This window comes from Populus trichocarpa, chromosome 3 (assembly GCF_000002775.5).
Source record: "Populus trichocarpa isolate Nisqually-1 chromosome 3, P.trichocarpa_v4.1, whole genome shotgun sequence".
NCBI lineage: Eukaryota > Viridiplantae > Streptophyta > Magnoliopsida > Malpighiales > Salicaceae > Populus > Populus trichocarpa.
In genome coordinates, this window is record NC_037287.2 from 10,906,462 (window position 1) to 11,190,694 (window position 284,233).

At 33.8% G+C, this 284,233-nt stretch overlaps 26 protein-coding genes, 2 long non-coding RNA genes and 1 pseudogene across 50 annotated transcripts; 17 read left to right on the plus strand and 12 right to left on the minus strand.

The window, feature by feature from the left end:
• Positions 1-4,898: 4,898 nt before the first annotated feature.
• Positions 4,899-9,458, minus strand: LOC18096883 (putative glycerol-3-phosphate transporter 4; annotated as a pseudogene).
• Positions 9,459-15,540: 6,082 nt separating this feature from the next.
• Positions 15,541-21,208, plus strand: LOC7471658 (vesicle-associated protein 2-1). The gene is made up of 8 exons (XM_024596508.2): positions 15,541-15,839; positions 16,002-16,095; positions 18,253-18,323; positions 18,422-18,503; positions 18,889-19,004; positions 19,108-19,242; positions 20,003-20,071; positions 20,887-21,208. Exons 2-8 carry the CDS (start codon positions 16,035-16,037, stop codon positions 21,019-21,021), a joined length of 669 nt encoding a protein of 222 aa, XP_024452276.1. The 5' UTR covers positions 15,541-15,839; positions 16,002-16,034; the 3' UTR covers positions 21,022-21,208.
• A 1,069-nt stretch (positions 21,209-22,277) lies between these two features.
• Positions 22,278-28,930, plus strand: LOC7462002 (uncharacterized). 3 transcript variants are annotated; one of them, XM_024596981.2, is made up of 16 exons: positions 22,278-23,043; positions 23,120-23,181; positions 23,557-24,441; positions 24,593-24,656; positions 24,738-24,800; positions 25,764-25,827; positions 25,923-26,016; positions 26,092-26,175; positions 26,257-26,346; positions 26,464-26,491; positions 26,886-27,377; positions 27,456-27,517; positions 27,926-28,035; positions 28,124-28,211; positions 28,296-28,627; positions 28,846-28,930. In XM_024596981.2, the coding sequence occupies exons 1-15, from the start codon at positions 22,599-22,601 to the stop codon at positions 28,611-28,613; spliced, it is 2,949 nt and encodes a 982-aa protein (XP_024452749.2). In that variant the 5' UTR covers positions 22,278-22,598; the 3' UTR covers positions 28,614-28,627; positions 28,846-28,930. The 3 variants fall into 3 exon arrangements, with proteins under 3 accessions (XP_024452749.2, XP_024452750.2, XP_024452748.2); XM_024596982.2 differs by having other exon boundaries at positions 28,851-28,930; XM_024596980.2 differs by having other exon boundaries at positions 22,280-23,043; positions 28,296-28,930.
• A 3,712-nt stretch (positions 28,931-32,642) lies between these two features.
• Positions 32,643-34,675, plus strand: LOC7462003 (bax inhibitor 1). The gene is made up of 6 exons (XM_002303344.4): positions 32,643-32,840; positions 33,095-33,238; positions 33,328-33,419; positions 33,777-33,963; positions 34,080-34,235; positions 34,352-34,675. The coding sequence occupies exons 1-6, from the start codon at positions 32,724-32,726 to the stop codon at positions 34,397-34,399; spliced, it is 744 nt and encodes a 247-aa protein (XP_002303380.1). The 5' UTR covers positions 32,643-32,723; the 3' UTR covers positions 34,400-34,675.
• Positions 34,676-52,435: 17,760 nt separating this feature from the next.
• On the plus strand, positions 52,436-58,728 carry LOC18096884 (GATA transcription factor 26). The gene is made up of 8 exons (XM_006385494.3): positions 52,436-53,004; positions 54,360-54,719; positions 55,329-55,761; positions 56,113-56,185; positions 56,464-56,567; positions 56,953-57,139; positions 57,236-57,356; positions 58,120-58,728. The coding sequence occupies exons 1-8, from the start codon at positions 52,965-52,967 to the stop codon at positions 58,422-58,424; spliced, it is 1,623 nt and encodes a 540-aa protein (XP_006385556.1). The 5' UTR covers positions 52,436-52,964; the 3' UTR covers positions 58,425-58,728.
• Positions 58,729-70,126: 11,398 nt separating this feature from the next.
• On the plus strand, positions 70,127-73,888 carry LOC18096889 (histone-lysine N-methyltransferase, H3 lysine-9 specific SUVH5). The gene is made up of 2 exons (XM_024598265.2): positions 70,127-70,304; positions 70,701-73,888. Exon 2 carries the CDS (start codon positions 70,745-70,747, stop codon positions 73,709-73,711), a length of 2,967 nt encoding a protein of 988 aa, XP_024454033.2. The 5' UTR covers positions 70,127-70,304; positions 70,701-70,744; the 3' UTR covers positions 73,712-73,888.
• A 1,756-nt stretch (positions 73,889-75,644) lies between these two features.
• Positions 75,645-77,308, minus strand: LOC18096890 (expansin-like B1). Its single transcript, XM_006385500.3, has 4 exons — positions 77,063-77,308; positions 76,799-76,905; positions 76,201-76,512; positions 75,645-76,071 (listed from the first exon to the last, which is right to left on the minus strand). The coding sequence occupies exons 1-4, from the start codon at positions 77,193-77,195 to the stop codon at positions 75,871-75,873; spliced, it is 753 nt and encodes a 250-aa protein (XP_006385562.1). The 5' UTR covers positions 77,196-77,308; the 3' UTR covers positions 75,645-75,870.
• Positions 77,309-79,760: 2,452 nt separating this feature from the next.
• Positions 79,761-86,453, minus strand: LOC18096891 (ATP-dependent Clp protease proteolytic subunit-related protein 4, chloroplastic). Of its 2 annotated transcripts, none has more exons than XM_052451531.1 (8): positions 86,102-86,453; positions 85,017-85,220; positions 83,922-83,977; positions 82,885-83,011; positions 82,675-82,752; positions 81,329-81,442; positions 81,128-81,242; positions 79,761-79,999 (listed from the first exon to the last, which is right to left on the minus strand). In XM_052451531.1, exons 1-7 carry the CDS (start codon positions 86,381-86,383, stop codon positions 81,171-81,173), a joined length of 933 nt encoding a protein of 310 aa, XP_052307491.1. In that variant the 5' UTR covers positions 86,384-86,453; the 3' UTR covers positions 79,761-79,999; positions 81,128-81,170. The 2 variants fall into 2 exon arrangements, with proteins under 2 accessions (XP_052307491.1, XP_006385563.1); XM_006385501.3 differs by having other exon boundaries at positions 79,761-80,330.
• Positions 86,454-87,474: 1,021 nt separating this feature from the next.
• LOC18096892 (DNA repair protein RAD5B) lies at positions 87,475-93,567 on the plus strand. Its single transcript, XM_006385502.3, has 18 exons — positions 87,475-87,759; positions 87,985-88,118; positions 88,228-88,363; positions 88,492-88,545; positions 89,008-89,148; positions 89,249-89,400; positions 89,478-89,568; positions 89,795-89,986; positions 90,228-90,371; positions 90,529-90,681; positions 90,906-90,973; positions 91,130-91,252; positions 91,355-91,454; positions 91,551-91,663; positions 91,758-92,409; positions 92,531-92,602; positions 92,687-92,785; positions 93,292-93,567. Exons 1-18 carry the CDS (start codon positions 87,493-87,495, stop codon positions 93,412-93,414), a joined length of 2,814 nt encoding a protein of 937 aa, XP_006385564.2. The 5' UTR covers positions 87,475-87,492; the 3' UTR covers positions 93,415-93,567.
• Positions 93,568-99,418: 5,851 nt separating this feature from the next.
• On the plus strand, positions 99,419-103,639 carry LOC18096893 (light-harvesting complex-like protein 3 isotype 1, chloroplastic). Of its 2 annotated transcripts, XM_024596458.2 has the most exons (4): positions 99,587-100,171; positions 102,911-103,048; positions 103,143-103,395; positions 103,487-103,639. In XM_024596458.2, the coding sequence occupies exons 1-3, from the start codon at positions 99,784-99,786 to the stop codon at positions 103,391-103,393; spliced, it is 777 nt and encodes a 258-aa protein (XP_024452226.1). In that variant the 5' UTR covers positions 99,587-99,783; the 3' UTR covers positions 103,394-103,395; positions 103,487-103,639. The 2 variants fall into 2 exon arrangements, with proteins under 2 accessions (XP_006385565.1, XP_024452226.1); XM_006385503.3 differs by having other exon boundaries at positions 99,419-100,171; positions 103,143-103,639.
• Positions 103,640-104,175: 536 nt separating this feature from the next.
• On the minus strand, positions 104,176-105,452 carry LOC112327000 (uncharacterized). 2 transcript variants are annotated; one of them, XR_008058797.1, is made up of 3 exons: positions 104,998-105,452; positions 104,746-104,909; positions 104,176-104,637 (listed from the first exon to the last, which is right to left on the minus strand). It is a non-coding gene; the product is annotated as an uncharacterized LOC112327000 (long non-coding RNA). The 2 variants fall into 2 exon arrangements; XR_008058798.1 differs by having other exon boundaries at positions 104,176-104,909.
• Positions 105,453-107,403: 1,951 nt separating this feature from the next.
• Positions 107,404-113,953, plus strand: LOC18096895 ((S)-ureidoglycine aminohydrolase). 2 transcript variants are annotated; one of them, XM_024596471.2, is made up of 13 exons: positions 107,404-107,667; positions 107,740-107,889; positions 108,091-108,178; positions 108,294-108,370; positions 108,879-108,918; positions 109,009-109,075; positions 109,545-109,630; positions 109,937-110,018; positions 110,218-110,274; positions 112,316-112,354; positions 112,789-112,859; positions 113,433-113,486; positions 113,588-113,953. In XM_024596471.2, the coding sequence occupies exons 1-13, from the start codon at positions 107,616-107,618 to the stop codon at positions 113,655-113,657; spliced, it is 933 nt and encodes a 310-aa protein (XP_024452239.2). In that variant the 5' UTR covers positions 107,404-107,615; the 3' UTR covers positions 113,658-113,953. The 2 variants fall into 2 exon arrangements, with proteins under 2 accessions (XP_024452239.2, XP_006385570.3); XM_006385508.3 differs by having other exon boundaries at positions 107,755-107,889.
• Positions 113,954-128,363: 14,410 nt separating this feature from the next.
• LOC18096896 (cationic amino acid transporter 6, chloroplastic) lies at positions 128,364-131,444 on the plus strand. The gene is made up of 5 exons (XM_006385510.3): positions 128,364-128,991; positions 129,155-129,374; positions 129,674-130,004; positions 130,122-130,350; positions 130,622-131,444. The coding sequence occupies exons 1-5, from the start codon at positions 128,604-128,606 to the stop codon at positions 131,173-131,175; spliced, it is 1,722 nt and encodes a 573-aa protein (XP_006385572.1). The 5' UTR covers positions 128,364-128,603; the 3' UTR covers positions 131,176-131,444.
• Positions 131,445-138,737: 7,293 nt separating this feature from the next.
• On the minus strand, positions 138,738-139,686 carry LOC112327040 (uncharacterized). Its single transcript, XR_002981116.2, has 2 exons — positions 139,171-139,686; positions 138,738-139,095 (listed from the first exon to the last, which is right to left on the minus strand). It is a non-coding gene; the product is annotated as an uncharacterized LOC112327040 (long non-coding RNA).
• Positions 139,687-144,915: 5,229 nt separating this feature from the next.
• LOC18096898 (uncharacterized) lies at positions 144,916-147,869 on the minus strand. The gene is made up of 5 exons (XM_006385512.3): positions 147,288-147,869; positions 146,660-146,758; positions 145,921-145,965; positions 145,626-145,763; positions 144,916-145,380 (listed from the first exon to the last, which is right to left on the minus strand). Exons 1-5 carry the CDS (start codon positions 147,660-147,662, stop codon positions 145,030-145,032), a joined length of 1,008 nt encoding a protein of 335 aa, XP_006385574.2. The 5' UTR covers positions 147,663-147,869; the 3' UTR covers positions 144,916-145,029.
• A 5,008-nt stretch (positions 147,870-152,877) lies between these two features.
• On the minus strand, positions 152,878-153,691 carry LOC18096899 (uncharacterized). The gene is made up of 2 exons (XM_006385513.3): positions 153,268-153,691; positions 152,878-153,170 (listed from the first exon to the last, which is right to left on the minus strand). The coding sequence occupies exons 1-2, from the start codon at positions 153,614-153,616 to the stop codon at positions 153,154-153,156; spliced, it is 366 nt and encodes a 121-aa protein (XP_006385575.3). The 5' UTR covers positions 153,617-153,691; the 3' UTR covers positions 152,878-153,153.
• Positions 153,692-158,047: 4,356 nt separating this feature from the next.
• LOC18096900 (serine/threonine-protein kinase SAPK3) lies at positions 158,048-162,997 on the minus strand. Of its 4 annotated transcripts, none has more exons than XM_024598222.2 (10): positions 162,849-162,997; positions 162,338-162,484; positions 161,505-161,579; positions 160,800-160,901; positions 160,612-160,665; positions 160,447-160,539; positions 160,268-160,360; positions 159,772-159,876; positions 159,541-159,639; positions 158,048-158,661 (listed from the first exon to the last, which is right to left on the minus strand). In XM_024598222.2, exons 2-10 carry the CDS (start codon positions 162,458-162,460, stop codon positions 158,389-158,391), a joined length of 1,017 nt encoding a protein of 338 aa, XP_024453990.1. In that variant the 5' UTR covers positions 162,461-162,484; positions 162,849-162,997; the 3' UTR covers positions 158,048-158,388. The 4 variants fall into 4 exon arrangements, with proteins under 4 accessions (XP_024453990.1, XP_024453991.1, XP_052307492.1 ...); XM_024598223.2 differs by lacking the exon at positions 162,849-162,997 and having other exon boundaries at positions 158,048-158,259; positions 158,360-158,661; positions 162,338-162,710; XM_052451532.1 differs by lacking the exon at positions 162,849-162,997 and adding an exon at positions 162,577-162,669.
• A 16,806-nt stretch (positions 162,998-179,803) lies between these two features.
• On the plus strand, positions 179,804-184,823 carry LOC18096901 (calcineurin B-like protein 9). Of its 6 annotated transcripts, none has more exons than XM_052451534.1 (9): positions 179,806-179,974; positions 180,102-180,728; positions 181,209-181,291; positions 182,043-182,102; positions 182,468-182,576; positions 182,703-182,755; positions 183,609-183,689; positions 184,116-184,228; positions 184,330-184,823. In XM_052451534.1, the coding sequence occupies exons 2-9, from the start codon at positions 180,650-180,652 to the stop codon at positions 184,391-184,393; spliced, it is 642 nt and encodes a 213-aa protein (XP_052307494.1). In that variant the 5' UTR covers positions 179,806-179,974; positions 180,102-180,649; the 3' UTR covers positions 184,394-184,823. The 6 variants fall into 6 exon arrangements, with proteins under 6 accessions (XP_052307495.1, XP_052307494.1, XP_024453689.1 ...); XM_024597921.2 differs by having other exon boundaries at positions 180,442-180,728; XM_024597919.2 differs by having other exon boundaries at positions 180,527-180,728.
• A 479-nt stretch (positions 184,824-185,302) lies between these two features.
• Positions 185,303-190,673, plus strand: LOC112326973 (disease resistance protein RPV1). The gene is given in 6 exon segments (XM_052451533.1): positions 185,303-186,027; positions 186,678-187,414; positions 187,417-187,778; positions 188,422-188,696; positions 188,799-189,692; positions 189,766-190,673. Coding segments are annotated over 5 exon segments (2,043 nt in total). The 5' UTR covers positions 185,303-185,374; the 3' UTR covers positions 188,815-189,692; positions 189,766-190,673.
• Positions 190,674-194,519: 3,846 nt separating this feature from the next.
• On the plus strand, positions 194,520-197,697 carry LOC18096902 (pentatricopeptide repeat-containing protein At4g17616). Its single transcript, XM_006385516.3, has 2 exons — positions 194,520-194,681; positions 195,119-197,697. Exon 2 carries the CDS (start codon positions 195,217-195,219, stop codon positions 197,320-197,322), a length of 2,106 nt encoding a protein of 701 aa, XP_006385578.2. The 5' UTR covers positions 194,520-194,681; positions 195,119-195,216; the 3' UTR covers positions 197,323-197,697.
• A 378-nt stretch (positions 197,698-198,075) lies between these two features.
• LOC18096903 (DEMETER-like protein 3) lies at positions 198,076-200,841 on the minus strand. Of its 4 annotated transcripts, XR_008058801.1 has the most exons (8): positions 200,417-200,841; positions 200,071-200,313; positions 199,896-199,987; positions 199,247-199,813; positions 199,086-199,122; positions 198,939-198,996; positions 198,679-198,771; positions 198,076-198,545 (listed from the first exon to the last, which is right to left on the minus strand). XR_008058801.1 is itself a non-coding variant. In XM_052451536.1 (7 exons), exons 3-7 carry the CDS (start codon positions 199,282-199,284, stop codon positions 198,484-198,486), a joined length of 288 nt encoding a protein of 95 aa, XP_052307496.1. In that variant the 5' UTR covers positions 199,285-199,813; positions 199,896-200,313; positions 200,417-200,834; the 3' UTR covers positions 198,076-198,483. The 4 variants fall into 4 exon arrangements, 1 of the variants encoding a protein (XP_052307496.1); XM_052451536.1 differs by having other exon boundaries at positions 199,896-200,313; positions 200,417-200,834; XR_008058800.1 differs by having other exon boundaries at positions 198,076-199,122; positions 199,896-199,962; positions 200,417-200,834.
• A 17,045-nt stretch (positions 200,842-217,886) lies between these two features.
• Positions 217,887-221,184, plus strand: LOC18096905 (casein kinase II subunit beta-2). Of its 4 annotated transcripts, none has more exons than XM_006385520.3 (6): positions 217,887-218,401; positions 218,486-218,704; positions 218,912-219,006; positions 219,104-219,269; positions 220,138-220,214; positions 220,809-221,184. In XM_006385520.3, the coding sequence occupies exons 1-6, from the start codon at positions 218,185-218,187 to the stop codon at positions 220,863-220,865; spliced, it is 831 nt and encodes a 276-aa protein (XP_006385582.1). In that variant the 5' UTR covers positions 217,887-218,184; the 3' UTR covers positions 220,866-221,184. The 4 variants fall into 4 exon arrangements, with proteins under 4 accessions (XP_006385582.1, XP_024454014.1, XP_006385581.1 ...); XM_024598246.2 differs by having other exon boundaries at positions 217,888-218,401; positions 218,897-219,006; XM_006385519.3 differs by lacking the exon at positions 220,809-221,184 and having other exon boundaries at positions 217,891-218,401; positions 220,138-220,745.
• A 3,214-nt stretch (positions 221,185-224,398) lies between these two features.
• On the plus strand, positions 224,399-228,451 carry LOC18096906 (uncharacterized). The gene is made up of 3 exons (XM_006385521.3): positions 224,399-225,788; positions 226,617-226,875; positions 227,687-228,451. Exons 1-3 carry the CDS (start codon positions 224,605-224,607, stop codon positions 227,861-227,863), a joined length of 1,620 nt encoding a protein of 539 aa, XP_006385583.3. The 5' UTR covers positions 224,399-224,604; the 3' UTR covers positions 227,864-228,451.
• A 694-nt stretch (positions 228,452-229,145) lies between these two features.
• Positions 229,146-231,051, minus strand: LOC18096907 (60S ribosomal protein L37a). Its single transcript, XM_006385522.3, has 4 exons — positions 230,923-231,051; positions 230,396-230,435; positions 229,799-229,887; positions 229,146-229,486 (listed from the first exon to the last, which is right to left on the minus strand). The coding sequence occupies exons 1-4, from the start codon at positions 230,923-230,925 to the stop codon at positions 229,340-229,342; spliced, it is 279 nt and encodes a 92-aa protein (XP_006385584.1). The 5' UTR covers positions 230,926-231,051; the 3' UTR covers positions 229,146-229,339.
• Positions 231,052-234,041: 2,990 nt separating this feature from the next.
• Positions 234,042-242,940, plus strand: LOC18096908 (novel plant SNARE 11). The gene is made up of 10 exons (XM_006385524.2): positions 234,042-234,594; positions 234,867-234,959; positions 235,772-235,865; positions 235,954-235,991; positions 237,067-237,158; positions 238,872-238,951; positions 240,940-240,996; positions 241,151-241,243; positions 241,332-241,406; positions 242,500-242,940. The coding sequence occupies exons 1-10, from the start codon at positions 234,518-234,520 to the stop codon at positions 242,599-242,601; spliced, it is 801 nt and encodes a 266-aa protein (XP_006385586.1). The 5' UTR covers positions 234,042-234,517; the 3' UTR covers positions 242,602-242,940.
• A 9,507-nt stretch (positions 242,941-252,447) lies between these two features.
• On the plus strand, positions 252,448-258,768 carry LOC18096909 (probable serine/threonine-protein kinase PBL19). Of its 2 annotated transcripts, XM_024596617.2 has the most exons (6): positions 252,448-253,351; positions 254,308-254,568; positions 255,367-255,489; positions 255,932-256,309; positions 258,340-258,393; positions 258,483-258,768. In XM_024596617.2, the coding sequence occupies exons 1-6, from the start codon at positions 253,004-253,006 to the stop codon at positions 258,486-258,488; spliced, it is 1,170 nt and encodes a 389-aa protein (XP_024452385.2). In that variant the 5' UTR covers positions 252,448-253,003; the 3' UTR covers positions 258,489-258,768. The 2 variants fall into 2 exon arrangements, with proteins under 2 accessions (XP_024452385.2, XP_052307497.1); XM_052451537.1 differs by lacking the exons at positions 258,340-258,393; positions 258,483-258,768 and having other exon boundaries at positions 255,932-256,722.
• A 2,758-nt stretch (positions 258,769-261,526) lies between these two features.
• Positions 261,527-262,166, plus strand: LOC18096910 (uncharacterized). Its single transcript, XM_006385526.3, has 2 exons — positions 261,527-261,692; positions 261,765-262,166. The coding sequence occupies exons 1-2, from the start codon at positions 261,625-261,627 to the stop codon at positions 261,886-261,888; spliced, it is 192 nt and encodes a 63-aa protein (XP_006385588.1). The 5' UTR covers positions 261,527-261,624; the 3' UTR covers positions 261,889-262,166.
• Positions 262,167-263,623: 1,457 nt separating this feature from the next.
• LOC18096911 (beta-amylase 3, chloroplastic) lies at positions 263,624-266,913 on the minus strand. Its single transcript, XM_006385527.3, has 4 exons — positions 266,303-266,913; positions 265,770-265,980; positions 264,896-265,006; positions 263,624-264,664 (listed from the first exon to the last, which is right to left on the minus strand). The coding sequence occupies exons 1-4, from the start codon at positions 266,833-266,835 to the stop codon at positions 263,873-263,875; spliced, it is 1,647 nt and encodes a 548-aa protein (XP_006385589.1). The 5' UTR covers positions 266,836-266,913; the 3' UTR covers positions 263,624-263,872.
• A 9,619-nt stretch (positions 266,914-276,532) lies between these two features.
• On the minus strand, positions 276,533-280,961 carry LOC7456104 (uncharacterized). Of its 2 annotated transcripts, XM_024598172.2 has the most exons (8): positions 280,758-280,961; positions 280,565-280,639; positions 280,410-280,466; positions 279,932-280,009; positions 279,771-279,839; positions 278,644-279,252; positions 277,728-277,799; positions 276,533-276,977 (listed from the first exon to the last, which is right to left on the minus strand). In XM_024598172.2, exons 1-8 carry the CDS (start codon positions 280,857-280,859, stop codon positions 276,750-276,752), a joined length of 1,290 nt encoding a protein of 429 aa, XP_024453940.1. In that variant the 5' UTR covers positions 280,860-280,961; the 3' UTR covers positions 276,533-276,749. The 2 variants fall into 2 exon arrangements, with proteins under 2 accessions (XP_024453940.1, XP_024453941.1); XM_024598173.2 differs by lacking the exons at positions 280,410-280,466; positions 280,565-280,639; positions 280,758-280,961 and having other exon boundaries at positions 279,755-279,839; positions 279,932-279,995.
• Between the last annotated feature and the right edge of the window lie 3,272 nt (positions 280,962-284,233).

Genomic DNA, 284,233 nt, shown 5'->3' on the forward strand with positions numbered 1-284,233 from the left:
CCAAGCATGAGAGGAAACGGGCAAGCATAATACGAAGACGATCAAGAACAAGATCTTTATTCAGCTGAAGCCAAATTAAATGCTTCTACACAAGAGCTGCAACACAATTAATTAAATCTCTAAAACATTCAGAAACAAATGAAGCTCATCGAAGAATCATCCAGAAGAAACAAGAAAAGCAAAGTTAAAAGACAAAAAGAATACACAGATAACATCATGATCATAATCTACATCAAGCCAAGTCTTACATGAAATGTTGTAACTAAACAAACAGAAATGCTACTCCTCCAAGCAATGCCGACAAGGCCATTCTATTTCCATGAACAAAAGCTCCATTTCCTGGTTGCGACACAGCTGGAGCTGGTGCTTCAGGAGCCTTTGGTGAAGGCGGTGAACTTGGGCTCCCAGGGCTCATTGGTGGGGTTCCTGAAGGAGGTGGGGACATCATTGGTGGAGGTGACGAGACTGGGGGGGGTGTCATGGCAGGTGGTGGAGTGGGTGTATTTGATGGGGGTGCAGCACTGCTAGATGGTGGGGTTGAGACACTTGTTAGTGCCATTATTGGTGGTAATGATATTGAGTCTTGAGCAATGGAGGTGGCTATGAGAGCTAGCATTAGGGTTAGCATGAGCATGGCACGTGAGAAAGCCATGACTCTTATGAGTATAGGGTGTGAAATGAATTGGGGTTTGAGAGAGCTAAAGAGTAGAGAGACGTTTCTGTGCAGATGCATAAGAGGAGGAGTGCCGAGGTTGATATATAGATTGCAAGGACAGAAAAATTGGAGATTACGTTGATTAGTTTGCGGTCCTATAACCCATGAGTGCATGGATGTTTCATGCAACAGGACACAGTGGCTAACACGTGACTTGTGCTGTGAAAGCCTATCTTTATCCCAAAAAAACAAAAAAAAAAGAAGAAGAAGCTGCAGCCCTTCCAATTTCAATGACTCAGATTAATCCGGTTACTGGATGACTTACAGTTAGTTTTCTTATATCACTACGTCCGGTGCACGTGATTCGTTGAGAGCAAGATTAAAAGCCAATTATTGTATAAAACTTGTGCGACCGCTGTTATTTTTCTATACATGTAACAAAATATTTGAAATGATGATAAACAAGTGTGAGTGTTGTTATTTTTTTTATACATGTTATAAAATATTTGAAATGATAATAAATAACCTGACCAGAATATTAAATTAATCAATTACTATATGTATTAATAAATATAAATAAAAAAATTAGTGTGACTTGTTTGACTTAGCGGGTCAAGAATGAAATAGCCTAAGCCTAGTCACCCTATTTAAAGGTGATCTGGTTAAAAATATATATCAATTTGCTTTCGTTTTAACATCTACATAGCCTAAGCTTAAATATGAAATAACAGGATGTCAAATGACTAAAAATTAAAAAAAAATATAGGAGGTGAAATGAAAAGATGGTGACACATTATACTAACTCGTTTAACACGTGAAATTTACAATTCAGGTAATGGACACTACCATAATGAGTTAAACTGGTTGGATAATTCGTGTCTTTCTTTTTTCTTCCTTCATTCTCTTCTTGGTTGGGTCTTGATTGACCCCGGGCTGAAATTTACAATCCGAGTAATGAAAATGACCATAATGAGTTAAATAAATGCTAAAGAACAAAACTGAAAAAACATGAGCATAAATAAAAGGGGGGGGAAGCAAACCTCGACGAATCTCCTAAACCTGGGTTAGTTTTTCAAACCACAACCTATGTAATCCTAAACTCTGGTTCAACCAAGAAGCTCAATTATGAACCAATTTGATGTTGAAGGGTGAAATCAAAAAAATATTTCAATCTAAAAGATTTGTCAAAGTAAAACAAATAGCAATTAAAAAAAAGAATTAAATTTGACATGAAAACAAAATGAAACCAAATGTTGAGGGGTAAAATTGAAAAATAAATTCAATTAAGAGAAGGATTCAAAACAAAACAAATAGCAATTAAAAGAATAATGATCAAATCTAGCAAATGAAAAAAATTGAAGGATGATGAAATTGAAAACAAATTTTAATTTAAAAATCATTTCAAATAAGATAAACAATAATTAAAAGAACAGTGACTAAGTCTAAAGACAAAACAAATTGAAAGGTTGATTTGAAAACTTTGAGGTTCAGATGTAAAAATCAAGAAGGGGGGAGAAAATAAAGAGGAAAAAAATCAAGAAGGGGGGAGAAAATAAAGAAGGAAATGGTTGTCGACATCAAACTAGAGGTCCTTACACCATATACGTTGTCCATGGATAAAGGGGTCGTCAAGATAATTCGAACATTGTTTTGTAAGCCACTATTTAGCCACTGAATGCTTCCTTATGCGTCGCTCGAATAGTGCAAAGGCAATGCACGAGTCAAATTGTTTTAAATAATATTTTATATTTATTAAAAAAAAAAACTATTCTCATTCAACTTGATTATACAAAAAAAATCATGATGAAAATAAATATAAAAAAAAACTTGGTTTAAATATAAAATATTTAAACGACAGAAAAAGCTCTGTCTGGGCTATGAGGTCAAAATTTTGTTTATTTAGGTACTTCAGGGTTAAAACTTAAAACGACAGAAAAAGCTCTGTCGGGCTGCTTAATTATAATTATTTTAACAAATTTACTGTATCATCACTAGCTATGAGAGAAAAGCAAGTTTGGGTGTTCTATGATTCCAAGAGTCGTAATCCAGACTGATGGATATGTCTCATTTGTGCTTCCAGCAAAGCAATGTTCGCAAATTTAATGATTCCAAGAGTCGCAATCCAGGCTGACGGATATTTCATTGTCAATGGGAAATAGCTAGCTTGCTGCAAGCTGGCTGGTTCCAGGTTGTTTGAAAACACCATCTCGATGGGATACAACAACGAAGTATCACTGGAAATATACACTTAAATCAAACATATTAATATACGATTACTTCTTCGCCTATACTGCCTCCATGGAAAGGAATCTGGCAACTTTCTTTAAGGGTTACTTCAAGCAAGTATCACTTGGAAATTTCTTTTCAGATGATTTCCAGGATTTTTTTTCCATCCTCTAATTTTAATTCACAGTGATATACTGGTTCTTTATGATCAGTCTTGTAAGCTATTTGATCCTAAGCAAGCCCCAGTTAACCTTCACCATGTTTGCTGACACAATCACATCATCAATTCCTCAAGCCTGACATTTTATTTCTTGTAATTTGCAACTGAAGTAATGCTCGGTAAGTACTCAGCCCAGAACAAACTTTGCAAACAACAACACAACTAATAGTATGTTTTGTCTTTCAGTGCCATCAATAATGGCAATCACAATAGTCAGGGCTCGATAATTCCCTCTAATGGAAGTGTGTGCCAAGGTCGGTGGAGACTGCAGTTGTGATAAGAGCATTTGAGCCATTAAAGAAAAAGCCAGCAACGATTTGTTCGAGCCTGCGAGACACTCCCAATAAAGTGGTGTAGTAGAATTGAAGGAATTGCAAAAAACATAAAATCTTTTTCTGTATTTCAAATCATTTTACTTATGAACTAGTATAATGCTTGATTAATAGCAAGAATCCACTGCTGCTATTGCTGCTGCTTGCAATCTCTAGTTACTCAGAATCCAAAATACACCAAGTGACAAAATCTTGAACTTATTTTTTATCTGCTTGAAATATAATCATTCATTCTTGTGCTGGGAATACCAGAAATTCGTTTATCTTTAAGAATTATCTCATGTAATTACTAATAAGAAATAGTAAAACAACTCAGAAAATATTTATTAACACTTTAAATTTTTTATTGTTGTCAATAATAAATTTTTTATATCTAAAGCTCCATTGCTTCTACTAGTGGAAACAGAAGATTTGCAATATATCTTCTAAGATTTTAATAATATAATTTTAATTTGAATACATTTATAAACAAGGTATTTGAATCAAAAAATATAAAATTCAAATATTTCTTAACCAGATAAACCTAAAGTTATAGATATGGAATGAAAACTAAAGCTTAAAATAAAAAAAATAAAAAACACTAAAATATATGGTAATGAAGAGTATGTAGGAATCTAAAAAACTCAAGTTTCAAATTCTTATTTCATATCTTTTTTTATCAATTTTTGATTAGTCACCATAAATCAAAAAATAAATCTAAAAAAACCAAGAGTTATTTAAGTAAAAAAGCCAATGGCTATAGATTAATTTCTTATTTATCATAATTTATTTATCATAGATTAGTTATCGTTTAATTTTTTGGAAAAAATAAATTGGTGAGGAATTGTTATTTTTCGAGGAGCTAACAGCTGGGTTCCGAGGCTGTTGACCCCTCATATTCACATGGAGCCTGAAACCTCATTTTCAAATAGAGCCACCGCTCCTTTCTTTAGCAATGTTATCCAGAATTGAGCTCCCCGTGATGGCTATATCTGTGGTCTTGGTTGATAACAAAGCAAATAATTGCCTTACTTGTCTTTGGGTTCATTGAGAATGGTCTGGAAAATGTTTAAGAAAATGGTGAAATTTAGCACGACAATAGTTTCTAAAAAATCGTGAAACTGCTACCGTTCCATGTCCTAAACACCTCAACACGTCCCATGGCTTGATCTGCTACGAACTTGCTCTCCAATATCGCAGGACATGCACCTTAACAAATATGTTGCAACTTACCACTAATTAAAAGGATGCTCTCTATACTTCGTCTAAAAGTTTATTTCCCTGAGACCTGGATGTTATTCCTCACTAAGGATTTTCGGTTGGTTGCAAGATTAGCCATGTCTCGCGCACTCCAGAAGAAAGTTTAAGCGAGCCTTGTTGTCTGCAAAGAAAATCCGTTATGAGCTGTGCTTGGTATTGAAAGGAAGGAAGGCAGAAGAATGAGAGCCTATCAAGCTCTCTTAGAAATGATCTGCCTGTTTTCTACTGTAATCCACAAACCAATGGCAGAAACCTAACATCATCAGTTCTGCCAAATCTGTATAAATGGAGACAGTTGAGAAACAGTGGATTCCATCATCCTCAGTGCTCACTGGAACAATTTAATCGGGGCCACAGAGACAAAAATACCCGACGTCCTACTACATCAGTGTACTCGTCTTGCAGAAAAAAGGGCATCACAAACCATAGCCATATCTATATCAAAATTTTACAGAAACATACCTTCGTGCCCATTATTTAAGACAAATAATTTACTGTTTTAACAACCCTATCCTTTGACTTTGTTCTTGGTTAACTCGTGTTGTAAAAGCTTCGTGAGCCCATACCTGATTTTCATCTCTGCTCACTTAGAAGTGGTTGAGATGGAGAAACTGCGAAACAAATGAAGAGCATAGATCATGTATGGAAGGGGAAAGAAATTATCATAGAGTGACGCGGAAATTATGGGGACAGGACATACATGTATCCATGCATGTATGCACGCATGTATGAGAGAGAGGCGTGCGTGTATGTATGTACGTATGTGTGAGAGAGAGGGGGGGCGAGAGAGGGAGGGAGGAGGGGAGAGAGAGAGAGAGTACAGCTACAGATAGAATTGAAATATTGATAAACAGTGATGGAATAAGAATTATAGAAGCAATGCGAAAACGATATTATCAGTATATCACTTGTAGTCAAATTAACATGTTCTTCATTCCCAAACTAGTTGTTGTCAGCTGCAAAAATAACTTCCACCATACAATTTTGGAATGAACTGTCTGTAGGGTTGATGTGATTCTAAACGAATTTTAGTAACAGACATCACCATATATTCTAGCCCCCCACTTCCCCCCTTTCTTGCTCTTACCACTCCAGATTAATCTCTTCTTCACATGACCATCAGTAGGCTGGTGGACATTGTGAACCATATAAAAACACACAATATTTTCTTCCAGTTCAGAGGTATTCTGCAACTAGAATGGAAATTGTATTGCCATATAAATTTTACTGGAAAATAACTTGCTGCTGCTCCTAACTATGAAATTTATAAGTTTCTATCCTTTTATCTTAAATTTTCAATTACCAATAAGATTAATGCAGATTTCATATCCTCTCTCAGGATACATAATCCATAGATATATGTCCTATAAAAGTTAAACAATGGTACGTGAGTGACTTTGTCAGTGTGTGTGCATGCAGGATTATCTCAGCCAGTTCGTGGCATTACCTTCAGAACTTTGCAGTCCACTGGTTGAACGCATCAATTTACTAGTTTTATCATTAATTTCAGCGACAACCTGACATGATAAGAGAAGCCCCGCAATGAGAGCACCGAGCATCAGCATCACAAAAACTGTATTCCATCCTTTAGTTGAAAGAAACCCAGTGAGAAGAGGACCAAGAGCTGCACCAATTGATCCAGTACCATCAATAATGGCAGTGACTGTTGCCAATGCTCGAGAATCCCCTCTGAGAGAACTGTGTGTACCAAGGTCAGCAGATACTGCAGTTGTGATAAGTGCATATGGCCCATTTATGAATAAGCCAGCAATCATCATGAGTACAATGTTCATAGTCTGCGAGAAACTCCCATATATGCGGTACAAAAGCATAGAAGGAATTGCAGCATACATGAAACTGGCTGCTGTAATAGCCCGAGCTCTAAGTTTATCAGATATATGGCCAGCAAGAATTCCACCAACAATGCCCCCTACATCAAACAGGGTTGAGAGATTTCCAGCTGACTTCACAGACATATATTCTCCACCAATTTCTGCAGTTAAGAAAATTGAACTATTACCTCTACAAAACAGGATAATCTTGCAAAGATTTCCAACAACTGCAAAAACTTGGTTTGAAAAATTTATGTGTTCACAAATAAACATCGCCAATTACTGCAAGTGCTCTTTTCCAATAACAATATCCATGCACAGATTATGCCTGATCTCATTTGATCTTACAAGGATTTCATGATTCATCTACTTGCCTAAAGCCTAGCCTCATGCTCTGCTTCTTAATATTAGTGCGAAGTGGCAAAACAGCTCTATAGCGAGGCTGCATGACCATTCTCAAAATGCCTGCACGGAAGTACTAAGAATTTTATTTTATTTTTAGTCAATACAATTGTACCAGCGTTTGCAGCGTTTATATATCTGTCTTTTTTATGGTCTTAGTTTCTAGAGAAAAATTACGTTACATATAACACATTCATCACAAAAAGTATTTGTGTTATTTAAAAAAACAACAAATAACGATTTTAGGACAAATTGTTGCAATAATTAACAATAAATTACTATTTCAAACTTGCAACTGGAAATTTGAAACTATCTTGTATGATGGTCCTCTAAAGACAGTGCCTAGCCCCCGAGCCTTAACCGTTGTCGGAAAGGTCCTCAACATTCACTAACAAGCATGTCTCATAGATTTAGTAAGTGAAACTTGTCCAAAAGCAAATGATGCATTAGAATTTAAAATGTCAACAGGAAGCACAATAAAACCTCGTTTTCAATTTAAACTTTGATGTCAAAACTGCAGTTAAATGAAGATGAAATGATGACCACAACTCTTACCTAATGCTCCAACCAGAATTACTAAAGAACCAATCAAAACTTTGTTTCAGCAAATAAAAAGTGCATGTCATAGCAGCGGAGAATGAATTAAATAGATGAGTTACAAATTCTTCACATGATCCATCAAACAAAATTGTTTCAAAGAGGTGACAACTGCCCAACCTACAGTCAAAAATATATTCCAGGCTTCCGGAATTATTCTGATGGCCTCCATTTGTAAGACTAACACCGTCTTTTTGTTCTTTTTTTAATAAATCACATCAAGTGAAAGCTGCAAATGGGGGAGATGTCATTTGAGCAAAAAGGACATAACCAATTACTTAATCTGTTGAAAAATACAATAGGAGCTAGCTGACTCCACTTGGTAAAATCATGTGCACCAACGAGATCTTAGCCCACTGTAAGAACCCTTCTATGCTAGCATGATCCTGATTAATTGCAGAAAATTAGTGAATCCCTACAACTGGCAATCCCTTTTTGTATTGCTAATCAATATTCAAAACAACATGGCACAAACTAGCAAAAAAAATATCTAATTTAAGAAGGCTAGCTATCGATGAAATTACAAAATTCTAATAGCAGAAATTGAGGGCAGAAATACCTGTCTGACTCAAATAAAAGGGCAACCAATACAAAAATGTGTAAGCCACTAGCTTGGCGAAGAACAGGCAAAATGCAAATGGTAGCACTCCTGGTATCATGCAAGCTTCGAGAAGCCCAACGCTTCTCCTAACCCCAGATCCTTCTCTTATGGGAGCATTCTTCCCCTTTTCCACAATACCTTCGCTCTGTGCCTGAGCTTCTACATCGCGAGCCACTGCCTCGACCCTTGCTGCCGGGACATTTGAACAAGGAAATCCAACATCCTCAGGATAGGCAGCTAAAAACAAGAAAACCAATACCCCTGCTAGTGCAATAAACATTCCCGGAGCAATAAAGGACCATCCCCAACCATAGTCCAAAACACTTGCAGCAAGAAGAGAGCCAGTAATATTCCCAACTGAAGTATGTGCATTCCAAATACCCATTATTAACCCTCTCTTCCTTTTCCCGAACCAATTACCACAGAAGGCCAACCTGTGGCTTGAAACAACCCAGCAACCATTTGCATAACCAAATAAAACCCGAAAACATGAATGTTCCAAAAGTATCCCATACCGAATAACCCCACAAAAATTCCACTACCAATCATCCCAGAAGTCAAAAACAACCTCAAATCCAATGTATCACCTAAATGACCAGCACCATACATTCCCAAAGAATAACAAGCAACAAATGCAACATCAATCAATCCCAATTTCTTTGTCCCGCCTTTCCCATTAAATGGCTCCCAGCCTATATATTCAGACTTATATTTGTTTTTACCCAAGATTTCATCTTTAAGAAAGACACTTCCAATTGGCCAAGGGTGCACATTTAAGGTCTTATCAGGTTCAGGATCCAGTACACTCTTGACTATGCTACTGGGTTTTCTTGATGCATGGTAACTAGTATATGCAATGAAAGTAATCAACAAAACCATGTACCTATAAGTCTTGAGACTCCAATCTTTGCCTCTTATTTTCCTTATAAGCCAAACCCCAGGTGGGATATTCCTCGCTGTGTCTAAATTGTTAGCCATATCTAAAACAACAGGCAAGATTATCAAACCAGTAAACCAAGAAAGAACATATATACTAGCTACTATCACATTCTTCGAGAAAGAAGACAGGTATTTCCATGAATGGAAGCAATGGTATTTTACAAGAAACAGAGTCAAATCCTCAACCTCCAAGCAAGTATTAAGATTCTGCTATGTTTTTATAGCAATGAATGAGAGGGACCTAATTCACTAGAAAAACCAGCCAATATTTCAAGAAATTGCAGCTTCCAGCAATAATTAATCTTCAGCTGTTGAGTTCTTTAAGTTTGAAAGTCGAGAGAGAAAGAAGAGACTGGAGCGTGTATTGGAAAGAGAGGGTTTCCTTAAGTTCTGCTCTCGGAGATGGGAGAGGAGGGGGGGGGGGTTGTGTGAGAGATGAGAGGGGGAGAGAAAATGGCGGGAGAGGACAGGGTGTAAAAGGAAACGGAGGGCACGTGGCGGGATCTGGGAATTTGAACTGGAATAAAACGTGCTTAGGTCCCACGCAGTCAACGGTGATGACAGTGAGAGGGAGAGAGAGAGAGTAATACAAAGCGGTTGTGAACTTGTGACAGTGAGAAATTGAGAATGATAGAGAATACTACAAAGCGGTTATGCTTACGCATGGACTTTTCGTATTTCCGCGTGGCAAGTGGTTCTTCGCTAAGGTAGGATGTGTCCGGCCTTAAAAAATCCAAATGTAATATTTCCACGAATATCTTTAAAAAATCAGTATTTCACTGTGAACAGGAGTGTTTAGTTGGGTGATGCAATCACTGTTTCATCAAATTTTGAAAAAAAAAAATTAAATTAGTTTTTTATGTTTTTTATTTAATATGGTGGTATTAAAAATAATTTTAAAAAAATAAAAAAATATATTATTTTAATACATTTCTTAACGAAAAAAACATATTAAAAAACAATTGTTACTACACTCTCAATCACCTCTATAATTCAATGTGAATTGAAAGTCAGAATTGTAAAATAGTTATTTTGCTCTTCTCAAACAAAGTGATTTAACTAGTTATTAAGAGTAAAGCGGTATTTTTTTATAAGGACTATTTATTATTATTATATTAACAGGGGATAAAGCAATTATTTTAACATTTTGGATGCACGGTAAAATGACATAAATATTCTTAAGACTTTGGTATAGGGGCTTTATGGTTTTTAACGCTTTGACTACATGGTGAAATAATTATATTATCCTTAAAAGCAAAAAAAACAAAATTAACATCTAAGGCTTTTTTTTATTTTCCACATAATTTTTTAGTTATAATTAATTTGAATAAGTGGCAATTAAATTTCTTAAAAATAAATAAAATTAAAAACAAATAAAATTTTGTGGCGGTCATTGGGAGGTTCTCATGTTCATTGAGCAAAGCGTGTAGCATTCACGGGGAGGTGCTCGCGCTCACCCTTAAACATCTAATTTTATTGAAACTGGTCTTCGTGCTTTTTTTTACTTCCCTTTATGCGCGGGTTATCTCAATCTTATACATATAATCATAAGGTTAGTGGATTAACCCGGATTGACTGGGATATTTTTTTTCTTTGTTTTTTTAATTTATTTTTTTCAATTTCATCACTAAGCATTTTTTATTAAGAATTTTGCTTTGTTGTTTTTTTTTCCTTCTATGTGGCTGGTCCCCATCTTGTGATCATGACCGAGAGTTTTGAAGTTTCATACGGGTTAACGTTGATTTTTTTAGGTCATTAAAAAAAATCATTTTCATTATTCAACATTTATTTTCTTAGGAATTAATCTTCGTGCTTTTTTTTCACTTTTTTTTATGATTAGAAAAGATGTGTGTGTATATAGTGTGTATTCATTTTTGTTACTTAAAAAAAATATTCAACTCTTAGCGAAACGCGAGTCAAACAGTTAGTTATTATCAATACAAGTGAAATATCTCTAGATGTATTTCCAAGCCTTTCACTGTTCATATGAACAATGAAACTCCTCTCATTTTTTTCTTTGCATTTTTATGCTATTTTTAAAATTTTATCCTCTTTTTTATTTGATATTTTTATGGCATAATTTCATGAAATAGAATTTTAAATTTTAACAAAAATACAAAATTAAAAGATACAAGACTATGATGTAAGACATGAATAAAATATGTGATCAATCTCAAAGTTTTTAGAATTTATATTTTGATTTAAAAGTTTATTTTATTTATTTATAAGTTTTTGAATTTGAAAGAAAAGAGAGAGAGTTGCTAGAAAAAAATAATGGAGAAGAGAGAAATTTATTGGCTAGACAAGCTATGGAAACAAAAATGGATGATCTAAGTGTTAAAGGTGTTAAAGGGTTCCAATCAATGAAAAGATTTCAATGATGGTAGTTTTTTTTCTATAAACATGTTTGAAAGTATATTTTTTTTATTCAGGTGAATTTTTTTTAATGACTTTAGGGTTATTAGGTGGTTTGTGAATTTTTTTTATGTGTTTTCATGTGAAAATAATTTTTTTGAATCCTTCCTTGATTTTCCAACCATCATGATAGTTGTCGGATTCTAAATAACAACTTAGCAAGTGATATGTCACCTACAGGCGATTTGTTGCCCAATTGATTTTTTTTTAAGAAATAAAAATGGAGTTGACGGCCTTGAGAAAAAAATGAAAAAAAAAAAAAACATATCTAGGCATTTTAATTAAGGTCTATACATGGACCTGGTCTGGCAATCCAATGTGTATAGGGATTAGGTTATATAGCCCCGCATGTCCAGTTTTTTTTTTTATTATTACTGTAAAATAATTAATTTAAAATATTATAAATATATTAAATTTTTAAATCAATTAAGAATATATTTTAGATATTATTTTATTAAATACCATTCAAATTTTATTTTATTTTCAAATAAGTATATCAATATTTTTATAATATTAGCAAGATTTTCTTATACCCATCATTGTTTTTTTTTAAATCTATAAAGTCCCTTTCCTAATAATATATATTTTTAATGTTATATAATAAAATAAAAATTGTTTTATAAAAACAATATTATCAAACCTAGTCCAATCCATAACTTAAACTATAAATTTAATATAATAACTCTGCTTATTTTCTAGATATTACATAAAACCTTCTCACTCACATCATTCATTTTTCATTCTCGCTATTTTCACTCTTTATCATTCGACGAAATTAATCACAAGAGGATCCCTAATTACACAGGGGAGTTGCTTCGTAGGAAATTATCAGGCCAGTATCTAAGCCCAAGAACATTCAAGCTCACAGCAAGCCCAAGATTAGTCGTGAAAAATCCACGATCTTTTTGATGTATCAGCGTCTTCATCAGCAGTCAACTTATAAACAGCTGATTAATACGATACGTTTCCTTCTGGATTGATTCATTCCAAGAGAGCCCTGAGACTTTAAATGTTGATTTTGATGCTGCTGTGTTCATGAGGGAAATAATTACTAGTTCTGATATTTGAGATTCCATGGTTTATTTTCCTTCTTACTTGCTCTGCAACATTGCTGGAATCTTGTGGGGATATGTCTTTCTTGAAAATAAAACAAGAATAAAAAAAACCTTGCGTTAAGCAACAACTTTGTGCCTTTTTTCTTGTCTTGGCGACCTTGAACATCCGTTTTGCAAGCGTCTAAATGCCGATGCTTGAAGTGGCAGAATTAGGTAAATCTCTGGGCTTGCCAATTAATGCCCGGAGAAATTGTGAAACCCAAATGGTTAGGAGGAGTCCCAGCAATCTAAGGGGTGGGTCCATGTCTAGAAGTGCAAGTGCATTCCCTCTTTAAATTTCAAATCATATTGGAATTTTCCGACTTTAAATTTGATTAGGAGAACTAGGTTTTTTTTATGAATTTTTAAGTTTCCTTTATATTATTGACTCGCACTATGTTTGCTGAGTTACGTCATTTTTCTTAACATATAAAAAAAATACTTAGATATTATTAAATTATTTTATAGTAGAAAAAATTTTAAATCATATAGGGGTTGATGTGATATAACATCATTAACTTTGCAAATATAAAAACATAGTTTGACTAAAAAAAATACAAGCCAGTATCTTATAAAAAAAATCAACGCGACAACATATTAGATCGATTCAAATTAACATGGGATAACCTATCAAATCTACGACATAGGTCATGAGATTGGAATGGCCCTGTAGGCAGTAAATTGAATCAAATTACAAACTCCAATTCACAATCAATCTAATATTGAATGATGATTTTTTAAAAAAAAAAACTCAACTAAAAAAACAAAAAAAAGGATCAAGGTCGACTTGGGTTAACCAGTCAAACTTGTGACCGAGATCATTAGTTTAGGATAACCTTATAGAAAGTAAATTGAAGCAAATTATGAAACTTAATTCGTAATCAATCCAGTGTTGAATGATGCAATTTAAAAAAATAACTCGGGTCAATCTGGTTAACCCACAAAATCTGCGACCTGGATCATAAGACCGAAATAAATTTATAGAAAACGAATTAAAATAAATTATGAAATTTAATTTTCAATTAACGACTGAATGATGAAATAGGATACAAAATCAATTTAAAAAAATGACAAAAAAAACTTAGATTAACCCACTAAACTCGCAACTCAGGTCATGATATTGAAATAATTTTATATAAAAAAAAATTATGAAGTTCAATCCTAATAAATTAATTAAATTAAAAAAAAAAACATATCATTATTCTAATAAACAATGATTTATGAGAAGGGCAAGAATGATTTCTCCGCCTCTGTTAGTTCTTGTTAATGTTAATATCATGTTTTTATATGGGTCTAAGTTGTAAGGTTAATCTTATAATATGAAAGTTATCCGACTATTTACCAAAAAAAAAAAACACAATTTTTTTTTTATATTAGCACAGTACATATAATTTCTTGTATTAAAATACACTAAAATAGTGAGAAAATTACACTGATGAATTTAATTATAAAAAAAGAAAGAAATTTTCTCGAAGCACTTTTCACGTCCATGAATCATCTAATTAACAATCAAATCTTGAATTTTAATCGTGTGAAAACTTAACTTGATTTAATTTAATGAAAAATATTTACACGAGCTCAAAAGTTTTAATTGTGTGAAGTATAAATTTGATTTGATTTGATGAAGAAAATACTTTTGATCATTTGCTTCCCTAGCTCAATTCAAATAAAGGAAATGATTTTAATTCTTTATTTCCTTAATAGACTTGAAATTTGTTGAGAGAGCTTTATAGAATTTGTTTGGCAGTGTAGTTGCGGGTGCTTTTCAAATAACATTTCGTATCAAAATGCATGCCAATGATGTTTTTTTATTTTTTAAAATTTATTTTTAACATCAGCACATCAAAACGATCCAAAACGTACAAACCATATTAAATTTTAACAAAAAAAAAAATTTCAAATTTTTTGGGAACCAGGGTTGAACCGCGTTCCCATGGTATTTTGCTTTTTTGATAACCCGGGGTGTCCAGGCCAGCTTACGCGCACCACGACTAATCCCAGATCCATTGAACACCCTACAAGTTCAATAGACAGGTAAGACACTACGGGGATAACATATATACATACTGAAACTTGAACCCATAATACAGAGGTAAGGAAACCCTGTCAAGACCGCTTGACTACAAGTCTCGGTACTTAACATACTTAGTTAGAGGAATAATAAAGTAAAAAGCAATGAAATATTCTGACACGAATAAATTTTAATGTTTACAATCAAATCAAAACTATAAAAAAATATATATAAAAAGAATTAATGTAATATTTTCTAGAAAAGAAAGCTGCAAAATCAATTGCATGTGAAAACTTAAAAAATCATTTAATTAACTGTGATTAGGTGCAAAGGTGCATCCTCTCTCCAACTCACCCATCCACCTACTTAGAAATAATGATGTTATTTAATGGAATAGTGATATTGTTTTTTAAAATATTTTCTATTTAAAAATATATTAAAGATAATATTATTTTATTTTTTAATATCAGCATATTAAAATAATTAAAAAAAATAATTTTAAATATATAATTACACCACAATACCAAACATCAATTGAATAAATATGAGATTTAACCCGTCCACGGCCCAACCTTTTGGCTGGCACTTGGTTATTTATTCGAAAAGGACCAAATAAACCAACATTTTGGCTGGTACTTGATTATTTATTCGAAAAGGACCAAATAAAGGGGTTAATATAATATAATGTACCGACTTACAGTAAACATTAACAAATGATAAAAAGGAAGATACACGCCAACTGGTTTTCTTCTTCTCTTCTTCTTCTTCTTCTTCTTCTCTGCTCCCCCGTTGCTTTCTTGTTAGAAAAAAGTTACATTCTTCTTCAATTCGGGAAGACATGAAAATGCCTCCCTGCCTTAAAAATAAATATTAAATTGTTTAATAAATGAGTGACAGTTTTTATAAGTGACACGTCACAGGGACCCAATTCCAGTCTGGGGATCTCCAAAACTTACTTTTGAACAGAACCTCACCCGGTTTTTTTTATACACGTGTCAACTCTATCACACACTCTCTCTCTCTCTCTGACTTAACAAGAAAGAAAGCTCTGCCATTCTGGTTCCTGGGTGCACGAACACACCAAGCTACCGCCTCTCTCTATCAACCCCCGCCCTCTCTTTCCTTTTAACAGGCAGAGAGAGTCTTGCTCCCCCCCCCCCCTTCTCTCTCAACGAAGCGCATACCACCTGAACCGATAAAAAAAGCCGAAATTGGTGCCTAAAAGTTCGAGCCATTCGTTGCTTTTAACAAATCCTCCACATTCGTTTAACCACATGTTAGTTTTCTTTTATATTCTTCTCTCTAATTAATCTATCTCCACTCTTTTTTCAGTAATTTCTTCGATTGGTTTGGGAGGTTTCTTTTTCTTCCTTTTTAAAGAGTGAATAATTATTTATTGTTCGTCTTTGTGTTGATTTGATTTGGATTTTTGTGGAAGATTCTGAGATTTGGTGATATTGGTGGGGCCGACATGACTGCTGGTGATGGAAATCAGTTGATCTCCGTACATCCCGAGGACCTCAAGTTCATTTGTAAGTCTCCCTCACTCTCTCTATTAAAATCTGCACGTATCAATTTTCATTTCTTTTCCTTTCCTTTTATAAATAACAGTTTTAATTAATTTATCTATTTGTTATTTAAATTCTCGCATCGGAATCTAATTTATGGATAATTCCTGGCAAGGAGATTAAAACTTGTTATAGTTAATTGTGCTTATTCATGCATTAACTGGCGAATTCAAGCAGACTCAACAACAGATTACTGAAATATCAAATAACATGGATTCTGCAAGGACGAGGATAATGCGTAATAAAGGTTTACAAAAATTAGTTATTGCCATGGATGTTGTTCAATGAGGATTTTTGAGATGGCTTGTGTGGTGGCTAAGGATGGATTTGGTTGTTATGATTTCGTCGGGAGTCTCAGATATCTTTCTTACTGCCTTAAGTAGACAGTGAATCGTTATTTAATTTAATATTGCTATTGTTCTTAAGATGAAATATGACTTTCTGGCAGTCAAAGCTATTGTCTAACCCTTCCATGAAAGTGTTTTAAGACAGTTAAAGGCCAAGTAGAAAATTAGTTGTCTTCATTTTTTTTTCTTTTTGTGAAATTCCACCAGGTTTTTGTACTACTGCATTAGTTAACTCTGTAATCAGGGCTTGCCCTGTTAGCAGTTTCTAGAGTTTCAGGGCTGTTTTAGGGCCTCTTGTCATATTTTCCAGGGGAGGGATTACTGAAGTAGGTCCCCGGCAACCAAGTGTAGTAATTGTGTTACGATTGACGTGATTTGATTTGAAAGTAATACACGATAAAAGAACAGAGATTATGATAATAGAGTACCGCTGTTTAATTGCCATGTGTGATTATATCTCAAAATTGGCAAAAAAGAATTTCATTTGTTAGCATTTACTGTTGATGTCCAAATGCATGGTTCAGCTTCGGTTGAGTTGATATTTTAGTGATGAGTAGCGACTCAGAAGCATCAATCATCATATTAAGTGTACTTGCAGACTTAGCGCTACGAATAGATATGAACAATGGATAATCTTAGCACGAGTGGCTTCAAATTGCTTTTTAGGAATTATTCTTGCCAAATCTTGATGGTTATTGCTCAACATGAAAGTCTCGGTGGTCATTTTTTCAAGGACTTGCTTCAGATATTTAGTAAACTAAAAAAGTGATAGAAATGACACTATAACCCAACCTCAAATTATAATTCTAGTTCTATCTCAGTATGGGCCCCGTAAAACTCCCCTTTGCCATCATAGTTTTAGGTACGTATCAATCATGTTTATTCTTAACTAATTCCCAACTTAGGCATGATTTTTTCATGGATGCTATCTTCACTCTTGGCAAAACTTGGGAAAGATCCGCAGTGAAATATGAACAGTCCATTCCTCTGATTGGCAAAACTGGCTTCTTACTGTGTTTAAGGAAGCTCCCCAACCTCACTGAGAGCCAATGACATTTCATTGTAGTTTTCTTTTTCCTATCATATGTAGCGACCATTGCCCAGTTATGTTGTTACTGGAGCAGGATCTTTGAATAGAGAAAAGAAAGAAGTTTATGTTTCAACACTCCTTTATCAAGCAGCTGCTCTCAAGTCTCAAACCTTCATGCAATCTTATGACTATTGCACCAAGCTGCATGCTCTACGTCTAAACCTGTTATCAGATGTTTTTTAATTCATCTGCATCAGTGAGCCAGATGCCTGGTATTCAAGTGATATCTCTCACAACACAGTGAAGATGATTAGTTGTTCAAGGAGGGAGGGTGAGGATTTAAAGAAGAACAATTTGATGGAGGCGCAGTTTAACTAAGAGCCAAGCTGGTTCTGATCCACTTGTCTCAGAACTTGAAAGCTTTGCAGGCATAGAAGACATGCTTCTTCCACAGGAACCCAACTTGATTAAGGAGATGTGCTTGCCAAAAATAAGAATGTCAAAAGATAGAAATTAAATTATATTGCCAACAGATCCATGGCAAACATGTGATGGCATGAAGAATGAATAATTGACGCAAATGTTTATGCTAATAACTTTAATCTGAATATTGTAAGCTGTCTTCTTGAAAAATCCGATGCCCTTTGAAAGTGTAGAAATTCATGTGTTATAAAATTTTCAGATTTGATTTTATTAATGGAGTTCAGTCGGGCTTATGAGAATGTGTTATATATGTGTTATCAGTTGAGCTGGAAAAGCAAAGCTTTTGTGATCTTAAAGTTGCGAACAACACAGAGCACCATGTTGCTTTTAAGGTACTCTCTTAACCACACATGAAATCTACAAACATAATATTGCTGTGCATTATATAGCCTTTAAAAAATTCATTTTGTTGTACTTCGATTTTCTCCAGGTTAAAACTACTTCACCTAAGAAGTACTTTGTGAGGCCCAACACTGGTGTTATACAGCCTTGGGATTCTTGCGTCATCAGAGGTGCTACTTGTTCCCCAGGCTTAATCTTTTTATAGGACTTTTCTATCCTTTTAAACTAGGAATTTTTTATTTGACTGTGAACTTATATTTGTTGTCCACTTAAAGGTTACAATTCTCCTATGTCAAAGATGTGAGTAGAGTGGTAACCAACCATTTGTGAGATGTTTATTAAGTGATCATTTAACAGCCTAGATTTTTTTTTCTGCTTTCACCTATTGGAAATGAAAGATGTGAGTAGAGTGGTAACCAACCAAACCAAGCATCATAATTTTATCTATGACCAGTAAATGGAATTGTTTGTGTGTCTTGTGCCAGCCAACACAGTTTTGTAATATTCCTTGTTGATTAAAGCATATTAGATGTTTACAAACTACTGTATTTTCAGTTACTCTTCAAGCTCAACGAGAATATCCTTCAGATATGCAATGCAAAGATAAGTTTCTCTTACAGAGTACCATTGTGCCTCCACATGCTGATGTTGATGAGCTCCCACCAGATACTGTAAGGGTGTTAACTTGAAGAAGAAAAATTATCCATGTTTGACTAGCTTGACTTTCTGAAATGAAGTTATTTTTTGAACGATGATGTTTGATTTTGTTGCCAGTTCAATAAGGATAGTGATGACAAGGTGATACATGACAGGAAGCTTAGAGTTGTATACATCCCTCCTTCATCAACTCAAGGAAACTCAGAAGATGAAGGGTTGAAGGGCTCCACTCAAAGTCCTGATGCTAACTCTGTAAGTTTTATTGTATTTGTGGGTGTGGTTATTTTAGTTCACCATCATGGACTTGCGTGCACTCATAACTCAGGAGTTTGACAGAGTTCATTGGAGTTGGTGTTGCATCACAATTCGTTGCTCGACTAGTGTTTTTTTAAATAATAATAATAAAAATCATCACTAATGCAACTAAAATCTCCTTTAAAAAATCATGATCCTAAACTGAGAGTTGAACATGTTTAAACACTGCTCCTGAGCAAAAAATGAGAATGATTATGGATGCTCCAAAAGGTGTATGGAAATGACAAAAGAACTTGATAAAGCATCTGAACCATCTATTATTTGCATTTAAATAAATATTATCATCACAATAACAAAAGAGTGATGATTCTGCAGTTGTGGGTGCCATCTTGTCAAAGTACATAAATAGGTACCTGTATAAAGTGTGCAGTTTTGATTGGTCTACTCCTAGTATCAGGCTGCTTTTTTTTTGCTTTGCTGTTGAATCTATGTGCTAGAATTGAGCTCCTTCCTTGATTCTCCAAAATTGTGAATAACTGTAGTGAATTGTCATTTTTAACTACTCGAAGGAAACACAACTATATATGCATGTCATTCAACATGCACCATGCAACTTAGTCTTGTTTTATAACTGTTACTATCCTGTAAGTTTGCTTTCTGGGCAATACCTTTTGCGGTAAATCATACGAGTATATCCTCTAAGTTTTATTTTTTGTATTGTAAGTTTTCTAAGCATTCTGTTTCATGTTTGAATCAGGCTGTACAGAGCCTGAAGGATGAAAGGGATGCTGCTGTTCGACAAACCCAGCTACTACAGCAGGAACTGGTTAGTGCACTTTCTGATTCAGCCTGGTTTATTTGATTATTATTCGTTTGCTTTTCTTTGCTTGTTAAAAAGGTTATTACCAAGTTGCTGTCACTGGTGCGAGAATTTGGAGCTAGTTTTGGCAATAAAGTTATAGAGAAATAAACCTGCGCCCTTATAGCAAGCCTGAGACTTTATCATCACACCAGTACTTATCAGCTTGCGTAATATGCCTCTTTATCTGGTATACTAATAATTTTGGAAAATTGCTGTTTTATGTACTAGAACAGCTGGTTTCCTTGTAACCATGCAGAAATTGTTTAGGGTTACTACTTACCACCTCCCTGAAATGAGCCTTAGTCTATTGTGGAGAGTTTACTCAACACTTGCTCAGTTGATATGGATTCCACCATTTCTAAGGGTTAATTATCCTTAAATAGACATTTGCAGGCAATGCTTGTTCAAATGTGATAGTGCAAGTGAAATGAAGCAGAGCAGGAACTTTTTAATTAAGTGACTTGTAGGCATGGAATTCATTTCTCAGATGGCTCCATGAGATCTTGAAGATGTAAAAAGAGCTCATTGGATGACTGAACAACCAAAACACTGGGGATATTTTAGATGTTTTCTGTTAGAGAACAAATGGATTCAAATGAACTGTATCTAATGCCAAGAAACAGTGTTATGATACCAAATTTCTCACATGATAGAACCACCCCTACCCAAAGAGTTTTTTTTTTATGTAAGAGCTAATATGTAGTTACTGCCATGCACAAATTAGGAGGATAACGAAAGGAAACCTTTGCAACAATATATCTAAGCTTTCTTTCCTACAGGACTTGCTGAGGAGACGAAGATATCGAAAAAGTGATCCAGGCTTCTCCCTCATGTTTGCATTTGTTGTTGGACTTATTGGAATTATGGTTGGCTTCCTCTTGAACCTTTCATTGTCATCACCATCTACAGAATGACTGGGCTTTATCAAGGACCTTAGGAGACAATTTTTTCTTTTCTATTTTACTGTACAATCTGTGCCTGTCTGGTGTTCTGTTGGATGGAAGGGACATCGATCTATTTCCTCCCTTCTTTTTGTATATTTGCTATTGCAAATTTGTCAGTTGGCCAAATATATTTTCATCTCCTCTCATTGATATGTTACTGTTAGTGTTATCTGTTGCAGCTTTTGAAATCTTTCTTCGCACGGTTTATAAATTTGCATTTCAAATTTTAACCCTGCACCTTTCTCAATCAATAATACCAAGTTGTTAAGGTATTGTTTGTCTTTGTATTTTAAAAGTATTTTTTTAATTATTTATATTTTTTTTTCATTTTAAATTAATATCTTTTAATATTTTCAAATAATTTTTTTTTATAGTTTTTAGAATAGTTTTCTTCAAGTGAGCGTTTGGAAACGTGGTAGTACCTGTGTTTTAAAAAATTAAAATTTTTTATTTTGCTAAAATTTAATTTTTTTTATGTATTTTGATGTGATGATGTAAAAATAATTTTTAAAAATAAAAATATATTATTTAAAAATACTTTAAAAAACAAATATGGAGAATTATCTTTATCTTTTGATAAAGAGATAAAGAGATGGAAACTTTTCTCGCGGATAATTATGTTTATCTTCTGCATACAGATGAAAAAATGAATTCTATAAGCTTGCTTTTTTTTTTTTTTTTATTATTATTATTATTATTATTATTATTATTATGAGGATGTATAAGTGTGTTCTCAGCCTAAAATATTAAAAAAGAATTTCATAGACTTTGCTCAAGTTTGATGTTGTGTTTCAAAATGGTCGTGTAAAATTTAATTTTTTTTTTGTTTTTTAATTATTTTAATTTGTTGATATTAAAAATAATTTTTTTAAAATAAAAATAATTTTTTTGATATATTTTTGAGTAAAAAATATTTTAAAAAGTAACCATTATTATTTTTAAATATTTTTTTATCCCTATTTTTCAAATGTTGTTTTTTTATTCAAATGGATTCAAACACATTTTACGAATATCTAATGTCATAAATGATTATAAGTTTTGTTTAAAAATTAGATTTATAGTCTTGAGATTGGATTTGATTTGTTTATTAAACCAAATTCAATTCTCCGAGAATTTCAATGCTTCATATACTATTTTTTTCTCTTGGTTTCAGACCATGTTGCTTATAAAACAAAATTAATCATGTAATAAAATGCAATCCTTTTAATATTTATTTTAAATTCTTAAAAAATAGATAGCATTTTTGGAAAGCTCTTAAAGAAAATTTCTACGTAGCTCATTATTTATTTATTTGTTTTTCGATATAAACTACAATTAATTTACAGAATATTAGCACTGATACTGATATAATTATACACCACAATTAATGAGCCGTCTTTTTAAAATCCAAACTAATGGAAAGATTGGCGGGAAACTATCACGTGCCGAATCTCAAAACAATCAAAACTCCAAAATCCCTCCCTGCCTCCCTCCACATTTCTGCAAATCCATCCATGTCCAAACCCTAAAACACTAACTCTCTCTTTCGCTCCCCACCCAGACTCGCTATGCAAACTCACTCCTCCAACATGCGACTCGCCCTCATCGACTCGCTCGCCACCGCCACTACCTCCACCGAGTCCGATTTGCAAGAGAAGGCATGGCACATCCTCGGTCTCCTCCTCTCAATCGGCAACCCAACTCCAGCTCTAGAGCTCGCATCTCACTGCACTCTCTTCAATGCATCACCGGATCTCATCGAGTCTCTCTGCTCAATCCCTAACTCACCTATCACTTTGACGTTCAACAGTGACGACTGTAGCAACAGCTTCCTGGTCACCATTTCTCCACTTGGTCTTTTCGCTTTGAATCAATTCGTATCTAATCTCAGCTTGATTGATGCGTTTGCGACTTGGATCCGGACTGCAATCTGCAGGCCCAAGGTTCCTTTGGAGGACGCTGTGAGGATGTATTTTAGGAAACGGAAGCGAATTGGATATGATCCTGCAGATGGTAAATTTCTGTTTTATTTTGTTTTTTCGGTCATTGACTGGTTCGGTTATTGAGTTATGGTGGTGTTGCTTTGCAGTGTACGAGAAGGAACAAGGAGTTTCTACTTCGTCGAAAAGAATTCGAAATGGTTGCAAGACGGTAACTTTCGAACTGGTTTACATAATTATGAACTTGACCAATTTGGTAGAATTTTTTTTCTCCACTTAGAGCTAAAATAAAATCTACAATTTCAATATAATTAACTTTTGCTTGCTTTATTTTAGCAATTTTATATGGCCATTTCAGAACCTGGAAGCTTTCTCTTCGACCCTTGTGTTTGCACAGCAAGTTTTTTTGAAACTTGTCAGGAACTTGTGAAATCTTTCTTAAAAAATTCAAAATGAAGAAAGTAGTTTCTGTTCAGAAAGAAAAAATTGGTGAAATGATAACTTTTCTAGAGCTGAGTGACACGGTTCTTATAATACAACCCTGCAAATTCCGCTTTCTGAGATGTTTTATTTTTAAATCATGCAGTTAACTTTTCACTCAAGTGAGGATGTCAACAGGATTAATGTTGAGCCAACTTACATGCCAATCCAGCCAGGTAACTTGATTCTTGCACCTGACTTGTTCGTTAAAACCATAGTGGGTGAATTAAGTTGCAAATTAAGGGATATCGAACATGAAGAAGGTGAGAGGAATACAAGAGCTATTGTGGAAAGCGGGAAGGATAAGAGAATCATGGCATGTGAGATTGATGAAGAGTCTGCTCTTCCCATTATTAGGTCGGATAATGAAGCTGTATTCCAAGAAGCTAAAGTGAATGAGATAGATCTTGAAAGTAGAGCAGATGTCAATGCTACATGTTGCTTGGATGATGTCAAATGGAGCAGCAGATTATTGTTGGAGTTTACGAGTGTTAATGGTGCTTGTAATGCTATAAATGACTCTCGTGTTGAAACTGTAAGAACTGAAACTAGGGAAGAACTGGTAATTGATTATGGTAAAACGGAAGGAGAAGGCATAAACCATTTTCAGCAAAGTAATACTGCTTTTGATACGCCACAAGAAAGAAACTTTAGGAGGAATGAGCTGAATTCTCTGGATAAAGAGACAATAACTACTCACATGAAAAATCAGGTCGAGGCTTCAACTAGTGAGCTCTCTGTCCCCCCGAAGTTGTCAAAAGACCCAAAACCCTCCAACAAGATTAAGGTCACTACTGGTGTTGCTGTGTCTCCAAGACAGCAGACTCTTTGCCAGTCCCTAGATCAAAGGAAGGCTGTTAACCCTCCCAAAGAGAACCAGCACAGGAAAAAAGATCAAATGAAAAACAGCACGGCACAAAAATCAAAGCAGGCGTGCAATGATACTCATACAAAAGAAAGAAAGAAGGATTGTGCCCTTAATGCTCCCAAGGTAAGTTCAAATCCTGCAAATTCTATGTTCATATGCTTTACGCATGCACTTGTTTAGTATGCCCCTAAATGGAGCTAATTCTCTAAGAGTAACTTGGCTAGTATAGCTGTTCTCCTTTCATTGATAGGATTTATTGATGGTTTCCTTTCAGGATTGGGGATCCAAAGACTTTCCACGCTTTGATTCTTATATTGTTGAAAAGGAAGAAGGCTCGGGTATGAAATCGTTCTTTGTTTGTTGACCACATCATATTATGCTCGTTAATTGACTATATTCCATTTAACCCCAACTTGCAGGTGGTTATGGCACTGTTTACAGGGCAACGAGGAAACATGACGGGACCACAGTTGCCATCAAATGTATGTAAGAAAAATTCAAATGCAGAATCAGATTAAGGCTAATCTTCTACAATTTGTAGCGATTACTATCTATAAATTATACCGTCCATTTATTAATCTCCATCAAGAAGTATTTGAATATCATTTGATTGCCAGAATCCTTTATTTTGAGGATGAGAGAAATTGAGAATGTTTATTTGTCTGGCATTTGTTATCAGAATTACAATTTCTGACATGAAAATGGTCCAGTAGATTAGAAAAGGAGTCAATGCAAATCTCAGATGATGTAATTTAACTTTTTGTTTATTTTCGTACTGGTGAATTGTAGCAATTGGAAAAATTTGTGAACTCTGTTTTGAACTCCACGAAACCTGCACCGATGATCATAGATTAATGATAATAATAGGATTTCTCCTGTGTGGATCACGGTTGCAACCCAGGTTACAAGGCTCCTTGTTATCTACTATCATAATAAAGTGAATCATTGTGGATGTTGAAAGCAGTGCTTCTGAGTACAAAGTTCATATGCTCTTATTTTCCTTGAAATAGTTTGAAATGTCAAGTTATCACCCCACTGAATGGAGTTGATTGGGGAATGGAAATTTGGAAATCTATATGCTCCTTTACAGCGTGGAGTATGCATTTGTCGTACTGTAAATTGTTTTTCTGTTTTCTTCTATTCAAGAGCATTTTGGCATCTTGCCTTTTATAAATTAAATTTTAGTCAGCAACCATATTGTTCTATCCAAGTTAATGTGGAATTTAAAGCATGCAATACTCCAAGGAGTTAACAGCTACATTTATCATATAGTTGTAAACAAGTGAAGTAAATACGTTAGAAATACTACTTAATGCATTCAATTTTAACCTGCTTTTCTAATAAATGGGAAATGGCAAGCCATACCATTCAGCCTAATTTATATGTTGCAGGGATAATCCAAAAACATTTACTGATATCCAGTCCCTTTTTTTCTGGCTCTGCAGGCCCTCACGAGAATGCTCACAGACACCATGTTATCAACGAACTAAAGATGCTGGAGCGCTTTGGGTAAACATTTAGGGAAGTTAGTTTCACATAAAAGATATACGGTTGCATTTTGAGTCTTATGTTCTTTAACCTGCAAGTTTATTCTTCCAATTCAGGGGCAAAAATTTTGTAATAAAATATGAAGGCTGTCTCAAGAACCAAAATTCTGACTGCTTAGTTTTGGCATATGTTGACCATGACAGACCGGAGGTGATTAACATATGCTTCAATGGATACGCCTTTGTTTAATCAATTAATTGATCTTGGTTTTGCTCTAACTTTTAGGTGTTGAAGAAGGAAATAGATGTTTTTCAGCTCCGTTGGTATGGGTATTGCATGTTCAGAGCCCTTGCAACTCTTCATAAGCAGGTGAGAAGTTTCGCAAACACATCTATTATGATTTGAAGTTATACACAAAAAACAACTCACTGGTTCCTTTCTTGTTAGCAGGGAGTGGTCCATAGGGATGTAAAACCTGGCAACTTCCTTTTCTCTTGCAAGGCCAGTAAAGGTTATCTGATCGATTTCAATCTTGCCCTGGTTAGTGATATTTTTTGGTACATCTACATGACTATTTATGTGTCAAATCTGTTTCACATCTTCATTGCTCTGAAAAAGTTAGGAAAACTTATCTTGGTCTTTATTGTGTTTTGACAGGATCTGCATCAAAAGCTTGGAGCAATCAGTGAGCTTTTTCTCTCTTATATGAGATTTTATATTTAAACATGACATTAACATGGATTTAGTTAAGAGCATGAAGTATTCAGTATCCAGCTGAAGATTTTATTGATAGGCGAAATCAGTTAGTGAACTTGCAAAATGAAATAATCAACTTTTATATGTGGGCTTGTTCGCTACTAAAAAGCCTGAAAAGTATGTTTTTCCCTTGACCTTTTATCTTTTGAGCATTTTTTGCTAAGCCTTCTAGTTTTCAGGCTTTTAGACCCAGGAGAAACTTAGCTTATACGTGCTCCATTGCAGATTCTCTGGACATAGGTTTGATGAAGCTTAGGATCAAATGTTTGAAAATCTGAATTGATGAAGCTTCTTTTTATTTTTATTTATTGTTTTTTTTGCAGACAAATCAAAGGCGGAAAATGACATAAGCTTCAATAATGTTGCAGTTTCCAATGCCAAATATATTCCTCCATCTAAAAGTAGGAGGTTCCCAGGCACTAAATTCTTGGACGCAGTTGATGTGGGGGCGATTAAAGGCTGGAACTCAACTTTGGAGGCCAAGAATGTAAAAAGGAAGCCTGATAGTAGTATGAAAAGTCAGGGAGCAGATGGCTCTGGCGTAACCTCAGTCAAGGATGCAACAAGTGCTAGGACTCCTTCAGCAGAAAGGCTGAAAGAGCCTCTGCCATGCCAAGGTAGAAAGGAGCTTATCAGCTTGTTGCATGAAGCAATGCAGAGTCCAAATCATGAAGCATCTAGTGTTCCGGCTTCTATGAGGAAGAGGATTGCTGCACCTCCTGGAAAAATAGATGGAAGACATATCTATCTTACTCCAATGCCTCTGCACTCGACTGACATCACAGTTGCTGGCATTGGCTTAGTTAAGAACAAAGGTGAGTTTCATATAGTGTGTGCCTTCGAGAATGTGGTTTGTTTGTCTCTGTTTCAGTGATGAGGTTGTTTGTCATTAGGGGATGGGAAGAACAAGAAAGAAGGCCCTTGTGTTGGAACTAAAGGTTTTCGGGCTCCAGAGGTGAGTATCAACTGAGATGCCGAGACTGCATGTTTTTTTATATAGAATTGATAGAATTCTACTAAAAGATTCTTGGTAGATAATTACAATGTGCACTGGCTATTAAGTTTTGAGCATAATCACTAACAGCTTCATTTGTTCACAGTATAATCTGATGAGTAATGCCAATATTTTTTGTATCTATGCTTCGAGCTCATGTTATAAATAAGGCCTAACATGGTCTTAGTTAGAATGTGGTAGGATAGAGTATGGTCAGTGTCGTGTAAAGAATGTGTTCTCCAGGTTCCACTTCCAAAGGAAAGTAAAGTGTCAAGATTTAATGATAAAAACATCTCACTTCTCAATAAGAGCACCTGATTTTTTTTTATGGTTGTCAAAATGATAAAGTGGAGTTTGCGGTTCACGCAGGTCTTGTTCAGATCTCTCTACCAAGGCCCCAAGGTTGATATTTGGTCTGCTGGGGTCACCATATTATACCTGATAATAGGAAAAACGCCCTTTTATGGTGATCCTGAACAGTAAGAACTTTTTTGTGAAAACTTTCATTAGAGTTTTTGTGCACTTCGTTTCATTTTCTTTTGTTAACCATATCACTGTCGTTATCAGGAATATAAAGGATATAGCAAAGTTAAGAGGCAGCGAAGATCTATGGGAAATTTCAAAGCTTCATGACCGGGAATCCTCATTCCCAGTGGTATTCCCATTTCTTGTTTTGATCTTCCGTAAATTATGAAAAGAAAATTAATTCATGTTCAAGAGCTCATTGTTTCTTTCCCAGGACCTGTATAACATGCAATCTTTGCCACCCACGACACTATGGGAGTGGTGCAAGCTGAACTCAAAAAGACAAGATTTCCTGGATGCAGTGCCAAGCTCACTTATTGACCTGGTGGACAAATGCTTGACGGTGAACCCGAGATTGAGGATTAGTGCAGAGGATGCTCTAAAGCATGAGTTCTTTGCTCCATGCCACGAGAGCCTTCGAAAGCAGAAGCTGCTCAGGCAGGGACTCAGCTTGGATTCTCGAACTAATAATATTCCTTCACATGGACAAAGCATTGCCAGACCTATCAAAATTTATCAAAGGCAACCCTGATCAGATTATGGATGGTATGTCTTTTTAACTTAATCTGATTTAGGTTAACCCTCTATCCATAGCTCTTTGATAGGATATTTGCATATTTTACCGCTGTAAATCAGTGAATTTATTACCCCTGTAAGCCAGTCCTTGCTGTCCTTTTTGCTCATTATAGAATTTCTTAGGTGTGTTGCAACTAAATTGATTACAAGAATGAATATATAATTGTACAAATGTGCTTTATTTTCAGAGCAGAAACTATGGCTGCTTGATAACACTGGTACGTGTAACCTTAGCTTTACTGTGAAATGTGCAAGATACCTTTTCAACTACAATCTTGTTCCAGGTGAATCAATGCCAGTTCTCTTCTGAAACACTGGAACTAAGATTGTTTTCCAGTGTTCTTCTTTTCAATTGTTTTCTGCTGCTGTTTTTTTTTCCCGGCAAGGGCGTCCTTGATTTCTTTTTCCAGCTAAGCCGCTTAAAAGAGCTTGAGCCTTGATGGTTTCTATGTCACAGTTTCAGAAATATTACTTCTCACAAAATTTGTGCTTTTATTATAATAGTGATAGCAATCAACTACAAACCAGATCATAGGAACCCTAAATATAGTTGGTTAATCGATTTGATTCACGTAAAAAGAAACAAAAATTGTATGTATCGTGTTTATGTGGGTAGATATGATCATTGTCAATTGTACTTTGTATGAAACACCTCATATATATTTTTTTTTGTCCAAGTTATTTTTTTTTTTTAGTTGAACCCTATAGCTGTATTTTGAATTGCAATCTTTAATTTTATGTAAATAATCTTCTTTTTAACGCACATGTAAGAGCATGCAGAGCAAAATAAATCCTAAAACATAAGAAGCCTATAAACATATCTTCAAAGATGAAAAGGAAAAAATTTAATAACCAAACTACAAAAACTGATAATTTTAAGGGACCAAAAAAGGGAGAAAAAAAGGCCATACAGAGTGAGGAGAGCAAGCAAAAATGATAAAATATTTTTCCATTCTCTCTTTTCTTTTGTTATTTGTTAATAGTTAATGTTAATGCTATCTATTAAATCATCTAGTTTAGTCTGTAACCTAGTCAGTAGCCTGCATGTTGTTGCCGCAGGTATTTTTTTTGAAATTATTATTAAACTTAATCAAGCTCATCGGGTTATTAAATTTTTTAAAAGTCATTAATGTTTTACTGTAACTCTAAATACATTATATTGTTCATTAGAATAGTATAATAATATTTTTGTTTTTTTCATCAAAACTGAAAAAGCTTGTAATTAAGAGTGAAATTATCCTGATGCACTAGACATTACAAAATTGATTGGAAATAAATTAGTTCCCATATATTTCTTCTGCACGGTGAAATGAGTTTGCTTCCCTTTAAGGCAAAAAATTGTATAATTTTGGTTCAAAAGGTTTTTTTTTCCTTATCTTTTTACTATTATTTGTATAGCAAAATTACGGAGACATCTTTAAAAGAAAAAAAAACATTAAACTTGCACATGGAAGATTTTATGTATTTTTTTGAATAATAAAGTTACGGAATTGCCCTCAAAATAAAAAATATACACACATGATTTCAAAAGCATGCGTGTCTTTTCATTACATTTATTTTTGGACTGATGTAAGGGCTATTTGATAATTTTAAAAGATTAAATATTGTAAAAAAAAATTACTGATGCGCACACATGTGTCATTGCATGACAGTGCTTGTGCCCTTCGAGCGGTGCTTGTGGGACTATCTAGTCACCAAAAGTAGCCATATACAACGATGTTAGGAGTTGCATGTTGTTCTCTTTGTATTGATGGGGCACATATGCACGAAGTTATGGTTTTTTTTATTTCTTTTCTCTCTGTAGCCTAAAAATTCACGCCAATCTTTTTCAAAATTAATTATTTCCTCTAGTTTCTATTTCTATTAATTTTGATTCTTTATTTTTTTATTGTTATTTGTTTTGTTTTTAATGTTTTTTAAAAATTATTTATTTTTATCAAATTTAATCTTTATTTTTTTTATTGCTTATTTTTTTATATTTTACGTTTTTATAAATTTATTTTTCAATTTTATTCCTTATCATTTTATTTCACTTTATTTTTTTATCCAATTTTGGTCTTTATTTTTTTTATTGATATTTTCCTATCATTTTCTTGAATTTTTTTTATTTTTACCCTGAACATTTTATTTTATTTAATTTTTATCCAATTTTGGTCCTTATTTTTTTTATTTTTATCCTTTTCTTAATTATTTTATTTTGTTTAACTTTTTTATTCAATTTTAGCCCTCGTTCTTTTTATTGTTATTTTCTTATTCTTTTCTTGATTTTTTTATTTAGTCTCTAATTATTTTCTTTCATTTAGTTTTTATATCGGATTTGGTTCTTAATGTTTTAAATGCTATTTATTTTTTTAAAAAAAAAATTATGATTGAAATTTTATTTCATGATTTTTACATGTTTACCTTTCTATAAAGTAATCATGGTTTCATGATCTAGGTCACTGATTTAAAATATTAACTTGGTTTAAGTTCTCTTTTTTTTCAGGTTCTTTATTAAAAATTGATTTTTTTTTAATTTCATCATTTGATTTTGAATTATTAGACCTTGAGCTTTATTATTTATTATATTTGTTTTTTTATGAGTTTATTTTAATCTCATATCATAGATAGTGAGTTTGTATGAATTTCTCCTCGAGGTTATGAGATCTCTATATCTAGAAAACAAGAAATAACTATCAAGTTCAATAAAAAAAAAACCTTGATATGAAATGATCAAATTAAAAAATATTAAGACCAATAAAAGAAAAAAAAACTGAATTTTTTCAAGATCGTTCAATTTAGCCCCTAATATTTGCAAGAAAAAAAGGCTTAACACTTGTCTGGCATTCAAATCCAATCCCCGTGCTTCAATTGTTTTAATTCAATTTAATTTTATTAAATTTTTTCAAATTAAGCATCAACTGAAAGTATCCAATACCAAACTAATCAAAATAAATAATAAAACTAAAGGCAGAGGATATTATGTATCCATGTTTTTTTTTCTTTCTCCCCTCTGCTTCGAGTAGAAACTGGAAAGAAGGAAGCGCATAAGGAACTGACTAGATTCTAGTTTTCAATCGGTTTAGGTCCACGAACTCTAAAACATCCAGATCCTTCTTCAAACTGCAAGGTGCATAGACGTGGGCATAAAATGGCCAAACTGCTTGACCTTTCTGCTAGGGGAACGTTCATACTAGACATGCCATTATTACGCGGCTGCTCATCTCATGTTCAAGGCATCGAAACTTCCGTCCAAGACCCTGGAAATGTTGACATTATAACCATACCAACAAAGAAAAAAAATTGAGCAATATCTTTTTAATTCATTTTTTTATCATACATAAACCATTATTCTAATAACAAAATCACTTCCAAGATGACAACACTTGATTTTATATAAAATAATAATAATATATCTATCATATACATATTATTTTATCTTTATTTATAAATATGTTTTATATCAATGTATTTAAATGTTTGTTTAAATTTCTTTTGTGTGTTAGGATACATTACCCCATTATTATAATTGAACCTCCACGGGGTCAATATAACCTCATAGAGGATATTTTATTCTATATCAATCCCAAATAAAGCTCCCCAAGATGTGCTCAACCATAGTTGATATAATGTTATTTTTCATAGAATTTAAATAAAATAATATCATCATATCAAGAAAAAAGTTATTATAATACAAACAAACATAAAATAACATAAATGCATAGTGTGGGCACAGTATAACTACCAAACATAAACGATAGTCAATATTACATTATTGCTAATAAAAAAACTTTAATATTTCAAAAAACAAAACAAAATATAATAATGGGAAGAATTCATGAATATTTAAAGCTCTCAGCAGGTAAACGCGTTCGGGTAAAGTCGATCACAAGAGGGATAGAATTGTAACTTCAGTACATCAAACTAAGGGGCAGTATCGTAACTCGAACCATCTAGAAATTTCCAGGCAACAAACTACAACCGGACAATATATAAAAGGGTCAAATCCCCAAATAGACATCAAAATTAGGGATTTGGTTCTGTCTGTCCTCAGCATTTTGTCGAAAGATTTCCTTCTCTCTAAACAATGGAATCGTTCGCTTCCTTCTTTGACTCTGAATCGTCTTCAAGGAATCGTTGGAGCTACGACTCTCTCAAGAACTTCCGTCAGATCTCGCCTGTAGTCCAGACTCATCTCAAGCAGGTAATTATTTGGTTTCCAACAACATCTTATTTTCCATTTCTTGATATCAAAATCGAGGACAAATTTGCTTCAGGTGTATGGATTCTTGGGTCTTTTTTAATTATCCAGTCGAGGTTGTTTTCTTGGAGATTTGAGGGATTTTTTTCTCCTGATTATCATTTGTAAATACTCAACGAAAAACTTATATGGAAGGAATAGGCTTTCTGGATTCTTATGAGACTCTTGATTAGGATCAAAACTTGTGAAATTTGCAGGTTTATCTGACTTTATGTTGTGCACTGGTTGCATCGGCCGCTGGGGCATACCTCCATATTCTGTGGAACATTGGTGGTCTATTAACAACTTTTGCATGCTTTGGATGCATGACTTGGCTACTTTCCATATCTCCTTATGAAGAGGTATTCTAGTCTTTTCGCTTTTGATGTAGTCTATATTCATGTTTCTGTTATTCACTAGGTTCATTTCTTTTTATTTTTAAAATGAGCAGCGAAAGAGGCTTGCTCTCTTGATGGCAGCTGCACTCTTTGAAGGGGCATCCATCGGTCCTCTGATTGATTTGGCCATTCAGATTGATCCAAGGTACATATCACTTTGCCAATTTTCTTCATGTATACATATAGATGTTAAACAAGGAAGTTGTGGATTTTGGGTCTAAAATGGATGGTATTGTGCTTATTTTTGGACATTCTGTGAATAGAGATTTTTAAAATGGTATTGTTCTCATTCAATGGCTGTTGTCTGTTCACTCACTATATGAGTTGGTTTAGGTGAATCTGGCGGTACTGGGAAACATACTGTCCTTGGAATGATGTCCTTCCATTTGAAGCCCCATTGCCTGCATCATATACCCATTTGATACGTTTCTTGTTGCTAGGAAAATTATGCCTATATAGCCCATTATAACATTATCTGTGGATGCTTTTCTTGTCATGTCAGTGTTCTGATTACGGCATTTGTGGGAACAGCGGTGGCATTTGGATGTTTCTCAGCTGCAGCTATGTTGGCTAGGCGTAGAGAATATCTTTACTTGGGTGGCTTGCTTTCCTCTGGCCTGTCTATCCTTCTATGGGTGCACTTTGCATCCTCCATCTTTGGGGGATCTGCAGCCCTCTTTAAATTTGAGGTAGGGACTCACTAGCTGTGAAATTTTTCATGGATCTTTTTCTGAGTTGTATGTGTAAGTGCTTTTGTTTATCTGATTCTAACAGATTGTTATTTTTGTCTTGATGGTTTTCACAGCTGTATTTTGGGCTTCTGGTGTTTGTGGGCTATGTGGTGGTTGACACCCAGGATATCATTGAGAAAGCTCACCTTGGTGATCGGGACTATGTGAAGCATGCCCTGAAGCTTTTCACTGACTTTGTTGCTGTGTTTGTCCGAATTCTTATAATCATGGTAAGCTGAACTGAAATGCCCAAAGAAATGGATTACTGTCATCAATGCCTTTTCTTTTCTTTTCTCTTTCTGTTATCATATTCCATCCGCTGATAAATTATCTGTCTGTTGTGCAGTTAAAGAATTCAACTGAGAAGGAGAAGAAGAAGAAAAGAAGAGATTGAGTTTGAGTGGAAGACTGACTATGTGCTCGATAAAATGAACCTGGTTCTCTGTTTCTTGACTGAGCAAAACTCTTGTGTCAATTGTTTGAACTTCTTGTAATATAGTAGAAGTGTTGGCAGTAGCATTTGTCTGGTTCTGTAAATGCTTGAAAGTTGCTTGCAAGATCGTGGCATGAGTAGGAGGTCTAAGTTCTTCTCTACCATGAAACTTGGTGTTAAATATTGTGACCTCATTTTGTAAGTTCAGTTTTACACTAGCGTTTGTTTTTCTTTCAACTCAAGCTACGAATCTGATAATTGATGGTTCCTGGGGACATAAATAGAACTCTGCGATTTGAAAGAAACATACACGAATAGGGAGAGGGAGGCACGGGGCTAATTTAATATCATTTAACATGGGTTTCTATTTCATCTCATTCCAACACGTTGTTATTTCATGTGTCCTAGCCACTCGATTTATTACCCCCTCCTCTAATGTCAAAAGCTCCTTAACAAATATGAGAACGAGGCCAAATTGAACGGTGGGGGAAGTGCCGGATTTTCAAGTTCTCCAAGGTTCAGCAAAAATACTGAGTAACAAAGAGCTGGCTGTGCATGCCCGCCCGCCCGACCAGCGGAATATGATTCAACCTGCATTTCTAAAAAGCTTTTATTTTTTTTAATTAATATTTTTGAATTATTATTTAGATATATTTCTAAAAAAACACTTTAAATTATTACCGTTATCATCGATTTTTAAATAGCCTACATAAAGACGTATATACCGATGAAAATAGTTATCCCTAAGAGTTATGTTGTCATTAACCCTCGAAGCTGCTAGTAACTCACAGACAGGGATCCAAGTTAGTATTTAGTTGATCTTAAAAGTTAAAAAGTAGACAAGTTTAAATGAGGAATTTAGGAAAAGATAAATTATAAAAGCATCACGATAATAACTTTTATTTTAAAATTTCATTTTTCATATTTTATATTCAATTATTTGTATAATTAATTTTACATCATATACAGTCGCACACACTCCTCATTCTACCCTTTCTCCACTTCATATTATTTCCATTACTACACCTGTCTGATGCCCACTAGCTGGCAAACACACCTCACCATCGCCCAAACATGTCTTTATTTGCATCAAGTGTCAATAATATACATGGCTCGGATTGAATGGAGTTCAAAAACAAAAACTGTAACAAATGTGGGAAAATGGTTGTTTCTAGGACACCTTCGTGTAAACTTACTAATGAAATTGAAGTCACTGAGTGCTAATGGTTTTCACATAAAGTGAAATATATAGTCCAATTGATCCTATAGGTGGGCTTCTGCACCAGACCTAACCTCCGGGAAGAGCATTGAAGGTGTCAAATGTTACAAAAACATAAAAAGGTAGAATCTTTAAACACGCAGGAGGACTCAGCCATGTCAACTTTAAGTGTGCTTCTATCTATATAAATGAAGAAATAGTTTGTAAAACCCTCCCCATTAATGGCTAATAAAGTTGATGATCTCAACCAAAGCAAATATTTGAAGGTCAGAACTCCTGATATTATGAGTGTCTATTAAGATAATCTTTCTTCGCAACAGTATTTTATCATCTGATAATCCTGTTTAAGCAAATTATTATTGGTTGTTTACATTTTGATTCAGATCTCATCCTTCATAAACTTCCTTTTCATTGTTTCTCTTGTTTGCTCCGTCCTAATTATTTTACGTTTTATCATTCTCAGTACCTGTGTACTGTCTCATTTTAACGCACCTGAACAATGGAGAATCCCAGTCCCTTTTTCTCAACAAGTCTTCTCATATAAAACTTGGTGCCGTGGACTTTGGGTTTGTAATTTTGGTGAAGGGAGATTGTGTTAGTACAACTGATGCCCAAGCAAAGAGTGGGTTATTTTTAGAGGGAGAAAGTGAGGCTAGAAAGAATCCCTCCTGCTGCATTCATCGCATTACTATCGGCTGCTCCTCCCAGGCTTTTTCCTAGTTCATCTTTCTTCTTATGCTGCTTGCACACAACACGACCTCATCTTCCCTCCCTTGAAGAGCCCTCCTTTTTACAGCGCTTCAGTTCTTACTCGTAACCTTTTATCTCAAAATGAAAACTATTTCCTTTTACGTAACTAATGTTTCCAGAGCATATTCCCACATGCTTTCTACATCTTGTTCCTATTTAATGACGCATTTTCGCTAATCTGATTGTTTGAATCTAATCTTAACGTTTATGTTTTTGTCCTATCATCGCCCCCTGCCAGACAGTTCTCCACAATTTGTCCGGTTTCTGCAAACGTAATCTCAGAATGCCCTTTTAGATCAAGAATTCAGGGAAGACTTTGAAGGTACCCACTAGCTAGATTATATAGACTTGTCAACGAATCAAGAGAGATTGGTTACTAAATCATCATAGCTTTTATTCAAATTTTTGTACTGGGATCTGATTAGCGAATGAAATGCACTAGGAATACTATACTGGAGCGAGCATGAATGGGCTTGGATAAGAAGTTTGTTTGTACCCAAATCACACTACTTTTATTGCTTTCACTGCTTTACTTTAAAGTAAAGTATCAAAAAAGTATTTAAAAATAATTTTTAAAATAAGTGAACGTAATTTTAATAAAATCACGTTAAAGTTATATTAGCTTAAATTTTTTTAGATTAAAGGCTGCTTATTTTATTTAAAAATTAAATTAATTAATTATTTTATATTAATTACATTAGTTCCCAACTTGTATGGATCTTATGTAAATGATTTAGTAGTTCTATTTACTTATGAAAACAATGTAATGTCTTGATTATTGTTTCTTTTTTATGATATTTGTTTGTGTTTTAGAGAAAGAATTCATTTTTAAGCAATTTATTTAGTTTTTAAATAAAATATCTAATCTTAAAACATTTAGCTTAATCTATCTATTAAAATATTTAAGGTTATTAACATTAAAAGCTAGAATCCATTCATCTTTGTTTCATAGCCATTTGTTGCATGATATCAAGATAGGTTATATTTGTATTAGCTAATTAATCTATCTTTAATATTTGATCATCAGTATGTAGGAAAAAACATGAAAAGTAAATAATATTAAGTAATTAAACTAATATTTCATAACAAGAAAAGGGAAAGTCGTGTGACCAAATTAAATTATTTTAGAATATTTTTTTATATGCTTTACATGCGTATTATACATTCAAACATTTCATAGTATTTCTAATATATTTTCTGAATTATTTATAAATTAATAATCTTGAGTGTTTATTACATTTATTACCAGAAAATCGATAAATACAAACGGAAATACCGAGAGAATATTTTCGTCGGTAAATTTCTGAGGGATTTTACCGACGGAAATATTCTCTCGGTATATACCGAGGAAATTATCGTGGGAAAAAAAAATAAAAATAATGACGTGTTATTTTTACCAACGAAATTACCGACGGAGTTTATTCTATCTTTAATATTTGATCATCAGTATGTAGGAAAAAACATGAAAAGTAAATAATATTAAGTAATTAAACTAATATTTCATAACAAGAAAAGGGAAAGTCGTGTGACCAAATTAAATTATTTTAGAATATTTTTTATATGCTTTACATGCGTATTATACATTCAAACATTTCATAGTATTTCTAATATAATTTCTGAATTATTTATAAATTAATAATCTTGAGTGTTTATTGCATTTACTACCAGAAAATCGATAAATACAAATGGAAATACCGAGAGAATATTTCCGTCGGTAAATTTCCGAGGGATTTTACTGACGGAATTTCCGAGGGATTTTACCGACGGAAATATTCCCTCGGTATATACTGAGGGAATTATCGTGGGAAATTTTTTTTTTAAAAAAATGATGACATGTCATTTTTACCGACGAAATTTATTCCATCAGTAAAATCCGTTGGTAAACTGTGAACATTGTTCATCATGTCAATTATAAAGGGAATCACCGACGGAAGTTTTTGTTGGTATTTTCCAGAGAGCTCCAGAACAGTTCACCTTCCAATTGCACTGTTAATTGTTGTTCTTTACGGACAAAATCACCGACGAATTGAAAAGTCGTCGGTGTCATTTGGCGGTTTTCTGAAAAAATTCAATTAATTTAAAATTTTCATTTAAATATTACAGACGGATTGAAAAATCGTCGGTAATTATTGGCGGTTTCTAAAAACTTTTTATGAAATTAAAAATTTAAATTAAATATTACCGATGGAATTACCGACGGAATAATTAAAAAATATTAATATTCAATTATCCGTCGGTAAATCCGTCGCTAACGCGCCCCAATAAAAAGCTTGAATGCCCTTATTTCACAAGAGATATACTCGTTTCTTATTATTATTATTCTTCTTCTACTTCTTTTTCTTCTTCTTCACTATATGTAAAAAACATCAATATTTATTTCTTTCTCTTCTTTTCTCTCCTCATCTCCTTCTCTTTTTCTCCATGCTCGAGTATGTCTTCTTTTTCTTTCTTCTTTTATCCTCTTAGTTTTTTTTTTAATTAATATGCTTTACGAAATTTTTTCTCTCTCCTTAGCTTCACTTATAACTACATTAAGGTAAGATTTTTTTCTTCTTTTTTTTTTCATGATTTTTTTCACTATATTTGTTTTTTATTTTATTTTTAATTGTTTTTGTTCTTAATAATTGTATAAATGTTGTTGTGAGATTTTTTTTTTCATATGAGACCAATTTTTAGTTGATTTATTTATAGGATTTTTAATTTTTTAGCAATTGCAACTTCATTTTTTTCATATGAATTTTTTTAGTTGAATTTATTTGTTGTAAATTTGTTTGAGTTGATTTTCTTATTTTTTTTCCAAGCATTTTGAATATATATTATACAGTGTTGATTTATGTTAATTTAATTATTTTATAATTTTATAAAATGAATTTTTTTAAAATGTTTTTAAATAATTACCGACGAAATTACCGATGGAATTTCTGTCGGTATATCCCTCGGTAAATCCGTTTGTAATAAAAAAATATTATTACCGAGAGATATACCGATGTAATGAAGCGGGTAATTCTATTTTTTTATTACCAACAGATTTACCGACAGATAAAAAATTACCGATGAAAGATTCACCGACGGAGCATTTCTATTGGTGATTTCGTCGGTAAATTAATTATCGACGGAATATGTGTCTTACGCCGACGGAAAAATTCTGTTGGTAAAACTGTTAAATCTTGTAGTGATTAAAACTTTTGATATTTAAAATCCAAACAATTCCATACTAAATTTTCGTTCGATTTATAAAAAGTAATAATGAGTAACGTAAATTTGAATTATTTCTCAATATATAATCATTAATACAGTTAGGATAAGAAATCCATGACTTAACGTCATTAATATGTGTGTGGCACGTCAGCACAAAGCACATGGATAGGAAGCAGAAAATCTCCGTGGTTCGGTGCTGTTTATCAACCTCGCTGTACTGGGACTCACAACTGTCTCCTAGAATTTAAAGCCAGAACCCTTATACGGTGTGATGTTTTGAGGTAATTTTGTGGTTATAATCTGAAAAAGAAAAAAATAATAAGTAGTTTTAGTTGTATTTAGCTTAATTTTGATATGTGTTTGGAAAAAATTATGGTTGGAATTTATGTATAATAAAAAATATATATAAAATATTTGGATAAAATATTTTAGCTTTTTTACAAACAATAAAAAGGAGACAAATAAAAAATATTTATAGAACTCAATTAAAAAAATATGTAAAAATTATTCTACAAAAGCTGCGTTTTAAACTTAATTTTTAATGGTTTCGTAACATAAAACTCAATTCTCTTTAATACCAAGTATGTTGTTGTGTTTAATTCACCGCCGATGAAGGAAAATATTGCGTTATTTTTAATATTATTTTTTATTTGAAAATATATTAGAATATTATTTTATTTTTTATTATATTAAATTGATTTAAAAATATAAAAAATTAAATTTATGAAACGCAGCGTCAGCTGCGTTTCCGAAGTCCACCATCTTGCACAAAATTCCAATGCGTAGACTATCAAGTATGATCGAATTATTGAGTCTTCTTCCACAAATTATTGACTAATTGATTCATATCCAATTACTTTAGTCCTCTGTAGAAGGTTTATGACAAAAAAAAAAAAGTTTCAAATAGGGTTTGACATTCTTAATTTGTCTTTATGTAAAGTCTCTCTCTCTCTCTCTCCTTTTTCTTTCCGCTCACAGACCCCATGAATGGATCACAATAAAAGCCCTTTGAATAACAAGGAGAAAAGACATCTCTTGAAAAGGAAATGTTATCAAGTGGAAGTGGAAGAAACGACACGGGAAGGAGAAGGTAAAACTGCGAAGGAGAGAAAAGGTGAAGATCATGTAGTCGCACGCCATATTTGACCAACCATTCTGTCCAAGTCTTGCCGTAGACCTGAAATAAACAAGCCCAACAGTGTACTGGGCTAGGTCTCAAAAGCCTTTAACCGAATGCTGTTCATGCCTTTTGCACAGAACCCCCCGAAGCCACTGGGGTTCTGATGGATCATCGGACTCTCTTTCACTGGAAAGTATGAAGCAAGTAGCAGTAGAAAACTGAGTGTGCTCAATCTGACTTTTTCTCCTTTGTTCTGTAGCGAGTAGAAGCTGCTTTTCTTTCCTTTCTTTTATTCGAAAGCATGGAGCAAGTAGCAGTCAGGACGTAGAAAACTGAGTGTGCCATATCTGACATTTGCTCCTTTGTTCTGTAGCAGAGCTGTGGAAAAAGTAGAAGCTGCTTTCCTTCTCTTTCTCTTAAAAAGTATGATCTCAAAGATTCATACAAGGGCAATTCAAGACATGATTAATTAGATTGGTGCATTATCTTGGATTTAGTAGGTATCTTTTAGAAAATATCTCTAGAACCCTAACTTATTCTTTGGCCCCATTCACTGTGTGTCTCATTAAATGAAAATCCTGATCACATTCCACCATCCGCAATAGCATTTTATACCAGAAAGGCTTCTACCACCCGACCCAGTCATTCCCATTAAGACTTTTATGTGTTCACAGAGTAATATTGTTTCTATCCGTCTAAACTTATTCCGACTCTGGGCACAGTTAGTGTCTAGATAAACAACGTACGTAATACTCCTATGACTGACCTAATACACGCTAACATGATACGAGACACACAATACAGCTATTGTTTTTAGTTATTTATGGATTCTTGTGATGAGTTTTGTCCTTAGCAAACATGCAAATCATGATTTATTTATTTCTTGTAACTTTTCCAAGCAATAACATGTGACAGGCACCAAAGAAATCTTCTCTCCATTGCCTGAGAAAACCTATGCTGTCAAAATGGGAACCAGGGCACTTCTTAGTACATGTTTCTGCTAGTTGATCGTAGGTAGAAGGTCTTAAGACAAATGTTTGGTTTTATGGAGTATCAGTAGATGAAAACAGCAAGCCATTCAATTATCTAATTTGAAGGCTTCATTGACTTTGAAATATTCAGTATCTATATAGTATTTAAAAAGTGTTCGTGGCACTTCTTATGAAGCCCAGGCAACATTCTTATAACCAAAGATGTTCTCAGTATGTGTAATTGTGTCACTTTCAAGCTTGAACCAAACGACTCTAAGCATGGGATGCAAGCCATCTTTTCTTCTTCTTCTTCTTCTTTTTTATCGAATGTCCCTAATGGACCTTATACAAAAAAGGAAGTTCTTCAAATATATCCTTGAAATTAAGACTCCATCTTTTAAGGATATATTTGAACGTGAAACCTCTTCATCGTGCAAGTGAACATATTGTCGGTCCAAAACAATAGTACTCTAATTGATGTCCGATCACAAAAATGACAGTGTTTTTGAGTTTTCAGCCAGATGAAATGGAGGAACTCTCCAGCAACCTCTTCATTCGTTAAGTAACTTCAGTGATGACCCGAGAGAGAGAGAGTAGCTTCAGTGCCCCAAGGAAACAAAGGTCATTGTCTTTCATTGAAATCCGGCGTCTGGTGTATTATTGATGTATTATTATCTTTCCATCACTTGGAAAAATATATTCAACTAGGCTCGCAGTTTCAACTCTCTAGTGACAATTCCAGATCATGGTCAAGTGTAGACAGGCATGAACCATGATGCGACGAAGTGCTATCTATCAATTAGCCTGGCTTTTGGCAAGCTGAGGTGGGTGGCATGCATCTAGTGGCTCAGCATCTCTGCCAGCTCCATCTTTCCACCAATGACACCCGTACACATGGTATGGCAGTACTTGTCCAGGCTTTGAGTGGGGTTTTCTGGCCCATCATCCCCCGTGCATGAACCTCTTAAATCTCGACCTCAAATGAAGGCAAGATCACGAGTCACCGGCAATGTGGTCATGCATCTTGTAATTTGGAAAATTAGTTATTACAATAAAGATAAAGGTATATTGAATTGTCTTAAATGGTAATCAAGCGAAGACTCGGAAATCCATCTTAATTTCGACCAAGTTGTGATGAAAGTGGTACTTTTTTTTATCCTCCTCATTTATTATACCTTGAAAAAATCCATGCATACGAGAATACTTGGAATTTTTGCCAGCATTATTTATAAGTATATTAATATGGGGTAAAGAAAACTTGTTATTAATTAGAACTAGTTTTATTTAATTCTTTAAAATCCACGCACACTCTAACCTTTTTTTTTTTTTTATAATCACCATAATACATCAATATCCACTGTGGATATTCAACCACTTCCAATAATCTAGATTTTCATTGCTTACACATCACTTCTTTTAGTTTGAAAAGAGTATTCAATCTCATTTTTTAGCTTATGATTTACTGCTATATATATAATTTAGAACTAAAGATAACTTGTTGTGTAAAATATGATATTAGTGTCAAGCCTGTCATATCCACATCTGACCATACAACACATGCATATAATTCTTTTTATATTTCTCTTTGCATCTAGGCAAACCAAGGTACTAACCTTTAACTATCTTTCATTCTCTTTGGTGCCTATATTCATCAATTGTAATTCTTATTGGTTTTGTTTTATAGGCCATTAAAATTATTCAATTAACCTGGCAAATTCATGCTCGTCTTCCTTGCCACAATTTTTTTTTTATCCATTGCAATTAAAGTTTCTTAAAAATCAGGTAAAATTACTTTCAACGTAATTATTTTGTATTGAAGGCAATAATCATTTTTTTTAGACAATGTGCATATTGAGTCCTGAAAGTAGTCTTTAGGATATCTCTTTCCTTGATTCTCAATACCTTGACTTTAAATCTATCTTTAAAAATATTCTTGCTCTCTTTAACTAGTCAAACAAATCATCTATCATCGAAAGTGAATATTTATTCTTTATTGTCACCCTATTCAATTGCCTATGGTTAACGCAGAGTCTAAGTGTGTCATCTTTCATCTTTAAAAACAATATTAGAACTTCCCATGATGAATTACTTAGGCATATAAACCATTTATCTAGTAATTCCTATTGTTGAGTCCTCAACTCAACTATCTCTACTGGCGCATCCTATATGGTGATTGGGCAATATGAGAGATATTTGGAAGTATATCAATAAAGTCCTTTGCTTCCCTCTCTGGAGATAATCTTAGTAACTTCTTTGGAAATACATTCGAAAAATCTTTTAATTAGGCTAATTTGACAACTCAACATCATCCTTCTCCGAGTCTATCATCTAAGTACAACCTTACCTCATCATCTTCCTAACAATCATAGCTATAATTATATAATTAAGTATGGCATTTTTCTCTCCTTTAAATGTTACTCTCCTACCATTCGATTATTGAAGGGTCATTGTTTTTTGTAAAATAATCCATTTAAGCTTTATACATGCCTAACTAGTTCATACCCAATATTACACTCATGATCAATATTACCTAAAATCATGTAGCTCCAGTGGTATAAAGCCTATTCTTATCTCACACCCAATAATGTTAAACCTTACTTCTTTGTATACATGATCAATATTTACACTCTCATATAAAGAGATAGAGGTGATCATTTTCGGTTCGGTTCGGTTTTTATATAAAAAAATTGAACCAAACCAACATTATTAATTTTAAAATTTTAAAACCGAAACCGAACCGAAACTGGTTCAAACCGACTGGTTTCGGTTCGGTTCGGTTTGGTTTTTGTTGTTAAAAAACCGGTAAAACCAAAAAGAAAATCTTGGTGCCCAGTGTCCACAAACTCCAAGCAAATCTACAAGCAAATCTCAGTTTCTGTTGTTCACGAAAACATATCTGCCCAGTGCCCACAAACTACAAGCAAATCTCGATGTCCAGTGCCCATAAATTACAAGCAAATCTCGGTTTCTGTTGTTCAAGAACACAGATCTACCCACAAATTACAAGCAAATTATAACTTAATAATAATAAAAAAAAAATAAAAACCCACAAGATGCAGACTGCAGAGATGAACTTGAAATGGAGTTGGAATTTTAATCATCAAAAAGTCGTCTCTCTTTTTATCTGTCCAGCCCATGTAGTTTGATTAGAGTAAATGTATTGTTGATGCAAGGGTGAACTTAAAGAGATGAGATGAGAGATGAGAGAGAGAGAGAAAAGGAGGAGGGGCTACGGGGAGATGAGAGGCATGGAGAAAAAAGGGAAAAGGGAGGGGGGCTGTGAAAAGAATCAAAAGATGATGAGAGGCAGGGAGAAAAAGAGAGAAAAAAAGGAGAAAAGGAAGGGGGGCTGTGTGAGAAGATGATGAGAGGCAGAGAAAAGAGAGGGGGGGGCGTCAACTGCACTTTAGGTCTAGGGTTTTTTCTATTTATACTTGGTTTTTTTTTAAATGCTGGAATGGTTGAACCGGTTCGGTTCGGTTCGGTTCAATCAGTTTCAGACTTTGGAAACCGAAACCGAACCGAACCGGGATTTTTTCTAACTATTCTAATCGGTTTAATCGGTTTTTTTTTTGTTCGGTTTTTTAGGTTAATTTTTTCTCGATTTTCTCGGTTTATTCGGTTTTCCGGTTTTTTTGCACACTCCTATAAAGAGATACCAATTGTGAATCCTTTTTCTACTTTGCAAGTTTTTTCCCAAGGTTTTCCCATAAATTTACTTGTTATATATGAATGTGTTGCACTAGGATAAATTAATGTATATACAAATATAGATTTCAATCATAGCATACCTGCCACCATATTATAAGCAACTTTAACATCCTTCTAAGTCATATAAAACACTCTCCCCTGTGTTCTATGCCCTTAAGTCCTGGGTCGTTCCCTATTATAATTGGTTCCTGACCGTATAGGCTGAAAAGATTTGTCCATCATGATAAATTGCAACTGACTCCGTCTCTAGTACCTTTATTCTTAAGTATAATCAATGGTTTTTTTAGGGTAATCCTTCTTAAAATGTCTCTGCTCTCCATAAAAATGACATTACCAATCTAGATATTAACAATCTCACCACATGTATCCCTCTTATCTAAAAATATAACAATCACTCAGATGTCTCTACTCATATCGGACATAATAAGAATAAATAATAGTCTTTTATTCCGAGACCCCTTCAGCAGAACTAGGTTTTGGATTCAATTGTCCCCCAGTCAACCCTCCACATGTATGTTTGAAGGCCTCAGCTGATGTTTTTTCCTATCTAAAACTCTCTTATTTCTTCCTAAATTGATTGAACTAGCTCTATTTGCCTTTCTTTATAAGGGGTCGTTTACTAGGGAAAAATTGAATCTTTATTTTTTCCAAACCTAGATTGGTCCTGCTGACCTTCACCCATACTCGCCTTTAGAGCTTGAGTTACCTTAATCAATTCTTTACCTGTCCTAAACTGTAAGGCTACCAACCTATGTTTTAGCTTCTATATGAATCCATCCCGCAGTCTTTCTATATAATATTGCTCAATAGGCATATAGTATAGAGCAAACATGGAGAGATCATGCAATCTTTCCTCATACTTCAACATTGGTATCTCTCCCTACTTTAGGGCCAAAATTTCTTGTTGCTTCATCTTGTGGTGGTATCTAGAGTAGAACTTATTCTTAAACTCTATTTTAAAATTATTCCAAGACAACATCTTAATTAATAGCTCTCCTTAGTAATATAGTCTTCCATCAGGATTGCACTATGTTAAAAAGTAATTGAGTGACACAACCCACCTAAAGTTCTTTCAATATCTTAATATAGGCTAATGTCTTCTCCACTTTTTGAATCCATCTACCTGCAATCTCAGCATCATCTTTCTATAAATATAGCTCATAACTCATCTCTCTCATACTTCTAACCAGTCAGACTAAAGTAACTACGTGGTCTGTTGGTGGTAGAGTTGCAGGAGTTATAAGGGTCGATAGAACTGCTACACTAGATATACCAGTAACTACTACTCTAATAATTTACGCTAAGAAAGTAGGGTTAACATGGAGCACATGAGCTTTTGTAGATGCTACTGGTGGGGGCATAGTCGTTTGCCCTTGATAGCCTGAACCCTTTGGCTGTGATACTCCAGCCTATCTAGATGTTGTATCATCTCTACGTCCAAATAACTCACCCTATCTGGACTAATATGATGTTGTCAACATATGACAAATAATATCTACTAAGGGGTCCTCTCTTTATTCATCAATTGAAGTAAAATTTTATCCTTCATTTTTTAGTCTTAGGTCGAAGCTCTTAATTAAATATCAAATGGTAGGTTTTCTTTTTAATTATTTAAATCCATGCATTACCCTCATGTTAACCATTCTTAATAACATATTTCTATACAAATCACATAACAATTATATCAATTTATCCCAACCTTTTTTCTTCACGATTTGGCCAAAAACTCTATAAATGGTAAGGGGTGGATTTTTCTCTTCAATTTTTCCAATTCATACATTCATTTTTCTTTACATGTTCATATTAATCCATCTTAACAAATACAACAACACATTTCCTACACAATGTCATACAAAATTTAAATTGATATCCCTTCTTTTTGCATTTACTTTGGCTAAAACTGTTGACTTAATAAGGGAAGGAAAATTCTTCAATTCTTCTTTCAATTTCTTTGTCACCTACCTAATATTGGTTCTAACTAACATAATTCTATTTATAGTTCATCATAATTTAATCAAACAACTCCCCATCTTTTTTCTCACTTGGTCGAAATACTCATCATTGGAAGGGCTAAGTTTCCATTTTAATTCTTTATCATAAATTATTTTTCTCATTCTTTTCCCACATCTAAAAATATGATTATAACACAACATCTTAAATCAAGATAATAATTCATATAAACTAAACTTTTCACAATGCTTTTCACACAAATTCATCAATCTACAACATAAATTTAAACCAAGCATAAGACAAGGTTTCTTACCACTTAAAAACTAGAAAGTTGAAAAAAAAAAACAAATGGAAATGAGTTTTCACTTCTTCCTCTTCCTCTTCTTCCAACCTATCACTTTGTTTTCCTCAAAGCTTAAAGAATTATTCAATTACTAGTTTAAAATCATTTTAGACTCCTTTTTGTTCCTTTACCATATCTTAATTAGTGTTTAAATGGATGGATTTAAGGTGAAAAATCAAGTAAATCCAACAAGACTCCCTTTTTTTTAAGCAAAGTGGTCAACCATATTTATTTTCTTGGAGAAGCCATGGACATATTTAAATATCATTTCTTTTATTTATTACACCTTTGCCCCAAGTTTTCCAAAATCTCAATATGGTCCTCGTTTTATTTTTTATGGTTTTCCTTTGCCTAAATGTCTATTTTTATTTACTTTCAAGTCCTAACACTCCTAAAAGAAGCCTATTTCTTTCTACAGATTTCAGTGACCAGTGGCCCCTGAAAAATCATAGATTTGAGTTTTTTCTATTTAAAACTCATTTTTCAACCCATTTTTTTTTTTTTACCAAAAACACCCATAAAATACCTAGATAAACCTATACATGGCTGTTAAAAAACAAAAATCAGCTAAAAAATCAACCTGAAGCTAAAATTATTCTCACAATCAGATTTACCTCATTAGGCAAGGAGACGGAAAAAAACATCTAGATCAAATTCCTCTTATGAAATAGAACTCATTGACACCAAAATCAACTATTTTGGTGGTATTGTCGTCAATGATTAATTTTTCTCTCTAAGTCGGAATCCAACGAGTCTTTCTCTCTTCTCCACCAAAAAAGACTCAAAAAAGAAAAAAATTGAAGTTTGGAACCAAAATTAAATTTTTAGAAATTTGAGGGATCGACTATCTAATAGCTAAAAAAGATGAGGACTAAAATGAACTTTTCAAACAAATCTGTCACCTAATTTACATGTTTTTTCACTTCAGTCCTTTGTTTTTCAATTCAACACTCCCTCCCTAAAAAAAAACATGTAATTGGATGTTAATTTGGACTCAAAAGAATATTTCAATGGTGCCAAAAAATATCAAGGATCAAATTAATTTTTTTAAAAATTAAACTACTTCAATCCATAGTGAATTATAAAAGAATGAAGGGACAACTAAGTTTGTTACTGTTAAACACCCACATGGTGGAGTGATTTTGTTAATTAATTCTTATAAAATTAGGCCCTAACCCTTTCACTCAGTGCGCATCTAAACATGTTGAGCCATCACTAGTCTATAGGATTATGTCCCCTCTTCTCTGTAAATTGTGCACAAGAATATTAATTAATATTCGATAATAAGATAATACAAAAATAATCGGAAACAACCCCATGAAATGAATCCATCATCCACTCAAATCTTAGGCATTTAGCATGGATCTAAGAACACCACCATAAAAAGGAAAGCTTGTAGCATATGGACTTGTTTGCCTGAAACAACAACATTATAGATCTCATCTCTAGCAACAATTTGCTCCTTATTAACAGCAAAAAAAAGTCACTTGTTGGCCTTGCAATTATCTGAGCCAATTCTATCAAATGGACGGCCATGATCTCTCATCCAACAGGAAGGGCAATGTGGGCATACAGATATTCTGATATATTCTTGAAAATTAAGGAGTGTTATTATTATATTATTACAAGCCTTGTCTAATCCTGGTGACGCGACCATAGTAAACACCGCACGCTTGCAATAACAGTACAGGACAGCACCCTGTAAAACACTCGCAGGAGTTTGTTTGGGGATTTCAATCACCAAAAAAAAGAAAAAAAGAAAAAAAAAGGAAGGGACGGGAAGAAAAACAGATGGATAGAAAAAGACGAGGGCATTTTCGTACATTCGAACTAAGCTTAGGATATCCATTACCCGAAATAAAAAATTATAAAAAGTAGGCATTGATTGTACCGGAGATTAGGTTTTTTCTTTAAAAAAAAAAGAAAAAAGAAAAGACGGCTTCTGTTGTAGTAAACTAGATTAATAAAATCATCGATGGGCTTCCTACGGTGCAGCACATGGCTCCAACCATGCAGCTTATCATCTTAGCTGTAGATGTTGCTTGATGCAAGATCGTATCAAATGGTAATCGTGTCTCCTTTTCAGGGTGTGTTTGGAAGTCCAAACAAACCAGAAATTTTAATTTTTTTGTTCTAATTTTATTTTATTTTAGATTTATATGTTGATGTTAAAAATAAATTTTAAAAAATATTATTTTCATATATTTTCAAGTAAAAAACACTTTAAAAAATAATTTATACCCCATTTCTAAACTAACTTGAAAAAAAATAAATTGATTTTCATATTTTACTTGCTCATATAAATTAATTACTATAATTTATAGCTGATTTTTACAGAAAATGAAAACACCTGAGGTCTTTCTGTCTTTCACTCTAAGAAACCACAAGAGAAAATGAAAGTTTGTAATTGTGTTTCAAACGGTATTTTTAAAATAATTAAAAAAAATTACGTTAAATTATTTTTTTAATATTTTTAGATTGGTTCCATAGGCTAATATTAAAAGTAATTTTTTAAAATAAAAAAATATTATTTTAATATATTTTCAATTAAAAAACACTCGAAAAACATCCCCTAAAACAATTACTTGTACACCCTGAAAAAGGGAAGAAGAACCGGTCGATCATGGACCAGCAGTTGTGAGTTTTTTTGCTTGGGATCAACCAATGCGACTGGCTACATTTTCTATTTTATTTTATTTTTTGTATCTCCATTATTCAACCTTGTATGGAGTTACGCGGAGCACTTTAACAATGGCGTCAATACAAGAACTAATTCTAAATTGATGAAAATGACTTCTCATTGTCCCAAATCTTCACACTGGATGGCCAAAAAATTAAGATGGATGAGGGCAACCTCGTAATCATGAAGCAAGCCCAGAAAGAGCGAGAAGGTTGCCTTGTCGTGTAATTTAAAGTCATAGACTTTGAAGTTTAGAGATGGATTTATATATTTGAAGCCATCCAATTTATGAAATATGCACAATGCATCTCGTGATTTGCCTTTTACTCTTAGGGTTATCATTGCCATTAATTCTCAACAAAGAATCATTCATATCAAGAAGGGTTTTTTTTTTTTTTTTTTTATTAAGCTACAAAACTATTTTAATCCTGTAAAAACAAGATGAGTCATAAGATTATAATATCTTATAAATATTTATCTTTTAAGGATAAAGAGTTTTATGGTGCTCGTGGGTAACTAGTGTATTCTCTCGAGTTCACCTTAAAAAAAATATATATATAAAAAAAATGAAACTTATAACCCATAAAAAATGATAAGAATTTTTCCACCTGTAATTTATCTCTTTTATATATTCTAAAATGGATCGAGAAAGTAAATAATAGAATATCATTAATTACTTTTTAAAATTCAATAAATTTATAATAATATAGCAGTGGTATTTTTTTTTGTTTGTTTATTTCAAACCATCATAGTATTCTCAATGAAAATACTTAGCTAATTCAAACAAATTTGTCAATGGTCTCGGTGTATGATTCATTGAAGGAAAACAAATCATATAATCTATACTCCGTAAAACATGTAATAAATTATGGTATAGAAAATAAAAGCATACAAAGTGATGTAATGCCGTGACCTTCTAGTCCATTGACCTATCCCCGGGCGAAGGCCAATTAATTAATGAGTTGTATGGACGTTTTTTTCATTACTTTCCATAAAAAATAATAATAAAAGGTTGGTTTTTATTAGGTCAAAATCTGTAGATGGACAAACTACCCAATCTAATTGCTATATAATGTGTTTTTTATTGAGTTGTTTTTAAAAATTATTTTTTTATTTATAACATTTATATATAAAATAATTAAAAAATATTAATTTAATGTTTTTTTTTTAAATAAAACACACTCTTGAAACGCACTTAAAAAAAAATTTATCATATTTTTATAGTTAGCGTTTGAGAACGCGGTTAAAATTAGAATTCTGTATTTTTTTTGAATTTTTTTTGTTTTTTGAATCGTTTTAATGTGTTGGTGTTAAAAATAAATTTTTAAAAATAAAAAAAATATTATTTTAATATATTTTCAAGCAAAAATAATTTTCAAATAATATTTTCTTGAAAATTGAATTTTCAAATGAATTTTATGAAGGCTCAGGTTTTTTGGGCTCTTTTATTTTACAATAAGTTGTGATACAGTAATAGGGTCCGGATATTACGAAGCTGGAGGCTTCCTTGATCACCTTTGAATCTTAAAAGACTTTCAAAGGGCAAAGTTACATTTAGTGGGTCCCTTTCAAGTTGTTTTGCAAATTAGACGGTGATAAATGAGCTGTGACCACCAATGAACGAGGGCCATGCCCTCTCTGTTCCCTTCTCCTTTTTTCCTTCCAAATTTCTGTTGTTCTCTTGCTATTTAGCTTTTCTTCTACTCCTCCCTTGATTCATTTCAATTTGTTTCTGAAATTAAAATAAATAAATAAACACATTTTCATTATTTTTGAAAAAAATAATATTTGTTATGAGGTTTTGAAAACCTCCACAGCACATCAGAAGCAGAGGAGAATAGTCAACAGGGATAGAAGCATAGTATTCCCCTAACCATGTCACAATTTAAGGTTAAAAAAATCAAGCACAAAAACACTTTTTTTTTTTTTTTACATTATAAAAAGGAAATTGAAAACCTTTCAATTAACATTAAAAAAAAATAAAAATAAAGCAAAAGCAAAGAAAGGTCCTCAACATTTACTTCATATACAATACAACAACAACACAACAAGAGGTCATATACATAGACAAACACACACACACACACACACACACACCTTCTCTCTTTCTCTCTCACATTTCACCTTCCTCCTTTCCACAGCCATTTATTAAGATTCCTCTAGATGGTCTTTTCTCTTCTTCATTGGATTGTATAGATTCCCAGCTGGAAATACTCTCCATTTCTTGTTTGATTTTTTTCCCCTTCTATTTGCTGTTTTTGTTTCATTTTCTCTTTTTTTGTTTTTTTTTTTCTCTTTCAACTATAAGACTTGTTAAACTCTTTCTGGGTTTCTTGGCTTTTGCTTTATTTTGCAAGCACTGTTTCTGGGTTTGCTGCAAAAGAGCCTTATATACCCAAGAACCACTCATATATGTCTTACAAGGCTTGAATAAAAACAACAAATTTACACAAAGTTTTGATCTTTTCCTCAACTGTTTGTTGTCTATAAATTGAGTTTTCATATTTTTATTCCTTTTCTACTTTGTAAATTATCATCTCCTTTGAATTTTATTCTTGTTGAGTCAAGGAAAAAAGAGAGAGATATGGGCAAACAAGGACCTTGCTGTCACTGTGGAGTTACAAGTGAGTTCTTGTTTCTCCTTTCTTTTTGACAAAAAATTGGTATCCCCTTCTTGTTTTCTCTTCAATAAAGATTCTTGCAATTGATTTTTACATGTATAGAAAACACAATGACTATAACCAGAATGACTACAACCAACAAGGAAGAGATTACATGGACAAACATAATAAATTGGGAACACTTGCTCATCTGTTTATACATGGGTTCTGTGCAACAAGTGTCTTTTGTTTCTTTGAACATATCAGATACTCACTTGTGTCTTGTTTTTCATTTTGTTAATGAATCTGTAAATCCTTCCCTTTATCTATTGTTTTTTTTTCTTTTTTGACCACTCTAACAAGGTTTGAACATATCACATCACTGCAAATTGGTTTTGGAGTTTGTTGAGTACTGGGGAACTACTTAGTCTATGCTTGATTCGTATGACTTTCTTGTTTCTATATAGGATTTTAACGGGACCAAATACCAAGTCAAATTGTGCTGTTCTTTGCTGAACCTAACAATTCAATGAAAAATGTACTTCCTTGACATGTCCAAGTAGTGATTCAATTCCTGTCTGTTAATTTCTTGACTGACTTGTTGTTGTATTCTCTACTCTTGGATTACATTCCTGGCAAACTTTCCTGCTGTCAAGTTCATTAATTTATTGGGCTTTTTACTGCCAGAGCTATGAAGCAATTCAATTCATGTGAAATATATAATTCCATTTTTTTTTGCTCTGGAATCAGCTCTAAAGTCTAAACTTCCTAGTGGCCGAACAGTTCCTTTATCATTCCAGTGGACTTTGGTCATTTTGGGATGCATTTGTTGGGAGTGTAATGGTCATACTTGTAAACTCCTAAGAAATAAGTTCATCTTAAGTTAATTTGCTGCAGCTAGAACTCTTCTCAAGGAGCTTATGTCAATGCTGCCTGGCTATAGGTTAAATGTCTTGTGGTTTGCCAACCACTACTGATGGATTAACTGTTGCAAGGAGGCAACCACATTTGTGGACTTAAGTTTTGTTCAATATAAAAAAGAGTTATCAGTATCCAGCAGAGCCTTTTCTGGTCTGAATTGCTGGATTTGTGCCTGTGTAGTCTCCTTATCCCCTTCATAAGTTGTTTGATGCATACGAGCTGCTCTCATGTGATTCATTCTCGGATTAGAGACACAGTTGGACAATACCAGTACATTAATGCCTCTTCATTAGATACACAAAATTCTAGCCAAAATTATTTTGTTGGTTTCTTGTGTCAAGTTTTGGATGAGCAATATTTCCTCCTTGTTCATTCACATTAATTTAAAATGCATCTTCTATCACTGTTGTGGATAAGATTGTTTAACATGCATGTCTATTGCTGACATCTTTCAACAGGCACACCTCTTTGGCGCAATGGGCCTCCTGAAAAGCCAGTGCTGTGCAATGCATGTGGATCACGATGGAGGACAAAGGGAACACTAGCAAACTATACCCCTCTTCATGCTAGGGCTGAACCTGATGATTATGAGGATCACAGGGTCTCTAGATTGAAGAGTGTGTCTATAAGCAAGAACAAAGAAGTGAAACTGCTCAAGAGAAAGCCGAATTATGACAATAGGGTTGCTCTGGATTACAACCAAGGTTATAGAAAGGTTGTAGATGAGGACACTAGTAATAGGTCAAGTTCTGGGTCAGCCATATCCAACCCGGAGAGTTGTGCACAATTTGGCAGTGCAGAAGCAAGTGATTTGACAGGTTGAGCATCCACTAAGATCAATATTTGTTCCCTGTGTTTTAATTGCACAAAAGAGATGACTCTAAAAGAATGTGATTGTTGGCCATTTGTTAAATTGAATGGATTAGTTGCATATCCAGTCCATGTCAATACTTTGGTTGGTTTAAGAAAATAATGGATTCAGGAAACAGCTCCAAATTAATGGGAAATGAAAGCTATGAGAGGTGATCATAGTGCTGTCGAACGGCAGCAAAATAGAGCTCCCAAGAATCTCACTCTGATTTTCTGAATAAACACGAGTGACTTCCTTGATTTTCGAGGATGCTAGCATACTTGAAGCTGGCTGCTAGGCTACTTTATCTGAATAAAGAAATACTACTATGGTTAACACCTCCTTTATTGGGACTAGTGATGTGTGTGAGTGTAACTGGAGCCAAATTAACCAATTTCCTCAGTACTATTGCTCCGCTGTTTTAGAACAAATATGCTTGGCGCTCTTAGTTCTCTATCTTTGACTGAGTTTTATAGGGGATGGTGACATGAATTAGAAAGGTGTATGCAATGTTTTATGCTCTCAACATGATTGGCAGTATTGACTTATAAATGTATTCTCATTGTTCTTTTCTCAGGTCCAGCCCAATCAGTTGTGTGGGACTCTTTGGTACCTTCTAGGAAGAGGACCTGTGTCAATCGGCCAAAGCCATCTTCAGTTGAGAAGCTTACAAAAGATCTATATACTATTTTGCATGAGCAGCAGTCGTCATGCTTCTCTGGCTCTTCAGAAGAGGATTTACTTTTTGACAATGAAACTCCAATGGTTTCTGTTGAGATAGGACATGGAAGTGTTCTCATTAGACATCCAAGCTCAATAGCTCGAGATGAGGAATCTGAAGCTAGCTCTCTTTCTGTTGAGAACAAACAATATTTGACAAATGAGGCTTATTCTCATCCTGTGATACTTCCTGTACATAATGAAAACAAGAGTGTCAATACAACATATCCTATTACTGAAACAACTAAGAATCTCACGGGACAAGGGATGCAGCAAGAGCAACTTAAGAGGTAACTCATCCATGCATGTTTTCAAAACTTTGAAAGGCAATCTTCTGTGTTAAATATGTAACAAGGATAGAACCACAGTACCAGTGTTGAACCTGGATATGATGTTTTTCTATCCTGACTGCCTCCTAAAGATTAAAATTCAAGTGCAAATGTAAATTCTGACACGGGGTAGGTTTTAGCATGGATAGAAAATGTTCATAAAATAAGCTGTGATGAGTGGGGTGGAATCAGAGGTTTGCCTTTCAGACTACTACTAGGATGCAGGGAGTATTGGAATGGCAAAGAAGTGAGAGTACATTGGGGAACTGTTACTGCACCAGTGTTTGATTTTTCTACTCTTTGGAATTTCAGGGACAAGTTTCCACATGAAAAAGTACATATCCTGGGAAGTCATAATTCACCACTTTGCAGCATAGATTTGAATGTAAGTTGCATTTCTTTGCTCCGTATCTAACTCTTGTAATCACTAATTACACGAGGCTTTTTCATGACATATATGCCATTCATTTTCTTGTACACGGACCCAAATTCCAAGGTTAACACTCTTCTGTTTTTGAATGATCTGTGACTCTTCCCCCACATATATTTACTCCTCTCGTGGATTGGACTGAAGTCTCAAATGTTTAGATATGTCTGGAACAGATCTTCTTTAATATCATTCCCTTTGTGTGCGTCTCATGATTCTGCTTATGGTTGTGGTAGGATATTCTTAACTTTGAGGAGTTTGCAAGGCACTTGACAAATGAAGAGCAACAGCAATTACTAAAATATCTACCTCCACTCGATACTACCAAACTTCCCAACAGGTTAGCCTTATACCTCAGTGATAAGTGTTAGTACGGTGGGAATGAATGGTATTGCATTTAGGTGACGTAAGGCATTGTATTTGCTGTCAGTTGCCATCTGCTTTTCATTTTTATTTTAAATCTGTATTCATTAGCACTTTAAATCAATGTTTGCATTCTTCAATATCATCATGAACCTGATACCATTTGCATTTATACCCAAGCCTTTAGTGTGCCAAGTATAGATTAGACTGGAGTCAGCTCACGGAAAAAAGAAAAGATATTATATTTTTTGTCTGTTGGTGTGCGTGTATTTGTTGTACAAATTATTCTATCACCCTTTATCTAATGTCAACTGAAATACACAGAACCCAAGATTGATGATGATGTGTTGTTGTCTTTGCAGCATCGAAAGCATGTTTGATAGCCCTCAATTCAAGGAAAACATAAATTCCTATCAGCAACTGCTTTCAGAAGGAGTCTTTGATCTGTCCTTCTCAGAAGCAAAAACTGAAGACTGTAAAACTTTGAAAAGGCTCACACTGTCCAATTTTTTGAAATCCAAATGGGTGGAGCGTTATCATCTACTCAAGGTTTGAATTGATCTTTTTAAAGTAGGAACTTTGTTGCATGAAAATATTATTTGTCATTTAATTCCTCGGAAGTTGGACATGTGGTTGTAACTGCAGAAGTGTAAAAATAGTAATGGGAAGTCTTTTGTTGGAAAGGGACCAAATCCAGATGTTGTTGCAATGAGTAATATAGCTGGTGCCAAAAGATCACGTGACAGCCCTAGTCAGAAGTTTTCAGGTTAGCAATACTCACCTTTGGATATATTATTGAGCAAGTTGATCCTTTACATTACTTTTGTCTTAGAAGCAAATGACTACCGATGGTGACATTGTATCTGAAAGTTGAGTAACTAAATTCTGCTTGTAAAAGCTTAGGAATCTGTTAATATGGGAGAGGAACATGCTAATACAAACAAGTGTGTTAAATCAATCTTGTGCTGAATTTTCCGCAATTTCTTATTTGGAATTGCGGTAACGGGGGTGTACCAAATCCTTCACGTCATATTTAGTATAAGTTCATTTTAATCAGAACAGTGTGTGTTAAAGAACACATACAACACGGATGTAGATGTAGATGTAGATATTCACCCAATGAAACATGCCAACTACGATTAGGAATTGCACACTTCATGGGCATAGTTAACACGTAGAATCCCTCTGGAGATGATTTCTAGTTTGTCACCACCAGCATGTGTGGTGGAAGTTAAAGGTGATTGTCTTCATGGACGTCAGTTGATTCTTTTTTGCAACCATTTCCCTGATATGCATTGGAACTTTCACCCAATGAAACATGCCAACTACGATTAGGAATTGCACACTTCATGGGCATAGTTAACATGTAGAATCCCTCTGGAGATGATTTCTAGTTTGTCACCACCAGCATGTGTGGTGGAAGTTAAAGGTGATTGTCTTCATGGACGTCAGTTGATTCTTTTTTGCAACCATTTCCCTGATATGCATTGGAACTATTCTCACAAGCTTTTTCTTTTGTCTTCTCTCAGAAGTGAAGTTAATGAAGAGCCCCAAAAGGATTATCATGAAGGCTACGTATGAGAACAAAGAACTCATAGACAATGATGGATCTTGCTTTAGTCCAAGAAGCCTATTTGCCCTGCCTACTGATGGTAGCTCCCTCATGCTGGATTCTCTCCATTTTGTGGATGAAAGTTCTGATCAGGACCTGCTGCTGGACATCCCATCCAATGGTTCATTTGCACAGGCAGAGCTCTTTTACCCAACTAATAGTTTTGGTCAACAGGCAAGCACTAGTAGTAGCTCAATATACCCGCACCTAGGCCGCCCCTAACAAAGTTTGTCCAGTTGATTCTTTTAATCACTAGGGCCAAAAATAGATGCACCTTCCGCTGAATCAGGTGACTAGGTTACACATGTTTTGCATGCCAAACCCAACAAGTCTGTGAATGAGGTTTGATGGTTGCTGTTTTTTCCTTGGATCATTTTGAACTTGGTATGCTAAGAGATGACTTTTGGGTGGGTTTTTGTATAGGTTGACTACAGATTGTTATATATGGCTGAAAAGTGATAGCAGCTGGTGATTTCAAGAGTTTTATATGCAATTATAGTTGCTGTATTGCACATTACTTTGAGAACCCGTTCATTGGTTTGGTTGGTTGCCTTTTTACTTGCCGACTCAGAGGGAGTAAAAACCAAAAAGAAAAGGAGGATTGGCTATCTAGGCTGCATAGGGAAAAAAGGTAGACATTTTAGCTTTTGTTTTTACCTTTTGGAGGATGCCTACCTGCATCTAAACGATAAGATACACCCCCCTGCGGACCACTAAAGGATAAAAAGAGAAACGAATATAAATCTGCAGTGAAATAGCGTTTTTGAATGTGACGAGGAGGAATCACGAGGAAATAGTTTTGTTTTTTTGAATGAGACTATTGCGTTCGGTGCTATTTGTTTAAAACCACCTTTGATCTGTGAGGAAAGTTGAAGCTGGTTGCCTCTCTCTCTGTGGTTGGGAATAAGTCAAAATTTGCTTACAAATTAGAGAAGTTAGATTTCGAATCATATTCAAGATATTGCTAATCCTCTGTGAGTTCCCTAAGCAGATTTTATAGCATGTGGAGCGGTTTGGTTGGCAAGAAAATGAACTAATAAAGGAATCGAGGGAGTCAGGATTCCAATGGCTTTTAATGCTGAAAGCGAAATCATCGCAGAAGTTTAGTGTTTTATGAAAATAGTTTTCAATAATTGCTCACTTTTTCTATCGTGACGTGTTTTAACCGAGCAAACTCCGATTGTTTGTGAAAATTTAAAAGAAATATCATAAAGATCAAATTGACTTTCTCATACAGGCTTTCTAACTTTGCAATCTTTCAGTCTCAAAAATGAGAAGGAGAGTACCATACCGTTTTCATTCAATTAAAGAAACATGGTGGTGTATTTCCCGCAATGTCAGGGATCTTAGGAAACCAAGGATGTAGAGTTATGTTCAACAGACAACAGGAGCTCAGAAAATAGACAAGACCACTGACCCCAAGTTAAGATGGAAATCCTTATCTGAGGAAAGCGTGTTCGCATCCTTTCGACAGTACCAATAAAAGTTAAAACCAATGAAAGAACGCTCTAGAAGTCAATTTTGTCCCTCCCAGGCATGCATCATGGTGGGCCAATCATTGTGTTTTTAACTTGGCCTAGGAAGGCAACTTTTTTGCTTGCATATCATCCACAATTACCTGCTCATGATTGTAACTTAGTAGCCGCTACTTTTTTTGGCTCAATTGAACATGTACACGCTTCACACAGGTTTCCCTGGTTTCAGGGAAGATGGAAGAAAAAAGTGTGGCTTTTACCGGTTTCCTAGTTAACCAGGGCATAGTTCATCTGAAGTCTAATTTGATTACATAGTAAAGACTTGACTTTTTGAATGAATGAAGAAAACAAAGGAAAAATAAAGCGAGCCCGCGCATCTCATCAACTAACAACAGCGATTCATTTATACATGTTCTGTACAATACAGCTTCTGTGCTACAAAATAATCCATTTACACCTCACAAGTCACAACCAGGGAAATACCAAGGGATATCTCCTAACATTACCAAGGGACACCTCCTAACATTCATATTTGTCCAGCAAAAAGTTAAAGCAGCAGAACCATTTCTAATTTCCAAGTTCAAAAACCTGCCTGCCTCTATGGATTTTTAACATGAAGCTTCAAAGCAAAATATCCATGCTCCTCCAAAGGTAACAAGCAGACCCACCACACCAAATCTCCCAAAAAAAACCAACATCTGCTAAGAACTCACCTTCCTGTCTTTGTCATCTCCGAATCAATACTCCTCCTTTGGCAGTCAACAAGGCCTAAGGAAAAGTCATGCCACCTATCGTCGCAGCATCCAAGATACTTAACTTTTCCAGACTTGGATCACAATGCTCGTTCTCTGCAAGTGTCTTCAGCACATCTAATAGTGTGATCTCAAGATCCATACAGGTCATCTCAGACAAAACAGTAACATGCTCAGCTTTCCCTGCTCCTGCATTCTCCTTCCTTCCTTGTACAGATGCTGGCAACACACGTTTTTCTGTGACATCATCCTTGCCATAAACATTTGCAGGACCAACATATCTAAACTTGTCAAGGTCATCTATGCTTTTTCTAGCAGAATGTTCCTCCCTAGTATTAGCTTCCCTCTCTTCCACCCCATCAACAAACCTCAAAGCTGCATCAGTTTCTTCAAACTCAGATTCTATCACCTCAGTAGAAAATTGCAACTTCCTCTTTGCTGAGCTCTCTCCACTACATTCTCTATCACTATTACTGACTTCAATCACCATTTCTCCAACTTGCTCATTTTGCGGTGATTTCAAACCATGGTTAGAATCATTCCCTCCCTCAGAGCCCAATTTCTCTACATAATCCCCCAAATCCTCCCTTATCCTCTCCATATCACTCACTAAACTACTGCTTGGAATCCCCAAAACCGAATTTTTATCCAAAGGTTTTGATCTTTTCGATTCAGTCATGGTTACATCCACTGTTTTCACTAACCTCTCGTCATATTTCACAGGTTCAGCCCCTACACTAGCACTTGGAGTCCACTTAAATTTATCCAATGATTTCACCAATCTCTTTAAACTGTTTCCTATTTCAGCTCTTAAACTAGGTTCTGGGGTCACCATGCCCAAATTTTTATCATTCAGTTTCGATCTTTTGCTCGAAGACTCACCTAAAACATTATTTGAAGAAGCTAATACTCTTTTCAAAACCATACCTTTCATATAATTACAGTGAATTACCTCTTTGTCTTGAGAATTATCCTCACCACCACCCGAATCGCCTTCAATTTCAATTCTCTCCGTTAATTCCCCCTCTACAGTAAACCCTAGATCCTTCTCTCGCGAACTTTCCTCACAATCTCCATCATCAACGGCAATATTTTCATCAGTTACAGCTCTCTCTAACCTCCGATCTTCCTTTCCATGATCAAAGGCAACCTCCTCCTCCTCCTCCTGCTGCTGCTGCTCGTGCTGGTTTTTGGAGCTTGAGAGGAAGGGTTCTTCAGGTGGAGTGGTGAAAACGTCGTCGTTCTGGAGGCCGTCCTTGTGGTTATCCTGGGGAGTTTGTGGAGGGGAGACCATGGTGATAGCGGTAGAAGCGACTGGGATTTCGGCGTCGAGGGAGAGAAGCTCGCCGCTTGTTTGAGGTTCCAGAGCAAAGGGGCAGTGGTTTAAGTGTTGCTCTTGGGAAGATGAGACTTGACACAGCTTTGTTATTGCTGCGAATGGATCGTTTTCCTCCATTTTTTTTGCAGACGAAGATTAGGGTTTTTCCCCCCCTTCTTTTCTTTTTAAAGAGAGAGAGGGTATTGTTTGGGGTTTCTAGGGATTGGACTTTTCATGAATTGATTTTCCCGCCATTTGTTCTTTTATCAACGGTCGGTGATTAAATAAACGGTATTTTATATTTATTTCACATATATAAACGAACTGTCGTTTAGTTTCCTTTGCCGTATCGGATCGTGTACTTCTACTTTCCTAACTACTTGTCTTGGCTTCCCCTCCGTAAACGACTTTTCTTTTTTATTACCTAATTGTATAAATGAACAGTAGCTGAAATTCTTTTCTTCAATTTCATTATCATTTTTTTTTCAATTATGGCACTTTATACCAATTCAATGACTAATAAGTCAAAATTTATTAATGAAGGAAACTATTAAAAGGTAAGGGATCACAGTGAAAAACATAAAAAAATTAAGTGGTTGTTTAATATTTGGTAACAAATATTATTTTTTGCCCTCCAACTTTTAAGACTTTTTTGGTCCTTCTAGTTTTCAAAGTTTTACTTTTAATATTTTTTTTTAATATTTTAATTTTTATATTTTGAGAGAGGAGAGAGATTCGCTGAATTCTAGTTGAAGAGAAAACATTATTTGTTGAAACTGATTCCAATCTTGATATCAACAAGTTTCTTTCAATAAGAAAAGTTTCATTAGGTTTTTTTTATCTTCTGTTTTGCTTGAAAAAGTAGATGTCGCCTCAAGAATTTTTAGGTTTTAAGTTGAGTTTTGATTTGATATCAATTTTAGGGTGTTTTTAGGGGAAAAAAGAATTTATTTGAGTCTACATGGTGTTTTCTAAGTATTTTTAGGTAAAAAAATGTTTTAGTTCCCAAAGTTCATCTTCCCTATTTTTTCAATTGCCACATTCATAGTCAAAATTTAAGTTGATGCCCAATAGATAATACATTGTTTGTTATTATATATATAATGGTCCAAGCACACAAGCTTGGATTGAGAGGCCTACACACCTAGTCTTTTTTTTATAGCCCAAGAATGTCGGGCCACTGCATGTTAGGCCTAGTCTTTATTCTTTTTTTCTTTCTTTAACTTTGGATTTTTTTGATTTGTTTTCAATTTTATCCTTCAATATTTAGTTAATTTTGAATTAATCTTCAAATTGTTTTACCATATAGTTTAATAAAAAAAATATTATTGAACCTAGTAGAGTCCAAAACCTGGGGCACGAGTTTGTCAGGTTAACTCAGAACACAAGTTTGATGGGTAGTCTCATGTCAATCCAATATATCATCAAGCCATTAAGACCAGGCTTGGACGTCTAGTCTTTTTTCTATTTTTTTAAATTTTTTTGGAATTAGATTTAAATACACTAAAAAAAAAACTATTATTCAATTTTATCATCTTTCTCAAATGATATTGTAGGTTTTTATATGGATTTTAACATTCTTTTTTCAACTATAACATACTTAACATGAAATAAGAACTTCGTGAGTGTTTATTTAAAATAAAATTTATGTTTTTTAAAGAATTTTAATAAAATTTTATGACATTAATAAATGTTTTTTCTTTAATCATGTATAAAATATTGAAACTTTGTTTGAATATTTTATTTTAAATTTTCTTTTGAGATTAAAATAGATTTTTATTTAGAAAACTACGCCATCAATTTATAAAATGCCCCCGCGAAGGTTAATCATTCATTTTGCGAGTGTGTTGTTTTTCATGATATTATTAAATAAAAAATAGTTTTAAAAAAATACAAAATAAGGTTGGGAGCTTTCATGTTTGATCCATTGGATGCCAAGGAGTTCCCCACAATTTGAATATTTTTTTTACATTATTTTTTTGTATTCGATCTACCACGTATTGTGAGATAATAACCTAGTACATCTAGAAGATTTGGGAAAGTTTATAGAGCTTCACTATTCAGACTCTCTTTTTTTTCAGATTTTTTTTCTTTTAATTACATTCTTCTATGGTCTAATTAGATAAATTCATGATAAATTTACCAAATTAAAAGAGATAAGAGTGAATTGTAAAACAAGGATAAAATATATAGCTAACCCCAAAGTCACGACAATTTTTATTTTGGTAAAAAAGTTTAGTTTGTTCTTTTTCCAGTTCGTGGATTAGAGAGAGTAAAGAAAAAGTCATAGAAAAATAATGTGAAAGAGATATAATGATTGGTTACCACTATTCTAGAAATCAAAATGACCAAACTTGGTGTCAACAAGTTTCATTCGACAAGAAATGTAATTTGATGGTGATGGTTTTTCTCTCTAAACATGTTTGAATAAAAATAGATCAAGTTCCATTTAGATTTTTTTTTGGCTTAGTTGGCTTTAGTTTTCTTGAGTTATTTTATAGTATTTTTTAGGTTAGTAGGTGGTTTAGAGAGGTTTTTATGATACTTAATAAGTATTTTTGGATGAAAATAGATTGAAAAATAAATTTTTAACCCAAAAAACCCTTACCCTCATGATTTCCCCGCCACCACAATGGTGACTGGATTTTAGGTCGAGTAACTAGAAGTGACGTTTTGTTTTCCCTAGCATACGATGTATCGCCTGCATCTTCTTCTTTTTTGTTTGAGAAAATTACTCTGATATTTTATAGTTTAGTTGTTTTTTTACTTTGCCTCTGATTAAAAAAAACAACTATAGTTTACATCACATATGGTTTATAACTTGTATGATACACTACATTCACACAAAAAAAAAAAATTAACAAAAAATTAGATTATTTACAAGATTACCATTCTATTTTAATTAACTACTAAAAAGCTACTTTTATGTTAAAATAACAAAATTGGCACCCTCCCTTTCCTTGCTAAGTATAAAGCCCTAACCACCACCCTTCCACCATATTTGTTAGATTCTGGTCACCCAAATCCAACAAAAACTTGGATCATCGTCATTAATCTTCATTGTTCATCTTAAAAACCCGACAAAAAACAACAAAATATTTTTCTAATTTTGTTTTTAGCTTCTCTCAAGAAGTGATCTGTTTTTTTGTTGTAATTTCAAAGAAATTCGGTTCAGATTATATAATGACTTTCTTTCATGGGAATTTATGATATATGATGGACTTAAAATTCAAAAGCTTGAAACTTTTAAAGCAAATATTGAAATATTTTCTAAGAAAACTTTAGGGTACACACACACACAGATGAGACAGTGAAGGAATCAGAATAAGCCTCTTTTCACAAACAACAATAGATGTCCACAACTTGCAATGCTTCGTACAATTATATTTATCGGTGTTTACTTCAAAATGAAAGTGTCGTCATCATCATCATAAAAAACAAAGATCAACTCCTCTAAACCAAAATCACCCTTTCATCTTATGCACTCCTCCTTATCTAAGAAAACAAGGTACTATAACCATCTAAGTGGTGGCTAAGTGGTAAGAGCTTGGAACCAAGAGGTTTGCTCCCTCTGTGGTTTCAGGTTCGAGCCTTGTGGTTACTTATATGATGGCCACTGGAGGCTTACATGGTCGTTAACTTCAGGGCCCATGGGATTAGTCGAGGTGCGCGCAAGCTGATCCGGACACCCACGTTAAACTAAAAAAAAAAAAACAAGGTACTAACAGCTAATGACGATGAAGATGAATTTAATAATCAATTTGAAGAAAACCCATTGAAGGATTTAATTGAAATTGGTGGATAAAACCCATAAAAAGTTTCAAAATCTTTTAACTTAGTTAATTGGGTTTGCGATCTAGAAAATGTGACATAGATGATTATGAACTGAATTTCTTCATAATTTTATCGTGATATCATGAGAACTTTATGAACTTGTATTTTCTTAGTAAATGCCATGAATAAATGACTTCAAAGTGAATATATGCTTTCATCGAATTTGAAAGTGAATAGTATGTGTGGTCATGAGATTTTGATTTGGATTCAAAAACTATTTTTTTTTGTAGAGAGAGAAGTGTTTTTTAATATTAAAAAAAAATTGATTTCATTACCCAACTGCTTTTTTACTTGTCATATATGTTATTTTTGAATTCGTGTTTTTAGTTTTTATTTTTTTAAAACTTTAAACGTGTTAAATTAATGTGATTATATGAGATAATTTTTATATAATTTAATTTTAGATTTAGATTAAATAAAGATTCAAGTAAAAAATATTTAAATTTAACTAGATGGACTAAGTTTAATAACAATGCAAAAAAATTCCTCATTTCTTGAACATTTTATTTTATGTCGAAGAATTTTATTTTTTTCCCCTCAAATTTGCTTTACTGGATCAAGCAATTTACGTGATTCAAATTTGTTTTACGCATTATCTTTACTTAAAATATTAAAAACAAAGTTAATTAAGTGTAAGGAAAGTTTTGGCCAGAAGAATTAAAAGTCTATTAGTTTTGAAAAATAAAAAATAAAAAAAAATAATTTTGAAACTGGAGAATGTTTTTCCCCACTCATCCCTTGAGCACTTTTGTTTTGTGATTGAGATTAAAATCCGAAGATCACGTGCAATTTCATTGTCTTTGTTTATCAAATTATTACGAGGGTTATCATTGAGATTAAAAATCCATACACGTTAGAAGTCACATGCTCCATTCATTAGGGTGAAACATAAACATCATTAGCTGTGGTGTATTTTTTTTTTAATTTTTTTTCTTACAAGTATAAAGGAAGCCTCTTAATAACAATAATAATACATGAACTTAATTTAAATGCCCGTGAATTTGGTATAAATAACATCTCGGCGGGCCAGCCAGAAAAACATGCGTCGCCTACTCGGAAGGGACCCTTGACATTGCTTCGACTCCATGAAAACGAGGTGGACCTGCTACAACTGAAAATATCGAGGCATTGAGAACTCGACTCCTTTTCGTAGCTGATAGTTTTCTCTCGGAATTACTCCCCAACTAAAGCTCTCTGTCTGTATGCTTAATTTGGAACAGGAACCTCTCCATTTGAGGTGGGTACTACGTTATTTTCTGTGTCACACCACATGACAAATCATCACGTTATTAATTAGGTATCATCTGCTGCCTTTATATACTTGATTTCCCTCTTCTCCTAGCTACTAATTAGGAGATCATATCAGGGAATATCGATCAGACACCATGCATACGTTCTCGAGATATCCTTCGATCTCGTCTCTCTTCCTCCTTGCTCTCGTTATCACCATCCTTTGTTCCCCTCTCACCGTCCGATCATGGGATCCTATTGATGACGTTGTTGGCTCAGCCAAAGATACAGTGGGATCCGCCATGAACGAAACCACAAGCTTCGCTGGAAACGTCATCAACAGCACCACAAATGCCTACAATTACACCAAGGACGCTGCTGAAGACGTCGCCAAAGTCGCCAATGGATCCCCCGCTTTCCTTGCTGCAGCTGGTCAGGGGCCTCTAGCTTTGGTGGCTGCCGTGCTTATTGGCCTGTCTGTGCTTTTCTGAAATATTTTGGAATTTATTAAGCCCTTGAATACATGAACAGACGTGGAGAATATGTGAATTGAAGATTTTTTATGAATTGTTGTTTTTTTTTTTTATCAAAATATAAATAATTAAACAGAATCTGCTGGTGAATATTCTTTTCGCGTAATATTTAATGTAGATATAGTTGGAATTCAATCTTGTTCTCGCTTTTCTATAATTAATTGATTAATTTAAAGAGAGTTTCTGCATATTATGCTTTTTTCTTTTGGTGGGAAAGCTTCCTTGATGCATTTTGAAGGCTTGGAAACAGAATTAAATCTGGGTATATTTACGAGGACAAGTCCATCACTTTAATTTTTTTCATAAGAAATTAATGAAAACACATTTCTGGTTTGCTTATTACATAAACATTCACAAACAACAACTTATGCCTGTGTTCATACGAAATGAAGAGTGCAAGTAGAAGTCCTCCTCTCTTAGAACGATACAAAACCCACCCTTTAATTCCACGAGTCCTCATAGCAATTTGCTTTTTCTAAGTTCAAGTACCTATATATTCCTCAAGTAAATTTATTACGATACAAGTTTAGCAGGATGTTTTTATTCATTTTTTATATATAAAATAAATACTAAAAAAATAAGCCAACAAAAAATATTTTTCGATTAATTTTTTAAAAGTAACAATTCAGAGAAAAATATTTTAACCTCATAAAAAATAAAAAAAATATTTTCATTAACCCTCAATATATATTCATCAAATGTAACAGGAACCACCACTATCATCACCATGTCGGTCATTACTTCAGTTATCTTTTTTCTATCCATTATTATCTCACCATAATTTTTTATCATTATTATTATTATTATTATAATCAATCTCATCAATACGACTACCTATTATTTTATTATTAATATAATCATTATTTTATTATCATTCTATCACTGCCTTTTAATAATACCACAACAACAACAACAACCATCATTTATTACCTCTATAATCACCATCATAACTACAACAAACTTTTTATTAAAGTAATTATCATTTTATTATTATTGTCTTCATCATTACTACCAAGTCTCAATTTTTATTATGGCAACTCATTAATGCCTCAAAAAATTACCCAAGCTTTTATTAACCATCTTAGATTGACCATCAACCAGGGGTGATAGGCACTAGAGAATTTTAATTTTGGTACCAACCATTAGCCTGGAGGTCTTTCGAAGGTAACTTATAAGTCACACACCATTACATAAGACTATAATTTTGGGAAGTCCATACACGTTGATGATCTCATCAAAATAGAGTTTAATAACTCTAAAGGCATATATTGTGGTCTTTTAAAAGCTAAAAAAATAAATATTTATATATTTTTCAAAAGTTTGTTACATGCTAAAAAACTCATAACGCAATGTATAGTGAAAGATAACATGGTTTGTTATAAGTTAAAATCTTTAAATACCAAAAACATTATAATTATGGAGAAGCACTCCAAAATTTTTAAATTTTATTCATCAAAATATTCTTGCCAAAATATCATTACAACCTTTTAAATAGAAAAACTAGATAATACTAATAATACTAAATAAGAAAGTAAGATATGAAAAAAAAAATCTTGTTATTATTATTAAAAGTCTAATAAACCACTTGACTAATTGGATAAAACTAACAAATCCTAAAAATTCTTAACAATTAAGGAAGTAATACAATTAAAATAATTATGCCAAAAATTAGATCCTATACAATATCCCACTACAGGCTTCCTCATTTGAGAAAAACTTGTGTTTGAGTTAACTATTAGAAATTAAACTCTTCCATAAAAATATATATTTTAAACATAGCATAATTATCGATTTATGCATGAAATAACTTGCCATGAATAACTTAAATCCAATTTTAGCAAAGAAAGATTCATTTTGAATTTTTGAACATAGGTAAAACTTCCTAATACCTAAAAAATCAAGGTCACATGAATTATTGATGCTTGAGAAATCAAATGGGTTACAGGTTCCAAACTTTAGATCATCCCTCATATTTCACCTTAATTTTAGAAACTGTCGATTCTGGTTTATTTATTACTTCTGACATTGCTAAATCTTCGATGCCTTTTGCCTTAATTTATTTAGATTCTTTAATAGGACTGGTTTTCGATGGCTCATGTGTTTTTTCATTTCCTTCTTTTAATAATATTGGAACATCAATCATCTTATATTCTTCATGTAGTGTTGAATGGTACCAAGACTTTAGATTATCTCTCAGACTTTACCTCAATCTTAGGAATACGTGATTCTAGTTTGTCAACTACTCTTGACATTGTTAAATCTTTAATGTATTTTGTCTTAATTTTTTTAGATTCTTTAATAGGAAGAATTTTCGATGGCTTATATGGTTTTTCATTTGTTTCTTTTAATGGTACTAGAACGCTAATCATTTTATATTATTTTTATAGTGATTCATTTAAGAATGTTCATGCTTATTGTTTTTTTGCTTCTTTAGAAGGCATCCTTGTAAATTTACAAGAAATAAGTTATATTTTTTTAATGTGGGATAAATTTTTTTTTTAATTTAAATACTTCAACTTAAAAAGATAACTTAGTATCTTTTTAATATGGGATAAAAAAAATTAATTTTTTTTTTAAATTTTATTATTTATAATATATATAGTCTATATTTATATGAATTATTTCTTAATTTTTTAATATAAAATATTAAAATATTAAAATTTTAATTATTTTTTTTTATATTTTTCTGAGTTAATTTGAATTGACCATTAAAATTCAAAATCCAGTCTCTTGACCGGATCAACCCCGAATGGGTTTTATAACTACGTTACAAACCAATTATTTCCTTTTACCTCTGTGTGCATTTGCAACAGACGAACCAAAAAGAAAGAGAAGCCTTTCTATTTGTCCACTGTTGATTTTGTTGTTGCCGATGAGTCTCTCTCCCCGCCATTTCTAATAGTTGATTTTGTTGAAAGATACGAGGTTCGCTACTAGCTTGGTCACTGGACCACCTATAGGTTAGTTATCATCAGCATCATCTTGTTTCTTTTGAGCATCATTTTCTAAAATTCGATTTTTTCTCTCACATTTTCTTTTATTTTTTTTTAATTTCTTCTGCTTATTGAATTTCTAATGAAGTGCAAATTTTGACATCAATGAACCCCAAAATTCACATGTATTTTTTTTAGCAATTATTTTAGGGTTTAAGCGAACATTTGAAACTGAGGAGACAATGCTTGATGATTCATGGGATTATTTTTATGTTATTTAGGTTTGTTAATATGTTTTCTACTTGGTGTTCTTGGTTTGGTAATTAATAATAGAGGGAGGGTTACTTTCAATTACTCTGTGTGTGTGTGTGTTTTGCATTAAATGGGTGGTAATGCTAATGGTAATTATCTTCTTTTAAGTAGTTTGGGTGGTTCATTGAATGGGGTTTGTGGACAATTTGCTGTAAATGGAGTCTACGAGGGTGGTATCTTCCGATAAATCTGGGATGTGCTCCATGGAAAATGGTGATGTTGCTCCCAAGTTCAAAAGGCGGAGAGTTTCTGCTGTCCGGGATTTCCCCCCTGGCTGTGGACCATTGGCTGTTCTGATTTTTAAACAAAATGAAAAATTTGTTGCAGCGAGTAAGGAGAAAAGTGGTGATGGCTGTCTTGAAAAAATAAATCGTGTGGAAACCAAGGGAAAGGAGCCGATAGATTCTTCAGATCAGGTGAATGGGCATGGATTGGTGAAGCAAGAGCCTGCAGGGATGTTGCTTCCAGAGGCTGTAGGTGCTTTGAATGATGTAAGTGTGGTTGGATCGGTAGGAGCTTCTGTTGTGGGTGAAGCAGTAAAAGCTTTAGAACATGAAACTGCTGATGCATCAGAGAATCTGTGTAAGGTGGATGTTGTTGCTCCAGTTGAAAATTTTGTCCAGCACAATTATCCTCCTCGGAGAAGAATCTCTGCTGTCAGAGACTTCCCTCCATTTTGTGGACCTAATGCTCCGCTTCTTAACAAGGAAGAGGCTGCGAAAGTGCTGGTTGTTGTGCAGAAGAAGAGTTTGGATCAAGAGAAGTCTGGCACCGAAGAAAATCCAACAAAAGAAATGGTGAAGAATGTTGTGAAAGAAATGGGTAATGATGTTAAAGATGGAGATCTTAATGAAAGCAGATTAGAAAGTGCTTCTAGGATGGATGACGATAAAGTTAGAATTGAACCTGATTCTTCTGTGAATAAGGTGAAGGTAGCTGAAGAGAATAGACATGAAAGGTGCATCAAATCTCCTCGAGTAATCATTCTAAATCAGCATGACCTGAATTCCACGGCAGTCTCTAAATCAGTCAAAATGGAAGTTGGTGGTCTAGAAGAGAATCAGGGTAAGGACCTTACAGTTTACTTGGAGGATAAAAGTTCCAAGAGAAAGCTTTCAGACCTATCTGGTGGTAAGAATTCAATGTGTAAAGACAAGTTTGAGGTTTTGAAGCTTGCATCAGGTAGGGAAGTAGTGCAGGGTCTTCCGGCTGAACGGAATTGTCCATGGAGGAAGGGGCAGATGGTGCATAAACCTACTATGTTGGCTGGTGATGCAAGAGAAAGCAAAGGTCAGAAACATAATTTCATATTGCTCGAACGATCAAAATCTGCTTTGAAAACGAAGATAAATGAGTTAGGCAAACATGGAGGAATTATGAAAAAGAACTCATCTCCCACTATAAAGGTGGAAGGAGGTGTGGGCCAAAAGACTGAATGTAACAAAGAAGATTATCTGGAAAATGGTGAGGAATCCGATGATTTTCGTGTAGTTGCACGATCACACAATTTTGATGTGAGCCTTCCTCCATCCTGTCCCACCATTTCACATGGCAAAGGTAATGGCAATGATGCAGTCGTTACTAGAAACAAAGTGAGGGAGACATTGCGTTTGTTCCAGGCTATCTGTAGGAAGCTCTTGCATGAAGAAGAAGCAAATTTCAAGGAGCGAGGAAATACTCGTAGGAGGGTTGATTTACAAGCATCAAAGATTCTTAAGGAGAAAGGAAAATATGTCAACATAGGTGAGCGCATTATTGGTTCTGTCCCAGGAGTTGAAGTTGGTGATGAGTTTATTTACAGGGTGGAGCTTAATATTGTTGGCCTGCATCGCCAAATTCAGGGTGGTATAGATTATATGAAACAAGATGGAAAACTCCTTGCGACAAGTATTGTATCATCTGGGGCCTATGATGACGACACAGATAACTCAGATGTCTTGATTTACACAGGTTCTGGAGGCAACATGATGAGTGGAGACAAGGAACCTGAAGATCAGAAGCTTGAGAGAGGTAATCTAGCTTTGAAGAACAGCATGGATGCAAAGAATCCTGTAAGGGTGATTCGTGGTGATTCAAAGGGGGCTGATTCAGTTGATGCAAGAGGGAGGACCTATATCTATGATGGGTTGTATCTGGTGGAGAAGTGCTGGCAGGAAATAGGGTCACATGGTAAGTTGGTGTTTAAGTTTAAGCTGGTTCGAATTCAAGGTCAACCAGAGCTTGCTTGGAATGTAGTGAAGAAGTCCAAAAAATTTAAAGTGCGGGAGGGTGTCTGTGTAGATGATATCTCACAGGGGAAAGAGAAAATTCCCATTTGTGCTGTGAACACCATAAATGATGAGAAGCCTCCACCATTTAAATACACAACTCATATGATATATCCTCATTGGTGTCGCCGTTTGCCTCCCAAGGGCTGTGATTGTATTAATGGATGCTCTGAATCTAGGAAATGTCCTTGTCTGGAAAAGAATGGAGGAGGGATCCCATATAACTATAATGGCGCAATAGTGGAAGCGAAGCCCCTAGTGTATGAGTGTGGTCCTTCTTGCAAGTGTCCTCCTTTATGCTACAATAGAGTCAGTCAGCATGGTATCAAATTTCAGCTTGAAATCTTTAAAACTGAATCAAGGGGATGGGGCGTGAGATCTTTAAATTCAATTCCTTCAGGAAGTTTTATCTGTGAGTATGCAGGCGAGGTCCTTGAAGAGAAAGAAGCTGAACAAAGAACTGGTAACGATGAGTATTTGTTTGATATTGGAAATCAGTTCAATGACAATTCTCTTTGGGATGGACTTACAACCCTCATGCCTGAAGCACAGCCAGATGCTGTTGTAGAAGTGCAGAACAGTGGCTTCACCATTGATGCAGCACAGTGTGGTAACGTGGGGAGATTCATTAACCACAGTTGCTCCCCAAATCTTTATGCCCAAAATGTTCTTTATGACCATGATGACAAAAGAATTCCTCACATAATGTTCTTTGCTGTCGAGAACATTCCTCCCTTGCAAGAGCTCACTTACCATTACAATTACATGATAGATCAGGTTTTTGACTCCAATGGCAATATAAAGAAGAAGAGTTGCCATTGTGGTTCTCCAGAGTGCACTGGTAGGATGTATTGAGAGGCTGACTGCTAATAGTTGGACTCTGATGAGGCATTGATAGTTTTCTCTCTGTAAGTTCCTGAATGGATCATGGATATGGGTATAGTATCTCCATATAAATATGTTTGCATGGTTGGATATATGTGTGCACTGGAGCACAATCTTTGATAAGAGTTCGAATGATCTTTTGCTTTCTCTTGTTTTTTCTTCTCTATTTTCGATGCATGTTTTTTTGCCTACTTCCCGTGCATCAGGGCTGTTCTGCCCGTTCCTATGCATCGCATTCTATTTCCCATGAAAGAAATCAATTTATGTTTATGTGGGCAATACAAATAGATTGATAGATACGCAAACTATTGAAATAGAGTTGTTTGAACCCTGCAGTGTTACATTCTCTGTAGGCTTTCAAGGGCCAAAATTTTAGCTGATTGATTTAGCAAGCTGTTAGTAGTTAATTGTTGCTAGAGAGTCTATTATGTTTCTTTTGCCAGAGAGTTGTCTTTTGTTGTCTGGCTTCATTTGTTTGTTGTTTTAATTCTGAAGGTTGGTTTTGGTTTGCACTGGTTTCCCTTTATTTTCCTTGCCCTTCTCTAGCCATCTTCTTATTGGCTAGTCTTTGGCCGTTACTTTACCTTACTTTTTCAATGCGGTCATCCTTGTCCTTTATCCAAAAAGATACACAAAAACTAGAACCGTGGTAGAGCATGATGTGCATTTGGCTCTTAAAACACACAATGATAGCGGCCATGTTTTTCAGATCAGTACGAGTAGTTGTGTTCTGTCTAGTGCTTGTCAGGATTTCTGGACCGGGCTTTTGTTGTAGGTGCCTATTAAAGTCTGCAAATTGGACGTCGCCACTACAGATAAATAGATATACAAAGACAGCATAGCCTGTTCTTTATGTATACTGAACTCTTTAATTTGCCAACTCTTTCAAGACATTGCATAAAAAAGATTCAAAACCATGTTAAAACCAAGTTGTCAAGCACAATCCAAGCCTCACTTTTTAATCAATCTGGGGATAAATGCTGTGACTGTTAGTAAACGATCAATAGGGTTGTGTGGTTGAGAGGATTTTCTTTTTTTCAACATTCATAGTTCTTAGGAAACGATTTTTTTTTTACAAGGATAATTCTTGTAACTTGCAAATAATTCTTATCTTCGCAAAGATATCAAACTTCTGACTTCTAGAAGCCTTATGGTGTAGCTCGAGCCTTTTGGCAAGAAGCAAACAGGATAAAGGGAAGTAAACAAATCGCTCACACTCGTCTTGTATTAAGATTTGCCCTGCGAAAAGAGGCAGCACCTGTGCATTAGTGGGGTCCCAGATAGTTTGATTGCTTGGTGATTAAAATCTTCAAGTAGTTACATGTAATATTGTTGTTCCCAGATCTGTGTTTTCAGAAGGGAAATCCCAAAATGCTTTTAACATGGGTGTAAACAAACTAATTGTAGCTGTATCCAGTAATTTTCATATGGTTCTCAAAAAGCTACGATAGAAGTTTTCAAACTTTCTTTCACCTGTCCCTTTCATGTGGTGAATGATATGGCGTTTTTTGCTATATTCTCATGTACGTCACGAGTCACTCTTGACGTTGAAAACCTGGAGCAGGTAGCCTTTATCTGCTATATCTCCGCAGAGCTTGCTCTGTGGCGTTAGAAGAGTCATGTGTGTGGTGGGGGAGACGGTGCTGTGCCTGTCAAACCTGTGTTCAAACACCGCTGACTTGCAGCTTGGCAATTTTGTCACTTGAATCAGAGAGACCCGAGTTAAGGCTCTGTTCCTTAAACCCTTTGCTACGATAGTAGTGTATTTACCCTGCTATATCAAAGTATTTGGAACCGGCAGAGCACAATTTTTAAGGGAGTTAGGTATAAAACATAACTAGGCTTCTCTCTGTGATTACTTGGTTTTGTAATGCTCAATTCGTTCCTCAAATGACAACAAAAAGATCCCAATAAGTGGAATTATATTCATATTCATATTCATATTCTTACTAATACAAAGTACAGAACCCCAATTTTTTATTGCTCACACTTCACAGCAAAGAGCACTTGCTGGATTACAAAATACATCAATAACTAAAGACAGAAGCAAGCTAACAAGAAACAATTACTTGGGAGATTCCTGGATGCCCTACCAGTGCACAAACCAATAACTTATTTCTTCAATATATTTAAGAAAGCTGAACGGTAGAGTCATAAGCAATCCCAGCCTTCCAATCACTCGGTATAACATTTGCTGCTTGGGCCCAATATGTGACGCCTGCACTGCCACTTACTTGGAACCTCAAGCTGATGGCACCCTTAGGTGGGTTAGGCATATCCCACACTGCCCCATAGGCTCTTCTCATGCCTCTCCATTCCTTGCAATCCTCCTGCACATTAATTGAGAAACAAATCAGAGACTCCACATCAATTTTTGCGCATGCTAGTTCCTATGTAATATAGTGTGTGAAATGGGGTTACATCAAGAAACTGGAAAGAAGAAGAAAATCGAAACATACCTGCCATAACTCCACAGCTAAAATTTCATTTTGGCCAGCTTGGTACAAGAGAATTATAGCCAAGTAATCAGGAAACCTGCTATGCTCATGGACCTTGAACATGAGGTTATAACCGGAGTAACGGCAAGGGATCCTCCGGAATTCTACATCGACAACACCGTACGCAATCAGTTCTACGGCCATGTTTGGATGTGCCATTCTTGCATAGGCGCGTGGGCTGAGGATGAAGTCAGTTTTGTCTCCTTCACCATAGTCAGTAACCACTACGTTTACCCCATCATCGGTGCAAAGATTTGGTGCTTTGCACCTAACCTGAAATTGTAATTAATTAACAAAACGTAAAATCAGCATTATCATTGCTTAGCACTTTTTTTTTATTAGCCTAACTAATAATTAATACAATCGTAAATTGTTAAGTATTTCCAATTGTTTGAGGAGTATGTAAAAGCAAGCACTTCAGCAAGCTCATGACACGCACACAAACAGTACCAGTTACTTATTATATTGGAAAACAATATCTTGATGGAGTTTATTTTTAGCAGCTAATTGCTTTTAATTAAGACTGGGATAATTAAGTGGTTTGAATTTGAGTAAGTACCTGATAGCAACCACCGCAGCCAGTGCCATTCTTGTAGAGTCTTGAAACCCCGGCCACATTAGCATCGTTGACCGTCCTTCCATATTCTCCAAACCCGCAAGCTCCAGCTGCAATATTATTCAGTACATGCATGTCAGTGCTTGTTTCATGCAAAACATATATATATAAAGCTTACACAGTCTTTCAACTATGTACATTTGCATGACTAGATGATAAACAATATAATGAACTCTGAATAAATAGGAGACATCGATATATACTTACATGGTGTCCCTAAGCAATCAGGGCTACCATAATAAGTTGCTCTTGAGAATGTGTAGTCTTGGGAGTAACTTATTGCAGGCAGAAGTGCCATGATACAAAGAAGGGAATAGCCATATTTAAATGCAAATCCCATAACTTATCTTAGTGATAAGTACTATCACGCTGCCGCAGTAATATATATAAGCAAGGTAACTAGCTAGTTGAGAGAGTTTATGAGAGGAGGAGGGAAGAAGAAGAAGATCGATGGATGAGAGCCTATGAACTTTCACGACCCCTATTTATAGCTGAGGTCTGAGAGGCTGTGGTAGCTGTTGAGGAATCAAAACTTGTTGTTCTTTCAAATTAATGGGACTAATTAGGTGGCAGGATTAGATTAATGATGGAGGTGTACAACATGTAAATGGAGACTCCTTTATTGACCCCTTTGACTCTTTTTTCCATGGTATTAGCAAAAGAGGATACATTTGCAAGAGTCTGCCTAACTGTTCTCTCTCTTTTCACTTTTTTTGCCAGCTCCCTGAGCTTAAAATAATCTCTCCAAGCATTAATTAAAATAATTCTTTAAATATTATTATGCTATAATTATTCTACTTCTCGTAATGGATTATCATCTTAATGTATGAAAAACGACTTGCTCTGGGCATTCAATATATATATATATGGTGCCTTCAAATGTGCATCATCTTCTTAAAATATTTAATTATTTTTAATTTTGTTACTTGTTCATATTAAAACTCGTGTCCACCACTGTTGCCATTATATAAAACGAAAAGGCAAGCATAAACAATCAAATTTGAGAGTAGTTTCTGCTCGGCGAGACCGAGATGGGATTAAGAAAGAAGAGAGTTACATAATTACTACATTCATGTTGTATAATCCAGTCATTCAAGAAGGTTAGCAGAAATCAAATACAAGTGATCATTTCTTTTTGAGTTCAGTAAATAAAGAGCGATCGAGCGAGTTCTTAGAACTTAGAGAGTATTGAACACTTCTTCTCGTCAATTAGATGCCAATACCAATTGGTATATGATCAGTGATGATGATACACTACGATCAGGACCGTTTGTGTTTTGAAGTGCTTTTGCAAGAATCTAAATTTTTTTCTTCAATTTTTTTGTGGTTTTATATGATAAGTGATGATAATATACTAAGAATAAGATCTGTTTATATTTTGAAGTGCTTTTGCAAGAATCTAAATATTTTTCTTTAATTTTTTTTATGGTTTTAAATCGTTTTCATCCGTAGATTTTAAAAATAATTTTTTAAAAAATATATTTTTATAATACATTTATAAATAAAAAATACTTTAAAAAATAACAGCTATCACAACTATATCTCTATTTGTGAATTGTGATATTATAACTTTTTTTTATTATTTTAGATAGTCATTTCTTTATTTTGTTATTGGTCATTTATTAATACCAGAGCTAGTTGCATCGAAAATCTAACTCAGTTTATATTATGATAATAATTGTTTTTTTAAATTATTTTTTATTTAAAAATACATTAAAATAATATATATTTTTTATTTTTAAAATTTATTTTTAATACCAACACATCAAAATAATATAAAACAATTAAAAAAAATTTAAATATTTACAAAAATATTTTCCAACCCCAAAAGCAATATGTATCTAAATAAGATAGGAGAGGGTCCCCACCAGTTGATAGTGGTGGAGCACAGTGATATGATGGCCGGACATTTTCGAGGAGGCCTTGGGTGCCACGGTTTCTTCGGATGTTATTATGACTACACGAGAGTTAATATCTATCAAGTGCAAGTAGAAAACTTGAATTTTTAGTTCATAATCCTCAGGAAACATACCATTTAGTCATCATTTCTTACACTGAATCAAAGCCGAGGGCTAACAGGGAAAAAAATCCTACCACCCCATTTCTCTCGAAACATACATGCACATGTACTGACGAAATTTGTTATCTTCAGTTGCATGACTCTGAGTCAAAATTGAAAGCTATGGGCTAATTAACAGACAGATTCATTAAACCGAGGAGTGAGATAGGGTCATTTAGACTAATTGTTTGGTTGTAACGCACTAAATGGAGGCCTGTCAAACTAGGTAAGCTTTGCATTTAGATCTTCTTCGTGTCAATATCTGGATAAGACTCGAAATTAGGAGTTAGAGCACTCACCATTTTGTTACCACTTGCACATTTTTGTTTTGTTTAATAGCGAGCTGATTTTTTGGAAAACTCTTTTGAGCTCCGGCGCACTTGATGCCGACCCAGGCGAAGAAAAGATACCACCAAGTGTAATTTCCGGGTAGGATAGACTGCATTAATATACTTTTTTCAGGGATACACTTTTTTCAGGGATAAATTCGGGCAGGTAGCTCCTTTTCCTAGTCGTCCGCTTGGCAATTTCGTACCACGCCAGGTCAGAAATATACTAGAGAAACAGGCAGCTTAACCAGCCAGCATCACCACTGTCAAATCACTCCTGAGGACATTAAGATTTTCTTCACGGTAGTAAAATCTCACAGTTGCCAGATTCTTATCCACGATGCGAAGACCGTGACTTTCATGGAGTCTAATCATTCCTTGCCCCGACAAATCTTGAATAAAACTGTGCCGGCAAAGTTTCTAGATTTCAAAAACCGAGCACCGAAACATGGTGCTAATAGATTTACTGATGCCTGCAAACAGAATTTGGCTGGGAATAGTTTGCTGACACTGTAAATGTGATTCATTAATCTAAGATTAACTGCAAAACAAAATTAATAGCAAATGAAACTACAGGGATGCGCGCATCTGTCCAGCAGATATACCATGCCACAAACATGTTACAAGTGTATTATTGCTGGGGTTCTCATTCCCACAGCCTTGTTTCTCCTTCAAAGCACGTTTTCTGTTCACAGCTTGTCGAGTCTTTAATCAATTCAATCTCCGATCATCCAGCCAAAGGCTAAATAAAATAACCTAGAAATAAAGAATTTTTTTAAAAAGGAACTTGAAGTAGAAAACCATGAGTAATTTTAACTCTCAACAACCATCAGCTCAGTGGTTCATTCTCATAATTTGGCAGTTCAAACACATAACAAAGGATCCCTGCTAAGAGAAAGAGGGCCTGTTTGAAGATAGTGACAATCACCATAACAGATTTGTGAAGTATGACATCACCCTCAAGACAGGGCTATAACGCTTGAAGCAAATAATGGAAGAGGCACTGTTGATAATTGGGGCCAAAATGTGTACGGTTGATATCTATTTAAGTGTTACTACCCAGCATTCCCTACCTTCACTTGCAAATCTGTGATGGAAAAGGGAAAATGTCATATATGATGGGGGATGAAGCACTTATTACCAGACAATAAGGAAAACCACTAACCAACATTGTCTCTTTCAATCACTCTGGATCTCAAAATCCAACAATCTTAACAGAGCAATTGAAAAGCAAATCCAAATTGTAACGCATACATGCTATATAAACAAATCAGCAATTTAGCTAAAAGTCAAAACACTTTCCAAGTGTCTCATTAAAGAAATAAGAAGCAATAAGGCTGAGGTGGTGTGGCCATGAAAAGAACTAGTAATTGCATTTCATTCCAGGGCAAGAGCAGTGGATTGGTTACGAGCTGGACTGATGCAAAGCTGGTGCATCAAATGAAAAGGAGGTATATGACAGTGATTGAACATACATGTTCTAGAGAATTGGTTCCTTTCTCTCTCTCCTTTTATTTTTGAAGGATTCAAATGGTTCGCACATAAATGAATTGGAAGTAATAACCATTTCACTAGAACACCATGAAAACATATTCAGGTATTGACTTTTCCAAAAAATGATCTGTGCTTAATGCAAGCATGATCAATGTCTTGAGGTCACCAAATGATTCGTATATCGAGAATTTTCAAATGTAATGGCAGCAATCATGAGTGCTGTAATTGAATTTTACAAGAAATCAGACAAATCTCACACTTGCTGGAAGAAAGGAAGCACAGATTGTCAGTTTGTCATGGACAATCTATGACATGAAAACAAAATTTACATGCATGAAAGCATTTTTAACACAGTCCAAGATCTGGCAATGACCAGCAGTTGTTGCTTACCTGATTACTCCTAATAATCATCAATTGCGACTTTGACAACAGATCAAATCAGTTGTGCCTTTTTAAGGTCAGAAACAACTCCACGGTCTTCAGTGGTCCTTTCATTGTATATTACCTGAAAAAAATTCATGGAAAAGGTAAAATTCAGGATGGCAGAACTAAAATAAAAACAAAAGATTTTTTTTTTTTTGACAGAAGTACCTTGTCTATGATGCCATATTCAACTGCTTCAGTTGGACTAAAATACTTTGGACGACTAATGTCTGCTTCAATCTCCTCAGGTAATTTTCCAATATGCTTTGCCAAGAGATTGACCTATAAAATGGAAAATGATAAATGTGTTTCTAAAATAGCTGAAGTTCAAAGTACAAAGTCATGTGATTAGTACTCCAGATAAATTTAAAAATTTCCATGCAGAATAACTGCAGCAGTTGCAACAGCCAAAAAGCACTTGATAAGATAGCAAATTTCTCAAGCCTTCTGAATTGTGGAAGTAAATCTATGTCATCTTCTTCCAGAAATTAAATTGTTTATGTCATTGAACCAAGGCTCTGAACCTTGGATTAAGATTAAATATCAGCTGCTTTTGGGAAGTCAAAAGGAATATCAGTTGCTTTTGGGAAGTCAAAAGGAAGCTCTACATCCTCCTCTCATACCCCCAGTTTCTTTCCCCGTCTCATCCCTGCACACACAAATCACCAACTCCCTCCCTCCAGCATGTGCTTGGACAGACACACAAAAACACATACATGTGCAAACAAGCCTGCAGTCGTATTTGCTAAACTTCCACTTGCAACTGTAGGGAGGTCAAGCAGAGGCAAAAGTGCATGAATGATGTACCAATTGTGTGTACATGCCGGCCAAACAATAATTGATTATAGAGGTTTGTGGTTGGAGAAAAGGATCCCTTTCTCATATCTTTCTTTCTGATGTCACTCCAGTCCCGGGAATTTTCATTGTTATCCAGTAAATAATGACTATGTGAGGTATGAAGAAACAATTTTACATGAACTCAATGTTCTGACTCGTTCTGTATCCTGTAATACAAATGTACAAGAAAATTTGCAAAACTGATATGAGTAAAATGCATAAAACCAACCTAGTCACAGCACCACTCAACCTGGATTGTTTATTTCCTTAACCCCCCCCCCCCCCCCCCACCCATCATGCCCCACACCAAGGAGAGTTGAGATGAGAACCTGTGCTTCCCCAACCCAACTCTCGAGATCACCAAGTTACCTTGTTAAGGGAGGTCAGGATGAGGCCCGTCTTCTTGTGGTAAATTGCCATCATTATCCCTCATCGCTTTACTAAAGAGAGGAAATATAGAACATCTTTTGGCATTCATCTTTGACAGATGTGAAGACATTTTCACATCACTATTCTAAGTCATTGTTCAGACTAGTTCACAAAATAGGGACTACACCCCGCCAAAGAAAAAAACAGTTCCTAGTAACCAGCAACCATAGATTGAGGTTGGAAACTTTGTAGCAAAAAATTATAACTGTTCTTATAAAAAAGTAATAGAAAGTAATCATAAATCTTACCAATTCTGTTTTCACATTCTTTATTTCTTTCCTGGCAAGTTCAACATCTGTTGCTTGACCTTGAAATCTCCCAATTGGCTGTAGAATCATTGAGAAAGTGCACAAAGTTTTGACTCTGAATTCTAGAGAATGATTGCAGTCAAGAAAGAAAAACTTGCAAGATGAAAGAAGTTGGATAGAATTGAGCAGCACCACCTATCCAAGAAATACCTGCTTCATCATGATTGTTGATGAGGGTAAAGCAGAACGGTTTCCCCTTGACCCAGCAGCCAAAAGCAAGGCTGCTTCTCCCCAAGCATTACCAACACAAAGAGTAAATATAGGTGGCTTGACATACCTGCAGTGGTGTAAAACTGTCATCAAAGAAAATATACACTACAAGAATTTCCTCAATGGTGGGAAGGTGTAATGGTTTGCATTCATAAATGCCAATTGACTTATTTTTAACATCACAAAGCAGAGAACACACTGAAATAAAGGCCACCAATAAAATATTATCACTATGATATATGCTGAACTTGATCGCCAATAAAGGTGTACATATGATACGCTCATGTCAGAACTAAACTAGTCTGCTCTCTCACCATCAGCCAGTAGGCTTTGAAGATGATAAATTAAAATGTATTATTAAAAGCATTCACAGGCATATAAATATTTACAGAAACATACATTAATACTCAGAAAGCAGGAGAGTAAACTGTGCTTTTAGCATGGACATGGCTAACATTAATGAGAAGATGGCATACACTCCAACACAAACATCTTCCTCATCCAGTCCAATGCAATAAACATACTTGGGGAACTCATCTCAATTCATAATCTGGTAGGCTGCTTTGGAAGCATTTACAAAAACTATTCTCATAATTTCGTCCTTTCAGTTCAAGCCTTTCAAAATAAATTAAGAATTGATTCCACTGATTTAAACATATTTCCCTTCAGTAATGAAACTCAGATAGAAAGATCAACGAGTAGTACAGGAACATGCAATTTTGGGAAAATTCAGACTGGATCTTAAAGACTAGTTTTGAAGGCAAAGTTAGATTTTATAGCCTGAGAAGGCTGCCAGGTTACCATGAGGTGTCAGCATGATTCATAACATAAACAAATCAAGTGCCACCTACAGAACTTGGGGGTATAAAAGGCAGTTTTGTGAATCATTGAGAAATACTCTAAATGCAAAATAGGAACTGCAAAACTGGATTTCATAATAACATGGAATTATAAATAAAGGTAAGGTGATTTATGACCCCATAACATCATAGATAGCAAAAGCCTCTGTCTCGTATCCCAGCTTTTCCCCACCCTGAAAAAACATGAGAAAATATAAGTGTCAACAGCATACCATTGCCCAGTACAATTTTTAAGCTTCTATTTCTTCTTAAAGTCTTTTCGAAATGATACACAGATGTGTGAAGCCAAAACCAGCGTCTACATTGAGTCCAATGACATAATAGCTAATATCATATATAGTTATATAATGTTGTTGATATCCAGCCATTAAATTGATATTATATAAAGAAAGGTAGAGTAGAAAAGAAATAGAATAACTCAAAACTCATGGCATCCAAACAATATATGCCAAATTGTGATCTTATGCCATCATTCATGTTAAAATGGAAAAACACCAATTTTCTATCTTATTTTGTGTTGACAAAGATGGCATACACTAGAAAAACAATACCATTTATGCCTCCAAGAAAAAACAACCTTTTTATTTTACTTTATCACTCACCTTCTTATTTTATTTGCTACATTTTACACCACACTAAACAAAGTTACAATGTAATTTTTTTTCCAACATGCCCTTAATATTTCCATAAATCTGAATAATACCCAGAGTTAACGAACACAATATCAAATTCCAGAATCAACAAGTGTTGTGAGTTCAATAAGCGATTAAAGTTTCTGACACAACAACCTTTCTATTTACCAATTCTCAAGTTTTCTTAAAGTACTAATATTTTTCTTCAAGCTGAACTCTAACTAGATACATATCTTTAAATTAAATAAACAAGCTTCTATAGAATAGTGGATTCTTTATTGAATACAGACAAATATATAGCAATTATCAGAATGACTAAGTTTTAAAGTCTTTCGTTGAACTCCCAGGGAGTTTCCACCTCCTCAGGACTGTAAGTCCCGATTGAAACAGAAGACTATATGCTGCCCACAATCACCAACAAGATTACAAGTGTAGCCCACTTTGCATATCAAAGTCAACTATGAAAAACTCTATGGGAGCAACATGACATTCTGGATAAATAAACACTGGCATGGGGAAAAAAACAAAAACATGCACGCACAAAGTCATGTGAAAAAAAATAGCATGAAAAACACTCAACCTTAGTTGTGCCCGTGGAGTTTATGTATAGGTAAATAGGTTTCTCTTCATCTTCATACTGAAGGTAAAGAAATTCTGCTAGTATTAACTCCGTGACAGAAGGAACAAGAGACATCCCCAAGTAAACAATCCGGTTTTTGAACAAGTAAGATGCCAAGTCAGGAGGAGGTTGCTCCCATGCACTTCCCCTGGTATATGGAATAACCTGGACATATTCAAACAGACAAATAAGAGCTTGCAGTTATGAGAACTTTTCAATGATATAGTTGAAATAAAGGTTCAACTCAACATGAACATAGAATAAAGAATGCTGTAAAGATTCAACTCATGATCGATACATGATTTAGAAAAAATTCGCAAACTAATGAGCTTGTCAAGTCCCCACACTGCAAAAAACTTTATGGTAACAAACGCAATGTTTATTTCAGAGATCAACCAGGTTACGAACATGAACAGAAGCAATAACAGCCACTCCTAGGTCAACAAATTTTGAAACTTTGATATTTCTTGAATGGACAACAACAGCTGGAAAGGTATGTATAACCTATCCCAGGTCTTGGATGTAGGAAGGAAAGAGATGATGTGTGTGCAATCAAGAACGATCATGGACCAGCTAACTGACTTTTCATATGTTGTTAGAGGAAAAATATAAGGAGGAAAATAAGGCATCATCTTAAGGGAAATGAGAGCACTGGGGAAGTCATGCAGAACAAAAGGCTAAAGAAACTCCTTCCCTAATAGGAAGACACAACAAAGAATTCAAAAGAAAAGATGATTCCATTAATAACAAATCCTCAATCGCAAATAATCTCAACTCCATGTAATTGCAAACACAGTGCAACCCTTCCTTACCAGCTCGATTTTTTTTTCCCAACTCTCAAAACCCATAAAAGATTCCATTAGTAACATATCCTCAATAGCGAGCCCCAACCACAAGTGTAGGCAAAACAGTTAGATTATCCACTTTCCAATGTTTATGCTTTAAACAATAACAATAAAAATTACTAATTAATTGCATTTTATCGTTAATTTAAACCTAAAAGAGAAAAATTTATGATAAAAATAATTGAAGTCAACAGTTCATACCATGGTAACAACGCTTCTTTTGCCTTTGGAACTCGAAATTGAAGCTGGATTGAGGCATTCGGGTCGAATTTTAGTGCCGGAGAAGTCGCAGGTGATGCTTCCCCCAGCGAAGGGAGAGAGAAAGCAGGTTGAAAGAGAGGCCCTTGAAGAAGAAGAAGTAGAAGGGGAGGAAGAGAGAGCTAAGGTTCTGTTAGGATTTATAATTCGTGAAGATACCGTGGGTGATGCTAACATGCGCTTGTGGAACCCGAAGCTCGATGCCGTTGCAGTTGCGACCGCCATTGACGGTGGTGTTGGACTGTGGGTGTGAGAGAGAGGCGAAATGAAGAAGATATCGAAGTGAAGCGAAGTAGTTGCTGTTGGGTTTCTGGTTTTTGAATGTTTGATGGGTCATGCATCGGCTCAGAGCCCAACCATCAAAGCCCAACTAGTTTTACAGGATTACTATTTAAAAAAAAAATGAAATTGGATTTTGTTAAATTTTGTGTGGATTTATATTTTTCAGTAAGTACAATTTTGGAAGTGAGATTTTGTATTTTTAAATAAAAAATAAAATGACTGAGAGGTTACTGATTTTCGTGTATTGTATTTATCTATAAATCTAAGTATATAGTGTAGTCAAGGGTATTTTGGAGCTAAAAATAGGGTTTTGCAATTTAAAATGCCAATAATTTTTTTTTATTTCAACTTAAATGTTTTTAAAATTATTAAATATTTTATTTTTATATTATTTTTTTAAATCATATTACTCGTTATTTATATTTTTTTATCGATTATTGATCATTATAACACATATTAAACATAATTAAAATAGTTTAGATGACAAAAAAAATCCGAGTGTAATTTTTTTTTTAAAAGCATTAAATTTTAATTAATAAATAAATAAAAAATTAAGATGAAGTTCACTTAAATCTAAACATGTACAAAAACTTTAAAGTATATTCAATTAACTTTAATAAAATAAAATAAAAATTATTTTTGAATAGAAACTAAAAGAATAAGCTTATAATTACACTTGGACTTAATTGTCATTGCAATGCAAACCTTTTCTTTATTATGGCTTCGTTTAGGGTTGTGATTTGATTTGGTTTTTTATTAAATTTTAAATTTTAAATATATTTTTTTAGTATTTTTGAATATTTTAATATGACAATATTAAAAATAAATTTTAAAAAATAAAATAATATCATTTTATATATTTTTAAAAAATAATTTTTACCGCAATTTCAAATATTCGCATGCTTGGAGGCCCAGCCATCTAGTATTTACCTCACTCCTTTTTTTTTCCCTCGCTCGCTCCCAAACTTTTCACTTTGGCGCCAAAAAGCTCCCCCTACAAATACCCCCCCCCCCCGATCAATCGCTACGACCCAGAAGCAAGCAAATATTAAATGAGAACGCGAACAAGCACCGGGATTCGGGTCCAAACCCATGTCAGAAAAGAATTGGCTGATGAGAACGTTGCTGAAGTGGAAACCAGTGATTTCCCAGAAGAGATAGATTGGTACTTGGTTGGTGGCTCTCTTATTACCGCTTCATCAACTACTAAAGGAAGGAAATTGATGGACAATGAGATTGTCCATTTTGGTTTCTCTAGTTTTGGCTCCAAGTATCATAGACAGGGCATTATTCGATTCTCTACTAAAAGATTTGGAGAGGTCAGTTTTATTGCTATTAGTTTCTTTATTGGAGTCTTAGATTTTTTGAAATATAAAAAAAGATTTAACTTTTTTTATTTATTTATCATGTATTATAACTGGGCAAGAGTACTTATGAGCTATAAGTTGATTGTTTATTCTTTGTTTATTTGAATATATTTCTGAACATGGGTTTTTTTCATTTTCAAGGATTGCGAATCACTTGATTGTTTTTTTTTTGGTTAGATTGGTAGGCTTCCGATGGAGTGGGGAAAAAGTGTTGTTCCACTCGTGAGTTCTGGCAAGGTTAGAGTTCGTGGACGATGTGTAGCTGCACCAGAGAACCTTCAAATGTTGCAGGATGTTGTGTTGTATGTGAGGTAAAATTCTGTTTTTTTCCCTCTTATTGTTTCAGTTTGGATCTGTTTGGCAATGATTTTGACTTGATTGGTTGATTTTTCATAGTACCTATGTTAATTTGTTTGCCAGTTTCTATGTTCACCAATCGATATTCACTGAGTTGTGTATTTCAACATGGAGGCTAGATGCTCCTCCAAACATTGATCCTACAGTTCACCCCCTTGCTACTTTGTTCAAGTTACTGGACATGAAACCATATCAGAAGGTATCATTAATTTTTTTTTCCCTTTCTAATGTTAAATTCTAACTATTATATACCAGTTTATGATTTTCTTGGAGTCTTTTAAGTGACTTTTGCTTTTTATTCTTGACCTTTTGTCCTTGTTCAACCAGGCTGAATTTAGTCCTGCAGAACTTGACTCTCGAAAGCGACCCCTCAACTATGAAGTATGTATGCCTATGCTTTTGTCCAACAATGGAGTTATTTTGTTATATTCCACTTGCTCTTGTGAATGTAAATGTACCTTATGAATCTAATTTTTGGTTATTATTATTGGTTAATTGAATGCCATGTCAAGAGCTGGCATTTAAAGATCACCTTTTTGTACCTTGGATAAAATTTAGTGCATCTGGCCTTACCATTGTATTGCCCCGTATGGTTGAAACCTTCGTGCAATTGCATTTGACATCTTGACTTTGATATTGCATATGGAGGTTGCTTCTAACATTCCAATTTTTACAAAAATGAACTACTGTTAATCTGTTAAATCTTATTGAAATGACTGAATTTATCCCATAACATGGAGCTGTAAGTAATGTTGTTTCCAGCATCTGAACTATTTAAAGCATATGGATAAATTATGAGTGCATTCATTTTAGTGCGAATACTTAAATTGTTGATAAAAACAGGATCCAGAGGAAGATGCCGTTATGTTGCATGTAGTAAAAAGGGGATCAGGATGCCAGCAAGACCAAGAGAAGGATGAACAAGCTTTCTCTGAGTCATCTTTGAATAAACTTGTTGGTGCTGTAGATACATATGACTTGGAGGTAAAAGCTTTAAATCTCTTATTTCCAGGATCAAAGGAATATATAGCTCCGAATCTCATCTTTAGCATCTTTCCCTAATCATTCTCTTTTAATTGTGCAGGAGATGGAGCCTCCATGGACCCTAACCTGTAATTTGAAACCATATCAGAAACAAGCTCTCTATTGGATGGCTGAATCAGAGAAGGGAAATAAAGCTGAGAAAGCAGCAGAAACTCTTAATCCATGTTGGGCAGCTTATCGCATATCGGACAAGTACGTAGTTTCAAACAAATGAAGTGTATGCTCCACATGCTAACATTATGAAACTTGACCAAGCATGCTTGATGCAGGAGGGCTTCATCGCCAAGCATTTATTTAAACATATTTTCTGGGGAAGCCACTACTCAATTTCCAACTGCATCACAGATGACAAAAGGGGGAGTATGTTTCTAAACTGTCCAGCTCATTTTTAGATCAATATGCCTTGGCCTCATATTATTGTGCTAACAATTGTTTTTTTTTTCTTGCTTGATAATTATGTTGTGTTGAGATTCGACTTGTTTACTCTTCCCATTTTCCCTTTCATTTGCACGTGGGCGACACATTGCATGTGCATTTTCTTGAGGGGAGGTGGTGTTGTTGTCTGACTTGATAAGTGCCTCTGTAGATACTAGCTGATGCAATGGGACTTGGAAAGACAGTGATGACAATTGCTCTTATACTAGCAAGACCAGGCAAAGGAAGCTCTGACTGCAAAGAAAGAGTAAACAGAATAGAAGATCCCCGCACAAATACCATGCCTAAAGCTAAGGGTGGCACTCTTATTATCTGCCCCATGGCTTTGCTAGGCCAGTGGAAGGTTATTCTCTTCCCTCATGTTGTCAGATAATGAATAGAATCATGTATAATATCCCTGGCTCTTTTCTAGTCTCTGATTACAAGATAGAATGTTTCGAACTATGGTGTCACAACGTCTAAGGAGAAAAATAATTCCTTATAATAATTCAATTAATTGATAGATGCTTTGAATATGACATTGTAGAGATACTGTTATTCTTTTATGTCTTTTGTTCTACATCTTATTAGGTCTTGTATGCCAGGATGAGCTTGAAACCCATTCAGAGCCAGGAAGCATTTCCATTTTTGTTCACTATGGCGGGTACAAAACAAATAACCCCAGGATTATATCTGGATATGATGTGGTCTTGACAACATATGGCGTCCTAACTGAAGCTTACAAGCATGTAAGAACATACTTCTTTCATTTATTAATCAATTTCATATGGGATATGAAGAGATTTAAATTATTAAGCTGTAGTTTTACCAGTTATTTCATCTTTCTTTTAGTAATTGTTCTAGTAGTTTCTCTCCCAACTTCAAACTACTTTTGATCTGATACAGGATATGGAGAACAGCATTTTTAATAGGGTTGAGTGGCATAGGGTGGTGCTAGATGAAGCTCATACCATCAAGTCCTGGAAGACCTTAGCTGCTAAGGCTACATTTTCATTGTCGTCATATTGCAAATGGTGTCTTACTGGGACACCTATTCAGGTCTGTTTTCTTATTCATTAATGCACATTTTTCTCTGAAAATGCTGATGCACAGAAGTACTATATGTTTTTCCTCTTGCTTTATGTTATCCTTTCTAAGTAGCTACTTTTGAGAAGTACTCTATTTTTCAACAATTTATCGTGGTTTTGGTGTACTAGATATCGAGAAAGTGGATGCCCATTGCTTGAGCAATTAACAAATTCTCTCTTCATCTATTGTTACAGAACACCTTGGAAGATCTGTACAGCCTTCTGTGCTTCTTGCATGTTGAGCCTTGGTGCAACTGGCCATGGTAGGACTGCAAGCTCATTGCCCCTTGCTGATTGGTGTAAAAAAATAATAAGATTCTAAATTTCACCTAGACTGCACTTTAATCATTTACTCAGGCATTTATTCTGGGATTAGTTTCATATGTCTTTGTCCATAATACGGTCTGACTTTGGAATAGGTGGAACAAATTAATTCAAAGACCGCATGAAAATGGAGACCCTAGAGCCTTGAAGTTGATCAAGGCTATTTTGAGGCCGCTAATGTTGAGAAGGACCAAGGATACAAAGGATAAGGAGGGAAGGTGAACACTTGGTCTTTCAACCTTTCTTCTTATTGTTATTATTATTTTTTACCGCGGCAAAACCCTTTTTCATCATTCTGTTGTTTGATGCATTTGATTTAGGCCCATACTTGTTCTTCCTCCAACTGACATTCAATTAATCAAGTGTGAACAATCGGAAGCTGAACGTGATTTTTATGATGCCCTTTTTAGAAGATCAAAAGTAAGTGTTAGTTATTGTCACCTTCCATTAGGATGAATTATATTGAATATATGATGGAAACAGAGTTCAACTGAGTGTTTTTTTAAATCTGAACAGGTCCAGTTTGATGAGTTTGTTGCTCAGGGCAAGGTTCTGCACAACTATGCATCTGTCCTTGAGCTGCTACTACGACTGAGGCAGTGTTGCAACCACCCATTTCTTGTTATGAGGTGGGACTAGAATTGAAGATATTTTCCTTTATTTGTTAAAAAGAAAGCGAATTTTCTGTTTTTGTTTCTTTGTTTATAAATGGTGAACGTGCAGTCGAGCTGATATCCAACGATATGAGGAATTGAACAAGTATGCAAGAAGGTTTGTGGAAACAAATTCTAATTTTTCCACTCCAAGGCAGTCAGCTGCCACCGAAGCATGCATTGAAGAGGTTGTTGAGGCCATCCGCCATGCTAGTTCTGCCACCATAAGGCAATCAGCACCTACTCCAGCATACATTGAAGAGGTTGTTGAGGGCATCCGGAGGGGTGAAAATACCGAGTGTCCCATATGCATGGAGTCTGCAGATGACCCCGTGCTCACACCATGTGTACACAGGATGTGCAGGGAATGTCTCATCTCTTGCTGGCAAACACCAATATCAGGGATATGCCCAATCTGTCGAACTTCACTGAAAGCAAATGACCTGATAGCATGCCCAACAGAGGGTAAGTTCCAGGTTGATGTTGAGAATGACTGGAAGGAGTCTTCAAAGGTTTCCAAGCTTCTGGAATGCTTGGAACATATCCATAGGTCAGGCTTTGGTGAAAAGAGCATTGTTTTTAGCCAGTGGACTTCATTTTTGGATCTTTTAGAGATCCCACTGAAAAGGAGAGGAATTGGGTTCTTAAGGTTTGATGGAAAACTTGCACAGAAGCAGAGAGAGAGGACTTTGAAGGAGTTCAATGAAACCAGGGAAAAAATGGTAAGCAGTTTCAAGTGCCTGTGGTAGTTAATTACCTTCCGGAATTTGATGTCTTTGCAGTTCTCGATGGTTTAATAGTTTTCTTAACCAATTATCGTCATACCTAACTCGTATATCTCAGGTATTATTGATGTCTTTAAAAGCTGGTGGCGTAGGCCTGAATCTTACTGCAGCCTCAAATGTTTTCTTAATGGTACATTTTCATATCTTAATTTCTTTTCATAAAGGAAAGAGTTTCCCACCTTTATCTTAAAAATCTGTTATTTAAAATATGTAGGATCCATGGTGGAATCCTGCAGTCGAGGAGCAAGCAATAATGAGAATCCATCGGATAGGACAGAAGCGAACAGTTTTTGTTAGAAGATTCATTGTTGAGGTTAGATTATACCCTGGATTTTCTTTGGGTTCTCGTCAAATTTCTAGTTGGAATATGTGAAGATTTGGATCAGAAATGTGATTTAGTTTAATTTATATTTTGCCGGATTGATGAAGATGCACTCATCTATAGTTTAGTTTAGGAACCAAAGTAATCTAGGCCAGGCATTATTCAGAACAAAAAAAAAAAAACCATGGGGAAAAGGGGGTGATCTGAACCTAGTTGAAGAGGATTAGGCTCAAGCCTTGGAACAGCCAAAAAAATTTCTCTCAGTGATTCTTAAGCTCCTGACAGAGGCACCTTTCGAGTTGTTTCTTGAAGCATGGTTCATTAACAAGTACCTTACGAACTTTGGCAACCATTTAATTGAAGTAGCCAGGAGTTCGATTGTCCAAAAGGTCCATTAACGAATATTATCAAGTGTCATCTTGCCTGTGCTCATAAATTCTTGTCTCTTCCACTTTCTTAGCTGCTAATCAAATGTTTTGCACCGACCAATGTGACAGAGCACAGTTGAGGAACGCCTGCAGCAAGTTCAGGCAAAGAAGCAGAGAATGATTGCCGGTGCCCTCACCGACGAGGAAGTCAGGTCCGCTAGGATTGAGGAACTCAAAATGCTCTTTAGATAAATTACAGCTTCTACGTTGTCATCATTAATTTAAAGCCATTCTGCATCAGAATATGTTGAAAACATATGCACTTTGGGTGTCTTCATGTATAGAGTCCTGTGAGGGCCCATTTTTGTAAATTATGGCATTTATGATTTATCCATCATTTCATAACCTCTCTCTACACAGGAACACGTGCATAATTGTGTTCTTAAATTTCAGAACGTTTTGCCAGCCTACAAATATATACACAAGCTCATGCAGTATTGTACTGGTGGCTCCAAGAATTTTCTTTTGTGATGTTTTTGCACTGCAAGGGCATGGGAAATAAAACGAAGATTTTGAATATTAATTTATCCTCTCATAACACATGAATTTCTTCTATATTTTAGGCACAGAAAAGACAACGGAAAAAATTAGAAATAAAAAAGGCCTTTCCTTCTCTAACCAATGAAAATCGATTTAATTGTTTTCAACAAAACAACTTTCAAATTTTACAAATAATGTTAACATACAACTCAATAGAAATAAATCCTGAAAAACTAAAATTTTAAAAATAATGAACTTGACACAATGATTATTTTAATCAAAACATCAAAATAATATTAGAATCAAGATCTCATTAAAAGTATAAGGTAAAACATGACAAAAACAATTGATCTTCGATAAATTTAATTTTAGTTAGTTCAATAAAGAACTAATAGGCATGAGAAATCCTCATAGAAGCACACATAATATGCAGCAAAATCAATGCATTTCAAAATTAAAAAAAAAAAAAACCCTTACAAAAAAGTATTTAAAAAGTCAAAATAAACTTGACCTAATGGACTAATGGCTAGCATTAAACTCAATTTAAATATAACCTAAAATATGTGAAATAAAGCCCCAAACATAAAATTTAAACAAAAACCCAAGTCTTATGTTTAAAATACTAATGCCAATGTAATGAACTAGAAAATACAAAGGCTGAATCTCTCATTTGCTTAAAAAGCCTTGTTATTAACTCTTGTATCCTTAGACTCTAGGAATCATTATAATAGTTGATGCTGATTTTAAGTTTCTAACTAAATAAGGAAACAATTAATTCCCCTATTTTCTACCACCTATTTGTCCATAAAAAATAAGGATTCCTTGCATGGTATGAAAACTCCAGCTTCCAAAACATCATTGTAGCATTAGGAAAAGTTTCCACCTCTCTATTTAGAAGCTTAAATTGCTAAAATATTCAAGCCCATAGATTAACCCCTTCTTTTACATTAATTAAATTAATTAAGGCTCCGTTTGTTTGCAGGAAAGTTGTTTTTTTTTTAAAGTGAATTCCAGGAAAGTATTTTCCGATGTTTGACAGTGTTATGGAAAATGAACTGGAAAACAATTTCCAGTGTTTGTTTATGTTATGGAAAATGAACTGGAAAATAATTTATTAATGAATTAATTTTTTTTTTCAAGTTTATCTAATATATATAAAATATTTAATCACTTACAATAAAAAAAAAATAAAATCTAAAAAGTATAATGATGAATTTTTTCTATTATATCCTATATTCATACATGGCTTATTTTATAAAATATTTTGATGGGTATTTTGGATAAATATTTTTTTTTTACGGGTAAAGGCAATAACCACTAATAAGGAACCACTGCCTATTTCTATTTTCTACCCAAACCAATCTACTGTGCAGCATCATCAACATCAACGGGCCTCTTCACAGTCAAGATTTCTACCGAAATCAATTCCCCCTTTCATCATCAACACAGCATCATCAACGCACACACATCACGCCAACAAAGCACAGGAAATGCACAAAACACAGGAAACACATATCAGCAACAGAGAAGGAAAATCACATCGGGTGGAGAAACAGAGCATGGGTTTGCTGTGTATGGGTTTGCAGTGTTTGGTTTATGAGAAAAATGCAGGGGTTGTGGTTTTCTATGGATGGGTTGCCTGGCGAAGAGATTAGGAAGGAAACGGGCCCGAAGGGCGCCTTTGGCTTCAGAAAAGAATGGTGATTCTTTGCTGTGACAGTGGTAATTCTTTGCTGTGATAGCAACAATGGCGAAAGGAAATAATTTTGCCGTGTATGTGTATGGGTCTGTGCTTGGTTTCTGGGTTCAATTTTTGGGTTTGCTGTGGTTGAATGGGTTGCCTTCCCATGGGTTTCGGTTTACAGAGCATGGGAGCTTTTGGTTGCAATGAAATTAACAGAGCATGAGAGCTTTTGGTTGCAGTGAAATAACCGGCTTATAACCACTAACAGAGCATGGTTGCAGTGAAATAACAGATAAACAAGGGAAAAAACGCAGCACAAGATTTATGCCATAATAATAACAATAAATTAAAAATAAAGAGGATGAAAACAAGATAAATAAAGACATTTGAGAAAAAAAAATTACTTAAAAGATGAAAGATGCTTGCAATTGATCTGTGTAAATTATTTTGGAGAGAAAGAGAGTCTTTAGGGATTTGTTTTTTTAGGACAGGGGACACTTTTTGTTAATAAAGAAAAGGAAAGTGTTTTCCTTAGAATAAAGAAAGGAAAACACTTTCCTGCTCTAACGTTTTATTTTTTCTGTTGACTGGAATTGAGTTTCCTTTGACTGATTTTCCTTATGCTTGTCAAACATGGGAAAATGGTTTCCAGGAAAATGAATTCCTGGAAACAAACAAGGCATAAGTTGATTATAATGGTTGTCTTTGCCTAAATATTATGAATTAGCCCATTAAGTGCCTCTTTGAGCTTACTGACCCTTAACCTTATAATTGGTTCACTTAGCATCTCTAGTGGATCCCTTGATGTTGTAAGTTGATTTGCATTACACATCCTCTTCTTAAAAGGATTTAATCTTAAATCATCACTTACATCAAACAGAAAAAGATAAAAAATATTTAAAGTATCACTAATAGCATACTCAACTAAAAGATTCATTTTATAGATATTATCAGTGATCCTCTCTAGAACTAGGAGTAGACCATCTCCTCTTGGCTGCAACTTAGATCTCATATGGGATGGAAACCTCTCTTTACACATATGCACACAAACTCAATCATCTGGTTAAAAAATAACATGGCAACACCCTTTATTAGCTTTGGTTACGATTTGGTTATTATTCTTTTTTATATGCTGCCAAACACTTTATTGGAGTGCCTTTATTACTTGTGCTTTTCTACTTTCATCAAAACTTATCCATTCATCAATAGGTAAATGAATTTAATTTAATTTAAATCATAAACAATTTCAAATGAGAAATAATTAGTAGTGGAACAAACACTTTGATTTTAAGCAAACTTAATGAATGACAAACAATCTTTCTAATTTTTAAGATTCTTTCGAATGATAGTATGCAAAAGTGTAGTTAAAATTCTATTCACTACTTATATTTGCCCATCCATTTGTGGAAGATAAATAATCAAAAACAATACCTTAGTTCACAACTTTTTCCACAAAGCCTTTTAAAAATATCTAATAAACTTAATATCGTGGTTTGAAGCTATGTTCCTAAGAATACCATAAAGCCACACTATATTCATAAAGAATAAATTAGTTATATTGGTCTCATCATTGATTTTATAACATGGTATGAAATGTGTCATCTTAAAAAACTCATCTACAACTACAAATATAAAATCTCAACCCTTTTTTAACATAGGTAACTCTAAACACGAAGTCCATAGAAATATATATCCAAGGTTTCTTAAGTACATGCTAAAGAGAAACAATAAGACTTTAGACTTAACTTGTCTACATGTAATGCATTTATCACATATTTTTTGCACATCGCGTTTCATCTTAAGCTAATAAAAGTGTCCATGCAAAACATCTAAGGTCTTTTTAACACTAAAATACCCACATTAAACCACCCCCTTGAGCCTTACGAACAAATAAGTCACACATATAACTATCAGACACTCATAATTTATTCTATTCAAACAAGTAACCATTAAGTCTATAAAACTTTCGAAGTGCTTACTTTTCACAAGCAACATACATATTAGTGAAATCACTATCATTGACATACTATTTTTTCACATAGTCAAATCCCAATAATTTCACATTTATAATAGAAAAAAGAACATATCTTCTAAATAGTGCATCAACCACTATATTTTTATTACCTTATTTTGTATTTAATCACATACAAAAAGGTCTTAATAAAGTCCATCCACTTGGCATGTGATTAATTCAACTTATCTTGTCTATTCAAGTATTTCAGCAACTTGTTATCTGAATCGATCATAATTTTTTTTGCCATAAGTGGTTTCGCCAAGTTTCCAAAGTCTTCATCAATGCATAAAACTTCTTGTTATAAGTAGGGTAGTTCAATGTTATACCATTAAGCTTTTCACTAAAATAGAAAATCAACCATTTCTCTAGTATTAAAATAGCCCTAACACCTATTGTCGAGACATCACATTTAATTTCAAAAGCTTTAGAAAAGTCAGCTAATGCTAATAAAGGTGTTGAACTTAACCTTTCTTTAAGAAGATTAAATGTTTTATCTTGTTCAATACCCTATTTAAAATCAATTGACTTTTTAATGATTTTAATGAATGGTATATATAACTAATGTGCTAAAATCCTTAACAAACCTCCTATAAAAACTTGTGAAACCATGAAAACTTTTTACCTTAACTATTAACTTAGGCATGAGCTATTTTTGGATAACCTTAACTTTTTTCTCATTCATTTTAATACCTTTTACACTTATAATATAAATAAGAAATACATTTTTTTCAGATTAGGAAATAACATTTCCTTTCTTAAAACACTAACTACACAATGCAAATGCTCATCCAAGCTTTTGCTATAAACTAAGATATCATTAAAAATACTTAACAACGAAACTGCCAATAAATGCACTCAAAACATTATTCATCAATCTCATAAAAATATTAGGTACATTAGTAAGTTCAAATGGCATCACCAACCATTCATAAAGTCCATACTTAGTTTTATTCATCCTTTTCTTTTATCTAATATGAAGATATCCACTCTTTAAATCAATCTTTGTAAAACCACAAGTACTATGCATTTTAACACATCACTAAGCCTAGGAATGAGATATTTATACTTTATCGTAGTATTGTTGACAACACAATAATTAACATATATCCTTCAAGTTCCATCATTTTTAAGCACAAGTAACATTGAAACAACACATAGATTTATGCTTTCCCTTATGTACCTCTTCAACTCCACAACTTGTTTTTGAACTCTTTGTCTTACTTTGATAGGCTAGTCGGTTAGGAAAAGCGGTGCCAAGTACGAGATTGATTTGATATTCGATTCCCCTTATCGGTGACAGACTACTAGGAAACTTTTCGGGGAATACATCTTTTAACTCCTATAATAATAAAAAAACAACCATACTAGGAAGACAAGGATCAAGTTCATTAGTGTTAAGAAAAGTCTCTTTGTATAAAAGTACAATCATTGGTTGGTTAGGATAAAAAAAAACTTTTGATCTGACTCAATTTTACATAAAAACTCATATGTTTTTTTATTTTTCTCTTATAACTTACCTTATTTTCTCTCTTCTCTAAGCTTACAACCTTTCTATTATTTTCACTCCTCTTAGCCTCACTTTCCCTTTCCCTTTCAATTGGGTTTTATAGACCTGTTTTGGTGATAATGATACTAGTTTGGTGATAATGATACAAGAATGATGATTTTTCCATCTTTTACAAAAAAAAATATTTATTTTTAAACCCATCACATGCTACTTTACTATCAAATTGCCATGACCTTTTCAATAACAAGGGACTCGCTTGCATAGACACCACATTACATAAAATTTTATCATGATATTTTCTATATGGTCTATAATATTTAATAGTGTTCAGATTTAAATTTCTAATAAGAATAATACTAGCAACATTAACATAACTTCTACTATTAATAATTATACTACATGCAACATTAACATAACTTCAACTATTAATAATTATACTACATACTTTATTACAAATATATAACATATCATCCATTTGCTTTCCAAATCATTTTTTTTTAATTTGAACATTTAGTGGATGCTGGTGACATCTCATCATCATTGTTGTTACATTTGAATTTAATTTCATCATAATCTTTTAAAATCATATATTTTTGTTTGAATATTGAAAAACTAAGTAAGTTTAGTATTAAATTTATATTTAGAAATAGTAGCGACTTCTTTCTTTATCTTACAAGGTTCTGCTTAACACCTATATTTGGCTTAGTTTAGAAAACACTATCTCTCCTGTGATTCAGCCTATATGATGAGAAGAAACCTAAATTACGAAAACCCCATTTTCATTTGTATGTATTTTGTAACTTGTAAGGTTGAGGATAACTAGATCCAAACTGATACAAACAAACACAAGCTCAAGCTCCATTAACCAAGAAAACAATGTCCATATCAATGTCTTTGTTCTCTCCGCCACTAACTCGCTTTCCACCTTCCAAACCCCATTTCACCTACAAATCGACACTCTCTCTCGGACCCACGAACCGTCCTTTTCTCCTATCCACTCCCAAGGCCTCTACAGACAATGGAGGAGCTGGAGTTTCAGCCTCCGCTGCCACTGTAGAGGAACCAAAATTGGAGCAGAAGACACCAGAGTCTTCTGATTCAGTTCCTGTGGCTAAAAATAGCTCTAATGGAGCTGTGGCTGCTGGGGGAGAGGAGAAGGTTGAAGTGAGTAAATTTGGGGACCCCAGGTGGATTTCAGGGACTTGGGACTTGAAGCAGTTTCAGAAAGATGGGAAAACCGATTGGGATGCTGTTATCGATGCCGGTTAGATTTTTTTATTGGGTTTTGGATTCTAGTTTGAGTGATTATCTGCTTCATGACTAATATCCAGTTTCTTGTTTGCATGGATTGGTTTGTGGATTCTTAGTGCTGCAATTTTGTTTCTTAATTGAGTTTTTGTTTTTTCTTTTAGCCACTTAGTTCTCATGCAATTAAGGAAAAACAAAAGGTGTGTGTGTTGTAGTTTCAAATGATATTCTGAATTGCTCTCCTTTTCTCTGCATGTTTTTGTAGAATTTGTTTCCTTTGGAGAAAAATTTAACATCATTTGCAGCTGAATAGAGTCAATTGTGTAATACTGAAAATCCAATGGTTTTACAGATGGTTCTATAAATGTTTGATCTGCCATTGGATTTGTTAGGTGAGACATGGACTAGGTAATTAAGGCAAATTTTCACTTAGCAGAAGTCATGACCATCTTAGTGGCTGTGATTGTGAATTTATGTTTAGAAGGAAAAAAAATGGAAGTGCCGCACTGTTGTTTCTAGAATAGTGTTTTGTTTTTGTTTTTTTTTTTTTTTAATTTCACCTTTTGTAAACCTAATTTTTTTAGTTTGGATTTCGATTTTATCTTTTAATATTAATTGTTTTGAGAGTTATACCTTTTTTTTTTTGTTATATATTAGTTTCATGGATTTATTTATTTATTTTTATCAATATCAACCTTCAATATTTGATCTATTACAATTATAGTTTTGTATTTTTTTCGATTATTTTCAATGAATTTATTTTGATCTTATAACTGATGCTTTATTTTAGGTTGACTCGGGTTATTTTTTGGGTTGCTTTTTCTAATTGACTTTTTTATTTTATCCTTTGATATTATGTTGGTTGAAAATTGGGCTTCATAGTTTTTTTAATTTTCTTTTTATGAGGTTATCTTGATATCATTACCCAAGTCGCGAGTTTGACTGATTAACTCGAGTTAACCCTGTTTATTTTTTAGTTCTTTTTTAATTGAATATTTTTTCAATTAAGCTTCTTAGTTTTTTTTTTTTATTTTCTTCCTATCAATTATCATGATCTCATAACCCATATCGTGAGTTTTACAGTTAAACCTCAATTCATTTTTTTTGTTTTTTTTAATTGATTTTTTTTTTCAATTTCACCCTTCAATAACTCAATCTTCTCTTAATTATTTAGTTTTTTTTTCAATTTTATCCTTCAATATAAGGTTGTTGGGAATTGAGTTTCGTAATTTTTTCAATTTGTTTTTTGCTGAGTTATCCTAGTCTCAAGGCTTTAGTTTTTTTTTTTTTCGATTTCATCTTTAAACATTGATATGTTGGAAATTGAGTTTTTTAAATTTTTTTATTTGCTTTTTATGAAGTTATCATGGTCTCATGATTCAGGTCGCGGGTTTAATATGTTAGCCCAAGTTGATTTGGGTTATTTTTTTTATCTTTTTTTTCAATTTAATTTTTAAAAATTAGGTTGGTTGAAAATTGTGCTTCATATTTTTATTTTTATTTTTATTTTCTTTCCACGGAGTTATCTTAATCTCATTTTCTGAGTTGCTAATGTGACAGTTTATTTCGAGTTGACCCGTGTAGTTTTTTGGTTCTTTTTTTAATTTAATTTTTTTTTCAATTTCTTCCTTCAATATATGAATTGATTTTCATAATTTATTTTAATTTAGTTTCTATAAAGTTATTATGTTCTAATGACCATGGTCAAAAGATTTGAAAGGTTAATTCAGGTCGATTTAATATGTTGTTGACTCAATATTTAAAAACAAATATCATCTAATATGATATTATATCAATATATATTTTTTAAATATCGTCTAATATCTATTATATTTTGAGTTTATGATTAAATTTTTATTATTATAAAACACGATAGTAATGTTTATTCTTTTTTTACGTTAAAAAAAAGATTGATCTGACCTATAGTGAGTGTTGTGTGCACCAATAATCTTGTAAAAATTAAATCTTGTGACTGACAGATCAAATAGAGGGTCCAAACTTGACCAAATTCTGCGAGCTGCTGGATGAATGGGTCCAAACTCCAGATAGGAACTACTCATCCAACAGCTTGGAATAATGGGTGTGCGGAACCAGTGTGCATCTTATTGTTATGTCCCGGGTTTGTGATATGAATTCGCATGCTATGTGAAGAAAGAGTGCGCTGCCACCATCATTGTATTGATTGCACGAGCTTTGCTACTTAAATGAGATCCCTCTGTACAGAGAGGAATGTGGCATCATACACAAAATATACGAAAGATGTGCTTAAGGATACCAAATTTATAAAGAATTGTTGGTTTGCATTTGGAACTGCTTTTATTATTTTTACTGATGCAGACTAGCATAACTATTGTTTTCGTGGTTCTTTTTCCTCGATGTTGGGAATATTATATTTATGATATGTGAGGCAGTCGCTAACATGTGCTAAAAGATTTGATTTATTTTGGAGTTCATGTCTGTATAGAACGTTGTAACGTTGTAGAAGTCTATTCATTATTCATCTTCAACCAATCTTTCCAGTCAGTATAAAGGTAATATATTATTGCGGATGCCATAACATGATTTGTATTGTAGTATCTTTTCTGTTCAGAGTTCATGTCTGTATATCAATGAAGCGATATCTTTTCTGTTCTAGGTACATGTTAGCCCTGAAGTAGTTAGTTGATTTGTGTAATTATTTCCTTGACATCCAATCTCTAGCAACTCTTGATGGTATTACTCAGCATATATTTACATGCTTTGTTAATCTTTTCAGAGGCTAGGAGGAGGAAATGGCTCCAGTGTAACCCAGAATCATCAAGCAACAACGACCCTGTTGTTTTTGATACCTCAATAATACCATGGTGGACATGGATGAAAAGATTCCATCTGCCGGAAGCAGAACTTCTCAATGGTTTGTTAAGATTGTTTTCTTCGAATGTTCACGAGGAAACAGCCCATCTGGCTCACGAGAAACTATTTAATGTGGTTTCATGTATTCTATGCAGGCCGTGCTGCAATGATTGGGTTTTTCATGGCTTACCTGGTTGATAGCTTGACTGGTGTTGGTCTGGTTGATCAGATGAGCAACTTCTTCTGCAAAACTCTATTATTTGTAGCTGTGGTAGGGGTGCTTCTAATACGGAAGAATGAGGATTTAGAAACCATAAAAAAGTTGCTGGAGGAGACAACCTTCTATGACAAGCAATGGCAAGCAACCTGGCAGGATGAGAAATCCACCAGCCCCAAAGATGATTAGCTGTAAGGAAAATTCAAACTTTGCTTCGTGTTCTAATTTCTCCTGTGCTATTGTAGTATCCTTGATAAGAGCAAAATTTTCATTGTAATATAGGTTTCCTCGAAGTTCATGTGCACAGCACTGTTGCTGTTTTCCTGAATGTTAGTGGATTGCATGATAACAAATCATAGTCCTAGGAGGGTTGGTTGGCAGTTTCATTTACCAATTGTTTACTGCCTGTTGGAAAATATCAACTGTTTTCACAAATCACATGTCTCAAATTCCCTCTTTGCACACAAAGTAAAATAAGATCAGCTAAATTAATAAAAACAGAAACAGAAACATTCAAACTACACAATCAACATAAGATTCAGATTGTGTTCGGCTTAGGCACGCCCAGGCTTTTAGATCACTTGCTAGGCTCAACAATGATTTATTTATTTATTTTTAAAAGAACTTTTGATATTTTCGTGAAGATTTTAATTAATATCATCCCTCTTATTCTTAAATTGCTTAGTTCACTATTGTTTTCAAGGGAGAATCACAAAAATCCTTTTAATGTTTGATTGTATTTTCACTCTCTCATTGTCTTTGAGAAAACTATTTGATTATATTTTACAGAATTGCTTTTATTTTTTATTTAATGATTAGAAAGCCATTGTAATACTAATATGATAATTTTATTATCAAATTAATATTATAACTTTGCTAAAATTTTTAAAAGAATTAATCTTGATAATTGGTATTTCATTGCTTTTAGGCTTTTTATCAAACACTTAATTTGTAAAATCCAAACGCCACGATAAATGAAACCCTGCAGTGACTCTCGGTATAAAACTCCCTTTACAAATTAGCCGGTTCTCATCTACCACTATTTTTATGCCCTACTCGTTCAAGCAAGCATGCAAAAATTATACTACATATTTTATGAAGACATGCATGTCTTACTTCATTTCTCTCCCCAAAAACAAAGAAAAACATTAATTCTCCTGCCTGCCAGAATCACCATGCCAAACAAAATGGTAAGTTCTCGATGCCTTTATTTGCTGTCAACACAATCCTAAGATGCTTGGAAGCTTTGGAATTTATCAAAAAAACTTAGGGGAGACAGTAACGTTTACACCTGATGGTTGCCTCACAGTCACTCTATAAACTTCCTGCTACTGACGTTTGTAATCCGTCGAATCACCTTTCTTTGTTGGACAATCAGTTCCTACTGCTCATCTTACAGAACCTTCATCAACACCTGGAACAGCACAAAGAAACTGGACATATTTTTCAAAATAAGAATTGAATATGATCTCCTGGGTCGAGAGCCGGATTTATGGATCCATCATCAAAATCGAACGGAGTAGCAGGAGCTAGTTGGTTACCTAGTTGTGCTAAAATGGGAGGGCCAGAATGGTCAAATGTTGGCTGCTGTCATCATTGCTGATGTGATAGCTGCAGGACTCCACCTAGGGTGTTTTTGCTTGATTAAAGCCGCCACACCAGCTATGTTAGGAGCAGCCATGCCAGTACCGGATACAAGTTTGCCCTGCAAGAATGGTAGCATGAATGCATTAAAAAGTAAAACCAAGAAGAATGATAGCATAGATTTAGCTACTTTCTTCCCAGAGATATACCAACATCATCATCTTGCTATTGAAGTAGATGATGCACTTGAAAGTACTTTACAATGTCTATTTGCAAACTTAAGGGGCTTAAAATGGCATTGCTTCCGCAAATAATGCCGGGTGAGATGAAGATACCAAGTCTTGCATTCTGATATCGAGACCAGTCATCCGATAATTTAGAGGGCATAAGTGATGCTGGTTACCCATCAAACAACTTTAAAACTGTGTCCGTACCCTTGATAGAAGGATCTCCTTCGTTGTCGGGGGTCCAAGCAGCCCAGATGGAGGATCCTGAAGCCGTGACATTTGGTTTGAGGACATCAGCAGTTTGCAAAAGTGCATTGTTCACATTGGGACCTCTAGATGAATAAGATGCAAAAATTGGTGCCTGCCGAGCAAAGAATGCTTTCCTTCCGTCAAATATTCTTGCCCTTGCAGCAAATCCCACAGCTTGTCCACTGCTGCTCCTGATAGTATTTGAGCTATAATACTCCCACAAAGCCTGTAGACGTATGGATAAATGCCATTTCATCAGGCGTCCATAAATCCAGGAAATTTAATAGGCATTATAGGAATAAATGAGATCAATGTGAAGTACTATCACTTATCGATCCTGTGGGAATACTACGCATTCGGTGTGGGTAAAAAAGAGGATAAGTGCAGAGCTACGCATTCAAAATGATTACATGTATAGTAATTATATCTTATTGAATGATAGTTTGCCATACTCTGGAAGATTGCATGTTGCTCAGGATAATGGCAGGGACTTGCATAGTGATTGTGTTTCCCTTGACTTGCTCAGAACCAATGTCAGGATCCATTGTGGTTATAAAACCTGCAGCCCCCATCTTCTGTAATATTCGGAGTCAAGGTTACAAGTGCAGATAATCAACATGTTTCGAACCAATGCTGTTCTTGATGTTGACAGCTCTCAACTTCTAGAACACTGTTGGTGTTCTTATGAGAATATCAGCTGCTGCAGCTATTCGGTAAGACATAATTAACTCCTGCTGTACTTGGAGCTGCAATTTTTTTTTTATAATCTAATAATTACTCCAATTTGAGCGGTGTATAGCATTGATTTCAAGAATGGATGAACGAAAAGCTGAAATGAAAACAAAGCCACACCATCTTATTTGTTCGCACATGCATGATCAATAAACAAGGGCAGTGAAAGTCGGAATATTACGTACGGGCAAGGCCAGTGCGAGAGAAGCTTCGTCAATTCCCAAGAATGATGGTGTTGTCGTACTTGCGATCGATGATGGAAGAAGCTACACTTGTAACCCGAGGACTAAAAGAAAGGGCCGCCATTTCCAGCAGCTTGAACAACAAAAACTCCAGCTTTTGTAGCAAATAAAAGCTCCGTTTCTAGTACATTGAGGAAGGCAGAAGGACCAGATGGAACGCTAGATGCCCGATGGAGAGGTGTAATAAAAAGTAAATTTTTAAAAATTATAAAATCTAATTTTTATCTGAACTATATTAAATATTAAATAAAAAAATAAAAAAATTAATTAAAAAAACATTCAAGTCAATATGAGCTAATATTTTAAATCTATAATTTGAATTATGTGACCCAATAACTTTATAAAAATAAAATAAAAAATAACAAAGTTTCGTTTCAAATATATCTAATATTGAATGTTAAAATTAAAAAAAAAACATAAATCCATGAAACAGGGATAACTCCACTGGAAAAAAAATTACAAAGCATAATTTCTAAATAACTTAATATTAAAGGATGAAACTGAAAAAAAAAAAAGATTGAGTTGTTAAGAGTGGAATTTTTTAAAAATATATATATATTCAATTAAAAAAGGATTCAAAAAACGAACAAGTCAACTTGGATCAACTTGCTAACTCGCAACTTGGGTCATGAGATCGGGATAGCCCTATAAAAAGTAAATTGAAAAAAATTACGAACCCAATTAAAAAAAGGATAATAATGAATAGAATCAACTTGAGTTAACATACAAAATCCTTGACTTAAATTACAAAAAGTAAATTGAAAAAAATTACAAAGTTTAATTTCCATCAAACTTAATTTTAAAAGGATTAAAAAATTCAATTAGAAAACACTGTAAAAATAAAAAACCTAAATCAACTGAGGTTAATTTGTTAAACCGGTAATTTAAGTCATGAAATTAAATTAAATTTATTAAAAAAATTAATGAAACCTTCTTTTAATAAATCTAATGTTAAAGATTCAAATCTAGAAAAAAATAATTTATGACAAAGTATACAACTTAATAAAAAAAATTATGAATAACAATTTTTTTTTGGTTAAAGAGTAAGATTAAAAAAAAACAATGTTAATATAATGATTTTGTTATTTTTATTAAATAAATAAATAATTAATAATAGAAGATTCTACGAGTGGCTAAATAATCAGCAACAGCCGCTTATAACACTTGAGAGTTCAGACGTCAGATCCAGGCTCTCTCTCTCCTAGTCAGCAGTCACCAATATTTTTCCACAGCGGATTCCACTCCCTGTCACTGGGCACGACACGACTCTTGTCAGTCCACTACTCGCTTCAGGCTCAGACTGAACCTCCTGCTACACAGATTCTCCTAGTTGGGTTTTTTTCTACACTCGCTCATTTAACAGGCCGGAACAAAAATATGCTAACCTCATCGCTACCGTCTCTCCTCCTCCTACTCTCTCTATCATCAAGTACAGCACATCTGTTTTTTTTTTTTTTATTATTGATTTATTTAACTCATCATGATTTGAGTTTGTTTTCAGATTTTTTGAATGTAGCTTTGAGTGATGATGGCGGAGGATTATTCTGTTCTGCTCCTTCAGTGTTTGAAACCGAAACGGCCGCCTCCTCCTCCTCCAAACCTCTATATTGGAAAGTCACTAATCCAACGCTCTCTCCTTCTCACCTTCAAGGTCGGTCGGTCAGTTTATTCTCTCCTCTCTCAATCTTCATTTTTAAATTCTATCCTATTTAAATAGAAATGTATGTAATTCGTTGAATCAATTGCAAATAAACAAAAATATGAGCGAAATAAGTCATAAATTAATTTTATTTGTAATTAAAAAAGAAATCAGAAGTATAGTTAGCTGAAGTTTTTGGTTATGGTTATCCAGACTTGCCAGGTTTCACACGTAGTGTTTATAAAGGAGACCATGCTTTGATGACACCAGAAAGTCATGTATTCAGTCCTTTACCAGGATGGTACTACTTTCATCTTTGCTTTGTTTTTTTGGATTGATTGATTTATATGAAGAGATCATGTCTTACCACATGTTGGGTGGTGGTTTAGTGAGTCATTCAAATTTATACATGACAGGACAAATACATTGGGGGCATATCTAATTACGCCAGCTATGGGTTCCCACTTTGTGATGTACTTAGCAAAGATGCAAGGTGTGCTCCCTCCTTTCTCACTGACTATTATTGCATTTTACCGGATTGTGTTCAAGTTCTATCTTTATGCACATAGTTTCTTGAATGTTGTTGCCCAACCTTGGTATTGGCTTCAGCTGCATACCTTCCTTCTTTGTTGAAATTGGCTATCATCTTTAGATTTTTGCAGAACTCTGTTATCATAAAAACATAAAAATCAGAAACTCTAATCCTGTAGGATTTGTGTAATTGCATTTATTTGATTTGGCTGAGTTTTTCTTCCTCTTGAAAGTGCACGCCACCCTACATGGGTATGGTTGAGGCACTTCTTGTTCTTACTATTTAGAAGCCTTGAAATCTGTGGACCCTCTTCAGCGTGTGATGTGAACCCACTTCCCTCTTACGTATAGTACACGTATGAATCATTCATCTTCTATGTGACTTTCAAGTGAAAAATGTGATGCAGCTTATTATGCTTTTCCACTAATTTGGCTTGCTTGCTTGCTGACATAAGCTCTAACATGTGCAGAAAATTCAAAGTCTGGACTCCCTCCAAATGATGTAGAGAGGTGAGGATAGTTTTTTTTTTATGAATTTCTATTATCAATGGAGTTGATCTGATTACAATCCTGGCTAACCCATACTTCCTAAATCATTAGGTTCTTGTTCGTGGTTCAGGGTTCTGCAACTCTGACTAATGCATCTGGTGCCCACCACCAACTGATGGCAAGTGTGATTTATGAATTTAGGGCGTATGGACATTAGGAATGCGTGTGGAATTTTGGTAGAGTTGACAAAAAGCAAGTTTGAAATTGAAAGGCAGATTTAGACAATTGATTTCCTTTTCTAAAACCGTGGTTTTAAAATCCCTGGCACTCAGAACCAATTATTTAAAAACTCAACCCCCCCCCCCCCCCCAACACACACACACACACACTCGTGTATCTATTTGCTTTAAGAGCTCAACCATGATTTAGATTTTTGGTAGTGTTGACGAAAGGCAGGTTTAAAATCAAAAGGCAAATTTTAGACATTTGGTTTCCTTTTTGAATCATTCTTTTGTAACCCAAGATACTTGGTACCATGTTTTTGAAAGCTCAACCACTCACACATGTACAGATTAGAGAAAGGGAATCCGTATCTGATTTGTTTATGCTGGCTTCAAAATTTTGATGTTATACCTTTTGTTTTATAGGTGGATTCATATGCTTATCTAGCCCCAAATTCCAAACATTCTCTGGAGTGTGATGCATCAGCTACTCTAGTTGTCTTTGAACGCAGGTTCGTTCGTTTCTTCTCGAAGTGTGATCGACTGAATGCACAGCTGTCTCACCTTCGCTATTGCTTTATTTAAATTTTATTCTTCTTTAAGCATCTTTATGGTGGCATCTAAGTTCATAATATCCAGACATTAATAAGACTGGGAAAGTTGGTGCAGGGCTTATTATTTAGATATCTGTTTGATCAGGCTTGTCAAAAAGATGTCTTTCATTAAGTTTAGTATTTTCTTGCTAGTGCAGTCTAGTTACTATATTGTCCTTAATAATTATGAATTATGTTTACTAAAAGGGTTTCTTGTCCTGTTAGGTATTCTCCTCTTGAAAATCATTTTACTAAGCAAATTGTTGGTTCAACAGACCAGCAGCCACTTCTTGAAACTCCAGGCGAGGTACCTTTCAATTTTTTTTTCTTATTGTTGTAAGGTACTTGGATTTTATGACACACAAATATGTGTTTTTCTTTAGCAAACAATAAATATAGATATACTTATTACTCGTCCTGAGCATATTGTGCTGTTATTATTTTATTAAATTTTGGTTAGTCATGTGCACATGCGACAATATTGCTCACTCTATACTTCTTGACAGGTTTTTGAACTCAGAAAGCTTCTGCCTCCATCATTGCCATATGACTTCAATATCCATGTAAGCCTTAATTTGCTTCCTAGCCTTCGATCTTCATACTTTAGTAGGTTAAAATTTTGAAAAAATGCCGAGGAACTTATCTTTCTGAGATGCACTTTTTCACAGATTAGTTTTTCATAGGTAGGGTTTGGAATTGGACAAAATTTGTGTGCACTTATAAGCAATTTTTGGAAATTATACACTCAGATATCTCTGCACACAGTAACTTTGATTAATGAACCTGTTTGGTTGAGTAGCTGTTTTGATCAGCACCTCTACGAGTGTGTTTGGTATTGCGGTAGCTGTTGTGGTATTGGTTTGAAAAAAGTTGTTTTATAAAAAGTACTTTTAGTTGAGGTTGATTTGAAAAAATAGGTGTTTGGTTAAAACTGTGGTTGAAATTGAGGTTGAATAAAAAGTAGTTTTAATGTGTTTGGTTAAAAATGCTTTTGAAATTGAGGTTATAAAATAATTTTAAAATATATATATTAATATTTATGGTTTTTAATTTAAATATTATAGATTAACTATTGCTATTACATCATGAAATAAATAATACTTAAATATTTTTTATTGTTCCATTAAACTATCTACAATTCCATCACGTATGAAATACATCCGACAAGAACTACAGTTTTCACAAATTTCTTAAGAGTGCAACAACATCAGGTAAAATATAATCAGAAACAAAATTAGGATTGCGATCAAATTCTGCAAATGCTACGTTTTTAACACTAGTTAATGTAGTGTCATTGAATAATATTTAACACTAGTTTTTCGAATAAAACACAATATCTGTGAAATTTTATTGGATTTTTTTTATTTTACTGGGTCACACCCGGTTCAATGCATTTAGATTTGGAACGGACCCGGGTCAATGCATTTAGGTTTGGATTAGACCCGGTCCGACCCATTAGCCCAGCCAGCCCAGCCCGGTCACTGGCCCAAGCCAGTGACCCGGCTGGGCAAAGCAACACGTGTGTACTAAATTCACGCGTGTTGCTACACTGTTCAAGTGAATTAAAAAAAATTTCCAATGTCATTACGCACAAAATTTATTCGATAAGAACTATAGTTTTCATATTTTTTGAGTATGCAATAAAATTAGGTAAAATATTATCAGGAATAAAATTGGAATTACAGTACGAGTAAATTTAATTCATCTTAAACTATTTTTTTAACAAAAAAAAATATTATTCATGTTCACATGAATAGTGTGAGTGAAATCAATTAATTGGACTAATTTTTTTTTTTTAAAAAAAAAAACCTAAACTTTTAACAGTGTAGCACACTGGTTTTTCAAATTTTTTTTTTTTTTTTAAAAAAAAAAAAAAAAAACGCTGCTCTCACTTTAGTGAACAGCTACAGTGGAGCATGGCTCCACTGTTCACTGAACAGTGGAGCCATGCTCCACTGTTAGATGAGAAGCAGCAAAATGCTGCTTCTCATGAAACTCCGGTTTCATGTGGGTCCTACCCATCAAAAACAACTTTTTTTGGGTTACCAAACGTTAGGTTCGCCCGCAGCCACGTTCTACATATCATTTGCATGCTTCCCAGCAATATTTGCACACATGAATCACAATTGATTGGAAGCAATGAGAATGTGGATTGATGATAGAATGAGCTATTTATTTGCCTCACATTTCACCTTGTCAAAAGATTTGGATGCAAGAAGTCCTTACAGAATTAGTTTAATGCTTTAAACATCGCACAAGTTGTCGGTTGCAGAGTTAAAAGCGCCAGTAGGGTAGGATCTTCAATATCTCGATGCTTCAATTATTACACTGTACAATATCTTGACAAGAAATTTAGGATTATGGTGCAGTACTGGAATGTTGTTCTGAAATTCCCAATCCTATGGTTTCAATTCAAGAGTTCTGAATTCCATGCATATAATCACTTGCCATGTGCAGGTTCCTTTTCTCACATCATGTAGGAAACTTCTATGGTAGTATTGATGAAATATTGGATCATAAACATTTCTGACCTGACAAACTTCTGAATTGTTGTGTTCTTTCTAATAAGCTGGATTCTTGGTTGGTATGATTCCCTGTGTGCAGATAATGGATTTTCAACCTGGAGAATTCCTTAATGTGAAGGTATGCTTTCCTTGTTTGGCAATTGAAACTCCATAATTTGTTTCAAGATCTTAGGTTGTAAGTGTTGTTTGTTATATTGTTTCACCACTGTACTGATTGAATTCTTTAGAGGGCCTAAAAATCCAAAGAATGTGAATACCAGTTTTTAAGAAGTCTGAGGTCCAGCCAAATGCTGACGTACAGAAGGAACTTATTTTAGGGAAATAATTTAAAATGAACTGCCTGTTCATCTTCATGATGCAATAATCTTTGAAGTGTCATGTTTCTCTAACCACATGTGCCCAGTTGTTATGTGAAATTTTGTGATGTGAAATTTTGGCTGGCTGACATACAGAAGGAACTTATCAGCTTCTTCTGGCTGACATCCCTTGAATTTGTGATGTGAATTTTGAATAATGTTCCTCGTTTTTCTCACTTGCATGTTTGCTTTGTAGGAGGTGCATTATAATCAGCATGGTTTGCTGCTATTAGAGGGACAGGGTATTTATCGTTTGGGTGATAGCTGGTAAGAATTTTAATCAAGAGTGGTGATTCTCAGATAATTAATGCCATTCTTAAACAATCCCCAGAACCATTTGGTGTTAATGCTATTTAAATGCCTATATGATAGATTCTGAATTTTATTAGCATTCTAAAGCACTTTAAAAGTCCTGTTTCCAATGCTATGAAGCTTTTCGATAGAACATTTTTATAAACTGCTTCAAATGTATTAGTCAAAAGATGTGGACCTTTTGTCTACGTAAAAAAAAACAATAAGAAAAAAGATAAAAGAAAAGGAAGAGAAAGGGAAAAAGGAAAAAGAAAAATCTGAGATTTATATTCAATATATGATATTTTGTTTTCAGCTGGGAAGCTCCTTTGTTGGTAAGTATATGCGTGTCTGTGCATGCATCTTTAACAATACACTCAAGCTTTAAGTGGGTTCTCAGTGCTTCTGGAACTTCTTTTGTTGAAACATGTCTTTAACTCATTGGTTTATGCTTGCATATGCGGTTCGGTTGTTCCCGCTAGTCTGTTTTCTGCAACTTCTCAAAAAATTTGTTCTTGTAGCTTAACAATATACTTTGTTTTATTACAGGTACCCAGTTCAATCTGGGGATGCCATTTGGATGGCCCCATTTGTACCCCAATGGTGAGAAAAATATAGCCTTCTTTCTCCCTGCAAGCACGAATTTTTATTCCTCCTGCAAACCCAAATCTGATACACAATGATATATTTTGCTACCTTTTCAGGTACGCCGCACTTGGTAAGACCCGTTCACGATATTTGCTGTACAAAGACGTGAATAGGAATCCATTGTAATCAGACGCAGTGAAAAGCCGTCCTTTGGTTTCATTGACCTAATTCTAGCAAGGATATATTTACTAATTTCTGAAGCAAAGATCGGCCTTTTAAAGCCTGTGAACATCATTTAGCTGAATGATGGTCATCTTCATGTAGTGAATGGAATCGTGATGGAAGGAATTCAACTTGAAGATCTTATTTGGTGAAAAAAGTCGCTGTTCTGTCCTGTTTAAGAAAAACAAAATATTCTGAATTGTGGGAATGCACCTGTAATTTCAAAGATGGAAATTATTATTATTAGCTAAAACTAAAAAGGTGGTGTTTTTACCTAGCATCGAATCACAAAATATTATTAATTATTTTAATTTATCTCCTAATATTTCATTTATTAAAAAATAAATTTTATAATTTGTTTTCAAATCTTATAACTTGGATAATAAGCTTAGTGGATTAATCTAAGTAGTTTTTTAGTGTTTTTTTTCATTTTTTTTTCTTTTTAATTTTATCATTCAACATTATATTTATTGAGAATTAAGCTTTTTAACTTATTTTATATTGGGTTATCTTGGTTTTATAATTTGGGTTTTGAATTTTTGTCATTTTTAATAGAATTTTTTTAATTTCATCTTTCAATATTGGATTGATCAGAAATATAAATTTAAATTTGTTTTAATTTATCTTTTATTAGATTGTTATTATGAGATTGTTATGATTTAATAATCTAAGTTGCAGATTTAATAAATTAACCTGGGTCGGGTTAATTCAATATATTATCGTCTTAATGTTTTTTAAAAAGAGATTATCTTAAATATTTTTTTAAATTATATTTTTACTAGTTGTTTAGATTATAGATTTAGATTTTCAAATGAACCAAGTTTCATCTTCTCACAATTTATATTTTATATTCTAGAAAAAAATACTAATATCTTAGTATTTTTTTATATTTTAAAAAAAATCGACAAGAAAGCAATGTAGCACAAGCATATAATCTAGTTAACATCTAAGAAAGCCCGGTTATGATTCCACCAAAAAGTTGTCTGGAATTCATGGTGAGAGATGGCGACCATCTCAAAACAAAAGCACCGTGAACATGTTAGCCAGTATATGAGAAACCTGATGGCAAATCCACTAGTTGTCTGTGCGACAAAGATTTTGCGACAGCAAGACATATCTCGATGCTGGTCTTGAAAATTCTGCTATCTGATAAAACATAGTCAATTGGGGAGAAGCATCTCGATTTCTATTTTAATGAAAGGTGATTTCCCCTCATTTTTCTATGTTCATGGTATAAACTTGTGTGAGTGCCTTCTATCTGTCGGTGCTGAATATTTATCCGTAGAAGACTTTGAATACTGTCAAGCTCTGCAAGAAATACCTCATAGCTTCTCAATCAGGAACGCCTTCTTAGCACTGTACGATGGATCCGCGGTGGAGTGAAGAGGCGCATGGAGCTCCTTCAGTGGAGGGATCTTTGGCAAAATTATAAATCCAGTGGAGATCGTTTAGCACCCAATCATCTCTGGACATGTGAAGATTCTTCTGACCTTTATGATCCCATATGATCATTGGATAAATGTTTCGATAATCACAAGATGAAATTGGAACCCAGATTCCTCAGTTTGCTGGGCCAAGAAAAACCACACTCATTTTTTTTTTTCATTTTCTTTTTCATCATGTGACTTGACCGGCCTTTTCGAAATTCTCTTGTATTATTCGGGGGGGTCTAGAACTGTGCGAAAACATATTAAAAATTGTCGTTAGTGACCAAAATAGCAGATCCTTATCTTCCTTCCAGAAAGAGGAACAACACTAGAAGCCTAATACCACAGTTAAGATGCAGATATTGCCACGTTAATTGAAGCAAGATCGCTAATTTAGTCCCAGAATTTGTGGCCGAGAAGCCAATTGGATGCTGTGGCGAAGCCACCATTAGGGAATCTTGGAATCACTTTGATTTGAGCTAATTTATCAAGATTATCATCAAATGTTGTGTTTAACCTTTCAAAGGCCAGCATCCTCGCACCCCAACAACATGATGATGGGCATAGATTTTAGAAAAAGGCTGGTTCATAGGCTGCCACATGCCACTTGATAGACCACCTAGGAATAAACCCAAGAAATCGCCATTGGTGAAATGAGAACTAGCACACTCATGGAGTAGCATTTTATAGCACCACCACCGTCCCATTCCCTTCACCACTCATTTCGAAAAATATTTTAATGTAACTTTATTACAATATCAAATAAATTTATAAAGATTGAATTTTAAAAATTAAAAATTTATTTTTTTAAAGATTATCCGTTCAAGTCTTATAAATTTTAAAGCTACTAGAGACTTGTATGATCGTTAACTTCAGGGTCCGTAAAATTAATCGAGGTGGACACAAACTGGTTCAAACACAAACTAAAGTAAAACATAAAATTAGTTGAGATGCACACAAACTGACCCGAACACCCATGTTAATCTAAAAAAAATTCATAAAATTCATAGAGATTTGTTTGTAAGCTTTGTTGTAGAACATTTCATTTCTTTCTTGAAGTCAATTATATATCACATCTCATTCGAGGATTCCAATCCACCTTTTGTTTGCTAGCTTTATTTTAGAACATTTCATTTCATTTCTGGGTTAGAAAAGATGCTATGTAGTAGCACAGTACAAAGGAGAGGGAATTAAACAGAGGAAAGTCAAGTCTCATCATTTATTTTATCAATCACCAATTAAAGTAAAACCATGTTTAATTATATTGGTCCTCGTTCATTCATTTTATCAATCACCAATTAAATAGATGCAAAAAACCATGTTTAATTATATTTATAAAGAGAAACCCAATCATTGCTTTGCAGTCTAATAATAATAGTTAATCAAATTAATCATTGGTATTTAATTTTTATTATAAATATATATTTTTTGGTAACAATATAGTTTTTTTATGATAGTTTTTAATTTGAATGAAATAAAATTAACATTTTATAATTAGATTATCATGGATATAAATTATTAAGATAGCTATTCTAAAAGATAGTTATAATCTTGATGTATTTATTAATTTTATAATGAGAAATTTGTCTTTGTTTCCAACAAATAAACACGTTGTTTTAATTAAAAAAAATAAAACAAAAAAAGAAGAAATTTTCTATTATTAAACACTACAGCCCTTGATGAGCGTCTTTAGTCCGGTAAGGTAGAGTCAAGGTGTGACTTTTGGGGGCGCTGTATGATCAGCGTGAAAATATCCACGACTAGTTTTCGACTCACAGCATCATTCATCACTCCTAGACAATCAGTTTACCTTCAGCCATCCAATTTTCAGGGGTGTTTGATTTCGACCGTATTTTTTTAATATTTAGTTATTTTTTATTGTTTTAAAATGTTAATATTTAAAATAAAAAAAATTATTTTAATATATTTTAAAATATAACCACTACAACTGTCATGAACAATTCTAGAAAAGTTTTTAATTTTTATTTTTTAAAAATGCCTTGTGGGGTTGGCTACTTGTACTGCTTCTCTGCTGGACCAGTTGCTCAGATCATTATATATGTTCATAGTTGGAGGGAATGTTTAGATGTCAAATCTTTTTTTGGCATGTATAATGATTGCAGTTTATTATCAACAGCTGCATTCACTTAATAAATTCCTTAAACATATAATTGATCTTTCAAGGAATCTCGATCGTTCTTCTAAAAAATGCCAATTGTGGTCCAAAAACTTCTTTTTTCTCCAACTTTGGCCTCCAATTTCTTAATGTTCAATGCCAGGAATCCACCCTATTTATTAAAGGGGATGATGGATATTTTGTCAAATCTTAACCCTTTATTCAATTGGAAAAGATCATAACCATTGGTTCAAAGGTGCAATCACGGACAATGAAAACTGACTGCTTAAGGATGGTCGAGTTGGCCACTTTGGGGTGGCGTCGCGGCGGCTATTGGGGTAGTCGGCCGGCAAGGCCTGCTCTAGGGTGTAGTACAATGTTAGATCATCATGGTGGTGTTTGGTCTAATTTTTTTTAGTTACTGTTTGGAAAAATAGCACTGTTTTGGTTAAAACGTGTTGTTTTCTTTAAATGAAAGGGCGTCGTTTTAGCTATTAAGATTTTAATTTAGGGATTTGACCAACGTTCAATTTATTCCCTTGGCTTTTGATTTTTTTCAATTACATCCCTAATTGACTCCAAACTTTTAGTTTTATGCAATTTTGCCCCTAACAAATTTCAACATCAGCCCTAAATTTCAGCGTATTTTTCATTATGATCCTTTGTTATGGATTTATGCAAATTGAGTCTCAATTGACCATTAAAATTTTAATTTCATCTATGTCTTCCACCAGATTAAGTCCTCGAAGTTTAATACCTTCTTCAAAAAGGTCCTTAGCTATAAATTTCTTCAATTCGATCCCTAATTGACCCTAAACTTTGATTTTCTTGTGATTTTACCCATGATTTCAATCGATTGACTTTGTAGAAATTAAATTTGATCTTCTAAAGTTCTAATCTTCTCAATTAAGCTCAAATTAGGCCCCCAAACTTAATTTTTCACCAATTTAAGTTCCTAATAAAATTAATTTGACGCATTAAAAGCATAATTAAGTCTTTGCACCTAATTAAATCTTTTAATTTGACCAAAATTAATTCTTAAACATAATTAAACTTTAATTTGGTCCATAATTAAATCAAATTGGCCTAATAAAAATCTAATTATGTCTCTAAACTTAATTTTTATGTAGATTCATCCAATAATAATTTAATTTGACCTTAAATCTGCATTATCTCTCTAGTTTTTAGTACAACGAGGTATAATTATGCTTCAAATTTTGTCCAAAATTTCAGCCTCATTTTTTTGTATGTACCTGAGATCTTCTTCAGCCAGCTTTTGCCACATTGCCGGTCTTTTTGTTATTATGACTTTTTTTATGATTTTTTTTCAAGAAAAAAGAGTAAATTTTGGGGAATAACTTATAAATGTGTTATGACAAATTTCGTCATTCAACATTGAGTTGATTGTTAATTTGGGCTTTATATATATTTTTATTTAATTTTTATAGGGCTATCACAGTCTCATGACTTGGGTTACATGTTTAGCAATGTAATTGACCCAGGCCGATTCAATATACTATCATCTAAATATTTTAAAAAAATATGTCATCCAATGAGTATTAGATTTTGAATTCAAGATTATTTTTTCTCCTAGAAAACACTTTAACAATGCTTAAATATTTTTTACGTTAAAAAAAATTAATCCAACCTGTGGCGTAGTGCAGACCAATGCTTTAGTTAAAACAAAAGCTAAAAGAGATTAGGAATACACTGTGCACAAACTCAAAATTTACTATGGATTCACAGAGTAATTTTATCATTTTCCCTCCATAATTGAAACCATATAACTTGCTTGTAGGGGTATTTTTTTTTTCACCTGACTCATTTATCATTACAAGATTGAATGGGGATAAAATGATCTTTTAGCCTTTTATTTGCACTGTGTAATGCATAAAATACCCATAAAAGTTAAATCTCTTTAACTCTTTAGGTAGGGGCATTTTGGGTTTTTTAACTTTCTTAGCATGGTAAGTAGTAAGGTACCCTTAGAATTAAAAAGAAAAAAACTATAGCTTAGGTCGAGGGGCTTTTTGGTCCTTTTGTTATGGTTTCTTTGTTTAATATCATGTTGGGTGGAGCATTTGAGTATTTTAATAAATCAAATAAAAAAAAGAGAAAAGTTGTTGTAAGCATCTTTTTAGTGGCGCGTGCGGTGCCTCCTAGAAGTCAAAAATAGGCAATGGCCGTCTTTACTAATGGTTCACGTGACAACATGCGTGACACAGTTGTTAAGTGGCAGTTGGACCCCCGCAAAAAACATACCAAAATTAAAAGTTCTCTATTTTCTTCTTATATCAATGGTGGATCTTATTGATCTTTCAAGGAATCTCAATCGTTCTTCTAAAAAATGCCAATTGTGGTCTTTAACTTCTTTTTTCTCCAACTTCATCCTCCATTTTCTTGATGCTCAATGCCTGGAATCCATCCTATTTATTAGGGGTGAAAGAGAGACATTTTGTCTCCATTCAGGACAAATCTTAGCTCTTGATTGAATTGGAAAAGATCATAATCGTTGGCTTAAAGGTGCAATCATGGACTGTGAAAATTGACTGCTTAAGGATGGTCAGGTTGGCTACTTTGGGGTGGCGTTGAAGCATATCTATTGGGGTAGTCGGCCGGAAAGGTATGCTCTGGGGTGTGGTACAATGTAAGACCATCATGGTTGTGTTTGGTCTATTCTTTTTTTTTGTTACTATTTGGAAAAATAGCGCTGCTTTGGTTAAAACATGTTGTTTTTCTTAAATGAAACGATGTCGTTTTGGCTATTAAGATTTTAATTTAGGGATTTGACCAATGTTCAATTTATTCCCTTGGCTTTTGATTTTTTTTAATTGCATCCCTAATTGACTCCAAACTTTTGATTTTATGCAATTTTACCCCTGACAAATTTCAAACATCAGCCCTAAATTTCAGCGTATTTTTCATTATGGTCCTTGGTTATGGATTTATTCAAATTGAGTCTCAATTGACCATTAAAATTTCAATTTCATCTATGTCTTCCACCAGATTAAGTCCCCGAAGTTTAATACTTTCTTCAAAAATATCCTTAGCTATAAATTTTTTCAATTCGATCCCTAATTGATCCTAAACTTTGATTTTCTTGTGATTTTACCCCTGATTTCAATCAATTGACTTTGTAGAAATTAAATTTGATCTTCTAAAATTCTAATCTTCTCAATTAAGTCCAAATTAGGCCCCTGAACTTAATTTTTCACCATTTTAAGTTCCTAATAAAATTAATTTGACCCATTAAAAGCATAATTAAGTCCTTTCACCTAATTAAATCTTTTAATTTGACCCAAATTAATTCTTAAACATAATTAAACTTTAATTTGCCTCATAATTAAATTAAATTGGCCTATTAAAAATCTAATTATGTCTCTGGACTTAATTTTTATGTAGATTTGTCCAATAATCATTTAATTTGACCTTGAATCTGCATTATCTCTCTAGTCTTTGGTACAACGAGGTATAATTATACTCCAAATTTTGTCCAAAATTTCAGCCTTATTTTTTTATATGTACCTGAGATCTTCTTCGGCCAGCTTTTGCTACATTGCCAATCTTTTTGTTATTATGACTTTTTTTATGATTTTTTTTCAAGAAAAAAAAGTAAATTTTGGGGAATAACTTATAAATGGGCTATGACAAATTTCGTCATTCAACATTAGGTTGATTGTGAATTTGGGCTTTATATATATTTTTATTTGATTTTGATAGAGCTATCACAGTCTCATAACTTGGGTTGCATGTTTAGCAAGGTAATTGACCCGGGCTAATCCAATATACTATCATCTCAATATTTTTTAAAAAAATGTCATCCAATGAGTATTAGATTTTGAATTCAAGATTATTTTTTCTGCTAGAAAACACTTTAACAATGCTTAACTATTTTTTTACGTTAAAAAAATTAATCCAACCTGTGGCGTAGTACGGGCCAATGCTCTAGTTAAAACAAAAGTTAAAAGAGATTAGGAATACATTGTGCACAAACTCAAAATTTACTATGGATTCAAAGAGTAATTTTATCATTTTCACTCCATAATTGAAATCATATAACTTGCTTGTAGGGGTATTTTTTTTTCTACCTGACTCATTTTATCATTACAAGATTGAATGGGGATAAAATGGTCTTTTAGCCTTTTATTTGCACTGTGTAATGCATAAAATACCCATAAAAGTTAAATCTCTTTAACTCTTTAGGTAGGGACATTTTGGGTTTTTTAACTTTCTTAGCATAGTGCAAGTAATAAGGTACCGTTAGAATTAAAAAAAAAAAACTATAGCTTAGTTCGAGGGGCTTTTTGGTCCTTTTATTATGGTTTCTTTGTTAATATCATGTTGGGTGGAGCATCTGGGTATTTTAATAAATCAAATAAAAAAAAAAGTTGTTGTAAGCACCTTTTTTTTTATGCGAACAACCTCGTCTCATGATCTGGGTCACGAGTATGAGATGTTAGTCTGGGCTGACATCAATATTCTTCTCTTTTTTTTTTAATCTTTTTATACATCTATTTTTTTCTCTCAATTTCAGCCTTTAACTTCAAGTTTATTAAATATTTAGTTTATTTAATTTTTTCTATATGCGTTCTATAAGGAAGTTTTGACCTCACGATCTGAGTCACAAGTTTTACATGCTAACTCGGATTGGATTATGATTTTTTTTTTTCATTTTTCATTTTCTTTCATATTCGTCCTTTAGCATTAAGGTATATAACTTGAAATTTTATTTTGCTTTAAATCATGTTTGCAACACTTTAACATAGTTTTTCTAGATTATATATATATATATATATATAAAAATCAACCCATCACGGGCCACCGGCCATCTATATATTTAATACTATTGTATATATGTAGTTAATTTATGTGCATGGTGGAAAACTCAATCAGTTTTGTTTACATGTTTAGCTTTATTACGATTGTTAATATTGCATGATAAATATCTTCATCAGATCAGATCAGATCACATCACATCAAACTAAACTTTGCATTTTTTCCCCTACAATATGCATGCCTCATAAACGAAACAAAGTAGCTAGCTAGAAACATAAATGATGATATAACAAAACAAAGTGGACAGTAAAATGAAACATGATTGACTTGCAATACGTGGACCATTTGGATGTCAATTTCAAGCAAGTTAAAAGGTGGAAATAAATGGTTTTTGGTTCATCATTAATTAAAAGAGTCGGTTGAAGGGTAAATCTCAACAAAGGATTTGGATTATGGGTGCCGAAATAAATCCTGGATGTTTCAAACTATATATAATTGTGCTTTCCACCCCCTAAATCTGTGTCTTATTATGTGATCTTTTGTAAAAAGTTTTCAATATTGTTATATTAACAATATCCATGGTGCCGTCTGTCTTCTCATTGTCCTCAAATTTCTCGGTTGATATGCTGATATAATGGGAGAAAGAGGTGCATGCATGATGGCACTTACTTAGTAGAGCATTGCTTTAATATTTCAAGACTAGGGTTTTATTTTTCCATGCAAGAAAACGCAAATAGACCAGCTCTCATTGGCGATGCTACCTAGGCATGTGAGACAGAGATTATTGGATTTTAGTGCCGCGTGGATCATGCCAAATTTATTTTATGATCTTGCTTTTGATCTTTATCGCAAGTAGAAAATGATCATATATATATATATATATATAGGTTTCCTTTTCAATGATGGCAGACCATCATCCAATTGATTAATTTAATTAATTAGACCTATATATGTTTTTACCCTCCATTAATGCTACGAAAGCCAACCTAATTATTGTTGTAAAGGACGAATACATCAAGCCTATTAATTATATTGGGGAGTTCTCTTTTTGTTTGATGTGAATCTCAGCTTATTCGTAATTGCCATTGACCTACTTTCCCCCATGCCACCTTTTCTACTCGCTAATGGCTCTTACGATATATGAACCTTCACTAATTTTCTCCACATCCATTCTTTATTGTTTGCTCTTCTTTCTTTCTTTCTTGTGGCTGATGCATGCAATTAGATTTTGTTTTGTGTTTTGTGTTTTTTTTGCCTTTTTTACGAAACAATAATGCATAAAATATACAAGGGCACCCTTGTGCTGATCATGCCCCTTAATCCTTTCCATTCCGAGTTTAGGTCCACCATATATTCTACTCCTAGCTAGCTAGCTAGCCAATAGTCCAAATTAAGAATATTTAGCTGACGCAATACTTGATTTTGTTGGTTAAATGTATGAATTAATTAAGATGCCAATTAATCAGAATGGTTAGATTAATAAACATCTTAATTGCAAGTCATCTCCGGATGCCTTTTCTTAGTTCTTATACATGATTCTCTACACGCAACAAAATCTACAGTTAATTACCAAGGCAATTCCAAACGTTAATTATTATTCTCCAATAAATTGATTCAGATCACATTTGATTCTCCATTTAAAGGGTAATTTCTTTGAAAATCATCAATAAAAATCATCATTCAGCTTTAGCTCAGTAATATTCTTCCACGAATAAAAAGAATGGGATCTTATAATTAAATTTGAGTCTCATTTTTATCAAAATCCTAATAAACGCACCAAGTTTAATTAATTGATGCCATGATTTTATTAATCCTGCAGTAGTTAGGTTTGAGTGTTATGGTTATGCTCGGTGATTACGTTCACTAATGAATTAAAATAGACTTCTCTTTTTTGGATTTTTTTTCTAGGAAAAAACACTTGAGCCAAATTGTTTTATCCACTCGTCTCCTGCTCTGCAAGTGTGATGGCTTTACTGTTGAAGCGAAGAGATCTTTTGAAGTAGATCCTTATCAGTCTCCTATCGTGAATGATACTGTACATCAACACCTGCAACCTGAATGTTTCATGACTGGTGCAACACTACCATGAAATAGCAAAATGTCGTTGGAATATTATGTCAAAAGAAGTACGATTACCGACAGAGTTATGGATAGAAAAATATAGTGAGAAAATATATCTTTGCTGATTTCTATTCTATCAAGAATATAATTATTAATAGATTTATCAAAAGAATTATCGTCCCAAACAAAAAAAAAATTACCAGCAATTATTTTATCGGTAAATTCATCTGTGATTATAGAATATTATCGACAAAATCAATCCATCAGAGAATTACATTTACATATATGTTACCGACAGAATAAATCAATGGTAAATCCATTGGTGGTTATATGTATATTATCGACAGAATTAATCCGTCAAAGAATTATATTTATATGTATGTTACCAACAAAAGAAACTGATGGTAATTATGTTGGTATTATATGTAATTATTTAAAAAAGTAAAACAAACAATTTAGTTAAAAAATTAAAACAAGATTAAATTAAAATAAAAAAGAAAACTTAAACATAATTAAAATAAAATAAAAAGCAAATTTGTACTATTATTTTAAAAAATATTATTAAATACAATTTATCTATGTAGTGGACAAAAGTTGGAGGAAAAGACGAAGGTGGATCTTCACTTGAACCATGAGGGTGACGAGGTGGAGCACAAGTTGGCAATAGCTGCTCGACAACATTTAATTCATCCCTTAGTTTGGTCGTTTCAGCTTAAACTTGTTCTCATATGATCACCTAGACGACTGATGATTGCTAGCTAGACCCAAATTGTATGGTCTCAAAGGTCGAAACACTATGACCCACCCACATATTCTCAGTTGTAGTATTGGAGATACCGTAAACCCAATTTCTATCAGGTTGACCGGTAAACCAAGCCTTTAACCACATATCAAGATGAAGTTCTGGATGAGTCGAAAGATCGTCCCTGTATCTCTGATGCAATCAAGTGTTATATATTTTTTGGAAAAAAAAATAATAACTAAAAGTTGATAGTTGATATGCGAAGTGAGGACACCAAGGCTATTATATTTTCTATATAATAAAAGTTGATAGTTTAACTAAATAAAAAAATGATAAAAGAGAGAAATTAAGAAATTAATATATTGTTTATTTACAATTAATTTTCATTAATAAAAAACTTGGAATGAGATTTTCCTTTGTAACATGTTTATTGTTTATTATTTTTGGTTTGATCAAATAAAAAATCATATTATAAACTTTCATTTAAGATGTAAATTGCATATTTTCCGGTTGAATATAAATAAAAGCATATCTTTGATATCATCATATCAATCAATATCAAATCATTTTGGTTTATTTAAAAGTTTATTTTAATATAGAATTCAAAATATGTTTCATTTACAATCTTATTATTTTTTTAATTAAATCCTTTTTAGATAAATAAAATCATGTGATATAATTTATAGCATTTTGTTTTTCAAAATTCAAGTACCATTAGAATTTTAAATGAATATGCATTTTTTGAATATTCTTATTTGTTTATAATAATGTTATTTTTTCTATTTAAATTCAAATTGTATAAATAGTTATATATTATGGAACAATGATCAAATTAAGAATTTTATAAACAATCTATTGATGAAAGTTGGACTACTTTATAATAGGGTGTAAATGGCTAGACCGACACTATATAATCTATAATAATTTCCTTTTTAGCTATGAAGAGTATCATGTTGTTTATATATATATATATATAAGAGTATTGTGGCCATCAAGATGCTACTTACTACTGTTAGCTGCTTCTCTAGGAAAAGTCTAAACGCATGAAAGTAGCTTTTGTAAACAGAGATTATCCAAGTTGGTCCACCCCCGAGGAGCACAAGCATGGGTTTTCTCCATAGATTCATGCCATGGGCGACTCTCTTACAAATTCTCCCGCCCTTCTTTAAGTAAATTATCTCATTCCGATTATAAAACAAATGACTTTTCACATATGATTTGACCTTATGAAGGTTCCCTTGGCATTATATATATATATATGTAAGAACTTTTTTGGTAACACCCCCTAGCTATGAAGGAGAGGTGAGGAATGAGGTCAACGAAACTTAGATGACCCACTCAAGAAATATATTGTAAAGGGCCTTCTTTGCAACTTTTCTACCAATCACGTTGAAAAGCTTAGGGGGGAAATTCCACTCTCTCTTGACCCTCTCCACTTATGTGCATATGCTTATTATAAAGTTTTAATTTAATAAAGATCATCACAACTTAATGGCTCCAAATGTACCCCAATCTCGGTTAACTGCACCTTAAATTAATTAATGGGATGGATTCCAAATTCCTTAATTTGATTAGTTTAAAGATAAATGGTTGATTACTGTATATATAATTTGGATATTTCATGGACCACACATCAGCATAAGAGGCAAGTAGATGTCACAAGTCATATATATCAAGTTGCAGGAAAAAAAAATCGTATCTCGAGCCAGCTAATGCTCATAGTTCATTTATAAAAATATTGTAAAACAAGCATAAAAACCAAATTGCTTAGATTCATTAAAGAAAGTAGAGAGCATGCATTTATTCAAAATAATTTTATTTAGAGAGATATATAAAAGAGTTTTTGTGGAGAATTTCTTATACAATTTCCTTAATTATTGTTGACGATTGCTTCATGACTGCCATAGGTCAACTAGGGCGCCCTTCTTCTTCTTCTTTTGTTAGCTTCAGATTTTTATGTTTTTAGCAAATAAAAGTAAATTTGTTAGCGGATGATAGCATGATTTGTGGCTATTAATTAGCATTTAAGTTTACTTTTATTACTATTTAATCGTAAGGATGTTTATCAAATAAATGCAAATGATTATCCCATTTTTATTTTTGCAGTATTATGTCTTTTTTTAAAAAAACAAATCTATCGTAAATGGGTTTTCCACTCGGATTTGTGACGCTCCAGTTTAACCCAAATCCAACAAATTAATGTGTGTTGACATGTCCTGTTGAAATTAGATCATGTTTAAACCAGTGAAATTAGTTCAATGTGTTTCACATAGAGAAAGAGCTAGCAACTTGGAGAAGCAAGTTGGGTCCTGGATGGATTTTCATCTAGGGATAATCCCACTGTTGAGCAGAATACATATTTCTTTAATACATACAATTAAGGAGACGGATAAAGTAAAAACACACCAGAATTATGTGCTTTAATCAGCAATATAATTGGTTCCTAGATGTGTCCTCCATTGTTAAGATCTTCAGCAAACATTATCCACTTAGTGACTCTCATTATTTCACTTTGAAAGCACGATTAGCATTGCAATTTAGATAAGTACCATTAAACCAGAGCATAACTGTTCTCCAAACTTGTCAACCGGCCTGCCGAGTGGACAGTGAACGGTCCCAGAGGAAGCAAAATACCCCAGCCCCGTAATTTTTGTTTCTTAGCAATCTATATATATATATATATATATATGCTCTCTAATCACTGGTGTGAAAATGATTTCTAAGCCGATCATTCCATGCATTTACCAGTTAGTGTGGGGATGGATGTGAAATCGGATTTTATCAACCCCGTGAAGGCCTTTGCTAAAGAATATTTGGATTCGATTCATGCCAAAGAATGTGGCTTTTTGACTTGTGATTGATGCTTAGAACAAATAATAGTAGTAGTAGTTGGAGAAGAAGAAGAAGATAGACTTCAAAGAGAGAGTGTGTGCAGCAAGATAAATGCCTGCGCCACCTTCCACTTGTGCTTTTAATAAAATTTCTACTGTCATATGATCTAACCGTGAACTGCTAGCACTGATGATTCCCGATTTCCCATCCATTTTTCTTCCTTTTACTGAAAGTTAAAGGTATTTTTCAGCAAATACTTCCAAGAATAGTACTTTGGTAGAATCGATGCATTAACCTGACTAGCTAAAAGAAGATGAAATCAGAATTATATGATCTCTACTGCCGAAAGACAACGCTTATAAATAACTACTACAGGGTATATACCTATATATATAACCTGACTAGCACAATTTTGCACTAGCACATGTTTGACTTAAATGGAAACTGTGAGAATGTATGATTGGCAACGATGACATTAATTCTGTTGAGGAATCGATTACCTAAGGTCCACAGTGAAGAAATCTTTAGTGGCTTTTAACAAAGTGTGAGGTGGGGATGCTTGTCTGTCACATCTTTTCTAAGTTTCTGATGTGGAAATTATTAAAGATTAGGTCAAAGCTAGTCCTTTCTTATCACATTGTGATTCCCCTTAACAATCTCATTTTCAAAATGGTCGAGCCTTTTTTAACCTTTTTCTTGCATGCTTCCATAACAGAACAACCTCTTCGGGGTCTCGGGGCACTCAAAAGCCATGTTTGCTCTTCCTGTGAAGGTCACACCAGACATTTCTCATCAACTCGATGGACAACTAGGTATTTTCAATAAAGCTGGGGACACCCATTTGGGTTTCCCATCAACCTTTGGCGAAAGAATCTAGCGTTATATCCTCCCTCAACTTCATATTTAAAAACCCTCACCCGAAGCAATTCTCACCAATCTCTTCTTTCACTAGCAATATGGCAACCATTCGATCCACACCCACAAACGTTTCCTTCTCCAACTACCTCCAGTCCCTCTCCCAAACCCCTCACAGGCTTAGAAAAAGAATGCTAGCTACTTGGACTCCTGACCAGGAACTTAACCAGGTTAGGCTAAGGTCTGGTGCAGATATGATGAGGAAACTCAAGTGGTATGACCTGATAGCTCTTGGAATAGGAGGGATGCTTGGTGTTGGAGTTTTTGTTACCACTGGCCTTGTGGCCCATCAAATCTCTGGCCCCTCAGTTTTTATCTCTTATATCATTGCTGGAATATCAGCTCTTCTTTCTTCTTTATGTTACACTGAATTCTCTGTTCAGATTCCTGTTGCTGGGGGTGCCTTCAGCTATCTAAGGGTGACTTTTGGTATCAATAATACACTACTCAACTCTTTCTTAATCTAGACATTAATCTTGATAGACAAGCGTTATAATTTTAATGATGCTTAAATCGTTTCTTTCTTTTTCTAGATACACACATAGACATTATTAATTTCCCTTTTGTTTTGTATATTTTTGGTACGACACAGGAGAGTTTGTAGGTTATTTTGCTGGGGCAAACATTCTGATGGAATATGTATTATCGAATGCTGCGGTTGCAAGGACTTTCACGGAATATCTATGCCATGCTGTGGGAGAGAACCCAAACTCATGGAGATTCGAAGTGGATGGACTAGTAGAGGGTTACAATAAGTTGGATTTTCCAGCTGTGGCTCTTATTCTTCTCCTTACTCTCTGTCTGTGCCATAGGTTAATTTGATCTCTTATTACCTTATGTTTTGTTTGCTTCATATCTATTTATCTTTTCTTTGTGACTAGTGTTTGATGTTCTTATATATATATATATATATATATATATATACACGTTTTGGGCAGGTTTAATATTATATTGTTTTTGTTACAATTAGTATAACTGATGTTTTTTTTTTAATTTATTTCCTATTGGTTCTGCAACCATCACAAACATGCTAGTTGGATTTTTTTTTCCCAAGTAATAATGATTAGTGGGATTTTGAAAATGATTTTTTTTTTTTTTTTTGGGATTGCAGTACAAAGGAAAGCTCAGTATTGAACCTTGTTATGACGGTCTTTCATTTGATTTTCTTTGGATTCATTATAATTGCTGGTTTCTATAAAGGGAGTGCCAAGAACTTGGTTGAGCCCGGAGGGCTTGCTCCTTTTGGTGTCAAGGGTATTCTTGATGGAGCAGCTACGGTTTATTTCAGCTATATTGGCTATGACTCGGTTTCAACCATGGCAGAAGAGATCCGAAACCCTGCAAAAAGCCTTCCAGTGGGCATAGTAGGATCTGTTCTCATTGTCACCGGGCTATATTGCCTCGTGGCCTTATCTTTATGTTTTCTGGTCCCTTACAATATGGTAATGAATCTATCTTTTATATATATACGTTTTAAGTCAAAATAGCAGACATCAGAGTTTTCTTTTGGTGAATAATCCTAACAATTAGGTATTGTTCAAATCATAATTAATTTGTAGATAGATAAAGATGCATCATTTTCTGTCGCTTTCCAAAAGATCGGTTGGAAGTGGGCGGGCAATGTGGTTGGGGCCGGAGCAAGCTTGGGAATTGTTGCTTCTCTCCTGGTTGCCATGTTAGGCCAAGCTAGATACCTTTGTGTTATTGGAAGGGCCCGGCTTGTGCCTTCTTGGTTGGCCAAGGTGAATCCCTCCACAGGCACCCCTTTGAATGCTACACTCTTCTTGGGTAAGTAATTAATTGCAAATAGTTTCTTCTTCATCCCCTTTAATTTGAGTTATAACAGTATATACTTATAAAGAATATGCCCATTTCAAGTAGACGATCGAGAAGTCCCACCCATGTTCTTATATAATTCATCCAGTGCCTCTCTAGGCTCTATCTTAGGCACCGAATATTCATAATGAGGAGTCAAAAAAAGAGGCTTCATAGAAAGAAAGGGAAATAGAGATCCAACAGTATACTGAACATTTTGTGTTTTCATGATATTATATTCCAGGTCTTTGCACAGCTTCAATTGCACTCTTTACCGAACTCCACATAATTATTGATATAATTTCCATCAGCACACTCTTGGTGTTCTACTTGGTGGCAAATGCTCTCATCTATCGTCGATATGTTATCGTTAGCCACAACCCTCCTTCACAAACCCTCTTGTTCCTCTTCCTCCTCTCTTCTTGTTCAATTGGCTTCTCTATGTCTTGGAAACTTGAAGAGCAGTGGTGGGTTTTACCAGTATTTGGTGGATTCATGATTACGATCACAGCCTTCTTTCAATACATGGTACCTTCCATTTGCCAAACTAATGAAGAGTGGTCAGTGCCATTCATGCCATGGCCGGCTGTAGCATCAATATTCCTTAATGTCTTCCTCGTGACATCACTAAAGATTCCGTCCTTCCAAAGGTTTGGTATATGGGCATGTTTGATAACATTGTTTTATGTTCTATACGGTGTTCACTCAACTTATCGAGCTGAAGAGATGGAAGTGGGTGTTGGTGACATCTCACACCCATCAACCCAACAAAGCAAGCTAGATATTCAGCTGCTATGACAACGACGACGACGACAGCAGCAGCAGCAAAAAAAAAAACCCTCTTTGTTGTCGTTTATCCTGTTGTCTTTCTCTTTTTTTGTCCTTTTAAACACTCTTTTTAGTTTCTTTGGGTTGTTGCAATATATATATAGATTTCATGGAAATCCTATTATGAAAAGGGAAATTGTCATTTGTCGTGAAAATATAGAATGAACAAATCAATAGAAAAGGTAATTATGACCAAAATAAAGGGGAAAAAAAAGGTATGTGAGAGAGATTTTCTCTAATTGATGTTACACTTTCTCTCTGTTCTTCTATCTGTCTAGGTGATGCCACCGTCATATATATATATATATATATATAAAATGACAAAAAATACTCTTTTAAGGAGTGGAGAGGATGATTGAGATCATTTTTGGGCCCTAGGAAGTAATGATGAATACAATATTACTGAACCTCTCGGAAAAAGTATAAGCCAACTCGATTTTGTCATTTACTTGCTAGTTCATCCTTCGAGTTTCATATTTATAATGGAAGCATGCTCGGCTTATAGAACGAAACCATAAAGTAGGAGATAAAGGAAATGATCGCCTAAACCTAGAACATATATATTTCCTTGTAGTGACCAAGATTTAAAACTTACTCTACATAAAGGAATTGAGATTTTTATAAATCTCATGGCTAGAAATTAGAGAATCTAATCTCAAGAGAATTAATTACAAAATACAACCTAATGGTAAAATAAGATGAAAGGAGAGTGGTATAACTTGAAAATCCAAGGAATTGGGCTGACAAATATTGATCGAATTGAGGGTGTTTGCTATCTCCTTTTCGACCATATATATATAGTTCAAACCTTAAGAGTGTCGCAAAAATATGATGAATATTTTCCTAGCTAGTTACGATGTAGATGTATGACCAATTAATTATTAGGGAAATTACTTTAGTAGCAGTGTATTAAAACTATCTGAAGAACAGCAATGGCGGCCAAAAAGTAAAAAAGAAGAGGGAGAGAGAGAGAAAAGGATGACATGACAACATTTACCTTGATTCTTTTTCCCTTCCTCCTTTCGTGTATAGAAGTTGATTGATCATCATAGAAGTTTGTATGAAGTTTTTTAGGTCATGTATGGTCATACTAGAAGTCTAACAGATTTATTTATTTATAGAAAAAAAAAAAAAAAACAAGTATGCAATTGTCATTACACACCCTAACACCGCATCGAACCTCGATCTATGAAAAAATTGAGTGGATTTTCTGAAGATAAACAAGAATGGTATTTGCGGTTATCTCATATTTGCATAATTAATAAATAAATCACATGTTTTTCTTGCTTGTTATTAACCCAATAATATAGTTTTTGCTATTTTATTACCTGCTTACTAGATAATTCAAAATCTCGCACCTTACTTGGACCGATTGGATTTATGCATGTGTTACATATACTGTATTTTGAGATGAATATGTTTTAATTACATGCAGTCAGGGGCGGAGTTAGGATTATTTGTTAGAAGAGGCCAAAATTAATATAACAAGATATAATATTTGTTTTAATTTATTGTACATGAGTTGTAAAACAAAACCTGCATAATTTAGTTTTATTCAAATAACTTCCTACAAAGATATAATGACCTTTATATAAGGTAAAATGTTGGAGTAATACCAATCTTCATCCTCCATCCTATTATCATATCAATTGTGAATCTTTCAGCAATTTTTTTCTTCTATATAGACAATCAAATAATTTGCAAGAAAATCATCCTCCATTCGATTGCAAAATCTTATTTTAACAATCTTCATCGCTGAAAAAGCTCGTTCAGTAGTTGTTGTCGAAACAAGAAGTGTCAAAAAAACACATCATTCCCCATCATTAACTTTCTTCCAACAATTAAATCCTTTAACAGTAAACGTGTCTGATCCTGACTTTCCAGATGGTTTACTTGGAAATAAATAGCAAGGGAAACAAAATGCAGTATTTTTCTCCGAATATTCAAGCCACGGATAACTTTTGAACCAATAAGACTGAAATCGACGAGGATGTTTTTTACCGGTCAGCGGATATTAATTCAGACATCAAAGGTTGATATGACCCCAGATTAATGTATGTCCTTCGAATTTCATCTTGTTGATTCACCGGGTATTCTCAAATTTGAGGACGATTGCTTGGATCTCTAATTAAATGAGCAATGTCGATTCTGGTAAGAGGTTGCTCACTAATCAACGCAGGTTCTTTGTAAACTGAAGCACATTGGGGCTGCTCAACCATAACTTCAACATTACACATTGGAGTTGGTTTACTAGGCTGTGAGTCATCAATATTTTTTCTTTTTTTCTTTTTTTTTAAAAAAGGAATCAATTCTTGTTATTTTGTTCATGGTTCAACTTAAAATCAAGACATATATCGTAAGAAAAAATTGATAATTTTGGTGGCTCTGCTAAAAACAAAACATAAAAAAATCAAAGTATAATCAAAACAAACCAATAAAATATATCTAATTAATTAGAAAAAAAATCATTGTAACAAGAATTCAAAAAATAATTGGTAGAACTAGCAGATCTGGAAAAAAAAGAAGCAAAAATGGTATAATTATATAAAAAAAACATTATCAAATTATTAACAAACATCTCAAAACAAAACAAAATTAGATTTTAAATTTAAATTACCTTGTTTTGTTTGATGAAAGATAAATTAATTGGTGGCTCTGCTTCAATTTTTTTATAAAAAATTTTACTTGTGATTTGTGTTTTTATTTCTCTATTTGATCGGTTGCAAAATTTATATTAAGATAAATTGATGGCTATATGCTCTGTTTTTTATTTCACAAATTAATGTATTTATATTTTTTTTCTTTCCACGTAGGTCGAGGAAATTGAAAATCAAAGTAAAGTCACTGGAATAAGTCCCACTTGACCTTTGGGTAATGAAAAAAATTAAAATGTTTTGAGGGGGGACCGGGCCCCTGCTTGCCCCCCTTACTTCCGCCCCTGCATGCAGTGGCGGAGGCAGGGGGGCTGGCAGGGAGCCGGCCCCTGCAAAGAAATATTTTTCTCAGCCCTTTCCTTGTAAATATTTATAATTTTAGTAAAAATAACTGAAATTTTAACCTTTTTAAAATAATTTTTTTAATTTGACTCCTTCTAATTTTTTTGTTCTTGCTCCGCACCTGTTTACATGTATCGAGACAACATGAAAAATAAAAAAGAAAAAGAAAACAATTAATTATTGAAAGACATGACTAATTAAGGCCAGGTTGGCCTCAAATGAAACTAAAAAAGAAACGATTCTCTTTATATTGATTAATTTATAGATTATATGAAAGGGGGGAAAAAAGGTCATTTTGAGAAAATTCCAAATGGATGATGAATTCCTTGCCTAATTACCAATCGTTTAGCATTAAGCAATAGAGATGTTCCATCACTAATTACCGAAATAATCCGTCACTATTTTGTGACAGGATTAATGAAGAAAAATCAATTGTTATCTTTCTTTTAAAACTTTTCTATCAATAATTCCATAGGGAATGATTAAAAATATTTCAGAAAAAAACTAATTTAATCTTGAAAATCATAATTATTTTTTAAAATAATAATATTTTATATTGATAAATTAAAAGACCCCTCCAATTCCTTCTTTTTTTTCTAGACTTTCCTCCCTAAAATAATTTTCCTAAAAAAGATGAAGCGATAGAGTTATTTTGTTGGTAATTCAAATTTCAAAAAAATATTTTCCATATCTTTCCCTCAATTATATCTATCTCTTATTTTCAAAAATGTTTTCTCTCACACACACTTGCTCTCATCCCCTTTCACATTCTTTTTTTTAAAAAAAGTCGATATATTTAAAGAGCTAACTAGAAGGTAGCCAAAAACAAGATATATAAAAGAAAAACAGAAAAGAAAAGAAAAGAGAATCACAAAAATAAAAAGCAAACACAAAAGAAAAAAAAAAAGCCAACAGATACATAATCGAAAAAGAACATCAGAATTGAAAGAGCTGATACACCACGCTTAAAGCCTTAATGTGATGTTAGACCAATCTATAATACCTTCAAGCCCCATAATTAAAGTAGTGCAAGTAGTCATTAAGAACTTATCTACAGACTTGAGCTAATTCAATAGGCGATAAGGAATTAAGGAAAAATTGCCTTCGAAGGTCACAGTTCCATCATTGAAGATTACTTTGTTCCTCATAAGCCATATACTCTAGCCAACACAATAAGAAAGCAGAGACCAAGCCTCACGCTCGAATTTTTCAAACACTAGGTTGGCCCACTGGTGTAAAATGAATAATTATTATCTCTTCCATTCCCTTCCACCCTCCCCTCTCTTATTATCTCACCATTTTCTTTCTTCCATGTAACTTCATATTCGTTCTTATTTTTGTTTTCATGCAATGAAATGGGTATGAAATTTTTTTAAAAAAATAATATTTTTGTTTTTTAAAAAACAATGTGTGAAATATCCTGTCATGGAATATTTACCCAAAAAAATTATATATGGAAAATATCCTTTAAAAAATAAAGTTGTTTGAGGTTTTTATTAGGCTAATGAAATCATGATAATTTCTATAGATTTTTCATAGCCAATCTTTCACTAATTAAATGTCCTTTTTCTTTTCTAAAATTTACAAAAACTCATAATTTATGATCGTGCTTTTTTTTCAATTTAAATTGGATATGTGTGTGTATTGTCAAGTTTCTTCATCGAACCTATACTTTGAATTTCTTGGATGAGTCTACAAGTTTTTTAGAATTCAAATGAACTTCTATATCTAACATTACAGATTACAAGCATGGATTAGAGTATGGGATTTCTAATTTTGTTGATCAAATATGAATTTTGGGTAATTCCCAATTCATGAAATTTGTACAAACAAATAGAACAACAAATAATTACACTAAAGAACAATCATAACCAAAGAATAGTTTCAGATTAATTAGAACACTATCCAAGTCCTAGTGAAGCCATCAGTCCATATTCGCCTCTTCAATTCTCGCCAAGAAATATGGTAGAAAGATCTTACATATATGCATGTATAGTTCCCTATATATGTGTCTGATATACTGATGATTAACCTAGAGATTATATCTCATAAAGTGGGTGCCATGAGGCGTAATGTATATCAAAAAAGAAAGTCAACTCATCATCTGCCTCACCATCCACCACCTTCGATTTACATGCCTCAAAAACCACACCTTAAGAAACAATTGTTGAAAAAGAAAAAATATTAAATCAAAAGAAAATGTCCATTTTCTTATAGAGAGAATAATCAAATTCCCACAAGGACGGTAAGAATTTGTATCAAAAAAACTCCAAATACCTTCATAATATTATAAATTAATAATCTTTCCCTGAGAAAATAATGACTGTTTCTATTTATGAAGTGAGAGCAAATAGTAGTGTTGTGTGATAAGCGCGTGCGTGAGGGTTCTTGAGCATCGATCAAATGATTGGGTAGCAGATCAGTAGAGATAGATATCGAAAGTCAGTGTTGTGACTTATAAAAGAAGCAAAGGATAGAGGTGCAAGTGGAGAGGTGCATGAGAGAAAGAGTTGGTAGTGCTAGCAAATCACGGGTGGGCTGTGTGAGTGATCAATTAAGATCTCAAAATCTAAATGATGAAAATTTGAAAGTCGTCTCTAATGTGAGAATATGAGAGGTTTGGGAGAGGATTTTAATGAGCAAGAGATGATCATGCAGGTCAGAAATCTCTAGTAGATTAAGAATCAAATATCAAAAAGTCCAAAGATCCTCTTCCAATCTTGTGTTATTGTTTACAATGGAAGGAAGATGCTATTTGATCACTGAGATCATGCCACATTTGGAAGATCAGATTTCAACCAGACAAAAGAATATATATATATATACTTTTCATTCAATTTGATTTAATGAGGGAATTTTACTGTACTCTTCCTCACAAAATACTATTCATGAGAAAGTAATTTGTTTTTTTTTTCTTTTCAATTAATCTTTTTTTTTATTTCATTTTTTGATATTAATTTTTTTCTATTTAGTCATCACACTTTCATGACACGGCATTGCAATTAGACTCGCATCCAAGGCTCTTGGGTCTAGTGTTGTAGCTAGACTTAAGGCTCTTGGGCTTGACGTTGCAGCCAGACTCACTTAAACTTGGGTCATATCAGGTTTGTGGGTTTGACATGTTGATCTAGGTTATCCAATTCACTAGTTTAACGGGTTTACCTATCAAATCTGATATGTTTTTTTTTTTTTAATTTTTGGTCCTTTAATTTTTCTAATTATTTTTTTATTTCACTATTCTTCAATATTTGAATGGTTGGAAAATGGAATTCATGGTTTATATATATATATATATATATATATATATATATATATATAGGGTTATTACAATCACAAATAAGCGTACTGTTTAGGGTTGCTGCTCGATTTTGTAAGTATCTAATTTTATCATAAAAATAAATAAAAGTAATTTATATATAAAAAAAACAAAGTTATTATATCTATTGAAACCCATGATTTAGATCGTAGGGTGACCGAGGTCAATCCACTATGGCATCGTCTCAGTATTAAAAAAAAAATTGTTGTCTTAAAGTTTTTTTAAAAAAGAGACTGTCATTTTTTTTACCAGTCATTTAAATTATTTTTAGACCCATTAAATGAAATTATTTGTTTTAGATCAGTTCCCACGCTATTTAATTCAAAACTCGAGCTAAGCAAGAAATCGGGTTAACAGATTTTAGGATCATTTAATTTAATTATACTGTCAAAAAAAATCATACTCTTAATATTATTATTTTTTTCTTAAAAAATAGTCCAATTAGCAGTAAAATATGGGTAAATGTACTACTAAATTCTAATACAAATTAGAATTTAAATTTAAATTTAGAGACAGCATATCGGTTCAAAAAACCATGCCTTTGTTCTGTAAATCAAAGACAAATTTGTGCATGAGATGGTGACCATATATATTGGAGTAAATAGCTAAATAGGTTGTCGGCCTTACCATCGAAGTCCAATCATTTTTTTTTTTACTGCAAAAAAATGTAAGCACAAAAACATAAGGTGTATCAAAGCTTGAATCCAAAAACATGAACTAGCTATAAAAGCTTCTAAGTTCAACGCTCCAGTCTGCATAGTTTCAAGACAATATTCTGAAGAATGAAGAAGACAATGAGCGGGAGGTGGGTGCAACACACAACATATATTTCCTCGTATCATAATTGAACATATATATATGTGTGTGTTTTGTTCAATTTTACAGAATTTTTTGACTTCAATCATTCAAATTTCCAAACTAGATCAGTTGTTACAAATTGTCAGAATTGATCTGGAAAATATACTCACAGCACGGCAAAAAGAGTCTTGCATGTTTGTGTTAAGAGTTAAAAAAAGACCTGTAACAATGAGAGTCTAAAAATAGAAGAGAAAATGGAACAAACCTTCGAAAAGAGGAGGAAAAACAGTCAAAATAAGGTAAAATCCAAACAGCAGCAAACCTGTTAACGAACTTAAACAATGAACTTCATAAACTCTCTTCTAAACACATGTTTCTTTAGATTTAAAAAACAATAAGCCAAGACTTCCTAATGGAAAACCAAAAAGAAACAACGGATTGTCATTGCAAAAGGTAGCTTTATAGTTCTTGAATGCAGAACAATAATATTTTATTTAACTTCAATTACAACACTCCATTAATTTTATCAGAAAAAACTCTGTTGAAATGTGTTCTTGAGCAACAAATCAATATTTCACACTGCTAAAAAGCAAAAGAAAAGAAAATGCAAGTTGGAAGCGAAGCATAGCTGATATAGTTGTTACATACTAGTCGTAAAAAGGCACAGTATACGGTTGTTGATGTGGCAATTTCCGATCGATGCTAATAATACCATCTGACCATTTTGCTATGACCTTCACGATGATGTTGTTGTTGTTGCCGACGGCATCTCTTCTAAACCTAACACCATAAACATTCAGAGAAGGAAAACAGGGCTTCCAATGGTTTGAATGGAAAAAAAACACATAAGCAAACCTGTAAGTTTCATGTACATGAACAATGCATCGGTTTTTTCTTCATAACCAAAGAGAAAGGTAGAACAACATATATATATATATATATATATATAAAGAAGAAGAAGATAAAACTTTACTCTTTTTTCTTGATAGCCAAAAGAAAGAATTAGACATGATCCTAATTGTGGATCGAGTTGGCGCGATTGGCAAGTGGTTCGGTATTTAAAAAAGCATAACATTGATTTTTCGGTATTTTAAAAAATCAAATACCAAAACCCGCCAAAAGAACTCAAAGCAGAGGAGGCAGGAATCAATAATCCAATGGCGCAACAACCCATACAAGCCCCCCTTCTCTAATAAATGTAGAAAGCAGGCAAAGAAAAAGAGGACAAAGCAAGCATAAGATATTTGAATAAAACCAAAAACACAAAGATCAATCAAACGCAGGTGAAATATAGCTCAAATCCTGAAAACGAAAACGCAACAACAAACAAAAAACGCAAGTGACAAAAGAGGGGGGAAAGAGCATGAGTGTGTGGAAAATACATACATTGAAGATACAAGTAACATGACTCCTCAGTCCAACTATGGCCGGCTGGTCTTCGCTCATTAACAATTATGTCCGTAACGTTCTTCGTTAAACAAGATTCAAACACAAGACATGAATATGCTCAAGGGCAGATAACAGAACTTTGATCCTCCAACCAATATGCTTGGTGGGGAAAACGACCCAATATCCTCCCACGCAGGTCAAATTTCAGAATTGGAAAATGACCACCCAAAATTTACAAGATTACCAATTCTTTGTCAGCCATCGAACCTGGTCTCCGCTCTTGGTAGCTTGCACTCGGACTTTTAGAGGTTCCCAGGAAGGAAGAAATTCAGCATCTTGTTTCACCATATCCACGGTTCCAGTTCAATGACTTCACAGCAACTCCTCTACCTTCACCAAGCCCAAGAACAAGTAGTAGTTGGTAATCGTGACTGGGTGTTTATTAGATCTCCATTAGGTATTACCAACGTAAAAAATTCAAAGAAATCATCCAAGCAAAAACCTAATGAGTGGTTGGTTGAGCTCACTAAGATAACATAAACACAGTGATCCAAACGATCAGAGACATGAAGGCGCACAATTACATGTACTTCATAAATTAGAAAGGAAAAATGCTGTTGATATTTGAAATAAGTTATCAATTAAGATTTGTCATAATCAGAACAGTAAGAACAAGGTAATAGATGCACTAAACAGCTTCAAAAACCCACCAGGTACACTATTCATTGAGATCAAAGGAAAATCTATCATCCTGTAGTAGAACTCTTGATATTTACCGATGAGAAAGAGATATCATTGCATGTATTCCTTATAGTAACAAAAAAAAATTGATTCACCCTGAAAAATAACAGGAAAAAAAAAAAAAACAACTATGACTTGAGCTTGATCCGATAATCAGCTGACACAAGCTTCGCTTTCTTTTACTATACTACTTTTACCAATGCTTTCACAATCCACTGCAGCAACTTGAGTATATCCATTTCTGTTTGAATTGGATGACAGCACCTCCACTTTCCTCCTTTTCTTCTTTTCCAGCATGGCTTTCGCAAGTGCATCCACAATCTGTTGCTGTGACTCAAGTATCATCTGGTTATGCTTCAACCCCATTTCCATCCTCATTTTCTCAATCTCCATCGCCATGTCCATCTTCATCATCTCCACCTTCACAAAGCTTTCTGTAGCCTGCTCAATTGCTGACACCAACAACGCAACCGAATCTGCCTCTCTCCTAACTCCATCACCAATGCCATTCGTCCCAACATTCACAGACCCCTTCAAAGCCCTAGAGCGAGAATCAGACCTCGACTTCCCATCAATATTGCCACAGTTATTTGGTATAAACCCTGGAAATGAGGAACTCCAACCATCATTAACTTTTTTGCCAAACCTATCTCTTTTATCAATTCTATAGTCAATCTCCACATGATCATCATCACAAAAATCAGGAGTGGGCTTCCTATCAATCTTTTTATAGTTCTTTGGGTTAAGCCCCTGCATCGGCAAATTCCTATCACCTAAGGACTTCAGCGGAAACCCTTCGTAGACATCGACACCTTTAGAAAAATCACTATTATATGAGCCATAATGATCAGCCATCATTCCGTGATCCGGTAATCTAACTCCCTGAGGCATAAAGCGCCTATCCCCTTGTGTTTTTTCCATTTTATAACCAACCTCGCCTCCATGATCACAATTAAAACCAACATTAGCCTTAATATTCCCATTAACTCCAACATAATCATTAGGTCTAAATGCAACAGAGCTAACACCAAACCCACTTCCCGAATCCTTACTAACACTGAAACCTCCATCCACCTTGCTATATTTCCTAGCCCGAAGAGCAAAATCTGGATCCAAATCGAAAACCTCATCTGGGTCCAAATCCCCATTAATTTTCCCATTCTTTTGAGCAGTCAGCAAATACCTATCTCCTAACGTTTTTACACAAATCCCATCGCCAGCATCATTCCCTTTATCGATTTCTTGCTCTACTTTAGACCCTAGAGACCCAATTTCCATTGAATCTAACAAAGGGAACAAATCCCAAGAAGAAAAAAACCGACCTGGGTGCTTTAGACACTTCTGTTTTTCCGCACGATACCGTTTCCGAAGCTTCTCGATCTTGTGGCGGCACTGGAGGGACGATTTAAGTGGGACGGCAGCGGCCACGGCTTCCCAGTCGGCGACGCGGAGATTTCCGCGGTTGACGGAGTACCATTTGTCACGGTAGGCTTTGATTAGGGCAAGTGACTCTTCTTGGGTCCAGCATGGCGGAGGGACCCGCTTGGTGGTGAAATCAGAAGATGGTGCTGTTGACATGGTGGTGGGTGAAGGATAAGGAGAGGAAAAAAGAGGCGTAGGTTAGGAAAGGAGGAGAGAATGGGTAGTTGGTGGCGGTTATTGTTGTAGTTAAAGGCATTGCGAGGATTGGGGAGGGAGTTTAAGAGGGGGCAACCGCCTGACGTGCGATTGGTTGAGGGATGGAGGTGCGCACAATGAGACAGACTAATCTTTAGTAGTAGCAGCAAATAGTAACAAAAGAAATTGGCACCAACTCCGCCGCCACCCACGCCGAATACGCACTTCCGGATCGCTGCTCCTTTTTTGGTGGGGGTGGGGTATCATATGGTGTGGTGTGTAAAGTGGTTGAAAAGTTAATTGCTCCCTTTTGTTTTCTTTCTTGGACCGGAAATGAACAATTGGAGTAGGGCCTACAACAAGCATCATGTTAGGGAAATTATCTATCTAAAAAGCTTGATGGATTTGAAATTGAACCCGAAATGATCTGGAGCCGGACGCGCTACCACCGGATCCTTACGGTGAAATCTTCCTTCTAAAACAGTAATATAATCTTTATATCCATCCGTCTTAAGGAGTTTAGTTCATGGATTCCAACTCCCTGCTCCCCATGTGGACACACATCGGTGGTGGCAGCATTTAGCCAATGAAGATACAACCAAGATGATGAGCATGGAAGAGAATGAGTTTGCACTCTCACCTGCTATCCCAGGGCTAACAAATACTTATAAATTTGCTCCCCTCGTAATTTGAGTCTATGGCACAACCTCTTGCATCTCTTTCTAATTTTCTACTTCTTAAACAAGCTCTTGTAAGTTGTGCGTTGCAGACATTCCTCTTAGAGGAACTGACATGGCTGCAAGCGAAGGATGAATAATATGATACATGCAATGTTCCAGGCATTGTGCTGTTCTAGTAAAAACGAGTGCAATTGGACCATAAACTCGTATGAGTTTGACGCCAGTAGGGTGAAGTGAATCAAGTGCTGGCCTATTACCTAAATCCTGATGCTTCAGATAAGTTTCTGCCCTCCACTCCTTTTTGCCACAGTTTCAAACTCAAACCAGCCTAAAGTGTGCATGCTGTGAGATGCGTGTGTGTGAGAGAGAGAGAGAGAGCAAAGAGGAGGCAACAAATCTATTTACATCTTATAAGATCCAGTGCCTCGTAAAGAATGCAAAATTGTCTCAGAATGTTTTTCCATTTACAGATGCAGAAAGACTGACAACATAACACACTAATATAATTGCACCAAATCAAAACTTGGGCATTTTATGCCACAGAACCGATTTCCAGTCCGCTAAGAATGTCATCACCAGCTCAGAACCGATGTTCAATCCACTAAGGAGTTTGGCGAAGGAAAGACCGGAGAAAAGGATAACAAGGCCACCGGTGGGATCTTCTAAGAGGTCTGTTTATTATGTCTTCGTGGAATTGGACCATCTTGGTGTTGGTGACGGGAAGAGGAAGAAGTGGCGGAGTGGGGAGTGAAGGGGGTGGACTGGAATTGGAGGGTAGTTTGAAATGTTTTCCTTCCAAACTGTTTTTTTTATTTTTTCTTTTTAAAAAAAGATATATAGAGAACGTTGACTTCATTCTTTTAGTTTATTAACTTAGATTTGTCTTGGAGCGCTGTGCTACGGGTTTGAAGATTTTTTTTACCAATAAAAAAAAATATTCTACAATACAAATATATTTTAAAAAAGTTTTTTAAAAAATAAAACTTTAGAATCAGACTCAATCGACCAAAAAAAAATAAGGAAATTACAAAAAAAATAACAAATAAAAAGATCTAAAGTAGTCCGGGTCATTTTAAAAATTTACAAAAAAATCATATAAAAACTAATGGTCAAAATATTAAATGATGAAATTATAGAAAAAATTAATTAAAAAAAACTGGGTCAACTAGATTAATCCATCAAACTCACAACTCGGTCATGAGACTAAGATAACCTCTTAGAAAAAAATCAAAAAAACAACCTGTTTAGTAGATGTTAAAATGTTAATACTCGTGATCTTAATTATGAGACCAAGATATTTCAATAGAAAGTGAATCAAATTAGATTATAAAGCTTAATTCTCAATCAATCTAATGTTAAAAGATAAAATTAAAAAAAAATCAATTAAAAATAAGGACATAAAAAGAGCCGAGATAACTCGGGTTAACCCATTAAGCATTATTCTCAAGTCATGAGACTGAAATAACCTAATAGCAAACAAAATAAATCATGAAGTCTAATTCTCAATTAACCTAATATTAAATGATCAAATTGAAAAAAAAAATTAAGTAATAAAAAAACCTGAGTCAATTAGGTTAACTCATTAAATCCACAAGCTGTGTTATAAGAGTGAGACAATCCAATAAAAAATAACATTAAAAGAAAAAACTAAAAAAAATTCGTTGATTGAAAAAAAAAATTCCAATAAAAAATAATGTTAGAAAAATCTAATAAATAGTAATTTACATGGAAAAGTACAAAAAAAAAATCATTCTTCTTTAATGTTTTGTTAATTAATTTTATAAGAAGAGATACAAGAAAACCTAAATCTTTTAGTTTCTTTATTAATTTGTGTATTTTAAAAAGTTTAATTTTTTTTATTTAAAATTAAAAAAAAAATTATAATTTTAAATTATTTTAATATAAAATAATATTATTTTAATATATTTCCAAACAAAACAAAAAAATCATTAAAAAAATCTACCTTAATCGATAACGATAAGAAATTGCGTCGGTGCTACTGTACTGGCAATAAAATCTCATATTCAAATCCCATCTGTGTCTGACGTATCCTAATTTATGCTGAGAAAAACAGTACTAAAATTACCTTGTAATTTCTCAGGAGAAGAACACCATTGGTCCAAGAAACTTTGGTAGAAAAAAAGGAACAGAGAGAACCAAAGAAAAGAAACGATGACAAAAAATCGAGTCCATAACAGACAGCTGAGACAACAAACATGTGAAATGTGAACAAGCCGGAAAAAAAAAATTGTATACATTGCCAACTAAAAAAAAATTAAATCTGATTTCACATTTTGTTTAGATTTCCCTGTCTTGCCTTGAGTCTTCTGACCAGCAAGGGAAGTGGCTTTTCTAAGACAGAGACATTAATATTGTTCCAAACATCAGATTTGGTGGGGAGCTGGGCAATTTTCTCAGCAATTTCCATGTCTTCTGGAAGAACAGAACCGAAGACAGTGTATGCTTTCTTCCATTCTTGGTGATTGGCTAGGCTAATGAAGAATTCTGGACCAGAGCCAACCCAGGCTACTGAACCCCTTCTTATGTATGGGCACTCTTCAGTTGGAATTTTCTTGAATGATGTTCCTTGAGCTTCTAGTGTCCCTTGAATCATTGCAAAAGGAGGGCCAAAAGGAGCCTGGAAAATACCCAAAAAAACAAAAAAGAGCTTTGAGTGAACAAAAGATTGAAATGATGAGACCCCAGGCAAACATTGCTGAAACCTTTATTAAATAGCATGCAATAGAAATATGATTAGGTGAAACTTAACACGGCAGAATCGCAGTGTGCACATAGAACTCCAACTACTGAATGAAAATTGCATCTTCACATTTCTTATTGTCTGTCAAATAGGAGACTCACATCACAACTAACAAAGCTTACCTTTTTTATGTGGTTCCCTTCTGCATCCCACAATTGACATCGGCCCTCGGCACGATGAAATTGGCAACCAGCACAATGACGCAGAGTGAGCAACTCAAGAATGTAGGCTACAGAATGGGGAGCACAGTCTGGGAAGAGCTGCACCAAGCAATTTTTAGTCCAACGATTGATTTTTAAAAAGATGCATAAAGTCAAAGAATCTGAAGAAATAGATCAACTCCATGAGTGGAGCACATCACAATTGACTTGTCAGAGGCATTTGGAACACAAACCTGACGAAAGCATGATCACTTACTTTTATATGAAGAGTGCCAAATTCTGTTTCCAGGCCAACAATGCCCTGAAAGGAGCAAGTGCAAGCAAGGATATTAATAGAGGGGATCCTAAAATTAAGTTGGAAGCTGCAGCAATGACAATGGTAACCACATAGACATTTTTTACAATAAAAATGCAGAAAGACGCATCAAATAAACTTTGTTATTAAGATAAATGAAATACAGCAGAAATATAACAAAGAAACTTCAGCAATTAACATAAATACAAAGCTAAATAAACTTCGTTATTAAGATTTGTATATGTCACCACATCCATTCCAGGAGCAAAAGAACAAGCATCTACCCAAAAAATTAAAAATGAAAAACCTTTGACTCAGATTACCTAGGGCTACAACAGAGAGCAATTTACAAAATTGTGAAAAGATTATCCATAGTCAAACACAGCTTTCTTACTTAAAGAGACTCCAGTTACCAGTGTAAAGTATCACCAACAGTAATGTATGTGAACAATACTGTGGTGCCTGATAATAGGCAACTATTTTTTCAGATCATGCAAAAGGAAAACCCAGTGATATTTTAATCATTTAACAGGGTATTGATACATAATAATGCGTGTCCAATAAGAAGATTCCACCTTGATCTTTATAATTTTAACTCAAAAAACTGAAGATGACAATATTATCTAATTGAGAGTGCACACTGTATGTTGGCTATATACTGTCTCCTAAAATGGAATCAAATTTCATCAAACTAAAATACCTCTCCTTTTCCAAAGACAATCCCAGAAGTCCAAATAACAGGGTCACCTGCTTCCTGTCGATCAGGGGCAAATACATCCTTTTGCTTCTTCAGCCAACACTGGAGAAATGAAGCAAGTCAAAGTAACGAGATTATTGTCGTCATAATTGTAACTTTAGTATATCATTAAAAAAAACACAACCAAAGACTCAAAAATCAATAGTTCAAAGAAAGCGAAAATCGCATAAAGAAAACAGGCTCCTAATGGTTAAAATCCAACTAACGTGGAGATCCTCTTTAAATGTAGCCCTTTCATTGTTCTTATTGGTCGTAGTTTTGATATTGAACATGTAAAAATTAAGCCCGTTTACAATGAACAACTTATATAATTTCTGGATAAACAGATCCAATATCTCTCAAATTCGCATTGAATTAAGTCAATGATCGATCCAAGATTTGAAAGGGCATGATCACAGCATCATTTAAATTATATATATTCGAGATCTAATTCCATTGAAGAAATAAAATTCATTCTTGTCAATCCAAATAATCCACTATTTCAACCAAATAATTCAAAATAACAATTAAAATTCCAGCAAAAAAAAATGAAAATCAAAACAAGATAAAGGACCCCAGTTTTCAATCTGACCTCACCAAATTTAGATCCACAAGCCTTTTTATTGCCACAAAACACCCAGGTATCACACAAGCACGGCCCATCAATGCCAGTGCACATAGCCTTACAAGCCTGACAGCACTCCTTGGAAGAATTGAACTTAAAATCTGACCCCCACTTCACGGCAGCTCCCCAAAGCTCCAACTTCTCAATCCCTCTACAGCACCCACCATCACTACTCTCCTCTGTCAGTGCTAAAGACTCAAAGTTCGAACCTTTAGAACTTATATTAGGATTGAGAACGACGGAGAGGACAGTGTAGACTAAAGCACAAGAAATCAATCCCACCAAGAGGAAGGATAGAGAGATGAAACGGGATGGCTCAGAGTCGTTTTGGCGGCGACCCATTTGAGATATGGGTGAGGAGGGTAGAACCCAGATGGGGATTGGAATGAAAGGGAATGGATTGACGAGTGAAAGAGAAAAGGAAAGAGAGAGTTCTGGGGTTGACTGAGAAAATAGAGAAGAATCTGAGAAAGAGGAGGAGGAGTAGTAGTCATGGCCATAACGAGAATTAAAATAGAGAGAGAGGGAGGGGGAGGGGGAGGGGGAGAGAGAGAGAGAGAGGGTCAATCAATGGCAATGCTTGGAATCTTCAAAGCAAGTTGGTTAAAGATTTTGTATGCGTATTTCACAGGGATGAAGCAAACGACTTCGTTTTTAAGACTCGGGGGACCAAACAAGATCGTTTTATTATCATTTAATATGGTTTGCTTTGATTATTTTAATGTAGTTTGGGCCATGTTTATTAATTAATAATTAAAAAAAATTAAGTTAAAAAAAATATAAAAAAGGTGTGGTTTATTGTGTGTTTTGGTTGGATGGTTCAACTTGTTTTTTTTTTTTTTTGTTAAAATTTAAAAATATATATATATATATTTATTTTTTAAGGTTGTTTTTGATGTTTTGGTATAAAAAATATTTTTTAAAAAATAAAAAAATATATTATTTTAATATATTTCAGAGTAAAATTTTTTTCGAAAAACAACTGTATGATACTTTTAAATACCCCTTAAATTATGAATTCTCATCGTGTTTCTATTTTTTATATTCTTTAAATAAAATTTCATTTCAGTTATCAAATATATTTTTTAATAATTTTATATTATTTTAATTGAGAATTGAATTTAATAATTTATTTTATTTTTATTTTTATTGACTTATTCCAATTTAAAAAAATTATTGCCATTACATTAATATTTTATTTTGTAAAATAAAATCCAAGTTAAATGGGTAAAAGAAATATGGACTTAAAAGGGTTAAATTTGATAGTGAGCAACAATGCAAGGCTTTTTTTTTCTTTACATTGTTCGTTCCTAGCTTTTATTATTATTATTATTTGGCTTATGAGATTTTCTCATTTCATTTTAAGTCCTTCTAGTTTGTAGCTTTTATGTTTTCATCCAAACTTTATTTTTATTATATTTATATCCCTAAGCATGAGAGAGAAGAGGGAAGTCGCCGAAAAATTATGAAAGAGAGAGAAAAATATTGATTAACTATATTCTATCAAAACAAAAATAATTCTTAATGTTAACGGGATTGCATTTTATGAAAGATGTTTTATTAAGATGGTTTTTACCTTTTATATTGTCAAAGAAAGTATATCGAAGTTAAGAAAGTTTTTTTAAAACTAATTTAGATGAATTTTGAGTTTATATATTGGTTTGTTAAAACTATGAGTGTTTATTAACTTGAGATTTCACATGTTTTTATTAAGATATATAATATTTACTATATTTTATTACATGTAAGTATTAACTTTTTAATCTGTAGTTATATTTTTTACTCAATATAAAAAAACACGTTAATATCATCTACATATGAATTTTTTCTGTTAGAAAAAATCATTATTCGACTTATAACGAGGCAAGTCGAATAGACAGGCTAACACTTTTTTATTTATTTATTAGCATAAATAGTTTTTAATTTACTTAATTAAATACATGCATATAAGTTTTTATTTTTTATTGTGATTTTTTTGTACAAAAATGTATTTAAAAAGCTTGCATATGTTTATTTCGTGTATATAATCATTCATTTATTTGATTTAAAACAGAAATGAAAAGGTTGAAAAACGCGTTAACAATGAGTTGACTACTAATGTCTATCGGTAGACGGGTTGTGGTAATGGGTCCCCATCTAGCCATCTTTTTCGCTTTTTCTTTTTTTCAGCTCTAAAGATAGAAAAGGAAAAGGACTAGTCTAAACTTGCTTGTTGGTGATAACTTTAGCCATAAGACTTGCCTTGTATCTGTCAACGTATCCATTTGCCCATTGTTTTATTTTATCTTGAAAACCCATTTCCAGCCTACTAGATTCATATTGGGTCTTGGGGAAACAAGAATCATGTACCATTTTGCACAAGGGCTGTGAATTCCTCTAACATAGCCGACGCCATGATTAGAGAGTTGGGGAGAAATTCCTTATACATCAGTAAACAGTAAATCTAATGGACCCTCTGAAGTAGAGTCGGACAAATGAAAAGGGAGTTTGTGATTCTTCCCAGGCTGACAGGAATGACAGACATTATTAGAATTAGAACTAGGAACAACTAAATGGAGTTGAGATAAAATGTTCTGAATAACACGGAGAGAAAGATGGCCAAAACGATTATGACATTGATCAATATAGGCCTGAACATGGAGAAGAGCAGCAGGAGAGTACTCAGAAAACTTTGAGAGCTGTTGTAATGGGTAAAGACCATTGTTACTCTTGCCTTTAAGTAGGAGGGATCCCGAGGATCAATCCTTGATACAGAAAAAGGATGGGAAAAATTCAAAATACACATTGTTATCCTAGTAAATTGATAAACTAAAATGAGATTTTTTTTTATACGGGGAACATGAAGAATATTTTTTAGAAAGAGAGATTTGGAAGATGAAAAGAAATAAAAAGAACCAACATGATGAATATTCGAACCTTTTCCATTACTAACAATAACTTGATCTTGTCCAGTATAGTCATAAGTCTGTAAATTCAAATTGCCCAAGTCAGATGTCATATGATGAGTAGCACTTGTATATATTAGGGTACCACGTCTGGTCATGCGATGGTGAAGTAGTTGTGACATAGGCCTGAGGTGCTGACGGAGTTTGGAATTCTTGATCAAATCTATACGAGCATTATGGAGCTGTGTGGCCAAGTCTAAGATAAATTTGGCAGAAGGTACGAGAGGAGCCCGATTTGTTTGTTGAAGAAAATGAGGGATTGGGAGGGCCACGACTACGTCCACCTCAATTCTTAGCACTACGAGAGGGAATACCGGAGAAAATTTTGACACGGCCATTGTTTTTAGGAGAACGAATGGCTAGATTTGCAGAGATATCAATGGAGGCACATGTAACTCATGTGCAAGAAGATGGCCAAATAGTTCATCAATCTGCGTTGGTTCCAGACGGGTGTTAACTGATGTAATATAAAAGGGTCATGCTCAGTTGGCAAGCTAGCTAGAATATAAGAGATGAGCTCCGAATCTCCTAAAAGTTGTCCGGTGGTTGAAAGTATGTTAGCAAGGCCCTTGGCTTTTTTAAAGTCCTGGATTGAAAGACCACCTTTTTTAAGTACTTAGTTGATAGAGAGTGTTCGTTTGGCGAGCTCATGATGCTGTGAAGAACATTTTCTCCAAAGTGAACCAGACATATCTAGAGGTTTCAAGACCAACAACATGGGTGAGGATAGGTTCAGAGAGGGAAGAGATGAGGGTACTCAAAATGAGCTGATCTTGCTCGTACCAAAAATCATAGGCGGGATTTGAAATGGAAATCTAAGTAGAGGTTGTGTGTAGCATTTTGGGAGGTGCGGACATAGTACCATCTACAAACCTAAAGAGTTTTTTACCACCGAGACAGGGGAGAAGTTGAGCTTTGCATGGCAAATAATTGTCACAAGTTTGAGTGTTATATGATGAGTAGGATGTGTAGGGGTATAATTGAAGGTGAGATCAGAGGAGGAAGTGGTGGAGGAGAACATGATGAACACAGAATGGATTACTTGGCTCTGATACCACAAAGAAGATGAGTCTTTGAGATTTTATTTCACATAACTATCATTGGAAATTTATAAATAAACTTCTATTTTACAATGAATGGCAAATATGAAAAAAAATATGTAAACTCTCTCCTTTATTTTTTATCCTATCTTATCGTTAGCAATAACCTTTGAAGAAGTGTCATGCTGATCTTTTGAATTTGAATGTATGTGGCTGAACAGGTCGGTCGAGTCCGAACATGTCGGTCGAGTGTTTTTAGTATTGTGGTAGCTGTTGTGGTTGTGATTTGAAAAAAATTATTTTATAAAAAGTACTTTTAGTTAAGGTTGATTTAGAAAAATATATATTTGGTTAAAACCGTGATTGAAATTAAGATTGAACAAAAAGTAGTTTAATGTGTTTGGTTAAAAGAATGCTTTTCAAATTGAGGTTGTAAAATAATTAAAAAATATATATATACTAATATTGATGGTTTTTAATTTAAATATTATACATTTAACTACTGTTATTACATCATGAAATAAATAATATCGATATCAAATATTTTTTATTATTCCATTAAACTATATACAATTTCATCACGTACAAAATCTATCAAACAAGGACTATATTTTTCATGGTTTCTTAAGCGCGTAACAATAAAAATTGAATTTTTTATTACGTCATCAAGCGATATCCTTCTAATTTTTCAAATAAAACACAAAAAAAAAAACAATTTTTTTCACTGTGAACAGTGCCAAGTGAATAGCACTGTTCACTTCAAGGGCACTGTTCACTCTTGAAGTGAACAGTGCCAAGGTGAATTAATTCACCGAGCACTGTTCACTACAAGAAGTGAATAGTTTCCAGGTGAATTAATTCACCTGGCATTAGACGCGGACGCGTTTCTCAGCTGAGAGCTACATCTCACAAAACAATGTTTTTAACGGGCCCCACGTATATAATAATTCGTGTTTTATTATTAAACGCATTATTTACACGGTTTGCATTAAAAACAGCCGCAGCCGCGTAAACAAACAGCATAAATTAAGTTTGTGATTGTATACTATGAGCTTTTCTCGCACCGAAATGTTAAACACAAATATATCGTGTAGCTTTTGCTTTTGAATTCTTGTATATCAAAGCAATTTATTTATTCATTGTAGTCCGAAAAGGAAAAAAAAACTCAGCATATGCAATGCATTGAAGGGTTCATATATAGCTGGACGATTTGGGTTATTGCTCGTGTATTTGCCTCTAAATTATCATGTTCCATAACATCATAAATTTCTTCATTCCATTTGAGATTGGTCCAAATTGATGTGATTCGTTGTGTATCAATTGCCATATACTATCTTTTCCCAATCGTGATTATAGATTGAAGAACTCTCTTCTCTAATGCCCCTTTGTGTGTGTATTCACAAGCTGTCTGGGCTACTATCCTCGTGGTGATTCTGGTCTTTGGCCATTAAGACATGAGTAAGCATCCCGTATAAACAAGAAAAGAAAGAGAAGCTAGCATAGATCAAATTCAAAAGGCTAGAGCAGCCAGAGCTTGAACAAAGATATTTGCGCATCATGCATGATGTCATAGAAAAAGAAAAGATAACAGTGGGATTATAATTTATAAGTGCCAAGACACCTTATTTAGTAGTAAGATAAAAAAGAACAGACAGATTTGCCTGTTCTTGCCCTGCAACAAACTAATGAAGTTCAATCTCTAGAAACCAAAGAGCGAAATGGATTTGGATAATGAAGTATTCAAAATCTTTTATTCATTCTAGTTATATAGACTGTATATAAATCCTCTGCAGTCACAGAGAAGAACAAAGGACCGCATTGAACTAGTTAGAAATTTAAATCTTCAATTCATGGAGTGGTGATACCTACAAATTAAGAGTGGGAAATAGAAAGTGTCAGCAAAAGGCACAAAGGGAAGGAGAAATGGAAAACAAAACAAGGGCATGATATGAGAGAGCTTACTCCCACACTTGAAGTGACGAGGAACCCTTCTACCACAACCTTCAATCAGCCGAATGGCTCGATCGAGGTCAATTAGAGCTGCCAGCTTTGGTGTGATAACGGGGCAGACACATTCAACATGGCTAACCCTTACACGCTCACAGCAAGCTGGTGATGGAAGCTTGCCATAAATAACTGGCTTGCAGGCATTAAGCCCAAGCCTCCTCTCCTCCTTGCATTGAGCAGCACTAAGTGCTGCATCAGCTTTATTCACCTCCCACATGCCCAAAACAACTACAACTAGTAGTATAAAGGAAGACCATCGCTTTGCCTCCATCTTTCCCGTCGCTACCTCTCCTTTTTCCTGCATTTCTTCTAATTACTGGCATCGAGAATAAATAGGCGCGGAGTGGGGTGTTGAAAGAAGGCTACTACTCTATTTTGTCAATGCCTGTGGAAACGTTTTCACTCTTTACTTTGACTTTCAAAGTTTTAGCCTTTAGGCTCGTAGCCCCTTTGAGACTGATTGTCCTTGTGATACTGTGGCGGTGAGTCGAAGATGCACAAGTCCTTTTCATTCTGAGTTAATCATAACTTAGTTCCTGTAGTTTATCAAAAATAATTAATGAGTCCTTATAGTTTTAGAAATTATTATTTGATCTTTATGTTATTATATTTATTTGTAACTTAATCCTTTTCGTGCATTTCACGTTCTTTTTCATGAACATGGTTCGCTAGATTGCCTAACGAGATGGATATAAAGAAGGGGGAAACTCAATATAGATATAGTATACATGGTCATGGAATGCATAATAGAAAGATTTGCCAAACGAGATGATGTATGTGAATATTTTTATAAGTTTAGATATTAATGTTATTTGTTATTTATTATATTATTGTTTGAATGTAAACAATTTATTAGGACTAATTTATATCTCATAAGTTAGTGTTGATACTTTACGATATTGTGCACTATAGGTGGTACATCAGGTTCATAGGGAGTCCACCGATATGGTGAATCCTATAGTTGACATATTGAGGATAATAGTTATATTGTTGGTCTCATTGATAAGTTAGTTATGAGATTGTAAGATAATCACAGATCGAAGATCGAAGGTCATGTAAGTAGAATATGTAAGTATATTTTTTATTACATTCAATTATGTTAATATTTAATAGTTTTCATAGTATCACAATCATTCTAATATTTATCTTTTTTACTTATTTTATGGACCAACAATAAGATCTATTATTAGCAACATAAATTAATAATTCCGCATGAATGTGTGGCACTATACATCATTGTAGGAAAATTTCTATTACATCACCTACCTGCAACATATCAAGGAGGATCAAAGCTTGATTGGTGTATTGCTCGAGAGATTGAGAAGTGAGATCTATAACATTATATCTACATCTAGGTAAGATGACACATACACTCTAGAACATAGATGTTCTTCTTGGCCTACCCTTTAATGGACCACATATGTTATCGGGGGGACGATAAGCAAAGTAGAGTTATGCTTAGGTCTATTGGGATAAGTCCCCCTTTATATTGAAATGACATGTCATCAAATTAAAGTGGCTTGAGAATAGTTTTTCAACTCCATCACCTAATGATGCGAGTGAGGAGATATTGCATAGGCATGTTAGAGTAGACTTCTTATATATATTAAGTAACATTCTTTTTACAGGTTTAATTGGCAATGTAATGCTAATGACATATTTGTCATTATTAGATAACTTTGATGATATTCCGTTATATAATTAGAGGATAGTATTTCTTGCAAATCTCTATAAGTAACTATGTTATTGATGCATAATATAGGCCAAACAAGTTATGAATTGTTTGCTTTTTTTACATATATGGTAATAGAAACAAAGTTTTTTGAATTATTATATATTTAGGTTGTTATAACAATGGATATGAGTAATTTACTAATATTTTAGAAGTTGTTTTTATATAAAACTATAGTACTAATACATCTCCATATGGAGTGTCTTTGAGTTAGTGGTAGCCAAATGTTAAAACAAACTTTGAGGTTACCACTCTTATTAGGAGCGAGGTAATATATATATATATATTATGATATATATTCTTATTAGCATATAAATTATAATTAAATCAAAATTGTAATAAATTTATGGTTTTAGTGTTAGGTAGTGTAAGATAAAGGTATTTATAGATAATTCAATCCATGTTATGTTGTTTTACTACAGTGAGTTAGATAGACAATAACATCATTAGACATGAGTTATAAAAATTGTTTCAATTTTTTTGGGATAATTACAAAAAAAACTCTTATAGTTTGATTGCACTTTCACTTTTCTCCTATACTTTTAAAAATTACACTTTACACCCTGAGTCAACTCAAATTTTTAAATCAAATAAAATGATCAAATTACTCTCATAAATTATGTAACAAAAACACCACAAATCTTTTCCATTTCTCTTTTATACCATCCACAACTTGTTTTTTTTTTTCCCTATCTGTCATTAACCATCATTATAAGTTTCACAATGGTGTTAAGGTAAGAACCCTAAAAAAATACATTATTTTGATGCATTTACAATTGAAAAATAATTTTGCACAAGTACTCTACATTGCATTCCCAGATACACACTAGATTGAAGGGTTGTGACCCAATTTTTCACTTTATGGGTTGCGATGTCGAGAACAACGAAACCTATAAAGTGTAGTTTTTTTCCTAAATTTTTTTTGACATGTACCATATGAAAGATTTCAACAAAACGAATCTAATGATATCAAAAAAAGTTATAAATGATTACCAGAGTGGATCGCATGCGCTGCCCAAAAAATATTAATTTTCAAAAAAAAATCTCAAAAAAGTGCCATTGTGAAAAGAAAAGAAAAACAAAAAATGGTTTTTATATTTTGGATGGATACGGACTAGGTAATGTATTTATACACAACTATAACTACAAGAATGAAATATGAAGAATTCTAAAAAACTCAGTACCAAAATGTATATTTCCGTGCCAAAAATAGACAAGATTAGAATCCCACCCTTTTTTTTTTTTTTTACAAAGAACTCTTTTTATCAGTTGATCACACTGTAATTTGCTTTTCTGTGTAAATCAACGGTCTATGGTTTCCCAATTACCATATTCCAAAACAACGGCAGAGAAACCAGTAAAATAAATAAGTTTTGAAAAGCCTACGCCCACCTAACGCGCTCCTCCAAGTAAGGTAGAATTTCCACTGACAAGGAAGCTTCAGCACACGTCCTTCATCTCTTTCTACAAATCAATCAAATTCAAAACGGTAGGCCCGATTAGATTCTTTGTGCGGCACAGCCATGCTTTTTAATTTTTTTATAATTTAATGTTTTTAGATTATTTATAATAAATCAAAAATATTTTTTAAATAAAATATTATTTTAATATATTTTCAAAAAATATATATTTTAAAAAGTAATATTTACCATTATAACAAATATTATCTTAAATTGCAATGCACACCCATCAAATTATATTTAAGAAAACATGATTATTTGATGATTGTTTTTATTGAAACTTGTTATTCATATATTTTATGTTTTTAATAAAAACAAATTATTTGTCAAAACAAAAGAAAGGAGGTTTTGGTGTAAAGGGTTACCTTTTTTTCCTCTTCAAATAATTTAAGTTTTTTCAAATATTTATTTTAATTATCTTTTATTTTTATTTGAAAAGTCACCGTGCCAATAAGACAACATGTTTTTTTAATATATATATATATATATATATATATATATATATAATTCCATAAATACATGAAAAAAACTGGAGTTTTTTTTATGATACTTTACTATTTATATGAAAAAAACAGCTTAATATATTTTCTTAATCAATTGATAACAAATCTACACCTTATCTCTACCGGTTGGCACGTGTGGAAGCCAAAGTTGATCAGCGCAATTCTTTTCACAAGTGTGACAAACAAACACTTGACAACATGTCGTCTACACTCTTAATAGAAAAGTGCTCAAGAGGGGGACTTGGTCCTTTGCTGGCTATTTCTTTTATTGTTTTTTCTTCTTTTTTTTTTTTTTGGACACTTCAAAAATATTTTATCATATTCATTTACTTTTCAGTTTTGATATCGATCTTAAATATTTTTATAATTTTTTTTTGAATTTTGATAATTTTTTTCAATTATTATGAATGTAATAATAATAATAATAATAATAATAAATTGTTCATGAGATTTAGATTAAAATAGGTTTTTTATGATTAAAATTTTTAATAATTTTTTAACATAATTATATCACATTTATAATTATTTTAGTTTTCAATCAAATAAAATATTAACATACTATTTTGATATTTTTTTGTTAGCTTACTTTTACAATCATAAAATATTTTTTTAAAAAAAGAATAATTATTTCAATTAAAAATACTATGGTGTACATTTATAAAATAAATTATCTAGATGAAAAAAAACCTTCAGAATGACTGTATTTTCATGTTTAATTAATATATCAAAAAAATTACTGAGACCTATACATTGTTTTTCATGCTTTGAAAGATTGAGACCTATACTTTTTTTTATACACATAAAGAGATTTGAGTTCCCTCCATAACTAGCACAGCCATACAAACTAGTTTTAACCATACAAAATATCATTTAAAATTTAAATCATTAGGTTAACGGGAAGGCCTGTAACGGGCTTGCGAGGGAGGGAGCCACAGCTGATCGGCCGAAGAAAGTTCTCTATTGATTAATTTGCTAAGGTCCGAGGACGCCACACAAACAGGAAATAAAATATGGCAACACGAAGAATCAACTAATGCATGTTTCCGGAACCAGAGCATGGTTTATAAAACCATATAGTCGTAGATCATCATCTTCATTTGTTTCGAGCAGGATAAACACTATAAGAAAAAATATATGCATGATATGTGCTTGAAGGCAACTTCTTCAAATCCCTTAACTGGGAAATCCACAGGTGGTGCATGCTTCAAACAGTACGCGCTTCACCTCAAAACGCATTCCACATGTTTTAGCACTGCCCAGGTGACACTGGTTCAGGATAATTTACAATGTAGATAACATGGCATGCATATGGAAATTCATGTCACCAAAATCACTAGAATCTGGATACGCACATTCTCTGTATGCAATTTGTGGGTGATGACTAGAAAGAGGGCATGATGTCGCCACTGACATCAACCTCAGAATCCAGATCAACATCCAAGTCATCAGAGGTTCCTGCAAAAGCATGCTCAGCAACTTTGCCACCTTCACCAGGCGTCTTTGCCTCTTGTATGATACTCATAATCTCCTCGACACTTTGGGCAGGTTGGTCACGTTCTGATTTTGTGAAGTTTGTTTTCTCAATTTCAACGAGCTCTTTAGGCAAATTCTTAAGAAACCAAGGGTGCTGCTTAATCTCTGGAATGGTAATCCTCTTTACCAAGGATCAGACAACATCAGAATAGGATCATTATATCATATGAAGGCGCATTGCACACCACTGAGAGCATTCATGAAAATGAAGAATATCTACTGCTCTAGATGAAAATACATTACAATGTAATGAAAGGCCATCTCCTTAAATTTAAGTTGTGGCTGTGTCAGATTCCCTTGTTTCCTAGAAAAACCTGGTTGTCGAATTCGAATTTCTAACTCGGGTTGTTGATTAATTCTGGGATGGGTAGGTAGCTTTTAGGGGCTCCTCATTTTGTATACAAATGCCTAGTTATCCTCCTAATAAACCAATACATACATATAACTCGTGTACATGCCTAGCCCATTATAACCCAAAATACAAAGTTTTAATGAAAAGGGAAATTAAAAATAAAATTATCAAATTTCTTAAACTATGCTTCAAACTGTAGGTTCACACCGGACCCTTAAAGGCTCGCTGAATTAGCATAACCTTATTGTTTGTTTACTTAATTTTGGTTACATTATTATTATATTTAGAATCAATGAGAATTTGGTAATTCTCAGTTTATGGTTGAACTTCTGTTGTATCTTAGAACTGAGTCCATTTACTCTTGTTGGTTTAAATTTAGGAATCAATGTTCTTATGAGTGCTTACAGAGTTAAGAAACCATATAGCATGCAGTCTTTCTCAGTAAACACTTAAACTTGATATAGATTTACTATTTAGAAGCTTTTAATTCACTTTGAGATTGAATAATAAAAGCATAAGACCACAGAGCATGATTTTTAAATGCTTTGTTAGATTGATGGACTATTAAAAAAGTGAGAGGTCAAAGAGGAGATATAGAGAAAATGTTGAAAGAAAGATAACATAACACAAATCATGAATAGGCACTACCTTTGCGGGATTGGCAACAAAAATACGAGAAAGGAGATGCTTGCAATCTGCAGATACACGTACATAGTCTGGTATGGAGTACTGAACACTCATTATTCTCTGTGGAGAGTGAGCAGTGGAATTAACTTTGGTGATATAATTGTGAATTTAAGATAAAAGTTTAAGTATTTCAAAAAAAAACAATAGGACACTCCATCTAACTATACTATTAAGTGTTTAGAAGAAACTCACACCAATGGTCTTGCGGAAATTTCTAGGATCTTCAGGATCCTCGAAGGGGTATGCTCCAACCAACATCACATATAGTGTTACACCACATGACCAAACATCTGAAATCTAAAAAAAAAACTATCAAATTAACAAGAAAACAGTAAGAGGCCTCCCCTTTTTCTACTTTTGATAGGGAACACCAGTTTTATTGCTTAATTAAAAAAGTGGCCAGGTAACTGAACGAACTACTGACTCAGGTATATGACACAAATCAAGACTGTGAAAGACCCTACCAATGAACCTAGATTGAGATTTGATATACCTTCATTACTTTTTCCTGATGATTCAATTATAACCTTTTACCGACAAACATCCAATCCACAGGCTTAATAAATACCAAGGTATATCTTCTGATTGGATGACAGAAATACTAAGTGATGCCCCATAAAAATAAGACAGCATAAGCTGAGGGTGTCCTTTCAGCTATGTTTGGTGAAAAATATAAAACACCAAGTACCTTGCCATCGTATTCCTTGCGTGACAGGACTTCTGGGGCAATATATGCTGGTGTTCCAACTGTTGATTTGGGTTGTGAGTGCAGTAGAGCAGACTGCAATTACAGAAGAAAAAATCAGTAGGAAACACCTTAAGAACTTCATCATAGAAGAAGAATTTGAAGAGCCAAGAAACATTAACCTTGGAGTAACCAAAGTCACATATTTTAAGGCGTGGTGCGGGGCTTCCATCCAAAAGTGTGTTTTCAAGTTTCAGATCTCTGTGACAAATTTCCTGGAAAAAAAACTCATAAACAACACAAGACAAGAGTGACATAAATGAAAATTTAAAACTCAGATAACATACCATGGAATGACAGTAACTGACACCAGATATCAGCTGCTGGAAGAAAAATCTTGTCTGTGGTGGCATAAATTTGCAAAAAAATTAAATAATCACCAAGCAAAATACAGTTTATACAAGTACACATGCAATTATTATTGGAGGAAGATCACTCAAGCTGCCAACAGAATTACAAGCTACAGCTTGACAACCTCATCTTCGCTAAATCGACCAGCACTGCATATCCTTGCGAAAAGTTCACCACCTGCTGCATATTCCATGACAATTGCAAGATGTGTTGGAGTCAACAAGACCTACGAGAAAAAATAAGACATTACAGCATGCTTTGTTTCGGTACAACTCAAGAGAAAGCCTTGTCTGTTCCCTTTTATCTTGTTCCGAGGTTCACTATTTAATTGTGAAGCAGGAAGAAATGACATGAATGTTTAACTTGAGACTGCAGATATGCAAACACACCCACATAAGAGAAGCTTGGAAAGATTTGCCTAAAGCACTTGTGTGATGGGTCCAGGTTAAAAAAAGTTATGAATTTCATTGTTGGAAAACCGAGAAAGCTGCTATGTTGCTGTAACTTGAGACTAATGTGTTCACCAGCTTAATGAATAAAAACATCGAAAACAGATGAGAAGACCACAATAATTGATGAGTTACGACTGTGCTAGAAAAGATAAAGGAAACAGAGAGTTTCAGATTGCCCTGTACTTGTTGGGGAGCAGGCTATGGCGCCAAAATATAAAAGTCCAGAATCAGTCAGCTTGAAATCACTTTCTTTTTATAACAAGTCCCAGGTGCAAACAGGCTTTAAACATAGTAAGTTACTCGTAGAACTAAACTAAAAGACATTACTTGCAAGGCCAACCTACCAAGAGCTTGCATACAAGGAATTAGTCTCTTACCTCTTTGAACCTGACAATATTTGGATGCCTTAAAGACCTGTGATTGATGATCTCTCTCTGAACATTCTCATCAATCTGAAACCAGATACAGGTTGGTGTAACATAATCATTGGCTAAGGCGCATATCTATAGCTAACTCATAACTTGTCAAAGAGCTTTAGTACCATCACATCCAGTCACAACAAAAACCATGCTACCAAAAACAATAAGAACAGTGAATAGAAATGTTCTGGAGAAATAAAATGGAAATTTATGGTGCTTGACTAGCAGTCATTGAGCAAATATATCTGCTCTGAGCATAGAACTGCTCTTAAGATGGTAAAGAAATGGTTACGATAATATTAAATATCCTCGGTAAATTTACCCCTCTGCTTCTGGGAATGTGCCATCTAAAAGGTGTCTCCCCTAGAAATGACAAAAAAGAGCAACATGACTCTTCAAACTCCCCCATCAAATTATCTGAAAATCTTCCTTAACATTCAATTTACAATTCTTTCCTTCTAGGATTTAACACAACAAATTAACAACTTCGACTTTCCAAGAAATGTTGCCTGAAAAGGCAGTGGCAATAATTAACCATAAAAAAAACGGAAATTAAACTAAGCCCAATCCACCTTTTTTCCCTTTTTTGTGTGTGTTTTTTGGACGACAGGCCAATCCATAATTCAAAAAGCTCCTTTGTAAATAAAATCGATTCTCAATATCAAGCTGTCCAAGAAGGCAAGCATGAGAAATGGAAAAGAGAAAAATTACCAGAAGTACTTTTTATCACTACTGCAAGGAGAAAGCAGAGATTACGATGCATGATTATGACATTTTTAAAGAAAGCTTACCTTCTTTCCTCTTTCAATGTATTTAACAGCAACAAGCTCCATTGTCTTTTTATCCCTGACTAGCCTTGCTACTCCAAAATTCCCTGAACCAATCTCCTTAATCGTCTCATACCTCTCCTCCATCCCTAACCGCCAAAAATTACACCACTACCGAAAGAAAGGAAAAGAAAACAAATTTAGAAATCACCACGTCCGAAAGTGAAAATGAAGAAGAAATATCAAGAGTAAGATGATGGAACTTGAAAGTGAAAGGAAACCAAAGAGAGACAGACAGAGCCCCAAACCCAACAAACAAATATAGTAATTTTGAAATGAAATAAAATAAAAAGCAAAGAGCGACCCCGTACAAAGAACCACTTAAAGAAAGATTGTTTAAAAGCAAGAAGACCACCTACCCCCCCAATCAACCCCACCACTCCTACCCCAAAAACAATATATATTATGCTTCTTCAAGGAAAGAAAGAAAGAAAGAAAGAACAGTGTTTGTAACAAGATCAAATCAGAGGCTGACTTTTTAGTAGTAGAAAGTAGAAACTAAAAAAACAAGAACAACGGGCAAGGTTCGCTGATAATGTCAATTCTTCTGCAAGTCATTTATCTTCCCAAGCTTATCTAACCGGGCTGTTCATTCCTTTGCTGGTTTTTTTTTTTTTTTTATGTACCTATTTTTATGGCCATTAATTGCATTGCATCCTGTATTATTATTATAAATAGTGCTTTAGATGAACCCTTTTGTTAAATACTTGACCATCTTGCACATCAATTTTCAACTTTAGCCAATTGGATACATAACAAAACTCTAGACATTGCGGGTAAAATACTGTTGAAGAAAATTTTATACTGGTGATTTTTTTTTTATTTTGATCCTTCAATCTTTTTTTCATCAATTACATTTTTACGAGGCTAAATTAAAGCTTAATTGCTTTAAATTTATTGAGCAATGGCATGATTGAAAGCAGGGGAACAAAAGTGAAAAGAGTGGAGGAAATGGGCTGTAGTTTCAAAAGTTATGTAAAAAGTTCACTTTGGCCCTCATACTTTTTATTTTATAAACTTATGGTTCCTATAATTTTTGACAATTCAATTTTAATCCAAAAAATTATTTTTCTTATTTTTAAGTTCTTGGTTTAAGAAAGAATAGATAAATTAGCTGAATTTCAATGGTATAGAGAGAAAATCTCAATTGACACCGATTCTAGACGCTAAAAGAGATGATTTTGATATAAATAGGTTCTATTCAATTAAAAGAGTTTATCTTAGGCACTTCACTTTGCTTGCAATTGTAAATACAAGCTCAATAATATTTTTGATTTCAAGTTGATTTTAGGTTTTTTGATGGATTTTCAAGTTGTTTGAGGCATATACAAGTTTATCAAGGTTTTTTGAGATATTTTTGCAGATGTTTTGGGTCAAAACTAGGTTGAAATGAGGTTTTAGGTAAAAAAATAAGTCTTGATTTTTGAATCACTATTATGACCGTAATTTAGAGAAAAGCAGATAACATGTTATCTGCTTATCTAAAAAAGAATAGGGGCAAACGACTCTTAATAGACAAAAAAAAAATTAACTCCATCTCAGTCATGCAGGGTCAGCTACAAGGCCCGCACACACAAAAAGCCTACGCAAGTGGGGCCACATAGGGGAGACCTATATGCCTAGGTTTTTTTTTTTTTTGTCTTTTGTTTTTCTAGTCCTATTATTTATCTATTTATTGCAATTTCATTTTTTTCTCAGCTTTTTTTTTAATTTTAACAAAATTTTATGATGCTTTTTTATATATATAAAATATGATTTAGTTTTTACTTAATTTGCAAGTAAGATTTCATCATTTTTTTTTTTATGAAAAGAGACAGGCATGCTTTCTCTTTATAACTCTATTTAATTTATTTTTTTAATTTTATTCAATCACTTTTCTATGCTTGTTTTTATTATTATTATCATTTTATTAAATAAAATATTTATTCCAAGAAATTATGTTATTAAATAAAATCAAGATTATGTGCTGTTTTCCGAGATTGGATGTCTATAGCAATATTCATCTCTCAACTTTTCAATTTAATTTTTCATTAAATATTACTTATTTTTTACTTGATGTTCACAAAAAATTAATATATATTTTTATATATATTTAGCTTTGCATGATATTTGATGGTGTAGAAATGCAAGAAAATGTAGAAACTTTTTATGTCCATGGAGGGTTAGATCTGTTTTACCTGGCTTGTTTGGGCATAAAAATACATCATCCCTGGCTCGCCTGCGAAGACGAAGAGGTATAGTTGCTCGCCACTGCAAGGTGACAGTGCCATTGAAGCTCACCTCTGTAATTGTGACTATCAGTCTTAGCTTTTTATACAAGTAATTTATGCGTTGAAGATGTACATCTAAAACAAGGTAAGAATGATAGTGCACGCAGACACCCAAACGGCTGGAAAATTCCTTTTATATTATTTATTTATTTATTTATTTTCAATCTTGACGATAAAATTGGATTCAATTCAATTGGTTTAGCTTAAATCTTGATGACGACGACATCTCTAAAATCACCAGAAAGAGGTACTAAGTGCTATGCTACTACTGGTAGGGAATTGACGAAATATATATATATATATATATATATATATATATATATATATATTATGGTGCCTAGTGCTATGCTACTGGTAGGGGATGTAAGAAAAAGGTAAAAGTGGAGGAGAGGATCTATTTAGCATGGAAAACAGGATTGAAGGACACGAATGATGTTAAGGTTCACTTCCAAGTGTCGCTTGTGCAGACGCTGACTAAAGACAGCACGCATTACGTGTTCTCATGTAATCCCACACGCGGTTTTTTTTTCTTTTTTCTTTTTCTTTTTCTTTTTTTTTTGTAAGGTGAGCGTTGAGCAACAGTAGTCAATGCTGGGGGCGCCCGACGAGTGGCTTTCACTTTTCCCGCACATGGGGCCGTTTAGAATTGCCTTTTTTCTTTTAAAAAAACTAAATGTTCAAAATTAATTTTTTTTATTGTTTTGATGTGTTAATATTAAAAATAAATTTTAAAAAATAAAAAATATAAATTATTTTGATGTAATTTAAAAAAAAAATTTAAAAATTAATTACTACTACACTCTCAAATATCCTCATAATTATATATTTTTAAATAAAATATATTTTAAAAAATAATTCATATTCTTCGCTCACACCACATAATTAATTATCACGTGTTGATGTGCATCATTTTTCGGCCCGAAAACACTCTAAGTAGCCCAATCTTAAGAAAGGGTAAGGGGCAAGCTTTTAATTTTGTGTGTAAATTATTACTTTATTATGTTTCATCTCATACGGTATTATTATTATTATTATTATTATTATTATTATTAATACAACTAAAAAACATATGGTCAGTTTAACTATTTATATAATTACTGAACCGACTAAATATATTATGTTAAATATTTACTTAATAAAAGTTCAATGGTTGGAGCGCACAAGGCTTGAGTTGAGGCCATGAGTTTCAATCCTAATGGAGGTAATTAAATGTGTATTTGTTAATATAGTAAAAAATATTTTTTAATTAAAAATACATCAAAATAATATTTTTTTTATTTTTTTTATTTCTGACATTAGCACATCAAAAGGCATCTCATACAAAAAGAAATTTGAAAAGCATATTGGACCATAAAAACAAGATACTAAATCCTTTTAGGCAACAAACAACTTGTCGTTTGTATATATTTTTTTTAAAAAAAGACGAACGACATGTTATCTATCTTTTATAAAAATAAAAAATAAAAAAATGGTTAGGCATGCAGCCTCGCTTAACCACGTGTTATTTGCTCTTTTTTTTGAAAAAAAAATAAAAATAAAAATTACAGACGACATGTTATTTACTTGCTAAATTGTAGCCACTGGAATGGTGACTTGAAAATAAATTGTGTTATGGCGTTTTAGATCCCAAAAACTATTTTCAATGTATTCTCGCTTAAAAACACTTAAGAAACACCGTTTGAGTGTTAATAAACCATTTTCAACTCAAAATATCTATAAAATCAAATTAAAAATGATTAAATTGAGAAAAAAATTTATTTTCTCAACTTTGATCTATGTTTTCCTGTAAGATGAGAGCTAAAAAAACACTTTAATATAACTCTTCTTGTTAAATGAAAATTATTGACACCATGAATGATTTTTTTTTGTTGTTGGAATATGATCACCTAACAATTTTATTTTCCCGCTTTTTTTTTCTAATGAGTTCATCTCCCCTCATATAAAAACTGAAAAATAATCAAAATGAAAATTTGAGTCAAAACTAAATTTTATAAACTAAATGAAGTGTAAAAGAAGAAAAAGAGAATTCCCACATGAATTCAAGTTTGGCAACACATTTTAATTATGTTTTTCAGTTTGTCCTTCCTTCTTTTAGTTGTGCTATTCTTACTATAAATTCAAACTATATATTATTAAATTCACCTCCAGTCAAGTTTTAAATTATAATAAAACGTTTAAATCTCTTAAAACACAAAGATAGGAGAATCACGAGCTCTTTCTTTCTTTCTTTAATTTATGCTGTAACACTACCAAAAATAATTTTAAAAATATAACATTTTAATTTAATTCCCCCGATTTAGTCAAAAGTCAATCGAATCAAGGCTTTAATTGGTAGAGGGACTTTGGACCCAAATCAAGGATGCAATCAATTTGGGTTGAAATGAAAGGGAGATGGTCCAAGTCTAAGAAGGCTGATGACGTCTTCCAAGAAGGGTGGAACCTGGTAAAGTCACTGCTAAAGCCTAATCCGCTTTGGATGAAGGAAACCTCCTGGCTCGGAGCTTTACAAACTTGACTGCGCCAGCAAAAACGAAAAAGACGATAGCCCAACCCAAGTTGTTGTCACCTGGTTTTGACTCGGCAAGCCTCTCTCCTGTCCAAATGGAGTTTATTGCAAAGAAGACAGTAAAAAAAAAGTTTTTGAAATTATAGTAATGGTTTTTTTTAAAGTAATTTAATTTTAAAATATATTAAAATAAATTTTTAAAATTTATTTTTAACATCAGCATATTGAAACGATGCAAAATTATAAAAATATTAATTTCAAATAAACAAAATTTTAAATTTTAAAAAATGCTTTTTAAATGTAAAAATAAACATAGTCTAGTGACCATAATAAAAGACAAAGAAACGAAACTTTAGAGATAGAAGAAGAGAGTAATATACAGTCGGTTTATTTCAAACTTCTTCATTGCAAAAAGAAAGAAAGAAAGAAAAAGGTACATTTATTAGCTACAAAAGAAGAAGAAGAAGAAGAAGAAGCAGAAGAAGATGAAGACAATGCCAAGCTTCTCTTCCACGAACCAGACGAAAAAACTTAGCTCATCCCAAGCTTGGACGGTCTTGAAAAAATTGGAATGTGAACGTGAAGAAGAAGCCTATCAAATGATGAAAATAAACTTAACGAGCCTACTGGGGTTTGCCATTGGTTTAATGGCATGTTTTACCCCCAGACTACTGCGGTTGAAGCAAAAGAAGCCTATCATCTGCCATTCATTTGCTTGCTAATCTAACATGTAAGAACTCCATGCTTAGTCTGATAGAGTGTGCGTGTAAGGATTTATTTATTAATTAGCAGTTGTACGTAGTTTATTCCAATTTTTCTTCCATTAGATAGGAAAAGGTATGGAGTTAAGCATGGTGAGATTCAAGCTTAGTGGTTGCATTGGATGTTTTATTTATTTACAGTAAAAAAAAAACATTTATATTTTATTCCATGATCCGGGATTCGTTTACTAATGATTTTATCGAAAATGGATATATAAGTGCTTTATTATACCAGATTCTCAAACAAAATATTATGGATTGAAACAATATAATCTCTTTTCTACTTGTTTTATATTTTTAATTTTTTAATTATTATTTTTTTAATTTTATCCTTTTAAAATTATTTTAGTTAGAATTGCGGTCAATAATTTGTTTCAATTGGCTTAGCAATGGTTTCTTGCAATGTTGAAAAAAAATTATAGTATTAAATCAATGCTCAATTTAATAAAATTAATTTTTTTTATTAAACATAATTAAAACTTCTAGGATCAAAATTGACTCTAAAACAAATTCTCACTCTTTTTTTAATACTGTAGATGAGGCGCCTTTTTAGCTTTTTTAGTCCCAAAGTTTGTTTTCCATATTTTTTCATTTTTAATCCCCGTTTAATGAGATTTTTATTTTTTTAATCCAGGACTTCATTTCCTTGTATTTGAAAACGAGAGAGGAGAGATAATGTGTTAGTTGACATAATTCTAGCTAAGATAAAAGTCTATTTTAGTGTCCATTGATTACATTTTATTCGATATAAGGAGTTCTATTAACGTGGTTTTTGGTCTAATTATAAAACCTTAACTAGCTTCACAGGTCTCCACATAACCCTACCAATCTAAGCCCTAGAAAGGTCCAAGTTGAAGAAAAATAAAACCTGATCCAATACAAAATTGGGGAAATTTAAGGTAAAATCCAACCCTCAACTCGTTGGGTATTTTTTTTATTAAAAAATCTTTCTTTTGATTTTTTTTTAAGATTAGGTTAACCCTTCAGAGTCGTGACCCGGATCGGGTTTTATAACCATGTTCTTTAACTTTTATATTGCTTACGAAAGTAGATATGAGCTTGGAATGTTTTTTGAATTTAAGTTGATTTTTATTTTTAAATCACTTTTGACTAATTTGAGGTTATAAATGAGTTTATTTTGATTTTTATGGTGATTTTTTAGATGTTTTTGTATCAAAAAATAGTTAAAAATAAGATTTTTTTGATCTAAAAAATCAAAGATCCGACTTTTCAACCATGGTTAGAGGCCGAACCAAAGATACACCGTATAGTTGTTAAAAAGAACTCTGAAATAAATAAATAAATAAAATAAAAAAACATGCACGCCTACTCTTTTATTTTGGGTCAAGAGCAAGTCTAGATCTCCAAGCTCCTTTTTAAAGGGCTTTAATTGTTAAGATGATTTTTATTAAAATTTATTTAAATAAAAGATCTAAATTTATTTTTTAGAAGATTATTCTATTAATACCACTTGACTTGAATTTGTTTTCATATGATATTATGGATTTTATATATATATATTAACAACCCTTCTTGGTTATTTTTTTTATATATAAAAATCAAAGTAAATGATAATTGAATGAATAAATGATAATTGAATGAATGAAATTATGTTTGATATATTATTTCAAGAGATATAAATCAATTCAATATTTATCTCAGAATGAAATTCTTGTCTTTTTCTTTCAGTTTTTTTTTTTTTTTAGAAGACTTGAAATGATGATTTTTTGCATACTTTACCATAGAGCAGAGAATTGGGAGAGCAGTTTCGCATGAACTGATTGGCTGTGCTCTCGATCGGCGACCAGATGGCTCTAAACGTGCCTCGCGAAGTGGCTGTCGAAATGGCTTTCAACATGTCAAAAAGGGAGATTTAAGTGCAGAAAGGAAATGGCGGTAGTCAAAAGGAGGTGGCAGATGGCACGCAAGATACCTAAAGCACCACCCACTTTCAAGGTACCAGAAGAATCCTCAAATTATTTCGTGTTTGGTAAAGAATATTTCGTGTTCATTACTCTGTTGATCTCATCATCATCTAAAGAGACCCAGAAGTTAGTATTATAAGGTGCCAAATCCATAACGTAATCTCCAAAATAACCTGGTAAGATAAATTGATATCAAGCTTCACCCATGGCATTGAAGAACATCTCGTTTAGTTTTGCATTTTAAAAATATTTTAAAAAAATAATTTTTTTTATTTTTTTCTTTACTTGAAATTAATTTTTTTTAGTGTTTCCAGATGGTTTTGATGTGTTAATATAAAAAATATTATTTTGATGTATTTCCGAGTAAAAAATATTTTAAAAAGCAACCACTACCATATCAAAGAACCATCTCAATCAAATAGTTTAAGAAACTGTTAGGTAAAGCCCCAAGATATGATTTATATTATTCTCTAACACCATCTTCAAGTGAAAGCCTCTTGGACTTGAAATTTGCACAAACTTACATTACCTTGTGTTTAATTTTTCTCAAATAAATGGGATAGTGAGATTCGAACTCATGACCGATTAGTTATCAAGACTCTGATATCATGTCAAAGAATCATTCTAATCCAATAACTTAAATTGTTAAATAAAACTACAAGATATAATTTATATTATTCTCTAATATAATACAGACACCTCCAAAGACGGAGAATTTACAAGTTACCGAGGGATCATCCATTATAACATCAGGTGAATGTGCCAGCTTCTATAACCATTGTCAATTTTAATTGTCTTTTTTTGAGTTGTCGTGTCAAAAATAATTTCAAACATTCGAGAAAAGGACAGGGGAAGAAGGGCTTGGAAAATAAAAATAGATTATTTGATAATTCCACGATGACAAATTTATAATATTGGAGAATCCAAGATGTCAACCTCTCTCGTTCTGGTAATGCTAACCTTCTATGGTTTTGCCTTGACATTTGTTCTTCCGAGCCAAGACCTGCATGTTTTAAACACCCTTATTATCTAAAATAGACGAGGTCAATACCAGCATGTTGACTGGCAAAATATGAGACCGTGAGTGAACAATATCATAACCTTATAATTTCTTTTTATTATATAGTATTATGTAATTTTACACCTTCATTTCATATCTAAAACGTTACATGCTTGTTTGATATTGTGATATTTTGTATTTTTTAAAATGTTTTTTTATCTGAAAAATATTAAATTGATAGTAATATTGAGATTTTTTATGTCATTGAGGAAACTAACATTATTAGATTTCTATTCAACAAAAAAAAATCAATTGAAGGCAAAACGAAAGGCAATACCTCTTCTGTATTATCTCTTCTTTTGTAAGCCAATAGATCCCAACAGACAAGGTCCACTAACAACTTTTTTTAAAAATTAAAAAAAATAAAAGAAAATCAAAAGGTTTACGCAAGACAATTTTTAATATACAAAACCAAAATAAAAATAAAAATAAAAATGAGAAAGATAATTGATATTATATATATAATATAGCCAATTAACAGCAATCATTATACTTATGTTTGGTATTGCGGTATAATGTATTTTATTTAAAAATATTTTTTAATTGAAAATATATTAAAATGAATTTTTTTAATTTTTAATTTTAAAATCATAAAAAAAATCTAAAAAACTATCAATTTAAATTTTTTTTAAAATTAAAAAATTAAAAAAAAACATTTTAAAAGTATATCAAAACATAAAAACAAACACTCATTGGAAGAGAATAACAATCACATGGACAATGCTTATGCTTTGAGTGTTTCTAGCTCATAATATAGTTGTCAAATTTAAAAAAATATAAAAAAAATTGTTATGAACAAAAAAATAATTACTGGGCACAAAAAGTCAATGAACATATTGATGGACTGAAACACGGATAAAGGGAATGGATTTCTTCAAATGAATGATGTTGCTACCACAACACTCTAAGAATTTGAAAATTAATTATATTTTATATTTTTTTAGAAAAAAATAAGTTTTGGACACCAAGCACGTGTCTGTGTCGCCAAGTTAGTCGTTGACTCAAAAGTGTAGGATTCATTATTGTCTTTATTTTGTCCCGAACAATATCCGAATTCATAAATACTTTAAATAATTTAGTTTTTAATTTTTTTTTAAAAAAACAACCTTATTTCTCACCTATATACTATATACGTATCTTTCATTAAATATAATTTACTATACTCCACTTGATATACTAAATTATAAAAATCATTCAAAGCAGTGCTTATTTTTTATTATATTATAGCTAACACTTTTTTTATTATAAAAATATGAGAGAATTAACAATTATTGATGTGGTATTTTAATCAAATATAATCACCAAACTGATATAAAAACAAATTAAAATAAGTATGATCATTGTGTAATAGATTATCATAAAATCCATCTATTATTGGTATTAAAATTTGTACATTCTAAACAATTACCAATATTAGAGCTTATATAGAAGACAATAAGTTATTAATTGATTTTTTTTCTTAGTATAATCAAACAATTCTATTAGGACATTTGGATCCCAACTAACTTCATAAACTTATATATTTTTATTTGTTTGAGAAATCATCTGATTTAATTCTTGGACCTATGCCTAAACATAGCTTTAAAAGCTCATATTCAAATGGCTCTGAAGAAAATAAATGATGGTTCGAAGTGCAAATGAAAATGGCAGGAACATAACCAATAATCATGTGTTATTTTTTTTTTATTATTAACATGGATATTCAGGTTAGTTTACACACACCTCGACTACTTCCACGGGCCCTAAAGTTAATGATCATGTAAGCCTCCGGTGGTCATGAGATTGATGATCTCTAAGGAGCAAATTAACCAAAGATCTGATCAGTTTAGCTATATCCCTCAGGGTTATAACTATGTGTTATTTCATTATTAATGAGTTTGCACAATCACTTCATCAAATTTAACTTCTACATGATTCTAACAACCTCAATATTTATCATATAAAATGCATGATTTTAATTTTTTATATAAAATTAGATTTGAATATCATTTGATTAGTTAAAATTGTGCTTCCATATTTAATCTTATGTATAATGAATCCAATTAGATTGATATGTTAATTGAAATACAAATTTTCTATTTCTATATATAACTTTGGATCATTGTGCACTTATTTCATTTATTTTTAAGATGATAAATCATGTGAGATAAAAAGAATTCAATACACGTACTTTATTAAAATTTATATTTTTGTTCTTCTACTTAATCTTTATGTCTATGCCATATAGAATCAAAAGTAAATAATAAAATAGACCTATTCAAAAACAAATTAATCATTAGTTTAGAAATTCAACCTATATTATCAAATATCCAAGTCTATATAAATTTAAAAAAATTGGTCAAATAGATTTGATAAAATTTATATAAACCCAAACCCATCCATTATTTGATTCCACCCCATAATTGTACTCGAAAGGAAGTTGACAAATTGGAAAAAAGAAAATGATGGGGAAAAATTAGGATGATATTAATTTGTTGGTTTCTCAGAGACGGTGAATTCTATGCTATAAATGATCCCAACGCCTTCATGAAAACCTTTGTCCACAAGTTGCCGAATCCATCGCCTTAATAATGCATTCATAGTGTTTTCATGTGCATTCCAAAAGATCTCCGCAAGGGCATGTGATCAGCTGGAGAGAACTTGCAGGTATCATCCGCTGGAAATACCAGTAATTCCATAATAAATGCATGGCGACGAATCAGCAAGCATGTAATAATGGTGTAAGAACATGTTGTCTAGGACAATTTGATGCAGTTGCCAAGCACTCAGTCCATGTTGTCTAGCTAAAAAACAAGTTGTCTAGCATTTGTCGGTGGTTAATTAACTGACTGAAATCGTAGCTAGCTATAATATGCTAGCATTATTCCAAAATATACAAGAAGTTATAGGGACAATAATCAAAGATGAGATGCTCCCATCCTCTTGCACAATCGACAGAGTGACATGATCAAGTCTAGAATTCATTTTTTGGGTGGAATAAAACAAGAAATAAATTACATGTTGTCTGTTGAATAATAATTCAGATTCCAACCACCATTATAGTAGCTCTGTAATAATAGGGGGAGGGCTGGTTTGTTGGGTTGAATTCAATTCATTTTCACCTCAAAATACTATAAAAATCTCCCCAAATCATCTAATAACCTTAAAACCACCCAAAATATTTTAAAAAACAATTGAATGAAAAATCTCTAAACCGAGCTTGGTCTACTTTTTAACGCAAAATAAAGGTTTAAAACCACTATCATTGAACCCCTATAATCAAATGTAGCATGTTGACATTAAAAAAAACGAGTTTCTTTGTAGAAAAGTTGCCTAATTGATAGCTTTCACTCTCTTAGCTATTTTTTTATAAGTTTCTCTCTCATATCTAACACAGGGACTAAAAACTAAAAAAAATAAACTTTGAAATCAAAATGAAAACTGTATCGAATTTGAGATTGGCTATGTATTTTATCCATGTTATAAATTTTAGTCTTCTATCTTTTAATTTTGTATTTTTATGATAACTTGAAACCTAATTTCATTAATTAGGCTATAGAAAGTTTTAATTGAAAGAAGAAAAAGTTTAAAAGTGAAAAAAAGTTTTAGAGCTTCATTATTCTTATCAATAGTGAAGCACCTAGGATTATATCCTATATCTTTTAGTAAATAGGTAATATATATGTACAGTAAAAAAAATTGTTATTGAACTTAATTTGGCTTGGCCGAGTAATTTGGTGATTACAGATTTGAAACTTAACTTAGGCTTGGTTTGCTTTCAAATTAGGTTGAGAGTTGATCTCGTCAATCTAAGTAATCTAAGCAGATTAACTCATAACATGATAAAAAAAAAGTGATGTTTAATTAGGTCAATTCGAAGGTTTTTTTTTTAATCTTTAATTTGTTTTTTTGTCCAAAACAACATTGTTTTAGGCTTTATTTTTTTAAAAAAAGTTGACCTACTAATTTGAGAGTTGACTTGTCCAAACCATAACCTATTACTCATGCCCCAAACTTAGTATGATAACTATGATATAACCGCCATCTCTTTAAAAAAAAATAGAAATTAATATTTATGTATGCACATGTATTATAATGATGTTTGTCTATAAATGTGTATGTTGTATTTGCAAGATTGTAAATTAATCTTATTCCATAGATTTTATCAATCATGAAATAGTTGAGATATCAACTTGACTATCGTATTTTAAACTTATATGTGTTTTGATAACATTTTGAATCTCAAAGTATGTCACTATTCTAATATTAAACATCAACTTAAATAAATGATAAATTATTTGCACTTTTTATTAAAAAAAAATAGTGAAAGTTTTGATTTGATTCCATCATTAAAGAGTTTTTTTAGCCCAAAAAATATAGTGAATTTTATAAGATGAAAGAATGTTGAGCACAGTCTAAAATACTCAAAGGAACAATCAACATAAAAGTTTTTTAAGGATGTCAAACTTTTTGACATTTTTACTTTTATAAATGTTTTATATTGGTGAGATCTCCTGGTATTTATGTGTTTAATGATTTTTTTTATTGATAAAATTTAAATTTAAATTTTCATTTAAATTTATTTATTTACCCTGTTAAGCTAAATTCTTGCTTTGTCATAACTTATGGTCTCTAATTTCCTAGAATTTAAGTCTTAAATGATATAACAAAAAAATAAAACCATTCAACAACAAAACCCTATTTTTTTTTTCATGAATTCATGAGAAAACTTGACAAAGAAATTAGGTTTACATGGACTGCGATCTTAGGCCAAAACATGTGGGCTCGAGAATAAAGTTGGTTTTTGGTATGGTTATGGGCTTTATCTTTCATGAGAAAATAGTCTTTTATGGAACAAGAGACTCTCTGATACTTGAGTTAGTAAATATACAAGAAAAATAATATGCGAGATAATTAAGAGAAAATATGCAGTGAATTATTGTGGAATGAAAAGAATCTTAGTCCTAAGATCTTAAGGTATCTATAAATCTAGATCATGTCAGCTCACCTTGATGTGTGAAGATTTAAATGATAATTGATTAATAGAAATATTGATGTTTATTATCGGTTGTAGTGTTTAACCCTCTATTTATAAAGAAATTGGTGATTGTTAGTGATTGATTGAGGAAAAAAATACTTGATTCCATAGAATATGGCGCATGCTTACATCGTTGATTATTAGCTAAAATTAATAATGTTAACCCTGCATAAAAATATGAATTTTTATAGGATATGTCACAGAATGTATTAGTAAATTATAAAAGTCTGTTCATAGCCTCCATCATCATTTGTTAAAACAAAATTTCAGCATGGTGCTTGTGTGGGCTCTTCGTTTAAGGTGGTAGTGTTTGAAATTATAATAGTAATTATTTTTTAAAGCGAAATATATTAATATAATATTATTTTTATTTTTTAAAATTTATTTTTGATATCAACCCGTCAAAACAATTCAAAAACACTAAAATAAATCAATTTAAAATAAATTAAAAGAAAAACACGATGATATACCTTAAAATAAAAAAGCCAAAAAAAAGAAAAAGCTCGTGTTCAAAAAAACACGATGATATACCATAAAATAAATTTAATTAAATGCTATAAGAATAATTTCATTTAAGTCACCAAATCAAACACAAACTATTTCCAGATAACAACAAATACATATAGTGTCCAGATTTGAATTTTGAGAGCCACACCCTCATTCAAATTGCCAGAAAGGAAATGGTCCTCAATGAAAGTAAAGCTCGTGTTCAAAATAATAGTCTTCTTTCATCTGGGACCATTCACACCTCCACTTTCATATTATTAATCACTAAACCCATCCTTTGTGACCTTTAGAGAGAGGAGAGGCGGAAAAAAAAAATAATAGAAGAAAAAAGAACTGTTGACATCATGAGTGTTCAATTTTACCATCTGTGTGTGACGAATTAAACAAAACTTAATTTTCCTAGGAAAATCAGCTATTGATTTAATTACAATGTTGACTGGAATAATATAATGATATTTTTTCTTAGAAAAATCTTGCACTCACTTTCAAGGATATTAAAGTTTATTTCTTCACGTGATTTATTTGTTATTTTTAAATTAACAAGGATCAAATAAGTATTTTTTCATAATGATCGCATACAAATTTAAACGTGGCGTCAAATGGTATTTTTATAATTTTACAATGATTTTTTTTTTTAATTTTACAATTTAAGTTAAGAGGTAATTTAGTATTTGATCAAATATAAAAAATATTAACAAATAAAAATGCATAGTAAAACGACGAGAATACTCTTAAAATAATAATAAAAAAAGCTTGAGGTCAATGAGTGTTTTTTTGTAATTAAAAAGTCATCTCAGAGGCATTTTATATTTAGCTAAATAAAAAAACAAAAAAGGACGTGAGCGTGCGGCACAATCAGGGGTGTGTAGGAGGCGTTTATACCTTTTAGGCGACGTGTGCAGCGTCTCCTGACATCTAAAAATAAAAGTTTTATGTTTTCTAATTTCATCATTCAATTTGTCGTAACTCTTATGTAAAAGTTTTATCGGTTTTCAATTTCATCATTCAATTCAAATTGATGATATTATGTTTTCTAATTTGATCCTTATTGTTTTGATTTTTATTTTTTTTCTTGGCCCTTTTGTAAAAGCTATTATTCTTTTCAATTCCACCCTTTAATTCTAACATTGTTTTTTATTTTTTATGTCAATTTTAAGCCTCATTCCTCTATTTTTTTGTCATTTTTCTAAATTGATTTTTTTTCTATCACACTTTAATTAAATATAAAATTTATTTTGTATTTTAATTTTGATTCTCATTATTTTAATTGCTATTTTTTTAACTCTTTTCTATAGTTGAAATTCTTTTTTCAATTACATCCTTCAATATATAATTAATTGAGAATTGAACTTCATGGTTTTTTCAGATTGAGTGCTCCGGGTTTAATGAATCAGGTCACGAGATTGAAAAGTTAATATGAGTTTTTTAGAAAAAAAAGCTTTATAATTCTCATTATTTTTTTATCAGGTTATTTCAATCACATGATCGGGGTCGTGGGTTTGGTGTGATATCTTAAGTTCACTCAACCCTAATTAGCGTGGTTACTAGTTTGTCATGACAGGTTTTTATGTCTTTTATTTTTTATTTTTAAGAGTAATAAAGTTATTTTATTGTGTTGTGAAAAGTGAATTATCGTAAAAGCCCTTAGACCCGAGCTAAATAATTATTTGCTTTTAAGAGCAATTAAGTAATTATACTGTGTAAAAAATATGAAAAAATTAAGTTAACTTTGATCAATTCTATAATAACCAATAGATTCTATGAAAAGACTGAACTAACTCTAATTGACTGTTTAATTTTTTTATATAAAGGTAAAATATTAATTTTAATGTTTCAATTCAAGGCATTTTTACAGTATTTTTTCCATGGGTTTTAGGTTTTTTTTTGTCAATGTGTAACGTGCATCTAGGAATTTAGCTAGAATAAAACTTAACTTAAATGTGCCTGCAGAAAACAAATTGAAAAAACAAAAAGGGTTTTCCATATAAAAGTTTCGGAAGCTAGCTTTTAAAGAAAAGCTCCACTTTGTGGATTTCTTTTCTTTATCATTTGCAACCTCTACTTCAACAAATATCCTACCAAAAAACTTTTATATTAGCTAGAACTAGATCATTGGTGTGGGTAGACTGATAAATTTTGTTTTTTGAATGTATTATTTTTAAAAATATTATATAGAGGTTGATTTGATATGTCATGGTTGACTTGACGAGTTTTAAGACATTTTAAACAACCAATAAAAATATAATCTAACTAAAAAAAATACCGTTTTGAATTTTTTTAATATTAAAATAATAATATATTGTTTCGACCCAAATAAACTTATCAAATCGTGACTCGTGTTATGAAACCAGGATAATATCATAAAAAATAAATCAAAATAAATAATAAAATTCAATGCTTAATATTAAAAAATAAAATTAAAAAAACATTTTACTTTGTAAAGAAATAAATAATGAATTCACCATCTTTTTCTAATTTTTAATTTTTGTTTAATCACAACTACAATTAAGATATGGACAACTATAGCTATAGTCACAATGACAACGCAGCCTCTAAATTAATTGTGGTTGAAAGATGGCGGAAGGAGGAGCTGTTTAAATAGATTAAGGTATATTTGATAGTATTATTGTAATTGTTTTTAAAGTGTTTTTTATTTAGAAATATATTAAAATAATATTTTTTATTTTTTAAAAATTATTTTTGATGTCAGCGTATCAAAACATCAAAAAAAATATTAATTTAAAGTAAAAAAAATTAAATATTTTTAGAATCTCGTTTCAAACATAAAACAAACAAATAGAGAGAAGATGGAAATTCCAAAAAAAGAAACAGTTAATATGGAATCGAATATTCATGTGATCACCTTTCCTTTCCAAAGTGTTTAATCTATGAGATGAGACCATGATTAGGTCGGCAGGGAAGAATTCAACCAACCAACCAGCCAACCAAAAGAAAAGTAGAATCCTAGAAAGCAAAGGAGTATATTCCTATGTTTTTTTTATCTTTTTCATCGAAGCTCTCCTTTAGCATGTGTCGGAATGATTTGCTGTTTTTTAAATTGTTTTTTATTTAAAAATATATTAAAAATATATTTTTATATTTTTTAAAAACTTTATTGAAATTATTATTGCACTGCGCAATCAAGCACTCGGACACATTAGTTGTTTGTTTTTATTTTTGTCAAAATTTCAAAATTCGCCGCATCGTTTTCTTTTCTTTTATTATTTTTAAATATTTTTGTTGAGAGCTGAGAGAGATAAAAAAAGGTCAAAGAGAAAACAGGGGGAAACATTCACGGCGAGTTCTGTGATGAAACGGTAAGAGAAATCAAATCAATAGTAGCCGTCTGATTACGGTCTATATAGTACAGTTAGTAACACAGATTATCACACCCCTCCACAATACCTCTCTCTCTCTCTCTCTCTGTATAGTTGTTTTTCTCCAGCTAAGCTAATTTATATTTGCCTCTCCCTCTCCCTCTCCCTCTCCCTCCGCGGGGAGTTCCTTTGTCTCCCATTCTACTTCAAGATTTCATTTTTCTTCTTCTTGCTTCTGGTAAGTCTCCCTCCTCTGTCCTTTTATTAATCATGTCTAAATTGTGATTGCTTCTCTAATTTCTTCTTGTCTTGTAATTAATCAAGTGTAATTGTGATTTTTTTTTTCTTTCTTTACTGACTTGTAGGTTTCTGGTGCTTTTCTTTCTTTCTTTTTGTTTGTTTGTTTGTTCTCTTTTCTTTTCTTTTTGGTCCCAGAGAAATGTGAGGAAAAGAAGAATTTTGTGTTATCGTTTCTTTTTTTGAAATGATTATTTTTTTTTTACGTTAATTGTGTTTTGTAAGTATTGAATTCTAGCCGGTGAAAGCTATATATAAATTGAGTCGAATAGTTTTGTTGATTACAGCGAGTGAAATCTAAGCTTTTTACTCTTCTTTTATTTTAATTCAATCAAGCATGATTGTGTTCGATGGAAATGATCGAAAAACAGAAATTGCTGACCTGGGTTTTTTGTTTGTTTATCAAAGTGAATGAAAAATGGGCTCTTTTTACTCGGAGTTATTTGCACTCCTAATTTTGTTCTGTGTGGGTGGCAATCTTTTCAACATGGAGGGTTTTGAAACTTGCAAGGTTAAAAAGATGATTTTGATGATGAATTGTAGTCAGTGAAGGCTAGGCTTTAAAAGTCTGGTATTTGGCTGCCGCCTCCCTGCTTCCCCCCTTTTCTGCCAGTAAATGGGCTGTTTTAGTTCTAAAGTAGCAAGACAGTTCCCTGGACACGAGGACCCTGTTGCCCTTGCCTCACAAACAGCTTGTAAGTTACCTTTCTTTTTCTTTACTCTGTTCATTCATGGGTTGCAAACTCATGGTTCTAAATCATTTTTTTTTCAAGTTTTTGAGTGCTGTGAACTCAAAACAGTTAAGCTACAATTGCTGTATTGTCACATGTGTGGCCCTCTTATGGCCTTTGAGAAAAATTTCTTTTGTTTTGGAGATCATAAACCCCAATTATGTTGATTTGTGGTTCGTTTATTATCTAATTTTGTAATGTTTTTTTTTTTTTTTTTTTATAAAAAAACTATTACTATATTCCGAATTATTATTTTTTATTTCTTGAAAGTCTTGGGTATGAAATTTCAGTGTCTCAAGTTAGCATGCTTTTCATTTCATTGTTTATTGCTGTGTCTGTGTGCGATTGAGACCCGTGCATTGACACATCTGTACGTTCACCTTTGCATGCTTGTTAATTTGTAGGTGTAGTCTTTGATATGTATGCCATTTTTTGATCCTGCAGTTAGTGTGAGTGAAGTTGAAGCACTTTTTGAACTATACAAGAGCATTAGCAGTTCCGTGGTTGATGATGGGTTAATAAGCAAGGTATCATTAACGGTGTCTTGAACCCAAAACTCTTTTCTTCCTCATCTCCCATTACCTGTTCTTTTTCTGAAATTTTCTCTTCAGCAAAGATGGTCCATTTCTGTACATTTTCTTTTAAGGTTCTTTACGTGGCAGTCTCAGTTTGTGCTACTCCTGAGTGCTGTCTTTTCGACTTGAATAGTTCCAAGTGAAGGTTTGAATTGTTGTTTTAACCTGTGTTTTCACGGGATAAAAAACAGAAGAACTTAGAATTATATATTTGATAGTATTCAAGAAATGGAGTTTCTGAAGTTGGGTTCTGTTTCTGCTCACATAGTGTGATGTGAAGCTCATTTGAAGACATGTGGGCAGAACTGTTTAACCTAGAGGATGCTATGCACTGATTAATGCTACAATTGGCCACACATGGTAGAATGTTTGATTTTAATACTAATCACGATGATGTCACTACTAATGATAGTGATCTTTAATGATTTTCAGCAGCACACTCTCTTATGTAAATAGTTTTCCTTTTTCAACCATATCAGGTTAATCTCTGTCACACATATAATATGTACACAAGACCCAAATTATCTGTGCTTGCGTTCATCCAAATTATCCATATTTTCAACCATTCATTATAATAGATATGCTTATGCATGATTAATATGACTGTGATGTTTGTTGGATGTTCATCTGGCATTATCAGATCAAAGAGCGTGTGGAAATTATAATGCAAAATATGGCAGTGAGTATTTTCTTGTTTATGCAGGAAGAGTTTCAGTTGGCTCTTTTCAAAAACAGAAAGAAAGAGAATCTCTTTGCAAATAGGGTATCTATCTTATCTTCAGTTTCTCTATTGAGAAGAAACAATATTTGAACAGAGAAATAACCCAGTATAATGTTTAAAAAGTGATTTTTTTCTTTTTGTCCTGACCTGCACTACAGTTTTTGTTATCTCAATTGTACATGGTGGACATGGCTCTGTCCTGAAGTTATATATGGGGCGAGCTACTTAACTTTTCTTTTTTCTCTATATTAATAATAAGACTATAAGAAGAACCAACTAATAATTGCAGTAAGTTAAAAACACCTTGTAAGATTTGTATTTTCGTCGTAACCAGCATTATAAACAATGCCCTCATCTCATTTCATTCAGTTGGATAAGTTTTGATATTCAAACAACTCTGCATGCAGATTTTTGAGCTGTTTGATGTTAAGCACAAGGGAGTCATTGATTTCAGTGATTTTGTTAGATCACTCAATGTCTTCCATCCCAATGCCTCACAAGAAGACAAGATAGACTGTAAGTTGAATACATATTTGTGATGATTTTCAATTGAATAAACTGCAGTTGTCATTGTATTCTGCATGACCTCGCTTCATTTCATTTTTCTGTCCACTAACTTCTACTGTTTGGAATTTCTTGCAGTCTCATTTAAACTATATGATCTGGATAACACGGGATTCATTGAGCGCCAAGAGGTATGAGAATGGTCATTTTTTTAATTTTATGAGTGAGATTTAGAATTCTTAGTTTTACCTGTGCAATGAGAGAAATGCACATGACTAGATACTGGCAAACAATCCCCCCCCTGAGTGTCAGGGCAAACAGAAGTCCTATGCAAAGATGGTCCTTGACTATTATGTCTCTTTGTGTTGTACTTTTACCTGCCACTTTTGCTTCCTTATCTGAACGTTCACAGCTGAAGACGTGTAGAGGATTTAGATTATCAGTAGAGGGTATGGTTCGGTCAGGGTTTTAGTTTATTCTAGGTTCAGTTCTTGACAACCTGGCTAGTTAAATGAGGCTTGGGTGTTGATATTTTGCTGCATTGTGGCTAATTTCCTTGTTCACAGTAATTCATTTAGCATTTGCATCCACTTTGTGGCTGGGTGTATCTGAAAAGTTAAGAGCGTATTTTTTTATCTGATTTACCCATAAATTAGGAGGATGTGGTCTCTTTGTATGATATACAACTCAGATAAATAATAACCTTCTATGCTTTTTGAAATTGTCATTTTTACTATTCAATGGCACTAACTGTAGCTTAAATCATCAAAGAGGGACTAAAATTTGGTTCCTTAGTATGAATTCAATAACTCTTGCACTCTTCTGATTCTAAATAATTCCTTTTGTCATCTGGCCATGACATTTTTCTCAATTCGATGAGATTTCTCTATGGCTTTCCTTATCATTAAGTTAAATAATTATGTAAAAAATACAAAGCTTATTGAAGAGAAAGCTCAACACATCTCCCAGGCTTGTTACTTCATCTGATTATCCTTTTATTGAAACTACCTGCCAGCCTGCTCATTGTTTGTAATTGTTTGACAGGTTAAGCAAATGTTGATTGCACTTCTCTGTGAATCGGAAATGAAGTTGGCTGATGAGACTGTTGAGATAATTCTTGATAAGGTGAATTATTGCTGGATTACTTTGGATTTTACATGTCTCTTTTAAGTTAACCGATTCACCTTCTCTCAGCATTTTGCTATTAATTTAGGATCAACAAACTGTTCATCTGTTTAGATTGGGATCCAGCGCTGCCATGTAGTAGCAAAATAGTATCAAATTTATGATCTTCTTGTTTAACAATTTAAAAAGCAATTGAAAAGTTCAAGTTGATTATGATAGACCAAGAAACTGGAAAAACTCTCTAGGTCGGTTGGATCTGGGTCCACACCTGTTATACCTACCATAAAGCAAAAAGGTTGTCATGCCTTGTTGAGCTATGTTCAGTGCATGATGACATGTTTTTTTTTTGTTATGATATTCGAGCATTTGTTATATTTTTCAATTTCCTAGAAGCTCTTGACTTAGTTTTTTATTATGCTTGGACAGACTTTCTTGGACGCTGATGTAAATAGAGATGGGAAGATAGACAAGTCTGAGTGGGAGAACTTTGTTTGTAGAAACCCATCCTTATTAAAGATAATGACTCTCCCCTACTTGAGGTACTAAATAAGACATCTCTTAGACCCTTGTTATAATTTGCGGATTGTTATGGAGTTCTTCTCTCAGTTATTTTATTCTTTCTTTCTGGAAATTAATGCAGGGACATCACAACAACGTTTCCGAGTTTTGTCTTTAATTCTGAGGTGGATGAGATTGCTACATAGAGGAGGAGGGGGGGGGGGGGGGGGGAGACAAGAAAAGAGTGACTTAGGACATTACTGCAATTAGATTGAACAGTAGGTTTTGATTTTTGGGAAAAAGAGAACTGTGTTGGTCTGAGTTGCAAGCTTTCAACATTGATGAGTGAAATTAGTTTTTGAGGTTCTCATCTCAACCGCAAAGCGTCGTTTATCTAATCCATGTTGTAGTGAGTCAAACCTCTGCAGCAGTTATTAGAGTTGGATCACGGTTCTCTTTTGTTTGAATGTGGCTATTACTAAATCTGGTGTCCATGTAACCATGAGAAATTCATGCAAATATTATGGCCAGAAAAAAAATGTAGATAAGGGTAGCCGATTTGTCCCTTGCAAAAACCTTGAAGTGGTGCCTGTAAAGTATAATTTATTTGTTCTAATTGCTAGCCAATTTGAATTCTCTGCTGCCTGTTTAAAAAAATACTGACAAGAATCAAAAGCCTGTGTCTTGCGGTAAGGGCAACTTAATCTGGCGCTTATAGTTCTGGGAGAAAAAATAAAATAAAAAGGTCGATTGTTTTCTCTTGATTCGTTTATTCCAATTGCTATCGAAGCTTTCGCATCCCAAGCTGGTGAAGAAAGTGCACTCCCGGGACTGTTCGTAGTAAAACATCTAGGATTCTGACTAGCTATGCACATCACACCAGAGGCCCCGAATTCAAGAATGGCTTGAAAATTTCTTACTCTATTTCCCCATCATAGTCACTCTATTCCTTTAGTTGTAATCAGTGTCATTTTTAACTTGACTAACAAATAGCTTTCTCAAAAATTTCCAAAAGTATTTTCTTTCAGAAAATACAAAAAAATAAAAAATAAAAAATAAAAAAAACCAACTTTGATAAGAGGAAAATACAAAAAAATAAAAAATAAAAAAAACCAACTTTGATAAGAGGATGGATGACAATCTGGAAACGCTGACGAGAAAATTATTGAATATTGCTCATTCTCGGTATGCATGGCAAATTAAATATGATAACCCAGCACTCCAACTTCGAAAGCGATACTCAATTTCAAAGTCAGCTGGTAAGGTTAAAAACCATAAGCAATTTCTCCATTAGACACCTACCTTCACCAACGAGTGCCCGTTCTATGGCTACCAGGAAAAATTCAGACCCATCTTTCTCTTCATCATCATCCGCACCACAATGGAAATATGATGTTTTCTTGAGCTTTAGAGGCGAAGATACCAGGAAGAAGTTCACAGATCATCTTTATACTGCTTTAATCCATGCAGGAATCCATACTTTCAGGGACAATGATGAGCTTCCTAGAGGAGAAGACATTTCTTCTATAATCTCAAGACCAATTCAAGAATCAAGAATTGCTATTGTGGTCTTCTCAAAAGGCTATGCTTCCTCCACCTGGTGTCTCGGTGAACTTTCAGAGATTCTAGCGTGCAAAAGTGCCATTGGTCAACTTGCTGTCCCTATCTTCTATGACATCGATCCCTCCGATGTTAGAAAACAGACAGCAAGTTTTGCAGAAGCTTTTAAGAGACATGAAGAACGGTTTAAGGAAAATATTGAGATGGTCAACAAGTGGAGAAAAGTTCTCGTGGAGGCTGCAAATCTTTCTGGATGGCATCTCCAAGAAATGGAAAATGGGTACTTCTTTTCTTTCTACCACCCTTTACCGTTATTCTTTTCTCTTCGTTTTTCAATCCCTATAAATTTTGCAAGATAATTGAGCACAAATCACAAATGCATGATTGCAAAATGCCTACTATCATTCATGCCCCCATTTAATTGCACAACTTCTCGAGTCTCGTCGACACTATTGTAGAATTATCCACTCAACAATCTCTTCACATTTGCCTAAATAAAAAAAGAGGTGGCTAACTGCTTGAATATAAATTGCTTTAGCTAGTAGAAAATGGTGGTGAGTCCAGAATAAGACTTCACCGGACAAGAAGAAAAGGCCATTTGATTTGTTCTTTACGAATACAGAAGAGAAGACCAGAGAAGGGTATCATCATAGTCAATTATTCACAATGAACATGAAAAGTTATCAGCATCGCAATAGACTACATGCTTAAGCCCCTTATCCAACAATACTCTAAGAATACCGGTAGGAGGAGTGGAAAGATAAGTTCAACTATATCTTGCTCCTCATTTTTAGCTGGTATATGAGCTTAGCTTGATATGGTTACTAAACACTATAGATTAGCTAGCATAATTTTATGAATTGTGTAACAATTTCACTTTGGTGTGCTTATCATGTCACTAGTGACTTCCTTTTTAATATCTGTGAACAGACACGAAGCAAAGTTTATTGAAAAAATGGTTGAAGATGTTTTACATAAACTGAACTGCAAATACTTGACTGTTGCCTCATACCCAGTAGGTATTGATTCTCGAGTTAAGGACGTAGTTTCCATGTTAAGTGTTTATACAGATGATGTCCGAACAGTGGGCATATATGGGATGGGAGGTATAGGGAAGACAACCATAGCAAAGGCCGTATTTAACGAACTTTGCAATGAATTCGAAGGAAGTTGTTGTCTTTTGAATATCAAAGAAATCTCAGAACAACCCAGTGGTCTTGTTCAATTACAAGAACAACTCATTTCTGATCTCATACAATCAAAAACCTTTAAGATTAATAATGTTGATAGAGGAAGCGCTCTGATCAAAGAAAGACTTTGTCACAAAAGAGTTCTTGTTGTTCTTGACGACTTGGATCAGTTGAAACAACTAGGAGCACTGATGGGAGAGAGAAATTGGTTTGGCCTTGGAAGTAGAGTAATTATTACAACAAGAGACGAACATTTGCTAACTCAACTTCAAGTGCACAATAAATATCTTGTTGAAGAATTGAATCATGACGAGTCCCTTCAGCTTTTCATTGCACATGCCTTCAAGGAGAATCGTCCAACAGAAGAATTTCTGGGGATTTCTAAAGGTGTAGTTCAGTATGTTGGAGGACTTCCACTGGCTCTTGAAGTTTTGGGTTCTTATTTGTGCAAAAGAAGCATAGGTGAATGGAGAAGTGCTGTAAGAAATTAAAAAAAACTCCACACCATCAAATTCAGAGAAAACTTCAAATAAGTTTCAATGCACTCGATGATGATGATATAAAGGGTATATTCCTTGATATCACATGTTTCTTTATTGGTATGGACGTGGATTATGTTTCAAAATTACTTGATGGCTGTGGTTTCCACTCTAGAATTGGTATTGAGGTTCTAATGCAGAGATCACTTATAACAACTAACTGGTATAATAAGTTAAGGATGCATGATCTATTACGAGATATGGGAAGGGAGATCATCCGTGAAATGTCACCTGACCATCCAGGAAAACGCCGCAGACTTTGTTTTCAGAAGGATGTGCTGGATGCACTCAGGAAAAAGATGGTAAGAACAAAATGTTATGGTGAACATAAGTTAACAAATGCATGAGAACAAGCACGGTTGCTCTAGCCATTACATGCATAAAGACTAGTGCTGTTATTTGAGAGTGTGCGCCTTTTCTTTTCAGTTTTCTTTTTATATTTTTTCATTACATAATTTTGTTATGCATTTTTTTCATATTTGCATTTTGCATAAATCTGGATTAATTGGAATTTCATTAATATTTTTTACTAATTTAATCACTTGTTTAATTCAGGATTTCGCCTCAGTTAGGATATTGAACATGTGCCGGTTGTTGCAATTAATTCTGAAAGCACATAAGTGATCTCTGATCATCTTTTTGAGTGATTGGCCAAAGTCTATTTCATTGACCAATTAATTATAGAAAACTCCATACAATGCATGACATAAATAAAATTTAACACCAAGTTGTTCTCCACATTGGGTACTACTGTTTGAACTACATCTTCCCAACACTTACTTACACGAGGGCTACTTTCGTACTAGTTCCCAAACACATATCAGTTATCTAATATTTAGGAGGGAATTTAGAATTCTCCTAGGAATTTTTAATAAATAATTCTGTGTGGAACTACATCCAAGTAATTATAGACTACATTTACCAATCAACAGTTGGTGTTTGTAGGGAACAGAAGCAGTGGAAGATATAACTATTGATTTACAAGCATCGAAAGATGTAGTTTTGAGCACAGAATCATTTGCAGAGATGAGATGTTTAAGGTTGCTCCAAATGAATGCAGCACATGTCACTGGATGCTATGAGCATTTTTCCAAAGAGTTGGCATGGCTATGTTGGCATCAATGCCCTTTGAAATCTTTACCGCAAGATTTCCAGCTAAACAATCTAGTAGTTCTTGATATGCAGTACAACAACATCAGAGAATTCTGGAGGGGATCAAAGTATGAAATATACAATATGTTTTTGTTTCTTAACAACATCAGAGTAGTTCTTGCTGGTTGTGTTTCTGGTATACTGATCCCTTTCTCTCTCTTTTGAATCAGTTTCTCAACAGGCTGAAAATCCTCAACCTCAGCTATTCTGTGCACCTTTCTACACCACCGCACTTCATGGGACTCCCTTGTCTGGAGAGAATTATACTTGAAGGTTGCACAAGTTTAGTTGAGGTTCATCAATCTATTGGACATTTGGATAGCCTGACTTTGTTGAATCTGGAGGGATGCAAGAGTCTGAAGAATCTTCCAGAAAGCATTTGCTACTTGAAATGCCTTGAAAGTCTAAACATTTCCAGGTGCATAAACCTTGAGAAATTGCCCGATCAGTTGGGTGATATGGAAGCCTTAACCATGCTTCTAGCAGATGGAACTGCAATTGAGCGACTACCATCTTCCATTGGACATTTGAAGAACCTCAGTAATTTATCGTTGGGTGGATTCAAATATGACTTATCATCAGTATCTTGGTTTTCACATATTTTACCTTGGCTTTCACCAAGAATTTCAAACCCCAGAGCTTTGCTTCCAACTTTTACTGGCTTAAACTCATTGAGAAGACTAGATCTGAGTTACTGTGGTCTATCTGATGGGACAGATCTTGGGGGGTTATCCTCACTTCAAGAATTGAATTTCACGAGAAACAAGCTCAATAATCTGCCTAATGGCATAGATAGACTTCCCGAGCTACAAGTATTGTGCCTGTACCATTGTGCAGATCTTCTATCAATCTCAGATCTTCCCTCAACTTTGCACTCTTTGATGGTGTATCATTGCACATCCATAGAAAGATTATCTATTCATTCGAAAAACGTACCAGATATGTATCTAGTTAATTGCCAACAACTATCTGATATTCAGGGTTTAGGAAGCGTGGGAAATAAACCACTCATTTATGTTGACAACTGCAGCAAACTGGCAAATAATTTCAAGAGTCTTCTTCAGGTACTATCCCCTATCTTTTGCCTTCAATCTTGCTCTTGCACTTGGATTTCTAAGCTTTGTTTACTTAAAACAGGCATCGTTCAAGGGCGAGCATCTTGACATTTGCCTCCGCGACAGTGAGATACCGGATTGGTTCAGTCATCGTGGAGATGGATCATCGATATCTTTTTATGTACCAGACAGTGAAATTCAAGGATTGATTGTCTGGATTGTCTGCGGAGCTAGCGAAAGAAGACTTCCCCTACCTTACGCTTCTGCCACGATTAGAAATAAGAGCAAAGGTGTTCGATTGTTTCATTGGTCAACATTTATCCCGCTATATTATTCAAAACCTGCATATCATTCTTGGGTGAACTATGTAACATTTAGTCGGCTTCCATGTGCAATGGAAGGTGGAGAAGTAGTGGAACACTCTGTCAAAATAACCAATGGCGTTGTTGTGGACAAGTGTGGCGTCCATCTGATATCAAAAGAGTGAGATATAGTTGTTAGCCAAGCAATTCTGATACCATGCACCTCACAGGTTGAAAATCTTGTCCACGAAAGATTTTGAAGTTTCAGCATGAATCTGCTGTTAGCTGTAGATTTTACAAGCTTTTTTCTCTCGAGGTGCCAGATTAAGTTGAACAACAACAACAACAACAAAGCCTCAACCAACCCCAAAGTTGAGAAAATCATTAAGGAAGAATGTTATAGAAAAAAAAGAAATTGTATGTGCTTTCCATAGTCTCATTGCCGAAAGGTTTTGGCTACTTGTGAGAACAAATTTGGATCTGCCATGTTCGAAACCAAGGACACTTTTTAATTATAAGTTGACAGGATCCATAGTATTTTGTTAAGTTTCATTCCAGGTACTTGGAAACATGCAGAATAAAGTCTAGGATTTGTCCAAAGCCGATTTGTCTATTGTGGAACTGAGCCTGAATCACAGCTATTAAAAAACTATATCATCATGTCATGATCAGGGATGGCTTTTTTAAACTCTCTCATTGTGATTGGTAATTAATTCATACATAGCATAACCTAAATCTGTCTCTCAGACATGAACTACGAGGTTACTAGCTGTTTGGCGCTACGTTTGTCTCGTTGATGATGTATTTTTAAAATATTTTTAATTTAAAAAATAAAAAATATTTTAATGTTGATATAAAAAATAATAAAAAATATATAAAAAATTATTTTAATATATTTTTAAATAAAAAATTTATTTTAAAAATTAAATCTCATTCTCAAATAGAGAAAATTTCAATGTAGGTAGGATAAACAAAGCTTGATTGATTTCTCGATTTTAGGATAATCATTATTATCATATATGATACTTAAATAGTTGTAAGAAACAATAGGTAGTCGTGTATTTCCATTTTTTTAATTAAAATTGTTTTAATCGGTATATAAGTTTAAAATATAATTCATATTTTTACCCTTCTTTTTCAATATATTTTCAAAAACATAAAAAAATTCAAAATTTTTTAAAAAATATATTTTCGATACAATTCGATCAACCATTTTATAATTTTTGACAATTTCACTTGTTGTAGTTGATTTTATATTGATGAATTTTCAAAAACCCAAAACTTGAAATTGAAAAAAAAAAGAATAAAAAAATAGTAAGGGGAATGATGAGTAAGAATGAAAAGAGGGATTAAAATAAACATGAAAGTTTTAGACTCTTCTCCTAGAAAGTAAAGAATAAGTGGATAAGGATAAAAAAAAATTAAAAGAAATAAAGGGAAGAGAGGAGAAGATTATAAAGGATAAGTGAAGAGAAAATGAAAAAATAAAAAACAAATAACATTTCACAAATAAAAAGAAAAAGAAAAATAAATATGGGAAAAACATAAACAAATAGTTCTCTCTAAAATCACACCGTTCAGAATCTGACAATCACGATCCATGTCGATTATCACTCAAAGCCAACAATTTATTCTCATCGCCGATCAAGTCACCTCTCATGGCAGCTCCTCCATCACTAGTTATCTTTCTCATCGAAACCCCGAGTTATTCCCCTCTCCTTGTCATGTTTAGCTCTCTCCCCCTTTTTATTGGCAACTAACAAACTAGCCATAATCACTTTCATCATCAACTTCAACGAACCAACAATAAAAGATAAAAAAGAAAAAAAATTAATTTTTTGTTGTTTGGGTATGCAGCCCAAACGACAACACCTATATTGTTTGGGCCTTGATCCAAACAACTACATCTAGTAAATTCCCACTTCTGGCATACCCATTTTTTTTCAAGTCTCGAGGAGTCAAAACACGACGCCATGTACCATTCACACACAATATTTGTCATGATTAACTGACATATTATTTATGCAAGTACACACTTTTATGCAAAACACCACCATTTCAAGCTAATGGTGACAGCACACCATTCTCTATATAAGACAAACACTTATTTCTTGACCAATAACTATTTTCTCCAATGTATAATTGACATTCAACAGTTGTTCAATCAATGGTGGACATCAATATTTTCACCAATCAACGTGACACCATCCTCTACACTACCTGAGGTGAGTTGACGTGACCAAGATTTATAATTATCGTAGATCACCAGGTAAACGGATGAAGGCTCTCATACTTGTCATTCTCTCTTCAACAATTTATTTTACATCTTTTTTTCTCTTAAACACTTAGTAACTTAATCATCAGAGAGTATTTCTTTCCACGAGGGGCTTATTTTTTCAGGTGAATCTCCACCACTGATCAAGCCCAACAACCAAGCCCACCCACGTTTCAAGCCCAAACCTAATTTCACAAACTATGGAAAGTCCAATTTATGTATAAAGTTTTTTTTTTAACTTCATCAATAAGTTCCTTTAACAATTAATGAAAACTTTCAAAAGAAACAGGTGATAAAGAAAAGCTTTATATTCCACGTATCCTAGCAAAGCTAAGTATAGCAAATGCATATGAAATAATAGTAGAGATGTGTAACATGGATTCCTCGATCACAAGATTCTTCGTAAACAGATTTAGAACCAAATGGAGTTTATTTTCATACTCTATAGCATTTTGCCTCATCCAAGTCGCTCGGGTATGGCAGGACCGCAGACCCAAATCCCTTGGGTCTTGTAGCCCCACTTGACCCAAAACTATGTATCCTGCGTAAGGACCTAATTTTCATAGGTCCTGTGTCAGGATTCAAGGCTAATGAGTCATGCGTCTGGACCTAATTTACTTGGGTTCTGCAGCAGGACCGAATTTTCTTGGGTCCAATGTGAGCACCCAAGGCTAATGGGTCCTACTTCAGGATCCAATTCTCTTGGGTTTGGCGTGGAGAACCAAGGCTAATGAGTCCTGCTTCAGAACCTAATTCTCTTGGGTCAGGTGTTAGGACCCATTTTTCTTGGATCCGGCGTCAGGACCTAAGGTTCTTGGATCTTAGGTTTCTAAATATAATTATTTGTGCTATAAATTTTATTATTTTTATTATAATTAAAATTATTCATATAAAAAATATAATTATTTAAATTATAAATATAATTATTTATATTATAATTAATATTATTAATAAAATAAGTAATAAATTTGAAAAAAATATTATCAGTATTGAAAAACAATCACAGATTTGATTTAAAGGGTAAAATAAAAAATTATTATTATTATTATTATTATTATTATTATTATCATTATTAAATTTGAAAAAAAATATTATTGTTATTGAAGAAAAACCATATATTTGATTTGAAGGGATTAAAAACTATGAGAACTTGAGTCAAACGAGTTTAATATTATTATTAATATTATTATATTCATGAATATTATTAAATTTGAAATAAATATTATTAATATAAAAAAATATAGAATTGATTTGAAGGGTAAAATCAATTACTATTATTATTTTCATTATTAACTCGGGTCAAACATCTCCTTCCAGACCCAAGAAACTTGGGGCTAGAAAGGGGCGCTTCACCCAAGTTGCTTAGGTGTGGCATGAGCGCAGATCCAAATCTCTTGAGTCATGCAGCCCCACTTGACCCAAGATTATGTGTCCTCTATAAGGACCAACTTCTCATGAGTCACGTATCAGGACCTAATTCTCTTGGGTCAGTTGTTAGGATCCAAATCTCTTGAGTGTTGCAGTCTCGCTTGACCCAAGACTATGGGTCATAACGTCATGACCCAAGGCTAATAGGTCTCGTATAAGGACCCAATTCTTTTGGGTCCCATGTCCGGACCCAATTCTTTAGGTGCTTCGTCAAGACCTAATGCACTTGAGTCCGTCGTCTAATGAGTCCTGACAACGGACCCAAGAGAATTGGGTCCTAACACGGATCTATTAACCTTGGGACCTAAAGCCGGGCCCAAGGGAATTGGGTCCCCTGTTATGCGTAAAGACCCAATTCTCTTAGGTCTGTTGTCAGGATCCAAAGCTAACGAATCCTGCGTCAGGACCCAAGACTAATGGGTCCTGCATCATGACTTAATTTTCTTGGATCCGGTGGCAGCACTCAAGGCTAATGGATCCTACTTCATTACCCAATTCTCTTGAGTAAGATGTTAGGACCCAAGGCTATTGAGTCCCTGGGTTGGTACCCAATTCTCTTGGGTCGGTGGCAGTACCCAATTTTCTTGGGTTTTAGATTTTTATGATATTTTTTATGAAAATCAAAAGTGAGACCGCTGCGTAACGCGGAACACCAAACTAATATTGTAAGTCTTTTTGCACAGTAACCTTGCTAGCAGAATTATTATTATTATTATTATTATTATTATTATCTAATGTAATTGGCAATAAGAAAACAAATATTTTTTTGTTCTCAATGGAAAAGGAAGCCATTAGTCATGGGCCCTGGCTTTATAAATCCACCAGAAAACAGATATCCAGCTCATTCCTCAAACATCTCATGGGCTATTATTCTCCTTAATACTTTGATTTGATGCGTTGCCAACTGCTAACCTCGTCTCTTCAACCGAGTTCTATTTCCGGTGGGTACAGGGAGGGAAGTAACTTCTTGTGTTGAGTTTGGTGATATTTGAGGTTGGTATTTCATTTTTTCTCTCTCTTTACCCATTCCATGTGCATTGAACTAACACAATCTCTCCTTTTTTTATTACTTGTCTTGCATCTCGAATATCAGCAAAGATGATAAATTTATTTACATATTTAACTTGGTTTAGTGATGTTTCTCGGAAATTATGTATTTTTCTTTTTGTTACTTTCTGGGGCATTTTCTTTTCTAATTCGTTCACTTTTCTTTGATGATTTACTGGATTTAATTGAACTGTTGAACTTCAACTTAACCAGCTTTACTCATCAACAACTTCTATGTTTTATCTGAATTTTCAATTTTATTGCCTAAATGTTAGTTTACTAGGACCTTTGTTTTTTTATCTGATGAACGTATTAGCTGTTTTTTGTATTTTGAATTTGTCACTATACAATATGTGTCTAATTTAGTCAAGTTCTTGAAACAGATGATCCATTTGAGCAGTTCTTTCTGGCTTGAGGGCTTCTTCTTTTTTATTGGAACTATTTTGATGTGAGACGCATTGCAGCTCAAATGGTAATATAGATGGCACTAATTTTTTCAAGAAAAATCCCATTGAGCTATGCATTTGGAGTCTTTGTGCCTTCAGCTATTCAGAAGACTGCCTTGATTGCAGATCACAGTGGAGAATTTTTTTCCAAAAGAGTCTTTGGACAATATCAGCTTGTAGCTCTCCAACATTTTTCGAGTGGTAGTGTTAGTCAGCCTGGGAGGATATGTTGGAGAGGTTCCTCTAATGTTGTTCTTTTGAGGAAGCTTGAAATTGCATTGCGGGAGCATCAAGTAGATGAAGCTTGGGTAACTTTTATTGACTTCAAGAAACTATATGGCTTTCCTACGGGTTCCATGGTGAACATGTTAATTTCTCGACTTTCCTATTCATCAGACCACCACTGGTTGCAAAAAGCATGTGATTTGGTCTTCTTAATATTGAAAGAAAAGCCTGGTTTGCTTCAGTTTCCAGTCCTGACAAAGCTCTCAATCTCCTTAGCTAGAGCACAGATGCCTGTTCCTGCCTCTATGATTCTAAGGGTGATGCTAGAGAGGGAGAATATGCCCCCACTAACTATACTATGGTCAGTGGTTTCACACATGGTGAAGACGGAGATTGGAGCATGTCTAGCATCAAATTTCTTGGTTCAGATGTGTGATTGTTTTCTACATTTAAGCGCAAAAGGAAGTGTTCGTGCCAAAGTGGTAAAACCTGATGCAATGATATTCAACCTTGTTCTTGATGCTTGTGTGAAGTTCAAATCATCTCTTAAAGGCCAAGAAATAGTTGAGTTGATGTCAAAGGCGGGTGTTATTGCTGATGCACACTCGGTCATTATTTTTTCCCAGATCCATGAAATGAATGGTCAAAGGGATGAGATCAAGAAATTGAAGGATCATGTTGATGAAGTGGGTGCTCCTTTTATTGGTTATTATTGTCAGTTCTATGATAGTTTGTTGAAATTGCACTTTAAATTCGATGACATCGATTCTGCTGCACAGCTTTTGTTGGATATGCATAAATTCCAGGAGTCTGTTCCCAATAAAAAACTTAGGATGGACCAAGAAAAGCGTCTCCTTGTTCCAATTGGATCTAACAATCTCAAGACTGGCTTGAAGATACAGGTTATGCCAGAGTTATTGCAGAAGGATTCTATCCTCACAGTGAAACATAAACAAGAGCTTGTAATGTTTAGGAGTGGAAAGCTTCTCCTTAGTAACAGAGCCCTGGCAAAGCTTGTAAATGGATACAGAAGACATGGGAGAACTACTGATCTTTCAAAGCTTTTACTTTGCATGCAACAGGACTTCCATGTGCTTGGCCAGTCCAGTTTTTGCTCTGATGTGATTGATGCTTGCATTCGCATAGGTTGGCTGGAAATGGCCCATGACATCTTGGATGACATGGATGCAGCTGGGGCTCCCATAGGCTCTACCCTGCATATGGCACTCTTAACAGCATATTATTGTAGAGAGATGTTCAAAGAAGCAAAGGCACTGCTACGAAAAATGAGGAAGGCTGGTTTTGTTGTAAATTTGTCTGATGAGATGGTTGCCACTGCTTGTCTTTCAGAAGCAGCTAATAATGCATCATCTTCGTCTAGTAAATCAGATCTGATAGACTTTTTAATCCGAGAAATGAGAGAGGAAGAGAAGGCCATTCCTTCCGTGGTTTATGAATTAAATTCTTCCGTTTACTACTTTTGCAAGGCCAAAATGATGGAGGATGCATTGAAGACGTATAAAAGAATGCAACACATGAAAATCCAACCAACAGTGCAAACTTTTTCTTATCTGATCGATGGGTTTTCTTCTTTGGGTATGTATCGAGATATCACAATCTTGTGGGGGGATATCAAGAGGAACGTGGGTAGCAAGGACTTAGAGGTGAGTAGGGATCTCTATGAGGTTTTGCATTTGAACTTTCTCCGAGGAGGTTATTTTGAGAGAGCAATGGAGGTCATTGGTTATATGAAAGAGCGTAATATGTACTGCGACAAGTGGATGTACAAAGATGAGTTCTTGAAGCTTCATAAGAATCTATATCGGAGTTTAAAAGCATCAGAGGCAAGAACAGAGGCTCAAAGCAAGAGGCTTGAGCATGTCAAGGCATTTAGGAAATGGGTTGGCATTGATTGATATCTATATGAAGTTTTCAAGTGCATAGGGCATCCATAAATCAATGTCTTTGGTTGGCCTTACAAAGCTGAAGCTTTGTCTTGCAACAGTTTTGATCCATGGCAGCTGAATGTGAATGCTATTGCATAAATGATGGCACTGGAAGTGAATTCTGGGTCTGATCGACCTGATGTTTTACAGAAGTCATAATCCAAAAAAAAATTTAAATAAAATTCTATTTGTAGACCCTTCTAGTTGGATGTAACTCGGCATCATCTTGTCGCAAAAGAATCTTTTGATTCCAAATACTTTGTTAAGTTGGCTTACAAACCCAACTTGCATTCAAAAGAGTTTGGAAGGCTAAATTGATGCACATCGCGACGTTTTGCATTATTATTGGTAAGCTTCCTCTCTCTGCCCATCCAATCCAGTAGGGCTATTGATCCTTACAAAATCAACCATAATCAACATTTAAACCCCTTTTTTTTCCTTTTCCTGAGTCTTAACTTTATTTTTTTCATCTAATTAAACAAAATTTGAGTTAATTCCATCTATTGTTAAACACTTCTCCGTTCATTAGAAAAAAAAACATGTCCAGGGAATATAAATACGTGTACGGAATTGGATAAGGTAGGTTAATTGTAACTTCTTTGTGCTGCCAATGAAATTCTTCAGCCAACGCAGTTAGTAACAACCAAATTAAGCCACAGAACTTTGATGATAAAATGGTCAATGTGGAAGCATCTAGGAAGCTGAAACCATTCTCAAGACAGAAGCACCATCATTTTGATCATGAGTTGTAGAGAATTGGGGTAAAATATTTTGATTTCTCCGATAATACAGACTTCGGATTAGCAGTACTAATGACTCTAGTTTATGTTGCATAAAGACAACATGTTCAAGAATTAGGCTCAGAGAACCAACACAAATTAATGGTTCACGCTATAAGGCAGGCATTAGAGTGATGGCTTTAGCGTCCTCTGTTTCAGCACCACCTCTTTTCCTTCCGTTCTTCTCCATCCTGCTTAGTGCACAGTGGAATCTCTTTGTAAGACGTTTCGGAGAACCTGTTTCGCGCTCGAATGCTCGAACCTCTTATATATTAGAGGCTAGCTGATGGCTTCAAATTCCAGCAACTGGAACTCTTTCTTTCCTTTTTTTTCTTTGGGTCTACTCACCTCATTAACTTGAAAATATGTGCCATTGAGTGGAAAGCTTCCTTTCATAGCTATCCTGCATGGTATCTGCGCATGTGTTATTTTGCTTTAGTTTATAACATAATCTTCTACTTTCTGAGAATAAGAACATGCACATTGACACAGTTTTTACTTGCCAAAATTGTTCCACGAACCATACCAGCCTTTTGTTCTCAAATACCTTCACAAGCAAAACATGTTCTCTGATCACAGAGTTGTGATCCTTGTGAGTTGCATAATTTCACAGGTGGCTGGCTTGAATTTGGAGTTTCACCTGGCATAAGGCATTAAGTCAGGTTTGATGAATTATCATTTAGCAAAAATGAACCAAGAAGTGTGAATTAAATCCATGATTTTCTTGAACTTTTAAATATATTGTTGAACTACTTGGATTCATTGACCTATCTTTCAGAATTATATCTCATCTTATTAAAAGTGTACCTGCTTGCCATATAGAGAGAAGGAAGGGTACTGAATCATCCTTTTCTCTTTTGTCGAGCTGTTCAGACAAGTCAGTCAGAAATCGAGTTTAAGTAAGCCGACACAATTTATTACATCACAAAGAAGTGACAGGGAGCTATAACTTACCCAAACCAGAAGCTCATGATTATCTGGAAGTTCATACCTGTATAATAGAGTAAAAGAACAATTAAATATATAATAATTAAATCTAAACAATTTGTTCTTGTACTTGTATTCATAGAAAGATTTCACTAATTTATGGACATGAGTCAGAAATCTCTACTTACACTTGATGTTCAGTCCGCCAAGAGATCACACACTTCATTTTTGGTGCTGGCAATGGAGTAGTACCCACAGAAACTAAAGCTTGTGACGTATAACTGCTGTATGGACTATGGAGTCTTTGCCCATTTGGATTGAACTCTTCATGATTGAGTTTGATAGTGGGGATTTCTTCATCTTCAATACATTCATCCCACGAAAATCTTCAATATCTTGTTCATGTAGTGGTGATTTTGGCTCTTCAACTATGGGTTTGCAAGTGTGACCGTTTGGACCAGATTCTGTAGTCCTGATGCCATCTAAAATGGTAACTGGCATTGGATTTGTAACAACACAATTGTTTCCAAATGAACTAGAAGTTCCACTAGGCTTTCCAAAGGTTATCATATGATAGTGCAGCTCATAGCTGCCTTGGATAATATATGGAGTCAGCAATTGTTTCTTGGTTATGATGAAACAAATTTGAGACAAATAGTTAAAACGGAAAGAGTGATCAGGATTACAGTGTTCTATGGTCAAGCACGCATAGTCTGGGCCAGAGATATTTCTGAATGTTATCCAATATCGGGAACCTGCACCAAATCAATATTTGATTTCACTTGGACTCCAAAAATTATCAGCCGGAAAGCTTAATTGTTGGCGCATGATACTTACTCTTCTATAAGGTGGAACTGAAGGCTTCCAGGGAGAGGTTTCAGGGGGGCCCAACCTAAACGAAAAACTATCCAAGCAACATTTATATCAACCTTGTCAAAGAAAGAAAGATTTTAGCGTTTACAGGCAAGTTTCATCGGAGACAAGAAAATATTGTGTTAATTTTGTGACTTACTGGAAAGGCAACATGTTGAAGAGACAGAAGTCGTACACATTCCACGCTTTTCAAGCCCAATCCCGTGAACTCCAACAGGTAATCCCTACAAGTAGATGACAACGTAGGCAAGTCATGCCGAATCACTTGTTGGGCATCTTGTAAAAGATATCTATATCAGGACTTCACATCATCAGGTGGAGCATATCGTAACCATTCCAGATCTATGCTTTTATGCATCTCAACAACTCTATTTAAAAATCCCTGTGAAAATGACGGGGTTATTGTTATATTCAAAAGAAAATAACTGAATCAAGTGATGATAAATTCTGCCAGGAAAAATAGTGCTAGTAACAACTTCCAATACCTTGATGCTCCCTGCTATAATAGTTTGCTGACCACGTGCTTCGATGATGCTTGCAATTTCACTAGTTTCTGCTTGTCTTACTGCCTCCCAATCCACGGAATCCATTTGATCCTTGCTTCTTGGTCTAGAATAGATCTTTCCGAAACTCCCCCTTTTCCTTCTTCTGAGTACCATGTCTTTTACAATTTTATTCTTCCCTCTAGGTGTGGTCCTTTTAGTCTCCTTAGAAGCTGCTTTCCCATTCTGGCTTCTGTTCTTTATTTCAGTTTCATCGTTACCTTCTTTACCGCTCTGTCTTTGCACCGGTTCACCTGGCTAGCATACAGGTTTTTCAACTGGTAAAGTCTGAGGCATGCGGCTCCTATCTGGTTCAGGTTCTGACATCATAATACCATTTTGCCTTTGCACCTCTTCTTGAAGCAAGCATATGGCTTTTCTGCTGATAAATCTTTGGGCCCTTGATTTATATCTGGTTCAGGTTCTGTGACAAAATATTGGCTGCCATCTGAATCAAAAGTGGGTCCAATGGATGCCATGCTGCTCTCAACTGGTCTTTGGTCATCTACAGTCATCGACTCTTGTTGAATACTAGTTGACCGAACAGGAAACTTTGCAACAAGTGACATGTATGCAGCACTGTCAACCATAGCAATGAGTTACGAAGTCCCCTTCATTAATTGCGTGCTGTCTTTCTATGAACTACATTCCATGATGAAATAAAAAATCCAAAGAAATTTCTTCACCTCGACAGATGGTCTGCAACATTTTGGGTAAGGAAAACTCCTACCACCGACCCCATAACAGAACCATTCCACTGTTTGTGATAAATTCAATATTCAATATTGTTTTTTTATTCACTGAATATAATCTATTTTCTAAACGTTACAATACTTCCTCTTTATATAGCAGTAGAGGTAGAATGTTACTGACTAATCTATCCCTTAACTTTACGGAAACAATTCCTATTTTTACGCTAGTATTATTAACAAACAGTAAATGAAGAAATATATATATACAGGATATTTATTAAGGCTGGAATATCTTGAATCTTCAACACTCCCCCTCAAGTTGGTGCATAGATATCGCATATGCCCAACTTGTTGAGACAACAATTAAAGCTTTGGCTAGACACTGCCTTGGTTAATATATCGGCAAGTTGTTCTTGAGACCGAACATGAAGGATTTCGATAATTTTTTCTTCTAACTTTTCTTTGATGAAATGTCTATCCACCTCAACATGTTTAGTTCTATCATGTTGGACGGGGTTATGGGCGATATCGCATGCCGCCTTGCTATCACAATATAATTTCATAGCATTTGTTTGCTCAATAAGCAATTCCTGCATCAGATTCCTGATCCATAATAACTCACAAATTGCTTTGGCCATCCCCCTGTATTCGGCTTCGGCTGATGATCTAGCCACTACTTCTTGTTTCTTACTTCGCCAAGTGACCAAATTTCCCCCCACGAAAGTAAAATATCCGGATGTAGATCGTCGATCCTCTATTGACCCAGCCCAGTCAGCATCGGTGTACCCTTCAATTTTTAAGTTTTCTCCTTTCTTAAACAGAATTCCTTTTCCTGGAGATGATTTCAGGTACCTCAAGACCCGAGTAACAACCTTCATGTGTTCTTCGCTTGGGGAGTGCATGAATTGACTGATCACACTTAAAACGTACGCCAAGTCAGGTCTGGTATGTGCGAGATACATTAATCTCCCCACCAGTCTCTGATATCTCTCTTTATTTGTATGAATTTGTTGTGGATGTATACTTAGTTTCAGATTTTCTTCTATAGGAGTACTGACTGGGCTACATGCTGTCATACCTGTTTCTTTCAATAAATCCATGGCATACTTTCGTTGAGACAGAAATATTCCTTCTTTCGATCTTGATACTTCAATTCCAAGGAAGTATTTTAAATGGCCAAGAGACTTCATTTCGAATTCCTGAGCAAGGTGAATTTGTAATGCTTCTTTTTCCTCATGATCATTTCCAGTAACTATCATATCATCAACGTATACAATGAGAGCTGTGATTGCCTTTTTATTTCCTTTTAAGAAAAGGGTATGATCTGAGTTGCTTTGTTTGTATCCAATAGATTTCATAAATTTGGTGAACCTTCCAAACCATGCTCTAGGAGATTGCTTCAACCCATATAGGGATTTCCTTAGTCTGCATACCTGTGTGCTTCCTTGGGTTTGCAACATACATCCAGGAGGTAATTCCATATATACTTCTTCTTGGAGATCCCCGTGCAAGAATGCATTTTTTACATCAAATTGGTATAGGGGCCAGTCAAGGTTCACAGTTAGAGATATTAGGATCCGTACAGTATTGATTTTAGCCACTGGTGCAAAAGTTTCTGTATAATCAATCCCGTAAGTTTGAGTGTATCCTTTGGCAACCAACCTTGCTTTAAATCTTTCAATGGTACCATCCATTTTATGTTTAATGGTAAACACCCACCTGCATCCAACCGGTACTTTTCCTATGGGTAAGTCAACCACTTCCCATGTTGAATTTTTTTGAAGAGACCTCATTTCTTCATTCATAGCTTCTTTCCATTTAGGATCTTTCAAAGCTTCCTGCACACTATTAGGGATAGATATAGCAGATAATTGTTTCATAAAAGTTTTATTTTCCTTTGACAGCCTATGATAGGATACAAAATTATTTATAGGGTAATGTGGTTTAGAAGTGAAGAGTGGTTCATAGTCATTTCTAGGTTTTCCTCGTGTAGTTCTATGCGGTAGAATTTTAAGTTGAGTTTCAGAACTTACCTGAGGTTCGGGCATAGATTCAAACTCAGAAGTCACTTGTTCTGTTGGCTCATTTTGCATGGGGAAAGCTGATGACTCAGATTCTGATTGCCTTACTACTTCTGTCTGGTCTTCAGTATATGGTTGCGGCTCCAGTTGTATCATCTCTTGTGACTGAACCTCGGTGTAATATTTTCCACTTATAGCATCCAAGTGATACATGTTGTCTTTGGGAGCCTGCAAGTTACCTTGGTTGTCCTCGTCATTGATCCTTTCAGAAGTGGAGTAATACATTTTATCTTCATGAAATACGACATCAAGAGTAACATATAGTTTATGGGTTGGAGGATGGTAACACCGGTAACCTTTTTGGTGTTGGGCATAACCAACAAAGACACATTTGATTGCCCGAGGTTCCAGCTTGTTTCTTAATGGCTTGTGGAGATGAACAAATGCTGTACATCCAAAAACTTTTGGTGGTAGATTCGACATAGTAGGTGATTTTATGGCATCGTGAAGCACATTTAATGGAGTCTGAAACTGTAGGGTACTTGAGGGTAGTCTGTTGATGAGGTATGCTGCTGCTGTAATGGCTTCCCCCCAGTATCTAGTTGGCATATGAGCTCCAAACAAGGAAGCCCGAACAACTTCAAGAAGCTGGCGGTTCTTGCGCTCTGCCACCCCATTTTGCTGAGGGGTGTAAGGACAGGTAGTTTGATGAGTAATCCCATGGTCAACTAGATATTGTTTCAGTTCTTGGCTGATAAATTCTCCACCATTGTCACTACGCAGAACCTGTATATTAGAGTTATATTGTGTGGCTATCATTTTGTGAAATTGTTTGAATAATAAGCCAACTTCGCTTTTGGATTTCATTAAACAAATCCAAGTCACACGGGTGTGATCATCAATGAAGGATATAAACCACCGTTTATCACTAAGAGATAGGTTCTTTGCTGGACCCCAAACATCCGAATGGATGACCATAAAAGGTGTTGGACTTTTATTTATGCTTATCTGAAATGGCACACGATGGCTTTTAGCCAATTCACACACTTCACATTTAAAGTCTGAGTTAGACAGTTTAATAAAGAGTTTTGGCAACAACTTCTTTAAGTATCCAAAAGATGAGTGTCCTAGGCGTTTATGCCACAACCAAACCTCAGAGTCTGCAGATTTATTGGCTGAGAATGCTTGAGCCAATTGATGAGAGCTTGCTGGTGTTAATTCTAGATAATAAAGCTTCCCCCGCCTAGTACCATAGCCAATTGTCTTCTGAGTTTGAATGTCCTTAAAAACACAAAGGTTAGGCCAAAAAATCACAATACATTGCAGGGTACGAGTTATTTGAGCCACAGATAGTAGGTTGTGATTAAGAGTTGGAACAACTAATACAGAATCCAAGTTTAATTGTTTAGTGAGGGTGACAGAACCTTCCCCAACAACATGTGAAGGTGTACCATTTGCTGTGGATATAATATGCTGTTCAGAAGGTTTTAAAGATTGAAGACATAGATTTTCAAAGGTCATGTGGTCAGTAGCTCCAGAATCAATTATCCATTCATTACTATTTCTAACAGAGGAAGTATGAAGGACCTTACCAGATGTTGTGATCAATGTTGAATCGTCCTTAGGTGCAATGGTGAGTTCTGCTACTGTACCAGATGTTGTGACCAAGGCTGAGTTGTTCAGAGGTGTGCATGAGGTGGTGTGTTCTGCAGCAGCTGCTAAGGCATGAGTGTTTGATCTTTGATTCCGTTTTCGTGGTGCTTTGGCAGGATCCCACCATTCTGGATATCCAATTAATTCATAGCATTTTAACTTTGTGTGACCAGTCTCACCACAATGAGTGCAAACGTATTCTGTTTTGGCTTTTCCAATCTCGTAGCTGTTATTCTGAGGTCCTGCTACCCGATTGATAGGTCCTGTATTGGTTGATCGGTATGTTCTAGGCTTGGCTCGTCGTGCCATCATCGCAGATGATTCACCAAGATTGGTTTCATTGTTCAGAGTAATTATGCGAACAGCATCACGACGTACGTATGCATAGGCTTCTTCAAGATCCAATATTGGATCTTTTCTAAGAATCTCTCCTTGTATTTGCTCAAATTCAGCATCCAATCCATTCAAGAAGATATGTACCCGTAATCTTTCAACAGATTTTCTATAGGTAATGACATCTTCAGGATCTTTCATTATAGTTCTATCACGATGATCAAGTTCTTGGAAAATTTCCACAAGATCACCATAGTATATTGACAACGGGCGTCCCATCTGTTTCAAGGAGAAGGCTTTCTGATTTAATGAGAACAGTTGTGTTTCATCTGCTCCATCATAAAATGCTTTGGACAAAGCATTCCAGATCTCTCGTGCAGTGCGTAATCGGATATATCTCTTCATTATGTCTGGTGACATAGAGGTTAACAACCATCCCTTAACCTTTTGATTTTCGGCATACCATTTTGCATAAGATGCATCTGAATCTTAGGGGGGTTGTGTTTTGCCCATAATATAATCAAGTTTCTCTCTTCCTGCAATTTGCATTTCCATAATCTGTGACCATACATCATAGTTAACTTCAGTAAGAATAACACTGGTTGTGAATCCTGTGTTTTCGGTTTGAACATGAATAATGGGGGTGGCTTCTGTTTGGTTATTCATCATGATGCAAGGTTTCAAGAAAGTGAGCAAGACTAAAAAAAAATCAGAGGATGTGGTGAACCTGACGTGAAACAGAGAGAGGCTATGGAATTAGTATCAAGAATATGGTTTCAAGAAAGCTGGTTCTTGAAGACAGACGAGTGTATCAAAAAAGAAACAACTTGCAGGAATAAGTCAGATTATCAAGAAGATGAAGGTCAGTTGTATTTAAGAAGATCAAGAAGATGAAGGTTTTTTTTTTTTTAAGCGGATGAATAATACAGAGTAGTGTTTTACGTAGAAGAAAGAGAGAAGCAATTCAGTAGTGTTTTAAGAGAAACCTGGCTCTGATACCATGATAAATTCAATATTCAATATTGTTTTCTTATTCACTGAATATAATCTATTTTCTAAACGTTACAATACTTCCTCTTTATATAGCAGTAGAGGTAGAATGTTACTGACTAATCTATCCCTTAACTTTACGGAAACAATTCCTATTTTTACGCTAGTATTATTAACAAACAGTAAATGAAGAAATATATATATACAGGATATTTATTAAGGCTGGAATATCTTGAATCTTCAACAGTTTGAACCTCCTATCACCCGAGAAGCATGCAATGTGTCCTTCAATCGTACAGTTAAATGTCTCTGTCTAAATTTAATACAGCAACATAAGCTATGACTAATCAGTTGAAAGTTCTTTCCGATTTTTGCTCTTAGAAATTGCAAAAACAGCATTGATTTATTAGCTTAGCTTCTAGATGTTTACGGTAAACGACATGAATGAACAACAGGACGGAAGATTTAAAATATTGTCAAGTGGACAGATGTCGGCGCATTCTCAGATTGTTCATCAAATTCAGGATTCATTTATCAGGGATCAGCTTCCAAATTCAATAGATTATAGTCATATACCTACTAAGAAGGCAACGAATATTAAGATTTGATGAAGAACTTTTCAATTCACCAAATAAATAAAAGGATGACTCGCTAGAAAAACTTGGAAAGTAAACGTATGGTATAAGGTATCATCTTTTCGAAGACTGATTTTTCCAAAAAAGAAAAAAGCCTCAGACAATTCTAAACTTAGCCATCCAAATTTTGAATGATGTAAAGTAATGGTAGCTAGTATGAAAGTACCTAGAACCTGATGCAACAGAGAAATAAATAAATCTATTCGTCCTTGGAAAGTTAATAGTTCTCTTCGCCACCATTGCTCCCTTTCCCCGTCTTCTTTTTCTTTATCCACTCCACTATATATTTTCACCAGTTGATTCCACATTCTCAATGACTCTGGATCCAGATCAACTTCATGTTCTGCTCTGCCACGGCCCTGATAGGGAACTACAGCATGTATCTCACTGGTCTTTCTGCATGTTGTTCCATCGACCATATGTTCTGGATTGCTTTTCCGTCTGCCAGGACCCAGCCAGCCAGTGTCGTTTGGTGCTTAATTTCTGTAGTCGATCACCAAGTTTATTCATTACAGCACGATTAACTGTCTTAAGAAAAACACCACTTTCTTCTTTGAAAATTTGGTCCAGCTGAAAAATATTTAGAAGATATCGTTAAATAATAGAATTCGCAGCAAAAGAGCTCCGGGAAGCCATAGTGTAAAATTATGTACTGCATTTATATATTTTGTTCATTCACACAAGTGGAACAGAAGAAAACAGAAACACTTCGATAAAAGGCTCCATTAAATAACCCACAAGAATGTGCTCTATACATATTCTCGGAAGAAATTTTAATCACTGGGAAATTTAGAGATTTTACAAGTGAAATGCACAAGTACTAGTTACCGAGAAAGAAATATTAAGTTCCATGGCTTGGAATTTCATCACCTGCTTCTGATTCCTAGAGCAGCTTCATGGAATTATATTAGGTCAGTAATAAAAGTAATGTTGGGAAAACTAGGGACAACTAACCGGATCAATACAGCGGAATACAATTCACAATTCACAAGTCCCAATCCTTTTTCCCTCTTTGTGCAGTAAAAACAGAATCAAACAATGAACAAATATAATGCAACAATCACACAAATCAACACCAAGATTTTTACGTGGAAAACCCGATGCGGGAAAAACCACGGGACCGGAGTCCACCTAAAAACTTCCACTATCACAAATAATGGGTTCACAATTGTTCTTCCTCAGATTCAACTAAGGGCTACAACAAATATATCATCAAGAACAACTTATTCTCGGATTACAACAAGATTAAAGAGAGTAATGTTAGAGAAAAGCTCACAACACTGACAGCCCCGTTTTCTGTCAAAACGACCAGCTTCCACACCACCAATCTTCAATCCAACCGTTCAGAATGAAGAGTAACGTGTCTAGAAGCTGCTGTCCAAATCTCAGCCCGATCCAACGGTGAACGAACTGGAAATCGAAGAAAGAAGACAGATTGCTCTGCTGCCTCCTCTTCTTTCTTTCTCTTGGTTTTTCTCTGCTCTCTTGTTCTTCGCTACTGCCTCTACAGTGGCAGTTTCATTTTAAATCAAAGAGGCAGCCAGCTGCCTCCTTAATTAATGTGGTGGTCCCCCCATCACATGGTGCGGGACCACACACAACAAATCTCCCCCTCACGCACCATGTGAGGAATTCGCCATACTGGCGATCAACATGTAAGCTTCAATTTAGGAGGCTCTGACAAGCCTGCCTCCCTTCTGCAAAACTCAAACTTCTCTCTCGGTAGAGGTTTGGTCATCATGTCTGACACGTTGTTATCGGTATAGATCTTCTCAACAACAAATGACTTCATCTCCATAGCATCTCGAATCCATTGATATCTAACCTCAATGTGCTTTGATCGAGAGTGAAAAGTAGGATGCTTACTGAGATGGATTGCACTTTGACTGTCACAGTGCAACACAAAGTTCTCTTGAACTAGGCCAAGTTCATGTAAGAACTTCTTCATCCATAACAACTCTTTGCCCCCTTCAGTAAGAGCAATATATTCAGCCTCTGTAGTGGATAATGCCACACATTTTTGCAACCTTGATTGCCATGAGACTGCTCCCCCTGCAAACTTCATCAAGTATCCTGATGTGGACTTTCTAGAATCAACATCACCAGCCATATCTGCATCTGTGTATCCATCCAACACAGGTTTATCATTACCAAAACATAAGCTGAAACTAGAAGTACCTTTGAGATACCTGAGTATCCATTTCACTGCTGACCAGTGTTCTTTACCAGGATTGGAGAGGAACCGACTGACCACACCAACTGCATGAGCTATATCCGGCCTTGTGCAAACCATGGCATACATCAAGCTACCAACTGCGGATGCATAAGGAACCTTTTTCATCTCATCTCTTTCTTCATCACTTGAAGGACACTGCTTAGAACTTAGTTTAAAGTGGCTTGCAAGTGGAGAACAAACCGGTTTGGAGTTGCTCATGTTGAATCTCTCAAGTACCTTTTGAACATATCTCTCCTGAGATAGCCAAAGTTTCTCCTTCTTCCTGTCACGTGTGATCTTCATGCCAAGAATCTGTTTTGCCGGTCCTAAGTCTTTCATTGCAAAAGACTTGCTTAACTCTTCCTTCAAAATCTGAATCTTCTTAGCATCATGGCCAACAATCAACATATCATCCACATACAACAAGAGAATAATAAAGTTTCCATCTGGAAACCTTTTCATAAATACACAATGATCAGAAGTGGTCCTGTCATAACCATGATCCACCATGAAAGAATCAAACTTCTTATACCACTGCCTTGGAGCTTGCTTTAACCCATATAGACTCTTTTTCAACTTGCAAACTAACTGCTCTTTACCTTTTGCTTCAAACCCTTCAGGCTGTTCCATGTAGATCTCTTCATCTAAATCACCATGGAGAAAGGCAGTTTTCACATCAAGTTGCTCAACTTCAAGATTCAAACTAGCAGCTAAGCCAAGCACAACTCGGATTGAAGACATCTTGACCACTGGTGAAAAGATTTCTTCAAAATCAATACCCTTCTTCTGACCGAAGCCTTTCACAACCAATCTTGCCTTGTACCTTGGTTGTGAGCAATGTTCATCAATTTTCAGCCTGAACACCCATTTGTTCTTGAGTGCTCTCTTACCTTTAGGAAGCTTCACTAACTCAAAAGTTTGGTTTTCATGCAAGGATTTCATCTCTTCTTGCATTGCTTGCAACCACTCACTTTTCTTCTCATGTGACATAGCTTCATCAAAGCATTCTGGCTCTCCCCCATCAGTAACTAGCACATACTCATGAGGAGAGTATTTGGTGGAAGGTTGGCGAGGTCTAGTTGACCTCCTCAATTGTGGCTCATCTGGAGCTTCCTGCATAACCTGTTCAGGAATAACATCAATATCATCATTAGCTGATTCAGGATCACCAACTAATGGCTCATTAAGAAAACCACCATTATCATCATTTTGCAAATCTCCCCCATGATTAGCAGGCATCAAAGGTAACTGTGGAGTAGGTCTTGGATTTGAATTAGATGGAATAAAAGTTGTAGACTCTGTTTTCTCCTTCAGTTCAAAGTCTTCAATGGTTTGATCTTCAAAGAAGATAACATCTCTGCTTCTCACAATTTTCTTCTCCTTTGGATCCCACAACCTATAGCCAAACTCATCATCTTCAGATCCCAAGAAAATACACTGCTTTGTCTTGCTGTCAAGCTTGGACCTTTCATCCCTTGGAACATGTACAAATGCTCTGCATCCAAACACTCTCAAGTGTGCATAAGAAACATCCTTTCCTTTCCAAACTCTATCTGGAACATCAAACTCAAGAGGAACTGATGGAGAAAGGTTGATCATGGCAACTGCAGTCTTCATTGCCTCACCCCAAAAGGACTTAGGCAGCTTTGCATGAGAGAGCATACATCTAATTCTTTCAACAATGGTTCTGTTCATTCTCTCAGCCACTCCATTCTGCTGTGGAGTCTTAGGAACTGTCTTCTCCAACTTGATACCCTGTTCCCTGCAGTACTTCTCAAAAGGACCTCTGTATTCACCACCATTGTCTGCTCGAACACATTTCAGCTTTCTACCAGTTTTTCTTTCAACTCTGGCATGTAAATCCTTAAAGACATCAAGCACCTGATCTTTGGATTTCAAACAAGTGGCCCAAATCTTCCTGGAGTGATCATCAATAAAACTAACAAAGTACAATGCACCTCCAAGAGACTTATCAATCATAGAGCAAACATCAGTATGAACTAAATCAAGAACATGTGACCTTCTATGTGAAGGTGATCTTTGAAATGCAACTCTATGTTGTTTACCAACTAAACAATGAGTACATGTGTTCAAGTTCATACCTTTTAAAGGAAGGTAGTTCTTCTTGGCAAGGATGCCAAGGCCTTTCTCACTCAAATGTCCAAGCCGCTTATGCCATAAATCAGTAGAGCAATCTTCAATTGCATTCACCTCCCCTTTGATCACCTTGGCTTGTGACATGTAGAGACCCATCTTCTTCCCTTTAGCAACAATTAGGGAATTTCTGGAGAGCTTCCATTTACCATCTCCAAAGTAACTGTGATAGCCTTCTTCATCAAGAGTACCTGTAGAGATTAAATGTAGGCGCATATCAGGCACATGCCTAACATCTTTGAGTAGCAACTTGCACCCAGTATTGGTTTCCAACCAAATATCTCCAATGCCCACAACACTAGCCATCCCTTGATTTCCCATCCTAACTTGACCAAAGTCACCAGCTGTGTAGGATGTGTAAAAATCACGTCGGGGTGTAACATGGTAAGAAGCTGCTGAATCTGCAACCCAGGTGGTATCTTGACATGCAAGATTAACACAGCCATCATCACACACAATGGCAACATCACCATCAGATACAACTGCAGCTGTACCATTCTCTTCATTCTTGTCTTCATCTCTACCCTTTTTATCTCTTTTATACTTTCTGCAATCCTTTTGCATATGCCCAGGCTTGTCACAATAATAACATTTAAAACCCTTCCTTGACTGAGATCTTCCTCTTGGCTTCCATTTGCCTTTTCTATTGCTGGATTCTCCATCTTGCTTGCCGTGAGAGAACCTGCTTTGACTTCTCCCTCGACTTTCTGTAACAAGTGCATGAGACTCGGAAGTGCTTGTCCCTTTCCTCCTCTTCTCTTCATTGAGGATACAATCCTTCACTGTTTTCAAAGTGAGCTTTCCATTCGGAGTAGAATTGCTAAGTGACACTACCAAAGTCTCCCAACTATCCGGCAATGAACTCAATAGGATTAATGCTTGCATTTCATCGGCTAACTCAAGGTTCATCAATGACAGCTGATTCAAGAACCCTTGGAATACATTTATATGCACCGAAGCATCTTCACCATCTCTATACTTCAAATTCACAAGGTCTCTAATTACAAAAACCTTGTTTTGTGCACTCTCCTTGGCAAAGGTTTCTTCTAAAAGCTTCCACACTGTATAGCAGTCATGTTCTTGAGAAATATGATTAATGGACTTAGAAGATACCCATTTTCTAACATTAGCGGTAGCCTTTCTATTTAGTCCATTCCATTTTGCATCATCCATATCATCAGGCTTTATTCCTTTACATTCAATCGGCAAAGCCAAATCATTGCAATATAAGTGATCCTCCATCATTGTTTTCCATAAAAAATAATTTGAGGAAGTGAGCTTTATCATGCCCGAATCTTCCTTTTCCATTTTAACTGCACAAGAATTCAATCTACACAACCAAATGCTCTGATACCACTTTGTTGGGAAAACTAGGGACAACTAACCGGATCAATACAGCGGAATACAATTCACAATTCACAAGTCCCAATCCTTTTTCCCTCTTTGTGCAGTAAAAACAGAATCAAACAATGAACAAATATAATGCAACAATCACACAAATCAACACCAAGATTTTTACGTGGAAAACCCGATGCGGGAAAAACCACGGGACCGGAGTCCACCTAAAAACTTCCACTATCACAAATAATGGGTTCACAATTGTTCTTCCTCAGATTCAACTAAGGGCTACAACAAATATATCATCAAGAACAACTTATTCTCGGATTACAACAAGATTAAAGAGAGTAATGTTAGAGAAAAGCTCACAACACTGACAGCCCCGTTTTCTGTCAAAACGACCAGCTTCCACACCACCAATCTTCAATCCAACCGTTCAGAATGAAGAGTAACGTGTCTAGAAGCTGCTGTCCAAATCTCAGCCCGATCCAACGGTGAACGAACTGGAAATCGAAGAAAGAAGACAGATTGCTCTGCTGCCTCCTCTTCTTTCTTTCTCTTGGTTTTTCTCTGCTCTCTTGTTCTTCGCTACTGCCTCTACAGTGGCAGTTTCATTTTAAATCAAAGAGGCAGCCAGCTGCCTCCTTAATTAATGTGGTGGTCCCCCCATCACATGGTGCGGGACCACACACAACAAGTAAGATGTTGTATATTTTCATTAACTAACAAGAGTTCAACCACTACTATTGATAATTATGAAGAAAGGTCATAAGATTAATTACTATACAAAACTATCAACTGACAGTCTATATGCTCTAGTTTTAGTTTAGATCCCACAAAACATTACTTTTATTATGTCTTGACTCTTGTTTCTCTTGTTAGCATCCTTTTCCATCTCATAAATAGAAATTCTTAGCATTCTCCACGCTTTCAGCACGCTATTTGCTAGTTTCCTCTTTAGAGGAAAATTGCTTTGATATGTCAATAAGCTTCGATTCTTATCGATGACAGATTTTTACTTGCACAGAATTCTAAAACTTCTATGAACGGTTAAAATGCATGCTTAAAAAATAAATAAACAATTTACACTAGCATCACGCTAAAGATTTGAGGAGAGGGAAGAAAACGTACCTTTTATTGATTCGTCAGTGATTTGATTCATCATTTTTTACTCCCGTTGTTTGCTTTTACTATCCTGAAACTTTGGTTTGCAGCATAGGGTGCCATCTCAGGGAAGCTTTGTGCTTTGGACTCCATTAACTTCACTGTTTAGAGCTTGTTCAAGAGAAAGCCCAACCTCAATGCAGTCCTCTGTTAGACTTTCGAGGTTTTCTCCCTTTACTTTGTCTGTTATTTGAAGCTCTTGTTCTTCAAGAACAGCTATATGATCCCGAGGAGCTGTCACTAAAACCTCATCTATCTCTGCGAATCCTGCAATGAGAGAAGTGAAATCGACTCTTCGAGTAAACATCTCAGATCTTTTCTTTCTTACATGGCCCCTAAAGTGATCGGACAACCCTAAAGTACTGAACATGTTCAGTTTCCGCCTCCTCTTCATCCTTTTTTTCATGCATCTTTTAGGAACACTAGGCACAACCCTTCTGCTATTACTGAGACAGGAGTCTACTTTAAATATCCTTTTATATGCCAGTAAAGAATTGTATTGATGACAACCAGTTTTCGGCCAATACTCTCCCACAGACCTCAATGCACGAACATTCCATCTTAGTTCATTCTGATTTGAATCGAACCCCAAGTCAAAACCATTTAACAAAACCATTGCTCCGCTTTTGTTATCCATGCCAGCTTGCATAGTTGAATCTAATCCCAATCTATTGTCATCTTTCAACTCATGGTTGACATTACTAACCATAGCCGCATCTTGTTGTCATCTTTCAAGTCACGGTTGACATTACTAACCATAGCCATCCTTTTGTCATCAACTGCCAGATTTTCCGTCTTGGGTATTTCAGCAACTTCTTTATGATCCTCTGTCACTGAACTCTCTTGGCTTCTTCCGATAGGAAGAGCTTTTTTAACATACTTCCTTTTCGGTGTTGTAACTTTTTTAACACACTTCCTCTTCTCGTTTGGAGTTGAAAGTTTTGTCATCTTTTTCGGAGTTCTTTTCGGTTTACCTTCAACAGCAACTTTGGCTCTATGCTTCTTCCTTTCGGGTTTCTTCGCTGGCTTTTTGTTCTTATCTATGCCATTGTTTGGTCTTTTGTGGCCACTTCTCTTCGGCAATGGAGTCGAAATCATTACTGGCTCAACAGGCTTTGAGCACTCGCGCGATACGATCAAGCTTCTCATCATTCACGTGAGAGATTAAACCATGTTGTTTTTTACCATCTGCATTCAAATTCATCAGGTAAGTAACTACCATATTTTATTAGCCAAGTTATAACTAGTTCCTATATATATATATATATATATAGTCCAAGTTATAAGTACTACCATATTTTATTAGCCAAGTAAATACCTGATATAGTTGCAACCGGAGATGGAAGAACATAATCCCTGAAAACACAGTGCAGCAGAAAACCAAGGCGAGTAAAGACAGGAAAGATCCAGAAATATATGCAACGAAAACGTCAATATATTCTTTGCTGCGATCTCGGTCTGTGCTGTTACTACTATGATAATGGAGGTATAGAGGGGGGGGGGGGGGGGGGGAATAAGAACGAGACAATACAATATAATACAGGAGCTATTTGTTTGACAACACTAAAGCTGCAAAAAAAAACTATCTTGTTTTTAGCAGACAACTAGTGCTACAAGGAGTGTTTTGAGTCTTGACTGCTTATGCTATAATTAATTTAACTGTATTTTAGGGAGAGAAAAAAAGTCAAGAGTTCGTTAATAACTACTAGTCTACTACGAGGATAAATATTTTAATATTTTATTTTGTATAATAGTAGCGATTGTTTATAAAAATATTATTTATTTAAAAATATATTAAAATATTATTTTTTTATTTTTAAAATTTAGTTTTTATATTAACACATTAAAACGATTTAAAAATAAAAATAATTAAACAAAAACAAAAAAATTTATATTTTTTTAAAATACATTTAAAACACAAAAATAAACAAACTCTAAATAATATTAAAAGTAATAAGATCCTAATCAAAATGAAAAACAATATTTACTGCAGACAGCTATTTAGATTTGATATATACTAATTTAACCTCTTTCGTCTATTTTTGAGTGATTACACAATTTTGTCGAGAAGTAATATTGCACCAGTTCATACATAGTTTCAAGTGTGTGTTCGTTAATATGGTTAAAAGTGTTTTTTCTGTTGAAAAAATTATTAAATTAATATTTTTTAAATAAAAAAATATTTGAAGTGTACTTACAAAAATACCACAATAAATTTTATAGTGAACATGAATAATTAGTAGCATCTATAATTAGTTGCCCTGCATATGCTTCATTTTGAAAAAAAACAAAAACAAAAAGACAAAAGACTAAAGTTCATTCATGGCAGTTTAATCTTTTGACATCGCATAGACACCACAATCGTTATTATTGGTGGCTAGAATTTGACGACTTACTCTTCTTTATTAGCTTTTACATACTAAAATAAAAATCAATTTATAGATCATAATATAAAATCTTAAGACAACAAGGACCACATAATGTGTAAATTTAAACTTTAGGGACCAAAATAAAGTTTTTCACATGAAAATGAAAAAGGTTTTGCTTTTTTTTTTTTTCTGTCCTTGTTCTTTCAAGTTTTTTTAACTATGTGCTTAAATTCTATTTCATGAAATTAACCTTTAATTCATTTATATAATTTGCTATTGCATTTTGAGCACGGGAGGGTATGTACTATGTAAAGAGAAGCAAATTCTAATACATAAAACAATGCAAACATAATTTGTGAGGATGAAATTGAAAAAAAAAAATTAAAGACAAAAAAAATTTAAAAAAATGACATTGTTCCTTGAATGGTGTTCTCCTAACAAGAGTTTTCTGCTGCACTAAAAAATGATATTCTTGTATAATGTATATTATTGTTTGTGCTATGATGAGGGTTGAATTAATTTTTTTTTCTGGATGCAAGAAAAATAAATGAAGGGCATAAGGGAAACTTGGACAGCCGATAATAACATTTTTGACAAACCTGTAACTCGAGTTATGTGACCATGAAAATCATATAAAACAAAAGGTTAGAAAAAAAATATTCATACAAAAAACAAACTAAAACATATTATGAAGAGCAATTCAAAATAATTTGAATTCTTTTAAAAACAAATCAAGATGGTATCTTGTTTTAAAAACATATTAAGATGACAACATATTTGATCAACTTGGGTTTCGCAGTTTAACCACTAAACTTGTGACTTAAGTCATGAACTCCACTAGATTTAATAACTTTTTTAAACTATATTTTACTTGATTATATGATAAAAAAAAAAGTTCAATGATGAAATTAGAAGCAAAAAAAATTGAAGAACAAAAATAAAAAGTTCAGGTGTGCGGGCCTAGTCTAGGTGGCCTAGCGTACCTAAGCCTTCTTTGTTTTCTTGTTCAAGGGACAAACAACTATTTTTTTGAAAAAAAAATAAAAATAAATGTTGTATCATATGCCTTTACCCATAAGCTAGCAACTACTATGATGACCGAAAAATCAAGCCTATGATTTATACCTAGAAAAATTAATATTTTCACTTATTTTGACCTAAAAATACCTATCAAAAATCTCATCGGTGCATGCAACTCTAGCACCAACAAATTTTTTTTGTATATTTATTAAAATATCAATTACTCTTAAGACTATATGATAATAAAAAAAACAAAAAAAAAGTACAGATAAGTTCCTTGAGACAAGATTATGAAATTTTAATTTTAAAGACCTTAGAGTCATTTTAGTGTGTTGTACAAAGTAAAATTTTGAAAAAACTCCTAAAACCAAGTTAAATAATTTTTTATTTTTAAGAGCAATTAAGTAATTATACTTTATAATATCCAGTAGACCTATGAAAATACAGAAAAAACATCATTTCAGTTTCCATCCACACTAAAGCACCCATATCTACAATATTTTTCCAATATCCTTTAGGTTTTTGTTAATTTGTATTGTTTTTTTTGTTATCATTTATACCTCACAAAAAGCCCCATGAGCTTAAAAAACAATATTTTAAGGTAGTGATTATTTGATAATGTAATGTAAAATATTTTTTAATTGAAAATTATTAAAGTAATATTTTTTTATTTTATTAAAATACAGTGAAAAATGATTTTCAATTAATAATAATAATAATAAACAATATAAAAATATCTTAAAAAAATTAATTTAGTATTTTTTTTAAAAAAATAAAATTAAAAATTAAAAATATAAGCACCCACGTAAACAAAGCAGTTGTGGGTGGAAGTCCGCAGCTACGCAAACGTTCACCAGTATTTTGCAGTGGTATGGTGTGTGCAGCCCCCACTTCTATTCAATGTCTCTAAAAAAAAAGGAAGCTTAAATAAGACATACAGAGAGAGGAAGAGACACTTTGCGTCGAAAGAAAGCTCTGTTCTGTTGGATATTTTGGACGTCAAGGGACATATAAGTAATTTCAATAAACGCATCGCATCGCTGGTATCTCTCCCACTACTGAACTGAAGATCGATCGCTTTATCCATCGCCCCGCCCCGTCCGGCCAATCAAAAGAAAATAATCGTGATGTACAGAGAGCGAGGGATTGGCGGGTCCAAGGCGGAGGTGGATCATCGAAAGCATCGGATTAGCGATGTCCTCGATAAGCATCTCGACAGATCCACACCGTCCAGTTCCAGACCCACCAACGGCAAGGATTTGTTTCTTTTCATGAACAAGCAACAACCACCTGATTACAACAATACTGACCATCTCCTCTCTAAAGACAACAACGCCTCCGATGGTAATCATTTATTTTTAGAAATAATCTCAATCTCGATCTTCATAATGTCGGTGGTGTAATTGTTATATATATATTTGAGTGCAGTGGAATCTGAAACGGACAGTGAAGAGTCCGATGTGAGTGGGTCAGAAGGAGATGAGACGACGTGGATCTCATGGTTCTGTAATCTAAGAGGAAATGAATTCTTTTGTGAAGTGGATGATGATTACATACAAGATGACTTTAACCTCTGTGGGTTAAGCACTCAAGTTCCTTATTATGACTATGCTCTTGATTTGATTTTGGATGTCGAGTCTTCGCATGGTATGCTTTTTTGTCCTTACTCTGATTCCTTTTTCACTGCTGCTATATATTACTGCATCTCTACTGTTTTGAGACTCTTTAATTCTCTCACTTCACATTACCCGGCCGGGCGGCCGGGTATTGATAGATAAAAGAGGATATGTTGTGGTCTTAGCCACTTGATTATTTCTGGTAATTGATTCGGATGGATAGGTGATATGTTCACAGAGGAACAAAATGAGTTGGTTGAATCTGCAGCAGAGATGCTTTATGGACTGATTCATGCTCGATACATATTGACCAGCAAGGGGATGGCAGCTATGGTGAGGTTTTTCTACTAGACATGGACATTTTCATGTTTTTCTTCTTTTTAATGTTTGGCCACTGGCTACAACAATGCCGCTTCTGCAATTTTTACAGCTGGACAAGTACAAGAACTATGACTTTGGGAGATGCCCAAGAGTTCACTGCTGTGGACAACCTTGCCTTCCTGTTGGTCAATCAGACATTCCTCGGTCAAGCAATATTAAAATATGCTGCCCCAAGTGTGACGATATATACTACCCACGTTCCAAGTATCAAGGCAGTATCCTTATTTACATTTAATATTTCTCCTACTGCATTTGACCTTGTTGGGCATTGGCATGCGGTTCTGTTAACAGGATGCTTTTAGGCAACATTAGTGGTTCTTTTGGCATATAGATTCACTGATATGTTTTTCAGGCTAGCATGAACTTTTCAATTTGATAGGAGTTGTGGCATGTATTTATTTTTTAGATCATTTCATTCATTGGTTCATGTTCATTCGTTTGCCTTTTCCCAGCCATCAATTAGAGGTCACCAAAGGGATGTCCCGGCCAGTAAAGACTTGGGGATTTTCCGCATGGATATCTTAGTTTCAAATCTTGGCAAGGGTGGGGTGTGGTGGGAAATTTGGATTGGGGGAGGGGTGCACGCATTCTAGCCCAAGGCCTGTTCGGCAGTGGCGGAGGGTGAGTAAATTTGTTGGGCGGGCCAAGTTAGATATGATGGGGACCTTAAAAGGAAAAAATATAATTTTTTGGAGGGGTCAAATTAGAGTATTACAAGGATCAATATGTAAGATAAACTGGTTATGGGGATTATATTGATTTTTTGAAGTTTTTGGGGTGGGAGGCCATGGCTCCCTCAAGCATGGCGTACATGCCACCCCTGTTGAACAAAAAAATATCCATCCATTAAAGTCTTAGATTGTGATTTTGTGGTCATTATGTTTGGTGAATTTGTTCTTGAAAGGCAGTATTATATATTTGTCAGGATGGGTGGGTGGGGGGTGTCTATTGTGTTCTATGGTTTTTTGTGAACTGGTACTGTTTTGTGCTCCAGTCTCTCCATGTTTGCCATGTTTAAAGCCAACTCTACATGCTCTGTCTTTTGATCATCATTTTTTTACAAGTTTCCTTTACTCTATTTAGACATCGATGGAGCATATTTTGGGACGACATTTCCTCACCTGTTCTTGATGACTTATGGGCATCTCAAGCCACAAAAGGTAGTGCAGAGCTATGTTCCTAGAGTATTTGGGTTCAAGATACACAAACCATAATAACGGAAGTTGAAGCTTCTTTGGGTCACAAAGGCATGCTTTATTTTGACATGCTTTTGGAATTCACTTAGGCTGCTGGAGTTCTCCAAGTCTAACAAGGAAAGCTCTCCCTCTAAAAAACGGAGGGTAAAAGAAAAACCCTTGTACATCTGATGATGTATCACGAAGCAAGTCTGCTAATGTCAATGTAGTGATCTTCAATTTTAGCTGCCGATGCAATTATGCCCTCGCCCTCCTCCCTTCCCCCGGTTTTCAGTGTTGCAAATTTGCAGTTTTCTTTCTTGGTAGAGTAATTTCATAAATTGCCTTGCAATATCTTCTTAGCACTTAATTGATCAAGCACTAGAGAAAATTATTTGCGGGTATGCAAAGTTTGTTCTTGAAATTTAACAACATCGGGATGTATATTTTAGCTCATCTTCCACTCGTGTTTGAAGTGAGATTTTATGCTCGGATTTTAGAGGATTTTGTGTGATACATTGTGCTCTGTTTCTTACATCTATTTACTGCTGATGGTTAAGCTTTTGACAATCATGGTAGTTTTCACGCCTGGTTGAGCAGATGGAAGTTTCTGTGGCCCACAACGCATTAGTTTGAGTGACAGAGATTGATGAGTGGCAACCTCTGGGTTCAATTTTACCAGGAAAGGAACAATACAATGAAAGATGAAGAAAATAAAAGATGGTGTTAGACCTGTAGCTTCATGATGGTGCCTCATCTAAAGCTATCCGCTATGGACATTTGTATGGAGGATTAGCATCTGCATCAGTGGCATGTATTTAGAACGCTAAGAAAGAAAATCAGAATAAGTTTCTATATCCCCGCATTTCTCCCTCTTAGGGTGTTGAGGATTTGATGTTCAACTACTTTCTCTGTTTTCCCTAATCAAGCCAAGCTACAAGCTCTGGTTTATTCATGTATGAGCCTTATCCCCCGTGTGCCAATTCTATTGAAGTATTGGGCTCGGCAAGGCATGGCAGTGTTACGAGTGTATCACGCTTCTCTCGAGCCATAGGCTCACACCCTTTGTCCCCATTGATTGGATTGGCTAGTGGCTCCATATGCATCTAATTCTTCAGAGGCGCACATTTTACTGCTGATGTGCATAATGGGAAATAACCATTTCTAACACTTCTTCTGTTGCTTTTCTTTGTTCAAATGGCCAAGTTTACCTTGTAAAATCTCATCATTATGTAGTTAGATGAGATTGATCTTAGGCTTACATGCTGAGAATATTTATCTGATGTCCGTTTTCATGAGGGAATTCAGCTGGGCCCATTGGATCCATATCTTCAGGCCCCTTTCATCCTTTCCTTTTCCAGTTATATAAGGCCCGTGTGTTGAAAGGTGCAAGGGCAAATATCTAAAAAAGGAAAGGAAAGAGTTAATTACAATACAATCGTTATTGTTTAACAAAAATTAATTAATTAGTCTTTCTATTTCAAAAATATGTATTTAATCTCTATATTTTAAAATAGTTGATTATTTACTCCCCCGTCAATTTCATATTCTTTTCCAATTTATTTGTTTTTATTTTTATTTTTTGAAACATAAAAAGGATAATAAATTAGAGAAAAGATTTGGGAATGAATTTTTTATTGAAAAAACAAAACCTATTAAATTAAGGATAGTCAACGTTTTTAAATAATTTTTAAAAAATAATAATAAAATATTATTTTGATATATTTTTTAATAAAAAATATTTTAAAAAGCAACTACAATTATTCTAAACATGCAATTAATCAGCTCAAATACCGTAAAAATAACATTTTTATGTAAATTATTATAATCTGCCGTAAAGTAAAGTCAAAGTTCTTATGAGATTCTTTTAGGATTTTAGAATAGCTAAAATTATTGGCTATTTCCTTGCTATTCAGTTTCCCTTTTTTTGTTAACATAAAAAGATGGATTGAACCATGATGATGATGGATGAATAATGATGAGTCCACTCGCTAAGCATGAAAGTTCCAATAATGAGGTAGAGAGTCTGTGAAACTAAGCTCGAGGGGTTTTTTTCAACTCATAAATATTATTAGCCTTGCACAATTTGCACATAAAACTCGGGCATGTTTTGTCCACAAAATCTTAATGGCGGTGTACCTTGTGGTAGAGAAGTAGCATGAGAGACAATGGAGAAGAGTTTTATAAAGTAATAAAGGTAGAAGGTGGAGAGGATGTGGACTTGTGATGAGCATTGCGAGGAGGTTGGGAAATATAGAAATTTGTGGAAAGAGAGGTGACTTTTTTGCCATCTGACTTAAATTGTATCATCAGATTCAGGGACTCCCTGTTCAGGTTGAGCCTCCAATGCTAAAGATGGAGGGAGAAACTGATGGAGGGAGAAACTGATGGCGGTGTACCTTCACAATCCTTTTAAAAGCGAAACCAAGTAAAAGGTTGTGTTTTTTTTATCTATTGCAAGTATCAATGGACGGATCCCATTTCCATCCCTTTCTCACGTTCCTCTTTCTTCTTCGTTATCTCACTCAAAGAAAAGTAAGTTAGGCAGCATGTGTCTGGTTCTACACACAATTATTTGGGACCAGAACTACAAGACATGAGGTTTGATATATATTTTTGTGTCCTATTAAGGGATTTTGAGACACTGGGGAGAGAGAGAGAGTGTTGATTCATGGGGCTATGCAAGGCCATGGAAAGAAGAGGCAGAGTTGGATAAGAACAGAGCACAGCAAGGCCACCCAATTGCAGAGTCATAGATGTGGAGGCTCCAGCCTCAATGTCTCCTGGAACTAATAAAATAGAGAAATAAAACATTAAATAGACAGATACTGGCTACCTCACAGCATTGAGTCAGCAGATTTGTTTAATTCAATCCACAGATAGATACGTAACTTAATGGACGGCTGAAGTTACTCAAGTGTTCATGGCTTCTGCTTGTGTTTATTTCTTCGTGTGAAATTAATTCATCTTTTTTGTTGTTTATTTCTTGTTGTTTTTTTTTAATCTTGGCAGTGGTATGAACTACGAAATCTATGATTTAAGCACCGAGATTAAAGGTCTAGAGATTCATATGGAAGCATTCAGAGAGCTAAACAGAAGCATAATTAATTCCCATTAGCCAATTAAAGAATAATTGAAGGCACGATTTGCAGTTAGCCACTCTCGATCTGCTTTTTATGCTGGCGTTTAGAACAACGGTGTCACATGAAAAATTACAAGGGAAGACTTTGTTTTTGTTTTTGAATAATTATAAGAAACAAATTGCCTTTTTAAATGTAAAAAATAAAGTAATTGAAATGTTATTTTCAATGTTCAATTCAGTTTAGCTTTTCAAATCAAACAAGTAAAACCACATGGGGAGAAAAAAAATAAAAATGATTTGTTTTATTTTCATGTTTGTTTAATGTTATGTTTATTACGTAAGGATTTGTTTTTCCATTATAAAATACTTTTAAAATTGTTTTTTTCTGAAAAAAACTTTTAAAATAATGTTTTTTAAATGCTTTTCAATTATTTTAGTTTAATAATATAAAAATAAATATTATTTTAATATATTTTTAATTAAAAAAACAGACTCCACCATACTACTCATATCTTTTTACAAATTGCGTTTGGACAAGGTGATTTCAGACTTTTGACCATTTCTTCTCCTTTTTATTTTTTTCTAGAAAATAACATTAGTATTTATTTTTTGTATTAATATGAGTGTTCAAATAATTTATGCTTATCTCAATTAATTTTATAAACTCTAAAATTAACAATCAGTCCCTAGTAGACCATCATATTAATAATTATATAACTTAACCTTGAAACCAAAATAAAAAAAAAATTAATTCTAAATTATTATCACTCGGAAACTACTAGATGTTTGGTTGGTTAAAGAAATGTAGATTGAGAGCAGAGAGAGAGAGAGTGGCATTTATGTAAATCGAGGAAAAGATGAGGGTCCTATAATGAAGAGCAGTGTCAACGAAATTATAAAACCTTTAATAAATCATCATATTGACAATTATAAAACTCTAACATCTAAATAAAAAAGAAAAAATCTTTTAATTTCATGTTATTAATTATTATTTTGGTTGGATAAAGAAATGTAGATTGAGAGCACAGAGAGAGAGAGAGAGTGGCATTTATGTAAATCGAGGAAAAGATGAGGGTCCTATAATGAAGAGCAGTGTCAACGAAATTAGGTAGTTTCTCCCCTACCTCCCATCAACTTCCTGTTCTTCAGTTAGTTGTCAGCCAAAACCAGAAATGGCAGTGCAGTCTTGAATTTGAAGTTTTTGAACATTGCAGTGGGAGTATTAGTAATCAACAAATATGATCTCAAATGGCAGCACACTCTCTCTCTCCCTCAGACCGCATTTACCTATAAATGCATCAAAAGAAATCTGAAACACTTTTTATCACAAAACAAAGCAGAGGAAGCAGAGGAAGAAGAGTTTTCAATCCTCCTTTACCTCTCTTTGATCCTTCAATCCATCAACTTGAAAAACAACAACAAATACGAAGACAAAAGCAATCCGAACCAAACCCACAAAACCAACCTCTTCTTCAAATCCAAATCCCACCACCCACGTCACCAAACCCACCTCCACTGAACCACCAACCTTACTTTCAATCCTACCATGAACAAGAACAAACCTTACCTTGTCAAATAATCCTTCAACAACCCAAAAACCACCTTATTTCAACACCTCACAAGCGACTAACAGTTATGGCTCAGTCACCACCTTCTTCTCTCTCTCACTCTCCTACGCTTTCCTCTCTCCATGGCAACCTTGACCAATCACGTTTTCATAAAAAAACAATTTTGAATACTATTACCTCCCCATTTACTACTCAATTATCTATCAAGACTGTAGTTCACAGAGTCCTTTTCCATTTCAGCCATGCTCGTTTGCTTTGTGTGCATTTGAGGGTTTTGATTCTTTTAATTTTGCCTTCTCTTTACTTCTTTATATCAAATCATCATCGCTTGTTTATCATAAATTTGCTTTTCAGTATTGCTTTCTTAATTACCCTTTTAGTATGTCTCAATCTTGTGCTTCCTCGCTTGCCTTCAATTCGTTTACTTGTAACTCGTTCACTTCCAAACAAGCTCAAGTCAACACCTTTCCCTACAGAAGCTTCAAATCCTGTGGTTTGGTCAATTGGGTCTAAGCCAAAAAAAGAAAACAAGCCATATTCAGGGTCATGGGTTCAGGTTTATAGTAATGGTGATGTTTATGAGGGTGAATTTCATGAAGGTAAGTGTTCAGGGAGTGGGGTTTATTACTATTACATGAGTGGGAGATATGAGGGTGATTGGGTGGATGAGAAGTATGATGGCTGTGGAGTGGAAACATGGGCTAAAGGGAGCAGGTATAGAGGGCAGTATAGGCAGGGTTTGAGGCATGGAATTGGGGTTTATAGGTTTTATACAGGTGATGTTTATGCTGGTGAGTGGTGTAATGGGCAATGCCACGGGTGTGGTGTTCATACTTGTGAGGATGGGAGTAAGTATGTCGGGGAGTTCAAGTGGGGTGTTAAGCATGGGCTTGGTCATTACCATTTCAGGTAAATTTGGATCTTTGAATCTGTGGATATCTTGATTTGATAGTTGACGTTGAATTTATAAGCTTTATTCCCTTAATCCCTTCGGTATGTTGCCACTTGTCTATATTGAATTAAGCTGATTTAAATTGCATACATGCTAGGTGTTTACGTGGAATTTTAACTTTAAGCAAGCACATATTATTCGACTATTGTGTTGTTTTAGATTTGTCGGTTGTTTAATGGAGTTTTTTGCCATTTATTTTATTTTGCTGTTATAGAATTTGAAAGTGGTTCTAAATTCTCCTTTTGGTCTTGTTTGGGGTGGTTGTATTTCTGCTTTTGGTTTTCTTAGACGCAGAATCTTTAGGCACTAGCAATTAGCTTTCGACATGTATTGGTGGGTGTATGGAGATAATAATAGTGTATATCTATTTAGATGATTCTGTTCTCGAAACCCATTGATATACTGAAGGATAATTTAGGTCAAAAGAACTTGTTTTGTTCAGGTCTGCAAAAGTAGGACATGCCAGATCAATGAAATATTAGGATTGAGGGGTTCAATTCAAACATTAAAGTTTACAGGGAACAAAAAATAAATATTTTATTCAATTCAATTCCCAATACACGGTTACAAATTCATTTTTTTCCTGAATCCAGTTCTTTCCATGAAATGATGCTGAAATATCAAAATGAAAAATAATTTAGTGATTAGTGTAATGCTTTGATCTGTAACTTTGTTCAATTGCTTACAATTGAACATAGAGCCACCGCTGTTATATTGCTTGAGTGCAATCACTAATTTATATTTCAAAAATATAACAACCTGGCTTCACTGTTCTTTATATGCAGAAACGGGGACATGTATGCTGGGGAATATTTTGCAGATAAGATGCATGGTTTTGGAGTCTATCAGTTTGGAAATGGACATCGGTATGAAGGAGCATGGCATGAGGGAAGGAGGCAAGGGCTTGGTATGTACACTTTCAGAAATGGAGAAACACAATCTGGTCACTGGCAAAATGGGATTCTTGATGTTTCTACTGCAGAGAATGGCAACCCTGGATCTCCAAAGGCTACTAGTCATCCCAAAGTTCGTAGTGCTGTCCAGGTAACCACATCTTTTTCCTTTTGGTCAAGGATGTTTTGTTAAGATTTTCTAGATGAATCGAGAACCAAATTAACAAAAAATATTCAGTTTAGACAATCTACTGTTTGTAACTTGAGTTGACATGTGGAGTAAAATATCAGATACAATAACCTATGTTAAGTTTTGACATCTATGCAAGTTATAATAGGATTTGCCATAACAAACAGCTGTTAAATCGTGGTCAATATGATCCCACAGGACCGGTCAGATTGCAGCTCATATGTTATGGTATATTTGTGTCTTGTTCGAGACATGTAAGCCGTTGAATTCTTCAAGATCGGAACCCTGTGTACAAGTTTTGCTTTTGATGAACCTTAACTAGTTTCCTTTTATGGCGCTTCCTTTAGGTAGCAGATTGATTTGGTATTTCTTCAGAAAGTAACTTCCAAGATTTGTTGTGTGATTTAACTTCTTGCATGTTTCTAAGGATAGTGCAGTAGCTCCAGCTTCAAGCACTCAGTGAGTCATGAGCCATAACCTGAGATGCGTATTTTGAGAATTTAGATACTACCAGTGTATTACTCCCACACTCACATGGAAGTGGGACCTACTATGTGAGTGGAAGTAAACTGCATCAGGATCTCTCACATATTTTTAGTTCCTTGTGGCTTTTGACCTCATTCTACCTGATATTTTCTTCTTGGACACTGGTGCTTTTGTCTGAATTCTGCTGGATACTGAACAAATAAGTTTCATATGATGTGGCATGTACTATCTCTATCTTTGAACAAATCACTATCCTCTTTCTTACCTGTTACTTTGATAAATACAGGAAGCAAGGCGATCTGCTGAGAAAGCATATGATGTGGCAAGGATAGAAGAGAGAGTGAACAAAACTGTTAAATCTGCCAACAAATCAGCCAATGCTGCAAGAGTTGCAGCAGTAAAGGCTGTCCAAAGACAAATGCACCACCATAACAGTGATGATGTTCCATCTCCTTTTGTTTAATCTTAAAGGACTTTGGGGCTTCTTCAGAATCCTGCAAATGCTATTAGTTAAAATCCAGAGCAGGGGAATTGCTTCGAAAAGACATTTTTGCTGTTCCTTCTGCAGTTACGTCAAATTTTGCGTGAGAATCATTTCAATCTCGTTTAGATGTATGCTACAAGTGGTTGATACCTACTTGGAACCGCAGTTACGCCACCAAAAGAGATGGCTGATTGAGGAGCAAGATGGATCCCCCCCACTCTCTGATGGCCTCGATACCTTGTATATACGTTGGTAAGAGGCTAATGAATGTTGTTTATTATCATTTAATATCCTCTATGATTAGGTCCCTGCGCGGAGCAACAGTCAATAAACTAATGACTGGTTGAACAAGATGATTTCAGCCACTTATTGGCCTCGATAATATGTTCATAGGTTGAGTAGGCGGTTTGAGCTCGAAGGTTGTGTCGTAGACGTATATGTGAAGGTTTGGCCACAATTTACCACAGGGTGTGCCTAAATCTTTCAGCAACTTATAAATGTAAGTGGTTGCATCTGTATTTCCTGAAAGGAAAAATGCTGCAGTATCATGAGTGGTTTATGCGAGAAGTTGAAGCACCCATTTTCTCCATAATTTTTAATTTTTTTGCCGTGACCTTTTTATCTTTATTTTTCCTGGCTGAAATCGGGTTTTAAGAGATGAAGATGATATTTTAATCCAGATGACCTTTTTATCTTTATTTTTCCTGGCTGAAATCGGGTTTTAAGAGATGAAGATGATATTTTAATCCAGATTTTGCTCAGATAATCACTAGAGACATTTGCAAAACTACGAAACGGTTTCAGTTCTCCACTACAACTAATTGGCGACTCATTTATCTCGAGAAGGATTTCACATTTCCAACACCGTTAAATCGTGCAATAAAATGTTCTTGCTGTTTTGGACAACTACATCATACATCACAAGTAGCAGATGAACTCAAGACATCAGTTGCCACCCCCATGTAAACTTAAGATTAAAACCGTAAAGCAGCTAAGGTTTTCCTGTTTGGAAATATAATTATAGTTAAAAGTATTTTTTAATTAGAAATATATTAAAATAATATTTTTTTTATTTTTTTTAAATTATCACATCAAATCAAAACAATTTGAAAATATATAAAAAAAAAAATTAACTTTTTTTAAAACACAAATTTACCAGCGTTTCATACTGCCCTAGTGCCGTTTGTCTTGGAAAAACGTAGGTTGAAAAACTACGACCAACGGGCACTAACTAAGCATGAGGTCAAAAACAATGCCCACGGATAAAAAAGTTAATAATATTGACGCAAAAATCTTAACGGGATAAATCCCAATGCCTAACCTGCAAACATGACTATTCCAGAGTAGGCGTGACGCAAATGGATCAAACATCCTCAAAAACATTTCCAACCAGTCTGTATCTAAAACAACAATACAAACACCCTAAAGACAATAGAGTAGGTTCTCAACAGCAGCTTAGCTCTCAGTTTGCTCCCTCAGCCTGCGAATTGTGCTCCTCACTGTCACAGCACTGGCAGTGTTCAAAGTGTAGGCACCACCAGCTTTGACTTTCCCACAGTCCTTGCATCCCCAAATTCCAACAGCCTTCCTCTTCACAGCGTACTGCCAGCAGCACATAAGATTAGAAGACTACCATCATGTAACGCAGAGCAAGAAGTGACAACATTCACAGATCCACACACAAACACAGATGCTATGTGGGTATTGTGGTGATAGTTGTTTTTCAAAGTGTTTTTCGCTTGGAAATGCATCAAAATAATATTTTTTTTATTTTTTAAAATTTATTTTTGACAACGGCTCATTAAAACGATCTAAAAACAAAAAAATTAATTTAAAGAAAAAAAAGAAAAAATTTCAAAAGCGCCTTTCCACCGTAAAAACAAACAAGGAATGATATAATTACTAACAGCTTACCTTCCCACAGAATTCACAGAAAAACTTGCTGTGCTGACTAACCTCCATCTTTTTTATCTGCTTACGCAGACTGGCACCATACCTGGTACCTGCATCAAGAAAAAAATTAAACCTTTTAATTTTCAATCCAAGAACCTAAACTTTGAATCAAAGACAGGAAACTCAACTAAGAATCACATATATATTGAAATGAGAAACAAAGTCAGACCCTGGTCAGTTATCAAAAACTGGAATTAACTTATAAAACAATTTAAATGAAACCCAAGTCAAAGATCCTGGATTCTATATAACATTAGAACCACCTGAACTTTGAATCAAACACAAGACACTACACTAAGAGTCAGATTTTTCTGCATAGAATCATTCCATTTACATAGATGTCATTACAAAGGCAAACTAAATGATCAAGGAACAAATATGAAGTGGGAAAACAATGCCAGGCCACATAAAGTAATTAATATCTGAATGATATTGTAGACAGGTCAAAGCTTCTTGATTTCAGTAACAGGTAGCAAACAACAAGTTTCTAGATCGCACTTATGGACAATACAATGTGTATGAGTAATAGATTGTCCCAGGTGATTGATAGACACATACCATATTTTCCAACAATTCCTGCCTTCTTTGTTCTCTTTGTCTGCAATCAAAACAAAAGATGCACAGCTTAAAACATCTAAATCCAAAACGAAGTATCAAGTGCTAACTGCATAAATCCTAACAGATTCAAGGTCCTTGAATCGGAAACTTCTTCTAAGCAGCAACCGAAATAGGCAACTCTTACAACCAACGAACCCAAGGACAAAAAAGAAGAATAATCTATGTAAGAGAATTTTTAATCACGGATGCTATTACAACAACCTAATATATGATAGTAACATGTCACTTCTAAATTCAGAAAATGAAGAAAATAAGAGATCATCAAAATCCAATCGTCCCAAATATCTACGAAGGTTATCACTTACTAAATCAAGCAAATCAAATTGCAGTACTCAAATACCAACCTATAAAATAGCTAAGACGATCTTTGCAAAGACAAGAAAAAACCTAGTTTTAGAAACCGTTTTCCATCAAAACATAAGAAACATACACAGAAAGATGGAGAGATGGAGAGATGGAGGGAGTACCATGGTGGTTGGTTGCCTTGACGGGTCTCTGCTTGTGGACTGAAGGAAAGCAGCGGCTGGAAATGAGAAACCCCTGGCTAGGGTTTCTTTAATTCCCCTTATAAAAGCTTCGACTTGTCGAATGGGCTGCTAATTTAAATCCCATCTGGGCCCAGATCCGTTTATGCGGTGGGTTTTTCTTTTTAACAAGTTTTTTTAGACTATGCTTGTTTATGTGTTTATGTGGTAGTTTTCATGTTTAGGTATTTTCTATAATTTTGATATGTTTAGTAAGCTACAAACCACACATTTTAATTGTTATGACCCATAAAAACCTGCGTTCCAACCGCAAACGTAGCAAAAGCCACTCGCGCTTGCTTTCGAGTGTGGCCGCTATTCAAAAAACATGGTTTTATTTGTTTTTTCTTTAAAATCCAAAATTAACCTTGGTTGGTCTTCTCCTTTCATCGATCTTTCCTACTGTCTGCACTGTGCTTCCCTCTCTCAACCTCACACAGACCGCAAACCGTCTCTTTTTTTTGTTAGCGATCGAAGATCCCGGCCATTTTTGGGAATAGTTGAGTCTGTCAACAGATCTATTGTCTTCTTCTCTCATTGATCTTCCCCTACTCTCTCCATTGTGCTTCCCTCTCTCATGCCAAGCTCACACAAACCTCACACACTCACCTTATTTTGTAGTTGATTCCCTGCTCGCGCCATTGTTCTTCCCTTTCTCATTCTAACCTCACACAGACAGCACCCAGTCACTATTTTTTATACCTGATTGGAGATCCCGGCCATATGCTAACAGATCTGTTGCCTTCTTCAACTCCTTTTCGTTGTTATGGTGCTCCAATAACCAAAAAATGGTTAAAGACACTCTAACATTATTATGATCTCCAAGGTAATTTTCTTGTGAATTTATTTTAAAAACTTTATGTAACATTAGATCTGCTACAATAATTATACCCTTCTTCTTCCTTTTGTATAATTTATCTTGTTCTGTTTTGATTCAGGAACCAATGAGTTGACATCGTTGTATCTTGGGAAGAATAACAAACTCCCGATCTGTGTTAATAATATGTTCTGTTTTCTATCCGGAACTAAAGAGGGCTTGCAAATCTGTCTTCTAGAAAGCACAACAAACACTCGATCTCTGTTTCGGTTGATCCTACAAATCACAGTTGCTGTGTATAGTTATTGGTGGCCGGATTTTGGTGGTGGAGGAAGAAAAACTCGATTATCACCAATTACAGCCATAAAAAAAAAAGTTGATTTTGGTGTCAACGACTTCCATTCTGAAGAGTTTAGCTTAGGTGTTGTTGCCTTTCATCTTGTTTGAGATGGTAAATTTGAACTTAAAAAATCTTTTGGTTTATGGGTTTTGGATTTTTGGGCAGGATTTTTGTTTGTTTAAAGCCATTGATGGATTTATCAAGTGTCAACAATATTTTCTAGGTGTTTTAGATTAAAAAAATAGATTGAAAATTAATTTTTTAGACAAAAAAACCTAAGGCTTTGAGTTTTCGGCGACATTAAGATTTCTGAAAACTAGGTCAACAAATGACGTGTTAGCTGCGTTATTTTTTTTACCTTTGAATTAAATGGTGGATGGCGTGTTGTCTGCCATTTAATATAAACAAAATGTTAAAGAGAGAAAACAATTGTAAAAAAAAAAATATAGCACGCGGGCCATGTCTTTTTAATGGGCCTGACGGTGAATTCAGGCTTTTTTATGGGTCAGGCACTTGGGTAGGCCTACATGCCTGGTCTGTTTGAAAAAAAAATGTTGTTTAATATAAAAAAAAGTCTTCTACACTTGGTTGAGATATAATTATATGAAAGATAATTTAAAAAAATAAAAAAAATTGTTAGATCCAGTGGGATGCATGACTCATAGCTCGGGTTTAATATGTTAACTCGAGTTAATTTGAGTTTTTTTTTTGTCATTATTAAAATTAATAATTTTACTTTCAATTTCATCTTTTCAATATGAAGTTGATTGAGAATTAAATATCCTAATTTATTATAATTTATTTTTTATGAGGTTATCATAATTTCAAAACCTAAGTTAGATATTTGGTTGATTAACTCAAGTTTATGTAAATCGATCCAATATGCTAACGTTTCAATATTTTTTTAAAAAAAATATCATTTAATATGTGTTAGATTTTGAATTCTTGGTAAGTTTATTTCTCTTAAAAAACACATTGACGATGCCTTGACATTTTTTTTTTGCATTTGAAAAAAGATTAATCCAACTCACTTTTTTTTTGTGTTTTTTTTTATTGTATGATTCAATGAAAAATAATTCTAATAAGCAAAACTATTAAACGCAACTAGGTTCATTGTCTATATTGAGAGATCATATATCTGAATACATATTTATCTCTCAAATTTTCAATTATGTTTTTAGTTATCATAATGAATTTTCTTTTGCATTTTTTTTATTATAAATGATTCTCAATTTATTAATTAAATTAATGTATAGGGTTTTTAATTTGTGTTTAGAATTTTCTTTTAGAGTAAAAAACACATTGTAAACACTTGCACATTTGTTTCTGCATTGAATTTTTTTTTATCACGGTTAAGCACGGGCATATAATTAGTGAATTAACTATATAGTGTTCTAAACTATAAGACTAATTAACTAGTTTTTCTAAACTATAGGAACCAAGTTATAACTTAATATTTTTTAAATCTCATAGCCGAACATTTTCACCCAATAAAAAGATATGTTTGATATTATGATGTAAATTATTTTTCGTTTAAAAATTCTTTTAAATGAATTTTTTTCAGATATTTTATTTTTATTTTTAAGATCAATACATTAAAATTACTAGAAAACATTAAAAAAATATCAATTTAATATCTTTAATGCTATATGCATTTTTAAAATGCATTTAAACATAGTTCTAAACAAAAAACAAATCTTTTTTAGACTCCATTTGATGTTTGATATTGCGGTCCAACCATACTTTTAAAAATATTTGAATCTTTTTTAGCTTGAAATTATTTTTTATAATATTTTTAAATTATTTTAATATATTAAAATTTAAAAAATAAAAAATATTATTTTATCATGTTTCAAAATAACAAATACATGAAAGACAATTTTTATTTGACTCGCAGACTGGAATTAAGAAGCCAACAACAACAATAACAATAAAAATTCATCCAACAAAAACAAAATACTAAAAAAACAACGCCAAAACAGAACATTAACGAGGAGACATTTTCATACTTGCATAATTGATTTAGTTTATTTTTTTTTCATCTTTAAGATCGAGAGAAACTGTAAAACCTTGGATCTTGGTCCTTGATCGATTCCATAACCTACATTGTACGGATCGGATCAGGATTTCAAATCGTTGAATTTCTTTGTTTTTTTTTGTGAATTCAAAATTCGTAACCCAAATTATTCAGTTACCAATTGCAATCTTAGGCATTTGTGTGAAGAGATTCAATTGAATTTTTGGTACTATTTGTATTCTCTACGAGATGCATTAGTAAATTTAATAGGATTTGATTAGTTTTCGAGCTCATTTTGAGCTTGATTGTTTGAATTCTTTTTTTATTTATATGTGCATTGAGGATTATTGAATTATAGGCAGAGATGGATCCTTTATCGTCGATCAGTGAAGAGCTAGCAGAGATCAATGGACAGATCGCCGATATTTTTCGAGCTTTATCGTAATTCTTCCTTTCTTTACAGTGTCTTTCTTTGTAATGTAATTGAATGAAATTAATGAACGCTGAAATATAAGCTTTGCATGTTCGTTAATTGAATTGTATGGCATTTGAAGCTGGAGAGAGATTTGTTGGATTTTTTTTAAGAGTCAATGTTCTTGGTTTAGTTGGTTAACTGGTATGGGTTTTGTAGAAAATTGACAAGACATTTGCAGTTATTGGTGGGTTAGTATGAATTGATAGTGAAATGCAACGTGTTTGTGTTATTGTTGCAGAAATGGGTTCCAGAAATTGGAGAAGATTAAGGATGTCAATAGACAGAGTAGGCAGCTGGAAGAACTTACGGGGAAGCTGCGGGAGTGTAAGAGGTATTTGCAAATTGCACCTTCTCTTTAACTCTCCTTATATATGCATGTTGTTAGTTTGTATTTAACAGTTCACCATTGGCTGAATACAATTCCCAATTCGATATTGAATGAAAATGCAATGTTGGGTCGATTGTTAATTATGCTGATTTTTGTTAGGGATGATCTAGAACCAGGATGCATCAAATGATGGAACTCACCTTAGCGCAAAACATTTACTTTATGAATGACCAATCATGAAATGTATATTTTCCTTTCATTGTTTAAGCAGTTATTTAACAAAACTTACCTTAGCACACAACATTCACCCTCTGTTTCTTGGAAAAAGAAAATCATGTTTTATACAGTGCTGTTATGATGTCGTTTGTACTATTTGTTTTCCTAGCTTCTGTGAGAATTAGATGGTATAATTTAAGGGGTCTGGGAGTCTTTGACCAACTACAGAATTTTATTTACTGATGTTTCTTTTATCAGGTTTCCTATCCATGTATTTTCAACTTATTTCTTATTCTGAAACTCAAATTCTTCTATAGTCAACTCCATTTCTGTTATCACAGTTCCACATTATAGGATGAATATATTAAGAATGTAGATACAGCAATGATTGTAAACCCTAAGAACCGAGTTGCTAAGATTTGATACAATTGAGGATCTAAAAGTCTATAGAGGAGTGACAATCTGGACATCCCATACAATACTGTTAGGTTAATAGGACAAATATTGCTGACACTTTAATTTTACTTCTTTTCTGTCAGTTCTCTTTCATACTTACTCAATTAGAATTAGAATCAGAATAATGTCCTCCTGTTTTTCAGGCTTATCAAAGAGTTTGACAGAGAAATGAAGGATATGGAGAGTAGAAATGATCCAGACACCAACAAAATGCTGAATGAGAAAAAGCAGTCAATGGTGGGCTTTTGATTTATCAAGAGTCTAATATTTTTGTGTCTCTTTGCATGTCTAATGTTTTCTGAATGTTGCTGTCTTTACCATGCAGATCAAAGAGTTGAATTCATATGTTGCTCTTAAAAAACAGTAAGTTTGTCATCAGTTTCTAAGTTTCCATCTATGTTTAATATGGCACCAAGAGATATTATCATGAAGAAACTATGACATATTGTTCTTACAATTAAAACATGTAAAGACAATCTGATGTCTTCTTTTCTCTACTGGGTGAAGTAGGGAATGATATAATTGTTTATTCCAGTTATAGGATTATGAATTTTTTTTTCCAAACTAAACACTAACTTAATTTCACTTTCTGAAGTTCATATTTTCATTTTCAGTCACAGAGAAATCTTTGAAAAAATTTTGCCAGTTTTTTTTCGAAAAACTTTATGAGGAATTTATCTGTTTGGTTAATATTTCTTTCAAAGTTGACACCCCTTCCAGCCCAAAAGAAGAAAAAGAAAAAAGCAAAAAGTTGAAATTTGTTGATGCTTGTGGTAAATTGGCAACATCATATGTCCTGATATACAATGCCTTTTCTTTGTTGGTAGTGTGCATTTGTGCCTTTTCCTTCCACATTTCTTTTTACAGTCTTCAAATCTGATTGTTAGTTGATTTTGAAAAGTTGAGTTTTGGTCCACAAGTCTTCACCATGGTATGTCAATGGCTCTTTTTTCTGGTCATTGTACTAGAAATAGACATTCCTCGACGAGATTTTGTTCGAAGTTGTTTAACTTTCTCTCAACTAGCAAATTATATTTGGATGGTCAACGATTTTGGCTTCAAATTGATCTAAACTAACCACTGTTTCAGTTACCTTCGGAACGACTGAAGAATATATGTTCTCAAATTCTTGGTGAATTCACTTATTTATCCTTAAAATTGAAGATCATGGGATTTTGTCTCAGAATTTTGAAGGATAGAACCCATACATGATTGTTTGCATTTTTCTGAATAAAATATGTTGGTGATTTGTCCTGTTAATGATTTTGTTCTCTATACAAGAATACTTCTGTTGCCTAAAAATATCTGATTTCTTTTATCATGTGTGGTTAATTATTTTACATGTTACCTATAATAATTAACAACTGTTTAATAATCTTTTGCCGTGCTTCTAATCCTTTGTTTGCTCTGTTTCGACATTGTTGTGATGGTGATACAGATATGCGACCAATCTTGAAAACAACAAGAGAGTTGATCTCTTTGATGGGCCCAATGAAGAGTTACATGATGACAATGTGTTGCTAGCTTCGTGTAAGTTATGACCTTTTCTGCTGTGCATGAATTTTTTCTTTGATATATAAGGGTTGTAAATGCTAAAATCTTAAGTTTTGAATCTTGGTGCAAGTAATCGTGTTAACTAACATTATTTTCTATGCTAATATTAGCATGAAGCTTTGGCAATAAATATGCAAGTACATGCTCGCTCACCTATTCACCCACTCAATATTATGTATAGAAACACCACCGCTTATTTTTGGTCATCTTGTTCTAGGGAAGTAAGTAAAAACATGAAAGTGATCTTGTTCCTTCACTAGAACTTCTATTTGCCTCCAAATTGTTACTGCTTCATCCAGCAATCCTGATTCCTTTTACTTTGAGTTAGATGTTGTAGTTCTGATATCTTTTTACTTCAATGAGTAGAGTTTCTTGGGGAATGTGAAGGGATAGCTGAACTTAGAAAGGGGAAATGGACCAAGGAGAGCATCCATGGAAGGATAAGTGTATGATGCACTCTTTTCTCCCTTCTTTTGTTTCTTCCCTGTCGAAGAGATCCAAATGTCAAAACTAAGGGTGTCATGTATGGCAACCTAGCAGGCCGTTCACAAAGGGTCAATTCATGTTCAGTATTTGAAGGTGGAATGCATTCACTGCAATGCCTGATATAAGTGGCGATGTACACCGTACATGTTGTCATTTTGTATTTTTGGGAGGCCTCTTGGACCTTGGGCTGCACAAATTGGGGGGGGGGGGGGGTGGTGGTGAAGGGTGTGGTGTAAGCCCTCCTCTGTTACATAATAATCAAATAAACTGTTGTCATTAGGACTCGATCTTGCTTCACCAAAGGAAGCTACCGAGTACACAACCACTAGGCTATGCCAGCTTGTGTTACATGTTGTCATTTGAGGAGATGAATATTAACTCAAGCTTTTTCACCTTGTCTTTAATTTCTGAGAGTAGGGTTGGATCCATCTTTGTTGGTACCATGATAATGATTGTGCTTCCCACCCTAACCTTTTGCAGTACATCCATCCACCCCTGATTGCAATGGAAATGCATTATTGATCATTCATTTGGTTATAGCCTTTCGTGGATGTGATGTTGAACTGGATTGGATATGCCAGAGATTCATATGTTTTACAGCATGTCATCCTAAGTTTGTTCACTCCAAGCTTGAGATTTTCTATCCATTGATGCCTTGCCCAGAATAGCTATCAATAAATCATTGGATCCTTTTTAAAAAGGTTCTTAGAAAATCTATTTTACCTGAAGAATGTGTAACATGAAAATGGTGACTGCTTTTAGATGGAAGAGTTCCAGGTAAAATGTAATAGATGATTTAGCAGAAGGGTGTGAATGAGTTTGGTGCTCTCCTTGGAGATGTGCAAACTTATTGACAGTTATGAATTGCAGCTTTCTGGTTTGCTTCAGGATTTGGCATGTAGTTTTTTGCACTTGAGGGATGGAGGGTAAAGGAAAGAAACTTCTAATGACATGGCAAAAAAATGGGCATGGAAGTCACCATCTTGCTGGCAAAGGGAGCTATCTATAATAGTCCTTACTAACTTGTTTCACAAATAAGGATTTTTTTCTCTTTTATGTTCCAATATACCAATTCATTCCCTTTCTTAATCTTGTCCTGCTTTTGATACAGTTAAAGTGTTATGTTTAACTGAACAAAATAGCAGGCATTATAATTGTTTTTTTGTGGAATTGTTTGTAAAAAAAAGCTATATATTTTTGCAGCTATGACAAACCAACAGCTAGTGGATCATGGAAATCAGATGATGGATGAGACTGATCAGGCAATTGAGAGGGGAAAAAAGGTTAGTTTGTGTTATGTGACATGTTTTTTTTCTTCATGCAATTTATGCACTCTTCAATTCTAGCCTTTCTGGGTGAGGCTGACTAACGCTTTAGGTGCCTTGTTTGTTTAATGGAAAGCACTTTCCTTACTTTCTCATGTTTTGCTACACGGTGGAAAACTGTCAACAAAATTCACTTTCTAGGTCAAAGGAAAACTTAAGCTTTAGATGGAGAAAATTATTTTATGGTTTAAAAGATTGAAAAACACTTTCCATGAAGGACCTAAAAACTAAAGTGGTACAATACTTAATTATTCTTATATATATATATATTAATAAAATAATTTAAATTGTAATATTATTAGAAAATAATAAATTACTAATATATTTATATAGGACATAATATATTAGGAAAGTGTTTTCCATGAAATAAGTTACTGATTTTCCAACTCATTTTTCTTAGCATAGTCAAACACTAAAAAGTGTTTTCCAGTTTATTTTTCATGACACTGCCAATTATTGAAAAATAATCCACTTTTTTGGAATTTGTTTTCCAAAACAAAACTACTTTCTAGCAAACAAACGAAGCCCAAAATTTAAAAAAATTCTCCAAGATACCTCACCTCTTTTCATTCTGTTTGTCAGATTTAGATGGCTTGCCATATAATTTTTCATCCACTGGAAAGTTATACACAATTCTCTCAAAGTACTGTCTTTCTTGCATTTTACTTTCAAGGTTTAGCATTGCATCTGGCCCCAAAGCTTGGATGGCAGTCCTACCTTTTAATGAGGATTGAAAGAAATAAGAAAAAGCATCATCCCCAAAGAGACGTTCTCTCGTCTTACAATAGTAATAAGGGAACCTCTAGAAGAGAAAATTCAGGGAGAACTGATTGATAGGCGTGGAGGAAATTTCTTCAACTTGCAGCATGTGTTCTCAGTACAGTAGCTTGATTCCCATGAACTGGTTGTTATCTGAGGCAGTGCAGAGTTCCTGCATCACTCCCTGATCGTGTATTCTTGGGCGTAGCCTTTGAAATAAGAATGGTTAAAGCAGTAGGCGGGAAGCAAAAAGGGCTAACTAACAATCTGTAACTTGGTGGTAAATATTTAGGTCTTCCACAGAAATCAATTACTGGAATCAAAAGGAAAAAAACAGAAATCTTTGTTCCTCTAAACCTTGAACTTGATTTAGAAGGGCAGGTGGTAAAAGTTTGACCCTATTAAACAATGATGGTGTTTCATATAGGTCTTCTACATACGGACATCTGACATGGAGCTAAAGTGATTCAGTTACTCAAAATCCAAAGGAGAAAAATAAGCTTAGTAGCTTAAAAGCTCAAACTTGATGCGGAAGTACTTGCTTTCCTGAAACCTATTGTATTCTTACTTTTAAACTCATTGTTTGTATGATTGCATAGAAGAAATGCTACTGAAAATGCTTGCTAATCTTATACCTGTTTCAAATCAAGTTTACATATTTCAAATTACCACAACACCTAACTCATTGCCTACCTATCAGAATCTAAAGTATGTCCAACCCCCTGCTGGCCAAAGGGACCTCAGCACCTCTGACCTAGACCTCTTTTAACTTATAAGCTCCAAACTTGCTATTGTTCCCAAATAAGGTAGAGTGTAGTCACTCACCTCTCTGGCTCTGTTATGGATTGCTTGCCTTATGATGAAGTTGGCTAGATTCTTTGCAGCTTTTATATTTCCTGTACTATGGGACCAACATGTATAGAGATATGAGAAGCCAGTGTAGCATTTAATAGTTTTGCTAGTATAATAGTTGAACTTTCAGAAGCTTTTCTCTAACCTTTTGATAAGATGAAAGCTCAATACCTAATTTCTCCCTGGATTTTGTCCTTGAAAAATTCCAAAAATTCCAAAAGCTATTGATTACCACTCCCCATGAGCCCTGTGGAAATTAAAAGGAAATCGTAGAATGGTATTTCTTCTTTCTGAGTTTGACATTTGACTTCTATGTTTTTTCTATTTTATGCTAGGTTGTTCAAGACACCATCAATGTTGGAACAGAAACTGCAGCAGCTCTTAAGGCTCAGGTATATACTTTGACAGCATCTGAAAAGTTAACATAATTTTACTTTGTAATATCCTGGAGTTGGTAGTTGCTTTTCCTTTCAATAGAAAAGGCAAAAAAAGGTAAAATATTTGATATTGCAATGGCCTGTAAACTAAGACCATTTTTCTGTGCAGACTGAACAAATGAGTAGGATTGTTAATGAGCTCGACTCTATCCATTTCTCAATCAAGAAAGCTTCGCAATTGGTGAAGGAAATTGGTAGGCAGGTCAATTTCTAAAATATCCACTTCCTTTTCTTTCATATTCCGGGCCTAGGTATAACTTCTTTTTACTCACTGCAAGTTTTTCCACCAGGTTGCAACTGACAAGTGCATTATGGCATTACTCTTCCTTATTGTTGTTGGAGTCATAGCAATCATTATTGTGAAGGTATTCCACTTACTCGATTTCTTTTAAATTGAACTGTATTTTTTAACCAATGGAAGTTTGCTTTTGTTGTCTGTTCTGAAATTATGTTAATCTCTGATTTTTTCCCCTAATCTAGACATAGAATCATGGACACACTCTTAACTGTTTGTTATTGGTGTCGGAGGTGTCTTAGCCTATTACCTTTTCCACATAACATCTTTTGCGGTTCAAATTAAGCAGCCTCCTGGTAATAAATTGAGCTTCCTTCTTAGATTTTGTATCTGTAAGAGCTGAAAAGAAATCTCAAAGAGTTGTTGTGTAGAACTAATCCACCTTTAAGATTGATGAAACCCCCCGTGGATACTAGCTCTGCTCTACAGACCCCAAAATATTGGGATCTTTACTGGGTAATGGCCTTTATATTCTAGGTATCACTTTGAGATTGCTGACAATCTCATATTTGCAATTCATGATGGACTTTTGCATTTTTTATTTAGGGTTGAAACATGTCCATGAACAGCGGTTTGCATTTATGGAGTTCATTTGTTAAGGAATTTTAATTATTGCTTGAAGTTTAGTTATCTCACTTATTTTCATGGGATATCTCGCGGATTGTGGAAGCTGCAGAGGTTTCATTTTCAGCCGTCGCTTCAGAAAATATAAAGTACCTTACAATTAAGACCCTGAATCTAAGATCCTAGTGTACATCTTTTAACCTCCATCACTGCAGTCACAACTCTGCAGATATAGGAATTTATACACGATCAAGTCAAAGCTTTTTTGTCATACACTATGAATTTGGATCCTGCAATTGGTTGAAGCAGTCTAAGTAATTGATTTTCAAATTATTTTAGTTGGGATCCGTAACTGCATTCAAGTTGTTATGGAATAATGTCTTAAATTACATTAGAGTTCAACTTGATTGAAGATTGATTTCGTGGTGAAAGTGTCCTCCCGGCTACGGTTTGACTAGATTGCTTATTACACAACAAATCTTGTGCTCTCTCCAAAACATTATTTGTGAAGCTGACTAGCTCACTTCAACTATCTGTTTGTGTCAATCAATGTATTTTCTGTAAACATTCATTATTTATCACTGCCCTTGATTTTTCAGCTCGTGAACCCAAGCAACAAGGACATTCGGGATATTCCAGGATTAGCCCCGCCTGCACCGTCTCGCAGATTACTTTGGATTCCTAATCAAGAAACAAGCTAGAAATGGGATTGTCAGGATCTACTGCAATCCAATCATTTTGGATACTGTTGGCAGCAACCAGTACTACAGAATTGACCTGGTGGAGTGTACTCAATGTGTTTTCCGGCTTAAATACCAATCTTCTGAGAGAAATTTATTGAATTGCTTCAATTGGAAGATTTCTGCACAACTATCTTTCAACAGAGTGAAAGTAAGATTATCCGCATGCGAGAGCAACTTATTTTGTATTTGAGATTGTAATGGTTCACGGATCTGTATAATCACCCTCGTATGATTGTTGTTTCATAAATTGTTTTATTTTTTTATTTTTATTTTTTAAATGGGGTTTCATTGAAATCAGTGTGGCGCCCGTCTCTCCCAGAGTGTTTGAATTTTTAGAACCTGTTGCTTTCCTCAGCCGTCACCCATGGAGGAACGAGGGAATCCTGAATTCGATGAGACAGCACGTCTATATTCCCTGAAAGAGTGGAGACAATGCGAGGCATGATCACATTGAAATTTGAACTCGGAGGAGTCCCTTTCTCAGTGTTTCTCGTGCCTGCTTGTCAACGCTTGTTTTCTTTCTGGGCAATGTGGAAGGACGGTGGATTCCCTTTCTGTTGTTTTTTAAAAAGGTGTTGGACTCCCTTCATTTCACATTGAAAGTACAGGATCATATCCCACGTCATCAAAAGCACACTGCCACCTCTAGCTTGCGTATGTGTTTATTATTTTTCAATTTTAATTTTATTCTTCAATGTTTTCTTTATCAAAAAATAATTTTATTCTTCAATGTTTATGTTATAGTGTGAATTTCAAAAATCTCTGAACTTCACTAATACAAAAGCCAAAAAGTGTAATAACCTTTTCTTTTATAAAATAAAAAAGTTACATTAATCAATCAAATTAAAACAATTGAATTATCTTATCTTTAAATATCCTATTTGTTTTTGTATTTTTCAAAATGTTTTTGAAAAAAATAAATTTTTTATATTTTTAAATCATTTTGATTTGTTAATGTTAAAATTAAATTTTTTAAAAATATATATATTATTTCAATACATTTTCAAATAAAAAAACTTTGGAAAATAATCATCATAACAACTCAAAGCAGAGGAGCTAACAAAATACGTTGAAATCAAGCATGATTTGTAACATATAGATCAATCTCAAAGATTCTTCTATACTCTCCAAAAACATAAAGTGAATAATAGATGCTACAATCATTGGAAATTACAAAACAAACCATACCAAAATGAAATACATAATTTCCGTACGTTATATGACAGAAATAATTTTTAAGTTTCCAGTGCTTACATAGATGCAGGACGGAATTGCCCTAAAACATGTATTTTTGGTAAATGACTGTATGTTTTGAATTGCGATAAATATTCTTTTTCAAAGTATTTTTTATTTGAAAATATATGAAAATGATATTTTTTTATTTTTTAAAATTTATTTGTGATATTAACACATCAAAACAACAAAAAAACATTCAAAAAATTAATTTAAAATTCAAAAATCTTTAAAAATATTATTGAATCGCAATTCTAAAACAAAAACCCTAATTATACCTTAAAAAAAAAAAAAAACTCAACCACGTCTTACCACTGCTCAAACCCAAACACCAATATGAAAGCTAGCTTAATCCACGGATACTGCGTGCCATCTAATAAAACATGGAGGAAGAAAAAGACAGAAACAGAACCCGGAAGACTGGGGAGCAGTGCATAACACTATTTGTTATTGTGTTTTAAAAATATTTTTAAAAAAATTAAATTTTATTTATTTTTTTGCTTTAAATTAAATTTTTTTTTATATTTTCAGATCATTTTGATGTGCTGGTATCAAAAATAATTTTTAAAAAATAAAAATTATTATTTTAATATATTTTTAAGTAAAATACACATTAAAAAACAACTACAACTACCGATAAAACACGAAAAAGAAATCATTTGATACCTTTAAGAAAGCTTGAGCACTTTAAGGAAATGATGGACCTCCTTTACTCACAGATAACAAATTATTGAATATTTGAAATTGAAATGCAGTGCTAAAAGTTGGGCAAAAATCACGACCGACTCAGCCCCCGCGAGAACAGCGAAAAGAATTGAAGCTTTGCCTGCGTAGACGAAACTTCAACAACCACCCTTGAATTCCCTTTACTTGAGAGCAACTCTATATGATTCTTGTTCCCATAGACAAAGGGGATGATCCCTTATGGCTCAGTGCTAGTAGGAACATGTCAGGTCAAAAGTCCTGGATGGTATTTCCTGCTGCTAACTGGTAATATGTCAGGTCCAAATCCGTGGATTATTTCATTGTAGGATTGTATCAGCCAGAAATTCCTGAATGACCCAACTCCCTTACTTCAATTTAGGAGAAGAGAGCAGCACTATATTTTGATCTTTTTTCTCTTAAAATTCCTCTAAAAATCCATTATATTACTTTTGATATTAATATTGTGTAAGAGATAATATGTAAAATTCCTCAAATAATTTATTATAATTTCATCAATATTAAATATATATGTCAGGGATATTTCCATTAACATTAATATATATATATATGTCAGACATATTTTTTCTCTTTAATACTATCAGGGCAACTTTACATTTTAGCTCTTATTTTTTATAAAGAGACTCATGAGTTATAATTATACCTTAAATCTTTATATAAAAAAGGGTTTGGAATCTTCATTCTCTACAACATATTTATTTCTAAAGTATCTCTCTCTAATATTATTGTATTTTTTCTCAAAAAATCACTGAATTTAATCATCAAAAAGTCCCTAAATTTACAAAAAAAAAAAAAAATTACAGGTATCAGACACCCGTTTCTAGCAATCTTAACTAAAAATATAAAATAAATTGTCATAATAAAAAATTAAACCTCCAACTACTTAAATTCTTGGGACATCATCATATCATGACCTTTAACTACAATGAATTTTAGCATTGACACACACTTCCAAAGCCATTGGTTTTTGTTATTTTATTCAAATTCAATGATCCTGATATTGTAATGTAATGATGCTTAAAATATAACAGCGTAAGCTTTCTAGACTTCCCCCAATTAAAAACGAAGAAATTGATGGTGTAGAGATGAAAATTGGTAAACGAAGAAATTGCCTGACCGGCAAGGATTGAAGAAGCAATTTTCTCATTTGGCCGGTGTGGCTAGCGAGCTTAGATTTAGAATTTAATTGGCATAGTAGTTTAAGTGGAGGTTATAAGTCTCCCTCCCTTTTGTTTTTTTCCCATAAAAATAATAATTCTTTCCTCTTCCTAACTATTATCACAATACCCCACTCTAACGATTGACTATATATACATATATAGTGGCTTTGACCAAAAAAAAAAAAATATTCTTCAACAGCAGAAAAATAATTTTTTTATTTGGTAAACAATAAAGCAAGAGGTTCGGTAATAAAGCATAGTGTGTCTGGTATTGTGGTAGCGGTTATGATTGTGATTTGAAAAAAGTTATTTTATAAAAATACTTTTAGTTAAGGTTGGTTTGGAAAAATATATATTTGGTTAAAAATGTGGTTGAAATTGAGGTTGAATAAAAAGTAGTTTAATGTGTTTGGTTAAAAGAATGCTTTTCAAATTGAGGTTATAAAATAATTAAAAAAATATTTATTAATATTGATGCTTTTTAATTTAAATATTGTAAATTTAACTACTGTTATTACATCATGAAATAAATAATATTGATATCAAATATTTTTTATTGTTCCATTAAACTATTTGAAATTTCATAACGTACGAAATCTATCCAACAAGGACTATATTTTCCATGGTTTCTTAAGCGCGCAACAACATCAGGTAAGATATCATTAAGAACAAAATTGAGGTTGGGATCAAATTCTGCAAATGCTACGTCATCAAGCGATCTACTTCTAATTTTTTTTAATAAAACACAATTAAAAATTAAAATTTTTTTAACCAGGTCGGGCCCGGCAAGAATAAAATTGGGATTGCCTTCTAATTTTTCGAATAAAACACAATTAAAAAAAATAAAATTAATTTTTTTTACTGGGTCGGACCCGGTCCAATGCATTTAGCTTTGGACCGGACCCGGACCGGCCGAAACAGTAGAGAGTGACTCCACTGTTCACTTAATTAAGTGAACAGTGGAGTACTACTTAATTAAGTGAACAGTGGAGAGTTTGCTCTCCACGGTACAAAGACACAGTAGGAAGGAGCATGAAAAAATTGCTTTAGCTGAACCTATGGTTACACCTTATTTTTTGTGGGTCTCATGCGTCAAAACACAACCACTACTTATAACCAAATACTATATTACTGAGTTTGAAAAAAAAGCAGCAGCTACCACAGAGCCAAACGTCCTCTAAATTTTAGGTAGGATAGTTATCACCATTTAACAAGTAGAATTTGTTTTTTAAAATATGGTTGATGATTATATCCGAGTTTAAATTAAAAGATGTTTATTTATTTTTTGAGTTAAGATTTTGTTGAAAATTATTAATATGTTTAAAATAAATTATAAAAAAATAAGAAATTTATTTTAAATATGGTGTTTTTTTTTCAAGATTTTTTTTTAACTTATATAGTGAAAAGTTAAAGAGTTAAAACTAGATTTGGGTTTGTAGGGCACCAAACCTTTTAAAATAAAGAGATATTAAGCTAAATAGGCTTTGAACTTTAATCACGCGTGCACTCGCTTGAATCAAAACTAACTGAAAGGGTTGAAGATGAGATGTTCTACGCACTAAGCAATATCTATTTTATCTTCTTTTTCTCTATTTGTACAGCCTTTTCTGCTATGTTTTTCTTCAATCATACTACAGATTGGGTTAAGTTTTTCATAGAAATAAATATTTTTAGTCTGTTTTTTCAAAGTTTATACACATTGATTAGCTGTTCAACTAATTAAGATTAAGATGGGGTTGTTAAAATTCTAAAAGGTTACATTTAATCTGTTTGCATTAAATAATAAGAAATAAAATCTTAAAAACAAAAGATATACATAATCTATATCATTTATACAATCTAAGTGCTTCAACATTCTTTAAGATATTTTGTATCCAATTCTTTCATGCATGTTTTGTCCATAAAACTATAGTTTTAATCTTTAAACTTATACAATTATTCTGCAATTTTATTTTTTATGCTGAAATATACTTAAATTACTTTATATTAAATTAATCTTTAAAAATTTAACCAACTATTAGTAATTTATAGTTAGATTGTTTTGTACAAAACTAACAAAATCAAGGTTATTTAATCTTTAATTCATACAAATTATATCCAGTTAAGCCAAACATATCAAAAAATTCAACATTTATTTGGTACTGTTCAATTAAGTACTTCGCAAGGAATGGCAGCACAATTATCAGCTTTGTTATTTCATCTTAAATGTGAAAGTCTAAAAAATAGGGTAATAATTATTTTTTAAAGTTAATTTTGCTTGAAAATATATAAAAATAATATTTTTATTTATTTATTTATTTATTAAATTTATTTTTGACATCAACATATCAAAACAATCCAAAACATTAAAAAATTAATTTAAAAAAACAAACATACTCTATAAAAAATTAATGAACACGAGAATTTACCCGTTGGCATGAGAATTAAAAAAAATGAGGCTAAGAAAATAGAACCCATATCTATAACAATTTTCAATTGGGGTGCAAGGCAATGTCAAAGAGGAGCAACGACGATGCTTCTTGCTATCTACTAGGAACCGCACAGCTTTAAACTTTTAAACTGTCCCCTGATCGAGTTAGGAAGCTGTTCAGGGAAAATGTACAGAGAAATGAATTATTTTATGAGGGATTCCAGAGAAATGATATGAATAAGGGATACAACTTCCAGCATACGTTTTATTCATTTGTCCACAATAATATCATAGACTATATTATACACTAGATAAGTGCCCATGCTATGCCGTGAATCGAACTAAATTTTTTCATCGTAAAAAAAGATGCTAAGATAATGTAAGTGCATGTTCTTAAAGAAGCAAAAATAATTTAAGACTCGGGTCATTAATGACTTGACTGAGTTTAATAAACTTGTATAATTTTAATAATATAAATAAAAAATACAATAATAAAGAAACATGCAAAGAAATGTGGCAAAGAAAAAAAGGTAAAAAAACGACATGAGCCCACCCGGGTTAGCATGCTAAATTTGCGATCTAGTTGTGGTATCGGGATGACCACATTAAAAGTAAATTGAATAAACTAATGAAGCTTAATTACCAAATAACTCAACATCAAATGGCGAAACTGAAAAAAACAATGAGATAATGATATCCAAGTCAACTCGGGTTAACTCATTGACCTCACGACTATAGTCATAGAATTGAGATAACCCTTTAGAAAAAAATAAAGAAAAAATATGAATACCAATTATTAACAAATCAATCATTCAAGGATGAGGTCGGAAAGAAAATCAAATTTAATAAAGAATATAAAAAAAGGACTGAAGTTTACTTGTGTTAATAATTGAAAATGTTCAAAGTCAACTTATGTTAAAGAGAATCAAATTTAACATTCAACACCATGATCCTGGCCGTGAGCCCAGTACTAATCCTAAAGAAAACAAAACTTAAAAAATAACAAAGTAAAACTCTCAATCACAAAATAATGAGGGATAAAATTAGAATAAAAAAACAAAACTTAAAAAATAACAAAGTAAAACTCTCAATCACAAAATAATGAGGGATAAAATTAGGGGAAAAAGGGCAATAAAAAAAGGATTCACAACAAAACAAATAGTAATAAAAAAAAAGAGGGCCACGTTTGATTAAAAAATATATCAAAATCAAATGTTAAGGGATGAAATTGAAAATAAAATTCAATAAAGAAAATGATAAAAAAAGAAATAAATAGCAATTAAGAGAATTAAGATCAAATTCGATATAAAAATTAAATGAAATCAAATAATAAGGGATGGAATTGAAAAAAAAATCTACAAAAGATAAAAAAAAAATAGCAATAAAAAAATAAGAACCAAATTGTATACAAAAAATAAATGGAAGAAAACTTTTGTATTTTACCAAGGAGAAAGAAAAAAAAGTCAATCGGCATCACACTGTCGGTCTGCCGCTGAAACACTCCCCTCCACAAGCAAGATCTTGATGTGCCACTCCTGATGCTGCACGCAGAAGGTGGTGTTTGATCGTCAAAGAAGTCCTCACGTGCTGCCCGAGAGGTGGGGGCTTCTCCCACTCGCTGGCATATGTATGCCACATTTTCTTTTAAAATATATTTTATATATGTTAAAAGACCTAAATGTTCTTGAATCTATTTTTTAATTACAAAAAAAACCATATTGAAATATGAAAACACTCCTAAAGCAAGTTAAAAGAAATAAGATTTCAAGTGTATACTATGCAAAAAAAGATGAAAAGTACAAAAGCCCCCATTTAATTGTTTTTTTAGATTTTATTTTAAGAGTAACTAGTAATTCAAATATGCAATAAAATTATGAAGAGATGATTAACTCTATTTAACTTGGTAATACCAATTAAGCCATGTGAAAAGACCATTTTATTTCATAACTTTTCTTTTCTTGGTTTGCATTATGAAGAGCAAAATCATCATTATATTATAGCAATTGAGAGTACAATAAATCTTGCTTCATTGACCACTATTAATTTTATTATTATTATTATTATTATGATAACTTGAATAAACCCATATCCCACAATGTTAATCAAACTATATTAATAGTTTTTAATTTATATGTCTATTTAGTTTTTTTTTTTTGGGGAGAATAAAGCAATGATGCTAACCATATATTAATTGGAAATGCATTACTCCTGTAAATACGCAATTACTAACGTAAGATGCATCGCCATTAAATCAAGCTGGCATGTAACGAAGACAACTTCTGCCCCTAAAACATCCATGCTGGAATTGGAAACGGTCAAGAAGACAAGACATGTAATGAAAAAACGAGAAATTAGCTCCCTTACCCTTTATGATCCTTCGATCACAGCTTCCCAACCTGCGTGTTGTAGGGTGGCGAAGCAAGGAGAGAAATTAAATGAATGTTTTTTAAAGTATTTTTTTATTTAAAAATATATTAAAATAATATTTTTAATATTAATAAATTAAAATAATTTGTGATTCAACCGCTGCGCCAAATATACAACATGTTAATTTTCTTTATCTTTTTAAATAACAAGTCAAAATAATTAAAAACACAAAAAAATAATTTAATAAAAAAAACTTTAAAAAATAACTAAACGTGATTCAACCGCTACGCGAAACATTCCACGGTTAACAAGATGCTATTTTTCTCTGCCTGTCTAATCGAATCTTCCACATCAATGTTCTTGTATTATCGGTTGCATAATCTGAGATTTAAATTCTTTTCAACTCCCAGGCTGCCCTGGAAATCATCTCAATATCTTCCAGACGGTCAATAACCCAGAAATTAATATGATTGACAAACTAATTGCTACTCACATTTTGACAAGGAAAAGTAAGCAAGCAAGCACCATTGAATACCCTAAGAAATGTCTTTAGGAAGGTCAGGTTGCCGAGCCCCACGTCTCCTCATTGGTCCTATGTTTCTCCGACTTCAATTCTTTTGGCATTTTCGGTGGAGACTGACTTTGAGAAGTCTCATGCTTGATATATTAATTAATGCCTTAATGTACTGTTTTTTTTTTACGTGTTAATTTACTCCCAAACTAAAACTTTCAGCTGAATTATACTATACTATACTATATTATATTATATTATATTATATTATAAACAATATCATGGAACACTCTTTGCGTATTTTAAGATTGAAATAATTAAATAATATTTGCCTCAAAATGCACAGAATGTGAAGAGTAGCACTGGGCAGGTAACAGGGGATTGTAGAACAAAGAAAATGGAAGAAGCACAAGCATGACAACTCACGTCCACACGCAAGGCCAAAACGACTGCGTACCGGGTGACGCAAATTATTGAAGTTGGCGGTACATAGCCATTTTCTCTTTTATATAAATTCTTGCTTCTTCTATCTTAAAGTCGATTAATTAATTAATTAACTTTAGTTGGTCAAATGTCAAACATTAATTTAAAGTGACCCGCTGACGTCTCAAAGATCAAATATGAAACCCGTTTATAAGGGAGAAATTATAAAGACCATTGGATTTTCTTTTTTTCTTTTTTTTATTTGTTTTTTCTACTTGAGCGTTACAATTTTTATTTTTATTTAAGCGTATATGTTTTTATTTTTATTATTATGCGAGTGCTCATATTTTAAAGAGTTTATTAATTAAGTGTTTCTAATTTTAAAAGCTAAAAAATATTCATTTAGTATTTTTTTTCGTAAATTATATTTGAGAAAATTAAAAATTAAAAAAATCTAAATAAAAAGTGTTTTTAGATAAAATTTCTGGATATTTAAGACTGAATTATCCCGAGTAATCACGATAAAAAATATATATATATAAACAGATATGCATATAATTTTTTTTTTAATGTTTAGGATTATCAGATTGATGATGATGGACGCCATGTATCTTAGTTGCAAAGCATTGGTTTTTAGATATTTTCTTTTTTCCAAAGTAAGTAGTTATCAATTACGGTATCTCATTGAAGATAAAGGGACTAACATGAAGTTTGGAATTTGGAATTGTCTTTTAAATTATGTTTTTAAAAATATAATTCTTTTATTTAAAATTTATTTTTATTTTTTTATTTAATTTTTTTAATATATTGATATTCAAAATATTTTAAAAATAAAAATAAAAAAATTATATTTTAATAGATTTTTAAATAAAAAACAACCACAAAAAAAGCTTTCCAAAAACACATCCCGTCAGGGTACGAACGCGTAAGGAAATACAGCGACCCATTATAAAGATAACCATTAACCTGGAAGGTAAAGGTCTTCTTATAAGTCTTCGCTGATTTGATCATGTGGACTGTCCTCACTTCATTTCTTCTGGTCTTACACGCCACTCTCTCTATCTCTCTCTCAATTCCCTTTTATTTCCATGCGTGTATATTCTACTTTTCTTTCTCATCTTGTTACTTTCCCACCTGCATTGCTTGTTATTTCCTGTTTCATGCTTCGGTTTTGAATCGTAATTATTTTTCTAACGACTCCATTTTCTGCCCATTTATACCTGTCATTCTATTCTTGGTTGGTTTTCTGCTGCCATCACTTCTCTACAATATAATTCCTCCGATCAAAGTTCAATTCTTTCTTTGTTGTGTTACACTTTGATTCAATCCTCAACTGGGTTTCTTAGTTTGCTTCTCTATCTATATAGTTTGCTAAGCTTGCTTTTTCCCTTCATTTCCTGCAGTTTTCATTTCTTCACCCTGCGTTTCTTTTTTGAGCCCTTTTAAGGCCCTCCTTCACTCTTGCAATTGCAACAATCTGAGACAATACGTGCTTGTGGCAAGTTTTAATATCGAAAGCTTAAGGGAAAAACTATGAAGTGTTTCTATATTTTTAAGGATAAATCTAAGAACATGAAAGGGAAAGCAAATTTAGCCCCAGAATTGGGAGGCCAACGCAAATCAGATATTCCATCTTCGAGTCGTACAGCGAAGTCCTTACCATGTCCAAGAAGCATACCTGAATTGTACAACGTGAGCGAGCACAATTTGCAAGTTTTCAGTTTTCAAGAGCTTAGAAAGGCTACAACTGGTTTTAACAGATTGCTTACGATTGGAGAAGGTGGTTTTGGGAGTGTGTACAAGGGAACAATCAGACCTGCTAATGGTCAAGGGGATCCTATAGTGGTTGCCATAAAAAAGCTCAACAACCACGGCTTGCAGGTACAATCTCATTGTTTCTTTGTAATTGCTGTGCTTAATTTATTTATTTTTCCAATTGCCTCTTGCATTCAGTAATGTATTTTGGTGAACTAACTGTTTGTATGGACATCTTGTTATAAATTGAAAAAATGTCATGTTTTGCTTTGCTCCTCAGTTAAATCAAGGTGAAAAAGTTAGCTGTTAAACAAAAATTGACAAAGAAAGCGTCCTTTGGTGATTGACTGATTTACAAGCATATCCATTCCTGAAATGATCACAAAATAGTAATGTACTCATTTTGAGGCTTACAATTACTTTACATGTAATAATTTTCATTCGGTTGGGGGAGTTAATGTTGAAATCAAAATCTGACATGATCATGTGAAGAAATGTGGCTTACAAGTCACATAATCTCGACTTTGGGATACAGATTATGTCATTTTGCTGCCAACGATGTCTTTGGCCAAAGTAGCAAGACAATTCCATTTGGATATGATCTTGAGTTTCATTCTTAATAATGATAGGATAATAATGTAGACAGTGATAAGTTAGACTTTGCAAGTCATTTGGCGATTGCCAGGGGGGGAGTATTGTGAATGAGCGGAGAGTTGGCATTATCACAAAATTTAGCAAGAGAAAAAAGAAGCTAACGGACAATAATATGCAATAGGCCAATAACTCTTGCATCTCTTAAACTTGAACTTTATGCTTAGAATCCCATTATAATAAGGAAAATGGAGTGTCTTTCTTGGAACAAAGCTCAAATTAACTGGATCCAAAAGTTAGTATTCGGTCCTTGAATCTTCTCTGTAGTTCAAATTACACAAATTCATCAAAACTTAATTTTTTTTTTGGTAATATTGATGACTGTTGGCCTTCATTAACTGTTGTATGTTTTCTTTTATTTGTTGTTTATGTATCTCTTCATTTCATCAACTAAAACCTGTTTCTTTTGGTGATGTCCTTCTCTGATATAGGGTCATAAACAATGGCTTGCAGAAGTTCAATTTCTTCGGGTTGTCAGTCACCCAAACGTAGTGAAACTTATAGGTTACTGCTCCGTAGATGGTGAAAGAGGGATCCAACGGCTACTGGTTTATGAATATATGCCTAAGGGAAGCTTAGAAGATCATCTTTTCAGAAGAGGTCTGCCCAATCTGCCATGGAGGAAAAGATTAGAGATAATCCTTGGTGCTGCTGAAGGATTGGCTTACTTGCATGGAGGAATGGAAGTCCAGGTACTTTTTTCTATGACCTAGATGAACTGAATTAATGGCCCTGTTACGTAGACTGCACCAAGTCGAAATCTGTCTTGATCTAGGAATCTGGAGCGTCTTGCACTTTCATGCTTTCAAGTTGTGGCTATGATGCTATTCTTAAGATGAGTGTGTGGACTCGTAAGGTATTGGCTGATTCATGTAAAAAAAAATGTATTTGTGTGTAGGTCTTGAAGTCAGAACCTTCTAATATTAATGTAGATTAATTGGCCCATTCTGGACCATCATACTGGTAGAGTCATACATAATTTGAGCAACTGGTTTAGACAGGTAGTTGCTTCCTGTGAGAACATTTTATCCGGTCTCACTATGATTTGACAAGTCTCCAGCGAAGATGATATGACCTGGCCACATTTGTCATTCTTTTCTGGTAGGGAATTTTACTGACTCATTAAACATACCTCATAGTTTCTGGAAAAGGCATTTGCTGAATCTACTGTTCAGATCTAGTGTTGGGCGGATGAGAAATTTCATCATTACCTAGTTTTACACTACAGGATATTATTGTGACATCTCGCCATGGATGAAACCTTGATAGAACTCATTTTCTGCATCCAAATCCTTATAATTTCTTTTCCTAAGGGTATCGGTTTTATGTGATGTGGAGAAGCTGTGAATTGGACAAACGGCATTGTGTATCTTATTTTGTTTATGAACGATCGTAACGTTCTTGGCTTCACATTGGAAGTTTTGGTACATTTTAAGACAGCCTCTTATTCAATTATTGAATTTTAATCCTTTTCTGTCTCAATTGCACAGGTAATTTATAGAGATTTCAAATCCTCGAATGTTCTTTTGGATGAGGACTTTAAGCCGAAGCTCTCAGATTTTGGGCTTGCTAGAGAAGGGCCGACTGGTGATCGGACTCATGTATCCACTGCGGTGAGTAGCTTTATGACATGTTTTAAACAAAACCATCTTCTAATATGCGTTCTTCATTAGTTTGCTGAACCAAAAAATGTAGCTGGTTAATCTAATCACCTTTAACTTCCATACTAGAAGTGATGCAGCTCAGATTGTAGAAAATATGTGTTTTAGAAACTGAAAAATCCCAGCATGTCATTGGTTATATATGAATTATGCTGCAACTAGGAGGAACCAAATTAACCTCTTATCTTTCCCTTTCTTTTCTTTCTTCTTTACCGGTATCTATCAAATCATTAACACGAATTTACCTGAAAAGTTACATTTTTAGATCTGGATAAGCCTGGTTATGCAGGATGCCTTTCCCTGGTCAATCATTAATACAAAGCTGCGTGATTGTATTTCAATATTGGTTTTTTGGCATTGCATGTTTTTTTGTTTATGTGTTTGCCGGTGTCAGGTGCTTGGTACATATGGATATGCTGCTCCTGAATATCTTGAAACAGGCCACCTCACCAGTCAAAGTGATATATGGAGCTTCGGTGTGGTTCTCTACGAAATCCTTACTGGCAGGCGAACTGTGGAAACAAACCGCCCTGCAGCGGAGCAGAAGCTTCTATATTGGGTGAAACAGTTCCCAGTTGACAGTAGCAGATTTAGCATGATTATTGATCCAAGACTGAGAAATGAGTACTCTATCAAAGCAGCAAGGCAAATTGCTAAGTTGGCAGATAGCTGCCTAAACAAGAACGCAAAAGAGCGGCCGGCAATGACTCAAGTGGTGGCCAGCCTGAAGCAAATAATACAAGATTTGGAAGGGGGAAGCACCTCCACAAATAAGAATTGTCGCATCCGACATCGCGGCGGCCTTAAAAAATTATGGAATCTTTGGAAAGAACGGATTTCTGGCATCCTGTTCTTTAATGGTGAATGGTCTTGTTTCAAGGAGTCGCCACCTAGTATTATGGTCACTAGGAACCCTAACTGGTCAACAGAGATTCTATGATACGGGACTGGTTACGCAAAAAGGAAGATATTATCACCTCTTAAACGTCCTGCCTGAGGCAGGCTGCATTGCTGGTTTTGTCATAAATTGTTAACATTTTGTTGGTTTATGCTATAATGGTTTGCGTGTAATATTCCTGACTCTGGCGTCAGTGAATATTTAACTACGGATATTTCCAACTCTGGCGTTGGTAAATATCACGTAGCTATAAAAACAAAATAAATTTAAATCAGTTTTTTTTTTTATTCCCGACTCTGGCGTCAGTGAATAAACAAATCAAATAAATTTATTTTTTAAGCATACACATTTTTTATGTAACTAAATAAAAGTAAAATACAATAAAATAAAATAAATTTACATCAGTATCTTTATTCCTGACTCTGGCGTCAGTGAATAAACCAATAAATTTATTTTATTTTATTTTACTTTTGCATGCATATTTTTTATTTTTATGTAATTAAATAAAATACAATAAAATAAATTTGAATCAGTATTTTTATTCTGACTCTGGCATCAATGAATAAAAACAACAAATTCATATTTATTTTTTTATTTATACATACACACATCTTTGTTTTTTTTATTTTTCATTTTTCTATTTTTTATTTTTTTGGGCTGGGCCCAGCCAGCCCGGCCACTGGCCCAAGCCAGTGGCCTGGCTGGGCTAAGCAACACGCGTGCGCTAACGCACGCGTGTTGCTACACTGTGCAAGTGAATTAAAATTCACTTGCACAGTGTAAATGCCAATTAACTAAAACGAATGCAAGAGGAAGAAGTCGCGTACCTGCTCTGTTAGAGGCGATGGAGACGATGGCGAAGCTCTGGCTGGAACGCTGGTGGTGACTTTCGTCTGCTGTATACCTACTTCTACTTTCCCTTTTGCTCTTGTGCCTACCGTCTGCTGGATTTGATTTCTGGGTTGTTCTTTTTCTGCAGGAACGGAGACAATGGTTGTTCCTCTGCTTTTCTCTCCTCTTCTTTGTGTTCTGGGTTGTTCTTCACTGGTTTTCTTTTTTTCTTGCAGGGACGAAGACAATGGCAGGGCTGATCTGTGACTCCCCTCTTCCTTTCTCCCCTTCTCTGTGTATATATATTTTTTGCGTTTATGCTCTGTTTCTTTTCTGTGATTTGCTCTGTTTTTGGGTTCCCGGTCCCTTTTCCAGGTTTTCTTCTCCCTCTTATAGAGATTCCCAAGCTGCCTCCTTTAACCAGTCCTGCCTTTGCAGGACTGTTATTTGCCACGAACGAGATCGTGGGCGAGAGACGTGATCCACGATTGGATCGAATCCGTTGCAGATTTTCAGCCTGTTGAATCGGGATGGAGAAGATGAACACGATTGTTCCACCAGCAACGGCAACGTTTCGGCAGCAATGGACATTTTCATTTTGACCCCTGAACGTTTTAAACTCAACAATTGGGATCTTAATCAGTAATAATTAATTTCTAATTGTGCCCTTGGATTAGATTCAATTTGAATTCCTGAGTTATAGCGCCATAACAGTCCTGGGTTTCTGGACTATTCAATTTGGTCCTTGGACTTTAATTTTCTAGCAATCTTCCTTGAATCAGCTTCAAATTTTGGTATTTCTTCAATTAAATCACTGATTCCTTTAATTAATTGAATCAAAGTTTAATTAAGTCCTCAAACTCATTAATTCTTTAATTAAGCACCTGATTTATTAATTAAACTAACTCAAAATTTTAATTAAAGTCTCTAACTTATTAATTCTTCCATTATTGATCAATTGACTCTCAAATTTAATAATTACATCCTCAAACTTCAAATTTTGTGTTATCTTAACTCCATTCTCAAATATATTTTTATCCATTGTATTATTTATTCAAAAATTGGGTTATGACAAGAATATTGCCGAATCATCTCAATCTAGCTTGTTTAGGCGAAGACAGAACAAGGTTTGTCCATGTATAATCTTTAACAGTTTGGCTAGAGCCAAAACATTACCATACTTTTCTGATTGAACTACCTTTTGTAATTTTGACAGGTGTAAATGTTTGGAAACTATGCACAACGGATGGAACTATTAACAGTGCACCTGAAATTCACTCCAATGAAAAATAAATCCTAGAGTTACATAGATTTTGTAAATGAGTTGATCCGATTCAGTGTCGGCTAAGCAATACCATTCTTTTCCGTTGCAAAGACCATAAATGGAGTGAGGCAGGCAATAACAAAGAGTGAATGTGCAGAATGGTCGTGAATCTTGATGCTAAACTTCTGTCTGATATGATTGCAATGATTAATGTAATATGGTTTCCATTTTTTCTCAACTCTTGATCAACCTTTCGTACTTATTTCTGCCTGTTAATTGGTTCAACGCCTCCTGTTGTTCGTCAAAGACGTTCTTTTCTTTCCTTAACCAGTGGGTATTGGTAAAAATTTCCTTTCATTCTAAAACTTTTGAGTTGCAAATCCCCCCCCTCCTCTCCAAAAAAAAAAAAAATCGATCTATTTTACAGAAACGAGAAGTTTTTATATTTTTATTGTATTAAAATAAAATAGTATTTATAATAAAATAAAATATACTGAATGATTTCTTTCCACTATCATTCAACCTCTCTATCTTAATTTATCTTACTCCATGGTAGAGTAACATAGAATCCAGCATGAACTTGTGTCATGACGCGTAGTAATTTTTCTGGTTTTATTTTTTCATGAACCGTGGTGCTACACGCGCAGCAATGGCATGCGACTCGGATTGATGTATTGATAATTGTCCGCATACAGGAGATATTTAAATAATATTTTTAATCAAGAGCGTGAAATAGGAAATAGCTGATCTATCTTTCCACGTGTTCCATATTCATCCTAAGAAATAAAAATATATATATTTAAAGTATTTTTAATTTTGGTGGAGCAGGCGGAGGAAACCACACGTACGACCTCGACGAAACATATGATTATCTCTTTTTTTCTACGAGGTATTAGAAAAGATTGTGAGGAATCAGGGCTCGTGTTTAAACATCACCAACTTGCCAGTGAAATTACCATCACAAGCTGGCTGGCTGGTCGGTCGGCTGCCCGCACCATAGATGAAAAGTTACTTCATAACGGGCTTGAATTCGAACTATTTCAATCATTTTTGGAATAATAAATTGTTAGAAGCACAGATAGAATTTTTTCACGATGGATCAAATTCATTTCTTTTAAATTCACAAATTAATTTATATATATATATATATAAAACCTAAAAGAAAAGGAAAATTTAATTTTCACAGCTACAGTGTGATTAGCTTTTACCCTTCCTAACAAAAGTCAAATGTCTTGGTTTTTGGGTATTTTAATCTTTTCACATGTTTTATTAGTCATTAAAAAATTAATTAGAGATATAAATGTTGTTTTTAATTCTTTAAATATGGTAAAATAATTTAATTATTCTCAAAATAAAAAATTTAAAACTAGCATTCATGGTTATTTATGTCTTTTCAGTTTTTTAAATACAGTTTAATAACAAATTCATTATTTAAATAAACAAAATTTAAACTGTGCTTTTGAGGAGCTTTTCATCTTTTCATTTTGATCTTTCCTTTATTACCAGGTTTATTGAGAGCAATTTGATTTTTTTTATACTGATTTTTTTTTTATTTAAATGGAAGAAGAGGTTGGTGCATTGGAGGTATCCACGCTTTTCTAGCAATGCATGTGGCACCTTCTAGTAGCAAAAAAAAAAAATTTCACCATGTCATTGAAAACGTCACCGCGTCTTATTTATGTTGGTGCAACGCGTGTTAGTGGTGACGGCGTTATTTATCACCGATGGACCTTTTTTTCCCTTCTTTTCTTTCTCATCCCCTGAAAATCACAAGTTTGTCCTCTTTGTTGTTGATATTTCAACTTTAGCGTTTATTATTTTATATTTTTTTTCTTGATTTTTTTGTAAAAGTTTTAATTGTTTTCAATTTCATTATTTAATCCCAATTTGTCATATATTATTATTTTTAATTTAATCCTTATTCTTTTAATTTCTATTTTTTTTCTTTTACTTTTTTGTAAAGGTTTTATTGTTTTTTAATTTCATCATTCAATTAAAATTTATGGTATATTATTTTTTCAATTTGAACATCATTCTTTTGATTTTCTTGCCCTTTTGTTAAAGTTGTTTTTCTTTTCAATTTCACTCTCCAATAAAGAATTTGTAAATTCCCTTTTTTAAAAAAAAAAATTATCCTCTGTTTTTTAATTGCTATTTTTTATCCTTTTGTATGATTGCTTTTTTTTTTTCCCTCAATTTTATCTTTTAACATTTGATTTGTTAAGGGTTGGACTTTATGGTTTTTTCATGTACGGTACTTGCAATCTAATAACCAAAGTCATAAATTTGACTAGTTAATAAAGGTTCACTTTCTTTTTTAGCTTATTTTCTTTTTGGATTTTATCATTCAACATTAGTTTTTTTTTTTAAAAAAAAATAGATTTGTGGTTTTCTTTGATTTATTTTTATCGGATTATCCTAACCTCATGAGATGAGAAGCGGGTTTGACAAGTTAACTCGAGATGGGTTGCCCCAGATTGCCGGGTTACATGTCTATTATGTTAATTCAGGTTGACTCACACTGGTTTTTTTTATCTATTTTTTACACAATTCTATCCTTTAAACATTATTTTATGACTCTTGGAAAAATATTTTTTTTCAAGTTATTGTGATTGTTTTTTTTTTCTCATTTACTATTATTGTTTATATTTTTAATTAATTAAAATAAAACTAACTTATTTAATCAATCGAGACTATATCCCGGGTTGAAGAATTTTCTTCTTGTTTTAAAATATATTTTGCAGCACCTAAACTACAAAATAATAATAATAATAATAATGACCCGCGATATACCATAGACCCGCTTTTAGTGTCTATATATATATAATATGATGTTAATGACACAATATATAGAAAAGTGTAAAATAAAAATATAATGCATAAAGTTGATATTAATATAAAAAATATAATACTTGAGATTTTTAAAGAGGAAGTTACTTAAGAGAGTTTCGTAATCTCCCATGTATGGTTCAGGTGTAAAAGCATTACACTACAGGCTTTAGTTATTGGAGCCCAGCCTTAGCCCACACTATACTCTTACTAACTCATTGACTAGAAAAAGAACCGAAAACAAAACAGAATTGGAAAAAGGAAAATGGGAAGATCATTCACACTAGTTCAAACAGTAACCACAGCCGGGGTTTTCTCTGCCGTTTCCTACTGGTATTCCTCAACTTTCTTATCGTCAGTCAATCAGCTTTTTTTTTTATTTGATTTTATTTTTGGGGGTTGTAGGTATGGTTTCATGTTTGGAAGAGAATCAGCTCGGAAAGAGCTTGGAGACTTAATTGAAGATCTTCGCCGTGGAAATCCGAATTCAATTGAAGAGAATCAGCTCGGAAAGAGCTTGGAGACTTAAGAGAACCTTGGGATTTTGACTTTTAACTCCTCCTCTTCTTCTGTGTTATAGTGAGTTAATTGTTTCCTGCCGTAATTATTTTTTTGCTCTTTCTATTTTTAAAGGAAAATCTGTGCATTGTGTAATATTGCTGCTGATCTTAACAAGCATTGGCCTAATGTTATTAATTAACGCGTAGCTTTTTTTTATTTAAGTATTTTGAATTTTGAATTTAGATATACGGATCGCTTTGTCTTGGACGCCTTTTGATTATTATTATTATTATTATTTTTCATGAATGATTATTTGTTTTTTTTTTCATGAAAACCTGTTAGGCATGCAAGACATTCAGATGCTTCACATCGTTCATGCTAGCAGCCTATTATTGCCTTTTTGCGGTGGTAATTGATGTGTAAAGATTTATTAAAAGAATAGGTCCATACATTATATTTTATTAACAATAATCCGATCATAAAATGTTCCTAAGCTTAAGAGCTTTGAGGAATTTCGATGATAAAATGCTTAATAGTTTGTGTTGATTTTGGTATTAATAGGCCCTGATCCTAGAATCCTTGCAATAAATTAGAAGAGGTTGGGAAGAGTTCTTTTCGCATTTGAAGTGGGGACGACTGTTTTTCTTTTTTTGTATGAAAACTTAACATCCGAATATTCTTCTAGAGTCCTAATTTCTCCGATCTTTTTTTGACTTGGTTAGGGATAAGATAGATGTTAATTTTTTTTTTTTTCATATCACTTATGATGCATGTTGAGGGTTGAAGTTGAGGATGTGATGACATGGGGACTATATATGAACAGTAAATTTAGTTAAAATCTCCAGACAGCTTTGTGAAAGAATTGTGCATTGAGAGATTAGTGATTTCCCTTGGAGATCTATTTGGAAGATCAAAGTCCTCTCTACAGAGTGTTTTTTTTTTTTGAATGAGAGGTGGTTTGCATAGGATTTTGGCTGTTAATAATCCTACAGAAAATGGGACGTGGTACTATCTTTGTGAGGGTGCAGCTGAATCTTTCAATCACTTGTTGTTTCACTGCTGGAGCCATTCGGAAGTTGGAGCACTTCAGGCCCTGGGGATGTTGAGTTGAATGCTTGGATTTGTGGAGGTTTCTGTAGGCAGAAAAAAGGAGTTACTAAGTAATGCGAAAAAACCAGGCGTGCAATAGAAAAGAGTCTTAGCCTTCTTATAGACAATTTGATTACAAATTTAAATTCTGGCATGCAGAGGAACATTTTGCTAGTGTAAATGATGCTACTGAGTTTATTGGCTCATTATTTTTGTGTAAGTTTTGTTCTCTGTAAATAGGATAGCACTCCCTTGATAAGTTTTCTTTTTCCACGAAAGAAAAGAGAAGAAAGATATTAGTAACATACAGAACACAATAGTATTCATAAAGTTAGGCACAAGTTTAATGTACACATTAGTTTAATAAAACTGACACCTGGGAGCTTAAGATTAGTTTCTGCAACTTAGATCTCTTCGAAAGCATGATTCCCTCTAGTCTATGTAGTAGCAAGGACAATTCAACAAACTTACTGGTTTCTAACACGACAATTCTTCTAACATGATTGTAAAATAAGGTCATCGTTTAACAAAATGCAATTCCTTTTTCCTGTAATACATTGGATACATGGTAGATGGACAGGGATGGAGATTGAATTTAAAAATGCATTCATTAAAAAATGTCAAGAGAAAGAAGGATGTTGATTGGATGTTGTGATGAATAAGATTGGCCGATCTCTTTGGCTCACCCAAAAATGACGAGTCGTCTTTTAGCTTTCTATAATCTTGGCCGATACAACATTAGCTTATAAGAATTTATTCTCCGTTGGTGGGCATGGAGATATAGATACAGGTTTTGATTCTTCTATACAATCATCTCAGAGTTTGGCAGGTCATGCCAAAGGTATGGTGATTTTATTTCTACTTTTTTACCTCTAATACATTGAGCTATTTGGTGTTTTACATGAAGATACACTCTTCTTTTTTTATGCCAGAGCAACTTCCGTAGTTTTCTGAACGCTCTTGTCTTTGATAAAGCCAACGTAAAGGTTAGTTCCACTGGAGTCACATTCTGATAGTTTTCCGTGGCGACCTCCCTCTGACATGCTTTCAACAAACTGCACTAAATGCAGCCAGTTGTCCCCTTCAAACAACCTCTTATTCATTCTTAGATATGTAAATGCAGTCAATCCATTGCCAGATTCTGATCTACTCGTTGCCATAACTTGTGAAAATGCACCTGCATCATACCTCTCCAATGCATTCTCTCCTGCAAGTTCAGTCCTAGCAGTCCTTGTAGCCATCTTCACTTGCCGCACTAATCCTTCTGGAGAGCAATTTGCATGTTGTGGTTGCTCCCCATCTCTCATTTCCATGCAGGTGAAATTGAACACAACTCCATGTTTACTGAACATCCGTGCCATTGGTAGGTATCCATCATGATGTCTAGTATTATAGTATCCTGCAGTTAGTTCTGCTGCGTGAGACCTCGTTCCGTAATGCCAGTGAATTCCTGCTACTTTTCCCGATAATTTTGCTCCAGTTCCTCGAAATATTCCTTCTGCAGCCGCTAGGATTTTGTCACCATGCTCTAGTAGCTTCCCTGAGTACCATTCTAAGAAGAACTGTCCATATTCAGTGTTCCATGTTCCATCCCTCCTGAAAAATCCAGTTTCTTCAGGAAATTGATTATACTGGCCGGAATCATGGGGTCCACGTTGTCCCCAGCCTGTCTTTCCAACTGCTTCAGCTGAGGCTTCCAGTGAAGCTCTCATGTACTGTTCAACGTAAAAGAGATGTTTTTAGGAATTAAAATTTCCAAAACCAAATAACTCGACCAAATATATTAAAAGTTCTGTGGTTAATCTGATGATTTGATTCCATGTGCAACCACTGAATAAGATGTATCAATTGTGTTATAAATTGATGGAGCACTCAATCTGTGGATTGCTCAAATTAGCCGACTAGCATGCTAAAAAATCTGCAGTTTAGGATGCAGCCAAATTTACCTTGTCATAACATTGGAATTCCCCAATTCCAGGAAAGTTCCATGTGCCCTTGCTTTCTGGATAAGCTGGATATCTCAGTTCTCCACATGGACCCATCCCCACTTGAATTTCCTGCAATAGAAACGGTCGGTTTTTTAAGCTTCAAGAAATAATATCCTACGTGCAGATAAGGAAGGGCTTGCTCTTGATTTTTTTTGAATCAGTTGGTACCGTTTTAGTTCAGTCTCTCTCCGGTAGTCTCAGTCAAATATGACCAAATGAAACCTATGAATTTTTTTTAAAGTTACTGATAAGTAAGCTTTTAGTGGCTCTGAGAAGACTCGAACTCGTGATTATTAAAGAACAAACTGACCAGTTGAGTTACTCTTATACTCGAAACCTATGATATTTGCATGGATCACTGGATTAGCCCTTTGGCATATATAAACCAAACTTGAAGTGAAAAATGAAAGAAAATAAAGAAACGCTGTTCCTTAAGCTGATATTTAGTAATCAATGATGAGGTGGCATTGACCCATTTGCTTACAAGCTAGTTAGTCATGAGCTTGTGCTTAATCCTTGCTTCAAGCTCAGTAGTCTTTCGATGGAGGGATCATGTTTTTATTCATTTAACCCGTGAAAAATTTCCATGTTAGCCTTCTGTCGATGCACTTTTCAAAATTCTTATTGCCAAAAAAAATAAAAAATAAATAACAGAGATCTGATTAGCAAGAACGTGCCCTATGATGTCTACGTGAGAGAATAATAGTTCAAGTTTGTTACATGGTTTCATTTTGTGGAGTAAATTTGGTGATCATTTATGTGCCCAATTGATATGAAGTTCGTCTCTATGCCAAAAAACTAGAACCAAGAAGTGTCATGTGCAGAAGCGTACCGTGATAACTTGTCCTAGGTAATCTTTGAATCTGTTGCGGAAGCTCCTCATGTAATCACTGTAGACCTGTATGGGTGTTCTTCCTCTTAGCAATGGCAATGAGTCACAGCCCAAGGAAATGTACTCAGGATTCCTCCGACCTGACTTGTCTGTGTAGACAAGATCAAGGTTTTTGCTCATCTCTTCAAGCACCCACGGAGGTAGGGGAATGCTAAAAGTTCAGGAGAAAGGAGGGATGAGGCACTATTTAGAATATTTATCAAAGAAGATATTGTCCTGCGAAATATATAATTGTTATAAAAAAGACTAATACTTTACAAATAAAAAAGTTTACTGCTTGGAACTTTAAGTTGTAGTCAAGTCTGAAAAGGTCTTTACTAGGTCTCAAGGAATCTGACAAATATTCTTACGAGTAATTCGTCTCTCAATCTTAAACTTAAAAGGGAAAAATATATCAAAACTAAGAATTCATTGCTTATTTGTGATTCACTTTAAACCCACCTACAACTAGAAAGGTTTAGGCTTAAAAGTACCTGCAAGAATCTCCGACATTTCCTCCACACTGATGAAAGGACATAACAACTTGAAGCTTCAGGCCATGCTTCTGCACCATCTGCACAAGCTCCGCATACCCTTCCCAGTTGTATTTTAAAGGTCCATCTTTCTCTACCAATCCCCACCAAGCATCCACCATTACTCCTTCGACTCCTGCACTTCTCAAGGCCATCAAGCTAGCATTCATTGCTCTTGGCTTGTTCAAATTCCCTCCGATTGTTACTGTGTCAAGTGGCAGCATCACAAACACGGGCACTCTAGAGTTGCTGCTGCTATGATCAGGACCTGATATTGCATGTAGTTTCTCCCAATTCTTGCTCTTCCTTCCTTCTGTCACCAGGATATCATCTTGCGAAAGCTGTGCTTCTTGCTTTGAGTTCTTTGCTTGAAGACGGCATGATGGCTTGATTTGCGCAAAGCAAACAGTGCCGGAAAAACCATCAGGAGTTTTGAGGCTTCTGGTGTGTCTTAGACTGATAAAAGAAGTCGAAGATCGCAGCGTTATAGTCATGTTTCTCTATGGTTTTTTAAAAAACAGAAGACGGAGAGAAGAAATGTAGGAATGAATGATCGTGCTGTGTGTTCATTTATAACAGAAACTCAGGCTCAGGTTTTTGAAGGATAAAGTTTTGGTGGGCACTGTCTAAAAGAGAAAAGGTCCAAACAATCAAGAATAGTCATTTTTGGCATACGTGGTCGCACCTTTTCCCTATTTTTTTTATGCTTGAAATAATAATAAAAAAAAATGTTTCAGTTTTTATGGTCCACCCGTTGAATCGACCAAGGGTAAATCAGGCTCGATTGTTGGAAGCTGACTCAAGGGTGAGTCTGCCATCTTATGGTTCAAAACGTGTTGTGTGTTTGCATGTTCTTTCCTGGAAAGGAGCTGTTAGGTAAATATCAGGCCTGGACTCTCGTTTGCTTGACAACACGCAATTGAAATATCTAGAATGATGCATGTAATATATTTTTAAACTATTTATTTATTTATTTTTATTGCACCTGCCCACTTGAAGGTTTAATCAGTTTACTACTAGCTTTACTTCCCACGCTACGCTATGTGTTAGATAAAAATTTTGTTGAATGTAAAAACATATTATCTTGGCCACAGGTTATGAAATTTTTTACCTTGTCATTAAACCCAGCATAACGTTTCTAACTTGAATGCTATTTATCTACTTTTATTTCAAATTAAATAGTATGTAAGGTACTCTAATAAAATAAAATAAAAATCAAGAGAAAAAAGTGCACATGTTAACATACAAAACTCACGGTAGCTCCATTGAATTCAATTAATTTTTATTTTATTTCATGAAATGATATAAAAACAAAAATTAATTTAAAACTAATTAAATATCGAAAGATAAATTGAACACAAAATTTTATGAAATTCCAACACTAAACGGTGAAATTAAAAAAAATGACATAAAAGAAAAAACTTATTGATGTAAGCCTGGGTGGCCTAGGCACGTAGGGTAAATTTTTTTCTTGTTTAGGATCCACCTCTATTTTTTTAAAAAATAAACATTAGATGACTTGTTGCCGGCTGTAGCAGACGACACATCATCAACTAGGCTATAAAAATGAAGGGAGAGGTTTTTAGGGTGGACAATCCATTTTCCAACATGTTTTCATTTGAAAACATATCTCTCAACCACATAAATACCTCAAAACACCCTAAAAAAGAAAATTCAAACGAAAAAAAAAAAAAGTCTAAACCGAGCCTAGTCTTCTTTTTCAAGGATGTTAAAGATAGAAAAAAAGCTACTATCATCAAACTCTCCTTGTCAAAAGAAATTCATTGACATAAAAAAACGATGAGTTTCATCATCGAAAAGCAGACAAAAACGATCTTCTCTCTTTGCCTTTTCTACCAAGTCTCTCTCTCTTCTATAACCAACATGAAGTATCATACCAAAATGAAACTTGTTGTGTATTTATGGTAAGCCATTTTTTTTCTCCGTGTTTTACTTTTTAGTCTTTTAACTTGTAATTTGGTACTTTTACAATAACTCCAAGCTTAATTTTATCTAATTAGTCTTAGTCTTGGCAAGGATGTAATTGCATGACCAAAAAAACTTAGACAATTAAAAAACAAAAGAAATATTTAATTGTTCATATGAACAGTGAGCACCATATTCTTTTCTATTTTCTTTATATGTACTAGTGTTTTTGACATGTGCTATGTCATTGGTCTGCGAAACTCGTAATATAGAGTATGAGATGGTGAAAAAACCATGAAACTTGTATTGAAACAAATTTAAATTAAAATGAAATAAATCTTGAAGGCAAAAAAAAAATTAAATTTTAAAAAAGGATCCAAAAACAACCATCATCAACCTTTTTTTTTTAATTATTATTGATATTAATTAAAATACTACCCTTAAAAGACCAATGATCATAACCAAAAAAAAAAGATATGAAAAAAGATATGATGTTATGAACAAGTACATGAAGTCAAGTTTTAATTTTTTTTTATTTTAAAAGCAATAAAGTAATTATACAGTGCTTTAAAAAGTTAAATTAAAAAAACAGCCCTAGACACAAGTTAAATGTTATTTTTCTTTTAAAGATATTCCAATAATTTAATCAATTAACGATTTATATGCACAATAGTTTTCTCACACGAAATAGGTTCTGTGAATATAGGAAATTCATGTTTTGTGAAGTTAAATGGCTGTAAACTGCAGAAAATTGCTCTAAACTCTATTTTGAAACTATTGGATTAATAATTTTTTCTTTCTCAACACTTCCCTTCCAAATTATAATGGGTGCTTATCATACGAAGTTCATGGACTCCAAAAGCTTTTTAGGATATTAGACTTGCTAGTGAATATATTAGACTACATGAGTAGCATCATTAATTAACATATATATGAGTTAGTGATAGAGGGATTTTATTTTCCCTTTTCAATTCTTCTGTTATCAGACTTCATCAAATATCTTGGATTGGTGAACAATGGGTGGTTTTCTTTTGCCACTACCTGGCTTACCCCACAAAATATGCTTGCTTCCATTCGGCTTTATATATCTTCATTCCTCCTTTTATGATTTTCTGTGGCAGATAAAATCTTGATTTTTTTTTCTTTTTTAAGCTCTGCTCAGCTTCGGATAAGAGACTGGATTGATTGGGAAAACGTGTGGTAGCAACAAGTCTCTGTTTTCGTTGTTCTTGGAATTTACTTTCTGTATGCTTCAAGCCATTCATGCCCGGCTGCTTAGTTGAATTAACTTCACTGCCATGCAATTCTTCAGCAACGAGATTGAAATTGCATTTATCTTGCATGAATTTGTTCCATATTTTGCCAGTAGTGTTGAGAAATATGGACACCTTTAGAAGCAATATTCATGGAAAATACCCTAGGGCTGGCTTAACCATGTTTTACTCTCTCTCTCTCTCTCTCTACCTGAGCATTTTGGCATCAGTGCTTGGTATGAGATGGATTTCGACACAGAGCACAACTAGAGAAACAAATCAAGATTTAATATTTAATACTGATGATACTTAATCTGTGATCCATAAAGACAAACGAATTTTCATGTGCGTTAGAAGCTAGCTTTTAGCTGGTTTTATTGTATTGATGAATTAATTTATTCTCCGTATCTGTCTTATTATATTTTTGTATAGGTTTACCTTTTCCCAGTGATCCGGACCATTCTGTTTTCACTACATAATCTTCTACGCAATTTTTTTTATGGCACTTCTGAATTTGTTGCACCATTTAACACTATAAAAATGAACCTCGTGAAATTTAAGCTTCAGTGATTGCTTGCTTTGTTTGTCTTGACCGTTGTGAGTTCCATTGTCATGTGGAGGGATGCATTTTTGAAATTACACAAGCAAGTATAGTAAATCATTCTGATATCCTTTGCTCTTTCTGCCCTTTTCAAAGCTTTTCTTCACAATTGATGATGACGATATGCATGCACACATGTATAACGGAGCTGAGCATTAATCACTGCAGTAACTTTAATACGTGCCTGATGGCTCCAAACATCCCTATTTCAAGACAAATTGAGAAATGAGGATGATGTATTGGTAAATTAAGCGCTTTGATAGGCGTAGAGGAAGCATACAAGTTTTGATGGATATAGTACTTAAGCCTAGTTGATTGAAAAGATCATCACGAATCTTCGCACCTTGACATAGATACTATGGTCTTTATTGAAGCAACGATCTTTTGAGCTTAGCTGTATGCTGCCCTAGTGGTCAGCCTTCATTACAATTGGTGGAGGATATGAAAATCTTACCTCTTCCTCTCTGTCTCTCGCACAAACACGTCGCGCACAAACAAGATCTGTGAATGAAAAAAGACAAGGGTCAAAGGAAAAATTAGAAAGAAAAGGGCAAAATGAAAGGGGTGGAAAAGGAATTTGTGCAGACCAATCCATGTAGTGAAAATCAGACACGAGGACATGATCTCCGAAGCTGAAAACATATATGTCGTTTTCGGGCACAAATTGACAATAGCAGTGTGTCTTTACTATTCGTATGGTCTGCATTTAATCTAGTTATTTGATTATTCGTATATAATCAGTTATTTAGTAATTTAATTATGTTATCATAATTTTATTTATTCATTATCATATATAATCGTTATAATTATGTATTTGAATAAAAATATCAGTAGATCTCATATATACATGTAAAAATGTTTAACTTAATTTTTACATAATTTTTATAGTGTTTTATTTCTTTCCTAACTTGGTATTAGTTTTAAAATTTCTTTTTATTGATTAAAGTTGAATTCAGAAAATGTTTATCTTGAAACTAAATCATAATTAAGGTAATAATTTTTTAAAAAATATATATAATATTTTTTTTACGTATTTCGAATTTTTAATCATTCTATATTTTTTAAGAAATAGTATTATATCATTTAATTTTATAATTTTGTCAAGAAAAAAGGCTTAATTAAAAAATAACAGGGAATTAAATAATATATAGGTGAGTACTCGTGTACTATTGTAAACTTTTGAACAACTTGAAGAATTTTAACATGGGTTAATCTAATATACAAGATTTGTTTTTTACATCTTAATGAAAAATATTCAATATGCATCTTAAATTACTAAAGTTTATAATATGGGTTTTCCATTAGGTTAAGAAAACAGAATTTACAGTAAACCTATGTCAAAAAAATATGATTTGAAAAACTTGCCTTGTATATTCTCTTTTTTTCAACTTATTGTCCATGTTTTAATTTTTAATTTTTTTACTTTTATATGTATACATGGAAAGATAACCAAAGTGGTGTTGAATATTTTTTGTAGATGTCAAAATTTTATTGGTTAAAACTTAAATATTTTGACATATATAAAAAAATACATATGTCACAGCCTCACCATTCTAAATTGCTCACATTTTGAGAAATATCTGAGGCAAATAGTGATGATAAAATCTTACACGCACGCACGCACGCACGCATGAGATGTTCACTTCTAATATATTGAAAGACAATATTATAGTTTTACTAATTTATATGTTCATGCTATATTGTGGTGGCTTAAATTTTTTTTAGATCTCAGAAAAAACTTTAACAGTATTATTTAACCTAAAAATACAGTTGTTTTGAATTTTTTTATAAAAATAATTTTTCTATAAACATATCTCTTGTTTTTCTTATTCAACAGTACTATACTTTTAAAAATAATGATTGTTAAGTAAATTAATAAAAAATATCAAAATAACATGTCTATATTTTATATGATTGAAAGCTAAAAAAATCATAAATATATCTATTTAGATATTTGAATAATAAACAATTGATTTTAATTGATTTTTCAAAAGAATTTATTAATTATTAGTAGTTATTTTCATATCAAATACATAATAATTGAAAAGAAATTATTAAAATAAAAATTTATAATGATATTTAAGAATAATTATATAAAAAATAAATAGTAAGTGAATTTGATAAATTATTTTTAAAATGTAAAAAAAGAAGAAAACAGCAAAGAGCCAGTCACATCGCCTAGGCCTCCTGGTTTTGTTTTATTTTCTTGCTTATTAAGAAAGCAAATAGCATGTCGACCAGCCTTTTATTTTTTATATTTAAAAAAAAATCACAAATGATAATACACGTCACATTTAAGAAAATAGGTATGCCTCCTAGCACTCAAATCCATAACCTCTAGGTTGTCAGCACGCTACTGTTACCTGGATTTGTTATTATAAAACCATTAAAAAAATACTAAGCAACGGTCCCAGGTGTTGGCTACTGAGAAAACATTGCATCATGAAGTTTGTAATTTTGTGACAATCATCTATGGGGGAATTCCTCATTTCTGTTCTTGGGTTAAGCATAACTTCATGTGCAGGCTCTTGTATGATATGCCTGTTCTTGGGTTAAACATTTAGCGGGGATGCATTTTCCAGGTAGAAACTCCGGCAACTCGTCATTTTCCGTCAGGGTAAATTTGATTTCACTTTAAAATCTACAATCCCGAAAGGAATGCATTTGGTTTCATTCTGAAGTCCACAACGCCAAAAGAGAAGGGAATGTTGTTTCTCTATGTATCTAAATCTAGTGGAAAAATCTAAATGCAGGAGAAAAATAAAGATCAACTTCGTTTGGTTGATTTTGTCTCTCTCTGCAAATACAAATTTGAAATTGAAAGGGGAGAGATGGGATTAACTTTCATTGGCCGGTGTCGGTGTTTCTCTCTCTCTCATGGAGAATCAAGTTTCAATATCATCTCGACAATAACAGGATCTTGCTATATTTTTCTTTGGAGATGGATTAAGACTGAATTTGGACGGGAGGAATAGACCCCTTTTGCTAACTTCTTTCGCACTGAAACATTGAAGCTACTGTTGTCATCTTGCATGGCAATTGGCTCAAGGGTCCCCCCACGCAAATGTTCAAAGTTCACATGCTCTTTTTTCTTGGTTCTCCATTGCATGAGCTGTATCCATTGATGGTAACCCGGCATCCCAGCCTTCTAGGTGGCAATGCCGTGGAATGCTAGCAACATAACGAGCTTTATTTTAAGAGAGAGAAACTTTTCCGTTTTATTTGTTATGCTTATTTATTTTCAGTGATATTCAAGTATATTTTCCTAGCTCATTGTTCCCTAGGTTTTTTTTTTTTCATGCCGGCTTCAATTAAGAGAGTTTTAAATTAATTGTAGAGTTGTTCTTGATTTCAAAGAATATATTTTTATATTTTGTTTTTTAAATTTTTGATAATGAAAATCATAAGTCCAAGGTTATCTACTATTAAAAACTTATTGTTACAAACAATATGTTATCAACCTACAAAATTACATGCTTACTTGATAAACAAATTTTAAAAATAATATAAATTTGATAAATAAATTTTTAAATTTTTGTAAACTTAAATGAATTGCCGCGCAATTGTTTTTGAGTAGTTGTAGTTGTTGTTGTTTTTGTTTTCTGCCTCACATCTTTTTTTAAATAGAAAAATTCAAGATAATTTTCAATAATTATATATTTATCCTATTTTATTTATTTAGAATAATTTTTAATAACTTACATGTATGAAATGATATGACGTATTATTTATATGAGTCTGAACCGGATCTATAATTAAGTTTAACCAAAGCATAACCAAGTCTGAGCAAAATAGATCTTTAAAGCCCTTTTTCTATTGTCAAAAAATAAGTCACCCAAAACTGGACCGGTACACAATCAATCATTCCCCGTTTAAGCTTTTTCCATGAACAAATAGATATTTTGTTGGAATTTTATTTAAAACCATGGTTAATGGCCAAAAGTCAAATTAAAAATGGAGTACTTCTCTTATTATCGGGTTAGAATCTTAATGAGATTTAATCTCCTCAATAATTTTTTTAATATAGAACATTAATATAATTTAAATAAATTATAAATAAATAAAAAATTAATCTAAAGAAACTATTAATTTTAAAGAAACTCAAAACGTTCTAAAAATTATATTTTACATGGAAAAGAAGCAGTTTTTCTAATAATTTATTTAGTGAGAATGGAAAAGGTTAGAATTGGTTTAAATTAATGGCACTCAAATATTAATAAACGTCTTAAGTTAAATAAGTTTTGAGTGTGTGCAACCCAACTCAGGTCTGGGTTTAAAATAATTTTTTAAATTACAAAAAGTTATTTTTTATCAATTTGATTTGCTTCTAGTTTTGGTTCATAAAGAATTATTTATTTCAACTCGTTGTTTTGTCCAACCTATAAATGTAAAAATTTTATTAAGTTTTCTAGAATAGTTTAATCAGAACTTGAATAAATTTTTCATCTCAAAAACATTAGATTTAAAACCAAAATATTCAAATTTAATTATGGTTTTATAGAAAGTAATGAAAGCTAATAATGAAGGTAATTTGTTCTAGTAATTACTAGAATGAATTTTATATAAATTTTGATTCTAAAATCATCTGTGAAACAGGCTGAAGAACATTGTTTCAGGTTGGTTTTTATGTATAAATTCTACAGAATTTTTAACACTTTTAATCCCCTAGTTTTCCAGCTTAGTCTATTCATTTTATATTTTGGCTTTCCTCTTTATTTTTTCATTCTAATTTAGAGTTTAGATTCATTTCTGGTAGAGAGATGATTAAGTATACTTTTCTTAGTTTATTGAATTTTTTGGAATATATCTAAATAAGCTGGTGTTTTTAAATTGTGACAAGCTTATTAAATTTAGGCTTTTTTGCATAAAGCGAAAACAATAAAACCTTAAGTCTAAAGTCCTGTTTGATCAATTATGGTTGATTATTATCAAATATGGTCGATATTGTTTAAAAAACAAAGAACTTATTAATATACCCGACCTCATCTTGAACGTAGTTTTGTCCATCTAATTCATAATTAAATAAATAACGCTCCATGTCAGTTTAATTTACAGGCTTCTAAAATAGAAAGCTAAACCAGTTCAGGGACTTCATAAGTCTTTTCGATAATTAAGTTAGCATTGGATTAAGAAATATTTATATATTTTATTCAGTAATGACAAAATGTGTGATGTGCTATACTTTTTTTCTTTCATATAATCCCTTTTCTTTTCTTATTCCCCAAATTCCTACCTTTGCCCTCTAGCAAGAGTATTCTGGTTCATGTAGGTGTAATGGCACGTTGTCCCTGTACCAGTACACCATAGATACGCAGCTGGGATTTTAATTTTTGATCACGTCTGCTTTTAGGAAGGAAGTCAGGCCTGTCTGTCAAGGACAGAGCCGTCCTGCAAGCGAAAACTAGAGAGATTCATCCATTTCCTGTAAGGTCATGCCCAGGTACACCATGCTCCTTCATCGGGTCATACATTTCGGCTGGGGAACATGAATTTGAATGCTTCTGTGATTATATTATGCTGTTAATGGCCCCCATTATCAATTTTTGTGTCATGCTTAATTTTATTGATATTTTAGGAATATCGCCTGGGATACAGTAGGTGACTCCACCACAAGAAAAATAAAATAAAATCTTCCTGGACACCTCCAACAAGATATTTCATGGGTGCATCAGAACTTTTCCCATTATTGAGGTTCCTGCTTGCTGATATTTTCTAATCCAGAGCCCTCTTTCGCAAACACCTGTATGTCCTTTTCAGACGTCTATTCCCAACTTCAAAAGTCTGCGAGCCACTTCACCGACTCAAATTTGAAATATCAGGAAGAAAAAATCTATCAAAATAAAAAACAGAGGAGGGTCTTTCTGCGACAAGGTTTTCCTTTCTGTGTGTTTCAAACAGAAGTAGTAGTGAAAAAGAAGCACTTGTATGTTTGTATTTAAGGAATGTCATCGTATTGGAAACTGGAAAATGAGATGTTTTGGGAAATCAACATTTATACCCAAGATCCGGAGTTACATTCATGTTGGATTTGGATCTTGAAAACAGTGCATGCTCGCCACCATCCAGACATAAATAAAAGCCGGTGGCTAATGTCAAAAACTTGTGAAGCCAGCCAGACAAGGAGTTTTTTTACCGAACTAGCAGAGCGTGAAAAAAAGAAATCAAATTACCACATTAGTATTTGTCAGCAGGTGAGTAACACTAGTGACCTGCAATTGGTTTTTAAAAAAAAAAAATTGATGCATTTAGATTCTTGCCCGTGTGAGCAGAGCAGGTCTCACAGAAATATATTTTTTATTATGCTAGCCAGATAAGTTGAGAACCCATAATGGATTGACATATGGTAAAAATCAGTACAAAGAACAGCATTATAAATAAATGTGAAAGCATCCAAGAATATTTGAACCTGCATTTGTAACACTAGAACACATCATGGTTGAATCTGAAAGCCATGTTAAGTACAATCCTGTCTGTAATTATTCCAGTTTTTTACATGGCAGTAGGTGTCTTCACGTTTTTTTATTAGAGACAATTGAACTACTTAAAAACTGGTTTCCATCATACAATTTTTTCATAAGAATTTTCAGGCACATTCATGTAGCCTACTTCGAGAAATCTAAATTCAACGCTACGCTACGGGAAACACAGACCCAATTCTATCTCCGAAGCGGTAGCATTTGATGTTAACAGGATAAGGTCCCAGCTCCACGTAATTATCTTCTCCACCCACGTAGAAACAGAGAGTATACAACGCGATTTCAAACTCTGGACTCACTCCAAGTAAGGTGCTTGACACAGATTTCAGAACTCCATTCCATTCAAACTGGATTGTAAGCACCTGGCTCTCTGAGTCAGGCTGCGGGATGGAAATAATCAAGGTCAGATTTTGTACAAGGTGCAACAGCAATTCAATGCAGAACAAGCATTCATCTGCAACATTTGGATTCCATAATAGTCGAGCAGAGCAATAGTGCGATAAACCCCAAATTGGAAATGGGGATAAAAAACTGTTTCTTTGATGACTTTCTATATCAAATATTATGACCGACAGTATGTATCTTGATTAATATTGTCCTATAGGAACAACAAGATGAACTTGGAAGTAGGTCGACATTAATTGCAGCCATAAAAACCAGGAACTTAAATGCCAACAACTGAATGCTTCCCTCTATACACAGTCTACCCCTTATTAGGTAAGGCACATGAGTTTGGGCTCAAGAAATAAACATGTCAAAGCGAGAAATTTTATATAAAATCATTATTAAGCTTATGATAAGAACTTGGACAGTCATTAAATTGCATCTTCCACATGTGGCAACTAGATAGATTATACCAAACTGGTGGGCTTAGCTGAGTTGAGTTAAAACGAGGCAGAGTAAACCATAGAGAAAGCGGAGTCTCATTCAGTGACAAACAGAAGACATCCCTATTAATACAGGAATATCAGGAATCATGGCAAAGTAGGGATAAATAGCATAAATGCAGATGACACATAATAAAGGTACTATTTACTGCAAGGATTTTCTTTTCTCCTCTGAAATTGAAGTTCATTACCATCTGCATCTCAGCATTCTACTGGAACAAAAGTTAGAATAAGAACACTTACAATCTGTCCACCTCTCCGAGGAGAAATATAACCTTGATAATCAACAGCCCCCTTCGCTTCTTCCAGGTAGAACTGATTGAGTGAAAAAGAAAGCATTAAATCAGACATACAACTCTTAAGCATTTCTCAACAAAAGATGAAAGCAAACCATATAAAAAGGGGAAAACAAGAAAGAAAGGGAGAGAGAAGAAAAGGGGAAAACTATCCACAAGAGTATTTGTTTAAGCACTCAACATGCAGAATCATCATACAATCTAATCCCTTTCTGGGTTCTAGAATGCAAACTCAATAACATGTGTTAGAGTACGATTCCAGGAAAATATTGAAACTACTGATGAATCAGCTGATTTTAGGTTGATGATGAATGACCAGCTTTCTGCATGTTATCTAACCAGTAGCTCAAATAAGTAAGACCTTGAATTTACAAAATTAGATCAAAAGGAAACAGTATCCAGTGTTGTTGTTTACTGATATTTCTCTGATTTACTAAAAGTGGAAAAAAAGAAAGCCATAAAATCTTTAAAGATGTTAACCCTTTTTTTTGGCAATCACGGATTTGTTCTTGAATCTTTCCAGTGAAGGCAAGGTTAGATATCTTATAAATAATAACCATCATAAATAATCAACATACTTTAGGTGCATTTTATGAAAAAGTTTAACTATGGATAGACTTGAGGCGAGGTTAGATATCAACCATCCTTGATGATAACAGTTTCCTTATTACTCATGGATTACAATTTCTCCTTTGAGCGAGTCAGTTCAATAAAAGACACTAAAGGAGCCCGAGCATGCAAGAATAAGACACGCTTTAAACAAGAGAAGCCACCATAGGCAGAGAAACAACATTCGAATAAAAATTATAAATAAAATATAAATAATATAAGAGAAAATTTAGAAAGATAAACTCTAGGCATACCTGAAGCCAGTTATGAAAGCCAGAAACTTCTTGTTCCCCACGCTGCTTAATTTCTCCCACAAAAACATGCTCAAAAGCAGAAGAGCAGCTGGATGTACCACCTCGACCATATAAATCAAACCAGAGACTAGTCAATATTCTTTTAAAATCTTGGTAATTTTCAGATACAATGCCTTTCGATGCAAGATACATGTGAAGATACTTAATCGGTGCAGTTCTACTGATTTCTTCTATAAAAGCAGCTTGCTCTTGCCTCTCTTCAGATGTAATAACTTCTTTGCTCCCTTGATTTGGATTATAATTGTCCAGAAGTGAACAGAAACGAGAAAAAGTTGGCCTCCTAAGTACATCATCACTCAGCCAGCTAAATAAGCTTTCTTGTGCCATATCTTCTTTCTCATAGACCTTCTTCCCCTCCCCACAATCAATCCGATAATCCTTGCCAGGAGCCAAACGGTTTCTGTCAAGTTCCCAAAGCCTGTTGCAAGCTTGTGACAAGTCAGCGAGCTCCTCTTTTGTAGGTCCTATTCCTGCACTCTCTTCAACCTCATTAGAGTATTCTTGTTCACTCGGAGGTCTTTTGTATCCATTCCATTGATCCATCTGGATCTGTCAAATATAATAATAAAAAACCAGCTACTAAGTCTTAGGAGAAGAAAAGGTAACAAGTTTTTCGTACAATATCACAAATCATCAAGCATATTTGTGACTAGGAAAAATCATCTTTGAATACACATATTTCAGACTCTTTTAAGATTCTGCAATCCAATAAGCAGGGCGACAAAGCAATAACTAACAATTCTGATACAAGTACAAATTTTAAGTTATTCAAGAAAATCAATAATAGACATTGCAACTTGTATTTAGCATCACTATAGCTGATTAATATCACACGCCCTTCCGTGACCCAGCTTTCAACAAAGTGGCCAAATTTAGGTCTCTTGGACCACAGGATTTTTTTGCCAAATCAAAGCTAAAAATCTTAAATTGCCAGCACCAAACATTAATTACATGCCAAAAGGTACATTGCAATATACTTTATAGAAATACATCATATTCCCTACTGGTCTTTACGTTCCAAAACATTGCTAACAATTACATCGCCATGTACCTTATAAAAGAAATACCTTGTGTGGTCGTTGAGGATGTTTTTTCCCCACGGTCTCCCAACCATCATTACTCTCTCCTCCATCCTCCTGTGTGAGAAATTTAAAGATGAGAAAATAATGGTTTAATCATATGATATTAGAGTAAATCAAAGCATGCATCGCAAAATCCAGTAACCAACCTTCCTATTCCAATGGTTCGGGCCATAATCATGTTGCTCTTCTAAACCTTCATTTCTTCCATACCCTTCATTCATGGCCTATAAAATATTTGGTATTTTGATGAATACATATAAGCATTGAGCACAGAAACATGGAATCAAATGAAACAAAAGGGCAGATTAACCGCATAATGCTATGCTTTCCTGTAACATCAAGGTTGTTTTTACTTTTTATAGGCACAATTCCTTTAACATCACTGTATGAAAAAGGCAGATCATCATCCTCTGATTAATCTTTTCCGCGTAGATAGATTATTATTATTATTATTATTATTATTATTATTATTATTATTATTATTATTATTATTCCTCCTCTTTAATTAAAAATCCACCATCGTTCTCATGTTTGGTATTGAGGGTAAGTGACCTAACATTCTAAATGATCCTCTTGAAACTTAAAAATATGAAATTATAGAAAAATAAAATAAAAAGAAAGAACCTTTTGGGGTCGTCTCGAACCCTCGGTCTCCCACCCCTCTTTTCTTCTTCCTTCGCTCTGCCAATAGTGAAGAAGAAAAACTAATAAACCAAACCCAATGCGCAATTTCAATTTCAAAATTCAATCAATAAGAGAATAAAATATAAAGAAAAAACCTCCTGTGATTCCCACTGATTGTTCCGATTATACGCTTGACTTTGCCGATCGTCCTGCTCCTCGCCGGATACCACCTGCGCATTTTAGCAACAAAACATACATGCATACTTACATACATGCTTATACATACATTAAAACAAGAGAATGAAGGACATGCGGTCGACCGAGAAAGACATAAGGTGTGGTAATAACCTCAGCCCAGGATGATCTGGAGCGTTCATCCCGGGATTCATCGTCTTTTTGACCGAGGTGGTCGAGCGCCACGTCCATGAGGCCCTTGATCAGACCGTCCATTTTCTGTGTCTCTGTGTTGTGTTTTTCTTAGATTTGTGACTGACAGGAGGAGAGAGAGAGTGAGATCTGCAACTGTTAGTTATGGATAATAAGGCAGTTTAATCATGTCTGTCTCTGTCAGAAAAGGTATTCATGATGGCGGGTAATGGCATTCTCTGTAATTTTTATTTTCTTCTTTCGTTTTTTTTATATTTTTCTTGCCGACAGATCCAAAGTTTACACTACAATACATAAATTAGTTTTCTTTTTGAACTGAGATAAAATCAAAATCCTACTTTACATGATATTTGATTTGACTTTAATCAAATGTTACCACAGTCCGTCTTTTAATATTTTTTAGTGAGTCACGATAAATTGAAAAATAACTATCCATGTACCCGCGCTAGGTTGCGGGGTGTTTTTCTTGAAAATAAATAAATAAAATATTCAGATATCATAAAAAGAACGAGAAAAAATTATAACTTAAATCATAAACAGGATTAAATCAAATAAATTGATTTTAATTTAATTAATTAAAATAATAATAATAACAACAAATGGATCATATTAAAAAAAATGATAATAATAACATGAAGAAAAATAACTTTGTAAACGAGGAAAAATCATGTACTTTAATTTTCAAATATAAAAAGATAAGATTGAGTGAAGAAAAAGGATAAAAAAACAGTTCGAGTCAATTTAAGTTAGCATGAAAAACATGTAACTCAAGAAATAAAGGGCAAGTCCATCTGAGTTTACTTGTCAAACTCGAAACTCAGGTCATTGGATAAGAATAACTCAATAGAAGAAAAACATAAACAATCACAAAGTTGAGAAGAAAATAAGAAAAAAAAAGATGTCAGCTCGTATTAACTTTTCAAACCTATAAATCAGGATATTATATTGGAAACACACTATCTGAAAAAGAATATCAATTACACAAAAGAATTCAAAACAAAAAATGACAATTAAGAGAATGATGGTCAAAATTAAAATACAAAATAAATCTTATTTTTTACTAAATATGAAATTGAAAATAAAAATTAATTGAACAAAATGATCAAAAAATAATCAAAAGAATAAAGATCAAGATTGAAATAAAAAAATAAAAATAATTTTTTAATTGAATGGTGAAATTGAAAAGAAAAATTAATTTAACAAAAGCCTAAAATAATTAAAATAACGGAGACCAAATTGAATATATATATATATAGAAAATTAGGATGAAATGATAAAACCGAGAACAAATAAAACTTTCATAAAAAGACCAGAAACAAAAATTAGAAATTAAAAGAATAAGAACTGAAGTTAAAATACTAACATCAAATAGGGCCAAGCTATAATTCTCATGGGGAAAGAGAGTAAAAAAAAAAAGATAAAAAAGCTCAATGGCAACAAACCAGACCACCACCATCGACATGTGCTACTCCATCAGGGAGAGGATGTTGTGGCTCCTCCAACAACATGATGAAAGATCATTTTTGAATGCCGACAAGAGTTGCACTCGTCGTCTAAAGGGCACGGGCACTTCCCACTTATCAGATAGTGTTTTTTAATTGCCTTATTTTTTTAATTTTTTATATTTGGTCAATAACAAATTACTCATGATCTAAATTGATAATAACTAAAAAGTTATTGTAAAAATATAAAAAGTTCCTTGACACCAATTTTAAAGTTTTTACTTTCAAATATTTTTTGGTTGTTTCACTGTGTTTTTTAATTTTTATTATTTTTTATATTTCATCAAATATCAAATTGTTCCTATGACATGACAATAACAAAAAAAAAATGTGAAATTATAAACAATAAATGGGGTTTTGCTTTTATTAATAACAACATTATTATTATTATTATTATACAATAACAACAACAATAATAAACCCGAGTGAAATACGTGGACGGGCTCACCAACTTCAACCAGGCCAGGCCTTTCACGAGAAGAAATAAAAGATCTTAGCCACCGTTGCGTTTTATTCTTAACGAGCCCACCTAATTGACATAATGTTTTTAACCAAATCAATCTAAATTGATAACAGCCATCGATCAATTTGCCTCAAATCATTTTTCTATATCCTCTACCATTAAGTTATTTATTCGATCTCTCTATTTATTTAATATTTTTCATGAGAATCAAGAGCACAAGTTCGTAGAGTTGAGATTGAATGGTATAAGAGGATAAATAAAACTTTTAAAAAATAAATCAACAGAGCTCATATTTAAAAATGATAAAAAAAAATGGATCAAACGAGTAGCCATTATTCAATTGACCCGACTTATTTAACTTAAACCATCTTTAGATCTAATTGGTCCTCTATTATGACTCACATTTAACTCTTTCTTGGTGTAATATTTTTTATAATGTATTTCACTTTTGTTTTTTTAAGAATGCCTATTTTGTTAAATACAAGTCAAGGCATTTGTTGCAAAGGGTAATGTGAATATTAGATTAAATAAATTAACACTGAATTCAATAAATGACGTGTATAGCGGTGAAGTGCTTGATAGCCCGTTAAGGAATGTAGTTGCGGTTGTTTTTTAAAGTGTTTTTCACTAAAAAAATATATTAAAATAATATTTTTTTAAAAAAAAAATTCATTTTTAACATCAGCGCATCAAAACGATCTAAAAACATCTAAAAAAATTAATTTGAAATAAAAAAAATTTCAAAATTATAGTGATGAATAAAAAAATATGTTTATGGCTAAAGTGAATTTAACTTTTGTTTTAGTTTTTTATTATAACTGTATTGAAAAAAATTAAAAGAAAAAAATACCACTATGCACCAATTTTAAAAAATTTAATTGGAAAGGTAATTAAATTAAAAGTTGGAAAAGATATTTATACCTCCAATTATTCTTTTAATGAGTAATGAAACATGTAAAATGATAGAAATATCACCAACATCAAGTTTTTTTCAGAAGAGTAAAATAATAATTATATTGTAATGATAAATAATAAAATATGTCTATGACCATACCTTTCATTTTAGGTTTTTTTTTTTTTTTGTTAAAGCCCGAAGATGTGTGCATTCCTATAAGGCTCCGACGCCCCTACCTAACGGTCAGCGAAAAGAACCGCGGGCAACTTCGAGAATTATTGTGCATTTCTCACTCAAATTGCCTCTTTTGAGTTACTTGAGCCATTCTGCAATGGCCGTCCATATTGCTGTAATCCTCTCCCTATTAGACATACATTTAAGCCATGGGCATCCCCGAATTTATTGGTTCAGCCGTTCAGGTCTAGTACTGAATCACGGGTCTGATTTAGTCAAACCCCAACTTCTACTTCGAAACAAAATTAACACTATCATTAAAAAAATTATATATATATAGGTAAAGTTGGAGGTTTTTTTTTTTACTCCTCATCGTATAATACTATTCACTTGAATAATATTT

Bases quoted from the DNA above. Each gene is read 5' to 3' on its own strand.
- LOC7471658 (XM_024596508.2), top strand. From the start codon at position 16,035: ATGACTGCTGGTGATGGAAATCAGTTGATCTCCGTACATCCCGAGGAC. The intron at 18,504-18,888 runs GTGCTACTTGTT...CTGTATTTTCAG, and splicing joins GGATTCTTGCGTCATCAGAG to TTACTCTTCAAGCTCAACGA. The intron at 20,072-20,886 runs GTTAGTGCACTT...TCTTTCCTACAG, and splicing joins AGCTACTACAGCAGGAACTG to GACTTGCTGAGGAGACGAAG.
- LOC7462002 (XM_024596981.2), top strand. From the start codon at position 22,599: ATGCAAACTCACTCCTCCAACATGCGACTCGCCCTCATCGACTCGCTC. The intron at 26,492-26,885 runs GTGAGCTTTTTC...TTTTTTTTGCAG, and splicing joins TCAAAAGCTTGGAGCAATCA to ACAAATCAAAGGCGGAAAAT. The intron at 27,518-27,925 runs GTGAGTATCAAC...CGGTTCACGCAG, and splicing joins AAGGTTTTCGGGCTCCAGAG to GTCTTGTTCAGATCTCTCTA.
- LOC7462003 (XM_002303344.4), top strand. From the start codon at position 32,724: ATGGAATCGTTCGCTTCCTTCTTTGACTCTGAATCGTCTTCAAGGAAT. The intron at 33,239-33,327 runs GTATTCTAGTCT...TAAAATGAGCAG, and splicing joins CCATATCTCCTTATGAAGAG to CGAAAGAGGCTTGCTCTCTT. The intron at 33,420-33,776 runs GTACATATCACT...TTGTCATGTCAG, and splicing joins GCCATTCAGATTGATCCAAG to TGTTCTGATTACGGCATTTG.
- LOC18096884 (XM_006385494.3), top strand. From the start codon at position 52,965: ATGGGCAAACAAGGACCTTGCTGTCACTGTGGAGTTACAA. The intron at 54,720-55,328 runs GTTGAGCATCCA...TTCTTTTCTCAG, and splicing joins AGAAGCAAGTGATTTGACAG to GTCCAGCCCAATCAGTTGTG. The intron at 57,357-58,119 runs GTTAGCAATACT...GTCTTCTCTCAG, and splicing joins CCCTAGTCAGAAGTTTTCAG to AAGTGAAGTTAATGAAGAGC.
- LOC18096889 (XM_024598265.2), top strand. From the start codon at position 70,745: ATGGAGTCTACGAGGGTGGTATCTTCCGATAAATCTGGGATGTGCTCC.
- LOC18096890 (XM_006385500.3), bottom strand. From the start codon at position 77,195: ATGGGATTTGCATTTAAATATGGCTATTCCCTTCTTTGTATCATGGCA. The intron at 76,513-76,798 runs GTACTTACTCAA...TTACAATTTCAG, and splicing joins GCTGCGGTGGTTGCTATCAG to GTTAGGTGCAAAGCACCAAA. The intron at 76,072-76,200 runs GTATGTTTCGAT...ATTAATGTGCAG, and splicing joins TAGCTGTGGAGTTATGGCAG to GAGGATTGCAAGGAATGGAG.
- LOC18096891 (XM_052451531.1), bottom strand. From the start codon at position 86,383: ATGGCGGTCGCAACTGCAACGGCATCGAGCTTCGGGTTCCACAAGCGC. The intron at 83,012-83,921 runs GTCATAAATCAC...ACACCACTGCAG, and splicing joins GCTATCTATGATGTTATGGG to GTATGTCAAGCCACCTATAT. The intron at 82,753-82,884 runs GTATTTCTTGGA...ATGATTCTACAG, and splicing joins CAACAATCATGATGAAGCAG to CCAATTGGGAGATTTCAAGG.
- LOC18096892 (XM_006385502.3), top strand. From the start codon at position 87,493: ATGAGAACGCGAACAAGCACCGGGATTCGGGTCCAAACCCATGTCAGA. The intron at 88,546-89,007 runs GTATGTATGCCT...TGATAAAAACAG, and splicing joins AGCGACCCCTCAACTATGAA to GATCCAGAGGAAGATGCCGT. The intron at 90,974-91,129 runs GTAGGACTGCAA...ACTTTGGAATAG, and splicing joins CCTTGGTGCAACTGGCCATG to GTGGAACAAATTAATTCAAA.
- LOC18096893 (XM_006385503.3), top strand. From the start codon at position 99,784: ATGTCCATATCAATGTCTTTGTTCTCTCCGCCACTAACTCGCTTTCCA. The intron at 100,172-102,910 runs GTTAGATTTTTT...TAATCTTTTCAG, and splicing joins GGATGCTGTTATCGATGCCG to AGGCTAGGAGGAGGAAATGG. The intron at 103,049-103,142 runs GTTTGTTAAGAT...TATTCTATGCAG, and splicing joins GGAAGCAGAACTTCTCAATG to GCCGTGCTGCAATGATTGGG.
- LOC18096895 (XM_024596471.2), top strand. From the start codon at position 107,616: ATGCTAACCTCATCGCTACCGTCTCTCCTCCTCCTACTCTCTCTATCA. The intron at 109,076-109,544 runs GCAAGTGTGATT...TTTGTTTTATAG, and splicing joins GTGCCCACCACCAACTGATG to GTGGATTCATATGCTTATCT. The intron at 112,860-113,432 runs GTAAGAATTTTA...GTTTTATTACAG, and splicing joins TATCGTTTGGGTGATAGCTG to GTACCCAGTTCAATCTGGGG.
- LOC18096896 (XM_006385510.3), top strand. From the start codon at position 128,604: ATGGCAACCATTCGATCCACACCCACAAACGTTTCCTTCTCCAACTAC. The intron at 128,992-129,154 runs GTATCAATAATA...GGTACGACACAG, and splicing joins CTATCTAAGGGTGACTTTTG to GAGAGTTTGTAGGTTATTTT. The intron at 129,375-129,673 runs GTTAATTTGATC...TTGGGATTGCAG, and splicing joins ACTCTCTGTCTGTGCCATAG to TACAAAGGAAAGCTCAGTAT.
- LOC18096898 (XM_006385512.3), bottom strand. From the start codon at position 147,662: ATGGGTCGCCGCCAAAACGACTCTGAGCCATCCCGTTTCATCTCTCTA. The intron at 146,759-147,287 runs GTCAGATTGAAA...TCATTTCTCCAG, and splicing joins GTGGATCTAAATTTGGTGAG to TGTTGGCTGAAGAAGCAAAA. The intron at 145,764-145,920 runs GTAAGTGATCAT...TGCTTGGTGCAG, and splicing joins TTGGCACTCTTCATATAAAA to CTCTTCCCAGACTGTGCTCC.
- LOC18096899 (XM_006385513.3), bottom strand. From the start codon at position 153,616: ATGCAGGAAAAAGGAGAGGTAGCGACGGGAAAGATGGAGGCAAAGCGA.
- LOC18096900 (XM_024598222.2), bottom strand. From the start codon at position 162,460: ATGGAGGAGAGGTATGAGACGATTAAGGAGATTGGTTCAGGGAATTTT. The intron at 161,580-162,337 runs GTAAGCTTTCTT...ATCTGGTTTCAG, and splicing joins ACATTGAAAGAGGAAAGAAG to ATTGATGAGAATGTTCAGAG. The intron at 160,540-160,611 runs GTATGTTATCTG...TTTTTTTTCCAG, and splicing joins TCAGTTACTGTCATTCCATG to GAAATTTGTCACAGAGATCT.
- LOC18096901 (XM_052451534.1), top strand. From the start codon at position 180,650: ATGGGCTGTTTTAGTTCTAAAGTAGCAAGACAGTTCCCTGGACACGAG. The intron at 181,292-182,042 runs GTATCATTAACG...TTGTTTATGCAG, and splicing joins ATGATGGGTTAATAAGCAAG to GAAGAGTTTCAGTTGGCTCT. The intron at 184,229-184,329 runs GTACTAAATAAG...AAATTAATGCAG, and splicing joins ATGACTCTCCCCTACTTGAG to GGACATCACAACAACGTTTC.
- LOC18096902 (XM_006385516.3), top strand. From the start codon at position 195,217: ATGGCACTAATTTTTTCAAGAAAAATCCCATTGAGCTATGCATTTGGA.
- LOC18096903 (XM_052451536.1), bottom strand. From the start codon at position 199,284: ATGAAGTGTGTGATCTCTTGGCGGACTGAACATCAAGT. The intron at 199,123-199,246 runs GTAAGTAGAGAT...TCTATTATACAG, and splicing joins TGGCGGACTGAACATCAAGT to GTATGAACTTCCAGATAATC. The intron at 198,997-199,085 runs GTAAGTTATAGC...TTGTCTGAACAG, and splicing joins ATCATGAGCTTCTGGTTTGG to CTCGACAAAAGAGAAAAGGA.
- LOC18096905 (XM_024598246.2), top strand. From the start codon at position 218,185: ATGTACAGAGAGCGAGGGATTGGCGGGTCCAAGGCGGAGGTGGATCAT. The intron at 218,402-218,485 runs GTAATCATTTAT...ATTTGAGTGCAG, and splicing joins AGACAACAACGCCTCCGATG to TGGAATCTGAAACGGACAGT. The intron at 218,705-218,896 runs GTATGCTTTTTT...TCGGATGGATAG, and splicing joins GGATGTCGAGTCTTCGCATG to GTGATATGTTCACAGAGGAA.
- LOC18096906 (XM_006385521.3), top strand. From the start codon at position 224,605: ATGCATCAAAAGAAATCTGAAACACTTTTTATCACAAAACAAAGCAGA. The intron at 225,789-226,616 runs GTAAATTTGGAT...CTTTATATGCAG, and splicing joins CTTGGTCATTACCATTTCAG to AAACGGGGACATGTATGCTG. The intron at 226,876-227,686 runs GTAACCACATCT...TGATAAATACAG, and splicing joins AAGTTCGTAGTGCTGTCCAG to GAAGCAAGGCGATCTGCTGA.
- LOC18096907 (XM_006385522.3), bottom strand. The intron at 229,888-230,395 runs GTATGTGTCTAT...TTCTTGATGCAG, and splicing joins AGGAATTGTTGGAAAATATG to GTACCAGGTATGGTGCCAGT. The intron at 229,487-229,798 runs GTAAGCTGTTAG...TGCTGCTGGCAG, and splicing joins TCTGTGAATTCTGTGGGAAG to TACGCTGTGAAGAGGAAGGC.
- LOC18096908 (XM_006385524.2), top strand. From the start codon at position 234,518: ATGGATCCTTTATCGTCGATCAGTGAAGAGCTAGCAGAGATCAATGGA. The intron at 234,595-234,866 runs GTAATTCTTCCT...TTATTGTTGCAG, and splicing joins GATATTTTTCGAGCTTTATC to AAATGGGTTCCAGAAATTGG. The intron at 235,992-237,066 runs GTAAGTTTGTCA...ATGGTGATACAG, and splicing joins TATGTTGCTCTTAAAAAACA to ATATGCGACCAATCTTGAAA.
- LOC18096909 (XM_052451537.1), top strand. From the start codon at position 253,004: ATGAAGTGTTTCTATATTTTTAAGGATAAATCTAAGAACATGAAAGGG. The intron at 253,352-254,307 runs GTACAATCTCAT...TCTCTGATATAG, and splicing joins TCAACAACCACGGCTTGCAG to GGTCATAAACAATGGCTTGC. The intron at 254,569-255,366 runs GTACTTTTTTCT...TCAATTGCACAG, and splicing joins ATGGAGGAATGGAAGTCCAG to GTAATTTATAGAGATTTCAA.
- LOC18096910 (XM_006385526.3), top strand. From the start codon at position 261,625: ATGGGAAGATCATTCACACTAGTTCAAACAGTAACCACAGCCGGGGTT. The intron at 261,693-261,764 runs GTATTCCTCAAC...TGGGGGTTGTAG, and splicing joins TTCTCTGCCGTTTCCTACTG to GTATGGTTTCATGTTTGGAA.
- LOC18096911 (XM_006385527.3), bottom strand. From the start codon at position 266,835: ATGACTATAACGCTGCGATCTTCGACTTCTTTTATCAGTCTAAGACAC. The intron at 265,981-266,302 runs GTACTTTTAAGC...CTGAACTTTTAG, and splicing joins AATGTCGGAGATTCTTGCAG to CATTCCCCTACCTCCGTGGG. The intron at 264,665-264,895 runs GTAAATTTGGCT...TACGTTGAACAG, and splicing joins AATTCCAATGTTATGACAAG to TACATGAGAGCTTCACTGGA.
- LOC7456104 (XM_024598172.2), bottom strand. From the start codon at position 280,859: ATGGACGGTCTGATCAAGGGCCTCATGGACGTGGCGCTCGACCACCTC. The intron at 280,467-280,564 runs GTTTTTTCTTTA...CACTATTGGCAG, and splicing joins ATCAGTGGGAATCACAGGAG to AGCGAAGGAAGAAGAAAAGA. The intron at 280,010-280,409 runs GTTCTTTCTTTT...AATATTTTATAG, and splicing joins GTTCGAGACGACCCCAAAAG to GCCATGAATGAAGGGTATGG.